Here is a 286076-nt window from a genome sequence, read left to right on the forward strand (position 1 = left end):
ATAATGGGTTGGCCTTAAATTAATTTTTTCGATGTTCAACTTTCCATCAATTGCTTCTGCCCTGTCTTTGACTTTCTTTTAATGACACTTTCATTAATTAAGGTTTAGAGTTTGTCTCTCAATGACCAACGAGACCTTCAATTTGAATAAACGCATTTCATAATAATTCGCTTATATAAACATTTTATGCAATTTTGCAACAAGATAGACTCACTTAAGCATTCAAAGTCAAGTTGAAGCAGTAAAAACGTGACGCCAGTTTTTGCTGAAAAATTATGTAGCGGTAACTGATATTTTAGACGATACACTTGTTAGTTTATTTTTGAAGCTTTCGTCCGCTTGTATCTTAATTATTCTGGTAGCTCTGAGCAATCATGTACCACGTCAAAGTTGTATATGAGTTCAGATGTTGTTTTGACAAGCTTAATAAGATCCTGTTTTTTTTCTGTGGAATTCATTCAAATAATCACGAAACAAATTATTTTATTGTTTCTGTAGGTAAATTAACTTCCGTGGATTTATTTGGATTCTTTGTTGCAGACGTTAATTAAAGTGCAGAGTCCGATGTTTCAATGAACTCGGTAATTATGAAGCAACTTTTTGGCTTCGGTTCGCGTGTATGCTCTAGTTAAGGAAGAGGACTTAATCGTCACAATGCATACCAAAGTTTGCAGAGAATGTTGACTGTCCGTTTTAGAAAGGAGAGAGATGTTCTAATTTAATATGTGATTGTACGTAGAAATATTGAGAGGCAAGAAAAATCCCACCCAACCTCTAATTATTTTTAAAACAGTTTCAATACTTTCACCTAATTTTTTAATATTCGTTTTATTGTTACGGATTTACACGACCTTCTAAGGAATGCAAATTGTGTACCATGGAAGCCACTCACAAACTTAAGCCCCACTCATTAGAGTGGTTTCATATATAAATTTGCTGTAATCCAGATCTCATCATCAGTTTCAAACCATCAAGATCATCGTTCTTTCCCAAGTGCCAAGCCATGAGATACTTTGTAAGTTAAGTGTTTAGTGTGACTTCAACCCCAAATTTTTTCTTTCAGGGTGCGTCCTTCATTTTCGCTTTAGTGTTGGGTACCCATGCCGGCTTCTTGGGCGACTCGGGAGGCCACGAGGGCGGCGGTTTTGAGCTAGGAGGAGGTGGCGGCGGCCATGAACTTCAACTTGAATCTGGCGGTGGTCACGGCTGGGAAGGTGGTTGGAAAGGCGTAGAACTGTCTGGTCACGACGGAGGAAGCGAACACCATGAAATCCCAACCAAGACCATTGAACACACCAAACCCGTACCAATTCATGTTGTGAAGAAGGTCGGAGTGCCAGTACCACATCCTGTCGGAGTTCCAGTACCTCAAGTCATCAAGGTACCAGTGCCACATCCTTATGCAGTTCGTATCCCTGTGCCAAAACCAGTAGCTGTGCCAATTTACAAATTGGTACCACAAGAAATCGAAAAGAAGGTGCCCATTACTGTGGAAAAACTGGTCCCAGTGTACATAAAGAAACCGTACAAAATCGAAATTGAGAAGCATCATCCATACCATGTTAACAAACCATACCCCGTACATGTACCTGTCTACAAACATGTTTATCACCACGTCCCAAAACACGGAGGCGGCGGTGGCGGCGGTGGTGACGGCGGACATGAAGGAGGCGGATGGCATTAAAAGATCTGATGTTACTTCTTGTTGATTAGTTTTACTTCTTGTTGTTACTTTTTTACTTTTTTTTATAATTAAAGACTGTTTCTTTTATTTGGTGTCTATATCTTCATCATCAGTCGAACATGAAACCAATCTGATTTGAAATGAAACTTTCATGTGGCCAGCTTTTACTTTCACATGATTTGAACGGTAGAGCATTGACCGTGAAATTGTAACTTATATGAAACGAGAACTACAGACACAAATCTTGAAAAGACATTTCACTTCATATTATTAATTGAGCGATTTCACAAAAAGAAGAACGTATCAAAAGTGAAGGGTTATTTTAAAAAAATCTTTGTTAATGGATACTGCATAAAATAAGTGTTTATTAGTAGCCCATAGGCTCATTCTCATTAATGCATGAGACTCCACTTCTAAAAACCATCACTCTACTTTCTAAGCATTAAAATGTATTCGAAATTAAATGCAGCAAATGTATTTTCTCGACAACTACCAACAATTAGCTAAATCTCACATCCTTATTAGAGAGAAGATTCATAATAGAAAATAACGACTACTGCAATAGTATTTCCTGCTATAAGGAAATTTCAAATCTATCATAAATTTCTTTTATTGGCTCGATCTCGCTAAATTAGAAAAATATGTATTGCACTTTTTATACTGCTAAAAACAAAATAATTAATTTGTTAATGCATTTAATTAACTTTCGCAAACTATGAATGTAACTATTTTAGCCGATTCAAACAAATGTTTGACTGGGAAAGAGAAATTTTATTTTTTTTGGGCACCGCCTAATTGCCTGACGCGACTCTCGAGAATCGTCTAATTATAATTTAATTAATGTTCGCGAAATTTCCCCCAAATCCATTAAAAATTATACCAACCACACACAATGGAAACGACATCATCAGGTGCGTCTTTAGAGGATCATCCACGCGAAATTATGAAAATGTCCATTCTAAAAAGAAAAGGGTTCAGTTTTAATCCCCGCCCTCGATTTATGCAAATCCAAAATGCCACCATTTAATTCTAAAATGCAGATTAACTTTGTTGTCCGTCCGTTGTTGTCGCAGTCGTCGTCATGTCATTTCCTCCCTCGCTTTATCTCTACTACCCCATTCATTAGAGGACCTTGTGGGTACTAATTTTTACGAGGCCGTTATCGAAGGATCAGACAGCCGTTGTTCAAGAGAAGAGAAAACACTGGCTTTATATGAGCTTTTCGTCACCTGTCACTGAACCTGAAGAAGTGTTAACGTTATTCCACGTTTTATGTTTACAGACGTTAAGTAATTAATTAAGCGAATTAGAGGGGACACTGCGATGTAGGTAACGGACGCTTTGCTGACAGATTATACCTACAAAAACGCATGCACTAATTGGCTAATTGCTGTTATTACGCCATTCATGCAGTAATCAAGTTCAGTTCTTCAGTAAAACAGGCATGCAGTGCGGAAATTTATGATAATTTAATGATAATCTAAACGTTGTTTAATTAATTTTTATTCTGTGTGAGATTAACTCGTTGAAAATTCTAGGCGCATCGCGCAATAATAATAATTTTATTATAAATGATAATGAGGGGTGAAAGCCTAAACATTTGGAAATCAGTGAATATACGATAGAATTTCACCAACAATTCACATATCTTTTGGTTTTCTTTATGTCATTAGTTTTCACTTTTTTTTTCCGCATTTTCTGTAATAATTGCTCCTTTCGCTCCCTGCTTTAAAAATTCATCATTATAACATCAATGCAATTTTTACATACTTATAGTGACTGTCAATGTCGTAACGTAATAAACACTTTTTACCCTTTCATAGTTCATTATTCTAACATAATCCGTCAAGAATCGACGTCTTTCACCTCTTTCCGAATAATTTTCCTTTCTCCTGGAATCTGGGTCATTATTAGTAAGCAATTAAATTTTTTAGCAGTTAGTGCCATTATCTTGAAAGTAATGTCAACATAGTTAAACTCTCTAAAATTAGATCTGCACGTTTAACGTTTTAGACCTTTTTTCACACTACAGACAGTGATGGCATTGTCTTTGAAATTTCGAAACACAAGATCAGTAACTTAACCGGAACCACCGGTTAAACTTATTAATGAATGATGATGATGAACACCTTGTTCCGAATGAATTGCATAGAAAATTTCTATTGAATATTGCAAACACGAGTTCTTAATTAGCACATCCAGATTTGATCATGATCGATCGATGGAAATTTTCACTTTCTCTGAATATCGAGATTACATGATAACTCGAATGCACTTAAAATCATTGTTATTTTATTACTACGCTGCATTCTTTTTTATTAACTTTCGTTTGGCAATCTGATATGACTTAAGCAGTTGTAGGGAATTCGTCCTTTCTTTTCGTCCCGGTCCATTAATTTCTTGCGATTTTCATCGTCTGGGCTTTTAACAATGTTTTGCTGGAGGTGTAGTTTTGCACAGTTATAAATTATTTTTGGCAGTTTTACGACTCACCTGTTGTATTGTGCATTATTTTGGAATTAATATGTTACTGTACAAGTATTTGTTAAATTTGATGGTGGTGGTTATTACATTTTTTATATAATTTAAATTCATTCTTTTAATGACAAATTCAATAAAATATACGTACAGATACATTTAAACTACATATATTTAATTAATTATAGTTGTATTATCTCGGTCTGTGAATCATAAACTGAAAAGTTTGTTCAAATTATTTAGGTGAAATTTAGAGCCAATTATGGAGTGCAGTAATTCTGTTACCATCCACTTTTATTAACCGTATAAAGAAGCGTAACGTAGATTATTTTACAACACAGTTATAAAAAACTAGATGTCAGCTGCTTCACAAATCTTGGGCTTTCCCATTTGCTGACTTCTTTTTAATACATAGTAAAGCAAAACAGACTAAACCTACAGGTCTTTTAAAGATGCAAATTTGAAATTTTGCATACACTTATGGTCTACAATTTATCAGCGTTTGTTTAGCGTCGAGACATTTAAAAATGGGCCCCCTTAAATAAAAAAATTTTGAAGGTCGATCAGTCGGAGAAAGTCTTGAGAAGACCGCGGATTTCCTTTGTTACTGTTTAAAAATTTTGAAAAATTATTTTGATATATTTCTAAAACTTTTTCCGAGGAGGCTATAATCTCCTCTTCAGAAATACACTGAGTTTCAAAAAAATTAAACACTCTGAAGGAGTAAACATAGAACGTTCAAATTTGGCGCAAAGGGTTGATGTCTTAAGGCACGTAAATGATTAAATTTTGAAGGCAATCCGTTATCTCTGAAAAAAATTTTACCTTTATTTTCACCTGTAGATTAGATTTTTGTTTACCGTTTTTTTCATACTTTTTATATTAATTCATTCCTTCGGTGGGCTGGGCTTTTTTAGACAGTGTCTTAAGCCTTTTAAACGAGGTCAAAATATTGGCATGTTCGAGGACAGTTTAACATTCCAAAAAATTTGTTAGACCTATGGGTTGACCACATGCACCAGTCAGACCCATATGGAGGGACCGGCAAGAGGAAAACTTAGAAACCTTTAGTAGAGACAGTAGAAGTTCTAGTGAGAGTGACTGGTAGTCGCGAAGAACGCCTCATAACACAAAGTGAACTTGAGGGCCCATCAAAATCAACACAAACTGTTGGTATAAATTGGGTAAAAGCAATAGACCACAGAATAGCCATGAGTACAATTTATCGCCAAAAACTCTCATTTGGACTTCAGACTTACAGTCATTATTTTTGCATTTTTTACACAAAAGAACAATAGGCGAATAAACTGCACTGGTGCCAAGAGAGACTGCACTAGCCTCTGGAATAGTAACATATCCTCTTTTGTAACAAATCTAAAATTTGCTTCTGGCACTATGATGGACGATTGAGAGTTACAAGACCTAGAGATTAGAGGCAAAATTTACAGTTTGCTTAACATCGCCATACGAGTATAACTTCGGCTGCAATGATGTGAGTGAGGAACAATATACCACGGACAAAGGTAACCTCTAATAATCATTTCGAAGCCAATAAATGCGCATCGCTACGTTGATACAATGTAGGAGCCTGTTGTTCTTCCGTTAATCCAGAGACTTCCAAGAACTCGTTCCAACAAGATAAATCGAGGTTTCATACTGCCTGCGTTTCTTTGAGGTTTATGGTAGTGAATGACAGTCATCTTTTATTTTGACCATCCATATTACCTGATTTAAAACCTACAGAACATGTCTGGAACATGATGGATCAAAGGGTGCGTCGATTACACAACCCACCGAACACTTTGGAAGAGTTACGTCACCATCTTCAGATAGCTTGAAACCTGATGCCTCAAAATGCAATAAACCATCTTATTTTCAGTACGCCCAGGAGAGATGCTGAATGTATATGAGTACGAAGAGATGTTACGCATTTTTAATTAATTCTAAGTGAATATTTTTAAATTTTCTTGAAAATCTAATTTTTTTTTTAATGCATCAACATTTTCTACCACATTTGAAGTTTGTACGTTAACTCCTTCAGGGTGGTTCATTTTTTTTGAAAAGCTGTGTATATCTCAATCTTGTGAGAAATCCAAAAAAATCTTTAATTATATGCTTCATATCGCCTTCTAAGCTCCTGAGTAAGTATGTCTAAAATGACGTTAAAATATTCAATGCGGAATTTATCTCGACCACACAACTTCGTATCTTCCTCACCATCATCATCAAAAGTTTTTTGAGGTCACTCACTATATTCAAGAATTTGGTCTGTTGAGTTTTTTACAAGTTCTTTGGCCTTTTCTTCCATTTCATCAAATTGTTCACGTAAGCTTTGAACAAGTGAATTGAGCATTTCACATCCCACAACTGCATCTAATGTTGGTTTTTGCAAAAATGTACTTGTGGCATTAAAGCGTTCCAGAACTGTATGCCAGATGACCGTCAAAAAGGCAATTTCTAGTTTGCTCATTTTCTTTTTTAATGATATTGCTTCCGCTTGCGTATCTCTTTTTTCTTCATTGTCACTTGCTATCAAAGAGAATACACTATAAATTTCCTTGTAATTTAAAACTAATGATTTACAGGCAGACGACCATCTTGTTGCTGAAAGTGATTTCGCAACAAATCTCTCTTTTCGGCTTCAATAATCCGTTTTAGCAGATAATATCTATGTGTTGACGCTGTAAAAAAACTGTATACTTTTTGTAAAAAACCAAAAAAATTCGTTGCTTCTAAGCATTGATCTACTATTGGCAACACCGAAATGTAAACGACTTTTTCGTTGTCATGGATTTTTCTCTGAATTTCCAGAATGTAAATCAGACTTTGAGTACCTAGAGGCGTTCTTTTTGATTTTTTTTAAACATTTTATTTTACCTGTACAACTCTTACTAATCAGCAGCTACTGCTCTTAGTGACCGATTATCATCAACTTTTGCAATAGCTCTTGGTTTTTCGACTACAGTTCAATATTCATAAATGACAATTAGAAGTGAAAATTACGCTAGACAATTTTGTCGTACACATTTCGTTGTCGTCAATAGTACACTAGTTTGGCCGACCAGGATTAATGAATGTGAAGCACATAGAATATAATGTCCAAATTTATTCTTCCTTTTTATTTCAACTTGTAGACCATGGTATTTGCCTGACATATTGCTGGCATTGTCATACGTTTGTCCTCGACAATTGGATAATTCTATGTTGTTTGTTTTCAATACTGCTCTTATCATATCAAAAATATACTTTCCTTTATGGCTGTGAATTGAAACAAACCAAAAAAATATTTCGTAAATAGTATCTTTTAAGCCGTACCGCAAAATGACATGTCAGGAGTAGAGTCTACAAAAGTGCTTTAAACCAAGTTTCTTAAACTCTTAAAAGTACCATTTCTTGGCGCTTTGTAGAAAATTTTCCAATGTTGCAACTTTGTAGCTCTTAGTATTAGTCGCTTAGTTACGAAGACTGTCGAATGTAAAATTTTATTAGAAAGGGAAAAAAATCATATTGTAAAGAGAAATAGGTTTAGATTAATTTTGCTTTGATTTCTGAGATGATTCAACTAAAAAAAACATGGTACTTCCACTCATGGGTGCCTTTTTTACATCACCCTGTATTTTCAATGCTCAAAGCTGTTTTTATGTTCATGTGTTTTTCTTCATCTTTATGCCATTTGGAGAATCCTGTTTTAATAAAATAATTGTCAATAGTGTTGTTGAAAAGTTTTGCACATAAATGTTGAATACTTCTTCGTTGGGATGATACATTTTAAATAATTTTAGAGATAACAGTCTGTTTTGGTTGTTATATTTTCTCAAAAATTTCTTAAAATTGCCGCCAGGAATATAAAAATAAGTTATTACTTTCTGTACACATTTACTGATAAATACGTCGTCAATCAACGACGGCCATGATGTACTTCTTGGCATTTGAAATCAGTGTTATCAAACCATTTCAAAGCTATTCAAGCGCAACTATCCGTGTTATCTTTATAAAAAGCATTGTAGGTTTCGTATGTGGAAGTTTTTAATTTGAAAATATTTGTCAATTGCATTGCAATTGAAAGAAAGAAACTGGTTAGTTTTGGATTTATTCCGGCTTGTTGTAATTTTTCTTGTCGTTTCTGTTGAAAAATTTAATAAAGATTGATAAAATACAGAGTGTCCGGAAACTGGCGCACCACCTTAAAAGGGGGTAATTGGGTGGTCCGCCAGAGTACCAAAAATGTTAAAAAAAATCCAGACTTTCTGTTTTCGCAGAAGTACCAAAAGAAAATTAGGAAAATGGCAACATTGTTAAACTGTTCCCCCAATAATTTAAATTTCCAGTGTTCAAAGTGATAGTAACGTTGCTGTTGTATTGTTGGCGTCAGTTAGGTCGGTTCATGAACGAGTATGGTTTGAAGTGAATGATGCCACACTGATCGAGATTGTTGATTCAAAAATATTATTAACAGTTTTCAGCCATTTTTCACAAGATTTTTCTAATTTTTTTGCATCATGCCTTTGCGCAAAATGTCCTTAGGTAACAAATTCATTTGAACCTAAAATGATTGCACAGAAATCGTTAATTTTGGCATTAAACTTTTCCTCTTCAATCCATCGAAAAATTGAAGACATGATTTTTTTTAACATTTTTTCGGAGAACTATGGCATTGTCCGATGATACAGTATCACTATGGTGCGCGACTTTGCTTTCCGGACACCTGTATATTAGTTGCAGCTTGTTTCAGAATTCGCAAAGAACCCGTTAATCACATACTCTTTCTTGCATTTTGAGAATGAAATTGCAAAAAGAAAGTTCTTAAATCGATTAAATTTTTAGTTAGAGCAACTATGTTTATCCAAAATGCACTAATAAAGTATTCTTTTACACATTTTATACAAATAAAAGTACTCTTTTACTCTCTAAACATTTTAAAGAAATTTATGCCACATTTCCATGACAACAATGCAAGATGACTTTCTAAACGCTAAAAATTTGTCACTGTTGTCACTTCTGTCAATTCTTTTAATGCTTTAATTGCAACCAACAGAGACTTTAGATAAAATCTAGTATTACATTCGAGTGTAAGGGCAAATTATTCACTCTAAGAATCTAATTCTCTCGATCTACGCTCTCGATTTGAACAAAGTCGTGTTAAAAAAAATTCGTAAATCTTAACATTTTAGCGACCATGCCTGAAAATCGAAAGTAGAAGACAAAATACCTGTTTAACTTATCTCTTTATAAGCTATTAACTATGAATAATAATAATAATAATAATAATAATAATAAATAGAAGAAAATATCTATTATAGTTAAAAACGTCATACCCGATTATGCACCATAAATAACGATTACAGAAATTTAACAAAAAATTGAATTAGGTACCTACTACCCTGCAACGAATGATACATCTGCTAAATTTATACCATTTCAATCAAAAACTTAATAAAGTAAAGCAATTAATTAACTGACAACTTCAAATAATTAATGCTGCAATTTTTACTATCCTCTCTCAAGAGAAACAGCTGATTTGATGAGCTTCCCACTGCTGCCTGCATTAAATTTAACTGAAATTTTTCACATCTATAAAATTTCCATCACTGTTGTCTATCGCGAGGTCTCTAGAGATGATACAGAATTTTAGAAAAAATATTGTAATACCTCATTTTCAAAACACCTGTTATATTGAGATTAATTAAATAACATTTCAGTTTATTTTGACAAGCTGTTGAAATCTATAACCGTGACAGTGACCAATCGAAATATGTATTATCCCTCTACTTTTAACGACCCTGTGAAAAATAAGCAGAATAATCCTCATTGATACGTATCAGCACAGTGTCTTTTGCCTGCTTATAATTATTTACTTGTCTCAAGCGAGGGCAATTTAACGTGAAGAGAAGTTACGATTTTTCTTTAATCTTTTTCCATAAATAATGAATGTATGAATAAATTTTTTGCATCCGATGTGGTCGAAAATTTGGTTAATATCTGCATAAATCTTGCAGATGAAATGTTTGACAGGATGTGGTGGCAACGAACCTTCCGAAGAGAACAGAAATATCCAAAAGATTCGATGTGGAGTTGGTCTATGTGTCTGTCTTGATTATTTGGACGTGGCAGAATGACAGACAGGCGCGGCGCTAGGCCCTCGCGGTCGGCGGCATGACAGCAGCAAGAACAGTCACTCAAGCAGTAACCAGCCGGAGATTGATAGTCCGAATCAGAGCTAATTGAGTGCTGAAACCGTGATTGATGTAAAAATAATATGTGAAAATCACGGTGACTGGAAACAAATTGTAGAGCGCACGACTGCCACTCTGTATACCTGGCATCAGGATTTATGTGAAACGCTGTGGGCCATTCGCATACAGACACGGTGATGAGATGGGACCATTGTGTCTCGTTAATGGCGATACCCATATCTACGGGTACCATCGACTTCGAAAACGAGCTTCGCGATCCGTGCTGATAAATCAAAGGCTGGGATAAAAATCAACAAGCCGGTGCAATTATCGAACACTAGAGGCTTTTCGAAGGCTCTGCATGGTACTGACCCAAAAAAAAAACATCAAAACAGATTTTAAAAAGCAACAACTATTTGATAATCAAAAAAGTTTTCACAAAAATATACTTCAAGTAGAGATAAATGATTTTATTTTCCAACAAAATCACTCCTTGTTAAATTAATCAATCAATCATTACATGTGTCTTGTGTCTTCTCTTACTACTATTTCATTTTAACTAGTCAATTATTTTTAAAGTAATACGGACCAGCCAAAGATGCCTGGTAAAAAGAAACTGAGTGCTTTTTTCAGCACAACAAATAGTAAGCGTAAAATTCGTCTAATCGGTGAAGGTCTCCTATTTTGCCACATAGAATCCATTTGTGGAAAGCCCGAGCCGATACCAGAACTTGATCCCCATCCAGAACCAAAACCTACAATAGGTATACATTTTTTCTAAAACTTATATAAGAAAACACTCTTCTCACTTGGCATTGCCGGTGCTCCAAACCCTCCTACAACGTAATTCATAAATTTAACTTTTTTATACAGGGTGTTTGGTAACGTTACGGCCATAGAGCAATGGTTAATCAAAAAAGGTAAACTATCTTGAAATCCGCAATTATTTTTATTCTTTTCGTTATATTTCAAAAATGCAAGGCTTTAAAATCGTCCAATTTGAATCATTCAATACAATTTTGAATTTTGCGAAAATCTACGCACTCTTTTGGCCAAATGAATAATTTGCTACTAAAATCAGTGGCGGCAATAAGAAGAAAAAAAGTACTGCAATTTTGTTTAGAAAAGAAAGAGAAAACAATTTTTTAATAAATGTTCAAAATGACCATAATTTTGAATAATACAAATATATAACCTCCGGAACAACGATAGCCTAATTGTGTGACAAATAAGTTTATTTTTACAATTACGAACCAACTACGCCACTGGTATAAAATAATAGCTGTCAGTTTGAAGTTAATCACGAAAATTTCTAGAACAACTTTGATTCAAAATTCGGTGGTTCTTTGCAAATTTATCTACGATTGGTAAAAATATAGTCTTTCAGCTCTTAAACGGTTAAAGAAAACCCAACTTCGAAACATTACTTCGGTTGCCTCCTCACTCTCTTCGCAAACACCTAACACGTTACCTAACACCTTGTAGAATATTGACTTAATTTACCTAGACCATTGTCATTAGAAAAGAATGATGAAAAGGGCACTACAAAATCAAAATGTAATTATGTAAAATTCGTTCAATAAATTATACAGGGTGATGAAAAAAAGGCTTCCAGGTCTTTTTCTGTTAAACCATCTTAGAAACCAAAGCAAAATTTATCTAAACCCATTATTTTTTACAATATGGATTTTTTTCAAAGGAAAAACTTGGCAATGCTGCTCAACACTTTCTAATACAATTTTACATTCGGCAGCAAAGTTGCAACATTGAAAATTTTTTTTCAAAACTAAGAAACGGTATTTATAACAAAAAATTTACCCAGATAGATCGTTTAAAAAGAAAGCTAAAAAAGAACAAATTTTGTTTTGGTTTCAATTTTGAGCTCAGGAAAGAATTAGCTGCAACATGATAGGTATCATGAGCGTCTTTTTTCATCACCCTGTATATCTACTAAACTTACCTAGATTAGAACCAAAATCTTCTGCAGGATTATGAAGAAATCTTTCAGATCCTTAAAATATAGAAGTATAATTTAACGAAAATAGTAGTGCTTCTTTAAACTACCTTTAACATCCTCATCTTCGTCACAGTGAGCTAAGTTAAAATATGGAACAATCTAAAATAAGGTAATTTCTATAGATTATCAAAAATAAATTTCACTAAACTTATAGTTTTGTACTCACCAAGACAGCAACTAATATAAACCACCTCATCGCTTAAAAATCCTTTTTGAACGCTGATGATCTTTACCACAACCAAAACGAACTCTTCAAAATCTGAGCACTGAGGAAGTATTTATCGTTATTTTGCGTAGAAAGAGCGCTTTTATCTGTCATTGTCTTTAAGCAATACGTGGGCTTGTTGATTATTACATTAAATGGAATTTTGCCGATTGCAATTACCTTTAATGGACAATGTTGTTTAGATACGGCTGTAGATTAATAATTGAAATTTGGTGTTTCTTGAATGAGAGCCAAATAAATCAAAATATAATTAGACACCTACATTCAATGTGTCAGAAATGGTTTTAATTCGAGTACATGACACCACGATCAAGTACGTTCAATATAAAATAATTACTTACAGTTTGATAAAGATATGATAATAGAATTAAATTAGTAAACTATAGAAAAATATAAAATGTTCAAGTTTTATCTACATTATGTAGAATTTTTTGTAGACAATTGTTCGAACGTCAAAATAATGTGAAATTCATCTGAACCACAAGTTGCTTTTTGGAATGATAATATAAAAAGTTTAAATTTTTATAGGCTATTGATAAATGTCGCTGACCGAGAAAATTAAGCCTTGTATTTTGGATTTGCTGTAACGTACACTTTATCATTTATAGATATGTGTAAGTACTGGGCAAGCTCTTTTTACCTGGCTAATAACCACTAAATTAAATTTAATTCTGTTGTCAAAGATTACACAATGATCATTTAATGATAGCGATTACGACATGTGTAGGATGTAAGAATACGAGTGTTATAATGACCATTAAATTATTGCTATAAACATGTTTTTGAAAGAAAACTTTAATGAAACCTTGAAAAAGAATTGAATTTGTAACGTTACTTTTTTGCATTGTCAATATGGACAGCTTTATTTTTTAATTTCTAAATAAATAGAATTTTCGATATTTTTAATATTGCAGGGACCCGACTGTAAATCCTCCGTTACGTACCAATAAGACTAATTTTGTTTTATCGGCTTTAAATACTTCACTCGTGATAATTCATTAAGTTGGCAATAATTTGACGTTCTAAACAATAGTTGCAACTACAGTAACATTTTTAAAACGCCAGAAAAATATCCCCGAGTGGCTGTATATAGATATGAGAGCGTACTAATTGTTGCTACCTTTGTTAACTGTCAATTTATCGCTTGTCTGTCATATAGCGACTCGCGTTCGTTTTATCGATTGCTATTCACGGCTACATCTGTAGGAACAGCATAAGACCAGCTTCAAGAGTTTTTAATTTTGCAAAATTGTATACCTAATTCACATTTTTACAGAACATTTGAGACGTTTCTTGGGAAAATTACGAATTGTTACAACTATGTTAATAAAATAACAAATAATTAAAGACTTCAATCATCAACTTTTATTGCTTTGCTCAACAATGGATGCACAAATTATAATTGACGGCAATAATTATTATATAAATTATAATTAACGGCATTTAAATATATATTTATTTAATTAAATACAGTGCTCTTTTTAAAGCAGCTTCTCAGCATCATTAAAGCATTGTTTTTTTATTTTTTCCGAAGCTTTAAGAGACTTTTTGAAGAACTGATTTTTTTTAATTGGCAGAAGTAAAATCAATTGCCTCTCTTACACAATGCTCTAATTAGATAAATAAACGCCATTTAACGACAGTTGACACCTGAATAACGTTTGACCATCTTATTCTAGTTATAGTAATTTGTATATCATTAAGTTGACACTAGCAGTCAAAGTTATTTTAGTTATTTAGTGCTTCGTGCTTTTGTGAGTTTTCTAAACAAGTTTATGTCACTATGTAAATGTCATTTTTCCTGCAGAAAATTGACTAATTTACAAAGGAAGAGGTAAGTGAAATATATGTAATGAATACATGTTTACTTTGATTAATAAATGGCTTCGCAAGCAACTGACAAGTTTTCTCTGTATGTAATCGCATAATCTAGTAAAGGTAATGTAGGCCCTTTTCATCATTCTTTTCTAATGAAAATAGTCTAGGTAGATATTATACAAAGTGTTAAGTGTTTGCGATTAAATAACAAAACAAATCTATTGCTAACGCTTTTACAATTTGATGACAATTTGACAAATGTGACAGTTCTTGTTTAACATTTCACAAGAATTGCAGAAATTCAAAAAAACAACATTGTGTAATTCGCTCTGCTGAACGACCAATAAGCGGCATTTTAAATTTGACGCCTATAAACAATTCTCTTTGGAAAAAATGACTTATAGCTACATATTTTGATTAATTTAGTGTCTGTCAACATGAAGGCCAACTCAGTTTATTGACATTATTAAATGTCAGTTACCGTGATGTCAGTCTACCTACTTCAAATTGCGCTGCATAGAAGAATACTTTGAGTTTATGTACTTTTATAAACTGGATGAATTTAGATACTTTCAGTTGTTATTCTTAGTCCCTAACAGTAATTTTTTTGCCAGCAAAACTAATGAAAAATTAATTAAGCAGACTAATTACTAATTGGTAAAAAATGAAATTAGTTTAGTAATTTCAATTAAATATTTGCGTCCACACTTAAAAATCTGTTTTATTTTCGATCGTCTCCAGTCGACGAGTTTGAGGTGTTCTTTTTGTATAAAAAGCGACTGTTCTGGCAGAAATTAAAGTACGTTTTTAACTCGGCAAGTTGCAAATCCGACTCGTTTATGTTGGAGTCAAGAAAAATGGCCCCTGTAGCAGCTCTTTATAGGCTGTAGTAGGTGAAAAAAGAAGTAGATGCTTGCTTTCAGAAAATGTACACCGACAGAAATGCCACAAACTCGACTCGGTGGCATTCGCGGTAACAGCTAGCAAAAAATACGCGATCCTGTCGATGAAGCAATAAACCAGCAAGTTTAAGACCGAAAATGCGTCACTCTTTCGGAATTAAAATCGTCTTATTGTGACACGTGCTTGAGAGGTAACGTATGCAAAAGCGATCTCGATACAATGGACTCCAGCCGGCGTTTGGCCCTTTTATCCCAACAGACACTTTTAGCTCCTTAAAAGGATTACAATGAACCCTTACAAGTGATTCGATGAAAACGCTCTGATCCACGTTAGATACGTCTTTTTTTTGTTTCGGATAAATCCAATTGGGTTGTTTAAAAAAGGCAACGTGTTAACAACCCCCATGTTTTTAATTGCCAAAGCGAGTCAACGAGGTGGTGCAACAACAATGAGAATGCACTTGAGAACAGTGTTTGTTCGTTCCATTGTGTTGAGGCCCCAATAATCGAGGGAGTTAATGAATGCTGCCGTACACTTGGAGGAAAATGTCGTCTATTGTTTACGACGACACCATCCTCTCCACTATTATTTATATCTAGCACTCGGGCTCCTTTACACATGTAAACGCCACTAATTGCCAGGAACGAGGGACTCTAATTAGCTAGTCCCTCTCTGACTTTATTTAACGCTGTTTATTACAAATTTCAATAATTTTATATTCAATCAAAAAACATGAATTTGTCCATATTCTCCATAGCATTGAAATTATGCAAAATTTAAAATATATGTACCGATTTTTACATAAGTGTTCTTATTTATTTGTTTATCCGAGGATTAAACAGGTTCTGCACGTCAAGATACAAGGTTAAATGCAACATTACGACAATACTTCTTGAGAATTGCAGTTGGTGTAAAGATACCAATTTGTTTGTAACTGACTCTGCTTATACGTAATTTAGATGACAGTGTCTGATTTCAGAATTTGAACGGCCATGATTCCAACTGAAGACTTTGCAGTTTTTCATTTTTAATTGCAAATATGAATGTTATATGTGCTATAAGCAAAAGCTTGATGTTTGTGCCTGTAAATTGCTTATTGTACTGACATAGATGCCTGCCTATGTATCAAAGGTTTTCGAATCTCAGCTTTTCTACAAAACCGGTTTTAATTCCTATTTGTATTTTAATTTTCAGAAAACATACCTATGAAATTAATTTTTTCAAAGTTAACTACATAATTAATATTTTGTAGTTTGGACCGTTTTAAATTTTAGTTTTAATGTTCGAATTTTATAAATCTATTTAATTTTTTTATTTCCAGTGCTTAAAATACAGTTTTTGCGGACTGATTGTTGCTGTATTCTTAGTATGTATGATTAATTATTTCTCTAAAATAGTGTGCTTCGGATTTTAGTTACCATGCCACCATATTGACCAACATATTGTTTAAAATTACACACAAAAAATTGATAAATGGGTCCGTAAAACTAATTTTTGAAAGCGTATACTAAAAAAGTGTTTCTTATAAGCCGACAAACTCTAATGTAAAATTTGTGGTACAGTTGCATCTAGAACGAGGTTTCCGTTAAAAAAAGTCAAAAAAAGATGTTTTGTGCGCCTCCGTCACTTTTCATGAGATTTGTGCTACTCATTTGCGGCAAAAAAACTACCTTTTAAATGTCTAGGCAGTCAAACGTGACATTTCGAATAGTTGGTTTTATTTTGCAAGTTGGCATCGCTGCATAAATGTCAATTGTGTATATTGTGTGCAGATTTGGAGGCCAATGACCTTCAAAAATAATAAAGGTAGAAATAATAAAATAGGAATAAAGGTAGCAAAGATACCACAAAAATTTGCTGAAACAAATTTGAATTTAAATTAATCTGCAATCGTTTGATGTGAATGAGGTGCTACCAACCTATTTTCCAGCTGATAAAATTCCCTTAAATGACGGAATGACGTTTCAAGTTCAAACCATGAGTCAAAATAAATAACTAATAATAATTGTCGGCGCACAAAATTTCGTGTTTGACACGGCTAGAAAATGTTTTTTTGGATGCTCGGAAATTGAAATCCGAGCTCGGAGGGCTCGGATTTCAATACTTTCCTTGCATTTCCAAAAGACCATTTTCTAGCCTAGTGAAACAAATAACTATTGATTTAAAGTGGAGTTAAAAATGACTCAGTATACCAACTTTTTACAAGTCAATATGCAGACATGTAAAGTTTCTCGTTATTATTAATAAAGACGTAAATCAGTTAGATTCGTAATGGTCAGCTAAAAATAACTATTATGTCCGATTGTATTATAACTCCATTTTATGATATAATTTTATGGCTATTATGTAGTGTTTTACAACTTAGACCATAATGATAAAGTAAGCCGCCTGACAATGTCAGTGAAAACTAATTCAAGTAGTCTATTTGCCAGTGAAACATGATAGGTCTGTACTTGTTTGGGCCATTGTAACAATCTTTTTCAGGCAATTTTATACATATTATAATAGTCTATAATTGTTAACTTTTCTAAAAAAGCTACAATACTTTAAAATCGTCCAATTAAACCCAATTTTAATTTAGGATTTGCAAAAATCTAAAAAGTCTATGAACTAAATTTGTCACGTTTGAAGTTTAAAATCAGTAGTCAATAAAAAATAGAAACAATAATGCAATTTTGTTTTTTTTAAAAAAAAGAAAAATCAAATTTTTAATAAATTAATTCAAAATGTTCATCTTTTTGATCGATAATAAAAATAATAACGCAATAAAGATAACTTTAAATGTTAACGTTTTAAACGGTGTTAATTAGTAATTGTTAATTATTTTTACGACTTTATGTACATACATATATTTACTTAATTATTTAAAACAGATACCATATTGAGAAATTAATTTTCCATTAAAAAATTGATTGGGGTATCTACCTTTCGTTTACAGGAAACCTTGATTATCCGGAGTAATGGAAGGGAAGGGTCGCACGGATAAGTGAAAAGTATGGTTAATCGAAACAACTTTTTTAACGAATTACATACCACATTAGCGAATGTAAATGTCATGTCAGTTTTTAGGGGCTAAAGTACAAGGTTTTTGTTTTTTGCAGTTTTATACTATTTTTCGTACGTCAGTTTTAATTTTTCCTAAATTGAGAATGTCATAAAAATCAAAAGTTCTCTGTTCACAGAGGTTCAGGAGATCATCAACTGCTTCCATTGCTTCACTTGGCTGAATCTTTTTCCTAGCATCAAAACTTCCATCGTCGCTCTTCTCGTCCAAGTTGGATTTAGTAGGCACGGTTAATCGCGAACCCGATTAATCGAGACACGGTTAATCGAAGTTTCACTGTATATTAATTGAAATCAACAGGTGGTGGTTTTTTGATTTTGGCAACAACTATAGCATAAAACTCATTTTTCATAAAACAGTTGGATGTAAGTTGGACTTACCTACCTACATAAATCCAGAAATTTTCCAGTTATTTACTTTGAAAATTGTTTTAAAAAACATCATAATAATCGCAAATCGACTAACTTAAATATTGCAAAATGTAATTTCTAAATTTTATTTAAAGAAGGATAAATATACAGGGCGTTTGAGGTTTTGACTGCCAAATTTAAAACGTATGTTAAGATCTGAACAATGCCTTGAATGCAGTCGTGCTAATTTTCACTAAATTACGCCGTTTGAACGAGGAAGAATTATCGGCATTCACGAGTTTGGTTTAGCATTTTGCGAAATCGCAAGAAGAGTAAACCGGTCACATCCATCGGTGCTAAGAACCTAGAGAGGGTGGCAAAAAGAGCATCTGCAGGCACGCCAACAGCAACCACTTTTAAGATTTTTTTTAATAAATAGACTTGCTTATTGTTTGCTTATTTATCATTTTATATATTTAGAACACAACTGCACGTTGCACTTAGTAACATAACTTCAAACTTCAGCCTCAACATGTCAACGGGTTCCACAAGAGTGCTGACGTTCACCAAGAACTCAAATCTCTCCAATAACATTTGAAATCTCTAATCATTTACAACAAGTAATCAGGTTCACACCTGCAGTTAGTTTCAACTAGGACCTACAATTTCGATGTTTTTTGTTTTTCAAAAAATGTTTTGGATCATACAATATTTTTGTGGAGACTTTTGTTACAATTGGCGTGCATTTCTGCTTTAGGTATATAAAATTTCTGTTTATTAGTAATTTTCACACCATCCGCACACTTTAGGGTCGTTGTAACATGTCGTTGCATATTGTAGTGAGAATGGTCACCTTGCCATTACGAATTTTTACATAATTAGGCGCTTCCTCTGTAGCAATAAAAAGATGAGATAAGACTTTTATTCAAATAGGCACGGTAAGACGTTTTATGACCTCATGAAAAATAACGACTCCAACTTCTCCACCTATCGCACATATAACATTCACATGCTTTTTAAATTGGTTTTATACTTAATTAAAATTTTATTGGGTGATTATACTTGCCCTCAATATCAAACCATTAACCATCAAAAAAGTTAGTCAAATCTTAATAAGTCCTCAACTTCAGTTTCAAGAGATAAGAGACGCGGACGCCCCAGACTCGTAAAAATTGACAACACTGTCGTTTATACATTATAGTACAACTTGAGAAGATATAAACCTTAATATACTTGAATGACGCCTTTAAACGTATTGCACCTCAACAAAAATCTAGACCACCCTTATAATCGAGGTACAAACATAAGAAGAGATAAACATAAAATGTAAAGCGCGGAATGGGGAGAATTGATGCTGCCTTCACGTCAATGTCCATCAAAAGCTCGTTTTTCAGGTGTTGAAGATGAGTTGGAATTTCAAACATCTCGTCGGAGAAAAATATAAGGTTCGAGTTGTTGTGAGATGAATGGCGCAGACAATCTACTGGTTAATTCTTAATTAGCACCATACATGAACTTCAACTAATTTTAAATTCGTTTATTGGTATATTAGGTTAATACTTATTAGGTATGTAAAGTATAACTGTGCCTCGAAACCGGACATGCACAGGTAATAATCAAACATTTAAAGGTTTATTTGGAACATTTCTTAAATTAAAATACTTATGCATATCTACATACATATAAAAACTGATACAAAATTCATAAACATCTTAACAATATCCATTCTAAATAATCAATTCTATCAGACATGTTACATAAGTAATTATTTTGTAGTAAAAAATCTGTTCCTTTTATTCGTTTCTTTTTTGTTTTAAAATTTTCTCTCCCTCTTGATTTTTCAGTTTTCGGACGTGATTTCAAGCATTTTTGTCTCTGCGAACACCACTTTTTATTAAAAACAAAAATTTGAGCTCACAGTTTAGTTTTTCTCTTTGCACTGACTTAAATGGCACTAAACTACACCAACCGTTACTCACAAAATTCCAAATTTTAGGGTTACTTCACATATACAGGATGTCCGGAAAGTGACGCACTACCTTAAAAGGGAGTAATTGGGTGGTCCCCCAGAGTACCAAAAAAATTTAAAAAAAAATCCAGACTCTCTGTTTTCGCAAGAGGAGCAAACGAAAATTAGGAAAATGGCAACATTGCAGAACTGTAACCCCATAAATTAAATTTCCAGTATTGAAAGCCATAGTAACGTTGCTGTTATATTGTTGGCATTAGTCAGGTCGGCTCATGAACGAGTAATGTAACCATGGTTACACGTGAACGATGCCACACTGATCGAGATTGTTGATTCAAAAATCTTGTTAACAGTTTTCAGGCATTTTTTACAAGATTTTTCCGATTTTCTTTGCACCATGCCTTTGCGCAAAATGTTCTTTAGGTAACAAATTCATTAGCTCGTAAAATTATTGCACAAAAATCGTTAATTTTCGCATCAAACTTTGCCTCTTCAATCCATCATATCTCGAAAAATTGAAGACATGGATTTTTTCTAACATTTTTCTGGTGATTTATGGCATTGCCCGATGATACAGTTTCACGGTGGTGCGCGACTTTCCGGACACCTGTAGATACAATCTTCCGTTTAAATACGATTAACTTAATCGCAATCAAATTATTGCATAAACTAGATCAGACTATAGCTAATTTCAATAATAATTAGCAAACAAACGTAGTAGATATTCGAATAAACAGACAATCGAGACACGGTTTATGGAGCGATGACCTTTGCACGGATAATCGAGATTCTACTGTATTTGTTTTTAACACTGCAGGTGCTTTAAGATAAAATTTAATTATTATTTAATACTGAACTTCTATTCTTAATTCATAGTTTCGAAATAATTTCTAGGATATTGTGAAAGATACACCTACAAGTAGTTCAATTAGATTGTTTAATAAAAACAATCAAAACTTAATTACATAATGCACTCATAAAATGCTTCATCAATTGATACAATGCTAACAAATGGAAAAATGTTGATTGATCATTCTTTTATTCAGAACTTGTATAAAACAATAGTTGACACAATCAAAATACAATTATAAATCTTAATAAGTCGCTTAATTCCCATGAAATTTATTTTTACATGTAACTAATTCTACTAATTTCAAATAAAAGTGGCTCATCCTATGTTTTTCCATTTTAAGAAAACCTTTTAATCATGTTAAATTAGTAGCCTATACTAAATAGCAAATTAAAAACGTCCTACAGGTTTGACACTTTGACCTGACCTGACCTGTCATTGATCTGAACAAATTTTATTCAAAATTAATCTAAAAGTTCTGTGTAAAAATACATAGGTTTACTTGAATAAGTATTACATCTGTCATTCTTTATTCAATGATTATGAATGAATTCACGGTATCGATGACAGCTAGTCGATGAAGCTAAGACATAATGTTTTATATACATTATATATAAAAAAAATTAAACACAAATTTTAGTCTGTTCTACACCTCAAACCGCGCGACAAATAGGAACCTTTAAAATGTTTATAAAAGTTAAACTTGCGAATACAAACATGAAGACGCAAAAATTGTCAATTTTTATCTTTGCTTTATACATATTTTTCAGTACATAATTTGACACTGACATCAAGTAAAGTTTGTTTTTCAGAAATTGTTACAAATATGAAGTTTCACTGCTCCTCATTATTTTTCAAACTGACGACAGAAAAAATATGCTTAAACATGTTATGAAGAATGTCCCTGTTAACGATAAATTTATGCTTAATGAACATTTTTGGAGCACTTTGTCGCGTTGGCCCCGCCACATCTCTCACGGGGTAGATACCGTGTGCGCCACTTTCTGGGGGGTTAAAGCGTGTTGAGTGCGATATCGGTGCCAGGTCGTTCCCGTCGACTAATTCGCGTTATCTTTCGTCGTCAGTCACGCGTCCCACTCCGCAATACAAATCCTCCAATAAGTTAATTAAACATTATTGCACGAACGTGTATACGTATGCATGATGAAGATGTCGCACCCATGAGTCAAAAAATGCAGGGCCACCCATTTTTCACAATTTCCTTCTTTTTGGTATATAAGGGAAGGCAGCCGACGGGGGCTCTCAGCATGGCCCTTGCCCTGCCGCGGGGGTCCTGACAGCTCGTAATTAATGTGCAGGTTGCATGTGTTATGGACGAGACCCGCCCTGAAAGTTTCCCCCGAATAACGTCCCGTCACCCCGCTCGATGAATATTTATATCGACTTGCTGGACACACGCCTCTGCGGTAATCCGGACCATCATACAGGCGTAAATCAACCAGCACCGCACGCCGAAATCGCGGACCAAATTACATTTCTTTATTTCCATAATGCCCATTAAAAACGAGGGTTTCAAATTGATGCTTGGGATAGGATCGTGGCATGAAACTATTGTGGCGAATCAAAAGAACCGCAAAGATGCAATTTTCATTTGTGAGATTATTTTTATTTTATTTAAATGCAAAATGCAAAGTTTTTGGTCTGTTATTTAATTAGGTAACCAATATTTTGGTCATTAAACTACTAAAAAATTAAGGACTGTTTTAGAAAAAAATCGACAATCTAAACAACAGTAATTTGCAAAACCGATTAACACGTCTCATGGTCTTAACACACTAAATACAACGTGGTTGCATGCTTATTATTGATAGTGATGAGCGACTAACAACTGTGACGAGTTTTCAAGGAATAATAACTACATCAATTAATTCAGTCCAAATTAGACAATAGATAGGTACCTGGAAATTTGTCAACAGCTAATGAATTCCGCTCTATTGAACATAAAATAGGTAGATACTTATTTTTTATTGCAGTGGTTGACAAGCAGTGCAATTATGTGTAAATTGAACAATATACTCTATTTATTACCTATTGACCAAAAGAAAAAACCGTAGAATATCAATCCCAATCATAGATACAGGTGAGTTCTGCTTAATAATAGTTCAAGGGTTATTGGCGGGGATTGACAAACTAATTCAGTAGGTAAGAGGCTGTCAAAAATAATTCCTTTGTAAGAATTAATTAAAGAAAAAGGATTTGAAATTGAAGGTGCCAGGTCCAAAAAATTATAAGATCGAACTTTGTTCCATTTTTGTCTTCCGCGATCCAAAATCTTACATACTAAAAATTCTTCCAAACAAAATCCGTGATGTTACAGTGACGACCAAAAGTAACTGTACTATTATGTTAAAAAATAATGCAACATAGTATGAGCAGAATATGCACCCATCAATACAATTTACATTTTACCCCTAGAACTTTTGGGTTGGTCAGCTTGTATTCTTAATCAATGACATCTTTCCTCTATAAGTTGATTGCGATTAAATTAATCTTGCATTTAAGTTTGATTGCTGACATATGATGGAATTAAATATTAAATTTAATTAAAGATGGTAATTTTTAATTTCTAATTTATTTTTTGAATTTATCGATTACACTGTGTAACAAAATTTTACAAAAGTCATATTTACCAGTTTTTTTTGTTAATATAGTTGCAATATGGCTTTCTTTTAAAGAACATAAAAACCATTGGTGTGAGTTGTCCTCAAGAAAAATAATAAATTCACAATAAAAAATTCAAATAAAACAAAAGTGTTAAAAACCAATAAACTATAAAAATAAAATGCGGTTTTACGTTAAAAATTTAAAATACAATTTTTGTTCTTTTCCTTTTTGTTAGCAAATGGGAAATAACAGCAACTCAAAGTAGCAGTTAGTGAAATGATCTTGAAGTTCTCCAGATACTGAGATTTGTAAATGATATTGACTTTAAAGATTCACGGATACCATGTCTTTAGACTCGAGGGTTAATTTCCACAGAAAGAAATTTAAACTCTTGATTTAGCCGATTTGGAGATTTTAATGCCAAGATAGACTTTATACGCTTCCCAAAATTTCGTCGCGGAAATTATTTTGATTTTCACTTATTTAATTGTTATACCTATTACGTAGATAAATAGATCCGCAAATAATTTACATTGTCATCTTGTGCCCACTTTTTAATTCGCAGTAAGAAAAACAACGAAAACAGAAATTTTTGAAATCATTTTTTTCTTAATATAATGACATTTCGACAAAAGCAATGATGGCATGTCAAAAAGTAAGTAAGCCAGTCTCTAACGATAAATATGAAAAAAATAACATAATTATTTTTGTTGTTACATAGTGTTATTCTGACAATCATTTTTTTCTTCATAAAATTCATTTTTCTTGCTAAAAAAGAAAATTTTGAATCAATCGATTTTCAATTCTGATCAATAGTCACTACAGTAGACTCAATTATCCGAGTCCCGGTTATTCGAGTCTCCGCGTTATTCGAGCCCCTCTGGTTTTGAATAACTCTGCGTTATCCGATCTAGTCCGGAATTTTATCCAAGTTTTTGCAGAAAATAAGTAATTTACACAAAAAACTCCGTATTTGGTCTAGCGTCGTGATTATTCTTGGAATTTCAGTTCTATGTATGTATGCAAATCTAATGTAACTGCGAAGAAACTGTAGCCCAGTCAACAAAGAATGGAATCGGTATAATTCCAGAAATTTTGAAATTTTTGACAATTGTACAACAAATAAAAACAATAGTAAGTTGATTTTTCGTAAAACATTTTTTATTTCACAGTCTTCGCATTATCCGAGCGTCATTTTATACATTTTCTCGAGTTTTAATTCTTCAAACATAGTTTTGCAGATGTAAAAACTCCAATAGTATTATATATTTGGTTTCGTAAAAATCTTTGTTCTAAATTCAGGATTTAATTTTGTTTCTGTAAACCGGGTATATGATTTTTTTAATATTTTTCTCTAGCTATAAAATATAGTTTTTTCACTTTGACGTGAAAATACATTTTCTGTTATTGTTTGAGACCTAAGAAACTCAAATTTTCTTCATTTTTTTTTACTAGTTATTAACTTATTTTTCTACTCACTAGTGAGTGAAACAGTTACAAAACAATGAGAGCAAGTGATTTGACATGTCAAAATTGAGAATTATATATATTTTTATTTTATATATACAGGGTGATTTTTTAAAAACGGCAGGCGTTGTAGAATTTTTATTTATGAACCGATTTCAAAAATTTAAAAAAACAAAAAATTAAATGGTTTTCAATTTACTATAAACTGATAAATTTAAAATTTTTATAAATGTCTTAGTATCTATTGGGCGATATTCAACTTTCTTCTTTTAAATTTGCATAATTTGGATTTTTTTGCATAATTTGGAAGATATTAATTTTCTTGTTTCAGAAATGTGTAATATGTTCTACTTTTACAACAAATTTTTTTTTAAAAAATTATCAAAATTGAAAAAAATAGGCGAAAAAAGTTAATAAAAACTAAGTGCATGGTGTCAATTGTACAATGAAAAAAACGGGATGGCGTTTCAACAGTATTTTAATTAAAGTAGGTAAATGTTTTTTCTGATTTGTAATTATTATTGTCTTTTGTCATGAATAATTTCAAAAAAGATTGCAAATCCTTTCTGTTATTTGCTGCTTTTTGACATTACAATAATGGTATTGTGTTATTTAACAGCACGCACCTAGATTTTATTATACTTTTATTGCCTAAATTTTTTCATTTTTGATAATTTTTTTAAAAATATTTTTGTAAAACTAGAACATATTACACATTTCTGAATCAAGAAAATTAATATCTTTCAAATTATGAAAAAAAAATATAGGTGCCAATTTAAAATAAGAAAGTTGAATATCGCCCAAAAGATACTAAAACGACTAAAAAAATTCAAAAATCATCAGTTTATAGTAAATTAAAAACCATTCAATTTGTTTTTTAAATTTTTGAAATCGGTTTATAAATAAAAATTCTACAACGCCTGCCGTTTTTAAAAAATCACCCTGTATTTAGTTTTAACAAAATTTAAAAAGTTTCATACTGCACTTTTAAGATAATCTAAACTTTAATCATTCGTCAACTCTATTATTACAATTCCTCATGTGATTTTGTGCAGAAACTTTATTTTCAAATATTTTTTCCCTAATTCCAGTAAATATGAATCAACAAAAAAGTTGTAATTTATTTAGGATCAATTTTGGTCACCAGATAAGACTCACCACTTGAAGATGATTAACAAACAAAACAAGTGAACAAACTGACAATGTTTTATTTTGGAAATTGAAATTACATGTCTGAGTCTTAAGGCCGGTGTACAGCAGCTAAATTAAATTCTTAATTTCGATTAAGTATTTAACATCATGTCATGTCAAATCTCAGCAATCGTCAAATTAGTTCTAGGATTAACTTAGTTTTAATTAAATTATTGTGTAAACACTTAGTGTGGCGATGACATAGTTTGGCTACTGATTTGCTTTTACTTTTGAATTATACCTTCTCTACTTAGTTCTCGAGATTAATTTTTAGCCCGTTCAAAAAAAAGTGTACTAATTAGTTTTGACTGCCAGTGTACCTACAATCGTCTTGTGACATTCCCTTGGTGCAAATCACTACAACTTGCTGACTTAATGTGGTGCTGGTTTAAGTGATGGCAATTTTTTGCTAAGTGTACATGTGGCACGTGACGCAAGAATTTGTAGCCGGTTTTAGCGCGGCAATTAGCCCACAAAAATGGCGCGTAGCGTAATTCGCAATGAACTTCATAAAATAAAGTGTTATGCACGGCATAACATCGGAGTGAGGCAATATTACGATTAAACTAAGCGATGTAGATTTTGTGGAAGCTAGTCGTAAAATAGCGTGTAAATATACAAGAAAAAGTAGATGCGTTGCGTCGGTTTACGTTTTACGGTGGCTGTAGTTGCTTCCGTTACTTAATTAAAGGAATCTCCATCAAACGGCGTCTTCACTACCTGGCAGCATACTTCTAATTTATTTCAATGTATCTTTTAAACACATTGTTATAACAAAAAGGTATATTAAATTGGGAATGGAGTACTAAAACAACGGCCGTAAAATGTTTTACGTTTATTTTTATGTTTAGAAATTTAAGAATGACAATTTAAAAGCCATAAAATTAAACACTAACTCCGATGTGTATTGAGATAAAGAAGAGAATAGGGAAGGAAGCACTTAAACTGGGGACGGCCCGAAATCTGGCTTTTATTGCGGCCGTAATTAATTTCCAACTTTTTAATAACGGTCGATATAGAAAATTTTAAGGAGTCATTCATGTGACTTTTATCTTGTCTCCTCCAAATTTGGATATTTACGAACCAAGAGTGACTAAATGTAGATGGCCGTATTTTATTAAGACGACGCACTAAATGCCATCACTGCACAAACAATGGGGATTAAACAGTAGATGATGTCAGAGATTTAGATAAATCCGTATGTAAGTAGTTTTATGACGCTTATACGTTACAGAAGCGCAACACAGATTAGTCGCATGTTAAGACGCGAAGGCAGCTGCGTCCACTTTTATCCAAGAACACCGAAGATAATTCAATTGACACTTAATTTAAACATTCCGAGGACAGATATAATTTTTCATCCAGATATAAGAGAAAAAGTAAAAGAGGTTTCCTGTGCACGCTTTAAAACGACACTCTTGTTAACACTGTGGCTACGGCTTATAATTAAGACGACATGAATTATGTCAAAATAAAACACTAATGGCTTCAAGAGCTAATTTCGGCTATATATTTTCTCTCATCCTTTAACTTGCTATCTCATCGCCACTTTCACTGCAGCCTTTATTCACGAAAAACCAGATGCGGCTATGCGTCTGGAAGGGGTATTCTGATACTGAAAAGAACTGAAGCTTTTTACTCAAAAACTTCAAACAATTCTTAGCGTTTCTTCAAATAAACTTTTGTAAACAACAACAATGTATTTAATCGTACCCAATATTTTTTATTTTCTTCGATTTTCAGTCACCTTAACAATTTTCATCAAAAAGTATTCTAATTTATTATTAAAAATTGACAATTTACCTTTAATACTAATGTCCATCATATGATCATTCTTTTTTGCCAAGTTTCTTAGTACTAACATAATACTTTTGAACGTTGATTTGATGTACCGAGTGTTTCTCGGTTTGCTGAACATAATATGTATACAGGGTCCGGCAACACTTGTGTCCACCCCCAAAATCGTCTTTAATTTTAAAGTTAGAGCCTTGTCAACAGTGAGCGTATGCAAATTTTCAAAATTTTATCTTTAAAATTAAAGACGATTTTGGGAGTGGACACAAGTGTAGCCGGACCCTGTATAAGATGACAATTTGAATTTCATTTTTTCTTGGTCTTCCAAATCCTAAATCAAAAATGAACAATCTGTTAGTTCCATTTTTGAATATAAAGTACAGTATATAAAATACACCTAATTGTAAATATAAATTAACAATGTTAAACATCTTAAATTAACAATAGAGCAAAATGTCTTGAATAAAATTAGCATATTATTTTTAATGAAGTGCTCAATAAAATATATCAGTCGCCTAAATGCAAAACGCGCATCAGGCCGAAATTTGACAGATCAATATAAATTCGGTAATTGTGATTAATTGGTTCTAGACAGATTTTGAAAAAGTTTACCTTCGTAATTTACAAGCTTTTTACTACAAACTGACAAAATTTTATAATCCAACACTTGAAAGTAAAAGCGCTGGAAGAGCTTTCTGTATTGCCCGAAGAATTATGGCTGAATGCAGATGTCGGGTTTTGCATTTAAACGACTCATATGTAGCTTCATTTCAAATGATCTAACTATATCATTAATTAATTTTTCATAATTGTGCAAGTCATAACTACACCCTTTCCACCATATACTCCTATCTAATTTAGTTAAAATCGTCGAAACCACAGAACGCAATGTAGCAATTTTGGTATCATATATATCTTCTCTAGGGTGTGATGGGCGCTCTTATGGCAGCTTTTCAGCAATGCCTTGACGCATCCATCAATTATTCGGTTAGGCTTGGCCTGTTTTGCTGTATAATTTGCGGGTATATATTTTAGAACACTACCACTTCTTAAACGTCTGTTATGTTTCGTAAAATCCGTAACTGTCACTAATATCAATAATTTCCGAATGCTTAAGTATAGGGTAGTGATTTAGCCCTGCGGCCTTACAAATGCCTAGAAATAATTTAGAATGATGAGTATCCTTCAGTCTAAGGTTACTAATTAGGAAATATACTGCTTGATGTTAAAATGGGCCTTTGTGACCAACCTGTTAAAAACGAATAAGAAGGCATTTGCTACTTTCTTTATTTATTAAAGGTTGGAATCATCTTGAAGCTGAAATGACACCTTTTAATTATGCCTGTGACTTAACACAGTGAAGCAAAATTCATGTCTTTTAGTGTAAAACGTTTTCTCCATACCTACAGATAGATTGTTTACATTAAAAGCAACAAATTATGTCTCCACGAAACAAACCTACCCTAAAACATTGTAACCTACCCTAAAACATTGTAATAATTCATTTGAGGATCGAGAATATGTCAAAAATGCTAAATATTTAGGTTTATTTATTGACTCTGACTTATCCTGGAACAAACAGGGAGAATACCTGGCCAATAAATTAAGCAAAAACATTTACTTACTAAAGAAACTTAGCTAACAGCCTTTCACGGGAAATGTTAAAAATAATTTATTATTGAGTCCACTCACATTTAGAATATGGAATTTTGATATGGGGTCACAGCTCTAGTGTCAATCGACTCTTTAAGCTTCAAAGACGAGCATTAAGAATCGTTTGCAACTTAAGCTACAGGGAAGATTGTGCAAGTCACTTTAAAGAATTAAAAATTCTCACTTTACCATCATTATACATATTTAAATGTTTAGTCTACTTAACCAATAATATACATCTATTCGACAAATTTAATGCGTTTCACAATTACAATACAAGATCTGTTGAGGTCATCAGTCATAATAATATGCGGCTTAACAAATCTCGAACAGCCACGAACTACTTTTGCATAAAATTTTATAACATTTTACCAGCTTAAGCAAACGAGGGTGAAATCGAATTTTCAACACGTGTTGTACACGATATTTTTCCGACGACCACAAAAATCTAAGAGTTAATATTTATTTTTTTAATTAAAGTTGATGGTTTACACTCTTCCACTTGCTAATAACGGTGCAAAAACACGTCAAGTTATCTCTAGTCAAGTTAAAACTTAAAATGACATTTGACAGAGTACCTAGCCGCGGACAAAATAATTATGCCGTTGCGCCGAAAGTTAGATACCGATAATGCCCGATCTGCGTCAACCTGTGTGTAATATAAAAACACACAGTTGTCGGCCAATCAGAGATCTCAAATTTTTCATTGCACACGGGTATGCGCTTCGTTCGTTTTCGCACTGAAATTGTGTGCAATTTTAAATTTTCACTGCGAGAAAAGTGTATGAAATGTGGCATATTTTATAGCAGTCGTCGGAAAACCAATTTCCACTATTTGATTGACCCATTACCTGTTTTAGCACATAGTATAATTCTAAATCGTAATTCTTTTAGACTGTTTCGAATTTTTTTAATTATTGTTAAAGATGCAATTGCATTTTTTTTCCAATTTTTTAATGCTTACACATTATTGGGTAAATTTTTCTTTGATCTTTAACGCATTATTTGATATTGTGAATCCACAGCCTGCTATTATTTAAATACGATTACAAAATTTAATAAATAAAAATAATGAAAAAATTAATTTTAAGAGTGGAAACTAATAATTTTGAAATTTTAATTGCAGATTTATCTGTTTTGAAATAAGCAAAAAATGTTATTCCTTTGTCATTTTTTTGTAAAATGGAAAATAAACTTTTTTTCCCTCTTGTGAACTCAATCCGGGGACATACTGTATATGCAATATTGCGACAGTGTCCATCGAAATGGACCACCTGCGTCTGTCGTTTTCTTGTTCTAATAAAGCTCCGTTATAAATTGATCGCTTTGACAGATGCGGCTTCTACACACGAGTCTGTTGCTCTTCCCATGATGGATATTGTCAATACCGAGGCTACTGGCCCGAGATAAGATACTATACTATGTAAATCGGGTCTTTGACTAATCGGTATAAATATTAATGAAGATGGAGTCAGTAATGGAGTGCACTAATGCGAACCGATGCAGCAGATATACATACAACGTCTAGTGTCGGCATAAGAATGCCGTTTTAAATGATTTCACGTCACGACGACGTAATTTCTGTATATCGTGTCTCAGAGTTGGTGCCGTTAGGCCTTAATTTCATTCAAATTAGAAAATGTCAACTGATACCGTATACAATGTAAATGTACCTTATTAGAGGATTGCATGCACTTGTCCTTACCTCATCAGAATGATGTGTCACGGGAGAAATACAACCAAAAACTTCTGAAACGTGTTTGAGATTGGAATCGTTACAAGATTACAAAATTATTAGATGAAGACGATAAGAAAATGTTGAAGTGGAAACTGTTTTCGTGATATACCTAGTCAGTGATGACCTTTTTTAAAAGTGCTGTTTTTAAAAATGGAAACTATATCATTTTTAAATAAAGCTTTTAGTTTTCCCTTTGCACAGTAAAATTAATTCTAGTTGTTGAAGGAGAGATAAGAAGCTACATCCATCATGTGGAAGCGGAAATTCAAAATTAGCAGGTAAAAGAACTAAACAATAATTAAAGTTTATCCAATTTTGGGACTCATCATTTAGATGGTTATCTTGATGTAGAAAGAATAATATGCATCGTCAAGTTTAGATGTTTTCAACAAAAACTTACCTAACCACATGCAAAAAAGACAGAAAGTGTAATAAAAATATAATTTATAAAACACGTACAAACGTCAACGGAAATTATTGTAAAGCTTTCACAATTAAAAGTGGGAACGCTTTTAGACCGAAATGGACATTAATTGTTAATGGTTAAAGCAGGTGTTTTAAAATGTCGGCCTTAGAGCAAATGAGGAATAATATGAAGATAAATGATGTAAGTTATATTTAAAGATTACCAGCATGTGCAATCTAAATTAAATTAATTATATTTACTTTAATTACACTCAACATGACCAGTGTAAAATTAATAAAAGCAAATGTTTTTCAAAAAAACTGTATTTTTCAAAATTTTTTCTTTGCTAAATCCTTTTTCTTGCACCACAAATATGTAGGTATGTCTACCTCCGCATTGTTCTGCGAATTTTAAAGCAATAGTTTAAAAACTGGTTCAAAATTCGCAGAACAATGTAGCATTACGTATTTAAATAATCCAATATACCTATCTAAATATGTAATTTTTTTGGCATTTTTTTTTGTATTACCTACTGCGTTAATCTGCGAATTTCGGAACACCTGAATTGTAATAGATACATATTATTGGTACTTGACACACATCTACAGGGTCCGGCAACACTTGTGTCCACCACCAAAATCGTCTTTAATTTTAGAGATAAAATTTCACAATTTCACCAAGTAAGACTTTTGTTACAATCTAAAGCGAACCAAAGGATATATGTCATTTGTGACACAAGATGTTGACAGATGGGTGTAAACTTAGTTCCCAATTTTGACGTAATTAAATTGGAAACTAACTTGATAAAACAGCATTTTTTTCTCAAATTTTGAAGACAATTTGCATTGAATCTAAAATAACAACTGAGATATTTTTAACATATTTATGTTGAAAAAAAATAAATTAGGGGTTGATATCACAAACCCTCACAATTACCTAAAAATTACATTTTTAAGGCGTCGCGACGCCAAAACTATCAGTGATAAAAAACAAATTTTTGCGTCAGCTTGTAGAGCTTTGTCAACTGTGAGCGTAAGCAAATTTTCAAAATTTTATTTTTAAAATTATAAACTATTTTGGAGGTGGACACAAGTGTTGCCGGACCCTGTATATTTACCATTTTCTCCTCATTCAAAATTTAAATTTTAAACCGTCTGTCCCCAAATCCTTCATTTTGAAAATACCACCTTAAAACCGACATATTTTTATAATCAGAATCACAAGTTCCTACACTATATTATTCCAAATTTTCAAAAAAATTCTATATTATAGGTAAGTTTACACTTCCGTGATTTGATGGCCAAGAGAAATAGCCAGGAGAGATACATTTCGACGTAAATTTTAAAATAACTATAAATGTATAACTTGTTCATTCGTTTTTGAATTTCCACCATTGAAAAATATGATCTGCCAAGAAAGACATTTTGATTGCCTCAAAAGTGTCGCGCTGACAGACACAACGCTCTCACTAAATGTGCTGGAAGAGGGAAAACGGTCTGAAATAGACGTGATTTCTCGCGCGAGTTCTTGCTTACGTGTTTGCAATAAATAAATACTGCAAGTTTCTCGCGCGAGAATCTGGTGAGTTCTGGCTTTTACAATTTCTAAAAGACCTAGTATTTGGAAAAGTTGCGAGAACTCGTGCAAGATCAACAATTCTTGTATACACTGGAGAGAAAATAGATCACGCGAGAACTTCCGCGAGTTCCAGAGAGTCAACTTGCAGCGGTAGTTGACTAGGAGCAGCACTGTCCGATAGAAACTTTCCGAGATTTCTCGCAAATCTATTTCGCCTTATAAGGATCCACAGGTGAGAGACAAAATGACAAAACCAAATGCGAGCGACAAACTAGCTATTTGTGTATTAAGGGCGCAAAACTTTACATTACCGATTGAGAGAGACAGTTGTCGACCGACTTTATTATAAGCGCGACAATCTCTCAAAATCGGCAATGTGAATTTACACTCGTAATACACAAATAGCTATTTTTTCTACAATCTTGCATTTTACGCGATTAAAAACTACATACTTCGAATTCAAATTTTTAGGTTAGCAGGACCGCACTGCACTCCACCTTTAATCAAATCGACTCGTTTTATAATACAACTGTGGATTATAAATGAGAACCAAAATAGAAAAGCACAATATTATGATAATAACCCGTACTATTATTAGAATAATTTCATATCATACACACGCCTTTTCTTACCTTCTGAATATTTCCGGAGATTCAATCTGTGCCTATATTTAATTATGCCCTACCTTGAATGCTAAAAATATTGCTAATCATGTTTCCCTAAATAACTCTGTTATAAATTTTTTCCAAGTGTGTAAAAGAAATTGTATGTAAGCATATTAATTATAAAAAATCCTTGACTTTTTTATGCGTACATTTTTATGGCGTTTAAAAATAAAAATAACCAGTTATCGTCTATCTTTAAGTATTTGATAAGACGACTTACACCTACATATCCAGTACAAAAATAAAACCACATATCACATTCTAGTTATAGAGTAATATGCATTTCTACCAATATGAGAAAATCTCTTTTACTCCGCCCGTGGCTTTACTATAAATTGCCTAATTTACTGGTAGTGGGTTGCTGGTATTAATGGCCATCCCATTTAGTGATGATACTACTCCCCAAAACACGCAAGGCTTAAACATGAAGGCGTTTCAATCAAACCATCGCATAGACCTAAAAATACAACCTGGAATTTAATTTGTAACACGTAAATTGCGGATATGCAAATTTATTCAAATGAAAAGAAAAAATTAAATGGGCAGGAAGTAATGTTAGATTTCTGCTACAACAATCTAAATAGCACGCAGCTCGCAAGCTGCTAGCCAATATAAAAAGAATTCTTTGTATTCGTCATAAATGGCTAATATTTTCACCCTTCGTGAAAACAGTTTTTAATTTAGGTGAAATGACGCTCGAGTCGTGATGCGACAACGTGAAAACTTAGATTTTTTTTTCAAATTACCAATGTCAGCAAAATTTTATGTAATAATGACGCCACTACAAGAAAATATTTCTGTCAAATTATTGATATAGATGTTGCTGATGTTGATGCTGGTGCTTGTACTAATTCGTTGTAACCGGCTGTATTTCTGCCACCTGCGCCGTTATTACTGTTATGTGTATTAGTTTTATTAGTCAATTAAATGAGTATTGTTTGTTGAGAAATGGATGCTTTTGGCGTAACGGCAACACGTTTTATTTTAATTCGGTGCTTTAAGAGCCGCAATAAAGCATTGTTTTTCTCTTGTTTCCTATTCTGGCAAAGCCTTACTTTGCTTGTCAAAACTATGAGATTAATCAAAGTCTCTATATCTGAAGGTCTGAGCGAGTTAGAAACATACAGTACTAAAGGCTAAAGGTCGTTTCGCAGAGCGAGTTACACAACTCCTGCAATTCCTGCGAAATATCAAACAAAAACTGTCAGATTAGCAGGTATTTTATTAGGACTATTTCCCTCAGAAAATTACAACCAATCACATTACAGAATTTGGCAAAAATAACCTAGCAATGAAGAATATCAGCGAATATTTAAGCACTAGTGCAATATTCGGGTATTTTTACAAGCGCTTTGAGTGAATATTTTTGACGTTTTATTTTAAATGAGTATTTGAACAATAATAACTATAATTAATTAACTTAAAATAGGTCGAATGTTATTCTAAATTCCTTGTGGAACTTTTCTTGCAGCAGTTTGGCGATTCTGTTGGCAATTCATTCAAAATGAGTATTTTTTTGGTTTTAATTTTTTTTGTACAATTCCTACCATTGGCTAAAAATTTTCTTCGGGAAATAGATATATCCCTCTTGGATGCCATCCTTGAATAACCTATATAAACCTCATTTTTCCTGCAGGGAATTTTTTGTGGGTGCCAAATTTAAAAAAACGGCTATGTGATTTGTCGCTAAGCAAAGCGAGTTATACAATTCCCATTTTTTTGACTCCTGCAATTCTTGCGGAATTTTGACCAAACTGTCACATCAATTTGTTACCAAATGGTGAGAGAATCAGTAAGAAACTTGTTATGGATATATCTAGTGCGGATTAGAGGATATTTTGTTATAACTTAATGTTTTTCATTATGGTATTTTGCGAATAGTAAAAAACTTGACAGTTACTTATCGAACCATCTATTAAACAAAATTGACATGTATCCATTACAGGTATCTAACTTATCCCTCTCAAATCCTGCTTGTTTCTTAAATTACTCTTTTGAAAATAGGTAAATTCTCTGCAGGAAAATGAACAAATAGGATTAGAGGAAAGGGTGTGACGTTAAAACAGTCAGATGCAAACTTTTAAACTTTACACTAAAGTTCGAACCATATGCAACAACTTTTCTTAATAAAAAAGCTTTCGTTTTCGAATTAAAAATCAATGAAAATTTGCTGTGAAAACTGTTACCCGCTCATGAATAAACAGCCGAAGATAAAAAAAACATCGGTAAAGAAGGTATTCATATTATGTTTTTTTGTTCTTTAATTTTGTAGCTCTTCAATGGTAGGTGGGCGACTCGTAAAAATATGGGGGGGGGGGAATTGGTTTATTAAAATGCGATTTTAAAAAAATATACAATATAATCTTGGAACATTTCTTAAATTAAAAATACTTATGCATATCTACATATAAAAACTGATACAAAATTCATAAACATCCAAACAATAACCATTCTAAATAATCAATTCTATCAGACATATTACATAAGTAATTATTTTGTAGTAAAAAATCTGTTCTTTTTATTCGTTTCCCTTTTTGTTTTAAAATTTTCTCTCCCTCTTGATTTTTCAGTTTTCGTACGTGATTTCAAGCATTTTTGTCTCTGCGAACACCACTTTTTATTAAAGACAAAAATTTGAACTTGCAGTTTAGTTTTTCCCTTTGCACTGACTTAAATGGCACAAAACTACACCAACCGTTACTCACGAAATTCCGAATTTTAGGGTTTCTACACACATATACAGGGTGTCCGAAAAGTGACGCACCACCTTGAAAGGGAGTAATTGGGTGGTTTCCCAGAGTACCAAAAATATGTTAAAAAAAAATCCAGACTTTCTGTTTTCGCAAGAGGAGCAAAAGAAAATTAGGAAAATGGCAAAATTGCAGAACTGTAACCCCATAAATTAAATTTCCAGTATTGAAAGCCATAGTAACGTTGCTGTTATATTGTTGGCATTAGTCAGGTCGGCTCATGAACGAGTAATGTAACCATGGTTACACATGAACGATGCCACACTGATCGAGATTGTTGATTCAAAAATCTTGTTAACAGTTTTCAGACATTTTTTACAAGATTTTTCCGATTTTTTTTGCACCATGCGTTTGCGCAAAATGTTCTTTAAGTAGCAAATTAATTTGAACGTAAAATTATTGCACAGAAATCGTTAATTTTTGCATTAAACTTTGTCTCTTCAACCTATCATATCTCGAAAAATTGAAGACAAGGATTTTTTTTAACATTTTTCCGGTGATCTATGGCATTGTCCGATGATACAGTTTCACAGTGGTGCGCGACTTTCCGGACATCCTGTATTAAGAAAAGTTGTTGCAAGTGGTGAGTTTTCTTTCCAGTTTAATTTTGTGTATTCATTTCCACAACATCGTCTTTTGGTACACTTGTCTCTTAAAAAACAAGCCGCTATTCGCTAGACACGTGTTATTAAGACGTAGGTATTATTGATTTTGACATTAAGTAGGTATAATCTATCTACAGGGTGTCCCAGAACTCGCGCCCCAGAGAAAAAGGGCTTATGGAGGCAACAATTCTGAACCAAAATTTCGAAACTATAATTTTTTAACTCAAAAAATAACCGAGATAAGACAAAAAAACTGTAGCCAATCCTGAAGCTGAACAGAATTTGAAAATTGGTAACTATGAACACATACTAACATTCATTGGTCAGATGAATATTAGACTCTCGTTGCCTAGGAAATTTTACTCCACTTCTCGAATAAGCTTTCGGGATTGGTCATTAACTTTTTATCAGTTCTTGAATACTATTAAACTTTGTCAATTTTTGTTTCGAAATTTACCATCTGTATTGCTGTCGGCACCCTCCCTTGCTCTATGGGACGCGAGTTCTGGGACACCCTGTATACATATGAGGTGGGTTTGCCAAAATTTCTGGAATAAGAAAAGTTTTCAAACCAAAGTTTTAACTTTCAATAAAATTACAACCAATATAATAAATAAATGGCAATTTTTTTGTGTGATCGCTGGATTATGTAAACATTCTCTTTAGTTCCGTTTTTCTTGATGAAGGTGATTGCATTCCCCGCCGACCGACCACTTTCCGCAACTACCAACGGGATTCGCCCTCGATTTGCATGTAGTGGCTTTATCCAGAATTCCGGCAATTTGATCGAAAACTAAGATTCCTACTTTGTTTTATCTTTCCGTAACGGCTGTAAAGCGAGCAATAAAGTAAATGCAGTGCGGACCATAGAATAACAATCAGCGGTCTTTCCCGGTGGCGGCGAGGCCGTTCGGGCCGCCGGCACTCATAACAATGCAAGAAACGAGCCGTAGATGGATCCCAAGATCCGAGACTAGCTCTTAGGATAAGGACTTATTGCCGTTTAGCTTTTCTATCAGTACTTAAGATCTTTTCTCATTCGTGGGTCCGGTGTAAAAAAGAGAGAGTTTCGATTTTTCACGAGTGTCACTGTGACAAGAGCTCGAGGAAAGATCTGATCTGGACCCGTCATGCCGGCCCCCTACACATAAAACACCACTAAAACCGGCATAAAACACGACGAAGAGCACTTCGCCACTCGTTACCGTTACGAGAACGATCGGCCCGCGGTGAAACTGCCAGATTATTGAAATTGCTAGCCATCAAACAGCCCCAAATCGCATAGACACGACAACGAGGTTAAAAAATGCCCTAATTACTTACTTCGAGAGGGGAAAGGCAAATTACCTAATTCGTTTTTCATATGGGATTTAAAGTTAGAAAATGATTTGTGATTTATGCGCTTTGTACGACAAATTCTCAATATTATTATCAAATTAAAGTCCCATTGTAAATCGTCATTTCGTTTCGTTTTATATTAACTTTTAATAAGTCGTTAGTAAACAGCCATTTTAGTCACGGGTTCAATTTAGCCGAGCTGTTTTCAATCACGGTCTGTTGACGCTTATGACATTGAGAGATCTTAATAGTCACTTAATAGGGTCGTTGAAAAAGTAGAGTATGTAACACGTTTATAAACTTCTGTAGACACTCGCTACGCTCGTGCCTAAAGTAACGTGTATAAAACTAGTTAGATAATATGAATATATTTACAGGATGTTTCGTAAATAGGCGGCAATCCGTGAATTTGAAAGTTTTTTATATTCTCGTTGTTTCCTTTCTTCTGCACCTACGGGTGACTTCAAATTCAACAAATTTCACTTAAAATTTGACAAATGCTACCACTTGTTTAGCAACATCACTTGATACGTGTGGTTTATAGTTTATTTTCTAACGCTTTTTATTGGTCATCTTGAGGAAGCTCTAATTTCTAAACAAATTGTCTTAGGACAAAAATCTTAAAAATCTCCCTTTAGAAAAGCCAAATACTTACAAGTTCATGGATTGCCGTATATTTGTAAAACACCCTGTATGTACTATATATAGGCTGTCCCAAACTCATGACCCATAAAGCAAGGGAAGGTGCCGAGAGCAATATAAATAGTAAATTTTAAAACAAAAATTGATAGAAAGGAATAGAAATAGAAAGGATAAAAAATTAACAACCAATCCTGGAAGCGTATTGTAGAGATGAAGTAAAATATCCTAGGCAACGAAAGTGTAATGTTCATCTGACCAAGGAATGAAAGTATGTGTCCATAGTTACCGATTTCCAAATACTGTTCTGCTTCGGGATTGGCTACCGTCTTTTCGTCTTAACTCGATTGTTTTTTAAGCTAAGAAATTTTTGTTTCGAAATTTTGGTTCAGAATTGTTGCCTCTATAAGCTTTTTTTTCTCTGGGCCACGAGTTCTGGGCCACCTGTATAACAAAATGTGTTTTAGATGGTAAGTTTAGTTCTATGAGTTCACAAACTGTGTCTAGACAATACGGGTGCCCCAAGCAAAAACACAGTATCTGTTCTGTATTTTAATAAATTTTTTGCTGGACCTAAAAATGACTTATTTAAAATGGTTTCACAAATGGTTTTAACTTTCCACTTGTCATTTATCTCAACATTTTTAAATGACTAAAAGATAGATGACAAGTGTAGAGTTCAAATCATTTATGAAGGCATTTTAAATAAATCATTTTTAGAGCAGCAAAAGGATTTATAAAAAATCAGATACCGTGTTTTTGCTGGAGCAGCCGAATACATTTATAATATTTTTTACTATGAACTGTAAAGTCATTAAAAATGTAACACCAACATAAAAAAATAAACAGAATAAATATTTTTTTACAGTTTAGACAAAATACAAAAATCATCTTAAAATTTTATGAAGAATTTATCAATAAAATTAATCGTGAGCGTTCATGGACATCTGTATACTCACCCAGTCAATAAAAATGCCATGATAGATTTTGCACAAAGTAATAAATAGAATGAGTGCTACAAGTCGTCTTATGAAATGAGTGTATTATACTATTTTTTCTACTGTGCATTGTAAATAAATTTAAAAATTGCATTTGAAAGAAATTATTTTCGATTAGGGATTTTTGACAAGTTCGGTTGGTGTCAAAAAATGTAATATTTGTCTAACAAAATTTCAATTTAAATAATTACTGACGTTTTCTGCTTAATTTTGCAAAATTAGGTATTACTAACTACGTTTGTTTTTCTTCTGGTTCATAATTCCTAAATCCACATTTTCGTGATCATGATGATGATCATCATTGAGATTTTGATTCAACGTTCAAGTGTCGGCATAATGACATTATAATAAAAACAATTGTCTTTATTGTGAAACGCGTAAACGCGTTTGCGTTTCACAATGAAAGTATTGTTAACGCAAAGTAGAAAAAAACTTTTGGAGAAACGTTAAACAATCTTCTTTCTTAATTAAATATTTTATTGGCATTAAAATGAACACATGTTTTACTATTTATCACATTTTTTTATATTCTTAAATAAATCTTTATTTGTACAATAAATTCAATAAGTTAATAAATAAATTTTGTTAAGTTAAATTTTGAGACAAACTCAACACATTTGCACGCAAGTGTAGATAAAAACAAATTCTGCACAAAATTTCTATAAACTCGATATACTCATTTAGAAATCAGTGATCCGTTCCTTATTTGAAAGTAACTATCCTGAAAGTCAAAGCTCCGTTCATTTTCTATAACTACTAAATACAAGTGCGTATGAAGAAAGTGGAAATTTGCATATATCTCATAAATGTTACGTCCATCACGACTAGCATTGTTTAAACATCCACAAGTTGCTTGCTTCTATGATTTAGAAACCATCAATTCTTGCAGATGCCCTTGTCAACTTTACTATATTTGTATAAATCAAGGGCACAGTACGATTTTGTAAAAACCAAAACCCTTCAAATAGTATGTCTAACTGAGAAACTTGCATAGCGTTAGCTCCCCAAAAAAACACAATACACACTTGTTTGATTTCCATTGACTTAAGTATTAACTTATTATCGCATCTTTTCAACTAATGATGTAATTAATCAAATTTAAATAGTTGTCGCTTGAAAGTGTAGATAAGTAGCTCTATGCATTCTCTTTTCTTCATTTAATGAATGAATAAACAAGAATATGAACTTAACTAATCGCAAACGTGCTTCGGTGGTCCGCATTATCCCAAGACCTAACCAACGCCAAGAGCGTGACTTGCTTTGTGCTAGGTCACCATAGTTGTCTATATGATGTGCGATCCCACCTGTACACGTGTAATAAATGAGGGTCGCAGTGGTGTCCGTGTTGAAGTGATTGTCGGGTCTGTACATCTAGCTGTGACTGTGTCAAATGTATGACGTTGGACCCGTTCGGTGACAGCTCGATTAAGGAACGATCGTAGTGAGCTACGACCGCGGTCCTTTCTCGAGATGCACGTTTGTTTTGAATCCTCGTCCTGTCAATGTCAACGATCAATCTACTGTCATTCGTCATGCTGTACCTGCCCGACCAGAATGCCGGATATCTGCGCTCTTCATCATTCATTCAAACAACGGACCTAAAGATGTCGAAGCACTTTCACGAGAAGATTTAATAATCTCGATCTAGTTTGTGCATCTTTAATTAACCGAAGTGACACAACAAATTTCTATTTCATTATTAGATTTAGATGCTATGGCAAATTCAAAGAAGATTTTGTTTTTATAATTTCACCTAACCAAGATTTGAAGTTTTATAGCATTCATTATTTTTTTCCGATTAGTAGATACCTAAAACTAGAACGCTAAAAATTTTAGTTTATAAATTGTGCATTAAATCTAAAAACATGAAGTGTCAATGTCAAAAACTACAAGCAACGTTTGATAAACCTAATCTAAGCTAAAGGCAATTTTTCCTGCAGAATTTTTGTACACAATGCTGTTTTATTAAACTGCTGCAATTTCTGGGAAATGTCAAGCAAGAACTCTCATTTGTCAGATTGTCACCGAATTCTAAGAGCATCAGCAATAAATTTGTTTTTGCTATTTTCAGTGCTGATTAAATTTTATTAAAACTTTATAATTTTGATTCTTAATTTTTGCGATTATTAATAAACATTACATTAAGTTCTAGAGCCATATATTAACAAAAATTGACATGTATCGACCACCTTTCAAACCCTGCTGATGTCTAAAATTGCTCCTTTGTAAATCGGTAAAATTCTTTGCAAAAAATAACCTAAGAATAAGTTTGTTATCTACAGAGTGTGTCAAAAATAACGCACTAACTGTATACCGTTCAATACAAGGAACTACCGAAAATCTTTTTTAAGTCTTTATTTTAGATTAATAAGGCATTAAATTACTGAAATGTGGCATTGTAATAATAAGAGAAAATAGAGAAAACAAATAATAAAGAGATTACTGTTTCCATGAAAATGTGTAGCAACCACGATGTTGCTATTATCAATTTTCACGTAATTTAAAAAAAAATGAAAGCCTATTAGTTTGCTAATTTTTAAAAACCAGACTTTTTATTATGGGATATTGTATTAGAAATAATATGAACAATTTAACGTGATTTAAATGGTCAGATATTTATTCAATTGACAACTTAAGTGACATTTTCAAACACTCATAACTACAAAAATATTTAAAACAGTATTTTTTTAACATTTTTCTGTTTCCCTTTACTGCGTCATACACAGTTGGTGCCCCATTTTTTATACAATTTGAACTGATAAACTATCGATTAAATAGATATACATTTAAGTGCAGTGTCGTTAGTGTGCATAACCACCTGTAATTGTATATTTGACTACAGATTTATATCTGCTCACGATTGTACTTATTATTGTAAAAATGTTCTTCAGTCAAGTTATAGGCGACCCTGATCTAAAGTCTAATCGAGAAAGTCATTTCTAGCTCTTGATACATAAAAAATAGTTTTTCTATTTCGCGTTCATAATGAAGATATTTCGATACGCGTTCGAGCGTATTTCGGTATCGTAATGGACCAATCCCGTGCCAATATTTCCAGGAACATATATTTTTCTTAGGTTTGCAGCAGACAAACTGTCAACCTGCCGTCAACGTTGACAATTTAGATTTTAGTTTTGATAAACCATGATAAATCGATCAATACACTATTATTTCTTGTTGTACTTGGCTTACTTGGAAAAAAACTCTTTGAAGAGTTTCGATACTTCGAATTTTTTTCCCGAACATTTTGCAAATGCCAACTACCTTAAAATCCCCTAGATTTCGAAATCAAGTTTTTTCGTTTAAAATAAGACGAAATAGAAAAAATAGCGTATGATACTTGTTCATAATGCATTTTGCCGCACTTACTACTTTATGACACTCCTCGCTGCGCTCGTCGTGCCTTAAAAACGTGCGTGCGGCAAAATGTTCTTTATGAAACGCGTTTCATAATATACTGTTTTATTATTTAAAAATCTAACTAAATTTAAATCAGCTGAAACTCGAAAAACAAAGAAAACAACTTAATAATGTCTAAACGGAAATCAGTATCACTGACGTAATATTAGCACTTTATGCAAATTGTTGCAATATTTATTGACATTTTAGTGTTTCTACAACAAATGTAGTCAACAGACATATTTTTTGTCAGTGGTCATTTAAAATACATAGATATAACGTTTTATACGCCCTAATTTCTTTCTCTGAGGAAAGTTTATAAAAGTTCTTGATGACCAAATTAATTAAACGACTGCACTTTTCCGTTTTCTTCATTTAAGATGGTGGCCTTGTGGTGTATCTTTTTGCAAATTCAAGAAGCGGCAGCAGCAGCGTTTCGAGATGGATGTGGGGGTCGTAATTCAGGTCCGTCTCCGGTTCCTCGGCGCAACGGTCTCGGAGATTAATTGATGGCGGTGTTTGTTTAGCGAATGCTAATGCCTTTGCCGGCAAATGTACTATGTAAATAGGTTTAATGAATACATTTAGCGCACTGTGCTCTCCTCATATCAATCCTTTCTTCGTTTTACAGCTGTTTGAATAATTCGGAATCGGGCGGGCGAACGCATTGTCTGTTTCTCCTCTACTGCCTACTCCCAACCGCCGTCGATTTGAATAATGGAATAATTCCGTCGTTATTTGTCTGCCAAAAGGCAATCGCTATTCTACAAGTCAAATCCGCAACCTGCACAAACCCACTCGGCCCATAAATATGTTCGATTTTATTAAAATCGGAGATGTTCAGCCCCAAACGTGTTCTCTACTTCAATCACAACACCCATAAACTTGAGGGGACGGTCCTGGATTTATAGTGCGGTGAAATTGAAGAAAAGGAGGTTTTGAGATTTTTATTTGGCATAAAAGTAAACAGAAGTGTGTTGGGGTAAACGATCAAGACGACTAACACACCTGCTGTCATAGGTAAAGCCCATTTGAATAACTTCGACCAGTGTCTTAGGAAAACAATGTGACAGACTCTAGTTATTACAAAACATTCAACATACATGCACATTTTTATTTTTATAATCAATTTCTGCCACAAGTGTTTATTTATTAAAACAATTTTAAAATTTTAACAAATCTTGAAGGCAATAAGAACAACAAAAAAACTGAAAAAAACAGTATCAAACCCTTCGCTACTGCAATCTGCCAAACTGACAATTTAATTCACAGTATTCTCAGTTTGAGCTACCCACCAAAATTTTTCATATAAACTTTACAATTAAGAAGCCAAAAACATTTTAGTATAACTGTTATTTCACTCCAGATATTATAAACTACAGCAAAAGTAAGCATAAAAACACCATAAGTTTGCAGCAACATTTATTAATGCTTTAAAATTATGGAGACTTCAACAATAGCTGGGTTCTCGGGCTGTGTGTATACAATGTGTATTTCTATATTTAATAATAATAATTCATTAATTCATTCTTCTCTTTAAGGTTAACATAAGTATAGGTAAATACAGTAGAACCTTGATTATCCGGGTGCGGATTATCCATGCTGCAGATTATCCTTGCATGGGTGTACAAAAAACACACAAATAGAAGACCAGCTACTTCGTATTTTTGCTTTCAATGTTAGAAAAGTTAAAATTAAAAATTTCACGAGTAACAGTTGGTGTAGTTTAATGAAATTTAAGTCAGTGCAGAGAGCAAAAACAAAATTATGAGTTAAAATTTCTTGATGTATTGGAGATCGATGTAATTGTGCTCTTGTTGAAATTGAAACATCGATTTTTTTTACTCGATGTTCCCAGATTTTCTTTTATGTAATATGTATGATAAAAGTGAGTTGATTGTTTCAATTTCTTTCAGTATTTCAAATTGTTATTGTTAAGATGTTGATAAATTTTGCTAAAGTTTTATATATTTTGAATTAAAAAAACGTTCCAAATAATTCAGTTGCCTTAAAACGTACGTTTATTGAACAACTCGATTATCCGTGTTTTTTTATTATTCGTGCAGAAGCACGGATAATCAAGGTTGTACTGTAAGTTATAATAGATACTAATCAATTTTAATAAGGTCTCACAAACAAAACAAAAAATTAATTTAAATTGTGAAAAGTGGTCATTATGCTAATTTATATTTAGAGAAAGTTAGTCTGCCTACACAAATATCGAGAGATCAAATAAAAACTCATCCTCAGTTACCACAGCGTGTTTTTAATTGCCACTTTGACGGCTGCCAATTTTGAGATTATAAGATGAAAACTGTCTTTAAATGCATAAAATGGAAAGCAAAACTCCGTGTTGTGATTAGTTTTTCATAAGAGATTTTTTTGCAATATGAATCAAACATGACAGCATTGTCAAAATCGTTCATTAAAATTTTCAGTTTGACAAAAACAAAAGACTTTCTTCAATTAAAGACAGGGCTGGAAATTCCAAAGCTAACTGAGGATGAGTTTTTATTTGATCTCTCGATATTTGTTCTTAATCAAGCTGAAATTACAACTGTCAGCACCTCTTAATTATTTAGACCACAGTCTTTTGGGTCTATCTTTAGGAAATAAATTAGAAAAAGTCGTGTCACTATAAATCTAGTCTTGATGCATCTCGTCAAAAATGTGCATTTATCTCTATAAACATGAGACCCAGAATGGAGTTATGTGAATGTATCGAAAAATAAATGGGTTTCGATGTAAAAATCACGACCATCGAGACGAATGTCCCAGTAGAACAATTCCCAATATTTTACTGTCCGCTCTTGTCCATCAGCGTTACAATTAGGTAAATAATGTGTACGTAATATAAGTGTGTTCCGTGCTAGGGCCATAAAAGTCCTGCTCTGTAAATACATCATCTCGCGCCCCGATAAAAACTTAATTCGTGTTTTATGGGCCCCTCCCCGCACTTAATGGATAGTAGACAATGAAGTCGCTTTTATTCAACGTAGAGTCAGTATTTATGGGCCAAGATGGGATGGCCTCTGCATTTCTATGCGTGTTCTATGCCCACCTATCAGCTCGTCCATCTATTGATCCTTTCAATCATCGCCACTGATAAATTATAGCCTTCCACGGACATTGCCAGGGGATTCAAACCCACATTCTTGGACTGTACTAATATCATGGTAGGTGAGAGAAGCAAAGTAATCAGATTTATTATTTAAAGGGATCACATACTGGGGCATCGTGCCCTTAAAACTTACCCAATTTGCGAACTACAACTCCGCAAACTTTGGTTTCATTTTAAACTTGGATATTCTTACATGCCTTCGGTTTACTTCTAGCTCAACTTCCCCAACACGCCATTTCTCTAATCTGATTATTACAAGAAATCAGAACACAAATAAATTAAATGACAATCTTTTTGTATGAAAGTTATTTCTTTAAATTATTAAAATCGTAAATTACATCGGGGCACAAACTGTGAAAGTTTTTAAAGCAATTATTGAAACTCACGCGCTGTTAGCAAAGACTTGCAAACAAAGAGGGAGACAGCTTACACACGACAAATTATTAATTGTTAAACCGATCAATACGCGTTCTTGAGATTTATTTAAAAAACTAAAAAAGTGGAAAGTTGCTTTTAGCCACTCAACCAATTTTCTAATTTCTCTGCAACACTATTTAGCACAATGAAATAACGTTATAAAAATGTATAACACTTATAACTTTTCCCACACCCACGTGAAGAAGTTCCTGGAACAACGCCGTCTTGTGTTAAAGCGCAGTCGTTAAACCAATAAACCAATAAAGTTAACATTAATTAATTTGTATTTTATAGGCGATCATTTAAGCAGAAGTGTTGGTCTATGATCTTAATGCTCAAAATTAATCAAAACTAAACCAGCTTCTAAATGTGTATTTAAAAAGGCATAAAATTTAATGCTATTAAACGATTTAATTAAGGTAAAACATGTTAGTTCTGATCCTGCAGCTTAAATACGTCTAAGTAGTGCTTAAAGTAATAATTATAAAGTTTAAATGCAAATCTGCCAGTGAAAGTTTTTTTTTTAAAACATAAAATTTTTAACTATGACACGCTATGATACTTATACTACAAGAAGTGGAGTGTTTATTATTAATACATTAATAAAAATAGCAGTTTTGTATTTATTCTCCAGTTTTTAGATTTAAAATAGCTCATTAAAAACAGCAAAGGCAAAATCATGACACACTAACCAAAAATAACTTGAATTCTATATAAGCATAGGTAAAGATGTAAAATTTAATGCCAACAGCCACAAATCGTTTAATAAGATAACTTAGTCATGATTCTGAAGCTTAAGCACATTTAACTATTACTTAAACTAATAATTGTAAACGTTAACTGCAAATCTACCGGTAGTAGTTTTTATAAGAGGACATAAAGTTTTTAGCTTTTGACAAGCAATAATTTATCTATAAAACCGCAGTCGTAAATGGCGTGTTTATTTTTAATATCATCTATATCAACGTGCTCTCTGTATAGCACTGTGCAAGGCATTTACTAGTTATTTTGATTTTACATATGTTTATTCTGACCTAAAATTTACCAATAAAAGTCAAAATCAAAGCCATAAAGTTTTACTTTCTATATTAATAGAAGGTCAGACGTTATAAAGACTTTTAAAATAACGACAATTTTGTTGTAAATATGATTTATTACAGCAATACTATGTTTGCTTTTTAATAAAGTTAATAATTTTATTACTTAATACGCGAATAATTGGATTAACCAGATTATTGTTAGATATTATCTCAAGAGATTGAATTACTGACAGCATTCCCTAGTCTACATTTTATTACTACAATGAATTAAGTGGGGAAGATTTATTTCCTGTTTGACAATAATGACAAACTCGTAATTTATTGGTGCAATTTGTTGCTATTTTACATTTTATTAGAGCAAAAGTTATTATTCCAAGGTTGTTCTTAAGCGATATCTAAATAGGTAATTATGCCTTTTATGTCTCTGTAATTATCCACACCATATAAATCTATATCCTCTTTAGCAAAATAACATAAACTAGAACTTCAAACTAGGCTAACGTGTACAATTACATCCAATAAACGCTTTACGTATAGTCCACACTCTATACACTTGTATCCGATGTGTAAATGTGATGTGTCGTTTTATCTTTCTGGTTCTTTAATTAAAGCATTTCCAGGCCTTAGCAATGTTTGCAAATTTAACGTACAAGTCCAATTACTAGTCCAAAAGATCGGTCAGCAACCGCTAAAAAAAAGAATTAGAAATCCTGAGCATTTTCATGTAAAACAAAACACCCTCCGCATCTTCCCTCGTGCACGAACGCTTCGTTATTGGAATAATTTGGAACAAATCGCGGTCAACTTTTAAATCCGACCACGTTACAGTATCCATAAAGATGCTCAAACGGAAATCTTTATATCCGATGCGAGCAGTCGTGAATACCAACGTATTTCCGAAATTAAAGAGAAAATTTCCAAAGGTTAAACGACAGACGTACAATTTCCCGCTGCAAGCGATGTCAACCGGAGCGAGCGAATGGTGCGATAAAATCAACATGTGTCATATATCGTATTGTGTGCGCTTTCGGTAATTTAGTGTTTATTGTTTTATAAGGGGCAATAAAGGCGCCAGCAAAGGCAAACACGGTAAAGTCGGTTGGAATTAGTGTTATCGCTGGTCGGGCTACCGAATTCCGTCTCGAAAGATACGACACCAGCGCGACTGTTTACCTTAACTACTCAGATATGTAACTTAAATCCTATATTATGGTGTAATTGCTCAATAAAACGTCGAGAGCGTATGTCAACATGTGTGTCGTGGGAAAATTTCAGGGATTTTGGACATGACCATGGAAGAAATTGCGAAGTTAATTGGAACAATGTAAAATTATTATAAGATATAGCCAGTCTAATCAAAAGAACAATATCGTCTCAATATTAATTTTGAAACAATTTATCAATTACAACACGTTTCTACTGACTTGTATGTACTTATTTTTATTCCATTATTACCAATCGTGTGAGCAATAAAAGGATTTATTGTGTTTAATATGTTGAAATTTTGTAACAATTATAAAACTAGTAAAGTAGGTAATAATAAAAACAACGAACTTTTTGTTTTAGTTATCGCTGGTAATAAATTTCCTAGTACTTAATTACTGTCACTTTCCGTTCCAATTGATAAAACAACCTTACATTTCTTTAATAATTTTGGGGTCCTCCCAAGGGCGTGTCTGCGTATCGGTTAAATTTGGCAGTTTAAACTAATAGCAATCTTTTGGATTTTACGACCCACATCTTCCTAGAAGTCCGAACTCTGTTCTTGCCTTCTTAGAAATAGAAGGTGTCTTCATAATGTTTCTAATTGAACACGTTTATGAATAAGAGTAAGAATAAGTACACTAAAAAATGTGGTTGCATCAAATATCAACACTGACTCATGTGAATTATTTCTTTTCTCCCATCATTGGGTTGCTCTCATTCGAGTCCGTTGAAACCAGTTCCCAAACCTATTTTCGATCGGTGGTTAGGAATCAGCCTCAGCGTTACATCCTCGACAGCGATTACATTTTTTTGGTTTTATTTCTAATTTGGCCAAGAGAATCGTGGATGAAATGTCGACCGTCCCGAGATCAATTCTCCGATATTATTTACTTTGTGGTGGAAGGCAATCAGCCGCGACCGAACAGAATCGATTTTAATTGTAAGGGACGTCAGTCAAGAGCGGACCACAGCGAAGAAGGAATTGTTCATTAACCTCGTGTGGTTTTTTCGACTAGTCCAAGGGGTGATTGTCATCGCTCTAGCTGGGGGACAAAGAGATCCCGGTTGTCAGCACTGTTAAGTCTTCAGCATTGTATGTAAATCCGATGGACGAAGCCGAATCCAAGACGTCGCGCGACTCTTTCCATAAGAGGGCTTACACGTATGCACTCATGGAACTGCTTTGAATATGTATGCGGGTTTCAAGAGCGCTATCGCACCATTACCATTACGGTTTCAGCTGATGTTATCTCGGTTACTGACCATTACAGGAGAGGAGAGCTTCGGGCGAAAAAATTTGATAACTCGATTAAATCCGCGTTCCAATGGCGGATGACATGGAACTTGATAGCTTCTGAGGTTTCAATGTCGCAACGTAAGAGTCGGCATTCTATACAAAAAAATAACTCAATTTGACAATCAGTGGCGGAAAAACTTTTTGGTGTTTATTTAATTGGCATATTTATTTGAACCTGCTTTAGGACTAAACATTTTGCTGACACGACATGATCCTGGATGAAGGCTTGAACCGAGATCAAGTCGTGATGAACGCGAACGACCCAACTTTAGTCGGCCGAGAGTGATAGAAAATATTATCCAAATGTCTAAATCCATATCCACATGTTATTTTAATATTATCGAAATTTCGAATTTTACCAATGTATTTTAAATCATCCTCTCTGTTTCTTTTTATGTATCAATTATTCCACTGAAACCATTTCCAGATTTTTTCCGTCGGTATCACTACTTGCCGTCTCTCAAATGAATCTTCTTTTCTGCTCTCATTTCCCGAAAGCCGTCGTCGCCGAATCGTGAATTATTACACGCCAGATCGAAATCGATAGCTCCCTAGATGTCGAATTTAATGAGATTTCGTATAAACCACTTAAAATATTGGGAATTAATACATGAGGATAAAAATTGTGTAAATTTTATGATAACTGCACATTGAGCGACATCTATTAAAGCACCTTCATACTATACATAGTGTATTAATTAAAAGCTTGGAAAATAAATCCAATGAAAGCTAGCTCTCTTCCTCATTGTTAAATGCGAACTGTAGGCAGTTTTCTCGTTTATTAATTTGTATAAAATTTTGTAATTTTATGAGCAGATGATACATAAATTTACCTTATTTTCATATGTATCGTTTGCACAGAAAAATAACGTGCACCCATATCCATAAAAGAAAGTGTGTGTGGGTATATAAACACGCCAAGATGACCATTAATTAAAAAATTATGCAAATATAACTGCTTATCGATATATTAAAATAAATTGCAAATCAAAATATGCGGATGCATTTTTGCACCAAATAAATGGAGACAGCTCGTGTTATTTAATAGCCATAAAGTAATAAAAAACATTTGGAAACTATAATTTTTATATTTTATGTCAAATTTAACCGTCAAAATTACTTAGGTGTATTTGTATATGCATGTATATGCGCTTTTTAGAATCAGATTTCAGAAAATTTCTGAAGCAAAGGTTTAACAAAAGATTATTTCTATTCTATTTTAACTTTAGTGTCAAAAAATTCCTTGAAAACAAAAAATCGATTACAAAATTTATGCGTTCTACTTAACTATGTCAATTTATATGTCATGATAATTTTATTTAATAGAGATAAAGAAAATTAATGTTGTTTACTAAACGCTATAAGTGCAGTTGTTAGTTCTCATTTACGCATTTGTAGCAATTTAGAAAATATTATCGACAGTTTAAAAAGCAATATTGAAAATATATTAAATAAGTTTATAATTGTTGCTAATTAAGCGTGGCTCATAGATGATTATTATGAAGATGTATCATCAAAATTATCTGAATAAATTATACCGAATGGTAATAATTTATATTAATTACTAGTTTTAAACATTTATCTCTTTTTCACACCATACATTAATAGATAACACTAAAGACATAAATTGTAGTGGCGCTGAATTAATGTTTAATCTTGGTTTATTTTTTGTACTAGTATTATAAACAGAAAATTAATTAAATTAAGGTAAACATTTATGACGTCGATTTCATTTACTTAAACTGTGAAATGTTTTTTTTGTATTCCAAATTAGTGGTGTAATTAATTAAAAAACAATACAAAATCAAAAGTGGGTGTCTAAGATAAAAAATTTAATAATCATTTTTTATGTTCATGTGCTTTTTGAAGGCTCACTCAGTTGGTGTTCTTCCTAAACAAGAGAAACAATAAACTCCAAGTATACTAATTAATAGTGCAGTAGCTAGTAGACGACATGACGTCTTCAATAAACAAGCTTCCAAGTGCGGGGGAGCTTAGAGCTTATAAGTCCTCTTTCTAAACAGTCACATACTACCAATAAGATAGTGCTCGGTGTGTGGTCGAGACAATGGGCGAGTATTTATATTCGGCGCGTATTTATAATCGCCAATTTGGATGAGTTATGCCTGCAAACAGGCCGACTTTTTCCATTCTAAATTATTCATAACACATAAATTTCTATTTACACGCAACTCGTCCTGTATTTAGATTGTTAACATAAAGCTGTCAATGGTTAAAATCGCATTAATTACTCCGGGCCGAATCGTTAGTTATTGTACAGATCCGACGAGACCGGAGATCAAAATCGGACCAAAAAGTCATTCTCGATGACTCTATGCAAGTTTAGGGGTGAAACGCTAAAACTAAAATTCTGATCAGAGTTCGAATAGCTACTGACTACAAAGTTTTTTAAAGCCTGGGCGCATTTCTCCTGAAAAATTAAACTTTAATAATTACAATACATAATTATTATTTATAATAAATGTTTAAAAATGCCTAAAAACGTAGAATTTAACAAAGTAAGTTTAACTTTTTTCTAGAAATCTAAGAATCCTAAATAAATATTTATAAGAAACGTATACCTACCTATCTATGAAATCCAAAGCCTAAGCTCAAGATAGAAACTCAAAAACGAAAGTCCAGAATCTGAAATATTAGGTGCAAGGAATCTAAAAATCTAGAGTTAAAAAGTCTGGTCGATAAAGATAAAATTTCGCATTCTTTCATTCTGAGAAATCGACCAAATTCAAAAAATAAATCTAGAACTTAATGCCATAAAATTCTAGAATTTGGACCAACCTTCCAATTCTGACAAATTGAAACTGCTTACAATCTTTTTCTGGCAAAATTACACCACCTTTCGTTGTCAAATTGTCAAATGGATGTTAGCGAGTAGTTTACAAAAGCTGCATATTTTTTTGCAGTCAAACACACTAAAGTCACTAATAGTTAAATAACGTTTTTCTTCTAACTTTGGAAAAAGTCTTTCTTATGAGTCCCGATGAAGTCCCTGTGAGGTTCCAATAATTGAAAAGTCAAAAGCCACGTAGGAAGGCGCGTGTTGGTTGTGGTCCTCTGGGTGTTCGTCGAACTCCCCAAGTCCCCCTAGTCCAATAATGCTGTGAGTTTATTGCTCGTACGTTGCGCACTGTCCAGACTTACGTGTGCGCTTGTTATACATATTTTATGCACTTTTGCATTATCATTTAAAGTACGAGGTCGGTTTCTAAATAATGCAGTTGCATTTCACTGCACTCTCTAACAATCTAACAGTTGACCACTTCGCCGGCTACCTGAGTTGACGCGCGTCTTCCTGTCTCCGCCAAACTCAATTTGCACATTAAAAATTAACAAGAATACACATACAAAAGCAAACGGTCGCTTTTTAAACGATGAGTTAGTTAAAAGCGTCTAGACGCCGAAGCCATGAAACTTTGATGGAGAAAAAAGGGACGGAAAAAGGTTCAGCTACCTATAAATAATACCCGCGAATAAATCGAAGCCTTTATAATGAGTCTTAGTAGCACCAATCAGGAATTCAGGTTTTGGATAATAGCTGTTTCTACAGACACGTAACCCATCATGGGTACAAATCAAAAACAAGTTGCAGCCCCTGATTGTTTCAAGGCCTTCACCATCATCAATCATAAAATTGTTTCACCTAATATTAAAATGTGCACCTAACTATGGCTCTAATTATACTTTTGTGACCGCTGTTCGGTTTCGTTTTCTGTAATGTTGGTATGTCTACTATTATGATGCTTCAGTAGTCATTATGGTACCCATTATTATAGAAAACACATCTATCACAAACTCTCAGTTTAAATAAACACTGAAACCTTTGCGTTTTATAGACGGATACTTAATTTTATAAAACACAAAAAAACTCCTCGACTAAATGGATCACTCTTGTACATTTTATTACTCCCATAATGAAGTTTTAAAACAGATAAAGCTTTGATTTTTGTTCCACAGTGACAGATTTCACGAATTTATTCAACGACAAAAAAAATCGTGTGAATGCTCATTTTGTCACGTTTTTATGGATTTAATGTTAATCATAAGCAGATGTTTGCTGTATTAACATTATTTTAAGGTCGTTACAAACTTATTCATTAGAAAGAACCGTTTCCGTCTTTTACGAATGCTAATTACTACGAAGACCAAAGCTTTGTCGTCATTGATGTACCTGTGCGAAATGAGATGTCAGTTGTTTGTTGGCAATAAATTGAAGGTTTTGAATATTCTATATGCAAATTTGACTACATCTATTCATGTCAGAGTAACAGAACGCTTAATTTGATTTATAATAAGTTATTGCCACCTAATGAAGAGAAAGGTGTTAGAAAAATCATAAATAACGGTCTTTCAATTTGGGATTGTATAATGAGACTCAAGGTCCTACTGTTAAAAATTATTTCAAAATGGATCTCACAAGTCAAAAATATGTCAATTTAACATTAATTTACTAACCTTCCAGAGTTATAATTTTAATGTTCTATTTCTATAGAGAAACGTGTTCACTTCAAGAAAATTATAAACATAAATTCAAAACAGTTTCAAAAGGTGTATTTGGTCGACATGTTTTAAAGAAGTTTGAACGTACTATAAGAAAATAATGTACCTACTATTTTGTTTTTTTTAGTGTTGTGTGTTTTGATATAATAATTTTTAGAATTTGAGTTGATTTTGAACTTGCGTTGGACATGTCATCAAACTCGGTTGTGTTTATGTTTTGACAAGATGAATTAACTATTTTTTTTAATAAATATTTTTTTGAAGTAAACAGTTAGTCCGCCTATTTAGTGAACAATACAATTTTGGTTAGTGTTGTTCACTTAAAGCATTTCTTGCAAATAATTTATTTCCTGTGGTCAATCCCATTCTTTATTCGAACTCTGAGAAGGATAAAGAGAAACGTCAAAACATGCTTCTTCTTGGTACCTGTAGAGCCATTTCTTCGGCTCTCAAGGGACCCTAGTAATGGGTTCGCAATGAAACAATTAACTTTAGTTGAGAGGATTAGAATTAAGTCGCCACCTGCTGGGTGTGGAACAATGGTAACATCCTCGTTTTACCAAGAAGGACCGTTTCTATTTTATTCGCAGGTACCGAGCTAAAATCTCTTCATTTTTGTGGAAACGTTATGATTTATGATCGTAGTTTACTTTTGTCGACGGGGTTTCCTGTGCTATTTGACTTTCTCCTTTGAAAAGTCTCGTAAAATCTATTATTGTTCGTCTAGTAAAGAGGTGCATTTAACTCTTGCCCAGCCGATTTGGTAATTTATTGCCTCTTTCAGTAGTAACTGTAAAAACCAAATAACTCCCTAAATCTCGCGGCAATTATGTAATAACTTAAATTTATTGTTCCCTGCCATAAATCACAATAAACTTTTACGATGATATCCTGTAAGAAACCACCGATTTAATTACTAATTCCATTTGTTCAAGTGCCACCCTTTGGGCCATCAGAATAGTGAAAACACCCATTAAGACTGGTAAACAGTAGGATAGGGCTGCGTGTGGTGTTCTAGCAGTAAGGATTATAATTGCAACGAGAGCACATGTGCCGTCATTAATCATTTGGCCTGCAAAAAAGTAATTAAGCTATTCATTGTATCGGGCGAAGGCCCATCGCTCGTTTTCAACTCAGTGTTTGGACACCATGTGCATTCGCTTTCAAATTGAAAGCGTAATTCCATTTCGCTTCGGTATCAATACGGTGCTGAAAGAGCTCGCTTGAAACAATGCCGGACACAGCCGGAATTATGGGACGGAAAAGGGCTTCGGGAATTATTTATTCGCCATTGACATTTTTCGCCAACACCGCTGCGTCGATGAATAATTCGAGAATTCCATGCCGGTGCAAAACCCAAATTTGGTATAATGTGAAGCGAGATGGGGGTGTCGGTGCTTGTAAACATGACAATGAGTTTCCAACCAAAATTTTATTTTTTATTCGGTTGCTTTTATTGAATAACAAAGGATTTTTTTGCCTGATTTGCAGGAACCGAGCGAAATGGGATTTGCAATTGTTGCTTTGATGGTTGGTTAATCAAATTATATTAGCGGTCATGTCATTAAAAATGTGCCAAATTAAATGCAGTTTCAACTGAAAATTTGTAGTATTTTGGTTCTTCTGGATACTAAGTGGGTTTCTAAGTGGTCATAAATCAGAAAACTCACTTCAAATAATCATAACAAACAAGAAAAACCGTAAAAACCGCCTTCCACTTAAAAGAGGCGTTTCACGATGGAGATCGAAAAACTACATAATACCTAATTAATTAGGTCACATATCCTAAATTGGCCACTATTCTGTATAAGCACCACTATTATTTCGGCGTCCAATTTGAGAAAATTTCCTAGTAGCACCGCTCTATAAATTTCGAATTCTAAAACTACATTTCAGCATATTTTTGACGTATTAATAAAATAGTAATTAGCCGGTAAAAGAACGGAACCTCAAGCAACGAGTTCTGCTAATTTAGATTTCATGAAAATAACAAAAATGTTTAAAAGATCGTATTAAAAATCTTTGTAGACGTAAATGTGCTAGTAGTGAAAAGAGACTTTTAAGACCCTCGCTTTCTAATTTCCCTCGATTCTTCGAATGTCGGAAAATACTAACGCTTGGTTCAGAAATGTGTTTTTTCTCTCTTGGTCAATAATTACTATTGTATTTTGAAACTGATTTACTTTACCTAATTGTAATACTTATCCTAGCAAATTGTAAAATTAATAGGAAGCCCTATTCTTGATAGCCTCCCTTTGCCCGGATAAAGCGAGAAAAACGAGTGCTAATCGGAAAATCCATCTCCTCCGAGACCGTTTCGTTTTGAGTCCTTTTGACCTCTCCATTCAAAAGTCAAAATTTCCGATTCTTCGGTGGGACAAGTCCCGTCTTGATCCGGTTTCTCCGCTCCACGTGACGATTTGTCCTTTCCGATTTTAAATCTTCGCTATTAGTTTAGAAAAAATCCGAGAAAAATCAGAATCAGCGACGTGTCATCGAGCGTCATGGTGGGGCGGTCAGGATCAAATTTTGTTCGACCTTTATTGTCGACAAGGTTTTTTCAGCTCGAAAAATGTTTAGGAAAGGTGTGCGTCGTTTCTTCGACAATTTCTTCCAGGAAAATCGATCGAAATACTTTGCACTCGATAAATTGGGTCACGTTTTCTTAGTTGGCAGCAATGGAAACGAAACTGTCTACCCTTAGGTTGTCAAAGCTGAACTTCTGGCTTTCTTTTTTGTAATGCGCATCTTAAACTTAAAATGATGTGAGAAAATATTGAAATTTAGCTTGATTTTTGTAGTTATTAATTAAGAATTTTGTTTTCCCGCTGCAATTTGAAAACACGCTCAAGTGTTTGCAAATTTTTAAAAACTAACAAACATATATTTTAAAAATACAAGATGTTTTAGCTCATATAAGAATTTAAAATTTCCATTCACATTAGACATACCTCATACGTGAAAAAAATGCTCTTCTATGATTGATTAAAATTGTAACACAAAAAAAAGTATTATCTCTGTTGTTAGTGCAATCCACTAAGATTTTTTTAATTGTTACTTTATGTGCTAGTATATCACAATAAACTTTCATTTAAATTTCCAACCTAAAAATTAATTCGAAACTAAATTACAAGTAGATACTCACTTTTCTGATATTTAAGAAGTAACCTTTCCCCCGTATTTCTTTTTTCATTTTGTAATCGAGTGTAAAGTTGTTGAACAAATGTTATTATACAACACAAATGCGATTTCTGAAATATACGATGCAACCCTTACAGGAAATCTCTTCACCCTGGATTCCACTACACAACAATAAAACTCCCCTTCAGTCTCGAGGATGGGTTATTTTTGATTTTTTTATTTGCCATTTCCATAATATCGTAGTGATAGTGGTCGTATACAGTCGAAGTCCTGATAAAATTCCCGTATATTTATAGCAAGCCTCCACCTATACCTTAGCAAGGGTAAATACCCCGAGGAGACACTAGGTCTATAGACATTCAGACTCTCCCGGGACACCCCCGAATCCCTCCGTACCGTGGATTTTTAAAATTTATGGCGTCAGCGGGACCTCCCTGCAATAACGTTAAGTGTTATTTGCAATTATAGGCACGTGAAACGTCCATTTCAATATGTTTTAGTAATAACGGTACATATGTTTTATTTTAGGCTAAAATGTGTTCGATGTCCGACGGAATTCCACCCTTTGATTGCCGATTTATGACCGGGAGCATTTTTAATTGGAACACGATAGAAATTTCGGATACCGAAAATGGGGCAGGTAGGACAGATTTATTTTTTATGAGAGTGCCGATCGCCAGGTTCCACCGATATTTTTATTGAGAGCTGTTAGTGGGTGTTGTGCGGTCCGGGATAAATTTACGACAGATAAATCCAATGATACGCTTTTATTAAAACATAAAACTATTATCATGAGAGGAATAAAATCCACGCAAAAAAACAACCAAAAACCAGTTAAGACAAATAACTGGGTCAGTGACCGCTAAACTAATCTAATTTTGCGACATTTTAGCTAAAAAATCCAAACTCGCGTGATTTCGTTTCTTAGAATCAGTACATTTCACTGTATCTTTGACACAGTTAAAATTATATTGTTTAAATTCACTTTCAAACAAATTATTCTTTAATCTGATAAAACCAGTCTATGTCTGAATGTTTTAGAACTTTTTGCATGCAAATGAATTTGTCTTGCGTGTTCATAATCAGAGTCATATTATTTTCAAGTAAATGTACTGTTTGCCACCTCTGGAGTTCCAATTTTTATGAACACTAATTTTGTTTAAATGGTGACATTAATAATTCAAATTTGGAATACTGCATTTCATCATCACGCTACTACCTCTTTAATATTCCTGCTATATATAGCCTATATTTTCAGTTAATTAAAACAAGAATTAAAAAAAAATTGAGAAAAATAAAACATATAACTTGATTATATTACAACAGCCCGATGACACCCTTAATTTGAATAAAACGAAAAAATCTTTCAATTGAGATTTTAAATTAAAACTGATTAGAAAAGACAACAAACCCTGACAGGTAACTTAATCTCAAATCTCTGAGATCATGACAGGGGTAAAAGACTAGAATATTTTCACAATTAAACAGATAATTAAAACAATATGTTAATACAGTGTAGCCGTTAACTTGCATAATATACAATTCTCATTAATTTTCTAACAAGGAACAAGATGAGTTTAAGTTTAATTACGATGGTAGTGGCGTGGTTAAAACAGTACCATCTGACCTTAAAATGTTATACCTATAACCTGTCTCATCTTACCCGCCTCGATGGCTTTAACTTTATGTTCTTTTTCTCGCTTTAAAAACACCTGGATGTCTCCAATAAAAGATGAGATTGCCTCAAAACTCAATAGAAATCGTTCACACGAAATTAAAAACAGGTGAAATTAAAGTTAAGATTGGTTATAAAATAAGAGCCCGCGGTTTATTGGGTAATCAAATGTAAAAAGATTCAAATTGATAACAAATCATTGGTAGTTAAGTGTTGGAGTTTTTACAGCAGTTACAGTCAAATGTGGAGAAATAACAAGAAAAATTAATATTAATGTTGCATACCATTGGCAGTTTTAATTATTGCCAATATTCATTTTCTTATGGCTGAAATTAAATTTATGGTAAAGGTCTTTAACCTGTTAATTAACTGTCTGTTAGTTTTCATACAAAATATTTTGTCGTAGAGATTTATTGATGTTTTTTGACAATATTATATAATTGATTTTCTGCAATTTTCTGCGAGCTATCCGCAAATATCTTACCTGATTCAGAAAACATCAACTATTTCAACGAGACATCGATTTTAACAACAGAACATTACCTTACATTTTTTTTTGTTTTACCTATTCTGGTGTAGAAGATACTAATATATAAAAGAGTTTTGTTATAATTTGAATCACACTGTATTGTCAAATTATTATTTATTTTAAAGAAAATACAAAAAAAATAAAATACAAATAAACTGAATATCTTCAAAAATGAAGGATTTTTCTTCGATTTTCGTGTAGAAGAAGTGTCGCGCGTTAAATTCCAACCGCTAAGCTAAACGTATTTTGAGTAATTCTATTGTTTCGATTTGTTAGACTGACCAGCTGGGTAAAAATAATTATTACGGTTCAAACCCGACCAATTGAGGACTTTTATGTTTATAGAGGTTTGCGATAAGGTAGCTATAAACGATTTAAATAGTCAAAGCCATAACCGCACTAGATCGTTGGGTAAACTGTAAGACTGAACGTTAGGTATGTCCTACAGATCGAATAAGAGTCACTTTAGGCGGTTAAAAACAATTTTTTTCTATACTTAATAATTTTAGTAAGTATAGAATAGTACTCAAAACTACCAAAGGTAATATCTTGGTATAATATGACATTCTAGAGAGAAAATGTATTTTTTTTAAGAATGAACATGGGACTATTATGTTACAAAATGCACCAATGTTCCACGCCTAAAGCTCAAGTTTCTGCAACCGTCACATCAAATCTCAGGCGTTTTCAGTACCTATCATCATTTTTGCACCACACCACTCTCAGCTGTTATCAAACATAACATTATCTTCAACATAACAACATAATATTTCAGCATCACCACAGTTTAACTTCCTTCATGACTGACAGTAGTGTTGAAAATGTATGAGCATCGATGACGGATGTGTTACCACTCAACCCAACATCCTCTGAAGGACGGTCAGCAACCCAAGATCCATCGTCGTCTTCATAGGCACACCAAGTGCAAGTCGCACTGACTCAGAGGCACCCTAGTGTGGGTGGGTACACGGCAATTACAGTGTTTACAATCGGCAACCAATAGCAAAGGCCAACATGGCAGGTCCGATCCCTCCTATTGCTTATTTACACTCGGTGCTACTTAACTACATGCAAGCATGCATATGCGTACGACTCGTACGAAGACCAATGTAAATGCGTAGCAAAAAAGTCGATGACGTAACCAAGTTTTGAAGAGGGGGTGGCTCAATGATAAGACGACGAATGATTTAAGGATCTCCCAGAGATTTTTCTGTATACACAAACTGTTATTTGTTTCGACACCCACGGAGAAGACGTCCACCCACTAGGAAAAGCTGTTTTAATTAATTTCAACAGTAGATAAAATGATTTAAAAAATGGATGCAGGTCGGCCATTAATCCTTAACGACTGCTGGCTAATCGCTATTTTATTATCAACGGTTAATGACAGTTATTTCCACGTTTCTCATCGGCACGAGCGCTTCTTCAGTAGTCTACGAATTTATCAAGACTGCCAACATGCTCCGATCAGATAAAGTGTCACTAAAAGGGGGCGGCACGAGGCTATCCATATTCTTACTACAAAATATTACGATGCTAGACAGAATTTGTAGAATCGTTTGCTTATGGATGTCTTTATTTGGTTCAAGGACTGCGAATGCAATGTCTTTTGAAACTAAATCTTCATTATGTGGTTATCAAAATCGTTTGTAATCCGTTGCTTTATTACCCACTTTATAATAATGTCTTAATTCAATTTGGTAACAATCGAATTGTAACACAATATTTTGGAAAGTTTGTGGTTGGTGCTCTTTTCACTATTTTATGAAAATCATTCTAAAAATGACATTTTGTATATCAATCAAATTGTTACCTTCAAATAACTTTAAACGGAATTAAAAAAACATTTCCACTTCCAACGCTTGTTTTGACGCCGGCGTCGGTTATCTTTGAGCACATGGTTTTAAAATGGATATTTTAAATAAATATGTATGTACCACCTTTATTCAGATTTTTACTTTTGTTCATTTAAAAATAAAAATTTGCATTGTTGCACACTACTCACATTTTGTATCGTTTTCCGACGTCTCATTCATTTTATTTTTAATTTATTACTCATCTTGGAATAAATTATCAGCTACCTACTGTGACTAGGTATCAAACCGAGATTTTTTTTAAGTAATTTACACTGTTTTGCATTTTAAACTAAGTTTTTGTAATTTATAATATACATGTCATACCGACCACTTTATCAAATGATTTATTAAGTAACGTGCAAATTTCGATGTGGATATTTAAAATAACATAGAAAGGTATGGATAACTACGTATACAACACTCTCAAATACTGTTTTGCAATAGAGATAAATTTCAGCGAAAATAAATAGAAAACAAAACAACTTCCTAATGTAAAACACATGAATTGTAATCCTAGGTCTTATGTAAATATATGCAAAGCAACGTAAAGCGTTGCTAAGAGTAAGTATATACTTACATAAATCAAGCTAATGAACAAATATACCTCATTACCACTATTGACGATAAGAATCACTTCAAGCAAAATATTTTGCATACAATTATTACTGATAAAATATTGAATATTTTCCTAAATCTGGGTCCCCTGTGGTGATAACTACATACTTCCGACAACTAAAAATTTGGTTTAGATAGAAAAATGATATTTTTCCTTTATTTTATTCAGTCATATGTTAATCCACTTTTGAACACAAAACCACTCAAAAGAAAAACACATTACTAACAATAATAACACAAAATCACTTGTTGATATGTAACTATCCCACGAACATCCTGTACACATGTTTCCATTAACATAATTCTATAAATTTAACGGAAAATGTCAGAAAAGAGAAATCCTAAATTGCAGGTGTTTATCTAATTGCTGTTAACTTAGACGTAGACGCATGTTTTGCATTCTGGATATTAGGAGGCGTTATCTTGTCCACTTTTTCCTATCTGGTACATTAGATCATGACAAATGTTAGATAATGTCAGAATTTCCTCGTAAAATTTTGTAATAAACTCTAAAGCTGTTAATTTTCCTAACGGTCCTCACAGTCTCTGGCAATTTGCACCTACTTTTGATTGTTGGATAATAAAAAGAGGTGTGAAGACAATGTAAAAATCCGTTATATTAATCATAAAGTGTCTGTATTCACATCATAAATTCAAAAAAGAATATTCACACTCTTGGAACCAGCAATAACTTGAACGCAGTTGAGACAAAATGTATTATTTGATCCAGATAAAATCTAATGTTTTATTAATGAATATGCAGTAAAAAACACAATTTGTCTCCAAAAACTTGTCTTCGATCTTCATTCGTGGTGAAGCATCACTCACGTATTCATCAAATCAGTTTGCATTCAGGCCAATTTGAATATTTTATGTACGAAACTCATCAAAGCAACGTTGAAAGTTAAATTTATACGTTCATTTCAAAATTTAATTTCGGTACCTATGCACTTTATTATTACATAGATACGAAAATTTGTTAAAAAATTATTCAAGTTTTTTTATTTAGAGCGACAATTTTATAGTTAGGAGACATTGCATAGTTTTCCCAACTCAAAAGTCTGTCAGTAGATACAAAAAGTATCTAATTTAAGAATCGATCCATATAAATTTTAAAATTGAAATACAATTTTGCCCTCGGTAAAACACCATTATTCTCTGACGAAAAAAATAGACAGTTTGGTCACTTGCTTATGTTTAATAAATGTTAAACTGCAACTAATATGAAATATTTTAATGGAACAATTAAATTCATATTTTTGCTTTTATTCCCTTAGGTATATGACAAAAATGCAAATTAGAATCGCCATAAAGTAGTCTGGATGTTTAAAGCATTCAAATAAACATTTGGCTAAAAGTAGCCTGTTTTCAATGCAAACGAGCAAACTATTTTTCTTCAAAGCACACGAGGAAGAGCAATGTTGTTTTTTAATTTTAAGCAATAAAAAAGCGGTAAAGGTGCATATGAATGTTTCAAGAGCTGGCAACATAAAGGTGCCGTTCCATTCCAGGCGACATTTTAGTGTAATTTATGTTCCGATCTGAGAGTCATCAAATTTCCCAATGGTAACAGTAATGGTCAAACAATTAGGAACGATGGTAAATCGTCCCATTTACATATCGTTTTTATTCCTTTGAATAAATCAAATGGGCAATTAATCGTGTTTCCAATATAAATTAGTACAACATGGCCGTAGAGATACCTTTGTGATAATGCGTCTAGGAAACGAATAAATACGTGTTGCAGCCGCTTCACCTGCTCTTTAACAAATTAATTTATAGAATTGATGCGAGATCAGATCGAACGGACCATCTCATGTATATTTATTGCTTTTGTGAGGCATACGTTTCGGTTTGGACATTTTATTTCCGATCCAATGATTCCCCGACAGCCTGAGAAATTGATGTTAGTTATATGCAAGCTGCGATACTGTTCTGCCGTTTCGATATACTACTCGAAAAACCCTTCGGAAACAGAGAAGATCTCTCATGGACCATTCGAGCGACATACACAAAACTTAGAACGTGTTTTCTGGATAATAAAAATCTATGTTTTATGCATGTAAACAAATATACCGATAGATACGTTTTTGCTTTTCTTGTTCCGGGGTCGTGCCAACGGCATAAAATAAAATACATTGAACCTCCTATTTTCTTCTTCTAACGACACTACGGGCGTATCTGCGGTCGCATCGTTGTGGGAAACCTGGACAGAAGACTGAGATAATTGCATATTGCCAATTAGGAACAGTAAAATAAAATAAACATACCCACTTGGCAATATTAAATTATATCCATCTATACTTAGATACAATTTATCTCCTCTTTTTCCTTATGTAATTATTGTTTCAAATTCAAGTTTCACTGCCAATCTTATTTCCAACATAAATGCAATTTTTGGTTTATTGAAATACAAATGCTATTATACCTGTGGGGCTGCTGGTCTTCATTTGTTTTTTTCTCACAGTAGCTTTGAAAATAATTTCAACCTGCTGAACAGTTTAGTGCTGATTCGTCACACACGCTGTGTACAATAGTGTCCTTGATCTTGAAAAGAATCTTGATGAATCATCGTCCCAAACTCCGAAGAGCTGCTATTTCCGACAAGCTGGATGATGAATATATTCAAAAGCGTTATTTTTTTGTAAAATGGTATCTCCACGCTCATTCACATTGTCGATTTGTCTCATAATTTATCGTTAACATCGGAAACCGTCATTTTGAGGTCGACTCGGCCACACGTCCATTTAATGGGTAATACGTCAAAATTAACACGCCATTGTTGTCTAATGTGGCGGTTTACAACCTATACCAACTACTTATCATTTTTTGTGGAGATTTCAAACGTCAGAGGTTGCAGAACCGTCCCAATAGTATTCTGTCGTAATAAATTAAAGAAATAAGTCTAACCACAGTGAACAGACAGGTAAATAAGGAAAACATTTCGTTCTGAGGTCAGGTTATGACGGTGAGTTTTTAGACTAAAAATAGGGCAGAGTTATAATTCATGGAGCACCGGCTGCCTTTTCTACCTGACGGCTCGTCAGAATGACAGCTCTCGGCAAAGCCGAACCTGCAATTATCGGTTTCCACAAAATTATATATTAATAGAATATTATTACAGGCATTATTCCTACCATTCGGAAATTAAACGTTCAAGCTCACAGAATGTCAGAAATATGGTGTGGGCTTTGATCGAACATTCAACTTCTTATTTATTTGTCCAGGAGACCTACTATTACTCTCGACGGCCCATTTCACACAAAATTAAACGGTCCTCTGATGGCCAACATTCCCGCAGGCAACTAATGGTAGCTTTTCACGACAATTGGCGATGCATTGCCGTTGCCTGAATAAAAGAAGTGTGACGTATTTAATGCACTTATTATGCCAATTTTATTTAAAACATTATTCTAATTATTGTCCTATTTTCAACTTTTCTACCTTTGTAGTTTTGTATTTAATGTTTGCTTTTTTTTGTCACATTTCCTCACAAAGTTTTCAATTTGACAAATCAAAAATCATCACTTTTTGAAATCATCTTAGATCCAACGGTTAATTGTGATGTGTAAAAATATAAGAAATAAAAAATTAAAACAATTTCTAATTTATCGTTGCAATAAATAACTAAATTTTCAATAAAATCTATATGTAGAAAATACAACAAAAATAAGATACAGTCAAACCTCGCCGTTCGCGGGGGTTAGGTTTCACAAGAAATCCGCGAACCGCAAAAACCGCAATGGGCAAATACAACATTATGGTGAAAACGTCGTTGGGTTTCATATACAGAGTGTTTTTAAAATACACTACCAAAAATTGAACACGGTCTTAACGAATTGAATTGACTATTTTTTCTCACTCTTAAAAAAATCTGTTATAATTTCTAATGTTGCTTTCTTTTTAGTTTAGACAAAAGGTACATAAAAGGTGAAAAAATATCTCTCTGCTTTAATTACTTGTCGATGTCGTGTGGAATATAAACACTTGACATCAGCAATTCTGTCTGCGAACTGCGAAAAAAGGGAACAAAACAGTACACCGTGTAAAATCAAATCAGCGAAGGACAAATCCGCGAACGGCGAGGTCCGACTGTAATTTCTAAAAGAAACATTGTTGATATACTATTGACGACAACTAAATGGGTACCGCAAATTTGTCTAGCGTAATTTTCACTTTAAATCATAGGCGCACTTCTAATTGTCATTTATGACAGTAGTTAGTTAAAATCGGCTAAACATTGAAGTCGAAAATCCAAGAGCTATTGCAAAATTTGATGAAAATCGGTCGCTAAGAGCAGTGGCTGCTGATTAGTAAGAGTTGTATAGGTAAACTAAAATGTTTAAAGAAAAATCAAAAAGAACGCCACTGCTCAAAGTCTGATTTACATTATGAAAATTCAGAGAAAAATCCATGACAACGAAAAAGTCGTTCACATTTCGATGTCGCCAATGGTACATATAGGCAGCCCTGACAGTTATAAAATTTTACGAAAAACTTCTTACTTTTCCAGCTTGTATTTTTTTGAGAAAAATGTTGATCATAAACAATTTTGTTTCAGTATGGTTATTACTATTACTGATGATGGTTTGTAATTTAATTGGCAATTTTGAGAAATATAAGTGGTACTAAAATGGTACATTAGCAGAGCTGACAATAACAAATAACGAATCGTAATATCAGTACCGAGAAATAAAATAATAGGTAGATATAAATCAGAAAGCATTAAGCAATGTTTTCTTGTAAATAAATATTATCAAACATAAAAGTCATATTAGTAATAAAAGATAATAAAACAGCGATTCGTGCAGTAAATTTTCGCATTAGAAGGAATATTATTGCTGTCTTCGAAATATGATTTCAGGCGCCGTGAATGAATTAAATCCGACAAATGGACTGAAATAATTGGAAATGAAATAAGCGAAGGAATGATTTCATACCATTACGAAATTGTTTTTCGATCGAACATCCTAGTAAGGGCTTGTCCCTCCAGAATCGTCGGTGTTCGTCTCGGTCGAATTAAGCCGTTCTATGCATGCAGATAGAGTTTTATGGCCACTGCATTACGGCATTAGCATTTCCCATTTCCTCTATAGCCTTTCCACATATACATGGTACATGTAATTTAAGATTGCATCGTTAGTTATACTCCTCCATCACAGGGTGCGCCGCCTCCATTTTCAATAGCCATCGGGGTGAAAAGTTGCTCAGCAGGGAGTTTCCCGACGGACACAACACGACTTTTAAATAGAGTTTTGGGTCAGTTATTCGACCACCCTTGAGTTGGTATTTGGGTTTGGAAGTAGCGTATACGGAAAACATTCTACCGAAAGCCATAATTCACTCTACGGACTGTTTCCCGAAAATTATGACCCTGTTTTGACATATGTTTGCTAAGTAAAACGGTCGATTTTAATTTACGGTTTGTTTTTCAGGAGAAAGTCGATTGCGCCCCGATTTCCTTCGGACAAATCTTGGGCAATGAAGGGCACTGTGTATGGCCGGAAGTGCATCGTAAGTCGCTGCGAAGCGGGGGTGGAACACCTTCTACCCGCCACCCCTACATTTCCGGCCAGAGCAAACTACTCCAACAGATAAGGCTGTTTTCGTTTCACATAGTCTGCATAATGTGCTCTTTGAGCCTATGCAAACTACATGCATTCACTCACTTCTATGAATTCATTATGTCTGAAAGATGGCCGTGTTTCACCCTGATGAATAACCGCCTTATTTTACGGCACCATTGTTTATTTTCATTTGTTTAATCTCATACACTACTCTACATTTCAGAGGCTATAAAATCGTTCATGGCCCAATTAAGGAACCATCAAACAACCACGTGATGACTACATGACGGAAGTCCATCAACGCTGACAACATTTTTTAACATCACCAAATTTATAATATCTATATTCAAAACTATTTCTTTATTAATTGATGCATATCAACAAACTTATGTCTATGTAATAAACGCTAATTAAGACCTTCAAGCAATAAAAATACATTAACCAAGTTGCAAAAATCCTCAAATAATGTATGTATGCATGCATAGTCTTTTTATTTCTTACTCATTCAATGTCGGTTGTCTAATATGAAATATACCATAAAGCATGTTATTATGTAAGGTATGACTGGCATTATGGATTTACACGATTTTCTGGTCTGTTAAAACTGCATTAAGCATTTCAGCCCACATATTTATTCTGCATTTGCTTAAATATAGTAATTTTACCTTTATGGCCATGTGAAACCTTTCACGAGTAAAAATAAACTTTGAAAAAACAGCCATAAGTCATACGAGAATTCAATTACATACAGGTGATTTTAAAATAGATGCGAAAAAAATTCATTACAGCTTATTGTAAATGAAGAAAGTTGGCAGGTTTCGTTTTTTAAAATGCTGTCTGAGTCTTAAGAAAAACATAAAAGAAATTGATTCCAATTTTCATGCGACGCCAATGATTACTAAGGTTACTAAGGTTATTTTGTGCATATCAGTGGCGCCGAGTAAGGTCAGGATTTTGGAATTTTTACCTTTACCTTAAAATTAATAAAAATCACCGAAAACGTATTCTTAGTATTTCCGTAAAACCGTAATTTTTTTTCCGCTTCTATTTTAAAATCACCTGTATTTTGTTCTTTACTTTTTTTTCAAACGTCATAAAGGTGATACATTATCTAGCTCGATTGTCAGGGTATAAGTTTCACTTATATGCTAAGATTAAAATGTTTCCACACAAACAGGCTCAGCACACAAAGTTTCATTTTTGCTCTTAATGACATAATGTACTATTTTTTCAGACATAGGATGCCCACTTTAAAATCACCTGTATTTTGTTCCTTACTTTTTTTTCAAACGTCATAAAGGTGATACATTATCTAGCTCGATTGTCAGGGTATAAGTTTCACTTATATGCTAAGATTAAGATGTTTCCACACAAACAGGCTCAGCACACAAAGTTTCATTTTTGCTCTTAATGACATAATGTACTATTTTTTCAGACATAGGATGCCCACTCAATCTCAAAAAATATTAGAAAAAAAACAATCATTGTACATCGATTTGTTTAAATTATTTAGAACACTTAAATTATAGGAGAATCTGAAAAGAGTTTTAAACCAAATATGTTTCCAAGTTGGCTAAATATCTTCTAAATTGACCACAAATTTTAAATATCAAATATAGAAACTTTTATTCCAGTCATCTGTTGACAGCAACGAAATACAAAAATTAGCAACAATTAATCATCATTAGAAAAACTACATCTATGAATAAAATTTAAAAAGTCCATAATTGCATAATTCTTTTGGTCTTGTCTAGGTATTAAAAAAAACTCTATTTTGCAGATTTGCAAACATACATTTAGTTTTAGGCGGATAATAATAAAACCGTTTTCCTATGAAATTATAGCTGTTTATTACTCCTCTAATTATTTTTTAATAGGCAAGATCAAAAATTAATTTGAAACAAAACCACTGTTTTCGAATTATACTGTTTAACAGAGATACACACTTGGTAAGTATGTTGCAATATCTGCCACATACCTTAACCCTTTTGGAGGCGGTTCGCCGGCACCATTCATGCATCATTATATAAAGTGCAGCTGTTATCAGAATTATTATACCTTAATAAAGTCGGTGTCGGCAGTGCGCCCGGTGACAATTGCGCTACAGCCGGATTCCTCATTACCCGGAAACACATGCGTCGTTTATCATCCAGCCGCCTCCAGCGACGCCACTACGTGCCTGGGGACGCCGCTGCTCCTTCCCGACGGCGTGCATCACTCCACCCAACCACCCCAAAAGTCCCACGGATATTCCTTACACGCCCCGAATTCACACCACCAATGCATATGAGATAGTTTCAGCTTACCATGCATATGCATAATATAACACGTTACAGTCCTAAATTACATGCAGAGATGAAAAACTTGGAAATTGGGGTTCTGGATAGGTGGATCAGATTTGGTGCCAGAATGTTTATTTAAGTTATTTATCGGATTAGTATGCGGATCAAGGATTTTATCGTTTTCCGCCACATACGAAACTCGAATAATTTACTAACAAAAGCTCATTATAGAATATAAGCTTGTGATTTACATTTCCGCTTCGACTTTTTTCTTTATGGGAAACTGATTAGAATAAATTAGAACTCGGAAAGTTTTATACAAAATTTTGCATGATTGCGGAAAAGACATTTCATAATGATACTACACAGTGAGACATAATACAATAAGCTGCACGCCTGCTTCTGCACAAAGTACACCATATAAATTTGGGACTATTTTAGAATTTTGTTTATTCTTATTAATCTCGAATTTGTTATTTTTTTTATAATTTATTTACTTATTATTTTGTTTATCATTTAAGGTTTTTATTTATTTTTGTTTTTCTCGTATTTGCTTATTATTTTGTTGCTTTATTAAGAATTTTATTTATTTTTGTTTTTACAATAAACTATGCTATATTGAGTTTTTTTTACTCCATGTTCCCAGATTTAACACCATGAATTTGTCCTAAAAAAAAACCTAAAATTGCCAAAATTTGTCCCTTTTATTTTTTACTCTTATAATTTTGCATTGTGCACATTTTAGGACAAGTACCTATATGAAAGATTTACGAATTTTTATGAAGAAGTAGGAAATGTTTACTTCAATTTAATAAATGACTTTACTAACAAAAATAAAAACCAAAATTTAAATTTAATACTGAATGTTAGAAATATGTAGCTTCTTGGAAAACGTATTGGGAATAAATCAGAATTTTACAGACACGCATGGAGATTGATATGTCTCCATTGTATTGAAAAGGTAACAGAAAAATTGCCTTTTTTTATTTTTTGATATAAAATCTTTGACGTTCATATCCGGAAGAATTCCATGTAATGATTTTTAGCTTTGGACCCTTCCGAATCCGGTTTGGGTTTGCTATTGTGTTCGATCGTGTGATGGGGTGGTGGTGCGGCATCTCCGTCACTCAATCCCCGTTCATCGAAGCGACAAGCCCCGGGTAAAAGTAACCCGACCGAAAAATGACTAAGAATCAAAGTCGATACATATTTATGAAGATGATATATTCATAACATGACCGATTTTAATTGGTTCGGTGTAATTAATGGCGGGCTAGAGTTGCCGGGGCGAGGTGACGGACAGAGGGCGTCCTCGAACGAGTTATAACTTACAAGGTAGTAGCCTTTTTATTTCCTACCTATACAATATTCCTACCTATAATTAGAGGCAGGGTCGGTCAAGTCGGACCGCGTTCTTTCGTTTCGTTCTCTCATTGCAGCCTGGCGCGGTTTAATGAATACAAAACTAATCGTTAAGGCAAAAAATAATAATAAAGTGGCCAGTCGATATAGCGGCCAAGCATTATGCCGAGATGAAATATGCATTCGCCCCCAGCTATCTGCATTGACGATGCCATTACGACCACTACCACGATCCGCCGCTCTCTTAATTACGTCCGACGCGATTAAACCCAACGACCAACGGTCGACCAGCACCCTCTGGGTCTTCGGCGGCGACGCCATTTCAAGACCAAGCAAAAATTAAGACTTTTCGCGCGACCATGAACTCAACAATCTTTGCAAAAACGTTTCATACCAAGAAGCTCCTGCAGCATACATTTCAAACACCACTTTTTTACAAAGGTGTCAAACAAATTCCGATGTATTTGCCACAGGTGTACTGTCCTATAAAACTTGTAAGTTATATTCCACAATTACTTCCAAATTATCTTCTTCAAAACCTCGACAAAAAAGAAACAATTTAAAATCTTCATTTTCGACTCGCTTCTGCCGTCGTAACGAACACCAGGAAAAAGTAATATATCTTACATAACTTCAATTTTAAAGCATCGACCATCCGTTACCAACTGTTCCATAAAATGACGAGTCAAAAACTAACCGAAGAAAACCCGTCGAGGGTTCACCTACACCGGCCCATCCCTGTTATTAAACGGTAAAGAAGCATTACCGACCTGTCAATAATCGGGATGTGTCTATTTAGTCGGCCGTTTAATTTTCCGCGGTTGTCACTCATTCGACGATTACGAAGCACTTTTACAACGAGCTCTCTTTTGGATAAGTTAATAAATGGACAGATGTTTAAGTAATTAGTAGTGATTTTTTAACAACTAATTGGATCGCGTCGGATCTTCTAACCTACATTTTTTCTTTAATCCGCTTTATACTCTTCTTCTAACAAGGTCTTACATTCAAGAGGAAACACCAGATTGTTTAACGATTCATAAGAAATGAACAAAGGGTATTGTTAACAAGAAGGGTAATGATGCGAGTAGGTACTTGAAATAATTTTGATAGACTCTAAAAATAATAATGTTTTAATCTTGAGATTTTTATCTCAAAACACGATAAAATCACGTGAAAATTGTTGTGGTATTTATGATTCTGTAATTTGACGAAAAATTGATACATTTTGCAGTTACAAACGTATGCAACCAATTATACCAGACAATGTAAACAAATTCACTTTCACGATTTCACTTTCAAAGCAGAACTGTATTGTTCATTATTTACAAACCAGTGCTTCAAACTTCAATACAAACAACGGCGAAGACAATCATGGCATCTGTGTGGTTCACTATTAATAATGTGGAATAATGATAACCAGCTTCTTGTGTACGTTTGACGGCACCACGCAGTTCTTCTACCATGCACAAAGCAAGCAGCTTACCACTGGGAGTCGATTTAACGCTGCTCACGATCAATTAAACTTGAATGTCATCTTTGGACAACGATCCAACAGAGTTTTGACAACAATTAGTGTCCATTGAAAAGCTCTAGTTTTTTCTGTTTGTTTATAGCAAGGTGTCAAGTGAGAATAATAACGATTTTAGTATGATCAGGTGCTAAAATCTTTATTGCTGCGGTAATTAGGCTTTATCTGGTCGGCAATGATGGTATCGCCTGTTTTACATCCGGTGTTTCTCATCTCCGTTAGGTTTTAACGTCCGCTCACAGGTTTTTATACAAAAAATAATTAAAGACATGGGTTGGTAATTAAGACACATTAAGCTTGTTTGCTTAGGTGATGATAAAAAGGTGTAATGACAGCTGTTTGAGTGCGAATTTAAATTTTCCTACGACCCCATATGCAAGTGGCGTTTTACTTTCGAAAATGGATGTACATAAACATCAACCATCTAACTTTGTCACTTTTATATGACAGGTCGTAGAAAAATGACATTTAGATTAGACAAGAAATGAACTATTGTTGAGACTCATGGTTTCTTCCTGATGACGGAAGATCGTAGGAAAAATAGTGCACAGGGTCCGCCAACGCTAGTGTTCCGCCCCAAAATCGCTATTCATTATGAAGATATAAAAATATTTTTTTTTTGTACATGAAGAGAAAACAAAGCGCTACAAACTGTTGTGATCAGTTTTACTTTAGTGTTAACCATATGCGAAATAAACATTAGTGTTGGCTTGTCGGAATAATATTCTAATAGTCCACACATAGTGACAAATACACCACTTCTTTGAGTATTTTTTTTATTCGATCTTCATTAAGATTACATATTGTGGGTAATTTATTCGATTTAAAGCGTTGCGAAACTTTTTCAAGTTTTATGTGAACATGTCAACATCATCAACAGTGGAACTTTTAAACTCTTACAATTAAATCAGGAATTTATAGCTTACAATGCAATAAAACTATGTTAGCTGTTGGTACGATTTAATAGTATTTTCCTCTCGCTCTCCTTGGAAAAATCACGTTGTTTTTGGTGTATCCGAACCGAAAATTGTCCGGGAGCTTTATTTAATTAGCCTCCGGTATGAGTATCAGCTAGCGTAGTCTTAACTTGCCGTTAAGCAATTAAATCTCTTTGCGGGCCGCATACGTAACGGCGTATTTATGCAAATCGCAAATACGTTCGGGAGCCGAAATTAACAATTTCGAGGCGGCCAGGGGTGAAAGCGCTAGGTGGTAGTGCCGAGCAGGAGACAAATTATGGACGCGGGCACCCTTATCGCAACTCCAACTGATACGGCCCTAGTTACTCACAGGAACTTTGTAGAAGCGGGAATGAGAGGCAAAAAACGCGATCGAAAGAAAGCTTACCTGAGATTTTTCATTTGAATTAAGTTTGGAAAGTTAACTATATTCATCAATCTGCTGAAGTAGGTGTTATTTTGTATGTGCAATTAGCTGTGATCATTATGTCCCAAAAGCCTCATTTTAGGTTTCAGCAAATTGTCTGACATTGGTTTAATAAAATCGAGTAAAAATAATTTCAAATTAGAATAGACTAAAAATAAAAGGTGTCGGCGCTGTATTCTTCGAACAATTAGCATCTGCCAAGAATCTTGACATTCTCTGCATAAAGCACAAAATATCACACCTAGTGATAAAGTCTCTTGTGTATTCAAAAGAGAACCTGATATTATTTTCCTTTGGGTTCAAGAACGCATCCCTGGAAAGTTTGTTCTGCGATAAGCTATTCCCCCCCTCCCCCTATTATTAAAATTTATTATAAGATAGTATCTGTGAAAATGATAATTAAGGAAACTTGGTAGCGTTTTTCTTGTTGGTTTGAGCCGGCGCTTGTTGGAAGATTCGTCTTGAGGAAGCAATTCGTTCCGAGTTGTTGAGTTGATCTCGTACCGGGGTGGAAGGTATACAGGTAATTATAACGATTCAATTTCGATTCGTACAGCGGGGTGGGAGTCTGAGACGTTGCAGAGCGAAACCTGCAGGGGGTTATAGCTTGTATAAATTACAAGTCGGGTGCTAATTGCCACATAAATTCAACGGAACGTTCTCCTTTCCCGCGCCTCACCTCTTTTACTAGTTTTAATTAGTTACACGGTAAGTACTCGCGAGCTCAACTATATAACTAACTACCTTATTGCCGGGACGAGCGCCCCTGTAGAGAGAGGGTGCCAAAACCTACCTATTTATGAGCACGAGTAAGCTGCAATTTTCCACTGCAAACGGTTAGATACCTTTTTTTGTTTAAAAAAAAACACAAAAATTTTATTGCTAGTTTGTCATTTAAAAGTGAACCCGTATTGTAATTGATCCAGAAATTTTGTACCACATTCATAACGTTTATGACTACATCAACTAAAATTCCATATAACTCTTAGTTTTAAACCTAATCTTAATAAAATTAAATCACGTCTTGGATGAGTTGGTTCCCGACATTAAATCGTGAACTATGAGCGTAATTACCACCTAGGTAAAAAAAAATTCTTGTTATTAACCTTGACTATGAGGCCGCTGATGCAGCTCCATTCCATCATTCAGCATCACTTTCAATGATGCAACTGTAACACGTCACTTATCGGGTCCATTCAGGCAATAAAATCGACGTTTTTCATGCAGAGACAGTGACATGTGTTCGGGGCCGGTGGTAGCCCTGGGTAGCCCATCAGCACGGACCGTATAATTGCCACGGACATTGTTACGGTGGAATTTAAAATTTCCCAAATCTCATTATGTATCGCATTAAATTTCCAGCCGTAAAGTTAATTTATACGCTGCCTTCGAAACGGAGATTATTAAAGATATTAAGCGGGGCCGGCTCCCATTGGACGGTGCCCTGATAGGTTTCCTAAACATTCGGGGAGCACAAACCTGTTATTATAACTCAAAACACGGCGAACAAAAAACGAGACTTCGCTGCTGCTGCTGAGGGCTGAGGATCGACGGTGGGCTGAGAAGACCCTCCGGGTCATGGACGGAAACATGGCCGACCCACCCACCATGGTACATACGGGCATCGGCTCACTTTCACTATGACTAATGAAGTGTCACAGGACTGGACACTCGATTATATCACCAAGAAATCCATACCGGCTATCGCGAAATCATCACAAAGAAAGAAACACGGTACTGGAAATGGCTTTCGAAGAAATACACGTACGTGAATTATTAAACTTTGTTCATTTTTGATGGTTTTCATCTGTCAGAAGAGCGCCAAAATCTATAAGAAATTGAATGACGTGATATTCTCAACATAAGATACCTAGATCTAACAAATATTTATTTTATTTCACTTGTAGAAAATCTATTTTTTCTATTTCGCGTTCGTAATGAAGAAATTTCGATACGCGTTTGAGCGTATTTCGGTATCGTAATGCACCAATCCCGTGCCAATATTTCCAGGAACTTATATTTTTCTTAGGTTTGCAGCAGACAAACCGTCAACCTGCCGTCAACGTTGACAATTTAGATTTTGGTTTTGATAAACCATGATAAATCGATCAATACACTATTATTTCTTGTTGTACTTGGCTTAATAATTCATGGGAGAAAAACTCTTTGGATGCAAGATCATCATCAACATTTTCGCTCTCTTGGCTCCCTTGCTCTCCGATAACCTCAAAACGTCCCACTTGTCAAACTGACTGAAATTGGATTTGGCTATTTCGAATTTTTTTCCCAAACATATAGCAAATGCCAACTAACTAACTAAAATTCCCTAAATTTCGAAATCAAGTTCGCGTTTCATAATATACTATTATTTTTCTGTAATTTTCAGTACATAATTAGTTTTCTAATAAATGATCATGCGAAGTTATTTTTTTTAATAATATACATATTTTTTCTACAATTGACATAGATGTGAAGTTAACATTTTGATTGTAAATTTTAAAATAACATTCTTTTAGACCCAAATGCCTAAAAGTCACTTTGACAAGAATTAAAATTATAAATTTTAGTTTTGTGCCTCTATTTATACTTTTGATTTCACGCATATTCGCGACGATTTCTCAAATTTCCACCGTTGAATCTGCGTAAAAAACTAACTGTTTGACAGTCGTTTGAATCCACACCCCAAAACAGTGAGAAAACTCTGTCTAGAGTTCAATTTTAAAATACCTGTCAGAACTGTACTTGAAGTATTTATCGTTAAAATTTGCATTTTGCTACTATTGTAGAAAAAATCTAGTTTTCCTACTCGTGCGAAATGGACGTTACGCAAACAACGTGTTGTCCAACTAAACCACAAACCACGTCTAGTGCACAAAATATTACCAATTCGCAACTTAATGCAAAAATTCATATATCGTGTGATTCCATTCGCAATTGACTTGTAGAAAAACAGTCATGTCGTAAAGAACACCACCGCAGCAGTTTTGACAAATAAAAACTAAATACATATTTCGAAGATTTGACAGTTTTTGACTAAGAAGCCATCATACGTTCGATGCATGGCTTGCCTAAAATAGAAATTTCACGCATTACATGATAAATCACAGGAATTTAAATATGAATTTGTCGATTCAAATTAATGAAATGTTGCTAAAATCAAGCTTGAAAAGGTCACAAAAATGAGAAAATTTCATATAAACGTAAACAAAGAAAAAATCGTAATTTTATGAATTTATAAGTATGTATGTACATATTGAAAGAAATTTAAAAATCTTGGACTGATATAGCTCCTAATTTGGACAATAATTCACCCATTTTAAAAAATTCGATCCACATTTTTGTAAAATGTTGATTTTAATATCCTGTTATTTCTATTAACTTAATAATTTTTCCTATCAACGCAGATGTCGATACATATAAAATGTGAATTTTTAATATATATCAGTCTAATAATTATTACTGTATTAGATTTTATTGTACCATAGGTATGATCCACAATTTTTTTATTTAAATTAAACCCTGAAGGAACGAAACGACACACTGTCCGACTGATATTTTTGTTTTAATATAACCACAATTCTTTGTTAAAAATAAAATTATGAATGTGTGAATAAGCAGAAATGTATTGTAACAAACCCCAGATTCAATAATTTATTAATGATTAATAATTGAAAATAAATCGAATGACAAATTTCAAAGTCCGATCAAATTTTTCTCGACGTGACTTTTTCAAAGTTTATTACTCCAAGTAAATTTTTTGTGAATCATACGGTATTTTTAACTAAAAATATATCCAAACTAAATTAATGTTGATCCACGATTTCTATGAATTATAGATACACACTTCTTTAGAGGATATGTATTAGTTTCTCACAACTTTATCCTCTCAACTTTCAAGTCAAGGTCCGCAATACCTAATCCAAGATTCTTCAATGACGTTTTTTCCACAATCCTTATACAGCTCCGGGTATATTGTATTAAGACCTGTTAAAGCTACATTTCCCACCATCTCTTATTAATATGACACAGCACTTACGATTTTTCTGCAATTAATGGTCTCCATCTTTAGGTAACTCATTTGATTTGTACTCAATACTAATGTGTGATTGTGATTCTTTCTTTGATTCCATAATCGATTTCTTGTTACAGCACAACTACAAATTTGTGTCTATTGAACATCTGGTAGCCGAGAACTGAAGAGTTCCACGAATCCCAGAACTGGGAACATTTTAATTTTGACAATATTGAGTGTCTTTTGTCTTGTATGTTCCTAGAAGTTGTTTTGTTATAAAAATGTTTAAGAATTTGAAGAATGACATGCCTATGGTTCAAACCTATTAGAAGATGGTGGCGTCGCCATGTCAAGAAATTACCAATACCTAGCCGGTAAAGCAAGTGGAAGAAAATTTCCATGTTAATGAGTGTCGGACAGTGTTTGAGCACCAGGCACACTAATTACTGCATAAATATGCGTCGCATCGATTGTATAAAGTTTAAATTTTAATTTAGTCGGCTCTCTTTGTGTTCGACTGAAATATGCCTCTCTACTGAGAGCTAGTTATACTGAATATTGTTGAGCAGCGCATTAAGGCCCGTATGTCTCGGTCTGTATCTTAGTGCATCAGTCCAAAGCAACAATTCGAAAACAGACCAAGAGACACCATCTGTATTATCCATTTGGTCCGCTCTTCCCATTACTGCGTTATTGTATTCTCTGCCAATAAATAATATTCTTTATATGACGCGGGATGTGGAGTTCTGAGGAATGCTTGGGCTATATACCTCCATTTTAAATCTACGTTTTCGGGTTTCAATTATTTGGGGATTTGAACATTCCTAATTAAGTCCATCTGTTTCTTAATTGTGATGTTGCTTGTCTGTTTTTTCCCTTTTCCGTTCAGCCTGGAAATAATTCATTTTTGGGACTAATGGATTTTTTGATCATAAATGAGATCATGGTTCAACCCACAAATCTTTTACAGGTTACCACAAGCATTTCTGTATTCTTTTTACCGTCATCTCCGAAAATTCCAAATGTGGTGGAACCCTGCTGAGCACATTCTTTAGGCAACGCCTACAATTTTTATTATTACTGCTTAAAAATTCCTGGCATTTTTTAATAGCGGTCCTGAGAATCGCAACAAAAGAAATATTGGAAGAAAAACGTAAAATATAATGCATAAATGAATGCAGTCAAATAGAAATTTCCAGTTTGGAATGATAGGTATTGATTTATTTTAATACATTTTATTTTTTATTTCAGTTTCTAACTAGCGTAATTTCGGAATAATCAAATGAGAATTAGTTTTATTGAACAGAACTTAAATTTACCGGTTATGTTTACAACTTCAAACGTTTTCCAAGTGGGGCGCCACCAACCGACTTCTCAATCCTCTGTGATTTAGATACAGAAATCTGTTTTCCTTTTAAATTGAACATTTTAACATAAACTAGTTTCATTACCTACGGATGAAAAAATATAAAAAATTGGAAAAAAAGTGGTACAAAAAACTGGAAAACGGTAGTGACGATGATGATTAAATAAACAAAAAGTTAAATTTTTCAAAGAAAGTATTGATTAAAATTTCGTACCTATAATTCATTAAAAATGCTTAAATTTTCAATTTCGAATAACACAGTAATTTTTAACCAAGACAGTTTACAAATGTGTTTGTTTAAAAAAATGTAATTCTTACGTTTCGGAATTATTCAAGAGGTTTTGTTCAATAAAATTGAATCTTAAATTTATATTATTTCGCGACCTGAGAACTAAAAGGTTCTAACTAACATTTGCATTAAATTGATCAGTGTTCACGTTATCAGTGATATCTCTTTAATTTATCAAGTATTTATTTAAAAAAATGATCTGATCTATTAATATCATTTTGGCTTGTTAAAATATTAAATTTCTTCATTTTTATACTTGATAGAAAATGTTTAAAAAAATCGTAAAACAAACATTTTAAATTTTCACAAAAATCACTTAGAACCTTATAATTCTCACGTCGCGATTTATATTTTCATAATTTAATAGTAGTGTTTCTATAATACGAACATAAAAAGAGGTGGATTAAAGTCGGTTGAAGCCCAGAGCTCAAGAGAAAATTAAAAAAATAGTTATTTGTGTACCAAGACCAAAAAGTGTTTCTTTTTTGGCCGACCTTTTTTTTTAATGAAAGAAGGCGAGGGCAAAATAGCACTTTTTGGCCGTGATACACACAAGATTTTTTAGGCGACATCATTAAATTTACAAGTTAATTAATTTTTATTTGGGATTTATTGATTTAATCATTTATGACAACTGAAGAGTTGTAAATATTTCTGAATCCTTCAGAAAGTTCATATTTTCTTTATTTTTATTTGCCATTTCGGCATGTGTAGCATCACAATTTGTATGAATTAGGTTTGATGTGCTTTTTGATGTTGTTGCAGCAGCATTGCTAGACATGTTCATCTACAATAATTCAACACGTCTTTCTTGCACTTTACAGCAGTTTGTCGATTTGATTTTTCCCAAATAATTATAAAATTAAGGGTAATGTCGGTATTTTAATGTAATATGCAAAACTATGGATAGATGGCGCCACCATAGATCGGCCAAAAATGTTTGCGGCCAGAAAAAACTCACTTTTAGGCCGCTTTTGAGGCCTAAAAATTCCATTTTTAGTTTAAGTCGCCTAAAAATATTTTTTTTAGAACGGAACAACTTTAGAGAAGGAATAAAAATGAAAATATTCACGGTCGTCGTTCTCATCCGAATTCAAAGCACATTTTAAGTGTAATTTTTAGATTTCCTCTTGATTGTCCCGACTTTGTTTCGATTGTCTAGAATTATTCTAAGTTCTCCTTGTGTTCTCTTCGGATTACCTTTACGTTCTCTCTACATTCTCTTTTAGATTCCTTCTTTATTGTTTCGAAGATTTTCTATAAATTATCTCCAGATTGTTGCAATTTTCTACAGATTCTTGAATTTCATTAATGCATTCCATTCAAATTTAAATTAAACTGTACTAAATTCTGTTAGCCCTTGCGCTTTCTATGAAGTAAGAGAAATTCGGGATTTTGTACGCAGAGATCTGAGACCTGTTTTGCCCCTATTTTCCGAATCTATGGTTTGTCTTCTACCTAAATGGAGGAGTGCCCGAGGAGTGCGAGGAAAGTCGCGATATGCGTTCCAAAATTCGAATTTAAATTCGTCGCTACCATACTAGCGATGTGATGTGATAAGCCGAAATGGACCATTGGATTTTTAAGACGGAAATATTTTAATTACTGCTTCATTTTTTTTTAGGAACAATTAGGAATTCTTCAGAGAACAAGTCACGCACCGACTCTTATTTATTTTGTTTGCCTCGTATTGTAATTCACCTAATATTTGAAGTATTTTTTTATTAAGATTATCAAGAATTATTATGCTTTTGAATAAAAATTTAGATATCGGGAATTCAGGGACAACGAACGGATGAGTCGGTTTAACGAAAAACGGTTTAATAGATAGAAAATCCAAGATATAAAGATTCGTGTTATCGAGAACAAAGTATGTAGTAAACAAACTAGTAACGAATAAGTATCAGGTCTATTTTTACAATCGCAAGCCAAATTTATCGCCGAACGTATCGAACACCAAAATTTTAAATTTCAAAGCTTCAAATTGTGGCGGGAAATTTTTCGCGAAACATATGTCATTTCTTTAAAAAGTGTCTGGAGAAGCCAATAAATAATTAGCATCTGATGTTGGAATTAAAAAAAAAAGTTAACAAAAATCTATCTAAAACGGAAACATTGGGCCGTCCCTTGTGATTCCGTTTTATACAAGTTTCACTGTAGCTATTTTTGGAAGCGTAGACTAAAAACAATAATTATAATAATAAAACAAACGATCGCCGGAAAAAACTTAATTTTTGAAATAGCTTGTATGCTTTGTATGCTGTTAAATAACTCGTTATGTATCTACACCTTAAAAATCTCAAAAAAGATGAACGCGAATTTAAATCACGCGCTTCTCGCTCACCTTCAGGGGTGCGTTCATAAAGTCAGAAGTCTGTAGGAGCGTGTGACGTCAGAGTAGTGTGATAAACACTTTGAGATTCGCCAGAGTGTTATTGCAATTATGAACGATTTGCGTGGTTATTTAACTGTTTGACAGATGAGTACATCACCTACAAACAAAATGCAATGGCTATCAAACAAATTTGACCAAAATCATTGGTAAATAAACCTCCACTTTCCACACTCTGCGCATTATGAAATTTATTATTTATTTATAACAGTGATTCTTAACTGGGGGTGCAAAAAATATTTTTATGTCTTACCGTTTAATTATTGGTTCCTTATGGCTCGGATTTGCGGTACGTTAGAGGTACAATTACGCTCTAGGGCATTAAGATGTCATAGCAACCTCACAACAAACAGCGACTGGCTACGAATCGACTTGCTTTCTTTGTCCACCAGATTCAAATTGCATTTAAACTTAATTATCATCAAACAGTCAAATTCAAAAGGTACCTTTTAAATAAACTGGTTGTAATGTTTCTTTTCGTCCTTAAATCTCCGTTTTGAGGCTGTAACACATTCATGCTTTACAATTCGCTGCGTTGCATAGCCATGCTCCATTCTGCGCGCGTGTTTTTGAGGTTATGTCAAATGGGTTATCCACGTTGTGACTTTTTCGTATTCTTTATCGTATAAATCTTTAGATTTTGTTGGCAAGAAACTTTCAGTGGCTTTTGCAGCGTTTTCAACAATTTTAGATGGAATTTTACCTGTCATACGCTTTCAATTGTTTTGCAAAGCGTTCAAAGATTAATTTCATTGACATGACATTAGATTATTTTAATAACAATAATAAAAATAATGTTAATAATATAGTTCCTAGTAATTAACGAATTAACTAATGATTAATAAATTATAAATCAACTGCAATCGTATTTTATGGTTTCAATTATCGCAAATAAACAGTGTAGAAATCAGAAATTGTATATAAAGCCATTAGTAATTAAAATGATTAAATCTTCAAACTAACACAAAACGACATGTGAAGTATTTTTTATAGTCTTTATGTAGATTCAAGAACAGAAATTTGTATTTGTGGAGAAATTATTTATTTTTCAAAAATCAAAATTCATTAGTAAGACATAAAACGTTGTATGTACCACGGGCATAACTTGATGTTTATGTATCTCAGGCAACTTACAAAGTCTCGGGCCAAAGGCCCTCGACCTTGTAATCTAGTTGCCCTCGAACATAAACATCCACATTATGCCCTTAATACATAAATAACTATTGGGAATGCGAAAGAAGCAATATAATGTACTTTTTTTTTAGTAAACAATAAATTTCTTAAAAAATGTATTTTTCTGAACTAAAAAAGTCAAGCAAATTTTTCAAGGGGGTGTGGAAATCTATTTTCAGGTTCAAAAGCGTGCGGCTTACTTAAACGATTAAGAAACACTGATTTATGGTAGGCCACGTGCATTTGAAATCCAAGACATTGCGCATGCGGAGCGTTTTTCGCCGATTTTCAAGCACGCTGTGCGTTCTTAGCGTGATATTTATGAACGCTCAAAATCGAGTAACAGAAAGCATTGCGCATCTTTATGAACGCTGTTGTGCACATTTTACACAAACTTTACACAGAGTGATTTTTATGAACGCACCCCAGCATGATTCCGGTGGAATTACGAACCTAAAATATCTTCTTTAGTGGAAATCGGAAACTCACCGAAGTTTCTAGGTTATGTTCACAACTTTAAAAAACTGGAGAATTTTCATACAAAATGTGGAAATCCGTGATAAGAACCATAACACCTTTGGCAAAAAGCACTTGTCTTTTATCAGTGGAAAACAGTCTCCAACAACAGCTGAGGGTAATAATGGGTAGTGTTTGTAATGACTTTAAAATTCCCATTTTAGACAACTTTCATCCTTAAACGCCGCACACAACCGCCTTTGAACAAGAAGGGAGCGCCTTTGAAAAAACTAAGAACACGACATTATGTATATGAGTTTGTAAAACATACATGCACTGAGAGAAAACCAAACCTGGAGGTTATTTTAACTTCATATGTTGATGGTCTGGGCAATCCTGGAGAAAAAGTTACTGTTAATTCGTATTTTGCTTATGAAAATCTATTGCTACCAGGTTTGGCAGTTTATTCAACTCCAGAAAATGTTGAAAAATTTAAGGATGTAGAGTTAAAAGATGTTGTTCATTATAGTTCTTCTACAGCTCTTAGAGTAAGTACCTGTGTACATTCTTCTCGTTTTAACAGATTTATTGAAGATGATGCAAGTCTTGTCCAAGACAACCCTATCTTTAGTAATGAATAAGAATTCACCTTGGACAATCCAACCTTGGCATGTTAAAGCTTCCTTTAGGAAATATGGCATTGTGGTTCCTGAGTCTGCAATTACTTTACCTGACAAGGCAATAAAAGGACCTAATTTGGATATTGAAGGAAAAGAGTTCTATATTACTCTCACTGTAAGTAGCACACTTATTGTAAGAAAATCTTTATGTGCGTTCTTTACAGATTAATAAAACAGAACAGGCAAAAGTTAGATGTAAAATACATCACTGGAGTACTGACATTAAGGACAGATTACCACATCAGCAAGAATTCTGGAAGGTTCCAGGTGAACTAATGTTTCCAGAAGATGAAGAAATAGCAAAATCACTAGAAAAAAATTAACTGTATTTTTTAAAAAATTATAACTTTTTATTCTTGTCTGACACCGTATATTTATCATATGTTTTTGTTGGATCATAAGGTTCCCATCTGCTTGCAGGGAAAATGTGTTTGTTTCTCTCATACCAACTTCTTAATAAGACTTTTCCTGCATGTGATTCTTCTTTTTCAATAGAAGCATCACTTACAAGTCGTACATCGTCATGAACATCAAATTGGAATAAAGGACCACTTTTACCTCTCGCCTAGAATTGAGAATCAGCTGGTGATTTCAATATTGAAAACAATACTTACTTTAGTAACGATGAAATCATAGAAAGTATAATGATGGGGAAGAATCAAATCTTCTTTAACATACATAAGCTGATCAGCCATAACAGTTTTCAATTCTGAAAATTCACGACGCAGCAATTCTAAAACCTTTTGCAAAAACTGATAAATGGAGTTTCCCTTTTTTACTCTAACAGTTCTGCGGTGACCTGAGCCATCCCAGTAACTAAAAGTGATATCAATTTCCTCTTCCTTCAGTTTTTGTTGTTGCTCTGCCCACTGTTGTCTTAGTTCTTCTCGTAATTTGTTTTCCTCCTCTTCTCTTTCTCTATCTGGCAGAAAACTGGTGTCAACATTGGGATCTTTTTTTATTTTCTTTTTGACGGGCTGTTCATCATCCTCATTTTTCCAGGTTTTTGAGTCACTTTCTTCACTTTCATCACTTAATTCTTGTTCATCCAAGTTGAATGAAAGTGCTTGAATCTACAAACGCAACTGCCTCACTTTATTTTCTATCTGTTACTTGACAAAAACAAAACAAACCTGCTTTTTTTGTTTATTCTTTTCAGCAAGTTTAGCTTCCAATTGTCGTTGCTTCTCTCTTTCTTTTTCTGCTTGTTTTTGCGCTAGCTTCTTTTCACGTTCCTTTACAATATTTTCTTGCTTTGCTTTCATCTCATCTAAAGTCACTAGACCTATAGTCGAGCTCTACAAATTTAACTTATAAAAGGAGTTTCCTCTTTTTTTATTACCTTTAGTTGTTGTTCCACAGCATCATAATGAGTTGCAAATTTATTTTCGATGTTGTTAAGTTTTAAATCCTCTTCTATTCGTTTCTTTCTGAGCTCCAAATCCTGCATCTCCTTCTCACGCTTTTTCATAAGTTGCATAGCTCGACCAGCTTCACTGGCTGCCCCCTTGTAGTGCGCCATTATGAAGGAAGGTTCTAAAAGCAATTAATAAATAAATAGAGTTACTAATAAGGTTTAACGGATTTACAAGAAATTGTCGAATCGTTTACAAACGCACACAAAATGTCAGTAGTCAACGTCAAAAATAAAACCATCAAACCGACCAAAACTCTAGTGATTTTTCTTCGTCGGGTTGGTGGTTACTTGGTAACTACCAATGCTGACAACCTTTATTAATAAAAATCCTAAATCGATTAAATTTGAAAAATTTGTAATTTTATTTTAACCGATTATAATGTAGGTGAAAACAAATTTCATTAAACAACTTTTATTTCTAAGTAAAAAAAATGTAATATTTGAATATATAAATGAATATAGTTGTGTATTCCAAACTAAACATTAATCTCTTGTATAAGATCTTCTGCTCCGTTTATTGCTGTCTTATTGTATGTGATGAATAAATCCACGGTCTTTGTGTTCCTCCAGAATAGATACCAGCTCTCGTTTGATTATCAGTTTTATATCTAATAACTGTATCTGCATGTTTAATTTCCGACATTTCCAGAAAGTCAAGAACATTTATTACATCAATCATGTTCGTGTAGTCCTTTGTATAAATCATAATTGCATGTGTATTTTGTTTTGGATCACTTGTGGAAACTTTTGCATGCCAAAGATCTCCTTCTTGTATGGCTTCTTTAATTTTTGCCCAAACAGCATTTACCGTTGAAGGTGACACAAACAGCATCCATTTTCCAACTTTTTCGAAGTCTACGTTGTTGTCTTCATATTTATTATTCTTGGCCCATAACCAACATTGATCAACTTTTTGTATTTCAGTGGGAGTGAGCTGGCAATCTTGAGTTATTTCTTTCGTTTTGAGGTCGTATAACATCACATATTTCTTATTTTCCATTTTTCCGTTAGTTATGATTTCTAATAAAAACAATAAACTGATGTTGAAGGTTATGTATATCAACAGCAATATGACCACAAACCTCTCCAATAGTAAAGAGTGGGAAGAAAACACTAGCGCCAAAGAGGTTGTATGAGAAACTAATCTAGTGAGCGGCAAATTTAATTTTTTTTAAGTTTAATGTTTCTTTTAATTTCTTACAAATTTTATTTTTATTACGTTTATTCAATTTTATAATCATTTGTTAACAAATTTTATACAATTTGCTGCTAGGCTCCGGTGACATCCACAGATTGATTTCTCTTCTCTTTAGTGGACCTACAAAATCAACATTGCTCAATGTTACATTTCAGTGTAAAATAGGCACAACAACGGTTTTCCTAGAATTTTGAAACAACTTATTAGTGGAAATCCGTTTGCAAGCACCTACGCATCTATCGTACAGTTTTCGAGAAAATCAAGAAGATCAAACCTTAAGCTAAGATTTGAGTAAAAGTAATCATTGAGAAAAATTACACTTTTTGCGCCCCCGCGTGACTTTGTAAAAATTGAGATAGCGGGTGTTGCCACTTAGACGATGATTCGAACTACAGTGGGGTAAATCAAGTTGTATCATCTACACTCTCTAGAAAATGGAGAAAATGCTATTTACCATTTTTACGGTGGATCCGTTTTAAAAATGAAACGTGGACTTGAGATTGAGAAAAACTGGAGTTTTGACGCATAACATCTAGGTATGATCATAATATTTTCTGAATTGTTTGAAATTAGTTGCTATACAATGTTGAAATATTCGTACCCTTCAATTTTAATACTCAGTGTGACTGCGGAACTAAACATGCATTTAATACTGAATGGTAGACTTAGTTGAAGTGTGGCAGGAACAACTACAAATCAAATATTACAAATTAAATCCTTCGTTAAACGATAACACTAATCTCTACCGAAAAGCTGATTCTTCAGATGTAAGGCCTTCTAAAATTCACATTTCTAACAGGACCCACTGATTGCTTTACAAATTTAGAATTTTTTATAGATAGATGCAAGAACTGGAACTCTCGGAACACAACATAATATTTATTGTTATTGCGATCTTCGGTGCACCCACAACAGCCACAATATGCGAAATTATCTAGAAAATATATATTTTACGTCACTAAAACGCTTGTAAAGCTTTCCATTCCCATTTCAATGCTAGGTTTTACATTTTTACATTTTACACATACAGATGTCCGAAAAGTCGCGCACCACCATGATACTGTGTCATCGGACAATGCCATAGATCACCGGAAAAGTGTCCATGTCTTCGATTTTTCGAGATATGATGGATTGAAGAGTAAAAATTTAATGCTAAAATAAACGATTTATGTGCTATCATTTTACGTTCAAATGAATTTGTTACCTAAAGGACATTTTGCGCAAAGGTATGGTGCAAAAAAAATCGGAAAACTCTTGTGCGAAATGCCTGAAAACTGGTAACAAGATTTTTAAATCAAATTTGGAAAGTCGTCATTCGTTGGCGTTTTTGGACCACTAATTACGCCAAAAGTGTCCTAAAATAAACAATTACTACTCAATGGCAGTATACAGGGTCCGGCAACACTTGTGTCCACCCTCAAAATCGTCTTTAATTTTAAAGACAAAATTTGAAAATTTGCATACGCTCAAAGTTGACGAAGCTCTAGAACTGACGCAAAAATTTGTTTTTTATCACTGATAGTTTTGGCGTCGCGACGGCTTAAAAATGTAATTTTGAGCAAATTGTGAGGGTTTCTGAAATCAACCTCTAATTTATTTTTTTTTAATATGAATGTGTTAAAAATATCTCAGTTGTCATTTTAGATTCAATGCAATTTGTCTTTAAAATTTGAGAAAAAAATGATGTTTAATCAAGTTAGTTTCCAATTTCATTATGTCAAAATTGGGAACTACGTTTACACCCATCTGTCAACATCTTGTGTCACAAATGACATCTATCCTTTGGTTCGCTTTAGATTGTAACAAAAGTCTTACTTGGTGAAATTGTCGCTTTGTCGATGTTAATTAACGATTTCTGGTGTCCATAAAGTGCAACATGCCCGTGGTAATCAAAATTAACCTTTATAAGAGTGAATGAAGTGACTTGTGAAATTTTGGTGTAAACGTACATAGTTTGCCACTGCGTTGTCATAAATTTGAAAACTAACTTGATAAAACAGCGTTTTTTTCGCAAATTTTAAACACAATTTGCATTTGATTTAAAATAAAAACTTAGCTATTTGTATCACAGTTATGTTGAAAAAGAAATTAAATTCGCGAATATTTCCGCAAAAACTCAAAAATCGCTAAAAATTATACTTCTTAGGCGGATATGGCAAATTCAATCTATTAGGATTTTTTGAATAAAGCTACTTTCTTGTAATTTACTTCGCGTTAGGAATATCTCTAAAAGTTAGGTATTATTCTAAGAGAAGTTGCTTAGAATCGAATTTTAAATTTATTTACACCAAATGAGGAGTTTTTAAACAAAAAAATTACAATTTTTATTTTATGAAATGCAGTTCTTTTAAGCAGTGTATAATAATTGGCGAACCAAAATGAGCCATTAATTTTGTAGTACATATGTACAATGTTGTCCACAATTTTGAACCACTTTCAACTTTAAATTTTGAGTTCCCATTAAGTATAATTTTTATGCGAACTAAAAAATAATCAAAATCATTTATTTAGCAGAAATGAACAAAATAATATTTCATTACCAATAATTAACGATCGAATTTAAAGATTTTAATATTTAAAAGAAATCGTAATAAGAATTTTAAGTTGAAATTATGTAAGGAATGTCTTCTGAGCAACTTTTCTTAAAAATCGAAAATGTCCAACACCAAAGAAAAGTTTACTTTATTCAAAAACTCGTGGACAATCTAACATTTCCAAATTCTTTTTTCTAAAATTAAGGAAGATAAAAGCTTATTCATTTAAAGTACAGAGCACTGTATTATTTTTTCGTCTAATCTGCAGATATTTCAATTTTATTTTAATTTTCATCGTCAAGTGACAAACGCCTGTAATTTTTTTTGCGATTTTTAAAATATCAAATTTGGAAAGTTGTCATTCGTTGGCGTTTTTGGATCACTAATTACGCCAAAAGTGTCCTAAAATAAACAATTACTACTCAATACATATTAAAAGATTTCAACCCAACCATAGTAAAAACACAGTCAAAAATAATTAAATACTGCATCTAAACAACGCTTTCAATTACATATATTTAAATGGACCGGCACGGTTTGTTGATCCTCCAGAGTGAGAGGTTGCATACTTTACAGGCGGTAGTGCCCGCACTCCATGATGATGAATATGATTGAACTAAACTTGCGCAGAACGATTTATCTGGATCTTTTGAAATTGTAAACTAATCACAATGCATCAGACAGCGTTTTGGTGCAAAGATTTCGTAGGCACAAGGAAATATGAGTGAAAAACATGTTGAAAGTTGGTTATCATTGCAGAATGCAGGCCCGAGCCGAAACTTTCTTGCGCCCGTGTGCGAACCAAATGTGCCGCCTCTATCTCCCCCCCCCCCATACAGTACTCAACCAAAATTTTAAAACAAAAAAACAATAATAATGTAATTATAATTAACCAAAATTCACTGTTTAGTTAGTCAGCAATTTTTATCGGTTTAATTATCGTGATTGGCTACCGATTTTCGTGTTTCGCCTTTAACATTTTTTGTTTTGAAATTTTGGTTTCGTATTGCTGTCTGTAGGTGTCTATTCTCAATTCTAGAAAATTTTGAAATTTTCCAGAAATTTTATAAACTATGGAGGAGTTTACACTGAAGATTCACTTAATTGCGTATTTAATTTGATGATTGGCCACAGTTGATTGGCAAAAAAACAATTACGTCGTCTTAACACCAAAATTAATATTTATTAAATTTTAAAGATTGAGGAGCCAGTTTCATAATCATTCTTTTACGATTTAAAGTGATTTTTTTGCTTTAGAAACAGATTGTTGTAACAATACTTTAATAAAGGACCTTTAGTTAAAGCCGCCTTTAAGCGACGATTATAAAACTGGCCCTAAGTTATTTTCGGTGACCAAGCCCCGAAATTAGAAATATTTGCCTATTAATTATAAATGATTTTCTTTATTTTGTAAATTATATCTTTACACTTCTTATTATTTATTATCTTATTAACTACAGGTGTCCGGAAAGGCGCACAACACCGTGATAGTGTATCATCGGACAATGCCATAAATCACCAAAAAATGTTTAAAAAAACCCATGTTTTCAATTTTTTGAGATCTGATGGATTGAAGAGTAAAAGTTTAATTCCAAAATTAACAATCTTTGTGCAATAGTTTCACGTTTAAATGAATTTGATACGTAAAGAACATTTTGTGCAGAGGCAAGATGCAAAAAAATCGAAAAAATTTCGTAAAGTAATGGCTGAAAAGAATTAAACAATATTTTTAAATGACTTTGAAGAATAGAAATTTAAATTATTGAGGGAACAGTTTAGCAATGTTGTCATTTTTCTAATTTTATTTTGATCCTACTGCGAAGACTTTTTTATTTCTTTTTGATACTTGGGAACCAACCAATTACCCCTTTTCAAGGTGGTGCGCTACTTTCCGGACACCTGGATATCAGGCCCTAACTTAAAAAACATGCCAACGGAAATAACTCGATATTCAAAGGATATTATTTGTTGCACGTTAAAATCGCATTCCTATTAGCGTCATTTGAGACAATTAAAAGTTCACACAAAAATTTGCTGAATTTCAAAACTGATCTGCACGTACGTTTGTTTTTAAATGCTCTCAGAATGAATAAGAGAAACGAAATACAGGGCTATTCACGTAACTGTACGACCTGAAATTTCAAAAAAAAAATGCAACCAACAATACATTTCCAGTGTTGACTTGGGTTTTCTAAATTAAAATTTCAAAAATACAATCAGAGATGCTTTATATCAACCAGTGGTGTCACAAAGTTTTGTCAATTTTTGCAAACTAAACTTAATCCTCCTTCACGAAAATGTTCCAACGACAAGAAAAGTGACATGATGATGCTATAGCGGCTGCAGATTTATATGCACTAATAAGAATCCTAACGTGCTGCACACCCAACAGACAAAATTTTCCGAAAATTGGAAAAAAAAATAAGAGAAAACTGGCCCCAACAGAAACGAGTTAGAACTAGAACAGCCACAGGTATGGAGAATGAAGTTGCGGTTCTTCAAGATGTTACAGAAAATCCCTACGTCAGTCAAAATTTTGTGTCACGTCAAGTCGGAACCAGTCTGTCTTCAGTTTCAAGAATTATTTCTGCTAACAAATTGCATCTATACCATATCATGTTGGTTTAAGATTTAAAAGCAAAGATTACGGCAGCCTGTAGATCGGTAACACCAGAAATTTTGGAACGCGTGCGGCGATCCTTTATGAACAGAATAGCTTGTTGCGAAGCAAAGAATGGACAGCATTTTCAACACTTGTTACGATGATTTGTTTCAAATTTTTGTTAAATTTGTTACTGTTGCATAAATTTGGCTTCCAGTTTTGTTATCTTAATAAATCGTTGAACAATAAATGTCAGTGTGATGATTTTTTTAAATGTCAAGTATCAACCATGCAGGCATCGTTGATTGATTTTATATATTTCAGTTTACTAAAAGCGAAGGTTGCTTTGAAAATGTATAATGGGTTGCATTTTTTTGAAATTACAGGTCGTACAGTTATGTGAATAGCCCTGTATAATAGGAAGGCAGTTTGCAACGAAATTAATCATAGAGTAGTTCTAGATCTACTACATATTAAAGCTTTGAATAAAAACAATCGGAAATACAGGGTGTCCCAGAACTCGCGTAGGACCCGTTAACCACAGATTCTGTATAGTTACTTGTATATGAATTTGCAAAAACAAATTTTTTTAAGTCATTAGATTTTTAATTAGAGCAATTTAAAGTTGACCAATCACAAACTTTCAACTAATTGTACCTGAACTACACTTTACTTGTTGCTTAGCAATATCAAAACTGCCGGAAAAATACATAGGAGGAATATTAATTATCACTGGTGTCAGCGTGATGGAGCACGTATCCATTTTGCTCTTAGTGTTAGAGAATTTTTAAATGAACAATATCCAAATCGCTGGTTAGGGCGCGGAGGTCCAATATCTTGGCCCGCCAGATCCCCAGACCTCACATCTTTTAGATTTTTTTTTGTGGGTTTACGTTAAAAACTGTGTTTACCGTGTGCCAGTAAAAAATGTTGATATTTTGCGACACAGGAGTCAACAGGCGATGGCTGAAGTAACACAACAAATGTTGGCAAATGCCAGGAACAATTTATTAGGAAGACAAAGCTTTGTATTGAAGTTGGTGGTGGCCACTTCGAACACTTCATTTAGTTACTTTAGTTAGTTTAATTTAATTTCGATTTGTTTCTTTTGGTTTAGTTAAGTTTAGTTGCTCTTAGGTTAAATGTCATTGTGACAGAACACACCAACAATTTATAGATATTTTTTTTCAACAATTCGCATAAATGTTTCTAAGGAAACGCACTAATTTTTTGAAAATATCTTTCGAGAAAGAGATTTTATTGGTTGAAGTAAAACCGATTTTATTTGAATACTAAACATTATTTTACACTTTTTCTTGTGCAGTTCGTTTCAAATTTAACATTTGCATCCGCTGTTAACGGGTCCTGCGCGAGTTCTGGGACACCCTGTATATCTTTAATTTGAACGGTTATTTTGTTTGAGCTGTTTAATTTTTTTCTTTTGAATTTTTTTTTAATAATCCGGTTATGTAGCCGCCCCCAACGAGTGGCCGCTCGCGTGCAAGGCACGCATTGCACATATGGACGGCTCGGGCCTGGCAGAATGGTTCGCTATGAGGTGCAACTATTATTCACGAGTTCTTTAGAAATGTCACTGGTTCATTGGAAATGGAAATTCAGTGACACGCATGCAGTGAAGCGATTTGACTCATTTATGATTGCATTTACGTTACAACAGTTATCTCACTTATGATTAGCATTGATATCGAAACGAGCGTCAGCATTCTTTGATGAAATTTGGGGTTTAGGAATAAATTGTATTTTTTAAAATTTTTGTCAACACCAAGATTTAATCCAACAATTTTCTTTGAAACATAAGTAATGTGGAAAAATTTGTCTTAGAACTTCAATGTAATTTTGAAGTAGCACTAGACAGTTATAAGGATTATAAGTATTACGACCGTAAATTTAAAGTTTTTCTTTAAAATAAATACATAATATGCTCTCACAAATCTTTATTTTTGTCTGTAAAATCCCTATGTTCCTAAAGGTTGGTTGTATAGCATATGCATTGTGTATTTTATCACCTAGATACGTACATACAGATATACTTGTATTTGTACTTCTCCATGTATACGATAATCTTTTCAGTATATTTTGCACTTTATCAGGTCACACACATGCCATGTTATTATACGTTTTAATATACGCTTTAAGGTGTAGTATTGCATCGACCGAAATTATTTCACTTTTATCACAAGAAGACATCACTTGCGTCGTTACTGGTGATACCGCAAGTTCAGCAGTTTTTCTAAGACCTCCAGTCAAAACAGGTTAGTAAGTTCTACATATATAACTTCTGTTCGTAAGATTTTTAAAGAAATGAATATTCTATAGTTTAATGGGATTGTTCTTTTATTTAACCCTTTTTTAAAAGGGAGGCGAAAAATAGAAATTTATCTTATCTAATCTGTTAATCTGTTAATCTGTCCCTACATATATATTTAGTTTCACAATGTAATCAGGTTATTGTATGTACAGTGCTGCTGAAAATAACGTCTTGGACCACAATATTTAAAAAATTGAGATGTGTAAAACGGGTTTTTAATGTGCCTAGGCATATTAATAATTATTAGTGTAGGCTTAACAATGGCATTAAGACAAAAAACAAAAATTGACCCTGATGTGTGCATACAGTTGTAAACTATTTATATTGTAATTTATTTATTTTCTTTTACTTGTAAAGAATGAATCCACATTCTACAAAACACCGTTACATAGTAGGCACTGCTTACGCCTTGTAGGTTAATTTTTTTTACTACTAGCTTGATAATGTAGTAGACGGTAGTCAGTTGTTAATTTTTTAATTTGAAAAAGATTGTCATAAGTGACCCCCCAGCCACAATCTATGTTGCTTTTGACCCGCGAAGTTATCTTTTTTTCCTACTAGTCACTAATGAATTCATTATCTACTATAGTATATCCGGTGAGAGATTGGGATATTTCGACAGCTGACATATAGGTTGGCAGCAAATTATGCTACAAAATACACTAAAAACACTAAATTCCTACGCGAAATGGGTTGACAGGGTTGTCAGTAACAGAGGTTATTTTGTGATTTTAAATTTCGCGCGTATGGTACACTTTTTATTGCGTAGATTTAGTTACTTTTCTGTCATTCAAACTCTTACTGTACAAACTATACTAGTTAATAATGATAATGTTATTGTTGGTTGCCTACATGCAACTGTTTAATATACGAACTAATAAACAAAAATTGTCGAAAAACGAAAACGAACTGAAAGCCAAAACTAAGAAGGACGATTGTTGTAGACCCCTAAGGCATAGACATCTTTTAAAAAGCCGTTAAATCATACACAACAAATAATTTTAGAGTTACTAATGACAGTTCAAACTTTGACTGATTTACAAACCGTACCACACATTTTTAGGTTAGAAAACTTATTTACAAACAAATTACCTAATAAAGCAGTAAAAGTCCTAATAGTGAAAAAAATGTCATATTAACCGCGGTATTTTTAGCCTCGCACTATTATCTCTCTCGATGCTTCGCATTTTGGGTGATAAAATAGCTCGGCTTGAAAAGTGTCTTTTCTACCATTGTTAATAATAACATCAATAACTACAGGGTGTTCAAAAAATGGCGGACCAACTATTCACTACGTGAATCTTCAGATAATAGCTAGTAGCTAAATTATTTTTTTTTTATTATTGAGTGCTTCGTTGGAAATCTACATCCACTTAAAGTGGCGCCAATTATGGCACACATTTTTCGTTATAATGAACTCAAGGTTTACAAAATTCTACTAGAGTTCATGTTTTAGGTGACATTTACATACTTACAGTTTTTAAATGCCTTAAATGTTGATACAAAACGTTATTTTGCACTTTTAAAATTAAGCTCAAAAGCGCAAAATTAATCTGGCAACATTTCACTTCAAGAATTCAGTAATTAATTGTTGCCTAGTGGCTGACAATGATCATTTTCTTTTAGAAAAGCAAAAAAATGTTGGGTGTTACAAACTAGAGAAGTTTATTTCTCTAATGGTGTATAATTTTACTGAATATACCGACACGTGAAGGAAACAGTCGAGAACAAATGGTTCTTATTGTGATTTTTACTGGTCAGGTGTTATCAAAGCTAATTGCAAAACCATTGTAACCAATTACATGATTTATTAATAATTGTAACTACCAAAGTGTTGCTGTGGTCACAAAATTATTTTCCTGATAATTACCGAAAGAACTGACCAGTGCTGCCATTTTTCGCAATATTTAAAGTTATTTTTTGCACGATAGAACAATTTTGCTTACTTACTGCGCCTGCTGTTGGAACAGTAAGTTGAGTTTACTGGTTACCAAGATAAATAAAACGGTAAGGTACAAAATTTACTTACCGTTCTAGAACGGTAAGTAAAAATTTAAAAATAGTCATTAAAAAAGAAGGATTTATATCCATTTTCAGACCGAAATTTTGACTTTTCAGGAATTATTAAAGAACAATTAATGTCAATTATTTGTAACATTTTTAGTTTTATAAAAATAATCGAAATTTGTCTATCGTGCAAAAAATATTATAAGCATCACGAACGTTAAGGACTATACCGATCTCAGACAATAATAGTCGCTGCGCTCCTCCTCCAAACAATTGTCTTCGATCGGTAAAGTGTCCTTACCGTTCTTAATACTTAATATACTATTGCTCCCGTACAAACCTGCTAATAAAAAAAAATGTAACTACGGTTTCATGCGAACGATGCCACACTGATCGACACTGTTGATTCAAAAATCTTGTTTGCCTTTGCGCAAAATGTCCTTTAAGTAACAAATTTATTTGATCGTGAAATTATTGCACAGAAATAATTAATTTTAGCATTCAACTTTTACTCTTCAATTCATCATACATCTCAAAAAATTGAAGACTTGGAATTTTTTTTAAAGATTTTTTCGATAATCTATCGCACGGTAGTGCGCAACTTTTCGGTATATTGAAATGGCATTTTTACCTCAAAAACATTCAAAAAATTGAAATTTCTTCAGATTTTTGTCAAAAACGACCTTTTTTGTTTACGTTTCGTTAGGTTTTTTGAGTTTTGCTTTGAAAATTTAGATAACTACCATCAGATTCCTTAGTAGCTGTTTTTTATCCGGTAATAAATTTCTGATTGGTGACGGATTGCCGCTGTTTTCCTGTGGCGAGAAGTGTGTCCGTCAACTTGCTGTTCGTCTTTATCAAAACCGTGTCAGTGGCTTTCAATCAGTCTATAGATACTAGTCCCACATTTTTTTTATACTTTTCGCACTGAAAACTCCAAACACCCTTTATGTGTGTACAGTAGACTCTCGATTAATCCAGCTAATGTGAACCAGCCTCTGCTAGGATAAGAAAGAACTCGGATAATGCGAAGACTGTTTGAAATAAAAAATGTTACATGAAAAAGCAACTTATTATTGGTTTTACTGTCAAAAATTTCGAAACTTCTGGAATTATGCCGACTTCATTGTCTTTGTTGACTGGGCTACCAGTTTCTTTGCAGTTATATTAGATTTGCATGCATACACCGAACTGCAATTCCAAGAACAATCAAAATGCCAAACCAAATACGGCGGGACTCGGATAATCGAGAGTCTACTGTATTTAGAATACTTTTAGTTGTATCTAAATTGTTGTTCTAGGTTTTCAACAAAGATCAGTAGAAATTAACAGTTGGACAAATGACGATTGGGACTTAGTGAATTCCCTACAAACAAATTCTAACGTTATCTCTGATAAACGATGGCAAGGTAGGTAATTATAAAGATAGTTGTTGTGTCAAATTTTGAAATTTTAATTTCACACACATTATTCACAGAAATAGAAAGATTGTAATAAAAATAATAGAGATTATACGGGTACATTAGTTCGCTTTGCTCATCCTCAAAATGATACAATCTTTAATCATTATGGATCTTTTTACGTAATAATTTGGTTGGGCTTAAGTTAATTTTGCATCTAATTTGATGTGTCACGTTGGTCAAAAAGTTAAACGCTCTTTTATCAGTAACAATCTTTATTTAGCGTTTTGTACATTAATTCCACCTCCCAATAACTTCTTCTATGCTTCTATGTTCGATTAGAAATGCATAAGTAAATGATCCATCCAAATATTATTTCTTCTAAGATTTCACCACACTCGATGAGAGCAATGGTCATGCTATAACAGGATCACATTCAATACCTTTTTCCATTTGTGTCTACCAAAACGTTGATGTAGGTATAGACGTATTAAGTGAAGACTTTGTGAACGAAATCTGGCTAAATTTTACACCACCAGAGGTAAAAATTACCATCACCAAATATCAATTTTTGTAAATTCTCACTACAGCGCCCTAAAAAGAGCAACCACTGCAATTGGTACCACTTTACGATGAAAAAACAGAACACCAGTCTTTCGATATATTCTGATGACAGATTTATCCAAAGTTTTGATACGGGATTTGATCCTTTTTGGATCTATTTCAAAAACCTTGAAGGAAAGAGCGTCGCCTGGAAACTCCATGATTGTAATTGTAACAAATAATATAATTTACACTTTTTTAAACAAGATCTGCAGATGACTACAAAGCAGCTACCACTATTACTGCAACTGAAAATAACAAAAGCACACTTTCTGTGAACTTCACGGACAACTTATGTGTGTCAATGTATCTATCTGTGGACAAAAACTCTTTCTTGGAAATAAGTTTAACAAGTCAAAGTGGCTATACTAAGAACAAAACTGTAATTGGGTTCAATGAAAATGGTTCTAAGGAATGGAAGCGTTTCGAAATAAAGGCTGAAGAAGCAGGATTAGGTCAACTTTCATTCAAGCGAGGTTTAAAAGATCAGTCAGATCAAAATGGATATTGGGCAATTGATGAAGCAACTTTTTGCAGTAAAGATACAGGTGTGTGGACTAAACATTTTTTTAATCTTATGCAGTCACGGCCAAATTAGACTAGTAAAGATATTTTGTCATTGTGAAACGGATTAAAACCTACTAATAGGACGTCATCAGAACTACTCTAAGTAGTAATACTAAGTATACACCTAGCAGTTCATGTTAGAAATCGAGACTCTACAAAATTTTGTAAAAATTTCTTCCAAGTGCAATTAGGCCGCCACTGTAACAGAATGTTTGGTTAAACAAAAACGTTTCTTCTAAAACACACCACTTTATTTTTCATTGCAAACTTCTACCTTAAAAGTTTGTTTTAAATTTACAATAGATTCCAAACAAGAGAATTGAAAAGTTTACAGCTTTCATTTTGTTAATCCGCTTTAGTATCAATGAAATGAAAGATATTTTGTTTAGCCAAATCACAAACTCAAACAACATTTCTATGTTAACCATCTTTCAGAAATTTATCAAGCATCTTTGAAAGATGAAGCCCCTGGTGAGTATATTTGTGAACTGTTAAATGAATCAACAGAGTCAAAACCCAAATACGACGAATACGTATTATCATGTGACAAACCCGGTTTTCTCGGAAAAAACTGTACCATCAGCTGCGTCAAAGTGTTAGGGCCAAACCATACTTACTGCCAAAAACATAAAATCTGTCAGGATATTTCATCATGCTTTTGCAGTTGGGGATATGAAGGAGAACACTGCGAACAAAGTAATAATAAGTTGTTCTTCCAAACATTTGCTTCAGCTTTAAATATTTTCTTACAGCATGTGCCCCTGGAAAGTGGAATACGTTTTGTAAAAGTGAATGTAAACCAGAATGTAGCCAGACGTGTTATCCTTCTACAGGAGAGTGTCTGACCCCTGAAATGAAAGCAGGTGAATTTATAAAAATGATTTTTTCTCTTAACTGAATTGATTGTTAACTTGTACACAGAGACTTTGCAAACAATCGAAAAAAATCTCCCAATCAATGTGACCCTTTCTTCTACCAAAATGAGTCTTTATTGGCCTCGTCTCGACGAGGAATTTAACGACATCACTTATAGCTCAATTATTCAATGCACAAATAAATGGTGTGCTTCACAGGCTGCAGTAGTTGATTTACCTCAACATCAATCTGTATTGTCTGTGATTCACGTTACCAATGCAACACCATTCACTAACTATAAAGTATCAGTTAGAGGAAACTTGTATAATCAGCCTTTAGAAAAAACCTATGATGTAGTCAGAACAGATCGTAAGCTGCCCAGGAACAAAACTATTGAAACTAACTGACATTTTACAGCTCCTCTTACTCTTAACAATCTCACCATATATTCCAGTACTTCCAATAGCTTGTGGATTAGATTTGCACTTCCAGAGACACCAAATGTAGACATATCAGCTTACAAAATTTGGTATCATGAACAAGATTCTGAATCGTCTCCAAAATTTGTTGCTAATATTTCGCAATGTCAGTTTTGGGATAAGTTTGTATGTGCGCAACTAACTCATCTGGTCAGCAATGCCCGTTATTCCATTAAAGTATGTTGTTACCATTGTATGGATTTTAATTTGACAGTTATATTTGTAGATAGAGTCAGAAGGTAGTGGAATGTCGAAACTAATAGTCGGTGAAACTATTGAACATGGTTGGATGATCAATTTTTCTAAGAATTAAGTACTAATAACAGAAAACTTCTAGAGCCAGAGGCACCCGAAAAATTTCAAATATTGACAGCTTCAAATCATGAAGCCATGGTGTCTTGGAATTATCCTTCAATTCCTAACGGATCGTTGCATAAATTTGTCGTCGAGGTGGAAGGTGAAAATACAACTAAACACTACTCCTTACAAGCAAACGAATACGAAAGAAGTTACCAATTAACGGTAAGCAGGACATGGTGTTTAAACTGAGAAAAGGCTATATAGCACTCATAAGTTTATCCCATTGTGCAAAAGTTAACCATTCCACAAAAGACGAAGAATTCAAGTTATAAATAAAGGCAAGTTTTATGGGTGGCATATAGCTTTGGCTCAGTTTGAAAACTGTAAAAGCTTTTTAAAGACAAACAAAGACTTCAAATTGAATTTTCAACTAGAGATGCATGTTTATATGTTGGTATAACATACCTATGTTGGTAACTATGTTAATACTTTTTTTTTCAAAAAATAGATGATGCTTATTAAGAATGAACCGTAGGTTTTTAGCAATTGCAAGTTAATTACTATATATAACAAAGTGGCGGGATTTCGTCCTCTTCGGCCGTTTGATTTTCGCGAAATCAATTTTTAAATATCGCCGTACGTCGGTTGTCTCGGGGACAAAACCATAACCATTATGTCGAGAGTGTCATAAAGATCTCTCACCGTTTCAGAAAAGGGTCTGATTTTTTGTACGGTAGCTGCTTTTTTTTCGGCACTTATTTAAATCGGTCCGAGCAACGAAGAAAACATTAGCGGAGATTGATTTATTAATCGAGTTCGGCTTATTTTTAATAGAGTATCTCTTTGACCGTCAGGTGTCTTCTCGGTATGTATGCGTGCGTAACTTACACTTGAACATCTTGACGCATGTTTCGAAACTCCTCTTTACAAGCGCGAATTCATTGTTTATCACAGATCATCATTTAATGGGCAAATATCACCGTTGGTTTTTAATTTATTTATTTTTAGTACTTCTAAGTATTTATTTATTTTTAATATAAAGTTAAAAAACATTGCCAAACGCAATTATTTATATCGATGAGAGTTTCAAAAATTAAAGAACATAAACAACGAAGTTATATTGATTTGTTAAATGTTAAATGAGAGTTAATTAGATGCCTTCGGTAATCGATGAATCTCGATTTTTTTGTGGATCTAGCTTTTCTGTGGCCATCTTTGTTTCATAGTATATTATGCATTAATTTCAAATCAAATTTCAAAGCTAGGGAATGCGAGGTTTACAAAAAAGACGAAATTTACCGATTTTGAAAGGCGACCAAGGTCCTAATTTTGGTAAAAAATCATTGTTTTGGTACGTAACTGTGGAATTCCATGAAATGAATTGTCACAAACTCACAAAAATTATCAATAGCAGTCTTTTGGCATTGTTGAATTAAAAGTTATAAATTTTCCGCGTACTGTTTGATTTTTTGTAGCGAAGCCCGTTGGTTTTTAATTAATTAAATTAAATTAATTAAATCTCGCTTTTTCGTGGATCTAGCTTTTCCGTGACTATCTTTGTTTCATGGTATAACAAACAAAAAATCAAAGGCCACGGAAAAGCGAGGTCCACGAAAAAAACGAGATTTACCGATTTCCGAGGGCCACCTAGTTCGTATTATAATTGTTGTCAAAATGTGTGAGATAGTAAAGATTAAAAAACTTCGAAAACAAAGAAAACAAAGAAAAATAAATCAATAGATTATGTGAGATTAATAAAAATATTTTTAAAGTTTTTATCAGACTGTTTGAGTGTTTTGGAATAGCACAGCACGCTCTTTTTTCTGATAATTCAGATTGCAATAGGTACAGTATGTATTGCAAAATATTGGTTTATCAATCGCTTGCGTGAGAAATAAAAGAAAAGTGCAGCAAAAATCTAGTTATTTTTGAAAAACTAATATACTATTAAAGTCAATTTAATTATACTTACATAATATACAAAACCGAACACAAAACAAATAAAATGAAACATTTCTTAGTGATAACATAAGATTGATTATGCTAACTATTATTTTAACAAATTAAGGTACGTGTTTAAATACTTAGGGCCAGTTTCATAATCATCGCCTAAAGGCGGCTTTAACTAAAGGTCCTTAAAACATTGTTACAACAATCTGTTTCTATGGCGAAAAATCTCTTTAAACTTTAAAGGACCTTTAAAATGATTATACAACAATAATTTAATTGTGACTAAGTCAATTTTGCGGTTAAGTTGATGATTGTTGACATTTGATTAGAAAACAAAGCAGCCAAATGTCATTTTAATAAAATTAAACTCAGCATCTGTAAATCGGGCCTCTCTGTTCTAAGCGTATGCAGATTTAATAAAACAATGGCTAAAGTCTTAATACTTTTGTACAGTTTTAACGTATTTTTTAACAACGAGGATAATGTAAAAAAATATCGCAATCCTTTCCATATCAGTTTCATAGATAAGGAAATAATGTTGAACAAACAAACTGCGACTGCTTCCTTACTGACACATTTGTGTAAATAATACATTTTATATTTATAAAGCTGTACAATGAACATTTTCCGTAACGGTTGTATAAAACTTGAATTAAAACCGGATGTTAGGTTATGCTAGTTTTCCTAATTTGCATATTAAATACAAAAAACCTAATACCTGTGTTAACAAAGCTATTAACATCAAAACGAATGTGTAATTAGCCCTGTTACAATAGCAAATTAAGGAAAATACGTTGCACAATAGGGAGAATTCACATTTTTGAATTTTGACGAAAATCGATAGTTTTCATGTCGTATAATATGATGTCGCTAGTATTGGAAAAATTGCAAAAAAATTGTTAATAATTTTTTAAGCGTTTTTAAAAGTACGATTCGAGCGAGATTGGAAAACATACCTATCAGCGAGGCTAGCATTGTGACGTCACATCTCAGTTTCGCTCTTAGCAGAACCGTGCGTTTGTATTACTCTAATTCGATTGCCGTCTTTGTAATTGAAAATGGGGTCGAAATAGTGGCGTTTTCTGGCAGGATGTGAAAGTGCTAGTATTTATGCACCCGAAAAAATATTTATAACAGTTCCTTAAGGCAATAAGACGAAAAAAAATTGCTTTTCGGCCACGATATATTCGATGTCTGATGTTTCTATAAAGAGTAATATTTTAAATTTATTGTAATTAATGATATTATTTCCCATGGTATATGCAGGTATTACATTTTTTGATTAACTTTAACTCTAGTCCACATGCAACTGACTTAAACTGACAACTGCAACTGCAACTGCAAACTTAAAAACAATGAATTTTTTGCTAAAACTGAAAATTTTTGTTACATCCGAAACAACTGCCAATTGTACATGTTCTCAAAGACTTGAAGCGTAGGTGGTTTTAATAAAAAAATTCTTTTGGCCTAACGAAAAAACTATTCGAAGAAATTTACCAATTTAGTTGCGACTTTCATTCTATAGAGGAGTCAACACTCCCCGGATTGAGTTTGGAAAAGGAAAACAAAACTTTATTTTTAATTTTACGCATAAATCACGGAATAATAGTTTTTGCTTAAATTAAAACTTTAATATTATCCGACTGTGTTCCTAAAATCGTAAAAAAACAAAAACTAACGAAGAACTTTTTTATTTTTAATTTTGCAACAAATGCCAAAAGAATAAAATGTATTCCTTAATTTAAACTAATTTTAACTATTTGATTAACCCACACCTCTTTCAGCATCACATAGTTCAATAATTCTAACTCGTAATTCTATTGTTTCGAATTTTATCGAATGCAACTGCATTTATTTATTATTGGGTAAATTTTCCTTTAATCTTTAATGCACTATTTGATATTTTAAATCCACAGCCTACTATTATGTACTTACGATTAGAAAATTCAATAAATAATAATATGAAAAAATGGATTTTAAGAGTGCAAACTAATAATTTTGAAATTTTATTGCAGATTTATCTGAAGCAGACAAATTATTTCGTTGTCATTTTTTTGTAAAATGTAAAATAACTTTTTTTTTCTCTGTTGTGAGTGAACTCAATCCGGGGCAATACTGTATAGTGGATTGTATAGAAATTAAAAATTAAAAAGACAACCAAAGCTTTGGATCAGTGTTACTGTTATTAATTTGGTCTGATTTTAAAAAATCCAATACAGTAAACCACATATTTAATTTCTACCAAATTATTGAATTCTAAATTTTCTTGCAAATTCGAAGAGTGTATTCTCCATACGAATCTTTTACGAATATAGAAAAAAAATAGATGGTTATTATACATCAATAAAATTCAATCAAATCAGAATAGATCAAAATGTAAATATCAATTTTTTTCTACGAAGATGTCATAAGAGAGAAAGAAATAATAAATCTGACTGTGTATTCGTAGAAATTATCGTTAAATGCGGTAAATACGATAAATGCGCCCGCCCACCGAGATGATGCAAAGCAAAAATGTGAATAAACATGTGAAAGTAGAAACATCAACATAATAATTATAATTGTATTTCTCTAGGATAATAAAAATCCAACCATTCATTGTAAACTGACATATCAAGTTAAAGAAAGGTGTAGTTACCGCGACACTTTCACCGCAACAAAGTTTGAATTTCTTAATAAAAAATCCCATATCATTCGCACAGCTACGTGTTTTTGAAATCCCGTTTCCATTATGTATAAATTCTTTTGTAAAAACAACTATAAATTGTGGTGTTAAACAAATGTTCTGCATACGGAATTTTATCAGTGGGCGGAGCGTGCAGCTGAGATGTGACGTCAAACCAATGAAAAAATGTTTTCCTACGACCCCATATGAAAGTGGCGTTTTCTACACGGTTAAATGACTCCGAAAGTTGAAGTTTTTGTACATCTATTTCCGAAAGTAAAAGTCACTAGTGTGGTATGAATATATCCGCACAGACCTGTCAAAATTGAGTTATTTTGAAATACAAATGAAATTCTTGAACTTTTGTATTAAATATCTACACGATTCACTGTAAAAGAACATGCATAATGGTAAAAATGAATTGGTTATGTCGTTTCTGACGAGACAATTTTGACAAGTTTGTGCGGATATATTCATATCACACTAGTGACTTTTACTTTCGTAAATTGATGTAGGTACGAAAACATCAACTATCTAACTATGTGGAATACGTCACTTTTATTCATATAAAACCTCATGGTCGTAAAAAATGATAATTAGAATAGATAAGAAATGAACTATTGTCAAGACTTATGGTTTCTTCCTGATGATGGAAGGTCGTAGGAAAAATAGTGTACACAACTCGACGGAAAGTGTCTTTCTTGCACTCGTGTAACATCTGCACTCGGCTGGCGCCTCGTGCATCTACATTTACACTCGTGCGAAATTGCTCACTTTCCGCACTTGTTGTGTAAATATCTATTTAGCTCCCGCCTGAATATTTAAATTTCTTTAACCAATTTTGGCAAAACTGTCATATATTTTTCAACAATGTTTGCACCACTGCGTTATTTGAACAGTATTCTACAAAATTTGGTACAAAAACATATAGGTTACATTTTTTGCATTCTCCCTATTCTAAAAAAAAAGAAAAGTGCGGAAATAGACTTGCGAGAAACTTGCGTGAGTTCTTGCACGAGTACTTGCTTACGTGTTTACTTACATATACAGTGAAACTTGTATACAACGGAATCGCATGTTACCGATTTAGACAGTTTTCCGTTTTAGGCAATTTTTTATTCAATTTTTATTTTTTAATTCTAATATCGGATGCTAATTATTTGTCGGCTTCTGCACACACTTTTTTTTGAAGGAAATGAGATGTCTTCCGCGAAAAATTTCCAATCAACAATTTGAAGCTTTAAAATTTTGATGTCAAGACGTTCGGCGAAAAATTTAGCTTGCCATTGTAATAAAAGTAAACCTAAATAAATAAATTTTGTTATCTCGATATAAAAACATGTAGCAATATCAACTTATGTTTACGTGATATAAATAACAATTTTTGCAACAAAATTTGCGAAATGATACTGTCGGTTTGCGCAATGAGACTCTAGGGCGAGTCAATTTCGCACGAGTAGGAAACAAGTTTGTTTCTACAATCGCAGGAAAATCAAACAAAATTTAAAGATAAATACTTTAACTGACAGTTCTGACGATTATTTTAAAATTGACAATTCACTTGAGAGAATTTCCCACACGGTTTTGAGTGCGGATTCAATAACGGAAGTAGTTTTTACACAGAAATTCAACCAGTCGAGTCGGCACAAATATGCGAAAAATCTCACAAGTCGATAAATCATCTGTTAAAGGGTATACTGTAAACCCAGTTGACATATACCTAGTAAACATTTTATGGCTTAAGTCAAACCACTCTTAGAAATAAAACTGGGTGTTGTAAACTGCAGCCGACAAATTTCTAGGTAGAGGGTTGACCGATGATAGTTGAATAGGCGTGCGCATATTTTTATGGTCCCCAACCGCAAGGGGATTCTGCCCGGTCCTCCCATAATGTGGCCATAAAATTTTCTAGGTGTATGTCAACTGGGTCTACAACACTGTTTCCGCAGCCCAATAGTGTTTTTATGACTCAACTAAACAAAAGGACTAAACTACCACATTATCTGATTCTTAAATCTTGTTATTTATGACCGGATTATTTGGCTGCGAAAACTGTACAAAACGATTGTTTACTCACAAGTTTAATGCATGTCAGGATTACGCACTTGTTCCTAAAAGCGTGTCATTTCTAAATTAAAATGACAATCAAAACATAATTAAACATACTCATTTATTTTGAATACCGCATTTCAAGATTATAATTTATGACAATTGTGGGGCAAATTTAAGAGGATTTACTGTAAACTCAGATGACATACACCTAGTAAATTTTAAGGCCACATTATGAGAGGACCGGGCAGTATTAATCTTTTGCGGTTGGGGACCAAAAAAATAGGCGCACGCCGTGATCGGTCGGTACTCAAAAAGGGGCGTATTATAATAAACAAACATTTACAGGGTGTTTCTAAAATACTAGGTCAAACTTTAACAGCATCTTTTACAAGTCATACAAATTAAATTAAACTTATAATGTCAAATTCAAAAATATCTCGTTCTTGAGTTATTAACATTTAAAAGTAGTAGTAGTTTATACGCGGAGTGTACTTTTTACCAATGACTTCAATAGTAGATTAAGTTTGTTACCTAGAAGCGTTTTTAGTTACAAAAATTATCAACATCTCAAGTAAAAACAACATATATTTACATACACACACTTGACCATTTTTAAATTTAAATCAAACTGTCATCTGATTCGGATCAGTGGTTATTTAAACTTATAAGAAGTTCATTTGGAGAAATTTATCAAAATTTGGTTTGAATTAAGCCATAAATTGTTTACTATGTGTATGTCATCTGAGTTTACAGTATGTATTGAAAAGAATTACAAACAGGTCTTTAGGTGTTCTAGTACTCGTTTATGTTCAATCCAATGGATAAATCTTCTCAAATTTGCCGTAGAGCTCCACAATTTTCACAAATTATGACCTTAAAATGCGGTATTCAAAATAAATGAGGAGTAAATAATAACGACATATTTGGAGATAAAGAATAAACCGAGAACAGCCATATACATAAATATACAGGCTGTCCCAGAACTCATGACCCAGAGGATAAGGGGAAGTGCCGACAGCGGTCGAGATGGTAAATTTCAAAACAAAAATTGCTTAAGTTTAATAGTACTCGAAAAAGGATAAAAAATTAACAACCAATCCCTAAAGCTTATTCTAGGGTTGGGGTAAAAGGCCATCCCAATTTCTCAAAATTTCCAGAGGATAAATTCTCTTCCTTTTTAATTACCTCCGAAGATAATACAAGCTTTTAATGCAGATCGTGTTATATCTCTTTAACCGTTTAGTGTTGCAATGCCTCATTTAGAGGTGTTTTTTTCAATGTTAATCAAAGAAGGCGTTAAAAGTTTTCGGTATGTCACATCTTACTCGATATAATTTTACCCAAGTTGGACAAAACTACATTTTTCGCAAAGATGAAAGTTATTTAATGGTTTGCCTCCAGCTGCAATAATGAAACATTCTTGCGAAAACGGCTTTATACCAAAGTCCAATATTTAGATGGATTATGACTTTGAAATTACATTTCGAATTAAATAGCATGTTTTGTTGAAAAACCTACACATGTGTCATGTTGTTAAATATGTAAATATTTATCTTGATAAGTACTAAATGTTACACATTTCGATGACGTGAACGTGACTGTCTCATCCAACAGCTTTCCTCATGGGATCAATATAGAGGTGTCCCAGAACTCACGCCTAGCCAAAAAAGGGCGGATGCTGACAGCAATCAGGACGCCAAAAATGCAATTTGTTTTGTCCTGACGTGCATTAAAATTGAGAAATTGCTTAACGAAAATGACCAATCCCAGAAGCTCAAGTACAAATAATATTAATGTTGCTAGGTTTCATAATTAAATCATAAACAGGATACATTGATTTGGTCCACTACAATTTTATAACTGACGTCTAATGTCAATTTAACAAATAAAAACCACCCAATGGCAGTTCTAAAAAAAAAAAAAAAGAAATAACACGAAGAATTGTTGTCCGGACCTGGAAAACGTTCTCGATACGTTTTAGCTGCTAACGCCGAATTTCGATCGCACTCTAAAAAAATAAGATACATTTCGAGGCATTCTGTCGCCAAAAACGTCCTGAACCGTATTAAGATATTTGTTAACACAAACACCCACTAGGAAACCAGCAAGTGAAGGAAACCGAAAGCAGCGTTTCTTGGCTTTGCACTGTGTCAATTGTCCTACCGCCGTGTCACTTGTCATTCAACGCTCGCCAACCAGTGGTCTTCGACCCTCTAGTTAATCCCTCAAGTACCCTGAGGCGTTTCTGCACATTAAGTTCAATATGAGTTAACTAATTTATTGAAGTCTGTCATTTTAACGTCAATTAAGTTTACATTGGACTAGATTGTTTATACAGGGTGATTTTTTTAAAACGGCAGGCGTTGTAGAATTTTTATTTATGAACCGATTTCAAAAATTTTAAAAACAAATTAAATGGTTTTTAATTTACTATAAACTGATGATTTTAAAATTTTTCTAAATGTCTTAGTATCTTTTGGGCGATACTCAACTTTCTTATTTTAAATTGGAACCCCTATTTTTTTTTCATAATTTGGAAGATATTAATTTTCTTGATTCAGAAATGTGTAATATGTTCTACTTTTAACCAAAAATATTTTTAAAAAAATTATCAAAATTGAAAAAAAATAAGCAATAAAAGTTAATAAAATCTAGGTGCATGGTGTCAAATAAAAGAATGCCGTTATTGTAATGTCAAAAAGCAGCAAATAACAGAAAGGATTGGCATTTTTTTTTAATTATTAATAACAAAAGACAATAATAATTACAAATCAGAAAAAACAACGACCTAATTTAATTAAAATACTGTATTAAGTATTAATATACTTAATAATTACTTAATATAATACTTAATATAATTGAAGTATTAAAATACTTAAAACCCCATCCCGCTTTTTTTTTGCACAATTGACACCTACGAGAAATGCATTGTGCATTGTAAGGTGTAGCCCCATCTTGTTGAAAGAAAACTTGTTCTTTCTGTTATTTGCTGCTTTTTGACATTACAATAACGATATTGTGTTATTTGACACCACGCACCTAGGTTTTATTAACTTTTATTGCCTAATTTTTTCATTTTTGATATTTTTTTTTTAAATATTTTTTGTAAAAGTAGAACATATTACACATTTCTGAATCAAGAAAATTAATATCTTAAATTAAATTATGAAAAAAAAATATGGGTGTCAATTTAAAATAAGAAAGTTGAGTATCGCCCAAAAGATACTAAGACATTTAGAAAAATTCTAAAATTATCAGTTTATAGGAAATTAAAAACCATTTAATTTGTTTTTTAAATTTTTGAAATCGGTGCATAAATAAAAATTCTACAACGCCTGCCGTTTTAAAAAAATCACCCTGTACAAAATTCAAAGGAGAAAATTTAAACTGGTCTTTTAGCAACACGCGAGTATATCTTCCAGACCATTTCCACGCGGCCTTGTTATTGGTCAACTTTGTCATGTCTTTTCTTAGTTTTGTTGGATTTGGAACTTTTTTTCAGCAATTTACACATTCACAGCTTTTCCCGATATGCTCGGTTTTCGGCTAGCCATGAGTTCTGGGACATCCTGTATCTTCGAACTTTAGTCCACCAACGAGCAGTCCTTTCGCCTGTGTGAATTTTTGAAAATTTTTGGGTGTAAATCAGGCTTTCAATTTCTTAGGGAGAAAATTAGGGGAAAATTGAATGTAGCAATTTTTGAGGTTAACACGTTGTCAAAGTTGAGTCAGTGAGGTGACATATATAACTAGAGGCAGAAAAATCCCTGCCATATTGTTTTCACATGGGCTCCATATTGGAAATAGTTTTGCATTGTCTTACATTTGCATTTATGCAACCAGAAATATATGTCAACATTGCGGTACATGTGCTCTAATTTCCTAATTATTCTAATTTAATTTTATATATAACTAACACATATAAACTTTGACAAATATTCCATTACAAATTTTGAATGTACTGGGAATGTTTTTGAGTAAAATTTATTCCAATAAAAAAAAATTTTTTTGCCAGTTTTAGGCAACCAGTATGTCACTGCTGCAGTATTGTTGCTATTTTACTATTTCCAATATGGCTCCATGCCCATTTCAAAATTTTTACCCCTTCCACTAGGTTTTCTTTCTCTAGTTATATATGTCACCTCACTGAGTTGAGTGTATTAATTAAAAATTTGTTGCAAGGGAATTATTTTAATAGAGATTTAAGAAGTTTTGGAAATGTTGTAAAACACAATTAGCTTCTACGCATGCCACAGTTGCGTCAAGATCAACGCTTTTGCTGTCAATTGTTACCGATAAAAATCGCTACGAGCTGTTGCCAACTTAACTTTTCAATGAGTGGACCGATAATAAATGTGCTCTGGTATAGATTACATTTAATTTAACATCAGTTTAAAGAGAAAAAAATGGGAATTATCAATAATTTCAATGATCACTGAGCAAAATGAAATGTTCATGTAGACCTTCTTTCGCTTTAATAAATAATTATCATAGTTTACTAGAAAAAATTATCACACGAATTGAATCCAAATTTTATCAACTAAAGTTTCACTGTTTTAGATTTTTTAGTTCGATATTACATATGCAAATGTTTAAAATTCTCGGACGCGGTATCAATGTAAAAGTCGAGAATTCATCGGATTGTTTTGATTTGTTTCCTCGGACTTGTTGGTTTACTAATTTTCTTTGGAGACGTTGGTGAGAAAAAAACGCAAATTGCTACATTGTTTTGGTTGAAATAAAAAAAGGAATTTAGAATTAAAATTCTATGCAGTACCTAAGCGTACAAGACGCGAAATGAAAAATCTGAAAACCTTGATCATATTATTCACAAAATCAAATCAAAAAAGATTTGAGTTTTGGTCGTCAAATTCTTAAGCTGTGATTCAAACATTCTTTGTCACAGACAACAAATTTTTTCGCGATTCATTAGAAATTATTTATTTTATGTTGAGTTGTTTTTCATTTCTTTGGTTCTAAATCTTCTAAAAAATACATTCACCTACGAAAAATTGGCTGGAACCTTATTTCCGATTAAGGAGAATTAGTCGATTTTTCCATTGAAAATATTTAGATATTTTCTTGAAACGATAAATGTCAAAAACGACAGGTTGAAACAAATAAAATGTTCAAAATTGTCTTTGATTCATAACCAGAGACTATTTTCTAGATTTTGGAAATGTTAGCTTGGTTTTTGCTCTTTTTGTTGAAAACTGGGCTTGCTAGCCGGTTGTTTTTCAGCGAACACCTGTTATTATAGGCGCTTTGTAAGATAAGATTTATTTTAAATGATTCGAATTTAAATTAAGAAAACGCAATTTTCACTTTTTTTACGAAAAGGGTGTCACCTGTAATCCCAAATCAATCTTTACCTCTTCAATTATTGTCTTGGATTTATTTTTTTTTAAATCTGTTCATAAATAATAAAGATACAAGGCGTCCCAGAACTCGTGATCCAGAGAAAAAAGGCTTATGGAGGGAACGATTCTGAACCAAAATTTTGAAAGAAAAATTTTTTAGCTCAAAAATTAATCGAGTTAAGACAAAAAATGGTAGCCAATCCTGAAGCAGAACAGTATTTGAAAATCGGTAACTATGGACATTCATTGGTCAGACTCCATCTCTAAAATTAGCTTCCGGGATTGGTTGTTAATTTTTTATCCTGTCTCGAATACTATTAAACCTAATCAATTTTTGCTTTAAAATTTACCATCTGTATTGCTGTCGGCACCCTCCATTGCTCTCTGGATCATGACACCCTGTATATTAAACTGCAAAATGTTAGGTAGGACCACCTCGTAGAGGATCCAGCAACACTTATGGTCACCCTCAAAATAGTTTTTTATACTCATCGCTTGTTTTTCGATGTTTTGCGCACGCTTTTCAGTGCGCGAAACAGTGTTTCGCGGTTGAGTAGGGCTAGTCGACCGCGAAACAAAACAAAAGACAATCGTGTCTTGACAACGTGTTTCACCAGTGTCAGTACGGGACTTAATATTGAAAACTAATAAATAAATAACACGAGGTTTTATTATTCGACATTGGGGCACACAAATTTGAATATTTCACATCAACAAAATTACAAATATAAAAAATGGTTGCTAAGTTACCAATAACTATTTGATTTAATTTCTCGTTTTATTTCTGGACACAAAAACTTGAGCAGTTTGTCTACCCCTTTGTTTGCCTCCTTAGTGACTTGGAAGTACCATGTAAAAAAAGGCTTACATATCATGGCAACCGCATGACAATTCTGTCTAAAAATTTAGTAAAATCTAAAAAATGTAATTAAAAACTCGTATAAAAAATGTTATACAATCCTCGTGCGCGAAGCTTGTTCTTGCATTCGCGTAAATAAAACACTCGCTCCTTTTAGTCGCTCGTGCTTTAAATAAACGCTCATGCACGAACATAAGCTTCGCGCACTAGTATTGTAAATAACTATTTAATTTCAAAGATAAAAATTTGCAATTTTGCGCACGCTTAAAAAAACAGTTGATCAAGCTCTACAGTTTGACGCAAAATAGTAACGCGTTTCATAATGAACATTTTGCCGCACGCACGTTTTTATTAAAGTAGTAAGTGCGGCAAAATGCATTATGAGAACAAGTATTATACGCAATTTTTTCTATTTCGCCTTATTTCAAATGAAAAAACTTGATTTCGAAATCTAGGGAATTTTATGGTAGTTGGCATTTGCAAAATGTTCGGAAAAAAAATTCGAAGTAGCCAAATCCAATTTCAGTCAGTTTGACGTTTTGAGGTTACCGGAGCGCAAAGGAGTCGAGAGAGCAAAGATGTTGATCATATTCATGATAGTTCTCTTGCATCCAAAGAGTTTTTCTCCGATGAATTATTAAGCCAAGTACAACAAGAAATAATAGTGTATTGATCGATTTATCATGGTTTATCAAAACCAAAATCTAAATTGTCAACGTTGACGGTAGGTTGACGGTTTGTCTGCTGCAAACCTAAGAAAAATATATGCTCCTAGAAATATTGGCACGGGATTGGTGCATTACGATACCAAAATACGCTCAAAGGCGTATCGAAATATCTTCATTATGAATGCGAAATAGAAAAATTTGTTTTTTGTCACAGTTCGTTTAGCGTCACGACACACAAGTGTTAGGAATTTTTGAGTTTTTGCGAAAATTCGCGAATTCAATTTTTTCAATATAATTGTCATAAAAATACCTCAGTTTTTATTTTAAATCTGGTTTGAGTTTGAGATTAAAATTTGAGAAAAAAAAACGCTGTTTTATCAAGTTTTATATTGAAATATATTTATATTAAAAAAAAAATAGCGATTGGTTTCACAAACCAGCACAAATAACTCAAAATTACAATATATCAGAATCTCTTTAATTTTTTCTATATTTCAGTTTCCAGTCGAACATGATACGGATTACAAGATTTCTGTTCGCGCTTTCAACTCCTTTGAAGGCAAAGCTAACAAAATATTCGCAAGATTTATTTCCATTGATCGCAACTTTTCATTCCACAAAGACGTATTAGTTGAGACATGCTCCACAGTATGTTATTGGCTAATTCCAAAACCTATAGAATTTAATGAAAAAAGGTAATTGGTCCTAAAATTCCACTACTACAAATAATAAACTTTATCTTGAGGAAATTTAAGATACAGATTAATTTTATCATTAAAGTGAATTTAAGTCGTAAATAACTTGAGATTATTATTTTATTTTTAGCACTTACAAAATTTGGGTAATACCATTTAATAAAACAAAGGATTTTGATATAATAGAGTTCTTGGCAAGTAACCTGGTGGACCAAGAATATTTACGAGTAAATTTAGATGATGATGATGTTAGACAATTTCTCCAAAAAACTCGTAGAAATTATAGTTTGAAACTTCAAGACAACTATGGAAAATTGTTTAACATTTCCGGCAAACCGGCAATCCTAGAGGAATCATTTTTATCATGGCGAATGATACTGTCAATTTTAATATCGTTATTAGCAACTTCATTAGTACTTTGCATTTTAACCAAGTAAGTAAATATTTTGTTTAGTACCTTGTTCTTTCCAAACAAGATTTTATAAAAATTGATTTGAATTTCACTGTAATATGTAGACTGATTTAATAAAAAATCTTTTAGAAAATGGATAAATAATATGCAGGTTCAGAACGGGTTACACCAAGCTGAAGGAGGTACCTTAATATCTGAAAAGGAAGACATCAAAAACACAAAATACAGAAAAATCGAAACAAGACTTTTGGAATCTTATCTGAAGCGTATTCTATTGGGTGGAAAACAGCTTTGCAGTGAATTCAGAGTGAGTGAAATTGATAATTCATAAACACTTGGTAATATTATAATTATCTAATTCTACAGTCCCAAACACGTGTCACAAGGCCAACAGTACATGCATTTCATGGAAAAAATAGAAATAAAAATAAAGACAATGACAACATTCCCTGTAATAATTCAGTATAATAAAATAAATATATCTGCAAAATTAGAATTTTATTTTCCAGATGATCATAACAGAGTAATACTAGAAAAACTGGAAGGGCTGGGCGCTGACGATTACATCAATGCTAGTTACATCAATGTAAAAGCTTGAATAAATGCATATTTTCCATATACTCTATTTCATTTATAGGGTCTTGATCGTCCAAAAGCCTATATTGCCACCCAAGGTCCTAAATTTTGTACAATCCAAGATTTCTGGAGAATGATTTGGCAAGAACATATCGAAACAATCGTAATGACAACTGACTTCGTTGAAAATCGAGAAGTTTGTTGTAATTTCTAATTTTACAATTGAACTTATTTTTTCTTTGACAGAGAAAATGTGCCGAATATTTTCCTCAATACATTGGTTCGATTTTTGAATGTGGTGAAATGCTAATAAAACTTGAAAATGAAGAGTTTTACGAACATTATCACGCCCGATATTTGGAAGTGGAATATAAGGGACAAATCCGAAACGTACGACATTTTCTTTTAAGATGGCAGCAAGACGAATTAAAGCCGATGTATCCAAACTACATTGTTCCTTTAGTCAAAAAAATCCGTGCCATTCGCGAAAACTCTGAAACACCTATTTTGATACACTGCAGGTAAATTTGTCTAAAGTCTATTTTTATTACTAAAATTTAACTTTTTAGTTCCGGATCTGACCGAACCGGAACATTAATTTTGTGTGATTTAGCATTACATATGGCTAAAACAACAAAAAGTGTGGACTTTTTGTCTCTGTTGAAAAATCTAAGACAGCAGAGGCCTAACATGATTAGCGACGAGGTAAAATCGTATGTTTGTCACTTTACCTGCAATTTCATTTTAGAAACAATATATTCTGGCACATTTAGTTGTTTTAGAGTGTCTCATGGAAGAAGAGAACGTCTTTAAAAAGTCAATCACAGAAAATTTCAATTTCTCTGTTTTTAACGAACAACTTGATTATCTCAACCGATTATCCTGGCACGATACTGTAATCACTTCTTATTCAAATCCTTATGGGAATTTACATAACTACTTGTATTACCCAGGTAATATGTTCCAACATACTAAATTTAACTAATCTAGCCATTTAAGTTGATGGTTATGCCACACATAAAAAATACTTGACTTCAGAACAACCAAATCAAAATACTCTTCTTGATTTTTGGAAAATGGTCATTCAAGACAACATCGAAACGATTGTACTGTTGAATAAACAGAACTACAGGGTAACAATAAGACAATTTGTTGATGTTTGCCTTATCAAAGTTTGTAGATGTGGCCGTTTTGCAGTAGACAAAATGATATTATTTTCACAGTCAAAGAAATTAAGTCAAAGAAAAGTTCACCCATAAAGCTGTCCATAAATGTGTTTCAATCAACAAATAATTACGTAAGGGTGGTACAATTAATAAAATATTATCTAATTAGAAGAAAATTATTTTAGATGCTTTTTGGGAGAGAGATTGTAGTAATTCAAGCAAATAACTTCAATCAAGAACTGTATGTTAATAATACTCAAGAATTTATCCGTATTCTTGAGACAGTTGATGAAAATTATGCCAGATGTGAAAGACTGCCGATTTTAGTGGCTTGCTCGTAAGTATCTGTTTGAAAAATGGGTAATACAGACTTTTAAGGTTTGTATTTTGTGTTATAGAAATGTGTGTAATATTGACGACAACGAAATGTGTACGGCAAAATTGCCTAGCGTAATTTTCACTTTAAATCATAGGCGCACTTCTAATTGTCATTTATGACAATTGATGACAGTAAGTAGTTAAAATCGGCTAAATATTGAACTGTAGTCGAAAAACCAAGAGCTATTGCAAAATTTGATGAAAACCGGTCGCTATGAGCAATGGCTGCTGATTTAAGAGTTGTATACGTAAAATAAAATGTTTAGAGAAAAATCAAAAAGAACGCCACTGGTCAAAGTGTGATTTACATTATGGAAATTTAAAAAAAAATCCATGACAACGAAAAAGTTGTTCACATTTCGGTGTCGCCGATAACACGGCAAAATTGTCTAGCGTGATTTTCACTTTAAATCATAAAGTCCATTTCAATAAATTTGGCCGCTAGCTTTAACACAGTACGCTATGGACCAAAATTGTCAGTTTGACATATTCAAGTGGCAAAAAAAAGAGTAGATAAACTTGACCTGACCTTGGTGAAATGTATTCGTCGAAAATTATTATTGGTTTATTGTCTTTGCGATAGAAATAACTATGATTTGTTGGAGCAATGCTTGATGATACGCTGAGAAAAAAACAATTATCCTAAAATCCGAAAATTACCAATTATAAGACAGAAGAGCATTTTAGAATCACTCGAATCTGTCAAAATGACAATTTCGGCCATAGAGTACTCCGAGAAAGGTAGCGGCCAAATTTATTCAAATGGATTATAAGTGTATTTCTAATTGTCATTTATGACAATTAATGACAGTGGTTAAAAATGCCAAGACATTTAACAATAGTCGAAAAAACGAGAGCCATTATCAAATTAGTAGAAAACCGTCCGCTAAGAGCAGCTGCTGCTGATTATCAAATGCTCGATATCAAAGATAAAATGTTTAGAGAAAAATCAAGAAGAACGCCACTGCTCAAAGCTTGATTTACATTATGAAAAATTAGAGAAAAATCCATGACAACGAAAAAATCGTTCACATTTCGGTGTCGCCAATAGTACCTATACCAGAGCTTACTCCTATCGGTCCACTCATTAAAAAGTTAAGTTGGCAGCAGCCCCTAGCGATTTTCATCTGTAACAGTTGGCAACAAAAGCGTTTGATCTTGACGCAACTGTTGCATGCGTAGAAGCTAATCGTCTTGCACAACATTGGCAAAACTTGTTAACTTTCTATTAAAATCATTCTTCAACTTGACAAGTGTGACACTAAAGACGTCAAATTTTTAATTATGTTGGGTAAAGGAGACTAGCCATTCCTTGATTCGACAAATTCAAATGGTCATTTGTTCATGTGGGCGGGGTTAAACTAAAGTTATAAAATTCCTACTGTAGTTATTGCTTAATACATTCAACTTTGACAACGTGTTAACCTCAAAAATCGCTACATTCAATTTTCTCCTAATTTTCTCCCTAAAGATTTGAAAGCCTGATTTACACCCAAAAAGTTTCGAAAATTTACACAGGAGAGTGGACTGATAGCAATGAGCTGGACTATTACGCTATATACGCTATTTATTTTGAACGTGAGGTCCGAACTCCAACATGTGTCCAAATTTTGGGATTGTATGCAAAATTGTGTATTTGGTTGTACAGTCGACTCCTGGTAAATACAACTCTCGATAAATTGAAATTCTCGGTAATTTGAAGAAATTCTGTGGTCCCCTGAAATTCTCTCGTTAATTTGAAAAAAATACATATATCTTGACACACTCGGTAATTTTAAGAAGGAAGCGATGAACTCTTCCTAAACAACTCCCTATAAAATGAAGTCAGAGAAGCGGACCCCCTTTAAATTGAAGTAGATAAGGTGGGAATCAATGCTTGCTTTTTTATGTTCTATTTCCAAGGAGTCGTCAGCCCGTCGCAACAAAAATGATTATCATGTGCACGCCTGTTTCTTCAATTTTCATTGGTCATGAACCGAATGTTCCCTTTTTTTTGGTGCACTTAAAGCCTGCGCGAAACAGAATTCACGTGATTTTGTTGTGATGCACTGACACTTTTTCTTGGATACGAAGCTCTTCACTTCTTCTAGCTATAATAACAGAAACAATAGCAATGTTGAGAAATTATTTGATTTTCTCAAAATTTAGAGAAAAATCGTCAATGTTTTTTGTTCGTTAAGTGTAGAGCTTCTTTTGATTAAAAGATGGATCTCAAAAACTCACAAAAAAACTGAAAAATAAGATTTATAATTGAATAATTGCTAGTTTTTAACTGTAATTAACATGAGAGGGTGCAGCGGGTGCAAGTAATGATTAGTTTATGGCTTAACATGTTCATCATCGTCAAATCAAAACCATCACTTTGAGACCCGTGTCATTAAAATTATGCCATCGTTCCACAAAAAAAAATATAACCATCGAGAATCAAACGTTGATAACTTCACCTTTTCTTGCTCATTGAACCTCAATAGTTACACTTGCTTCGAATCTAAACCCTATAATTCGATTAGAAGAATGCGAAATGTTTGCGCAAAGGTTTAATAAATTCCGGATTTAACCAAAAGTGTCAATCAAAATGTAAACAAACTTATTTTGACACCCCCACGCTAAATTGCCAGGTACATAGACTCAGCTCTCATATACACCTTCCGCCACTGAAATTGGGACCTTTTATAGGTAATAATAGATATTTATTATATAAGAGTGTAAGGACGCAAATTTATTTATACTTTGTTTGTCTAAAATGAGTGAATAAAGTACTACTTTATTAGTGCATTTTGGATAAATAAAGTTTACACTCAGCTCTCATATTCACCTTCCGCCACTAAAATTGGGACCTTTTATAGGTAATAAACAGTTTTTAAAGATTACAAATTAATTTATTTGTATATACAGTCGACTCTCACTAACTCGAACTCTCAGTAATTCGAAATTCTTAGTATTTTAAAGCAAAAGCTCAGTCCCTTGAGAATCACTAAATCGAAGTTTTTCAATGCATTTTGGTACACTTGGTAATTCGAAGTTGAAAGGAGGCAAGGCTGACCGGGAACACGCAGTAATTTGAAGTTCCTCCCAAAGAACTCTTAACAATTCGAAGTCACGGGGTCAGCAAATGCGTAGGTTTTATAATTTAATAAGGTATCGTCTAAGTTTGACAGGAATATTTAGGAACAAAAATGTAATAATGAACTCAGACAACGGCCCCATCCCCTCTTCCTCCCTCTACTCCCTTCTACCTGCGCCAAAGGGTGTGCGTCAACAAGCTTTTAGTATATAAGGAGGAATTATTTGTTAGTTTTTAGTTTAATCATCGCTCTGATGATGATAGCATTGCTATCGAAACGTGCGTCAGCATTTTTTGTCAAATTTGGTGTTTGGGGAATAAATTGTAATTTTGATAATATGGATTTTTCTCTGAACTTCCATAATGTAAATCAGACTTTGACCAGTGGCGTTCTTTTTGATTTTTCTCTAAACATTTTATTTTACCTTCACAACTCTTAGTAATCAGCAGCCACTACTCTTAGCGACCGATTTTCATCAAATTTTACAATAGTTCTTGGTTTTTCGACTACAGTTCAGTGTTTAGCCAATTTTAACTACCTACTGTCATTAATTGTCATAAATGACAATTAGAAGTGCGCCTATGATTTAAAGTGAAAATTACGCTAGACAATTTTTCCGTACACATTTTGTTGTCGTCAATAGTAGTTAGGACGACACAATAACATTTCTTTTTCGTTATGTATCTAACAGTGACGGCATCACAGACTGTGGGGTTTTCGTTACTATGGATTACATAATTCAAAAATGCAAGAATGAATTTGAAGCAGATGTCTGCAACGCCATTAGAACTGTAAGAAGAAGTGGGGTGCCTTTTATCAGAACTCCTGTAAGTATTATTATTAATTTTCCAGATTTTGTGGCAAGAAATAAGAGATCTGTATGTTATACTTCTATTATTCTAATGTTAATAAATCATTACAGAGACATACATAAATAACGGCAAATTTGCCTCCTGATGCTGCTATATGATTCAATTTTCCGTTATTTTCCTTTGTTTTTTGCAATACATATATCAAATTTAAAGTCAATTCCATTTACTTATTTATAAAAAAAATGTAAATTAAGTGTTAAAATTTCGCCCAATTTTCAAAATATAGGTACCCACCTGTTACCTTCTAGAGACTTTTTTTGGTAATCGGACATAAAACCGAAAAGTATACATAGCCAATATTCATAAATATTGGTGTTTATACGTTAAATTCCATGTTAAAAAAAAACTGTATCTAGGTACATCATTTATTAAATAAAAATAACTCTAAAACCTAGAAATTTCTTGTAACTAATGATTCTATTTCATTGCAGGTTGAATTGCAATTTCTTTATGAAGGAATCGTGGAGTATGTTCAAAAAGATGAAAAATATAGCAATATATTATAGTTAGCCTACAAGAAATAATACGTGCACTACCCTACACACTAGGTTCCTGCTTTCATTAAACCGCTTTTATAGTCATAAAGAAGATAATAGATGTGGAAGTGTTTTTCGTTAGCAGAGCAATTGGATTGGAAATATGTATAAAGAAAACCACTTAAAATTCACATTAAGACAATACAAGATTTATGTAAGAGCCAAAATTGAGCCCATAGACAATTGGTACAGTTTTAGAAAAAAAAAACTTGTTTTAAAACACTCGACGAATTCTGGAACATGAAGAATTGGCTATACGAAAGAAGCTGTTGTAATAATATTTATTAACAATTCAATTCAAGACCAGAGAATTTGAGCAGTTTAATAAAAAATTGTTGAAAAGATCTCAAGATGCGAATCAGCATGTTTGCGACAGTCCAATGATCTCTAGAATATAAGAAGTTTTATAATTTTTTTAAATGTTAACCATTTAATAAAAAAATCATAGACCAAGTAAAATTGGAAACTTAAAAAACCTTAAAAAATTACGTATCTAATAATAATAAATTAACCAATATTTAATTCGTTTTATTTAAAAATCGTCCAATTAAATTTATTCATTTCAATAAAGAACTTTGCAAAAATTCAAGTAGTTTTTTGACATATAGTTGGAAACACGGAATCCTGAGGTTTGCTGTTTTGCCTTCACTGTAGCTACTCGATTCGAAGCACAAAAATAACGTCATCAGCATCTTTGGCGGAGGTTAAAAACGAACGGTTCGCTGGTTCAACAGCGGTTGAAGTACAAAATAATTCTTCCTTTCAACAAGAATACTGTTTTTTTTGTCAACATTTGAATCTTTATCATTTGGGCTACCCGTGTCCATATCAGAAATTGATTGGTCTAACTGCTTTGGAAGTACATTAGACTCTCGATAATTTGAACTTCGATAATTTCAATTTCTAGATAATTAGAATTTTTTTTCCGGTTCCCTCAATTTCCCTCGATAAATTGAAAAATTTCAATGTATTTTGGTCCCTTCGCTCGTAACTAGCAATCGTCCTTGGACTTGATAAAAATACTGATGGTTTTTGTTTATTGAAATCGGGTTTGCTCCAGTGATCAAACAAAATTAGATTTTTTTGCAACAATTGCCTCCCGCGGTGTCAAATTTTCAAGTCCATCGTCGTCTATCAGCCCATCTGGTGAGGCTGCCAAAAATAGATTGTTCTGACATATGAAGAGTCCATCAAGTGGGGGTGAATATCCACAGTGAATGTCCAGGTTCATATTTTTTAATTGTTCTGGACAACATTCTTTCTCCTTTTCTTCTAATACGCGCAAGCCACAGCTTTGGGTTCGTTTTCAATGCCATAAATCGTGTGTATTTGTTACCCGAAAATTTTATTTCTATTATTCATGCTGCCACCTTCGCTCTACTTTTACTTGGTCGCAGTTTACAAATTCTACCAAAATTACTGGCCGTCAGTCTTTTTTCTCGTTCACAGTGCCACAAAACACTGTTTCTTTGATCCGTTGTGGCCAATAAAATATTTAAAACTTTTTCCGGTGTTTTCCGCAAGTCATTTAAAAATTTCATCTTCTTTTTCCCAAAATTAAAAAGAAGGTAGAATTAAAGTTTTCTATCCACGCTGACGGGTCGAAAACTGACCACTTTTGTTATCAAATTCGGAATCAAGAATAGATCAAGAGTGGCAATGATTTTCTTGATTTTTAATTTGATAATGCACGCGCCTTCGCCCGGAAATCGAACTGCATTCATTAATAAAGTTAATTAAAAGTTAGTTGACCATAATTATGTAAATGTAAATCAACAAATCGCCACACAAAAGAAAGTAATTACGTAGCAATAATCTTTATTGAGGGTTTTACACTGAGGGTCGTTTTTGCCTGAGGCGAAAGAAAAAGACAGACACCATTCCAAAATCGCTAAAATTTCAAAAGTTTAACCAAAACTACAGCCGTCCTAATTAATAAATTGATTTTTTCTTGTTGTTACTAAGTCAATTTTTAATAAAGAAAAATATAATTTTCTAAAATCGAAAAAAAATATTTATAAAACCAAGATCTAAATCTAATAGGGTAACGTCACTACAATTTTTTGTGCTTTTTCAAACACAAAAAACCGCATCTAAAATAGCTCTTTTCGTTTTCGTACAATTCCAAAAATTGGAGCTCAGTTTTCGGTTGTAGAGCGTGTACCTTCAGGTGTTCCTCAAGGTTCTATCCTTGGGCCTTTCTTATTTCTTCTGTTTGTTAATGATATAGGTTTAAATTTCAAATGCAACTATTGCTTATTTGCTGATTACATACTTGAAAATTTTTACCGTTGTTAAAAACCCAAATGATGTCAAACTTTTGCAAAAAGATCTTGATGCTTTAAATAATTGGTGCAAAGTCAATCATATGTTTCTAAATATTGATAAATGTTGTGTGATTAATTTCAGTAGGAAGATGGTCTCTACTTTACCTATTTATACATTAAATAAATGTCAAATTCAAATTAAGACAGTTGTTAAAGATCTTGGAATCTTTCTTGATAATAAACTTTGTTTCACTTATCACTATGACCATGTGTTAAGTAAGGCCAACAAAGTATTAGGATGTGTCAAAAGATATTGTCGCGATTTCAAAAACATCAGTACAATGAAAATTCTGTACATGACCTTGGTAAGGCCCATTCTTGAATATGGCAGTGTGATCTGGTCACCGTTTTATAAAGTTCATATCGACAGAATTGAGAACGTGCAATATAAATTTTTTAAGTTCATTAAATGAAAACTTCCAAGAGCTTTATTGTCAGATTATGATATGGCTCTTAGTTATTTACAACTGCCCAAACTCGATCTAAGAAGACAATACATGCGTATTTGTTTTATTTTTAATGTTTTAAATAATTATATTGATGGTGATGATATTATTCACAATATCTACTTTCACATACCTTGCTATAGGAGTAGATCGGTGCCTGTTTTTCACATTAAGATTTTTAAACAAAATTATGTTAAGTTTTCTCCAATGAATATACTATTGCAGTCTTGCAATGATGCAGATATTGATTTGTTTCGGTATAACTCAATTGAAATTTTTAAGTCTAAGTTAAAAACAATGTTGTAATGTTATGTTATGTTGTGTTCTTTCTGGTTATTTGTTAAATGTTAAATGTATGATTATGTAATGGCTATTAGTGGCGTCAATAAATTATTATTATTATTAACTTTTACATTGAAACGTCCTATCTTCAAATACGGATAGTTCAACCTTAAGCACATTTTTTCACGTTTGAAAAAAATCCGTTCAGAAAATGAGTGAAGATATTAAAAGCTAGAAGAACATGCAGAACTGCGATTAATTCTGAATCTACCCGACGCTGAGAAATATACTGGTCTCGCTTTTCGACGAACTTCATACGATTAAAAATTGGTCCTGACATTTCACTATTTCTTGTTAACTAGACAAATTTAAAGCTTTATAGTGTTTTAAAGATCCCTTTTTGCACGCTTTTGCGTGTTTTAATTTTGGATTATGATGCAGATATAATTAAAAAAAATATAAAAAGTGATTTTTTCAAATTTTGGGGAAACAATAAGAACTAGAAAAAAAAGTTGAAATAAAAATTGTAGAGCATCAAATTTTATAAAGAAATTTTCACAAAAATTAAAATTATCTGAGATAGGCCTGTTAGAAGCTAGGAGATGATAGTAACAACTTTAAAAAATCACGTCGTTAAAAATTGATATTTTTGATATATTTCTTTCAATTTACTCAAAAAAAAACTTATATCAGTTCAAAATTGTTAGGATCGAATTAAAGCAGCTTTACTCGCTAAAATTAATTTCTTTCTATTAATTTTCATATTGATTTATCTTTGTAGTTTTTTGTCATGGCTGGTTATGTTGATATGTTGTTAAAAAATTGTTATGAAATTTATATCAAAAATTCAAGTATTTACCTGAAAATTCGTATTTAAAGGCTTATTTTCTTGGACTATTATTACGTGGCGGTGTCGCTATCGTCTTCGAGGAAACCACGGAAATGCATTTATACAGAATGAATTTTTGGCCGTCATATTACGGTCGCTACATTACGGCACCGTTTTCTAAAATTTACGATAGATTCCACTAGCAGAAAACAAAAGAAAAAAAACAAAAACCAAAAAATGTGAAACCATATCCATCAGATAATTTCAGCCAATCAAAAATTGGTACAGATAGTTAATAGTTATTTACAGTCGCGTGTGGTAACTTACATTTTACAGCACGAAATCAGTTTGAAGCACGACGGCGTAGCCGGAGTGCTTTAATGATTGAGCGCTGCAAAATGGTTAACGCACAAGAGTTGTATTAAACTTTTTGGCCGAAAAATTTTAATTTAAATAATTGGATTTTTCAAAATTTATGGGATTTGTCACATCTGACATTTGTAAATCATTAATCAAACACTTTAGATGAGAAAGTTCCCCTAAGAGGGCCGGGATTAAATTTGGAAGGTTTGAAACTTTGCTAAAACTTTCCCCCACAATTGTGAGAGAGAGCTGCGGTCGCTGCAAATGCCACGTGAATGATTCTAATGGTTCCGATTGGCCGAACTGGTTGCTAGGAGCATTGAGTCGTTATGGTTGTTACAAACTTACAAACTGCACAGATAAATGTGTGGTGTTGTCAATAGTAATACCATGAGTAGATGAATATTCGTGATAATTTAGACGATTTATTAGCTAAACGAAATTTATGTTGCTACGAAAATACCACGAGTTGCGTAGCAACGAGTGGTATTTTCTAAGAGCAACATAATTTGAGTTTGCTAATAAAAGTCTAAATTATCACAGAATATTCATCCTACGAATTGTATTTTGCACGACTATTCCATGCATACAGTAGTAATAATAATAATTTCGTCAGCGGAATTATTAGCAAAACGACTCATTTTTAAACGTCAAAAAATTAATTTGCTCATGTAACCATGGTTGACAACACCAGCACCGTGCTAAGGCTTGCCGCGATAATACCACGGTAGATATCAAATCTGATTGGATGTTAACTTATAAGCATGGAATAGTCACATTAACATTCTCCAAAACGTTCAAATCAGTTGTAAATCCGAGCCCAAGGATTGATTTAACACTAATTGAAGCCAGAGGACATCAATTTTCTACATTACGTACATCAGGTCCAGGTACCATCATCAGCTATAAAGAACAAACAAACTGAACTGTTTTGATCAGGAATGAACAAGTTCTCCATTAACAAAATATCGAAGATAATATGCCAGGAAAGAAAGGTATACTAAAATAATGATTCCCTAAACCGAGTTAACACATTCAATTATCTAGGAATAAACAAGAGATTCTCTTGTCCAGATGAACAGGCACAAAATGGAAGGATGAACGCTCAAAATAAAGGACAATGTAAAGTTTTGAGATGTGGACTTATACATGGATGGATAGACCAGAGTTCTAGCGAAAAATCGCCAAGAAGAATGAATAACGAAACCGATAATCAATCAACAGGAAGAAACTGGAAAATGTTATCTGTGAATGGATCACACCGGGGGAAAACTAATCGTTTGCAAGATTGGCTGTTCCCAACATACATAAAACTATTCAAGAACATCAGTTAAAGTGCAGTGTACGTACTACTAAGAAATAAAAATTACAACAGCGATTTTTGGGATCGTGAAACTACAATAAAAATAATAGTAATACTAATCGTAATTCAATTTTAATTCTCCCCACAAACACTTTGGCGCTAGTGTTTTCATTCCGCCTACTACACCGTACTTACTCATCTAAAGTGTTTGATTTATGTTTGTAAATTTCATCATCTGTCAATTCTGTCAATTTTGTAGTTGGTGCACAAAAAGTACACAAGATGGCGCTGTATAAAAAACGTTTTAATATTACTTTAAAAATAGAAATATTGTCTTAATTGAGATAATAATTTAGGTAGATTCCACTTTGGTGATCAATCTTCATTATGGTAAAGTGATTTTAATTTATAAACGCATGTGAAAAGCAGACGATTTGGGCAATTTTTACAGCACGGCGTGTGTAAACGTTCAGGGCGCTTGTAAATCTAGTGTTTCCGAAGCTGTCAATTGAATGTTAATTTGACGTTTACAATTCATGAGGCCAAAAAATTATTTAAAGGTTTACATCTGTTATGAATGATTTTCAAACTAATCGACTGTTTGACGGTCTTAAAATGATATGAATTTGAAAAGTAATGCGACATAACGTGGTAATTTTTGTGCTTATCTCTAAGATAATATCTGTTTTCATTATTGACAAACAGATAATGTACTTATCCGTATTTATTCATTAAAATTTTTTAAAGACATTTCTTATCCACACCTTAGTTTCCCTCCATCCAACAAGAATAATTTAATGTGTATCCTAATTCAAATTAAATCTACCTTATTGCAAACATTAGCAATATGTAGTCTATTTACCAACTAACCGGCTCAGACAAGATTTGCACGTATCTTTAACAAACATTTTGAATTTTAACTGATAAAACAGTTTATTCAAGGTTTGTCCTACAAAATGTTTTACCTAAGTTAAGAATGTTTGTGCTCCAATTTTTCGTGATTTATATTTTTATTGTGAAAGACGTGACGATTTCTGAAACATGTCCAAGCCAGCAAATCACCAAGGGTAAAGTTGTGTCTTCTTCAATAATCAATTTTAATTCCACTGACTCTAGGAACAAATAATGAATTTAATTGTACAAGAAATGAAAATAGTAAAATATTTTGTTCTCTCGCAAAGTCCAGTTTAAAATTCAATATTTCGTTGTGTGATAATAAATGGAAGAAAAAAATAAAATACGATGAACGATTTCTAGGAAATAGAATAGGTGAAAAGCGATCAATGTTATTTGTTCAATTAATTACTATGTCAATGTGTGTATTGTAGATTTTCCGGTAAAAGAAAATGTTCTAAAAATACCTTTTAGAACGAATATAAATTACACTTTCAGTGTATGTAGTAACAATAGTCAGAATATTAATAATACAATACATGAGATTAAAATAAACCGAACAGGTAGTGACAAACACGACAGCAGAAATTGCACGCGCTGCCACTGGAGAGAATACAAACTAATTATACATAAAAGTACAACCGCTGACAACTTTAATTTTCACATAAGTGACCAGAAAACAGATAAAATTTTAAGTTTTAATCGTAAAAATGAATCATCGGTGTATTTACATGTCCCTAATAAACATTTTTCTTGGAGATTACACAAAGGTAAGTAAACTAAGTCATCAAAGTTTATCAGCATAGCCATAGCTTTTTAATTTTGTAGTGGAAACTATTGAAGGCAATTCAACTGAAGATGAGTCGATACCCTGTACCATGAAATTGAATCATTCTGGAAATCTAAACGTTGCTGTGACTGCTTTTCTTGAAAACAGCTCTCTAGATATATCGTTAAACAATCAAACCAAAACTTCGAAACAAAAACGTATGGGAAAATGGCAACAAATTAATCTTCAAATTAATGCAGTTAATGAAACAACTTTTTCCATTAAAGGAAATCTTTTAAATAATTCAACAAGAGGATTCTGGGCAATAAGTGAAATAAAAATTTTCACAAACAGGACAGAAAATATATGTTCAGAAAAATTCAACAATTTAACACTATTAAAGAATGATCCAAGTATACAGGGTGAGTCAAGCTTGCGTAATCTTTCAGTGACGCTAATTATACAGGGCTATTCACATAACTGTACGACCTGTAATTTCTAAAAATGCAACCCATTATACATTTTCAAAGCAACCGTCGCTTTTAGTAAATTTAAATATATAAAATCGATCAATCGATGGTTGATGCTTGACATTAAAAAAAATCATCACACTGACATTTGTTCAACGATTTATTAAGATAACAAAACTGGCCAAATTTATGTAACAATAACAAATTTAACAAAAATTGGAAACAAATCATCGTAACAAGTGTTGAAAATGCTGCCAATTATTTGCTTCGCAACAAGCCATTCTGTTCATAAATGATCGCCGCACGCGTTCCAAAATTTCTGGTGTTACCGATCTACAGCCTGCCGTAATCTTGGCTTTTAAATCTTTCAGGTTTCCTACACCTCTTAAACTTACGTAAGATGGTATAGATGAAATTTGTAAGCGGAAATAATTCTTGAAACTGAAGACAAACTGGTTCCAACTTGACGTGCCACAAAATGTTGACTGACGTGCGGATTTTGTGTAACATCTTGAAGAACCGCAACTTCATTCTCCATACCTGGGGCTGTTCTAGTTCTAATCCTTTTAGTTGGGGCTAGTTTTCTCTTAAATCTTTTTAAAATTTTCGGAAAATTTTGTCTGTTGGGTGTGCAGCATGGTCAGGATATCTTTGTGCATATAAATCTGCAGCCGCTACAGCATCATCATGTAAGTTTTCTCGTCGTTAGAATACATTTTTGCGAAGACAATAATAACTAGGAGTATTAAGTCTAGTTTGCAAAAACTGACAAATCGTTATGACACCACTGGTTGATATAAAGCATCTCTGATTGAATTTTAGAAATTTTAATTTAGAAAACCCAAGTAAACACTGGAAATGTATTGTTGGTTGCATATTTTGAAATTTCAGGTCGTACAGTTATGTGAACAGCCCTGTATGTTTGTTTATTATATTCGATTCAATTTTCTTTTGAATACCACCCTGTTTAAGTACCGACCGATCACGGTCTGTGCCTATTTTTATCCCTTTTGTTGAGATAATTGTTCAAATTACTACTCTGGACGTGGATCCAGTCAAAGGCTTCTTTATAAGGACTACAGAGAATCTAAAATTTGCAATTTTGGTAGTACCAACATATCGAAACTTTCCCGTACCTTAACATATTGCGATGTGGTAAAGACCTGAGCATAAGCTGTTGTTTTCGCTATTCCTTGCTTTGTTAAAATTGTAGCTGGTAAATACTCATAGCCCCGGATATAGACAAGACCTATGTAGTGGACATTACCAGATTTGTCTTTTCCTGCAGGTACTGCATCGTGGGGTATGGTACCAAAGTAGTCTCTCCAATAATAGTCTGGAATTTTGTTTAACCATCTTGAAGTAGAAAAGTTAAGATTTTACTCTCGTTCTTTTTATAAAGAGTTTTTAGTGTATAACTAAAATAACCTCACGCTGTATTGGTGTTTCAAAATTCTCTCCTTAATTCTCAATTGAATTTTTGCCTCCGCCATCGCTTATCTTTAATTTAGTTTGTACTATAATTCCAAGGTACAAATAATAACCTGAAGATTTAATTTGTGTCAGCGTATTAAAAATACGTTTGCATATAGGGGATGATTTAATTAACATTTATCGTCTCTATTTACACAGTAAGACACGTAAAAATTATAGTCTTAATTAAACTGTATTAATTTTCATCAGACCAAATTTTACTTTACACAAATTTTACTGTACATAAATTTTATTCCTTTTTTTAAATAGTACGCAGCAAGATCACAATAGAATTATCACCTGTATAATTCGACTTTGGGCTGAACCGAAGAAGAAATGCACAATAAACAGTAAAAGTTTTGAGCTTATGGTAGGGATGGCACGTATCGAGGTGTAGTAAACATTCGCAATCGCCATTCGAAATTGCAAAAATCCACGACTGTGTAAATTAAAACAAAAACTCACACATATCAGGTCAGGTTTTAAACAACAACGCTTCAAAATTTTTTCACTCCCGCAAATTTGTTTTATGACGATGCAGATTCTCGACACCACCCGCTGAGAATTTAAAAGAGTTTATAACACCTCGTTACGACCCATCCCGCCCATGAGCTCATTACTTTGGCTAATCAGTGTACGTCTTTTTCAGATAACACAACGTCCTCACTATTAGCAACTAGTAACACTACAAATCAAAAAGATACCACAACACCAAAAAATAAAAGTAAGTACCTATTCTGTGTTAGAGCTATGTTGTAATTTGAGCTTGGAGTTTTTGAATGGTTTACAATCATCTTCCCACATAGCTACATAAACGTAATGTTGCATTGTTGTATAGTTATGATAAGTAATGAGTTAAGAGCATTCCTTCTTTATTTCTAAAACCGCACGTTTATAAAATTACAGATAACACAACTTCTTCAAATCAAACAGCTACAAAGACTACACAAACATCAAAAGATAGAAAATCACATGCTAACAACCTTGGTAAGTGTACAACCAAAAAGACAGTAAGAAAATTAGATAATAGACGAATTACTATTAATTGAAATAACCGGCGATATTTATGATCCATTGTTTGTCTATACCTTCGACTTTAAATTAACCTTTGACTCATATTACTCGCATAATCCAAAAAAACGTATTTAATAGAAATACTTAAATCTTTTTTAATTTATTGTTGTATACATATGTGCAGTGTACATTTATCTGTTCACGCTCGTAAATGTTTCCATAAACAACACATTAGACTTATCATAGGCAACTTATAGTTATTTATGTATTAAGGGCATAATGTGGATATTTATGTTCGAGGGCAACTAGATTACAAGGTCGAGGGCCTTTGGCCCGAGATACATAAACATCAAGTTATGCCCGTGGTACATACAACTTTTTATGTCTTACCATTTAATTATTGGCTCTTTATGGCTCGGATTTGCGGTACGTTAGATGTACAATTACGCCCTAGGGCATTAAGGTGTCATAGCAACCTCACAACAAACAGCGACTGGCTACGAATCGACTTGCTTTCTTTGCCCGCTATATTCAAATTGCATTTAAACTTAATTATCACCAAACAGTTAAATTTAAAACGTAACTGAATAAATAAACTGGCTGTAATTTTTTTTTGTCCTTAATTCTCCCTTTTGACGCTGAAACACATTCATGCTTTGCAGTGCGCGTGTGTTTTTTTAAGGTTAGGAATTAAATTAGAAATTAGTAATTAAAATGATTAAATCTTTAAACTAACACAAAACGACATGTGAAGTATTTTTTATTTAAGTCATTATGTAGATTCAAGAACAGAAATTTCTATTTGTGGAGAAATTATTTATTTTTGAAAAATCAAAATTTCCTATTGGTAAGACATAAAAAAATTATATACCTACGCTTCTAAAAATCCCTATTTTACGGACTTCTTTATGGCCCTTAATGAGTCTTTTTCGGACTCAATCCCAGAAGTCACGCACAACGAATGTGATAATTTCAATTTTTAAAATCAAAAAATTCCCTGAAAGACCGCGCTTACAAATGCTTAATTTATTCTTAATTATTAATTAATGCTTGTATTAAAACTTAATATAGGCTTTATCAATTATCACTGAATTGCACCTACAAAAATTACCAGTCGGCAGCAAATGTTTAGAGCTCATTATTATTGGCGGGATGAGTCGTAACGAGGTGCAGTAAACTCTCAACGCGTGGTGTCCGTAATCTGCACCCTCATAAAACACATTTGAGGGGACGAAGAAATTTCGAAGCTTTGTTGTTGAAAACCTAACCAGTTATATTTGTAAAGTTATAATTTACACAGTCATGGATTCATAAACGACGATTTTTGCAAATTTTAATTGCTAAAATTAAATAAAACAAATTAAAAAAAGGCTTAAACATGAATAAAAAACTGAAGTTAAAGGAAACAAACAAAAAATAATTAAACAGAAATTACATAAACATTAAATATAAAATTAAAAAAATACGACTGTGTAAATTACATTTAATGCATTTAAACTTAAAATTAATTTCTGGCCGAATCAAAAGAGAAAGCATAGTTTAGTTATTGAACATGTCAAGTTTTATCTTCATATCTCGAAAGGCAATGGTGCTGTTAATTTTTAAATTAGACACGCTGCAATTTCAGGACTTTTCGGAAAACAGATTATAACTTGACAACGCCTCAATTTAAAAGTTGATAGTTTTGAATAGCTTACTAAATAACTCATCAAAATCCTCTACTAAAAGTGGTAGGTTGCATTTAAAGGAAAAAAGTTGAATGCGACCCTGCAAAAACGGTGCATTTCGGACAACTGAAATAAAAAAAGGTGACTTGGGGTGAGACCGAACGAAGCTAGTTGCAGCCCCATACAGACACCAACAGAGTTCTAGCGGTGTGTCCCCGTTTAAAATTCTTTTGGCAGTTACCGTGCTATTCTTCTAGAAAGTTCTTTGCATCAGAATTAATATTTTGTTAATTTTTGTGTTGCGGAAATAAATAATTCGAACTTGCCCGAGGGGGGGCAACGGTAAGACTAATGTGGACTAAGCTAAATTTTGCACCCATCTTTCAAAGATAAAAGCATTCAATTTATTTTAGAAACTATGATTCAAAAATATTTTAAGATAAATTCGGAATTCAAGCAAGTCCCATATACAAGGTGTTTATAAATGTTTCTCAAACAAGTCCCATATACAAGTGTTTATAAATGTTTCTAGCATCAAGGGTGGCTATGAAATGTCAAATAAATTTGCCGCTCGTTACAAATGTGGGTTTACATTTTTCAACTGACATTTGTAGTTAACCTCAATCATTGAACAAAGTTAGTTTTAAAAACAAACTGTTCAAGTTGTGGTTTAAAGCCTGAAAATCTAAAATTTTGACACAAAACCGTAACTGAAAATTAGTAGACGTAAGGTGACATTTAAAATAATTGTGAACTTAGTTATATTCACTATGAAAACAAAGCGGCAAAATAGCGCATGACAGAAATTCCAAAGGCCCCCTTGATGCTAGAAACATTTATAAACACCTTGTATAATCATGTAAGAACGTTGTACGAGTTGTTTGATTCATTCGATCGACGAGAAACGTAACGTTCCTTGATTCATTCCCTTCAGATTGGATTTATACAAGCTGATGAAAAAAAGGCGCCCATGCTATCCTATCATGTTGCAGCTAATTCTTTTCTTATCCCAAAATTGAAAACCTAAACAAAATATGTGCTTTTTTAACTAAGAAGAAGCTTTCTTTTTTAATTGATCAAACTACATTTGTTTAAAAAATGTATAACAATTTCATTGTTAGAGATTAGATTTTTTACAGTTAATGATATTCTGAATCAAAAAAAGTAAAAAAGTGTTTTAAACAAGTTTCTTAAACTTATTAAAGTACCATTTCTTGACTTTGTAGCAAATTTTTCAACGTTGCAACATAATTGTATAGCTCTTAGTATTATTTGTTGCTTAATTACGGGAACTGCAGAATGTAAAATTTTATTAGAAAGTGTTGAGCAAGCAGCATTACCATTTCTTTTGAAAAAAATTCGTATTGTAAAAAATAATAGGTTTAGATTAATTTTTAAAATTGAAATGTTTTATCTGATCTTATTAGAGAGACACTAGGATTTATCTAGTAAATTGAACGCAGCAGCACTAAATTCATTAATGCTGGATTTCCATCATAAGATTTGCATTTTTTTTGTAGGTCATCATAAAAGTCCACCCGTTTCTTATACTGAACGTGAGGAAAGCACTACAACTGCTACAACTAATGAACCTAGTAAGTATAAATATGTTATGTGTTCAAAATACAATGCGATCAATTGAAATATTTATGTAGTTGCCTGTTTTGTATATACGTCTTCATCTCCCTAACAATTACCCAGAACAACAAATTTTGAATTACAGTACAACCTCGATTATCCGTGCTTCTTGGGACCGGAACCTGCACGGATAATCGAAAAACACGAATAATCGAGTTGTTCAATAAACATTCGTTTTAAGGCAACAGAATTATTTGGAACGTTTTTTTACTTTAAAATATTCAGGGTCCGGCAACACTTGTGTTCACCCCCAAAATCATCTTTAATTTTATAAATAAAATTTTGAAAATTTGCATATGCTCACAGTTGACAAAACTCTAGAAGCTGATGCAAAAAATTGTTTTTTATCACTGATAGTTGTGGCGTCGCGACGCCTTCAAAATGTAATTTTGAGTTAATTGCGAGAGTTTGTGATATCAACCCCTAATTTAATTTTTTTGCAATATAAATGTGTTAAAAATATATCAGTTGTCATTTTAGATTCAATGCAAATTGTCTTCAAAATTTGAGAAAAAAATGGTGTTTTATCAAATTAGTTTCCAATTTAATTACGTAAAAATTGGGAACTACGTTTACACCCATCTGTCAACATCTTATGTCACCAATGACATCTATCCTTTGGTTCGCTTTAGATTGTAACAAAAGTCTTACTTGGTGAAATTGTCGTTTTGTCGAAGTTAATTATTTATTTCTGGTGTTCATAAAGTGCAACATGCCCGTGTTAATCAAAATTAACCTTTATAAGAGTGAATGAAGTGACTTGTGAAATTTTGGTGTAAACGTAGTTTGCTACTGCGCTGTCATAATTTTGAAAACTAACTTGATAAAACAGCGTTTTTTTCCCAAATTTTAAACACAATTTGCATTAGATTTAAAATAAAAACTCAGATATTTGTATCACAGTTGTGTTGGAAAAAAATTGAATAGGCGAATATATCCGCAAAAATTTAAAAATCGCTAAAAATTATACTTCTTAGGCGTCGCGACGCCAACCAAACCGTGATAAAAAACAAAGTTTTGCGTCAGCCTCTAGAGCTTTGTCAACTATGAGCGTATGCAAATTTCTAAGATTTTATCTTTAAAATTAAAGACAATTTTAGGGGTGGACACAAGTATTACCGGACCCTGTATAGGCTGATTCTGGTAACTTTACGACCGTGACAAACGGAAGATGCAACCAGTAATACGTTTTTCATATGTCACTTGATATCCACTTGATCTTATCATTTTTTACATCTTGGACATCCATTGAAAAAGTCAGATATTATGATTATGATACATATTATTGACAGCTTCAATAACCATAATTTCGCTTTTGGAATTCGTGGTCATCAGTTTTCTAATTCCTTAAAGTTCCTTGGCCAGTTTTGGTGGAGTTTCTTTTGGCGTAGCCCAGACAAGCCATCAGCAATTAAGGGTGCAATTGCATCTTAATGTTTTATTCGTCACTCAAATCTTGGATGTCTGGTCTGGTCTGGGCTAGACCAAGCAAGTGGAATCGCAGCTTTTGAAAACATTTCGCAAGGTGCGCAAAAGGTTTTAAATTTTTTGACAATAACTTGGCAAATAATGACATTGCTGCCAGGAGTGTGCGAAATTCATGCTAAATAAAGTGAACGAAAGGTATCAAGTTATTCATAAAAATTGTATTTTTGGTTGCATTCGGTAGTCGTCAGAGTCGTCATGTTAGGTGAATCAATTTGTATAAAAACTTTAACAAAATTTATCAACATCTTAACAATAACAATTTTTTAATATTGAAAGAAATTGAAACAATCAACTCTTATCAGACATTACATAAAAGTAAAAAAATCTATTACTTTCATTTATTTCTTATTTGGAGCCAAAATTTTCACAGCCCTTGAGTTTTTAGCTTCTTTAATTATGAAGGATTTCATTTAAAAAAAATATTTTAAACATTTTTCTTAATGTTTGCAAACACTACTATTCAAAGGCAAAAATTTTAACTCATAATTTTGTTTTGGCTCTCTGCACTGACTTCAATTTCATTAAACTACACCAACTGTTACTCGTAAAATTCCAAATTTTAATTTTTCTAACATTGGAAGCAAAAATACGAAATAATTGGTTTTCGATTTGTGTGTTTTTTGCCTTGCACGGATAATCCGCAGCACAAATAATCCGCACTCGGATAATCGAGGTTTTACTGTACATACTTTCAAGCATGTAAGTTTTTTTGCCAAAAAAATTTTTTTTTGAAAATTTCACATATTCTTGCAATTAATAATAATGTAATAAATAATCTTTTTATCCGATTTTATTTGTAATAATCAATATTTTCCGATATCGTTTAGAGTTCATAAAGTGGCTCAATATCCACTTGCACTTCAAATGTATACCGCATATATTTTGAATACCACGTTTCAAGGTCATAATTTGTGAAAATTGTGGCAAATTCGAGAGGATTTATACAGAGTGTCCCAGAACTCATGACCCAGAGAGCAAAGGAGGGTGCCGGCAGCAATACAGATGGTAAATTTTAAAACAAAAATTGCTTAACTTTAACAGTATTCGAGAAATTAACCAAAAAAATAACAACCAATCCCGGAAGCTTATTCTAGAGATGGAGTAAAATTTCCTAGGCAACGAGAGTGTAACGTTTGCCTGACCAATGAACGAAAGGATGTGTCCATAGTAACCGACTTTCAAATTCTGTTCAGCTTCCGTATTGGCTAGCGTTTTTTTGTATTAGCTCGATTATTTTTTGAGCTAGAAAATTTTTGTTTTGAAATTTTGGTTCAGAATTGTTGCCTTCATAAGCCTTTTTTCTCTGGGTCATGAGTTCTGGGACACCTGTATACTGAATTGAATCACAGAGGTCTGAGTACTCGTTTATGTTCAATCCAATGCATAAATAAATCTTCTCACATTTTCACAAATTATGACCTTGAAATGTGGCGTTTAAAATAAATGAGGAGTAAATACAGTTCGTAACAATAACACTTAAAGCCCCACACTGTGAAACCATCACAATTTTCGATGCCAAATCTCATGCTTTTGAAAAAAATATCTTCACTGCAATGGAACAATACTCGTATGTAATTCGTACATAATTAGGGGGCTTTGTATACTCGCTCTATTTATAGACATCGTCTATTGCTCAGATACCACCAAGGTGCCACCAAGTACGATAAAATTTTATTTATTTTGACATGTGATGACAAATGATTTCTAATTATGTTTTTTTTTATTAAATTGAAAATGAAGGAGAAGTGTAATAAAACGTTGTTCAATAAAGAATGAGTTTTTAAACACAAATTTTAAATCTAGATCTGGAGGGTTTTACGACCAGGAAAATTAAATTTCTTCAACAGATTTCACGACGAGGGTGTAAATTAAACATTTTAATGTGAATCAAGTACGGAATGTACACTGATCAGTACGTCAATATCTTCGTTTTCTTATCATCTTCACTGACGCCGATCCTAACGTCAAAAATGGGAAGTCCAACCTTGTCACAATCGTACACCAAGAGTTCATAAGTCAAAGAATTTGCAGGAGAATTTCCTAGTGGAAACCAAATTCCTCGATTGTTTCTATGATGTCTGAACACTTTCCCTATGATAATATCATCATTTCTAAATACTCTCCCAATGAAGAGGCTTTCGCCGACTTCGCTCCCTCCAGGAATCACCCTCCTGTTGAGATAATCGTTCAAATTACTACTCTGGACGTGGATCCAGTCAAAGGCTTCTTTATAAGGACTACAGAGAATCTAAAATTTGCAATTTTGGTAGTACCAACATATCAAAACTTTCCCGTACCTTAACATATTGTGATGTGGTAAAGACCTGAGCATAAGCTGTTGTTTTCGCTATTCCTTGCTTTGGTAAAATTGTAGCTGGTAAATACTCATAGCCACGGATATAGACAAGACCTATGTAGTGGACATTACCAGATTTGTCTTTTCCTGCAGGTACTGCATCGTGGGGTATGGTACCAAAGTAGTCTCTCCAATAATAGTCTGGAATTTTGTTTAACTATCTTGAAGTAGAAAAGTTAAGATTTTACCAGCACAGTCCCATTTGTTGCCCCAAATTGGAGCCGCAAAGAGCGCCAAGACGAGAGGTACCATCGAAACCATTTTGCATACAACTGATTGCAGCTTATCACTCTCGTTCTTTTTATACACTAAGATAACCTCACGCTGTATAGGTGTCTCAAAATTCTCTTCTTAATTCTCAATTTTATTTTTACCTCCGTCATCGCTTATCTTTAATTTAGTACTATAATTCCAAGGTACAAATAATAACCTGAAGATTTAATTTGCGTCAGCGAATTAAAAACACGTTTGCATATAGGGGATGATTTACATTAACATTTATGGTTTCTATTTACACAGTAAGGGCCAGTTTTACAACCATTTAGAAGTTTCTTTAAAATTTAAAGTAAATTTTTGCCATAGAAACAGATTGTTGTAACAATACTTTAAAGAAACTTTATTTAAAGCCTTTAAAGCGATGATTATTAAACTGGCCCTAAGACACGTAAAAATTATAAGGTATAATTAAACCGTATTTATTTTTATCAGACCAAATTTTACTTTACACAAATTTTACTGTATTCAAATTTAATTTATCTTTTTAAATAGTACGCAGGCAAGATCACAATAAAATTATCACCTGTATAATTCAAATTTGTGCTGAACCCAAGAAGATGTGCACAATAAACAGCAAAAGTTTTGAGCTTATGCTAGGGATAGTTCGTATCGAGGTGTAGTAAACTCTCAGCAACATTCGCAATCGCATTCGTTAATCAAACGTGCCAATCGTGCCACTGTGTAAATTAAAACAAAAACTCACACATATCAGGTCAGGTTTTAAACAACAAAGCCGCAAATTTTCTTAGTTCCCGCAAATTTGTTTTATGACGGTGCAGATTATCGACACCACCGGCTAAGAGTTTAAGAGTTTATAACACCTCGTTACGACGCATCCCGCCCATGAGCTCATTACTTTGGCTGATCAGTGTACGTCTTTTACAGATAACACAACGTCCTCACTATTAGCAACTAGTAACACTACAAGTCAAGAAGATACGACAACACCAAAAAATGAAAGTAAGTACCTATTCTGTGTAAGAGCTATGTTGTTACAAGGGCTTTGACTTTTTTAATGGTTTACAATAATTTTCCCACATAGCTACATAAACGTAATGTTGCATTGTTCTATAGTTATGATAAGTAATAAGATACGAGCATTCCTTTTTTATTTCAAAAACCGCCCGTTTATAAAATTACAGATAACACAACTTCTTCAAATCAAACAGCTACAAAGACTACACAAACACCAGAAGATAGAACATCACATGCTACTGGTAAGTGCAGTAAGAAAATTAGATAATAGACGAATCACTATTAATCGAAATAACCGGCGATATTTATGATCCATTGTTTGTCTATACCTACCTTCGGCTCTAAATTAAGCAAAATTTGACTTATTATTACTCGCTTAATCCAAAAAATAGTACATTAAGTATTAAGAACGGTAAGGACACTTTACCGATTGAAGACAATTGTTTGGAGGAGGAGCGCAGCGACGACTCCAATTATTGTCTGAGATCGGTATAGTCCTTAACGTTCGCGTTGCTTATAATATTTTTTGCACGATAGACAAATTTCGATAATTTTTATAAAACTAAAAATGTTACTAATAATTGACATTAATTGTTCTTCAATAATTCCTGAAAAGTCCAAATTTCGGTCTGAAAATGGATATAAATCCTTCTTTTTTAATGACTATTTTTAAATATTTACTTACCGTTCTAGAACGGTAAGTAAATTTTGTACTTACCGTTTTGTTTATCTTGGTAACCAATAAACTCAACTTACTGTTCCAACAGCAGGCGCGGTAACTAAGCAAAATTGTTCTATCGTGCGAAAACGTATTTTTTGCACGATCGGGCGATTTGGTGTATTTACTGAGCATTTAATATTATTGGGAAGTTATGGTTACCAACAACTTGATCGGTAAGTAATTACTTACCGACCGTGGGTGGTAATTACTTACTTACCGACCGACCGGTGTAAATTACAAACATTTTTAGAAATTGAAATTTATTTATTAACAATTACACTAATATTTGAACAATTATTAAATGTTACAGGAGCATTTGCGCTAACAATCTTCTCACTTTCAATAATATCTGTGCTGGATACCTGAGGTTGATTCGAAGTACTCGCTACAATGGCGAGAGCAGAAGTATTAGCTTCATTTCGGAACAAAATTTTGTTTGCAAATTCAATCTTGTTTTGGACGGAATCCTCCACGTACCCCTCGGCGACTGACGATGATCGCCATCCTCCGTGTCGTTTAAGGCCTAGAACATCAACACCTTTGTTCGCTAGCAAAGTAGCCGATGTTCGCCTGAAAGAATGTCCCGTGTAACCTGGTGGATCTTGCAGATTGAGACACTTCGCAATTTTAGAAGACCAGCTTCCAATCGTGTTCTTGCCGACTACCTGGCAGGTAACTTTTCCATTTCGCATTGCCAAAAAAAAGTTGCCGGGTTTTACATTTTTTGGTCGTAACTTCACATATTTTCTGTAGAGCTCCAAATAATTAATTGCTCCGTTTTCTTCATTGGTTACTGTGAACGTTCGCTGTATATAAGTTTTCGTATTTGGAACATAGACTAGAAGAAAAGATCCATGATCTTGAATGTCTTCTGCTTTCATATTGTACAGTTCTTCTCTTCTGCATGCCCCTGCTATTCCAAAAATCATACCAATTTTCATGTTTAAGTACACATCATCGGGAAATTCCTGCAGAAATTTGTACATGTCTTCTCTGATGAATATTTTCGCTTTTTTTGTTCGGTGTCCAATATTTTTTCGTTTAAGAAAAGCGATTAACGTTGAAAATTTTGAAATGTCAACAGCCTTCTTTAAAAAAATGGTGGCCTTCAGCATGGAGTACTCCGCCCACAAACTCCCAGGAGATTTAAGTTTCTCGTTTCTTTTAATGAAATAGGCCAACACTACCTTTTCTGTGACGTCTACGTACTTTTTTGCGTTGCACCATTCTTCAAAACTTTTATAAGTCTGTTCATATCTGCCTCTTGATTTCTCTGGAATGACTGACGAACAGCCGATGTTCCAGGCTTCTTCCAGCCCGTCAGAATCGCTGCTTTGGCTGCTTTCTTCCATTTGCTTGCAGGAATACAAACGACAGCAAAATTTGGCAAGATTTTTTTCTGTACGTTTTTCAAACAATATGCCATGGTAACGAATCAAAGCCCACCTAACTTTTGTTGAAAAACACAAAATAAACGCAATTACGGTACAAAATCAATTATTATTAATTATTAGATCGTGCAAAAAACGTAATAAGCATCACGGGCGTTAGGTGTTACTGATTTCGGGTAATATTGGTTGTCTCGGGCGCAAGCGCCCTCGACCTCCAAGCTTATTACCCTCAATCAGTAAAACCCACCTACCGCCCTTAATACTTAAATAACTATAATAGAAATACTTAAATCTTTTTTAATTTATTGTTGTATGTGCAGTGTCCATTTATCGGTTCACGCTCGCAAATGTTTGCATAAACAACACATTAGACTTATCATAGGCAACTTAAAAAAATAGTATACGCTTCCAAAATACCTATTTTACGGCCTCATTTATGGCTCTTAATGAGTTTTTGTGTCCACCCCTAAAATCGTCTTTAATTTTAAAGACAAAATTTTGAAAATTTGCATACGCTCATAGTTGACAAAGCTCTAGAAGTTGACACAAAAATTTGTTTTTATATCACAGTTTGTTTGGCGTCTCGACGCCAAAAAAAAATAATTTTTTGCGATTTTTGAGTTTTTGCGGTAATATGTATTCGCGAATTCAATTTATTTTCAACATAACTCTGATACAAATATATGAATTTTTATTTTAAATCTAATGCAAATTGTGTTTAAATTTTGCGAAAAAAACGCTGTTTTATCAAGTTAGCTTCCAACATTATGACGGTGCAGTGACAAACTACGTTTACACCAAAATTTTACAAGTCACTTCATTCCCTCTTATAAAGGTTAATTTTGATTAACACGGGCATGCTGCACTTTATGGACACCTGAAATCGTTAATTAACATCGACAAAGCGACAATTTCACCAAGTAAGACTTTTGTTACAATCTAAAGCGAACCAAAGGATAGATGTCATTTGTGACACAAGATGTTGACAGACCGGTGTAAACGTAGTTCCCAATTTTGACGTAATAAAATTGGAAACTAACTTGATAAAACAGCATATTTTCCTCAAATTTTGAATACAATTTACATTAAATCTAAAATGTCAACTGAGATATTTTTAACACATTTATATTGAAAAAATATTAAATTAGGGGTTGATTTCACAAACCCTCACAATTAGCTGAAAAATACATTTTTAAGGCGTCGCGACGCCAATACTATAGGTGATAAAAAATAAATTTTTGCGTCGGCTTCTAGAGCTTTGTCAACTATGAGCGTATGCAAATTTTCAAAATGTTATCTTTAAAATTAATGACGATTTTGGGGGTGGACGTAAGTGTTGCCGGACCCTGTATATGCTCGAATTTTCACATCTTGTACATATTCCAACCATGGTCCCGTCCTGTAGAGACCAGATCTGAGAAGTTTTACTGTATTTTCTTTTTAAGATAAAACACCTGATTCTACAACAAACGCCACAGAAAATGAACCACAAGATAATTTAGCAACATTCATACTTCTCTTTCTTATAATTCTGGCATTCCTTTTCCTTGGATATCTTGCCTACGCGTAAGAAAATATGCTATTCAAAACACATTAATTTTTACCTCAAATTTTAGATACAAGTTTCAAAAGTATCCGTTTGATTTAGCGAGAATCCCGACCCTAAGTGTAGAAGACGCCTCTCCAAAAGAAATGAGAGAATTTTCCGATTATTATAAAACGACTAAGATACGAACCGTTCGTTCCAAAGCAGCACCACCCCCTAACGTAAGACCCAGTCATTTCCAAACAAATACTTAATTTTTGTTACAGGAAACAGAATTAGAAGTTCTAATTGATCCTGCAAAAAAAGCAAATGATTTAAATCTAACATCGCTGCCCATCAAAATTGATGAGTTCGAAAAATACCTCATGGTATCTCTGGGAGATGATGCATACAGTAATGAATTGACGAAGCAGTATAGAGTAAAAAAACATAATTTGTAATTTTGTTATAAGCATTCTAAAGACAGCTGTTGTAGAAAATTCAAACGAAAGTGCAAAAACCGACGACAGTGGGCTCCCAACCTAAGAACGACTGCAAAAATCGTTACAATAATTTAATACCATGTAAGTCAATCTTCATATTTTAACTGAACATTTTTTTTACTTTTGTTTAGATGACGAGACTAGAGTAATTCTGAAAGATACCGTCAAAAGTGACTACATTAATGCCAACTATATCGACGTAAATCCATTTTATTTATTTTTTCACCGTGTATTTTGATGTATTTTAGGGATTTGAAAACCGCAAAGCGTTTATAGCAACTCAAGCTCCGTTAAAGTCAACCCTTGGAGACTTCTGGTGGATGATTTGGCAAGAAAAAGTACACTTAATCATAATGCTTACAGAACTTGTTGAAAGTGGCCTCACTAAGTGTGAACAATACTGGCCCGAAATAAACCAAAAAATTCGCTTCGGAAGAATTCTCATAGAACTTGTTTCAACAAATTTGTTTTCTGATTACACTGAACGAAACTTCAGTGTAAAATGCGACGAAGAAACACGAATTGTTCAACAATTGCAGTACATCACATGGCCCGACCACGGTGTACCTTTGTATCCTCAGAATTTTACACCTTTCATGAAAAGACTTTTACTGGTACCACAACAAGAAGCACCAATTGTGGTTCACTGCAAGTTAGTTTTTCATGTCACGAAAAAACAGAATAAATAAACTTAATCAATTTTAGTGCGGGATGTGGAAGAACTGGAACGTTAATTCTTTGTGATATTATTTTGAGAATGGCAGCTAAAGAAAAAACAATAGACTTCGTCAAAGTGCTGAAGAGAATCAGAGAGCAAAGAATTAATCTTGTCAACAATGTTAATCAGTACGTTTTTGCTCATTTCGTAATTCTCGAATGTCTGTTTGGGATTGATTTTTCAATTCCAATTAATGATTCGTTTCAAAACGAAGTGAACAAAGTTTTACGAAAGATCACTATTAAACCCATGATGGAGCAGTTAGATAAAGTTACGGAACAATTTAAGAAAAGACAGATCAGTTTCAAACCTATTATGAGTAACGAGGATAAAAAGAAAAATCGTTTTTCGGATATTTTGCCTGGTAAGAGAAATTTATAGAACCCAACGTAACAATAATACAAAAATACACGATTAACAATTTTCCAATATCTACTTATTTTTAATTTGCAAGTGTGGCTACAAAACATGATAAACTGAAACTAATCTTGAACTTTATAGGTCATGCTCAACTGTATCTTCCCATGTCCAGCGAGAACAGTTCCAATTACATAAATGCCGTTGTGGTGGACTGCTATCGATGTCCCAAAAAATTCATAGTAACCCAACAACCACTACCAAACACTGTTGACGATTTCTGGTCCTTAATTAAAGAATACGAAGTAAATACTATAGTATCACTCAACGAAATTGAAGAAAATGACGAGGTATCAATAAATGTAAAATGGATTTCAGTTAACGCGATTGTTATAGGACTGTCCAAAATTCTGGATCCCACAAAACTCAACCACCAAACTACAAATCATGGAAGAGACGGAAAATAGAGTGTTTTATTTGACAAAAATCAAAATAGCAAATGATTCAGACGAAAGCCTAGAAAAAACTGTGAATATCCTCAGGATGAGAAATTGGACTAAGGACATGTCGTATCCTCCAAGAACTAATGATTTAATTGTATTTGCCAATGAAATGTTTAAAACTTCTTGGAAAGCTACCAGTCAAATTGTTGTTACGTGCTAGTACGTATCAAAAGCCTTATCCATAGTGGCATACTAGTGAAATAAGACAAATAGAATCATTTTATTAACAAAAAGTCTTAAAATGTTAGGCTTTTTTCTCACTTTTCATTCTAATTTCACAACTAATATTACAGCGATGGTGCTACAGCTTCTGGCCTATTCGTAGCCTTGGCTTATCTTCTCGAAAAGATAAAATACGAACAAGTTTGCGATGTTTTCTCTGCGATAAGAACAGTGAGACAGAATCGTGAACAGTTTGTTCAAGAATGGGTAAGAATAAGCAACGTTACAAAGAAGATTCTAAAACTAATTTTAGGGTCAAATGGAATTTTTATACAAAGCTGCAAAAGCATACATTGAAGAGTTTGAAAATTACGATAATTTTAATTAAATAAAGCTGCTGTTGGCGTACTGAACCACTTCCGTTGGTAAACCTTGTGATTTCTTCACCGCCTCGGTAATTTGTTGTGGGAAGACCAACAACTTAAATAGCTGATATTCTTTTTGTATCCCACTGTTGCCTGTACTTAACATTGAGATAAGTTCCAGGTTCTGCAAGTTAGAGTTGTAGTAATTAATTTAAAATTAGTTGTTTTACCTGTAATTGTTCAAACGCCTTCATTGCGACAGGTCTGTCTGCAATTTGTATGTTGGAATTCGAATTAGCAAACTTCATGTAGCGATTATACACCATTTCAAAATTCATTGGTTGGTTGTCATAGATTTCACAATGATGTTTCATAGAAATGATAAGTGTTAACTCAAGAACACTTAAATCTTGTAAAACTTGGACTACCGCATCTCGCTCAAATTGTAGAATTTGCTGTAAGAATGCTTCATGAGTTAATTTGCAGTTTGATTCATCCAACTGAGAGACCACTACGACCTAAAGTTGCAATTTTATACTTTTATATTCATATTATTATGCAATAAAACTTACCAAAATATTTTTCAAGTTTGTTTCGCTCAGATCCAAATCTACAAGTCTTTGCATCAGCATTTTGAAGTTTTTATCGCTGAGCAAACTGTTGATATTAGTATTCCAATATTTCTTAAATGCTGATGTGATATCTAACTTTTGAAGGTTTGGAATCACAAGAAAATCTTTTAAGCGTTCTAATCTATACTCTAAATTAGTTCTGCTACTGTTCTCATCTTTCCCAGGAAACAGAAAAAACTGGCGGTGCGAAAATCTAGATTTGACTCGTTTTTCGAGGAGTTCTATCACATCTAATCTACCAGTGATGCCTAAAAATACTCTCTTTATAAAAATATCATGAATTGTTTTCACTTACGCACCAAGAACACAAATCGGTGTTTGTGCTGACTGAGAAACATCGAACAAATTGTACAGCAAAGTCTGATTATGATGGGAACAAAACAGATCAAATTCTTCTATAATAAAAATTACGCTCTTAGATGTTCCTTTATCACCAGACTTCAAACAAGCCAGTAAAAACGCCAAATTATCAGCAAAACTTCCGAAAACCTTCCCATCGACTGCATTATCCAAATTCATTTGTGAAGTGATACATTTTAAGGCCAGACGGTCGTCAGTGTGGATCAAACCATGCAAACGGACAAGAACCGCGTCTGATTTAAAATGCGATTGAAGATCTTTGAGGACATTATTGACCAACTAACAAATAAGATTAATCTTAGTAATTAATTCGTTACAACTTACCGTAGTTTTGCCTGATGCACGGGGCCCAATTAGGAGAGCTGAATTAGACTCTCCTGATTCTATGGTGCGATATATTAAATTAAAGATTTGTTGACGTTCTTCTTGGTGTCCCACAAAATCGTTGTTGCTTAAAATCTTCTGTTTGAGAAACTTACGCAAATTACTTATGTTTCTATCTTTGAGGACCATTTTAAATGTGACAACTTGTTGATTTCCTAACCTATACTAAAACGTCAAATTCAAATCGGCACCAAACAACAGGAGTACCAACCCTTAGATAAAGAAGCAAATGTCATTCAATGATGGCGGACGACGACGAACGTGATGTAAAAACAGGACTTAAAGAAAGTTGTACTTTTATCTTCAAAAGGCGCAACTTAAAAAACAAAGGTGCGAGAAAAAGGGACAAATCAACTTCTGAAGAAGGTAAGAATGTTTCATCAGTTCGTTTAGCCATTACCCATATTAAGGCCATTTCATGATTTAAAGGTTATGTTTACTCACTTCAGAAAACAACAGCGATGCAGAATCTGCAGTGAAACGTCCAAATCAACGTAAAAGAAAGGTAAATCCAAACGTCCAAACTTCTAATAAGAAGAAGAAAGAAGCTCAAGATAATCAAAATGATTCAAGCAGTGATGAAGAGCTTATGGTCTCCTACAAATCTAAACGCTCCGCTATGGCACAGGGGCCATCAGATCAAGGAGCCACTGCAATATTGGTAAGTCACAACTCCATATTTTAAATCCATACTGATCAGACTTCTAGGAAATAGAAACAGAGCGTGATAGAGATGCCCAAGCAATTTTCGAAAAAAGGTTAGAAATCAATAAACAACTTGAAGGAAAAGAAGACGACAAAGTCTACCGTGGTATCAACAATTACACTCAGTTCTACAAGCCGAAGGATACAGCCGCTGGTAATGCGAGCTCAGGAATGGTGAGAAAAGGTCCCATAAGAGCCCCAGCAAATTTAAGAGCGACAGTAAGATGGGATTACCAGCCTGACATCTGTAAAGATTACAAAGAAACAGGGTTTTGTGGTTTTGGCGATAGTTGTAAGTTTCTCCACGACCGAAGTGACTACAAACACGGCTGGCAACTAGAAAAAGAATGGGCGGAAGGCAAATATGGAGAAGAAAGCGACGACGATAAAAAATACGAAATTAATTCAGATGAAGAGGACCTGCCTTTCAAATGTTTGATTTGCAGAGAGAGTTTCACTGATCCCATTGTCACAAAGTAATTCATTCATGACCGCTTTTTACAAAACTTCATTATGTTCTTTTTTAGATGTAAACATTACTTTTGTGAAAAATGCGCCCTTGAAAGGTTCAAGAAGTCCGCGCGATGTTTCGCCTGTAACGCGCAAACCAGCGGGGTCTTCAATCCGGCCAGAAAACTCATTGCAAGGCTAAACAATACTGACAAGCCTAAAAAAGAAGATAGTTCAAACTCAGAATCTGACTAAAAACGAGACCTTTGTAAAATGTCATTCAATAAAATGTTAAAGCAAAAACAGGTTTTATTTAAAATTCAACAAACCGATTTATTCCGCGCGATCTTTTGTAGAGAAATAAAACGAGATAGACACCGTAACGTATTTCTTACGGAGGTGCGGTCTCAGGTGAAAGGTAACCCCCAACCAAGTACAATCAGTGATGCCGTCCTTCTTTAGTAAGGCCTTCAACCTCTTGGGGCAAAAAGAGAAAGCTTCAAAACTGCTCTAACTGTAAATTATTGTTGCACGAAATGTAGATCCACCGCTCATTTATTTAAAAGTACTGAGAACGATAACATGGAGTTGGTGAAACATGTTTGTGTGTTTACTGTTTTAGTTTCACTCATGGAGAGTATTAGGACGGTGGCAATGACTGGTAAGCAGAATTTTTTCGGTGATTCAATACCATTCCAAGAGATATAAAAATAAATTTGATACATATATTGGCCGCGCCATTTATTTTGATCGAGAGCAGAACATTTTTAAATATTTATTATTAATTATCAGATAAGAATTTAGCAGTATATATTATTAAAATGACGAACCGGCGTTAAATTCCAGAAGTTAAAATGTTTTTACTTAAACAAATGGAGTCTAAAAATGCTTTGATGAGATTCGTTGACCTTTTAATACTTTTGCCCAACGCTTTACTGAAGCAACCAAAACGGAAATTAGGCATTTTACACAAACCTTTGGAATTTGTGCAAATTACGTTGCTTAAGATTGTCGTACTCATTAATGTGTATTGCATTATGTGGTTAGTTTTCATACTTCTCCTATAAGCAGTGCATTTAAATGAATTAATTTAATTTGTGAGTCATTATTATTGTTTTATCTTATCGTTATCTCCTGTGAGAAATACAAATACGGATAAGGTAGAGCTTCTTACGTAACTAGAAATAGGAAAAAGTCGATCATCGCTTATATTTTGAGACATTTTGAGTAGGTACCATAAATAGTCTCTTTTAAATACGCTTAGGATTTTAAGCACACCCTATTTTTTACTAAAGATACCTAACCATGAGAAAAAAATTCAAACTGTTAAAATCCTATAACTGTTTATTATTTTTAAATTGTATTGTATGGAGGTTCGATTCACATGAAGAAGCAACTTTATTCATTAGTTAATTAATAGTCTTAAAAAGCTGTAGGTATTTTAATGTGGGTAAACTCTGTAACAAACTTTTTAAAATGGTCGCCTTAAGTCGTTAAGTTGCTAAGTTTATTTTGATTTTTTTAAATGAGATCGAGAAGACTTTATTTGTTACATATTATCTTGTCAAATCTGAAATTTAAAAATTTGGGATATGAAAATAGAATGTTTCTTAATTTTGAAATAATAACACAAAAAATATACGATATACCTTTTTGTTTTCATTTTTATAAAATTGATAACGTATTTTATCCAAGCAACTTTAATAACTTTACCAAACGAAATATAAATTTTTAGCTAGGTTTGATAGAAAAACAGGACGTGTAAATCATATATTGTCAGAAATTTTAAACATTAGAATAAACATAAAGACATATTATTTCCTCTATAAATTAGACAAAGCACCGACTCGTATAATCTGTACAAATCACACTAAATTGATTTTCGAAACATTCAACTTCATTGTTCGTGTTCTCCACAGTTTAACAAGTTATGCGTCTATTTCCTGCTAAATATAAGGCAAAAAGCTGGTTTGCACTTTTTAATATCCCATTATCATAATAATATCCTACACGTTTTTTCAAATTTGCTTAAAAAAACTTCCGTTTTATTAACAGAGCGAGAAGATAATTATAATTATTTGCTTTAGATCGACAATTTGGGTTTATTTAAAAAGGAAGCAAGCAGCAATCACAAAACCTTGCAAAAGTGTTTAGAAAAAGTTACCTAAAAGTCTACAATACACGTGTTTTTTATATTTTTTAGATGCTAGTTTTTGAGGCATCACATTAATTAATTTATTCAATCTATTTTTTTTACGTATAATATGTTGTACTTCAAAAAAAATGGATTTTATTTTCCGAATAAACAGTACCCACAGTGTCTAAATTTTCAAAATTTGACACCATAAAGTTTATAACATGCTTTGCAATAAAATTTATCTTTTTTCTTTTTAATAATAATGTTTGTCTGATTGTGAGAGCTTTGAGAAAAAAATTCGGCATTCGAGAACTCCAAAAAATTAATACTCCTATCTAATTTTTATATTAAATATTGTAGGAGTATTTAACTCAATTTACTAATCTAAGTTTCATTCTGTTTGCTTGGTAAATTTCTCCCAACATAAGAAAGCGTCTACATCAATTCCAACAAAGATTTTAATTGAATCAATGATGCATGATTAAATTATCAAATTCAGATTAGAAACTCGCGTCCCTTCGCAGAATTTTTACGCTTTTCTTCCTTAAATCAAGTTATACGCGATTTGTTGTGGTTTGTAAGAAAAAAAATAAAACCAAGTAATTATACAAATGACACCGTGACTCATCTTGCATTGTTATTCACTGAAATTCAATTAGTTTCCGACTTCTTTTCTCAACACTCGGTTGATTTTCTAAAAGTTCACCCTGTCTTTGCTTTAATGCACAAATGATGAAACATCAGGGAAAGACTTCAGAAAAAGATGTCGCTGAAGCGTTAATTCGAGGAAGTAAATGAAGTGGATCCAAATAGTTTTACAAGTGAAGAGTTAACTCAGATTTTACGATTTCAGGTCCAAATCATGGGAAAGTCGTCGTTTGTTATTTGGGCACATGGTCGGTCTACCGCCTGGAAAGAGGAAGTTTTACTATCGAACACATAGACCCAACGTTGTGTACTCACATCATCTATTCTTTTGCAGGGTTAGAAGTTAACACAGATAGTTTAAAAGCCTTAGGTAAAAATAGCGACGTTTCAATGAGTTGTTTCAAATTTTATAATTTTACAGATCCTTTCCAAGATCTAGCAGAGGACTATGGTAAAGACGGGTATCAAAAATTGACAAGACTGAAGCACAGATATCCCCATTTAAAGGTTTGTCTCGCCATAGGAGGTTGGAATGAAGGCTCTGAGAACTATTCTAAGTTAGCAAAGGATCCTTCAAGAAGACAAAGATTTGTTTCCAGTGCTCTCGATTTCGTCAGGTAATTTTCGTAGGTTGTATTTTCTTACTTTTCCCTACTTTCTGTAGAAGAATCGATTCTGTCCACTCATTATGGTCATGTAATCCAGCGGTCTAATGTTTAATAAAAACAGTTGTTATAAACCGTAACAAACTCTCAAGTGAAATTGGATCAATGGTTAAAAGATAGTTGTAGTAGCAAATCTTTAAAAATAAAAGAAAGGAAGAAGAAGTTAGTTGTCACAGTTTGTTATGAAAGAGTCAGTAAGGTGAAACGGAAAGTGGTTTTATCTGCAGGTTGATTATCTTAAAAGTGATTGCAAGAAAAATGCGAATCTTTCATTGTGTTATGCGTCAAATTTGGCAACCTTTTTGTTGTATTTTTTTTTATAATAAAAAATATGAAAAACAAATAAAACATCTTGATGGCAGACATTTCAGTGCTATTGTATTCAGAAATTGATTTATTTTTTGTGATCTTCAATTTAATTGTAAAAACTGATTAAAATATATAAAAACTCAATTTTTTGTTACTTTATTCTTCTATAAAAAGAAGAAAAGAATCTATCTGCCATTAGAAAAATGTTATTAACCGGAATTTCTCACGTGATAAATTTTGCAATGTCACAGTCATTGTGTGGGATTTCTTTCAGCCACAATCAGTAGTTAGATTGTTCAAAAAGTGATTATTCTGTGTCCAATTGTACCATTTTGATTTCAGGAAATACAATTTCGACGGCCTCGATTTGGACTGGGAATTCCCCGCAAAACGTGGCGGTGCCCCTGAAGACAAACTCAACTTCCTTTTATTAGTCAAAGTATGACCAAGCAAATGTTAATAAACCAGCTAACCCATTTTACTTCCAGGAACTCCGAGCCGCGTTCGACAAATACAATCTTCTTTTAACTGCAGCTTTCGGCGCCGGCAAAGACACCATCGATGTCGCTTATGATGTCAAAGGATTATCAGTTTATCTGGATTTTATTCACATGATGTGTTACGATTACCATGGCGCCTGGGACCAGAAAACTGGAGCTAATGCTCCTTTGCGTAGCTCTGATGTCCTCAACGTCGAATTTTCAATCAACTACATGTTGAAGTTGGGTGCTTCTCCTAAGAAATTAGTAATGGGAATTCCGCTGTATGGTCGGACTTTCTTGTTGGCAGATCCACATGATCCCAAGGCAGAACGTAAGCCCAAATTGGGAGCAGTTGCTAGAAACGTAGGATTCCAGGGTCCTCTCACTAGAGAAAATGGTTTCATGGGTTATAACGAGATCTGTTTGGAAGTAAAGAACAAAACCAAAGGGTGGACGAAATACTGGGATAGTGAATCCAGGACTCCTTTTGCGGTTTCTGGGAATAAAGTTATAACGTACGATGATCCCAGATCCATCCGAGAAAAAGTGAAGTTTGCGATGGAGAATGATTTAGCTGGTGTTATGGTGTGGTCTATTGATACCGACGATTTTCATGGAGATTGTGCTGATGTTGGAGACAACGGACACTATGAAAATTTCCCTCTGATGAGGGCAATCAATAAGGCTATTGCTACTTCAATTGAGGAAATAAAGGCTGACAGAGAGAATACAATTATTCATGGTAACGCTGAAAGGACAGGAGGCTCATCAAGTTCGAGTAACAAGAGTACGTTGTTATTGTCGCTTGTCGCGATTTTCTTGTTTTTTGTTATGTAAGCTTGTGATTTTATATTAGTTTAGGATGCTGAAAGGAAGCAAGACATGTACTTGTGTGGAAACATGTAAATAAAAGTTTGGTTTTAACAAGATTTAATTCTCTTTAGGAATAGCGACGTAATGAGTCACTGGTGTGTCAAATTTTTTAATGACTCAACTGAATGTCTGTGGTTGAATCTGGATTACTCACTTCCTCCTTCCAAAGTTGGTATAAAAGGTCTTGGTAACAAATACGTCTGAATATTATTAGATAATATATTTGACTAACTTACCATGTACACACATGTACACAGAACACTTAGAATATTGCTAATAATGTATGTTATAATATATACATAACACGGGCACCGAAAAATTTTACATTTATTCGTGTGTCTGTATACTGACTAGTATTCGTCCCACTCTCAAAATTTCTACATTATGAAGTAAATGCATCAGATTTCGGTGCTAAATTGGGTAGGGAACGGATTTTCACGATACACACATCAAATAGCAGAATTACTTAAAAATAACTGACATTTAAAAACACAGTGATGTAAACACAAAGAATGAAAGTTGAGATCGCATTTCGTTTTGGAATTGTGTTAGCAGTAAAATTAAATCGAACTTTGATCAAAACCTCAATACAATAGGCCTCGAGACATCGAATCGTTGATTAAATCCCAAATTGCTGAGCACCGAATTTATAAAAGTATGTGAAAAAGTTAAACCCAACAACACAATTATTAACAATATCTAACGAAGATCCACGGAACTTTTCAGGATTTTAAACTAAAAATAATGTGGACATCTAAGATGTTCAAATGCGTTAAAAGTTCCTGAAATGTTTAGTGGATGCTGTCTTGTAGAGTATACGTTTGCTAAACATAACTGAAATTAAAAATAAATAACATTTATGTACAGTTTATAAACATGGTACATCATTAAACAATAAAATTACCTCTATATAATTATATATCACTATTTTTATATAAAGTGCGAAATGTGCTAATAAATTAAACATTACAAAAACTATAGGATTTATATTCCCAATATAGCTTCCTTTTATATCAACAAATACAACAGACTATGTTATATTTTAAGCGACTCAATTGTACTAACTCCTCAGTAATCAAACAACAATAGGTAACGTCGACGATTCTTGTTATTAAAACCCCCATCAATTTGAAAATTCTTTGAAATACTAACGGTGTAGAATAACATCAATTTAATACTTACTTTGTGTAACTAGATGTATGCTGAGGCACACTCATTGAATATTTTAAGGCTATTATTATAATACACGAATCGTCAGTTTACATGGCTGCTCAAACTGACGAAAACTAATAACAACGAAACTTTACACTTTTATATCTCCAAATTATTGTCTCGTGACACAAAAACCAACTTAAAATCATTTTTATACATACATATATGTAAGGAATCGGATTTACCGTGCAATAGAATAATAAAGCTTACATCCTAACAGACGAGAGGATAAGAAGAGACGTGAAACAACAACAACGAGTGAAAAGGCCACGGTTTTTTTACATGCCTGTTATACATTGAAACGTGTTTCGGAACCGTCGGCCAACATCAGAGTCACCGTTCTATTGTTTATCCAAATCAGTCTTGCCAACCTCATGGGATTTAAACGAGACACATCCGCTATGGGGGCGGTGCTGTAGGATTTGATACACCTAGTTTGAGACTGACCCAAACCAAACATACCTAAGAAGAAAATTAATTTTATCATTGATTTATCGTAAATACAGTTCAACTAACCTGTGCTTGTTTGCCAGAAACAAAGCTTGTTTTCACCACACGCGTAACTAACCAAGAATTTACCATCGGGGCTAAAGGCAGCTGCAGTCACAGCTGAAGAATGGGCGTGTATCGTGGTGCATTTACCCTGTCTCAGTTCGTACATGGTCAAACTACCAGCGTTTGAACCAACTGAAAAAGTAGAAATAAAATAATAAAAACAACATAAACACTATGTAACAACAAAAATAACCATTTTTTTTCATATTTATCGTTAGAGACTGACGTACTTTTTGACATGTCAACATGGTTTTGTCGAAATGTGATATAAGAAAAAAAAATATTTTCAAAAATTTCTGTTTTCGCTGTTTTCCTCACTGCGAATTAAAATTGACAATGTAAATTATTTGCGCATCTATTTATCTACGTAGGGGTATACAGGGTAATTTTTAAAAAATTGGAGGCGTTGTAGAATTTTTATTTATGAACCGATTTCAAAAATTTAAAAAACAAATTAAATGGTTTTTAATTTACTATAAACTGATGATTTTAAATTTTTTCTAAATGTCTTAGTATCTTTTGGGCGATACTCAACTTTCTTATTTTAAATTGGCACCCATATTTTTTTTTCATAATTTGGAAGATATTAATTTTCTTGATTCAGAAATGTGTAATATGTTCTACTTTTACAAAAAATATTTTTTAAAAAAATATCAAAATTGAAAAAATGTAGGCAATAAAAGTTAATAAAATCTAGATGCATGGTGTCAAATAAAAGAATGCCGTTATTGTAATGTCAAAAAGCAGCAAATAACAGAAAGGATTGGCAATTTTTTTTGAAATTATTAATAACAAAAGACAATAATAATTACAAATCAAAAAAACAACGACCTAAAATCAAAAAAACAACGACCTAATTTAATTAAAATACTGTTGAAACGCCATCTCGTTTTTTTTATTGCACAATTGACACCTACGAGAAATGCATTGTGCATTGTAAAGTGTAGCCCCATCTTGTTGAAAGAAAACTTGTTGTTTCTGTTGTTTGTTGCTTTTTGACATTACAATAACGATATTGTGTTATTTGACAGCACGCACCTAGATTTTATTAACTTTTAGTGCACAAATTTTTTCATTTTTGTTTTTTTTTTAATATTACATTTATTTATTAATATTACACATTTCTGAATCAAGAAAATTAATATCTTCCAAATTATGGAAAAAAAATATGGGTTCCAATTTAAAATAAGAAAGTTGAGTATCACTCAACTGCTGCGCTCGTCGTGGTCAAAACTCATGAAACGCTACAATACTCGCCTTATGAAATACAAGTTGTTTATAAATGGTTCTAGCATCAAGAGTGGCTATGAAATGTTAAATAAATTTGCCGCTCGTTACTAATGTGAGTTAGATTTTTTAACTGACATTTGTAGTTAACCTCAATCAGTGAACAAAGTTAGTTTTGAAAACAAAAACGGTTCAAGTTGTGGTTTGAAACTTGAAAATCTAAAATTTTGACACAAAACCGTAACTGAAAAGTCTTAGACGTAAGTGACATTTGAAATAATTGTGAACATAGTTATATTCACTATATGAAAACAAAGCGGCAAAATAGCGCATGGCAGGAATTCCAAAGCACCCCTTGATGCTAGAAACATTTATAAACACCTTGTACGTGTAATAATGTACTATTAATTCGGTATTTATTTTTAATTTCGCCAAAAACGACAAAAGTTCATTCATTATTCTTCTACTCTCTCTATTACTATTAATTTAATTTAATTCCTTTGAAAAAGAAGCCATTGTAAAGGTGTGTTACTAATAAAAAAAATTTCATTACCGGCAATCCTTCTGGTCGCTGGACAATGTGAAACTTGATTGAAGCGACACACTGCTGGAAAAACGTCTTGCAAACCTTTATTTTTCAATTGACTAGGGTCAAGACAGTGGAGAATAATATCCATCAACTGTAAATAATAAAAGTCATCATAAAATCTTGCTGAAAGAAAAACTCTTACCTCGACTAAGAGATCACTCATTTCATTTTGCATTTTATCGATTAACAATTCAACACCTCGTAATATTTCCGGTTTGGCTCTGTGCAACACGTTGTTACTCATGTTGATGTTGAGAGTTTGTGCATTTTGTTGCATGGCGTTGTAACGAGCGACTTCTTTAGCCATGGTTGTTATGAATGCCGCAGGTCTAAAAATAACAATGCAAAGAGGTCTTCTATTCATGTATAATTAATTACCTTGCGGTCGCGATGAGAGTGAGGGCATGTCTAGCAGTCCGACAAGAGTCTGCTTGAGGTGTCAAAGGCAACCCGTAAGTCATGCTCGGTACTAACCTGTCAGCGTCCGAGCATAATTCTAAAAGACCTACAAAATTCAATTATGACAATTTGATTCTTTAGTGAAATGTAGTTCGTACCTAATAACACTTTACTAATATCTAAAAACGGCGCCCATACCGTGAACCCTCTCCCAATTAAATCAATAGCTGCCCTTCTCAAAGGAATGTGTGCAGGCAGTTTCAGTGAAGGCGGTGCTAGTAACAAATGCGACAACGCCATCGCAGTCAGTCTTGCTAAGTTATTATTGCCTTGGCCGAAGCCTTCAACAACTGAACTTTTTCTCCTATCCTCGCTTGCTCGTCTTTTATTATTATCTACACCGGTGATGTCTTGACCGAATTCGGCGCCAATGACACCCAGCAAAATCACGGCAGTTGATTGTTTACGTTTTAATTCTGAAAGGCTTGAAGGCTTACGTACTTGCTCTTCTTCTTCCTCTTCAAATTCTTCTTCCTGTGAAAATAAATCGATACCCTCTAAAATAAAAAGAGGTTTTTAATAAATACCGCCGTTTCAGGCGATTGTTGCATTTGGCCAGAGTTGACGTGATTCATACCAGGTGATGTTACAGCATGCTGGTTGATGGTTTCAGTTTGGGTGTACAGGGGGAGGTATTGAGCCCAAGCGTCGACGAGAGCCTTGCGGCCTTTGGGACCCATTCTAAAGAAAATTGCAGACATTTGAAACAATTTAGTTTTCTATGAATTTCCAAATATTCGGAGCTAAAGATGTTATGTCGCCCTCATAGCTTTTCTTAATTTTAGTACTGAATACTGATACATTTTTGTTCCTTTAGATGTTCTTAAATATGTATTAAGAAAAGATATTGGAAAGTCTATTCTTATTTTAACACATACAGTATGTTTATTCACCCATAAAATTGCAAAATTTTTGAGGGCTATACTACATAAATAAATATTTATCTAGAAGATTCAGGTCAGTTTTAAAAACTTCCGATAAAAATATAATCTCGTGTAAAATGTAAATGACCGAATCTCTTTAATTGAACTAAACTAAATTCTTAAAAACACCTAAAAATGTTATACTTTTGTAAAAGTTCTATGTACAAGGTATGGAAACCTAAATGCCGAGTCGTTGTCAATTCTTTTTTTTTTGTTCTTCAATATGATGATGATTTTTAAGATAAACTAAAACTTTGTCTTAATATCAGTGTTTTCATTTGGTTTTTATGGCATCAAGGTTTATCCACTTTTTCTTTACTTACCGCGACAATTCCGCCAACAGCAAAGTCTGGGCAGCCTCCCTAACCTCCACACAATGATGCTGCCACCTCTTTGCCATCATTTCCACTTGTGGCCTTTTAAAGTTCTTCGCCCCTGCTTCGACCACTTTATCTGGTAAAAGAACACAATGCAAAGTCGCTAACAAGGACCAGCCTTGTTTAATTTGTGCTTGTTGCTGAGTGTACATTTCTTCGTGTTCTTCATCAGTCTTACTCCAATTAACACGAGTTGATTGCCTATGCAACTTCCTGTTCCTCTCTTGTTCCGGAACGAACGTCGCATTGCTCATTGACATTAAAGTGTGACTTAAGGCTATGATAGCCAATAAATGATTACTCGTTAAAGTTGTACTCAACTCCCAATGAGTATGAGAAGTGAAAATTCTGGTCAGATTGGCAAATTTCTCTTCAACTTGTGGGAGATCATCTGACAACACGCTTTCATCGTCGACTAGAATAGCGCTAGTCCAAGTAGGAAGAAACAGAGACATTTGGTTCGCTTTTGATAGAAGACCGAAGGAGATAGGGACCATGGGTCTGAGTAGTCCCAGCTTGACTTGACAAACTCTGTCGAGGTCGTTATCCAAACCCCACGAATGGAGGAGGGAAAGAAGAAGTTGGGCGATTTCCATACCATGTGTTGTATCCAATGGTCCCAGCATTGGTTTACTGTTGGAGCGTGAATTTCCATCCACTCCATCTGCGAGAAAAACAAAAAAATCTAAAACGGCTTCATTCAAAAAAATTCTTTGCATAACGCGTATATTAACATTTAAGTACGCCGACGACCTTGTCCAAATAACAAGATCATTGTAGGTGTGGTCCGGGTGTTCCTGAGTCAGGCATTAACCTGACGCAGATAATTAACAAATTGGAAAATCTTGCATTCGGACAATGAGTTATTAAAAGGTTAAACAGTTCCGTTTGTACGATTTCTTGATGGGATTGACGTAGTAAACAAGACTTATATGAAGCATGAGGCAGACATTCCGCCCATGCCAGAGGCAAGGTCGTTAAAATTTAGAAGTTCACACTGCTCTTGTTACACAATTAGCAACCAATTTTTAAAGGTCAATGTCAAAATGGTAAAATGAGAGATAACAAATTGGACTTGTGATACACACTCAAAAATTCCAGTTTTTGGAAATTTACATTAGATCTAATTCCTGATAAGAGTATAACTTAAACTGAACTAAAAGATGAAAAGACAATCACTGGACAAACATCGGAGGGTGATTTGGTCTGTGCAAATTCAAAGGCGAAACTTATTGAGGAGCATAGAAATTAGCCCATATGTTCCACACAAACAAATTAAAAAAAAAATTTCTATTCACAAAAACTTACAGTCTTGCGAACAGAACAGTCTTTCGTTCGATAGAACATTTATTGAACAATTCGGAAATGCATTAAAGTGATGCAGCAGCATTCTGTAATCCTTTGAAAACCAATAGTTGCATTAACTGATTTAATGCAAATGAGGTAAAATATTGCCAAATAAAAAGGCAGAAATTTAATTGGCAGTATTCCACGAAGAATACCAGCTGTTATCAGAATTCCAGAAGGTAAAAAAACTCAGCCTATAAAGCTTGTGGTAAAAATCCGAAGCCCAGTTTTATTTTTTGCAATTTTTTGGAACAAGCAGTGTTGATTTGAATTGTTTTAATAAGCACTACATAGGGACCAGTTTGTAAAGAAATATATTCATGTATTTAAAAAAATTGCGTTAATTTTGCAAGGTAGTGCAGTTTGAAAGATACCACTGACCAATACAATTTTTTTTTAAACTCGAATACATGCAACTTTAAGCACTTTAATTTCTGAAAATACATTCAAAATATTTCCATCGCGTCTGGTTTTTAAGAAATCGCGAAGAAATATATTTAAAAGTCTCCTATCACTCGCCATATTTTAATTTTTTTTCTTCTTCATTCTAACACAAACAATTTCTTACACTACCTATTTTGCTTCTTATCATTATAATAATTCCTCTAATAATAATTGATGAATACACACAGAACAATTTCATCAAAATATTATGTATTTCCATGGTGAAAAAATGCCACAAAAATAATTGATTTACGAATTAAAAATGTACTTTTTAATTCCTATATCATAATATACTATTCAACAATTCCTATTTTTTTTTTTCATTTTTTGTGTTTACATAGCGCGGCTCGCTTTAGTTTCCATATGAAATAAATTCCTGAAAAAAATTCAATCAAAACTTGCTTATGATCTGATAAATAATGCTCAGATTAATAGCTACAGTTGAAATTATTATACACTTAATTTTCATTTATTACAAACACCTAAAATTTAATGTTCCCTATAAAAAACTAACGTTTTTATTCGACTAATAAGTGGGTATTTTTAGATAAATTTTAAATTATTTCCTAACCACTTTCGTAGATCAATCCTTTACCACTGATCAGAATCCAGGAAAACAACACTTATGTGAAGCTATAATAAGTATTAATGTGACGTTGTTTAAGGCAAACAAGTATTGGGCGTACCTCAAGACAAGGGTACCACCAATTCGTATAAAATGACGAATTTAAGCACAAATCCTTCAGTTGACTCTTTGATATCGACCATAACATATCAAAATGAAATTTTTGGTAGGTTTTAACTTCTTTAAAGAAAACTTCAGATTTTTTTTTTAAATTCATTTCAAAGTGCTAATTTTTTTCTGCGATTTCAGGTTGCCCTCTCTTGCCTTTTGGCCGCCGCTTCTGCTAAGCCCAGCGCTGCCATCACTCCATTGGCTTATTCTAACGTGGTTGCGCATCATGCCGCCGCTGTAGCCACCGCTCCCGTTGCCTATTCCTCCGTCCATGTATCCCATGCCGCTCCCATCGTCGCCGCCGCCCCTGTAGCTCACTCCTACGCCGCTGCCCCTGTAGCTCACACCTACGCTGCTGCCCCAGTAGCTCACACCTACGCTGCTGCCCCTGTCGCTCACACCTACGCCGCTGCTCCAGTTGCCCACACTTACGCCGCCCCCGCCGTAGCGGCTGTAGCTACTCCCGTCGTCGCCGCCCCAGTCGTCCAAAAAACCCAATACCACGCCCAAGACGAACTCGGCCAAGCCTCTTATGGACATTCTGAACCTTTCCAAACTCACAACGCTGTTCAAGACGCTGCCGGAAACAAAGTCGGTTCTTACAGCTATGTCGCCCCCGATGGCCAAGTCATTGCCGCCAACTACGTCGCTGATGCTTTGGGCTTCCGTGTTGCCTCCAACGCTCTTCCTGTCGGTCCCGCTGCTATTGGCGAGACCCCTGAAGTCATTGCCGCCAGAGCCGCTCATTTGAACGCTCATGCTCTTGCCAGATCTCGTGCCCGCAGAGGTGTAGTCGCCGCTTACAGTGCCCCCTATGTTAGCCACGGTTATGCCGCTCCTGTCGTAAGCCACGCTTATGCCGCTCCCGTTGTAAGCCATGCTTATGCCGCTCCCGTTGTGAGCCACGCTTATGCCGCCCCTGCCGTCAGAGCCGCTAGCTTGACCACTGTAGTCAACACTCCCGGACACGCTGTCTCCTACCACGTCTATTAAACCACGAAACGCCAACGATGAGAGGATTTGAGTGTTGAAAATCGGTCATTTTCTATGGTCGAAGATAGTTTCCAGACTTTCAACATTCAAAATGACCAACAATAGTCAACTTTAACTCTGGGAGTTAACACTGTACGAATGTTTTTGTAATTGTTATAAAATAAACAACGCACCCACAATAATAACAAGTTTTTGTGCATAAAACAAAAATCCTACCTTTTTGAGTATCATTTCCTTGCTTAAGAACACTTTCCGCTTTGGCCTGGATTTTTGTGTGAACATTTTCTGCACCCTCCTTCATCTTTGCCAAGATTCCTAAATGGCCACAATACATAGTTAGCAAAAAACAAAAACAAAACCGCTAAGCAAAAACTATACACAACTAAGCTACACAAATTTTTACCATGCTTGTCTTTTTCCTTAATAATTCTCTCCATATTTTCCGCCTTATCTTTCACTTTTCCAAAGAAGTCTTAATGCAACAAGACAATAAAAAGATAAGTTATTTGCCTGTTCCTAATAGTAAGATTAAAAATTTTAATCACTGCCCTTGAAACTACAGTTTTTACGAATGCGACGTGTAAGTTCCGTTAGTCAAATTTATAATGATGAATGATGGAAAGGATCAAGGCTTCCAACATGTTTACTCTATTCTCCAACGCGAAGTAACTGGAAGAATGTTTAAACGTAATTAGAGAAGAAAATTATATGAATATTTTGATGAAATTTTGAAAATTACAAACTGTACTTTTCCATCATTTGGATTTCGGACGTTTATTTTTTCTAGATCTACGTCAAATTTCAGTTCGGCAGAAAAATAAACAACATCAAGGGCAATGATCATTACTATCGTTATTTTTCCACTCACCTACTATTTTCTTATGAGCGTCAGGACTGGCGCTCTGCGTAAGCGCAGCAACTTTAAGGTACTCAGATTGGGCTATCAACCCTGCTGCTTCCAAACTTCCTGGTGACATCATCGCATACTCTTCATTCAACAATTCTATAATCAACGCTTCAATGTCAAAGAATAAAATGTGGCTTTCTGCATCTTTTGGATTCGTTTTAACCCCTTGAATTCCCAGCGGGGAGTTATGCGATCTCTGCATATGAGGATCATCGTTATTAGTGTGAGCACCCAATTGTTGTAGCTGATGAAGCCCACGTTGTGTGGCGTGTCGAATTGCTGACAGATTTCTGTGTCGCAGCCCCCTTAAAGCAAACCGTGTTGTTCGACCATTTTAGATGAAAGAAAGAGATTACCTGAAGAAATGAACAGCTGGATTCGCGAGACCCACTTCTGAAGAAGCACTGGTCGATTCGTGCTCTTCGCAAGCATAGAGAACTTCTTCAGCGGCAATTCCTAAGTAGTGAAAGATTAGATTTGAACACTTGACGTAGGTGGTAAAAACCTTGTAAAACTCGATCCAAATGTCCTGTTTCCATCTGCCAGACGTATACAGTACCGTCAGAACAACCAATTATCATAAAATCGTCCAAAGGCCGCCACTTTATCGTGGTTACCGGGAATAAGTGTCTCGATGCTAGACATACGCATTTTCGTTCTGTTAGACTGAGCAGCGTCACTGAATGGTCTGAGGCCACTGAACAGATACACTTTTGGATTCTTGTCTAAAATTCAGGGTGAAAGCGGTCTTTTTCAAAGTTATGAGGTTTCAAAACTTACACTGCAGTTATTTGGCGGAACCAGCAATTGTGTGATTTCCCCAGCATGAACACAGAATCTATGTAACAAAGTACCGGCGTATAAATCCCATAAACAAACAGCAAAATCGACACCACCAGAAACCAAGTGGTTCTTATCATAACGCGAATGTTCCCTGTGGGGGTATAACAAACAATTAACTCGTCCTCCATGTCCTGACAACACTTGATGTGGAGGCCAATCTAAAAGTAACAAATAAAAACTGAGAACGACCATAAAGTAGACAGACTTGTAAAGTTTTGGTGGTTGCCGTGTAGCAATTGTAACATCACAGTCTGAGTGGCAGACACGATTATAATAGTGCCATCTTCTCTCCCAACCACAAGTCTACTTTGTAGAGGTAGGTAAATACTAGCCGTCAGTTTGATCGCTGTAAGAAACAGTCAGGTAAAAATGTCAGGATAAAATTCAACTAACGTCGCTCTTCGTGTTTCTCTAATTGGTCCAGGATTCCCACAGGACTAGGTACCATACTCGCCCATGCCTCTGACAGACTAGTGGTCAAAGTGGCCGTCATTTGCACGGGTTGTGGCGGTTTCTGATTTTGGATTTCATGGAGTTGAGCGGGAGATATTTCAGGAATGTTCCACACCAATACATATCCTTCTGAATCGCCCCTTAGCAAGTATCGATGTTCTTTGTTTTGGCGACGTGTGGTAACGAAGCGCATAGCAGGTGGACATGACAAGAGCTACAATTTAACAATTAGAATTTCAAAACATTAATGATGGCGTTACCTTGTTATCTGGTTGACTTAGAAGACAATAAAGGAAAGGACTATCACTTTCTACACTTGGCGTGTGGAAGTTTTTGTTATCAGGAATACTGCTGCAAGTTTAGTAAATACAATTAAATGAAGTCACCATTTGAAAATGGAAGAAAAAGGCAACACATTGAACCAGTAAATTGAACAGTACGGTGGTCTGACGTTTGTACAAATGTTATAAGAAGGATGAGAGAATTTTAAGTTTAAGCGAATGAAAAATAAACAAAACATGCAAAAATGTCAACACAAACAAAGAAGCGCAAAATATGTGTGCAAAATTCCTTTCATAAATGTGTCTCTATTAAAACAAAGAGATTTTTATAGGAAGTTTGTATTCAATCAACGTCTACAAAACTTCTGTGTGGAGATCTTAAGAAGATCCGGTATACAGAATTTATGGAAGGAAGTCAGTCATGCTACTCAAGCTGTCACATTGCATTTACTAATTCTCCAAACCCTGCAAGTAGTAAATACAACGAACTTTCCCTTAAAGACTGTTATGAGTGTTGTAAAAAGGTTATGTGCTACATATTCCATCTTTAAGGGCCATGTTGCAAAAGCAAGAACAGAACACTTTATGGAATGATTCTCTAACCTATTGGTAACATTCTTGCCACGTAGTTTGCTGTGTTCCATGATGAAAAAAAGAATCATTAATATTGGTCTGGCTAATGGTGGGTGCATCAATAATCATAACAAAAACCAAACAAAAAAAATTGCAAAAACATAATTGAAATTTCAACGAACAGTTTACCAACGCACCAGAGTACTTGTTAATAATAAGTAAACTCCTACAAGTTGGTCTGTGTTTTTGTGTAATGTGTAAGAAGTAAACAAGAAAAAAGTCTTACTTCGCTGGCAGTTTATATAGATAACCTTTTCCGGCATCCGACCACATAATAATGCGATCGGCTGCCAAGAAATCTCCAGACATCCATCGTTCTCCTCTTGGTGCCAAATATGAACATAAAATACTAAAATCGCCTGAAATTTCGCGTTAGATTCAATTGGTTTTAAGTATAATCACGTACCTGCGTCATACACTTGCCAATATTTGCTAACAACCACCAAAACTGTTCGTTGATTGTTTGGACAACATTGGATACACACGGCGTTTAAAGGTTTGATTTGTTTACTTTCGTGCTCATAAATAGGCTCTGAATGTTTAGTTTCATGACCAAGAAGGGTCCACACTTTTACCATTCCTGTCGTAGTCAAGGCCAACACTACGTCGTCTTTACGGTTGCAAGGGCGCAGAACCTAAAAAGTTGCAAAATTATAATAACAAAAAAGTAAAGTTTTCCTTGGAAAATGACTGAGTTATTTTTCAAAACTCATTAAACCCAATTTTGACTGACATTGGGATTATTTTGGGTAAATCTAACAATGTGTATTTTTGATTCGGTGAAAAACCTCTTGCTAAAATATCGTGTTACACTCTTATGCCAAAATAGTGCAAGTAAATGTGAGTATATATTAACAAAAAAATCCCTTGATGAATTTTATGTAATAAATTAATTGAGTTTTGAAAAGTAACTCCTCAACTAGCAAGCGCTCAACTTGAACTCTCACAAAGAAGTATTGCAATTAAATTCGTGGTCAAAAGTCGGTATTTTGAAAAACTTGTGTGACTATGCATTGAATAAAATAAATAAACCCATATAAGCAAAGGGCAATCTTTCTACCTCTGGGATGATCTTCATTTAGTAAGTGAGGCAGACTAATTCTTGTTTTTATGTCAGGTCAAAACTCGCCAAATTGTTCTATTTAAATTCGCTATTTAGACATAAATTAATATTTAGATTGTTGCATGCCAGGTATGTATATATAGAATATGTTAGGGTGTTTTTTACAAAAATAATATGAATAATTTACAATGTTAGAAAATAACAAATTAAGTGCGCTTAATTTAACAATAGCATAGATTGGAAGAATTTATTCAGGGTTCTTCTCGGTTATATTTTTTGTACGGTTTTACAAAAGAAGTGTTCTTTTAAAAATCGCACCAAGAATCAGGTCCGGATTAGTCCGTATTTTGATTTTTTGTTAAAACTCAATTAACAAAATAAATAAAAAATTAGGACCTTTAGAACTTTAGTCCAAACCATAATCCGAAAAGCTTTTTTCGTTTGCTGCTCAAATAAAATTGTAAGCTAAAGCCAAATTTGATGCTTCAGGTATAATTTTTGTTATTATTAATTTTTGGTAATAAAAACAAACACTAATATTGTGCAATTTATCTATAAAAAAGTATTGTTTTTGTGTTAATAATAATACAATGACTTACGCAAAATATTTAAAAAAAATATATATTTTGACCAGGTTTTTCATGCAAATATCCCTAATGTGCGTCGTTTAAATTAAATCAACATGTTAATTCTAATAATGCGTATCACTTGGACCACAAAAATGTATCTAAAAGTCCTGGTTAGATTTGAAAACAGATTAATCGCTTTATTATTAGTTCTATTAGTCCGTGATCAAGCCCAAGTTGCTACCGATTTTATCCCCATTTAAAAAAATATAAGAATTTTAGTTTTCGAAAATGTTTTAAGAAAAACTCTTTAAAATTTATATTTAATTAAATTCGACTGCCAAGATAACATTTGATCTCTTAGAATCTCGAGTTCCACCTCATCTACTAAGCACATAATTTCTGACTTTTTTTTTCTTTAGAAAAAATAGTTTCGGTTTTGAAGAATTAAATTGGCATTATTTGAAAAGCAATAAAAATATTGTGGTGTTTAAAAAGTAGTTGTTTAATGTGTTTTGATTATTGATGAAAACAAATCATAGTCGTCATAAATTGTCAAGATAAAAAATTGAATCAAATCAGACACGGATTTTCTCTTTAAATAAATTAATTTATCTTATCAGTTGTTTTGTCAAATTTTGTACTGAACGTAATTGTTATGTCTCATAACGGTTTAAGAACTTATGTTCAAATTACGTCAATATCTTATGTGCTCATCAGCCGTCATTAAGATGATTTTAAAAAGAGCAAAAAAAATACATTATAAAAATAAAACTAAAAAATTCAATATACATACAAAATGTTCCTAAATGAAATTATGTGGAATTTTATTAAAATTAACAAAAAAAATGTGGATGCAACAGTATTAAAAAAAAAACATAAAATATAAAGTGTTCGGAAAGTTGTGCACCTCTGTGACAATGTATTATCGGGCGATGTAATAAGCAACAAGATAATGTAAAAAAATCTTGGTCTTTTATTTTTCAAAAGTAGATAGATTAAAAAGTAAAAATGTAATGTCAAAATTAAAGATTTCTGTGCAATAATTTCACATTACAAGACATTTGCGATACAAAATACATTGCGTGAAAAAACGTGGTGCAAAAAAATCGAAAAAATCTTGTACAAAATTTCTGAAAAGTGTTAACAACATTTTCGAATTAAGCGTAACATCGTTCACATGAAAGCCACAAACAATACAACGTTACCGTGGTTTTGAATGCTAGAAATTTAAATTATTGGGCGCACAGTTCAGCAATGTTGCCTATTCGCCTCATTTTGTTTTATCTAGTTTTACTGCGAAAAGGGAGCCTGGAATTTTTTTAACATGTTTTTCGAATTCTAGAGTAGTTTCCAGTTACATACTCTCCTTCAAGGTGAAGCGCGGCTTTCCGGACACCTGTATAATGTCTGATACTTCAAGAGCACAACTCATCAAATTTTTGAGACTTTGAAACAACTTTGAGAGGATTTATGTTTAGAATTGTACCGCATAATCATTTTAGATTAAATTTCACATTAAATCTTTAATTTCGGCCTAACATTTTTAATCTTCAATCCATAAATCCATCATATCGGTACCTGAAGATGCAAGATGCAGTTGGCAGTTCTATCGTTTCTATCTACGCCCTATGTCTTCGAAGTTTTAAAAAGTACTTCTAATACTCGAGGAATCCAAAAAAGACTAAAAAAGACCTTTTTTAGGCGACTTAAACTGAAAATGAAATTTTTAGCCCTCAAAAGCGGCCTAAAAGTAAATCTTTTCTGGCCGCAAACATTTATGGCCGATCTATGGTGGCGCCATCTATCCATAGTTTTGCATATTACATCAAGATACCGATATTACCCCCAATTTTACAATTATTTGGGTAAAATTAAATCGACAAACTGCTGTAAAGTGCAACAAAGACGTGTTGAATTATTGAAAATGAACATGTCTAGCAATGCTGCTGCAACAACATCAAAAAGCACATCCAGCCTAATTCGTACAAATTGTGAAGCTACACATGCCGAAACTGCAAATGTAAATAAATAAAATATAAACTTTTCTGAAATGTTCATAAATCTTTGCAATTATTCAGTTATTATAAATAATTAAATCAATAAATCGTAAATAAAAATTAATCAACTTGTAAATTTAATGATGTCGCCTAAAAAATCTTGAGTGTATCACGGCCAAAAAGTGCCATTTTGCCCTCGCCTTCTATCTGGCCTCGGCTATCGCCTCGACCATTAAAATAAAGCTCGGTCAAAAAAGAAACACTTTTTGGCCTTGGTATTGTCCAAAAATATTGTCCAGAACGCTGCGTAAAGCACCTTTAAATGCGATAAAACTATAATCTCAATTTTGACAAAAAGTGGAGTTAGCCGCTTTGCATCTTAAGCCATCGATATTAATTTTAACTTAAAAGATAGATGAAAAGATTGTTTTAAGATTTTCCCCGTTGTCCATGGCATGGCCTAATATGTAATGCGGTGCGAAGGAAGTGCGCGACTTTCCGGACACCTGTATGTGTAGGAATAATGATTAATCATTTACATTTAATTTTCTTGAAATAACTGCAGTTCGCTCAACGATCTAGTGCGCTTAGACTTTGACATTTAAATCATTTACAACTATGTTATCGCAAACCCCCATAAACGTAATAACCCTTAAGTATATAGTTGCGTCTTATATCTGCTTTGAAATGAATAAACTGCAATAAATATTTTCACCAAGCTGGTCATTTAGTTACTATGTTTATGGGAGAGTGGCTGTAAACGATTTAAAAAGTCTAAGCCATAACCGCACAAAATCGTTGGGCAAACTGTCTAGTTCACTAATATGCGAGAAAAAGTATAAAACATTCTAAGCATACAACGAATTCTTTTTAATGGATTTGTAAAGACCTCAATAAAACAAAAATATATTTAAAAAGACTGCATACAATGTGTCGAGGAGAATTCAGGTTAGGGTGAAGAAATTATTGCAGTTTAGGTCATTTTTAACTTATTTTAATTAACAGATATGTCGCACTATGAGAGCAAAACTGACGTACCCAAAATCGACTAAATAAGAGTAAAATGCAACATTAAATTAAATAATAAATTAATTTAAACTATTTAATATTTTTTTCAAAAAAGTAAAGCTTTAAAAATGGAAGGTTCTGAATGTGATGCTACCCTACTGAGACATCTTTCTTTTCCAACGTATTGAATTATTTATTGTAGTGATTTACGTCACTATTTCATGAAACATGAAATGTTATATAATTTTAAACAATTTTAAGTTACATCAAAAAAAAATTGTCATTACGTAATGAATACTAAAATAATCAACGATTATTTCATGTTAACATAGTAAAGTAAAAATGGGTAGTTAAGTATAAGATTAAATACAACGATTTCAATAGTAAATATTTTTTTAACAGAATTTACTACATTTAACATAATAAATAACAATTAATAGCAATCAACGAATAACTACTGGTAAATCTTTGTAAAATATGTGATAGTCTTTTTTAATTAAACTTTTAGAACACAGATGATTAAGTCCTTCATACTTTTTTCTTGAAATTCCTAGTATCATATGCGCTTTGTATAGACAAATTACTTTTATTGATAAAATTTTTGCGATGTAATTTTAACTTCACACAATTTTTTTATAATTTTTCTTTTATAAAAGAACAGGTATAACCAGGTCTTTGTCTTCTCACATGGAGGATTTTTATTTCGGTCCTTTTTATTTTGTCACCACCTTTATTTTCTGTATCCACTAACTTTATTGTAGACATTTTGAAGTAAAATTTTATTGCTAAACGGTACAGTGTTAAATGTACACAGCTTCCTTAAAAACCGATTAAATTTTTGAGATGCGTCAGTCTTGCATTGTAAAGGTTGAATTATTTGGTTAAAAGCTATACTGATATCTTTTTTTTTTCTGGTAAAGATAGCTTTAAAGAATTTTATGGTTGTGTGTATAATAAAGTAGTGTATATTTTATTTAAATTCCACATCAATTTAAAATTTTGTCAAATTTCGACTTACGTTAGTCTTGCTCTCACAATGCGATGTGGATATATTTTTTTACCAGCAGAAACTTCATGTATTACATTGTTTGATCCTATATGAATGTATAACTTTTCAGCGTATGCTCAAATTTTTGCTAAAAATAAATACGTCTAGCATATGTTTCCGCTGAATAATTTGTCCAACTATGACAATAGTGTTATTTTATTTTAGTATTTTTATCAAAATTCAGAGTTTGAATAGCAAAATAAACGCATGTCCCATAAAGCTACAACGAAATGAACTGAAACTGAAATGGTAGCACCAAACGCATTGAACTGAAAATAGATACAAACAACGTTTATGATTATGATCATTTAGACGCGGAGGTTTAAATCTAATCTTAAAACAACGTAAAAACATAACCTTTATTGCGCAGTGAAATTAAATTACCCCATTCAAAAAAAAGCGATATTTTTTTTATATTAATAATAACGTGTTCTGATTAATTACGGATTAATGTCTAACGAGATATGATTAAAAAGCTCCTACAAGTGCAGGAAATTATAGGATATTAAATGATTGCGGTTATTAAAAGTCGATCAGTTTTTTCGTTTAGATATAGAAATTTGTTATCATTTGCACTCATGAAATTCTGATTATTGCTGAAGTAATAAACGTAAAAAACAATAAATATGCCGTAAAAATTTGACACAAACTTTTGGGATTGTTTGAAGCTGAAAAGAAATTCTGAGCCATTACTAATTACAATAGCAATGGTATGCCAGGAAATTCCATCACACAAGGTCACCCCTATATTTCATAGGGAAAAATGAGCGCAAAGCTGCTAATAAGCAATATCATGACAATTTTCGCAAATTGTTTAAGTAAACAATAATGACATCAGTAAGCGAGTTAAAAAAGCATAAAAACTCACATGAAGGGCACTTATCCAATCTGGATTTTGTTTAGATGATAACATAAACAATATTTCCAAACTGAATGGATCCATTACTACTATTTCAGGATAATAACCATTACAAAATAATCTGACATCCTCACAATTACTCATGTGGTACGCCTAAAACAATTACAAGAAATTAAATTGATAAAATTTCCAGTTCAAAAACAAAAACTTTAAACATGAAACAATTAAATAGTCTCAAGGCTAAGACTAATAATTCTTTCTTGTTTGATAGTACACAAGTAAATATACAATCTTATCATTCATCACATGTTTTTAAACATAATTTTTCTTTTATTACCTGCATATTTGTATGCACTTGAGGCAATTTTACATGTTCTCTACACCTTCCATCAACCAAGTCCCAAGTGCACATTTCTCCAGCCTCTGAACTGGAGACAATATAATTATTATCTTGTAAAATCGACGCTTTGGATATACAAAGAATAGGAGCCGTGTGTCCTACAAGGAGACATCTTGGCGTCATTTGCAGAGTGTCTGGATGGACTTGCCTATAAATAATCATCAACTTGTGCTAGAATTAAATGATTAAACTTACCAGAGACAAATCTGTCCGTCATAGCATCCTGTGGCCAAAGTCTTTTGGTCTTTTGATAAATATATGCATGAAATACAGTGTGTTGGAGGGTGCTTGCCCCACAGCACCACTGGAACAACCAAGCTATTGCCTGGCATGTTGATAAAACTAAAATAAATAAACAAATTGGATTTATTTATGTTTTACTTAAAGATAAATACGGCTCAATTAGGCTAAATTAGAGTCAATTAAATGGTTGTGGACTAAGTGTGTCATGTGACCCTACACATATTTGGTACCCTCAAGACGTTCGCGGATAATTAAATCGTTCCTAGAGGTAATAAATTATCGCATAACGACAACGTCTGCTTTAATCTGGTGTAACAACAGTGTGATCATTTGTATAATCAAAAATGACACTTCCAACAATTGCTAACCAAACTTTTTTGACAACCCATTTTAATGTTTTACTAGGAGGATAATTCTCAAAAGAACAATACCTGTGATCAGTGACTGGCCTAAAGAGGACGGATTTTTAACACAATATCGAATTTTTACTATAAATTGACCTGTGATTCGCCATTTTCACACAAGCAATCAGCTGTTTGACATTTGTCACAAATGCAAGGAACGCCCCCTTTACTAAATTGTCACTAGTGTCATCTGTCACACTTGTCAAAACCAAAAAGTTGGGTTAACATTTGGATGACCACATTTTCTTTTAAAACAACCTAAAGATGAAGTGTCATTACGAAATTCTCGATGTGCCTAGAGACGCCGATTTGCCTGAAATCAAAACAGCATATAGAAAATTCGCACTTAAGTGGCATCCCGACAAAAATTTAAACAACACGGAGTTTGCTAAAGAACAGTTCCAACTCGTCCAACAGGCGTACGAAGTCTTAAGTGACCCCCAGGAACGAGCGTGGTATGACAAACACCGCGAACAAATTTTAAGAGGATCTAATTCAGAGTTCCAAGACAACAGTCTTGATGTGTTCCAGTATTTTACAACAACATGCTTCAAAGGCTATGGCGACGATGAAAAGGGCTTCTACACTGTTTATCGCAAAGTTTTTGACCAGATCATAGAAGAAGACTTGGAATTTATAGATGATAAAGAAGAACTCACTGAAATGCCACGATTTGGAGACTCCCAAAGTGACTATGATGAAATTGTTGGACCTTTCTACTCTCATTGGTCAAGTTACAGTACAAAAAAAAGCTATGTATGGTTGGATCCTTATGATATTAAAGACATTCGTGATAGGAAAATATTTAAAGTAGCTGAAAAAGAAAACAAAAAGGTGCGCCTCAAAGCTAAAAAAGAGCGAAATGACGAAATTCGAAACCTGGTCGCTTTTGTCAGAAAACGGGACAAAAGAGTGCAAGAACACACAAAATTAATTGAAGCAAAAATCTTGGAAAATCGGCAAAAACAAGAAGAACTTAGTAAACAGCGGAGATTAGAAAGAAAAAAACAGTTGAATGAATCAGGAGCTCAAGCTGAGTGGACCAAATTTGATAACGTTCAATCAGAGTTGGAAGAAATTGAGAAGCATCTAGTCCAAGAATTTGGTGACGACATTACGGACTCGGAAGAAGAAGAATGCCCCAATGATCTCTATTGTGTAGCTTGCAATAAAATCTTTAAAACTCCCAAAGCTCTCAAAAACCACGAATCCAGCAAGAAACACAAAGAAAATGTAGAAATTTTAAAAGAAATTATGTTAGATGAAGACGACGAATTAAATGGTGAGGAAATTGAAGAAAGCTCATTAGTTGAGAAGTCTGACATTGATCTCAGTGATGAAGACTCAGAAGAGTCAATAGAAACATCAAAAAAACAGAAAAAGAAAAACAAGAAACCTAAAAATATACTAACAGTTGAACATGATGAGACAAACTGTGATATTGAAGTAGCAAAAGTTACGTCTGATGATGATTTTGATTTTGGATCAGAAAAGAAGCAGAAAAAGAAGAACAAAAAACAAAAAAACAAAGCAGTAACAGAAGAAAAGGTAGAAGAAAGTGAGAATATAGTAGAGGTAGAATGTAAGAGCAGTAAAAAGAAACAACAAAGGAAAGAGAAAATGAAGAATGGAACCACGGAGGAAATTGATACAAGCCATTGTTGTGTAACGTGCAAATCAACTTTTCCTTCAAAGAATAAATTGTTTGATCATTTAAAAAAGACGAAACATGGTGTTTACATACCCAACAAGAGTAAAGGAGTTAAATAAAATAATAGTGTAATTACTTATTGAAATGTTAGACAACTTTTGAAGAGAATACATGTATAATTTAGTTTACTGTTTATTTTTATATGTCTAATTTAAAAATTGTGTCCAACCTGGAAATAATTTAATAAAAATCAAAATTGTGTGCAATCTGGAAATAATTTAATAAAAATCGTAGCCAAATACGCCAAATACTTGTTTCCTACTATTTCTGTTATCGTTTGGTAAAAAAGAAACTTCAATGTCCGTTACTAGTAATTTGACATGTCAAAATTAAAAAAATGATTTTGTTTTAAATTTTAGCATAATTAGAAAAAATCGTTCACTTGATTGATCGAATTTGAATTATTATTTCATTATAATAATAATGAAACAACAGTAACACTCGTGATAAAAAATTCAACTTGCTTCACAAGTTGAGTAATCTACTTCTATTATTTTCACTAGTATTTATATCAAAATTTTCTTAAATAAACCAAAAGTATTTAAAAGTAAATTCGACATAGGTCCATTAAAAGTCAAATATCAAAGTTGTATTTTATTGTTACACAAACATATAGTACGAGTATATAAAAATACAAAAGCTACACAACATAAAACATTGCCTTCAAAAATCCTACAGTAAAAAATGTAAAAAATTTTTGGTATAAACATTACAAAATTATCTTAGACTTAGCGTAAGTACATTAATTTGCAGTACAAAGAGAGCACCATTGTAATAAAAAAATATCACTAAAATAACAAAAAAATGTTCCCATGAGATTATAAGGCACCATTCAGTAGGTACCATTTTGGTATTTAATGACAAGTAACTTCTAAAACTAATATTTTTATGCAAGACATATAAGAGTTTGACCCTCATATATTTGATCTTGTACTTTATCACTGCTGGTTGAATTCTCAGCAGGTAAAGAAAGACAAGCTGATGTAAATGCTAACAAAGTTCCTCCAATAGCTAACCAGAGGCCCATCCCTAAACTGCAGTCCCCTGGATAAAAAGGGGATGCTTCTCTTCCACATAATCTTTGCACTCTTGTTGTTCCCCAGCCCATGGGATGCAACATCACACCCAAAATGAAACATATTCCTGCAGCAGCTTGTGCAGCTCCTGACAGTGTAAATATACTTTTCTTAAAAAGGCTCTGGATGCAACAACTTACAATGCTGGTCATTACAGTTGTACACATGATCATCAGACCTATAGTTTTCAATGAAAAGGTTATTAGTTTTAATGTTGTTAAATTTACCTAGAATCAGGAAGACTATTGCCGCTTTCCACACTGTAGGATAGACATAAGAATCTGTTGCAAGACCCCTTACAGCAATAGCTGTGCAGGGTGATCTATCTATAGTAATAGGTTTACTGCATTTTGTGTAAACACCCACACTTGGAGTAAAAGTGATAGTTTCATTCTCATACTGTAAAGACTGCTCTTTGGAAACCAGCCAAGATGGGCTCATTAGAGCCCCTAAAATTAAAACAGTAGCCAACAAACTTGTTAACATCCATAATAAGCTACGGGAAGTCACAATTAAGTACCACATGGTGCCGTCATTTGGGAATAATTTATTAGACGACTGTAACAAAGAAAAAAAGTTATTGCAAAAATTTAAATTTACCGCCTCAATCTTTTGTTAACATGACCACGCTGATCTTTCTAACATTAATCTTGTTATCTTTAAGACAAGGACAAAGTTTAGAGGTAAGTGGGTAATTAAAATTTAATTAAATCCTACCTGTTAAATTTTAATGGGTGTGTAATCTCTGGTAGAGCTTGACAACCACACCCTCTGTCAAGTCGATCAGCTGATGGTCCATAAAAAATTATAGGGGCGCTCATTGAAGAGAAGCAGTCAGGACCGTACTCAGCCCATGAATAATATGAGCCAATTACACAAAGTTTTTGTGTATGGGACCTTAAAAAGGGGGGAACCTAACCATAGCTGGTTTTCAAAGGACGATAGAGGCTATTTTAAATTTCTCAGTGAAGCAAAAACGATGGAAAAATATCCACTGATTATTGGGACAAAGTACAACATTCCATTTTTGCTTTATAGTCCTGGTAAGTATAGTTTTTTTATTTAAATATTCGTTCGGTGGGCAAGGTATTACACACCAATGCAGACAGAGTAAATATATTCTAGTTTTTTGGTCATAAATAGTTAAATCGTTCTAAAATAAATAAAATAGGAAACAGAGGTATCGGTAATCTATTGAATTTCCACATAGTTCAATATTTATTTTCGTAAATCTTGCAGGTTTTAAGTAAAACATACACAGCATTCATGAAATAATATGTATTTTTTCTAAAAAATAATGACATATTACGTCTTCTATTTTTTTAGAAAGATACTAATCTGGTCATGTAATATTTGTTTTAAAATTATTTTCTTCCATCAGTCAGTAGTATCTTAAAAAAAAGAGTATCTCTACTTCCTGCTTTAGTAGTACCTACTAAATAAATGTATAATGTATAAAGCAGATGGAATTTTCAGAAAATGAAGCACCCTCGTGGTAAATAATTTGTTTTTGGAAAATGTACAAACTTTGCAAAAAATTAAGCATATTTGAATGCCAGCCCGGCCCTGTACAATGTTTTAATGTGGTACCTGCCCAAGTGTATCATTTTTAATATCAGAATTTGTACTTTTTAGGAAACGGAACCCATGTGAAAGGCGAATTATATGAAGTAGACGACAGAGTTTTCGCGAACTTGGATATCTTAGAAGAGCACCCCGATTACTATATTCGAGAAGAACGAGAAGTAGAACTTTTGGAAAATAAAGAAAAAGTTACAACATGGATATATTTCATCAAAAACTTTAAGCATGACCTCCTCAACAATACGATGTATGAATCGTACAGCAGCGAAGGATCTCATGGGCTAAAATACGTCGCAAGGTATTTGCGTGGAGACATTTCTGATTATAAAAAAGATATTCTGAATTGTAAACAAAGTTGATTTTTTAGCGAAGAATCAACAATTGAAGACCTCAGTACAAATGCCGGTGATTAAGGATAAAATAAACTTGCCAAATTGTTTATAAATTTATTTTGTAAAAAAAGATATCAACTTTCAAACCAAAAAACTGAGACCTAAACAATATTTAATAAAATTTCCTAGATTTGATTTTTAGCTACAATTTAACTTAAAACGGGAGAAAACAACGTAAAATTTAAGGTAGTTAAGACAGACTTATGAGAATTGCCTGAAATGAGACATCCAACTCTATGTTCCACAGTCAATACGGCCATCACTTATTAGAAACATGTCTCTAAATATTACAAGTCACTAGCTGTCGCTAAGAGTATTATAGCGATTTTCAAGAGACAATTTAGGGCCCTGCCCTGAACTCGCTTTTGCCTGTTCTACTTGTCGATGGGAGCCTGCCCGGTTGTGCTGCACTACTTCAAAAGTCCCTTCACTACGAGTTCTGTAATTAAAAGACAAATGACGAGTTTAGCGTTCGCGTTGCCTTGGATTTTGTTAGTTGCAAGTTATTTACAATGTTATTAATTTTGTCTTACTTCTTATGATCACCAGTTTTGGACAAAGTAGGGAAAAATTCCTCATTGTGGATATCTGGCGCGGCTTTCGATCGTAACCGACTGGGTTGAATAGGAGCCTGCTGGGACTGGTTGCGAAGACTGGGTGGTACATAAGCTCCTCCAACAATTTTAGCAGATGATGTTATCTCCACTTTCTTCTCAATGACTTTAACGGGCTCCTCTTGTACGTCGACATCTATCCGCTTCCAAGGCCCCACTTTCTTTTCATTGTCTTGGCCACTTTCATCATAGCCAGTTTGTTGTTCAGTACTTACTTCGGTAGCCCCTGTGCTACCTTCTGGGGGTGACGTTATTGTCAGATTACCGATTTTAAGACCGGTATAGTCTTTCTTTTCCTCCTCAAAGTCTTTCCATTCGTCTTGATCCTGAAATTAGGGTACAATATGGCTTCAAACCAGTCCTAACCAAACATATTTTTTACAACTTTTTAATAAAGCCGAAATTCTTACATGAACAGGTGCTGAGGTTTCATCGCCTTCCGGAACACGTTCCTTTTTCAGTTTTTCTGACTTTTTTGCGTTGTCTTCAAGTTTTTTTGCTACTTCATCGGTCGTTGAAAATTTCTTCGTGCTTTTTGACTTTTTGCGGTCTTTCTTTGCGAAAAAATCGTCCAAATCGGCCATTGTAGTAGTTTCTCGTAATTTCACTTACAAAGTCCTGGATTTTGCCAGTTTTTTCTTAAATTTTAGTATAACACACTTTGAGGGTACTTCGTCAGAAATCCAAAAGGGAAAGGGATCTGCTTTACCGACACAGTCAACTGACAGATATCAAAAGATATAAATCCCATAAGTTCAAATTATTCCGCGGGCAAATCTTGCAGTTTTAAATTCTTACACAGGGCCGGGCTCCATTAAACTTCGGTCCTAGAATAAAATATAATAAAATAATTTTTATTATTACTTGTTATATCCGGAATTCTTGTTAATAACTTTTTGATTAATATTAATTTTGCTAATGAGAAGGGTCGGTCCAAATTGCAAAGATTTTTTTAATGTTTTTGATAATTACCACTGAAAAGAAGGCTTTGAGGGTGTTGTACCTTATTTATTTTGAATACCACATTTTAAGGTCATAATTTCGCGCCGTGAGAATCATAAATCATAAGGTTATTATTATAAAATCATAAGTGATTTTTGTGAGAATTTAAATTGTTTAGAGAAAACTATGTTGAGTAGAAGGATTTGTCGAAACTCTGACAACTGTTTTGTTGTGGATACAAATCGTCGCTGATAAAACATAGAGGCTTATCTCATATTTCATATTTTTAAAGAGAACACTAAGAGATTTTCACTAACTTTAAAATGCCAAAAATCTATTAAATTAATGAGAAATCTGATGTTGTGATAATACGCAATTTTCCAGTATTCTAATTTATACAAGAATTTTTTTTATGAAAAAAATTAGATACACCCTTATGTTTTAATAGCGACGAAATTTGACAATTAAAATTACAAAAATTTACAGGATGTCTCAAAATTCGCGAATTTCGAGTTCAGGGCGTTGTAGAGATCACTTCAGTAATTCAAATATGAAAAAAAAGATTCGGGACTTCCCCACAAAAATGCATTGATATGAATTCGCACTCTATGAACTGCATTATCTTTAAACTCAGGCTAAAAATTCCAGTGTGTATTTTTGTTTATGGTGTAGATGGTTGTGGTTAATAATAATGTAAAACAATTTCTTAAAAATTTGCTTTATTTTAGAGTAAAAAAATCTTATTTTTGTTTAATTTTTCTTAAAAACGGAACAGCAACGTGGCTAAAAATTATGCTGTTACTATGAATGCAGACAACATTGAATTTTATCAAAACTTGCTAAATATTTAAATGTAAATGACAAAAATAATGCAGAAAAAATGCACGATATATAGATTATTTAGTGTTACACCCTCTATAATACCTTTATCAAACTTTGGTAAAAAAAATGGTCAAAGGTTTTTTCTTTATCAAACGTCTTGTTACGAACGAAAGAAGATATCAAATTTTTGATTTTTAAACCGTCAATTTTAAAAAGATTTTCGGTAAGAATGCAATCTTTAATAATCATTTACTATGATACGCAAAATCTTAATTGTAAATGTTTGAACTGTTAAAAAATCTTGTTCGTTTATGATTTTACTTTGATTTTTGGAAAATTTTAGATTATTAATTATGTGATAGCATAGGAGTAAAAACTAAAAACTGTGAAACTGTTAACAAAGAGAAGAGATTATTTGTTTTTTAAAAAAATGTAAACATTTATAATGGTACAAAGGTACAAAGGTGAATGCCATATTCCAAATTACCTGCACCCTAAGTAAGAATACGCTTTTGGAATTTTTTTTAGATATTTTTAGAAGGTTTGTACTTTTGGTTTAGTTTTCTCGTTTATGTTAATAAAGTTTAATATTTTTCCAACAATTTATTGTACTTTAAAAAAAAACTGTTACTTTTTTACTTATAAGTGGTATATTCAAATAATATACTGCCTTTCCTCTACAAATCCGTCAAAAAGGTTTAGCAACTTACACTAGTTAAAGAAGTTATTGAAATTTCGAAGTATTTTTTCTTTATCGAAATTAATATTAGGAGTAGTATTTATTTTGGAACATTTGTAACTTTCAAAATAAATTTTGCATACTGATAAATACTACTGCGTTCGTAAAGACCGAAATAGGTAAACTAATTTAAAATGCAGTGTGTCGTCTTAATTCGAACCAATTAAAATCAAGTTGAGCCAAATTATTGAAAAATCTGTACCTCTTTTACTTTAGAAAAAAAATCATATTAACATAGGACCGATTTCCAGCAGCTAAGTTAAATCCTTAATTTCGATTAAATATTTAACATCATGTTAAAGTGACATGTGATCGTTTTTCCGCCAATTAAATGTCAGCAATCGTCAAATTAGTTGCTAGATTAACATGGTTTTAATTAAATTTTTGTGTAAACCGGAGTTTTTCAACTACAATTTATTTAACTGGATGAAACAGGTTAAATTTCTTAAAAGTTCAGTTTATCTTAAAGTTTTATTGAATCTGAATTAGCAGTTCCTGAAATTTCCGAATTACAAAACATACATATAGGTCCCAGAACTCGTGATCCAGACATCAATACAAATTGCAAACCAAAATTGTTTAATAGTATTCGAACAAGGACAAAAAAATTAAAGCCAATTCAGAATGCTTTTGCATAGGGTCGGCTTAAATTGTTTAGTTGCTAAGTCCATTTTTAAACAAAATGAGTTTTCCATTTTATAAAAAGGATAACAGATTGGTACAGCCTTGGATCCTTTTATGTGTTATTATTTCAGAAACATTCTATTTTTATTCCCCAAATTTTCAAATCCGAGATTTTACGACAAATACAAGGTCTTTATAAATGTTTCTAGCATCAAGAGTGACTATGAAATGTTAAAGAAATTTGCCGCTCATTACAAATGTCAGTTTCAATTTTTCAACTGACATTTGCAGTTAACCTCAAACATGAAGTAAAGTAAGTTTAGAGAAATAAACTGTTTTAGTTGTGACTTAAAACCTGTAAATGAAAAACTTGGACACAAAACCGTAACTGAAACGTCATTGATGTAAGTAACATTATAAAAAAAATTCAAGATAGATATATTCGCTATGAAAACAAAGCGGCAAAATCGTGCACGACAAGAATTCCAGACTCACCTTTGATGCTAGAAACATTTATAAACACCTTGTATGTAAAAGCTAAGATTTTTTCGACCTCGATTAAAAAATTCGGAATAGACTTAGCAACTTAACGACCTAAGCCGGCGATAGGTAGAATCACCTATTCTATTACCTATTCTGTGGGTAGAATGGCGGTGAAATTAAAGACCATTTCAATTTCCTAGGCAACAGGACCGTAATGTTATCCCGACAAATAGACAATACTACTCTCTATTTTGTACTCTCTACAGGGTGTTAGGTAACGTTACGGCCATAGAAAAAGGGGTGATGGAGGCAGCCGTGAAAAGTAATGTTTCGAAGTTTTTTTCGGGTTTTCTTGAACCGTTTAAGAGCTGGAAGGCTTTGAATGTGACCAATCAGGGAACAATTTGCATAAGGTTATAAAAATTTGAATCAGAGTTACTGAAGGAAATTTTTTGTTTGATGTCAAATTGACAGTTCTAATTTTTTATCAGTGGCGTACTTGTTCCATTTTTGTGGATATCACAAACCAAGTTCGTCAAAACGAAAATGTGTTGGGTACAATAAAGGAAACATTGTTGCGTCGTTTACAATTATGTTTCAACAAGATGGTGGTCATTTTGAACATCTATTGTGGTGTTGCTTTATTGTCTGTTTTTTGAATAAAATTGCGTTATTGTTTTTCCCTTTTATTGACGCCACTGATTTAAAACTTCAAATGTGACGGGAAAGTGACAAATTATTCGTTTGGTCCGACAGCTACTTGGATTTCTGTAAAATTGAAAAATTATTTGAAGCCATTCTATTGGTCAACTTTAAAGCCTTGTAGCTTTTTAACTAAAACGGATAAAATAAAATTAATTGCGGATTCCAAGACAGTTTGCCTTCCTTAATTACCCATTAGTCTATGGCCGTAACGTTACCTAACACCCTGTATATCCTAGCAATATTTTTGTCTTAACTTACCTTAAACATTTTTTGTTTTAAAATTTTGGTTTCGTATAGATGACTGCTTGTTCCTGTTTTCTCTGGGTTATGAGTTCTGGACCACCTGTATATGTATAAAGAAAGAAATTGATTCGGCAGATTACTGTAACATCCGGATTATCGCAGGTACAGATTATCTAGTGAATACGGTGAATAAGGTGTTGCAGATATTAAAGGTTTGTTTTGATACCTACTTAATATATCTTATCTTTCAAATCAAAGACAATCAAAGGAAACGTTGATATCATATCATTCTTTATCTTTTCAATTTTTTACATCCAACTATAACGAGAAATTACTCATAAACAACTTTTACAAAATGAGGGCGACAATCATTTTACTTTTGTTCATCAAAAGTTTAAGCGCTGAAGAAGAAGGTATTTTGTGTGACGCCGAAACCTGTGCGGTATGTGATAAATTTCTTTTTTGATTGATATTGATTTTTGATTATTATTTTTTCTTTTAGGACTATATTGATGCAAATCCTTGCCCTGAACTTCCAGATAATTGTAAAATACAAAATTCAACACACAATGGTATATTTTTACCATCTGCAGATCCTTGTAATTGCTGTGAATATTGCTTAGAAAATTTACGTAAGTTAATAAACATCATCGAAAAGCAGTATAATTTGATTACATTTTCAGATGAGGGTGATTATTGCGCTCAGGGTGAGGCTGGAGGAGCAATTCCAGACTCTATATGCGGTCCTGGACTTACATGCTCTGCTAGTGGAACATGTGTTCAAAGTTTGTAGACATTTACGATTTTTGTTTTATTATCTACCCACTTCATTTCAAATTTTTGAATTAAACTACTTACTTTTTTGTATTGTTCCTGTTGTATAAAATGTATAAATGTATAAAATAATAATATTTCAGTGAGTGCGGTCGCGGATTCTGATGCAAAAGCTACCTCTTGCAGCAAAGCACAAAACGAATATGACACAAGACGAAAGGATGGAACTTTAGGTTTTATGCAACTACGTCCAGATTGTGATGAAGACGGTCTCTACCTATCATATAAATGTGTTCCAGGACAAACGTGAGCTTTTTCAATTTACCTCCTACTTATTGTTTTTATTACAAAAACTTTTTAGCTGTTTTTGTGTCGATAAAGATGGCAAAAGAATTTTTGGGGAAATCCCATATAGTAGTACAGCAAATTTAATTCCAAAATGTGGTAAGTATTGTTCTAAAAAAACGCGGTATGAAAACAGTGACCGTTTCAGTTTGTCCTCGAAAGTATTATGATGTTCTTAAGTTTTTCGATGACGATTTTCTTCACCCAAATCAATATTTCCGGTGCACCGAAACGGGTGATTACGATACAATTCAATGTATCGATGACAGTTGTTTCTGTACTGATGCTCACGATGGTGTTCCTACTTTTCCGGAAAGAACTTCTGTTAACATTTCTAGTATTTCAAAGAACACTTTGGCTGATTGTTGTAAGTTTTATCAAATAGGTACTTCTCGACTATAATTCTTTGACTCTAATACAGTCGACAAAAACAGGCATTTAGAAGGTAAATTTTACTATGAGTGTGCACAGAAGTATTTAAACCTATTAGAAGAAGTAGAGAGTTACAAAAAAGATGGTTATGATACTGTTTTTGAGATTGATTTTCCAAACTGTGACTTGGATGGAAAATATGCACCGAGGCAAAAAGGCGTGAAAACGAATCAGGATAATACGTTGGTGCTATGCATGATATATTGACATATTGTTTATAAGAGATGTTTTAGGAAGGAAACATATTATTATTGTGTTGGTCCGAATGGTGCTCGCCTAGAAAACTATGAATCAAGTGACGAAAACACAGATTGCAGTAATATTTTATTAGGAATTTTAGGCAAGAGTTTTTAACTACTTTGTTTCAGAGTGTGCAAGAAGTAGTCTTTTAATTACAGCAAACGCAGCTGAAAAACCTCAATGTTGTCAGAACGGTAATTTTAATCCGATTCAGTGTAGAAACGGAAAGTGTTACTGCGTGGACTCTGATGGATATCAAGACGTCGATAACCAAAACAGTGAAGCTCCCAATAATCTAATTGAAGCCAATATAAACGAAAAAGAGAAATTATTTTGTTATAAAAGCGACATTTGCTGAAACTAACTTTTTTAAAATCAACACCGTGCACAAATTTGTGTTTTCATTACTATTTTTATTTATTTTTATGCATTAGTGTCTCTAATGAATTAAAGATTGCCTACCTCTGAATGGGATTGTTATTAATTAGTTAAGAAAAGTGATAAATTAATTTCTTCATATTTGTTTTTTGCTATAATCAATTATATTAATTAAAGTTGAAATCAGGATCGTATTTTCACTTTGGTGATATTTAGTTTAATTGTTGTAAAAATATTCTAGGGACGTATGAATTAAGCATTATTGCAAAGACTTGCAGATTACTTGTTACTCGTTAAATAATATGACGATGTCCATTAAGAATTTTTGCTTCTTAAAGAAATGTTTACGAAATCGCTTGTTACATAAACGTAACACGCACTGTAAATATTACGCAAAGAAATAGGAACATTATTACAACTAACTATTCAACTAGTTAGTATCTCGTTAATACGAACAAGAACTGTGGTTCCGGCCTAAAATTCATCAGGTTGTTCATAATGAGAACAAAAATCTATTTCTCAAATTTATTTTCCTAATTTGTATCTATTTTAAAGATTCCCAAGTTGCTATGGATAAAAAACCTCGTTTATAAGCCCATTAAGCCACTCATCCATTATAAAACTCGCGGCTTTGTCGCTCGTTTTATAACCTTGGGTTCGTGCCTTAAAATTTGTCTTTTGAAACTCGATGTTTGTTTTAATATACTATTTTTTTATTCTTCCAATTTCGGTGATTTTTCAGAACAATAAATCACACAATTTTCCGATACACAATCAGTCAAAATTTTCATAAGTAATATAACGAGTGGGCTCGAAATTGTCGGAAATTTTTCCGACAGACGAGTAGTTTTTTCGACGATCAATTGCACGAGTGAGCGAAGCGAACGAGTGCCAATTGTCCGGAGAAACAAACTACGAGTACTGGAGGAAAAATTTCCCACAATTTCGAGCCCCCGAGTTATATTCGTCATGAGAATTCAACGAACTGACAAGCAACTGACAGCTCGCGTGGTATTTTCGCGTGGAATTGTCACTCTCGCGTGGTATTTCCGCTGAAAATTTCACTAGTGAAAATTTCCAAAAAAAGTTTGCTCTGATTGGTTTATTTGAAAAAATAAATGTCTCTTATTGGTCGAATCTATGGTGAGTTGAATTCAATCATGTAAGATTGAATCTTTTGATAATGGTAAATTACGCTAGAACTGATTACTATGAAAATAGTCCTTTAATTCGAATGTTAAAAAATGTTAACGCATGGCATGATAAAATCGAATTATTTGATATGTCAAAGGGTAAATTTAAAAAAAACCGCTTCTGTTGTCCTAGTCTAGTATGTACTATTTTCTTGTTGAATTATTTTTAATCTGTTTTTTGTAATATTGTTTTTATAATTTTATTTAATTAGTTTATCTGCGTTAATAAACAAACATAAATAAACATAAAACAAATTGAGGGGTGTTTTTGAAATACGGTACCAAAAATTAAACTTCGGCATTCTTAAAACCTTTCGTTGTTGCTAAGCAATCAAGATTACATTCTGAATTACCTTTAATCCAGTGGTGAACTGGAAATTTTGATCACATATTCAATTGATTTTAACTCGAAAATAAAAAGACTTTTACATACAACATGTCATTGTCAATTGATTCCACTTGTCTTTACCAATTACCGTCTTTTCTTTGGGTTGTGTATTTCAAAAAAATCCTGTATAAATGAATTACAATGGAACTTTGATAATTTTATAGAAATCAGAATCATTTAAATATTGTTAGTACGCTTAAGCCTTTAACTTTTCAAATGGTTTACAACAACTTGTCCGCAAAGCCCCATTAATCAAATATTGGGCCCGTTTGGCATATTTTAAATTAAGAGAAAAAAACTGTATGTTCCGATAGCAAAAGGTGACCTAAAGACCTCCTCAAATTTTGAAAACCATTCATCAATTACATCCGGAGTTATGCGGCTGTGAATTTTGTAAGTTTTGAATATGTTGTGTAACGTCACACCACGCAACGAAAACCATAGCACCTAAACGACTTCAGATAATTGGTTAAATTTTTTAGAGTTAATGTTTTTTAATTTCCTCTATTTGATTATGCAAAAGAAATATTTTTATCTTGAAGTATAAAAGCAAAATAAAATATTAAGTATTAAAAACGATAAGGACACTTTACCGATCGAAGACAATTGTTTATTATTAATTATTGTCTAAGATCGGTATAGTCCTTAACGGGGGAGGGGGGTTTCGTGATGCTTACAATATTTTTTGCACGATAGACAAATTTCAATTATTTTTATAAAACTAATAATAATTGACATTAATTGTTCTTCAATAATTCCTGAAAAGTCAAAATTTTGGAATGAGAATGTATACAAATCCTTTTTTTAAATGACTATTTTTAAATTTTGTACTTACCGTTTTGTTTATCTTGGTAACCATGCAGTAAACTCAACTTACTGTTCCAACAGCAAGCACGGTAAAATTGATCTAGCGTGCAAAAATATACAGGTGTCCGGAAACTAGCGCACCACCTTGAAAGGGGAAAATTGGGTGGTCCCTCAGAGTTCCAAAAAAATGTTAAAAAAATCCAGACTCTCTGCTTTCGCAGGAAGACCAAAAGAAAATTAAGAAAATGGCAACATTGCAAAACTTTACCTCCCATAAATTAAATTTCCAGTATTTAAAGCCATAGTAACGTTGCTGTTGCTGCTTTGCACCATGCAGGCGTATGTGAAAAAATGTGTACTGACCATAATAACACCCTGTATCATCAAATGAGCAAAATTTATTGAATGTATTACTTTCACTACACAACTACTCCATATGAATTCACTAACACCACTTGTATCATGAATTACATGGAATGCAGAATGGTGGATGCGCCGGGAAACAATTTAAAAAAAAGTTCAGTTTTATTATATTCTGTTAAATTATATTCTGCATGAATTTTACAAATAACTATAATATATTATTTGACAAGCGAATTTCAGACTGCGTCGGTGAAATTGCTAAAATAGCGTGGATTCAATTAAGGCTGCTGTCATTCAAGTAGGATAATAATTTAATGCACCCAATTGATTTAAAATGCATTTATTTTAATTTAATATTACAAACAGCAGTCAAATCATTAAACAGAAGGTAAAGATTTAATTAACACATTAGGTATAAAAAATCTGTTTTTGTTAAATTGGAATTATTGTTAATAATATTCATTTGTGACTAAAAACAATAAGCTTAAGAACGAAAGGATCAAAGTTTATACAATATTCATCATTACAATATTATTAACTTTCGCATCGTCTAACCTAACACTTTTGTTTTTCATGTTAGCAGGAAAAGTGGGTAGTAATTAAAATGAATGACTGGAAATGTCGTTTTCTGTGGACATCACGGAAATTGACAAATCATTTTTTTTAGTAGGTTGCATAGAATTATAAGACTAAGAAAGAAAAAATGTCTACTGGTGCATGGCCCGACTGCCTAAGCAGATATTTTAAACCTTCAAGTAAAGTACAGTCGCGGCCAAATTATTTTGAACATAATTTTTTTGACATTTTGAACATTTGATTGTAGTCTATGCATTACTGTCAATTTTACGTGTGAAATTCAAGCAATTTTGTCAAAAGTCCCAGTAATAATCAAATGGCATTGACGTTCAAAATACATACACAACTTTAATGTTTTGCAAAATCTTTACCGTTCATGACACAAAAATTCAATACTCCTACGCATTAAAAAATGATCAGGGCAATGTGGTTTCCCTGATGCTTTTGAGAAAATAACGTGTTATTATTGTTGACAAATTTAGTCATTCTTTTGTACAATATTTACATGTATGGTTGTCGTAATTCATAACACAATAAAAATTAACCGCACGAATCCGTTCAAATGTTCCTGACCTGCATTCAAATCAAAACAAGCAAAAAATCTATAAAAGCATTAATCTATTAGTCACAGTCATAGTAACGTCCTTGCAATCGTTGCAATTCAACATGGTATTTCCCTATAGTAAAATCAACCTTGAACAAAGCTGTTGAACTTGTAAATGACGTTGTTATAACACTGAATTGGTTGGTTATTAGTGTCACTATAAAACTATTATGTGCGTCTTACATGAAACATGTCGAAAGCGAAATCAGTGAAGAGAAAATAAGATATAACAATGATATTGCAATGAACTCATAATAATTACAATAATTAGCCCAATTTCAGTAAGCGCCAACTTTTTCACAGTCTTTGTCAATGCTCAAGGGAGAACAAAAATAACAAATCATGAATCATGTTGAGTAATTATTGCTAACCTTACATGTAAATCATGTATTGTGATGTTTATAGTGAAAGGAGCATCAAAGTGATCAGTGCTTAGAACGTGAGCGCGACAAATTGACTTTTAACCTAATTAGTTTAAGATAGTTGTCGTTAAAACAAATTACGTAAAATTATGCGCAACGTTTTATGGAGATGTAATTTTATTTCATTCATACTTAAGATGCGCTTTAAAAATGTGATACTGTTCCGGTAAAGCCATCCCTGGATCAAAATCAGGACCATACTTTTCCAGCTTGAAATCAGAAAGAGACGGTATCCAACCATATTCACCATTGGTTGTTGGTGGAATTGGATTTATTGTTCTTTCATCTTTTTTCCTCTGCCCTTTATTAACGTCGCTTAAAAATTCCGATTCTTTAGACAACTGACTTATCTTATTTTGAAGATCGCTAAAAAAGACGACATAAAATGTTGAAATGTTCAATCAAAACATGTACACATATTCGTTTAAAACCCAGTTCCACTTTTTCTTCCAGTTTTGTCTGGTTCCTTCTTCTGTTTTGATGTAGGTTCTGACCAGTTGATCTTCAAGAACTGCATTTTTAACTCGTTTATTAATGTCTGCTGGTTTGCCGAAAGCCATTTTGAAAGATGCCAAATAAGTAGTTCGCGGGTGTGCTACTTGATCAAAATGAGGGAATACATAGAAAGTGATTAACAAGGAAGCGATAATAGAAGAGTTGCTTAAAATAATGCAATTTCAAAAATATTTTGTAATTGTTTTGACATAGGTTGTTTTCTTCTGTAAGATTTTAGTTTACACTTGGAATTAAGAATGTGCAATAATTGATATCTGTGAATAAAAATAAATATAAGAAAGATGATGGGACCGAGAAAGTATCCTTACTCAAATTTGCCAAGAAAAGAAAATTTATAAGAGATTTAATAACACTAGTTAACAGAAGGTGTAGAAGTGGGGAGCTATTTCTAAAGTAGAATTTCCTCTGATTTCGAATCTAAAAATGTTGGACATCAAACGATGCGTTAAGATTCAGAATATACCGTGCGATTAACAATTATTTACATTTAAAACGGCCACACTTCTAAAGTCTAGCAAACATACGTCCAAAATCTCTGCCTTCTTTGATACAAATAATTATTGATCGCCCGATACAACGATACAGGCTGTTTTAAAAATACACTACCAAAAATTAAACTCACTTTTTAGCAGCTCCTAGGAATAGAATTGAGTATTTTTAATTGTTTTCTAACGATAAAAAAACATCCACTTCCACTTACTTGGAACACCACTGATAAAAATATCAAGCTAAAATAAACAAACCTTTCATTGTTGTTAAGCAGTCAAGATTATATTAATTTTATTAATTATATTAATCCGGTGGCGAATTGGAATTTTTGACCAAATATTCGATGAATTTTACCTCGAAAACGAAAAGTCTTAAAGCATTTTTTGTCAATTAATTCGACTTGTCTTCACCAATTACCGTCTTTTGGTTGGTAGTGTATTTCAAAAACACCCTGCATGTTGGATTTTGTTTAAGATTAAATTAATTTTTAGGGGCCGTGTCATGCAAATCAAAATTTGTACAAGATGTTTATAAATGTTTCTAGCATCAAGCGTGGCTTTGGAATTCCTATCGTACACTACTTTGCCGCTTTGTTTTCATAGTGAATATAACTATGTTGAAAATTATTTATAATGTTACTTACTTCAATGACGTTTTAGTTACGGTTTTGTGCCTAAGTTTTCGATTTTTAGGTTTTCAACCACAGCTGGAACAAATTATTTCTCAAAACTTACTTTGCTTCATGTTTGAGGTTAGCTGCAAATGTCAGTTGACAAATCGAAACCCACATTTGTAATGAGCGGCAAATTTCTTTGACATTTCATAGCCACCCTTGATGCTAGAAACATTTATAAACACCTTGTATCATAGATGTAAATTGTAGCAAAGTTACACGGCCCTTTTGGAGATAGGTAGATACATATTTTCTTTCAAACATTCATAAAAATGCTGTAACTTGGGGCAGCGCGTGTCAAATTTCCATTTATTTTGACTTACTTCAACTGTTTTGAAGATATTTGTTATGGAACATCTCTTAAAAAAATTAAACTCTAACTTTAGCCGATCAGTGACATTGTATCATATTCCTGGCGACAGAGCCGTGTTTGTTGAAAATACAGGATGTCCGGAAAGTGGCGCACCACCTTAAAAGGGGGTAATTGGGTGATTCCCCAGAGTACCAAAAAATGTTAAAAAAAATTCCAGACTCTCTGTTTTCGCAGGAGAACCAAAAAAAAAAATTAGGAAAATGGCAACATTGCTGAACTGTTCCCCCAATAATTTAAATTTCCAGAATTCAAAGCCATAGTAACGTTGCTGTTGTATTGTTGGCGTTAGTCAGGTCGGTTCTTAAACGAGTAATGTAACTAGGGTTTCAGGTGAACGATGCCACACTGATCGAGATTGTTGATTCATAAATCTTCTTAACAGTTTTCAGGCATTTCTTACAAGATTTTTCCGATTTTATTTTGCACCATGTCTTTAGGCAAAATGTTCTTTAGGTAACAAATTTATTTGAACCTAAAATGATTGCACAGAAATCGTTAATTTTGGTATTAAACTTTTACTTTTCAAACCATCAAATCTCGATAAATTAAAAACATGGATTTTTTTAATATTTTCCCGGTGTAGCCCGGTGTAGTTCCCGGTGTACAGCCTGTATGTAACTTGAATTTTTTCTTGATTCAAAAGAGCTCTAGCAATGACCTAAGAATGATTCATTGCCATAAAACCAATGCCGGTTTTGCCCCAGCTGATTTGTGGAGTGAAATTGGCACTACCTTGCTACTCACGATTAAAAAGTCAGGATTAAGAGAATAGTATACTTAAAAAAACAATCATTAAAACAATTCGCCGAATAGTTTTGGCAAAATACAACAACAAAAATTTAGTACTTAAATAAAAGCAAATTATAGAACCGTGAAAATGTCTATGTTTGAATTATGGAACGTTTTCGCCATCAATCTGTTTGTTCTCGTTTTCTGATGTTTTAATGAGTCGTAATTTCACAGGTTTTGCTCAAATTATTTAAAGAATTGAACGTTTAGTTCGTATAATCGGAAAATTCGAATTATTGAGAGTCGACTATATTATCTAATAACCCAAGAATGTCCCTTGTATAACGTTTTATACAATATTCTACAATTTTCACTTACCTAATAGCAATGGCAACCGATCTGAAAAGAATGTAGAGGTCATTGGCATGATTGTTATTAAAAAGGCACAAGAGTACGTACGTTACGTGCGTTATTTCTATTATAACTTCCGTTGCTAGAAGTAATATTTTTTAAGTGAACAAAATCCCATTATACTCGAGTTTAAGACGATATTTTATCTAATATTATTTCTGGTTGTAATTAAAAGAATAAATCAATTGACAACAGTGACAAATTTTTAACATTTAGAAATCCATGCATCCGTAGTTGTCACGGAAAGTGACATAACATTTCTTTATAGTGCCTATAGAGACGGTAATAGTAAACTTATTGGGGGAAGTAAGTTTTTCCAATATCTACTAATAAAATGCTAATTTCATTTATTAAATCTAATTAATAACAAAAAAAAAATAATAATATTAGTGTATTTCAAAAACACCAAAATACAGGTGTCCAGAACTCATGACTCAGAGAGCAAGGGAGGGTGCCGGCAGCAACACAAATGTTAAATTTTAAAATAAAAATTGCGTAAGTTTAATAAAAAGGATAAAAAATTAACAACCATCCCGGAAGCTTATTCTAGAAATGGAGTAAAATTTCCTAGGCAACGAGAGTGTAATGTTCACCTGACCAATGGACGATAGAATGTGTCCATAGTTACCGATTTTCAAATTCTGTTCAGCTTCCGGATTGGCTACCGTTTTTTTGTCTTAACTCGATTATTTTTTGAGCTGAAAAATTTTTGTTTTGAAATTTTGGTTTAGAAATGTTGCCTTCATAAGCCTTTTTTCTTGGATCACGAGTTCTGGGACACCTGTAATTATGTACAATCGAATCTCGATAAAAGCCAGCTTGAGGGATGAGGACTTTTTTCGCTTCAAAAGGTTTCTTAAAACTAATTTTAGTTATTTTAGTTTTATGCTCTTCGGTAAGAGAAAGAAACAGCTGACATGATACTTACCTATGCACGTGTTTTTATTTGCACTGATTAATTATTATTACCAAATAATCGGAACCATTTTCCAAAAAATTCTCGACACTGTTTAACGGCAGCTGAATAACGGGGATCATATTTAGAACTCGAAAACTGAATTAATTAAATTTCAAATACCAGTATACCACGAAACTCAATCAATTTTATTCAAAATAACAAATATGTAATTAAAATTAGAAATCCTTGAAGGGTGCTCTACTCTTTATAACAATCAAATAATTTTGAGGTCTAAAATAATTTGGGCACGACTGTGTTGTAAACATTATGACAATGGCAAACAAAATTGCGAGTTTGTAAGAATCAATTCCTATTAACAAATGTCAAAAATAAATAATTACTCTTCCATCACCTGTGCAAATATTGAACATTATCGACCCATTCCTAATTATATCATTTAATACTTTATTTTTATATCAGTCATAAATATTCATCTTTTGGGAGTGTTAATGCACATAAAGAAACGGAAAATGTAGGGCACGAGGAAGAGACCTTTCTTAGGAGATTTTTATATGGTGACGTAACGTCCAGTTCACGGCTTGGTAGACTCGGCAAAGATCTTTGTGTTACATAACACCCTGTATATGTCGCGCCCACTCCGGGTGAATTGCAAAAGTTCCACTGTTCCCCTACCCATTTTCAGGTGAGTTTATAAAGGTATGTAAAAATCAACCACCGAGATCAGTTCCAATATAGATCATGTGGTAGTGTGTTAATAAGACACAAGGTAAGTGGATTATTAAAGTGGTAGAAACAACCCCTAATTGTAAGAATTGAAGAAAATGTCGATTTCTCGCAAATTATTGTCCTCGAAAAGAACGTTGGATTTCGTGCAAAGAAGTTATGCAACGGATCGCTCGTACTCAACAGCTTTAGGGATAATTCCAGGAATGTTTGAAGATGCTCCTGTAATGGAGCAAGAACAAGTTGAGAACATTCCTAAACCTTATAGCCAAGTGCCTGGACCGAAAGAATTGCCCTTTATCGGTAACTCATGGCGGTTTGCCCCTATTATTGGGCAGTATAAAATTCAAGAACTTGATAAAGTCATGTGGTCCTTAAACAAGGACTATGGAAGAATCGTTAAAGTTGGAGGTTTGATAGGACACCCTGACCTGCTCTTTGTTTTCAATGGCGATGACATTGAACGAGTGTTTCGGATGGAAGAAACAATGCCTCATAGACCATCAATGCCTTCGTTGCACTACTACAAGCAGATTTTAATGAAAGACTTTTTTAAGGGCAATGCCGGAGTTATCGGGGTGTAAGTAAAAGGTTTAAACCTTTGCCTTGATATACTTACTCGAGATTTCTTTTTAAGTCATGGCCCTAAATGGGAAGAGTTCCGAAAGAAAGTTCAACACGCTCTGCTCCCACCACAAATAGCCAAAAACTATGTCGAACCTCTCGATGTTATAGCCGGTGATTTTTTAACCAGGTAAGTCTTCCGGTTGTTATCTAAATTTTCGAGATATATAATTATTAGTCGAACGATCTGGCACAGAGTATTATATAATTGTAATGCGGCTGTGACCCACATTCCAGTAAAAGTGGGTTTTATAAGATGGTTCCTTACATGTCTGGGAGAAAGAGACACAACTGCCCATAAATCAGCGACTTTACAAATCAGGAAATGACTTTCAACTTACCATATGCGCAACATTCCATAATTAGGAAAATCGTGAGATGCTTGGAAAATGAACGCATTGTTCTTTTTGGTAAAAGCATGCGGTCGGTCATCTTTGGACCAACTTTTTTCCGTGTTATGCAATGTTTTTGACTCGAGGATATTGTTACGTATTCAGGTTCCGTGGCAGATTAATATCAATATTTTCTTGGTTTTGTAGGTAAGTGTTACATATTCGTAATCGACAAAACAGATTTGCATATTTATATTATATCATTTATGTTAATTAAGACAACTAGGAAGAGGAGGAAATAGGTTGAGAAAATTAAAGGCAAACACTGCGTTTTTATGCAACATGAGAGATTTTGTCCATGTGAGTTATTAATTGGGATGTCTGAGATTTATTTTATAATGTATTTTAGAACTGCGAATAGTTTTGCTTATTTGAATATATGAAATTAGTTATATAAAACCCGGTTATAAAATTTTCCAAACTTTGATTTTCAACCTAACTGCTTGTAAACAACTTCTTAAATTTAAAAAAAATGTCACTGAAAAATAATGAATTTACAATAATAGTTCAGAGGTTTAAGTTTATCTTATGTAAACATTAACATTTTTCTTATTTTTAAAATGCATTTGTGCAGGTAAACAACTTGGTTTTATGTCTCTTATATAACGTAATAGGAAATGAAATATCTATTTGAGTTTATCGTCTTAATTCATATTGATAATATTTCAGGTTTTTTATTGTCGTTGTAATAATACGAGTTTCCTTGTCATGGCTGTGCTGAATAATAATAGGCACCTACTTCACGTAAATCTTTTATTGTCAGGTGTATTATAACGGGTGTCTAAAAATAAAAATCTGGTCAAGTGCGTAATGCCACCAGCTTTTGTTTTTTTTTCCGTATGTCGGTTCCAAACTCAACGGCTGTCAGCAAACGTTGTCACACATTATTGGTTACAATCAACAGTGCAGTATGACCAAACATCATTGAGTTTGCGTCCATTTCTAAAATAGCTTTCAACCATAAAGACTTTTTATTCACTAGAGAACACCATTTTTGTACAATAATAAACACGTTCAACGAATTTTTGCAACTTAAAAATAAAAACAGTTTTACCCTTTACTTGTGAACAATGAAGTCAATGAACAACATTTTCTAAAATAATTTCAAATTTATATTATACCTGAAATTGCAACTTACCCATCTTCTACAGGGTGATTTTTAAAAAACAGCAGGCGTTGTAGAATTTTTATTTATGAACCCATTTCAAAAATTAAAAAAACAAATTAAATGGTTTTTAATTTACTATAAACTGATTATTTTAGAATTTTTCTAAATGTCTTAATATCTTTTGGGCGAAATTTAACTTTCTTACTTTAAATTGGCACCCATATTTTTTTTTCATAATTTGGAAGACATTAATTTTCTTACTTCTTCTTACTTTTAACAAAAAATATTTTTAAAAAAATTATCAAAAATGAAAAAATGTCGGCAATAAAAGTTAATAAAATCTAGGTGCGTGCTGTCAAATAACACAATACCGTCATTATAATGTCAAAAATCAGCAAATAACAAAAAGGACAAAAGACAATAATAATTACAAATCAGAAAAAACATCTACTTAATTTAATTAAAATACTGTTGAAACGCCATCCCGTTTTTTTCATTGCACAATTGACACCATGTATCTAGATTTTATTAACATTTATTGCCCATTTTTTTTCAATTTTGATAATTATTTTAAAAATATTTTTGGTAAAAGTAGAACATATTACACATTTCTGAATCAAGAAAATTAATATCTTCCAAATTATGCAACAAAAAATATGGGTGCCAATTTAAAATAAAAATGTTGAATATCGCCCAAAAGAAACTAAGACATTTAAAAAAATTCTAAAATTATCAGTTTATAGTAAATTAAAAACCATTTAAGTTGCTTTTTTAATTTTGGAAATCGGTTCATAAATAAAAATTCTACAAAAAAAAATTGTTTTTGTCCTAAAATTTATTTTATAATTTTTCTATTCATTACACAGTGTAACAAGAATTTAAAAAGTTGTTTCTCTGAATTTTGGTTTTGTTTCTGATAAATTACGCTTACCTGATCTAGAAAATAATCATACTGTATTGCCAAATTATGATTTATTTTAATGAAAATAAAAAATTAAATACAGATCTGATTTTTTTGTGTGAACACTTGAAACCTAAGTTCTTTAATTTCGAGCTCTTTAATCTATGAATTTATGATCCGTTATGAATTCCGGGACCCAAAAGGGCACAAGCCCGGATTCCGTAAAATTAGCGGAACCTTTGTAGCTACGCCAATGAAATAAGAATGTAGTTCATTTTGTGTTGCTTGTCAATTTTTACAAAATCAGTACAGTTTTTAATAAAAATAGTCGATTTTGTTATACGGCAGAAAAGTGGTGCTTTTTGTGGAGCAATTAAATTGCAGTAGAAAGGCTTTTACTGTGAGAAATATTAGTTTCAAAGAGTTTCAAACTTAAGATCGTGCAAGTTCCATACAAAATGTAAGTCTCAAATAGTAACCGTCACAAAAAGTACTTTTTCTGGCTAGGCAGCCAAAGTGTTTCCATGTCAACGAGCGCTTTTCATTACTTTTAACAAAATTGCCTACTTTACTGTCTAAAATCGACTAAAAAATAGTGACTTTTGTGACGTTTGGAGAAAAAATATATTGAGTTCTTTTAGTTTCGTTCGTATTTTCCACTTTTCCGCTTTGAATTTTTATTCTTAAGTATGTTAGATAATACATAAAAGAAAATATTTGCTTTTTCTTACTTTGATGTCGTTTATATTTCCTTGATTTTTTCTAATACTTAGATATCTATCTTTTTTTTTTCAATTCTTATTTGTAATTCTTTTTGTTTCTAATTCTATTATTTACTCATAACTTCATTCTTGTTCATCGTAAACCTCAATAAACCTATTATCTCTTTTCCATTGAGTGTCAATTTTTATTTTTTCGAATAGTTCTTTCGCCATTTCTTCTTAATTTTTTGTCTTTTTTACTTTGAATTTTGCCCGGTTTTATTGATATTTTGCAGTTCAATTAGTGTCACTATAATTGTCTGGTTTTTCTAATTTTTCTTGTTTTTTTTTATGAAGTCTCTTTGGGGTCAATTTCAAGTTATTTAGCGACGTCGGAAACAGACTTGAAATTGACCCCTTTGATCTAAAAAATTATCCATGTATTATTCGTCTTAATTCAAATAAGACTATTTGTCTCAAAAATTGAAAATATTGTAATTGTTATGCTGATGGAATCAAAACATAAAATTAGGCAAAACCTTAGGCAGGAAAACCATCAATGCAGAAAGCAATATGTGCCAGATATAATACTTACAACTTTTTAAAAAATCTGTTTTTTTAAGGAAATCATTTTTCATATTAGCGAAGAGTTTTATTTTTCTATATGTTTAGAAACATGTATTTGTACTTAAACTTTGAAACTTTGATCTAAAGAAGCGTCCACGTCAAAGTAATATAAAGCAACTTTTGTGTTTTGATAAACCAAGTAGCAACCTACTGGTTGAATTTTTAAGAAGTGCAAAAAACACAAAAGTTGAGGTGTAGACGATATGATTCAAAATATGTGACAAGATTCAAGAATTTATTAATTATGATTTTGCATTTATACAGTTACTCGAACCAAAAATAACGTCTGATCCATAAAATTTCAATTCGCAGACTTTTAGAAATAATTTCATGTCGTAACTTGCACCACCCTTGCAGTGTTGATATCTGAAAACTAAATATTTGACAGATTTAAGAGTTTTTCGTGCAAAAAGCCGATATGAGCATGGCCTGTCTAAAGTAGAAATTTAATGGATCAGAGTATGCAATTTATCAAATATAATTTCTCTTTTGTAATAAATCGGAAATTAATTTTTTCAGAATGGAAGACATGTTGGACAAAAACCAAGAGCTTCCAAATAACTTCTTAATGGAAATTTATAAATGGGCTTTGGAATGTAAGCACAATTGTTCACTGTCGTCTCAATATTAACATTTTTCGCAATTTTAAGCTGTCGCCAGAGTCTCTCTAGACACAAGACTCGGCTGTCTAGAACCAAATTTATCACCAACTTCTGAATCACAACGCATCATAAATTCAATTAATACATTTTTCTGGAACGTAGCCGAAGTCGAATTAAAAATGCCTGTTTGGAGAGTCTACAAGAACAAATCGTTCAGAGATTACATCGGCGCTCTAGAGGATTTCAGAACGTAAGTCTCACGCGAACTTGTAACCTAGATAATGAGAATACCTCACTTTCAATTTCTGTAAGAGAAAGTTGACTTTGAACTTGAAAGAAGGATTTGTGTAATGACTGCAAGCAAGGTGAATGTAGTCATTCTTCCGTGTTACGAAACAATTATGAGTTAATAATGAATGATTTTTAGAACATGTTTACAACATATAAACAAGTCATTGGAAAAGATGAAAACTAAGAATTTCGATGACATCAAGGAAGAAAATGTATCAATAGTTGAGAGAATATTGCTAAAGACAGATAACCCGAAACTGGCAGCTGTTTTGGCTTTGGATTTAATGCTTGTAGGAGTTGATACAACATCTATAGCTGCTGCTTCTACAATTTATCAATTATCTCAAAATCCCGTAAAACAACAAAAATTGTTTAACGAGTTAGAACGACTCTTGCCAACAAATGATTCCAAAGTTGACGTTTTAGCTTTAGATAAAATGCCGTATCTTAAAGCTTGCATCAAAGAAACTTTAAGAATGTACCCTGTAATCATTGGAAATGGAAGAAGTCTTCAGACTGACACTGTGATTGCGGGATATAATGTTCCAAAAGGGGTGAGAAATCTTATAAAAAATACTCCTAAGATTTTTTGCTCATTTTAAATTTTAGACTCATGTAATCTTTCCTCATTTGGTTGTAAGCAACAGTGAGGAGTATTTTCAAGAACCTCATCGTTTTCTTCCTGAAAGATGGCTGAAAAATGATCATACGTGTCCCGTAAAACAGAAAACTCATCCTTTTGTTAGTTTACCTTTTGGCTATGGCCGGCGATCATGTCTTGGAAGAAGATTTGCCGAAGCTGAGCTGCAAATTTTACTGGCAAAGGTAAAATGTTATAAACTAATTGAGTGGTAATGATTTTAACAATCTTTTCAGATCTTTAGGAAATACAAAGTAGAATATAATTATGGACCATTGTCGTATAAAATAACACCTACGTATGTACCTGAGCAACCTTTGAAATTTAAACTGACTCAACGGAGCTAAGGTTGAAAAAGCCAAACATTAGTTACATTTTATGTACTCCTAAGATATAGATAACTATAGTATTAATATTTACAGCATAAATTTGTCCGACTTTTTGTCAATAAAAGATGTATTTTAAATTTTATTCTTCATTTAAAGAAAGTCAACAATATTACATACAGGTGTCCGGAAAGTGGCGCACCACCTTAAAAGGAGGTGATTGGTTGATCCCCCAGAGTACCAAAAACATTTAAAAAAAAATTCCAGACTCTCTGTTTTCGCAGGAGAACCAAAAAAAATTAGGAAAATGGCAACATTGCTGAACTGTTCCCCCAATAATTTAAATTTTCAGTATTCAAAGCCATAGTAACGTTGCTGTTGTATTGTTGGCGTTAGTCAGGTCGGTTTGTGAACGAATAATGTAACTATGGTTTCATGTGAACGATGCCACACTGATCGAGATTGTTGATTCATAAATCTTCTTAACAGTTTTCACGGATTTCTTACAAGATTTTTCCGATTTTTTGCACCATGCCTTTGCGCAAAATGTTTTTTATGTAACAAATTCATTTGAACCTAAAATTATTGCACAGAAATTGTTAATTTTGGCATTAAACTTTTACTTTTCAATCCATCATATCTCGAAAAATTGAAGACATGGATTTTTTTTAACATTTTTCCGGTGATCTATGGCATTGTCCGATAATACAGTATCACGGTGGTGCGCGACTTTCCGGACATCTGTATATGTATTCAGTGTGTTGTATTTATTTACTTTAAGTTTGTTGACAATAGAACTTCATAAAGACGACATGTTCATTGTAAGGTAACACTATTTTAAAGAACTACATTTTCATATTTGGATTCAAATTAGAGACAAGGTTTACTTTTTTTGTTTGTTTAGTGGGAACAATGAAAAATTTGTTTAAACATACATTTTTTTCTTTTCATTGCAGACTTCTTAATGTAATATAAAAAAAAACACAAATCTATTACATGTCACCACTAATTCGCACAAAACTGGCCGGAAACCAGTGTTGTTTATAAGAAAATTCGTTCAAATTGAAAATCAAATTTTAACTGAATGTGCTAAATTTCACCTCAAAATTCAGATTTATAATTTATTTGAGATTTAAAATGGACTTTTTTGATAAAGAATTAGGTACATTTTTGTTTAAATTACAGTAGAAGCTCGATAACATGAACTTGCTGTCATATGAACGATGCGATAGTGTGAACTTGGCAATTTTTATATTGAACGCCGTATAAACAGTGAAAGCACTCGCTTAAGTGAACATGAGGAAAATTTAAATATTGCATTGAAGTGGGCCCAACAAAATCAAATAGAAGTGAACCATATTTTAAGCCTACAGTTTATGCACGAAAAGACTGTTTTAACTATTATAAATAAAAAAAAAGTTCAGCCAAAAATAACGTCGTTCTTTGTAAATTTGTAAAACTTTAATAAATGTAACCGCGAATATTTTGTCATCTAAGCGGCTACATGCGCAATCCCAATTTTTACAAAAACTGTTTTTTTGCCAGTGTCAGTAACTTTTTTCAATTATTATTTGGTATCAAGTTTTAGCTTAAGATTGGACCTAGTCAGTAATACAAAAGATAATCCCCACCAGTAAGATTTTCGCAAAAAAAACATTTGAGAAAAAGTAGTAATAACATATTTTCACAATTGAAATTGAGCATGTTGCCGCTTAGACGACGATTTACACAATAAATGGTTTATTTTTCGTGTTTAAATTTTTTCTACTACAAAAAAGACACTCTCGATAGGGTGAACATTTTCGATATTATGAACAGTCCTTGTTTTTTTGTGTTCACATTATCGAGCTTCTACTGTATTACGATATTATCGACATTTCCTTTTCCATTAAACGAATATTGTGCGTTATGTAAGTAAAGTGGGAATAGTAATAAATAATAACAACTTAAATTAATAGTTTCTAAATCTGATTGTCTGATTATATAAATTTCTTCAATTAACGGTAAATATCACTGAAAAACTATAAACAAAAACAACAAATATGGAAAGTATTTCCCATTAAATAAGTGAACATTTGTATTGAATAATTTTCTCACACTTTTCGCTTAAAGTTTTTGCAACATAATAATACTCTTTCTCTGATCTCCAAATGGTAAGTATATAATAGTGGTTTTGAAATGTTTGTTGTTACAGATTAGAACGCACGTTTGTCTTACATAACCTCTATTAGAAGTTATTAGAAGTCTCGATCTATGAGGACCAAAGAAAATGACGAGTTATTTAATTTTTGTAAAAATATTAAAACGATTTTTACTTCAATTTTTCTATTTTTTAGGACTTTTAAAACAGTAGAAAAGTATATTTTTCAAAAATTATTAATTTCTTTTCACGTTCATTCTACATTTATTCTAGAGGTAGGTATCTCAGAACACTCACACTTCCTTTAGCGGGAAATTGTTCATCAAAATCTAAGTTGATTTTCGTATTGCACAATGTTCAGGCCCTTACAGTTTTAGAGCTATAAGCACTTTAAGTTGGCCAATCACAGACCATAAATCGATAGATAGCATTCTGTTGCTATGTTGTAGTTTATCCGGTGAGAGATTGGGATATTTCGACAGTTGACATATAGGTTGGAAGCAAATTATGCTACAAAATACACTAAAAACACTAAATTCCTACGCGAAATGGGTTGACAGGGTTGTCAGTAACTGGGGTTATTTTGTTATTTTAAATTTCGCGCGTTTGGTACACTTTTTATCGCGTAGATTTAGTGACTTTTTTGTCATTCAATCTCTCACCGTACAAACTATATTATAGTATATGCGAATATTTTTCCTTAAATTGCACGATGAAGCGCTGTGAATAGTTAGTTTTAATGCTTGCATACTATCGTGTGATCATTATTGTTTGTAATCGAGTCATCCATGAAAATTAATCCGTATGTCTATCGACAATTTATACTAGCGATCTGAAATTGAACTTTGGCAACCGAAACTGTGAAAATAGGTAAATCTAGCTGCAAAAGGGGATCGAAAGAAATTCTGGAAGGTGTTAGACACAGAATGGAAGAACACCTTCAACGTTGATTCGCTATTTGCGTACTTTTGGCATTGCAGTTGACAACCATTTGACAGCTGTCAGTACGAATCTATCAAAGACACATCGACAAATTAATTTGCAAGGCTGACTTGATTACAAACAATATTGATCACACGATATAAATTGACTAGAAGCTGAGGAATATTCTAGGCTGCACAATGAAGTCGAAAAATGCAGAAAATATGATCCTTCTTTATATTAAATTCTTAGCATATCATTGGTTCAATTCTAGCTTATAAAAAAAAGAATAACACAAAAAGATATACAGTGATTTGAATAATTTTAAGTAACTTGAAATTTTTAATTGCGTTAATTTTCTGTGGGCTTTGGACAACCTTGACATTAATAATAAATTATTTATAATCCTTTATCGTCCAGTTTATAAGTTGTTTTTAGTAGGAATAGGTATTCAAATGTAACCCATTGATGAAATGGTTAATTTAATATTTAGAATAATTGTGCAATTTATTAGTAAGTTAAAAAAGGATGGCCTAGAACTCGCGCCCCAGAGAGAAAGGGCAACAATTCTGAACCAAAATTTTGAAACAAAAATTTTTTAGCTCAAAAATAATCAAGTTAAGACGAAAAAACGGTAGCTAATCTCGAAGCTGAACAGAATTTGAAAATTGGTAACTATGGACACACATGTAGAACAGAAACGTGGTACTTTTTGTCGAGGAATTAAATTGCAGCAAAGCCACTTTTCGTCCAAATAACAAATACTACTTTTTCTCCAAACGTTAAATTCAATTCCACGACCGACAATGAGTGAACGCAAATTGAACTATAATCATGGTTGGCTATGCATGTAGTTGACGTTGTAAAAAATATTGGTTTCAAAGAGTTTCAAAGTTAAGATCGTGGAAGTGCCATACATGTAAGTCTCAAATAGTAACCGTCACAAAAAGTACTTTTTCTGCCTTGGCAGCAAACGTGTTTCCATGTCAACAAACGCTTTTCATTACTTGTAACAAAATTGCCTACTTTACTGTCTTAAAACGACTAAAAAATAGAAACATTTTGTGACGTTTGGAGAAAAATTGAGTTTTTTGTATTTTATTTTATATTTTCATTAAAATAAATCATAATTTGACAATTCCGTATGACTTAAATTATAACAAAGCTCTTTTATACCACAGCTCATTACTATCGGTCCACCCATTAAAAAGTTAAGTTGGCCACTTTGACAACGTGTTACTCTCAAAAATCGCTTTAATTCAATTTTCCCCTAATTTTCTCCCTAAAGAATTGAAAGCCTGATTTACACCCAAGAATTTTTAAAAATTTACACAGGAGAGTAAACTGATCGCAATGAGCTGCACTTTACCACAAAATTGGTAAGACAGGAAAAAAGTAAAGTAATGTTCTGTTGTTAAAAATCGATGTCGTAATGAAATAGTTGGTATTTTCTAAATCAGGTATGCGTAGTTTATCAGAAACAAAACCAAAATTCAGAGGGACAACTTTTTAAATTTTTGTAAGATTGTTTTATAGAGAATTGGCAGATTTTGAATATTTATCTTTAAAATTAAAGACAATTTTGGGAGTGTTGCTGGATCAAAGTTCTTTATTCTTTGGCTAGACCCTGTAAGTCCGACCCTGTTCTTCTTTCATTTCAATTGATGACGTCATGTCAAACAAAGATAGAAACGTCAACAACATAACCTCATCGTGAAAAAATGAGTTTTCCTAAACCTTACTAAAATTCTTCATTGTCCACAATGGATGACAGTAAGGGGACTCCAGAAAGTGACTTCAGCATTGAATGTTTCCAAAATTACACAGCCCCTGAAGTTTTCATTCAAGGCTTGGCAGGAATTGTTGACCAACAAGATGTTGAAACAATGATCAGAGCCCAAAAACAAATGTAATCAAATCGATTTCAACTATCATACATTAATACAATTTTTGCTTTAGGTTGCAAAGATTTGAGAAAACCAATGAAATGTTGACCAACTGTAACGCACTAAGTGCAAATCGTTTAAAAACTATTGGACCTGAATTTAAAAAACATACGCAGTTGTTGGTAGAAATGAAGAAGGATTTGGATTATATTTTTAAGAAAATTCGTGCCATTAAAACAAAGTTGTCTACACATTACCCTGACGCATTTTCTGAAGCTGTTCGAAGTAGCCTTGCTGAGGAGTGTGAAGAAGATGATGACTTAAATGAAACTGCTACCAATAAAAAAGACAACCGCAGAAGCCTTCATTTGAAAAACTCCGCCAGTGAGAATGTTGAAGTAGAAAGGAGAGCCTCTCAATAATTAAGTTTTATTAAAATCAATAGATATGTTACAAACCTAAAAAGCATATTTGTCTGTGTACATTTGGGCATTTTTCACAAATTCTGAGTGTAGATTTTTGTATTCTTCAGCAATGTCAACCATAAGAGGATCATCAGGATTTGGGTTTTCTAACAGCATTCTCACTGCTATGAGTAAACCTTCTAGACCTATTGTAGGCCTCCAACAACCTTTTGGCGGGAGTTTGGTCAAATCTAAACAAATTCTTCCATTATCGTCAATATTGGGATGGTACACTTTTGTGACAAATTTAAGTGTGGGTGGAGTAAATGGGTATTTTTCAGAGATTAAGATTTGTAGTTTGAACACTCCATTTTTGTATGGACTGTTCTCTGGGCCCACAATTTGGGCTTCTAGAACATTTAGTTTGTCATCTTTAGCTGAAACACTGATGCCAGCAGGAGGAGCGTTTGCTATTTTCGCCAGTTCGCGGGATAATCGCTGATGTTGCATTTTCTATAGTGTTTAATCTGAAAATAAAATAAAGTTCAAAAATAAACAAATTTGAAAATTTTGACGCGTCTATCTAACCTCACTTTTACTTTAGTTTTATTTTATATAATATAAGGCTTTTCCTCATTTGTAAACTCGTTAATTTAACGCACGGGCGATAGCCTTAATAAACTTACAACTAACCTGAGTAGAATCCTCTCACTTTTTGTATAATTGCATCCAAACCTTATGAAAAATTGAAAGTCATTAGGGTGTTTTGTTTTTCCCCTCTTTTTTCTAGTGACTTTTGTGTCTGTTTTGTCAGTGTTTCGTGATTGGTAAATTTGAACGTGATTTGACGTTTGGCATCCATCTGCATTGTAACGAATTTTCAACAAATCAATTAAAAGTAGATTTAAGATAACTTGTTCGTGGAACTCGTGAAAATGGCCCAAAATTTTAACCCTTTTGCTGAACAACTTCCAGAAAATGTCAAGCAAGCGGAGAGCTCAAAGAATGTGTCAAATGATAACCATGCAGTTACAAAAAGGTAAGAAAAAAACACGAATTTTCGTTAAACCGACGTTATCTCTAATCTTAGATTGCACAAAGAACTCATGACTTTAATGATGTCTGAAGACAAGAGCATTTCTGCTTTTCCTGAAGGCGACAACCTCTTCAAGTGGGTGGGCACAATTATCGGGCCCAAGGATACAGTTTATGAAAATTTGAAGTTCAAACTGAGTTTACAGTTTCCGAATTCGTATCCGTACACCGCCCCTGTAGTCAAATTTATCACGCCATGTTTCCACCCTAATGTAGACACTAGTGGGAACATCTGCTTAGATATTTTAAAGGAAAAGTGGTCAGCTTTGTATGATGTTAGGACGATTTTATTATCAATTCAAGCCCTGTTAGGCGAACCCAATACTAGCAGTCCTTTGAATACTACCGCTGCAGATAAGTGGAAGAAAAAGGAAGAATACAAGAAGCTTGTTTTAGAGACATACAAGGAAGTTTAAGTCACCTTTGATCTCAATATTAGCGAAATTTTTGTTTTGTAAGGCGTCATCATGTATTATAGACTGCATAAACATGTTTTGTGTTACTGTATAATTTTTTCATATTTTCATGTGTTATATCAATAAAAAAATTGCCATGTTAAATGTGTCTTTATTTACATAAATAAATATTTGGCTTAGCATTGATAAATTATATAAAAATTACGTGGTTATGACTAGGATTTTACAATAATTAAAACAAAGAATAAAATTATAGTTGTAACAGCCAACACAAGTATAGCACACATTTTTCGATTTTTTCGCTGATATGCATCAGCTTTTTGTAATTGTTTGAACCCTTCATACACCTGTATTTGTGTCTGCTCCACATTATAATCAATTCTGTCCAATACTGTGCCTTGATCTGCCACCATTTGACTTAAATCTTTAAAAATTTCATTTAAATCAACAATAGACTTGACAATCGCATTGACTTCTTGTTCTCGTTCTTGGGCAAACTTTGTGTTTTCTTCTTCTAATAACAATAGCTGCTGCTGACTCATCTGCTTTGAATTTATGAAATAATTGTCAATGTCGTCAACTTCTCTGTTGTACAGATCTTCATCTTCTAATTGGTTGTCAAAGTAGATTTTGGAGCGGTCTTCACGCGACTGGATTTGTCGCAAATAATTACTTTGTGTTGATCTAAACAAGGTGGATAATTCCTGCAAAGCACTTGCTAGAGAATGATAAACATTGATGGTCAGCCTTTGTTCTTTCATAGGTCCTAAAAACAATCGTTATACATTGTTCAAATAATTGAGCTTGCTACCTTCAGAGGAATGACTCTTAATAATTTGCACTAGCCTATGTGTTTCATTGAACATTCTGGTAATTTCATGGGTACAGTTTTCTATAGCAACTTCATCAGCAGAACTCTCATCAAAAGTAGGCCTATGTAAATGTCTGGAATGTAACATTTTCAATTCGTTAATCTTCACTTTCAGCTTTGGCAAGATCATTTGGGCCTTTTCAAGATAGTCTATCCATATTGGAGGCATACGATTTTCATTTCTATCACCTAAACCTTCTTCGACATCGTTGAGAGACACCAAGTGCATTCGTTCGGAATTATCCTAAATAAAGCTCGCATTATTTTACTGCAAAGCAAGAAACATACTAACCTGGTCTGGATAGATGTGACGACTGCGAACAGCATTGTTCCGCATCAACAAAAACACGTCAGTTAAACTTCTCGAAGCCATGTAGAAACCGCTTTCAGCAAAATATTCTCAAAATAAGAGATCACAACCAAAAAATTAGTTGTTTGGACATGGTGAAAACTTATCACATCTGTCAAACACAGCTGTCAGAGTCTGTCGGATTTCGGGTACTTTTAGGTTATGTTTACCTACTTCGTTTTTATAATGAAAGGTAGCTTCGTGTAATCGCAACAAGTATTGCATTGATGATAAAGATCATAGTGATATAAGACGGTAATAAACTTATAATTTATTTAACATTGCAAAAGAGTTGATCGTGTCCTGGTTTTAGTGGCGTTACGTTTGTAGTAAAATCCCTAGTAGTGAGAGAATTTTGACGTTTGATTTTTTAATTTTATTTAACTAGTCTTGGAGGCATCCAGCTATGGATCGAAGGCCTGATGATTCATAGATCAGTAGTTAAGAATGAAGTGTAAATTTCTACGAACTTTTGGTACAGTATAAACAAAGCAATATTTTTACAATGATAACCTATGTCAATGTTAGTTTTGCAGAACCAAATAGGACCCCCAACGCCAGTGTCATGTTGAATTCCTCCAAGACAACTCATATAATAGTGAATAATGACAGTAATTTATCAAACGAAGATGTTCTCTCCAACTGCTGACGTTGTGGATCGTCTACCTTCTGTAGACCGTGTGACCAACTGGGATATAGCTGGATTTATCATCTCTATAATAAGCCACATCGTGGACGTCCTGTTTGATTGTAACATAGCATACAGATATTACGATCATGAACAATATGCATATTTTTTCACCACATTGGCCTTCATTTTGATACCAGCCTTCATCAACACAGTCTTTAGCATTAGAATGTACATGTTGGATACTGAGAACAGTGATAGAAGTGCTACCTTGACAGACAAGTTCACCAAAAGGAGGTTATGCTGCTTTGCAGTCTTGATTTTCCAATTGGCGCCAGTTTTGAGATACTTTGATGCTTTACAATATGCAATCAAATCAAAGAAAGCTGAAAAGAACAAAGACCAAGAGAATCAAAGGAAATATTATGAATTGATGGTAAAAGAAGACTCAGATGTTGCTTTGTTGAGGGTATTGGAATGTTTTCTTGAAGCCGCTCCACAACAGATTCTTCAGTTGGCTATTATTTTCAGTACAAATAGCAATGATAAAAATAGTTTGAATCAGAGTGATACTTTTACTTGTAAGTCTGATAATCCAAAGTGATTTTAGTTTACATTTTTTTATATTTTCAGTGGTTCATCAGTTACTTTCTATTGGAAGTTCTTTTGTTAGTATGGCCTGGTCTATGGCCTCATATCAAAGATTACTACGTGTATCGCTCAAAAACAAAAATAACATTTCTTGGCCTGGTACTTTGGTTCATTTTATGTGGCATTTTCTAGTCACAGGTTCGTATATTTCATTATTTTTAGTTATATAAAAATGTGCGTACAAATTGTTTCCCGATAAAAGAATTATTCGCGGCGTTTAAGCCACTTTATAAGTCCCCCTGATAAGTGTATCATTCGGTCATAAAATCTCATCAATCAATAAATTGTCACTTTTTTTATTACAGTGCGCCTATCAATTTTATTTTAGTTTATAAAATTCTTAGATTATCATTTTTTCATACAGATAGTAGCACAAAAAATTAATCTATATCTCAATATTCCGCTGATGAGAATTGAAATGTGGGTATAAGTGATCATGAATTAAAATTGAGATTAAAATGCATAAATTAATGAGTTTTTGCAAATTGTTTGTGGTTGATTTTATTCGTGTAAACTATTTGTTCATAATGCTATTTTGTATTTGATTAAGTTATTAATAAGTGTTACTATTATGATCAAAGTAAATACTTCATGAATCCTTTTTAAAAATGTTATACCAATGCTTAAATACTTGAAATGTGTCGGTTCAATTTTTCATTAAACTTACATGACAGTAATCATTGTAAATATTAACCAATAGATAAGGATTTAAAAAGAACATAAATAGTACAGGTTTGGATTCATGTTAGCAAGTTACAGGGCTCAATTTTGAGTGTTTTGATTTCATGCTACATCCAGTCACAATTGTTTCTGGATAGGTTGGGTCTTCTTTATCTTATTGGATATATTGATCAGTTTTTCAACCCACACGGACCTAAGTTTGCGAGGGACTTAACTAATTTTAAAATGCTCGCTAATTAACGTGACACTTTTTTACATTTAAATTTAAAAATCAACTAATATTTGCAAATTTATAATTTTATACTAATATTCCATCCATTAAAATGCTTTTAAAAAAAGAAACTTCCCACATTTATTGACCGAATTTCATTTTCGTAATTTTCCACCACGTCACAACATTCCTGTGACGTCGTCAAAATAAAAATTTTGTATAACTGAATTCTTATCACAACCAATCTATGAATTTATTACCATTCAAGTAAACATTTGCATTAGTTATTTATACTGTATTTACCTCTTTTTTAGTGTCCAGGATCTTGTGCATTAGTGTGATCGCCTCAAAACATCTGGTGCCAACAATCCTCGTAATTCTGCTCCATTGGTTTGTCATGACGTTGTGGCTTTCGTGTACAATTCAAAAAAACAACTTTTGCAAACATAACAAAATTTATGATATGTTTTTTTACTCGATTTTTGGAACAGTTTACATCTTCACACCCGTCACTTTAGTGGAAGGACCGACATTTCTAAAGTACCTGTTTTTCTATGCAGTGCTATTTATCGAAAATACGATAGCTAACGTTGTTTGGTATTGTAATGCAGATCCGACGTTACAAGAGCAGATTTACTACAAACCTATTGTTTACTTAAATGTGATCCCATTTTTCGCCGGGTTAATATTTATGTTATTATATTACAAAGTCTTCCATCCAAGTACAGGGTATCATAGGACACAAGCTGTACTACCTAGTTAATGTTAGTTTAATTTTAGTTTAATTTGAAATGGCTGAGTAGATTTGTGATTGATCTCTAGAAAGCGTACTGATTAGCGTTTTGATTTTTTAGTGTATTAATTAACAATGTGATGATTAATTTATTATTATACTCGTTCATAATTATTGTAGATCTGATGTGTGGCGTTTTGTAGTTAGTTAGGGTTGTCCAAAGTTTTGTTTGGAATATTTTTAACAGTTTGTTCATTGGTTGTCAGTGCAATACTCTACAGTTCATCTTGAGATTTTTAAAGACATTAGAAACAAAAAATGTGCCTCCATGACGTCTCAGAATTGTACTATACTTTTTTTGTAAAACCAGTGCCTTAATTTATAATAATTTATTTACAAAAACGTTTTTTATTTATCATTATTTACATAAAATCTAATAAATAGGTCCATCGTCCAAATTATCGTCTTCGTCTTCATAGCCTTCACCATTATCAAAATAGTTGTTGGCATAATCAGTACCATCATCCATTTCTTCATCATGTTCTTCTTCAATGATTTCTTCCTCTTCGTCCACGTCTTCGTCTTCTTCCTTAACGACTTTATCATTATCACTCGCTTCTAGTTTCTCAAGTTGATTGAGTCTGTGTTGAACATCAACATTTTTATTTGATTTTGCTTTATTTAGACGATGAGCTAAGATTTTTGGTCGGAGTTCTGAAGGAAAGAGGGTCCAGTCGTATTTTTCCTTAACACTTGGGAGTTGGGCGACTAATTTATCTATTTCTTGCTCAGGTTGTTTGTTTTTATCAAAAGGCATTTTTAAGTATGAGGGGGATAGTTGCATGTGATCTATTAAATCTTGTTTTAAAATTAAAAGATAATCAGTTTCCACAGACGGCTAAAAGAGATGGTTTATGGTACTTGAAGGTATAAAAATGAAGGCTTACAGTCAAAGCCACGGGCTTGCGATCCAATGCAGGATACAAAGGCGGTGGTTGAGTAACTGGACCTGGCAGGAGTTCATTACTGACTCCCAAAGCATTTAGTTGTTCTTTATTGAATGACTTAGAAATACCACCACGACCACCACGACCTCCTCGCCCACGTCCACCCATTGCTATTTTGCGACTTCTAGTTTCTTTAAATCCTCAGTGATTTTCTTTACTTCATTCTGTTCCTCTGCAAAGGTTTCCTACAATATTAAGTTAACACAATTTAATAATCTGCTTACTTCATTTACCTGATCGTAAATTACTTTAACTATTAAGGAACAACTGGGACAAGTTGCAATTTCTTCACCAGCTAACAGTTCGTCCTGAAATTTTCATTAGACTTTGAAATGAGGTTATGTTAGGTTTACTTTTGATATCTGGAATCTATCGCCGCAAGGACATGGGTAATAATAAATTTCTTCTTCTTCGTCGTACTCGAAATCTTCGATTTCTACTTCGTCGTGAAACACACTCATAACGTGTGAATCTTCAAAATTTCACATTTCACGTGGGGAGTTAGGTTATGTTTGACGTTGACATTTCATTTTTATTTCGATGTGAAATATTTTAATTTAAACTGATCAAAAATGAATGAAAACGGAAAAGGTATTTGTGATAAAATTAAAATAATAAAAAATAAAAACTAATCATTTACAACGAAAAAAAAATCCTCCCCGGCGGGGAATCGAACCCCGGTCTCCCGCGTGACAGGCGGGGATACTTACCACTATACTACCGAGGATTGTTGATAAAATTTTGATCTATCCGGTACAAATAGTTCAATTCCCAACAAATTTAATATACTTTAGATATTAGATTATTATTTATATATCAATAAAATCTTCATCTGTACTAAACAATCAATTTTTTAATGCACAAAACAAAAAAAAAGACCAATTGCCATTAATCCAGCATATTCAAGTGTATAGTTTAGACATCTCTTGGTAGATGACTCTTGCGGTGTTACTGACGAACACTTATCGTCCGAGACGTGAATATAGACAACTCGAGACGCTTGTAGAATCAAGATCATACTTCACAGGATCATTTCTGTAGTATATCTTCACATACTCCAAACTCAAATTTGGAGTTGACGCAACCACGATGAGGAGAGACGACTCCGAGTTCTGAGCGTGAGGCAGATTTGCGTAGTGCATTTTGCATTTGCAAGTCATCGATGATCGCGTCTTGCACTCTCGAGTGCAAGTGTGGACTTGGAGTGGTCTGAGTGGCTGCACTTTTTAAATAAACAAAACATAAGCATTCATCATCATTATTAAAAATTAATGTTGATTTTAACTGTACTTTATTTAACTGTGAATCAATCAATTCTTGTATGTTATTGTACAGGGTAATTCTTATTAATACTATTAATCAAGGGGTGCGTTGACATCTTTTAGACATGTGTTTTCTTACACCATACGATTTTGCTCAAGTTAGAAAAAAACTGCGTGCTTTGCACCGGTGAACGTTATTTTGTTATTTGTCACCAAGCATAACAATGAGACTCAGACAAGCTCATAAAAAGTGTTTTTCTCCAAATTTCACAAAAAGTCATTATTTTTTAATCGTTTTTAGACAGTAAAATAGGCAATTTTGTTATAAGTAATGAAAGGCGCTCGTTGACATAGAAACACTTTTACTGCCTAGGCAGAAAAAGTACTTTGTGTGAGGGGTACTATTTGAGACTTTTACATTTTGCACTGCACTTGCTCGATCTTAACTTTGAAACTCTTTGAAACCGATATTTTTCACACTAATAAATGTCATCAATGACAAGTACTTGGTTAGCCATCCATGTTTATAATTCAATTTGCGTTCACTCATTGGCGGTCATGGAACTGAATTTAACGTTTGGAGAAAAAGTAGTATTTGTTATTTGTTATTTTGTGGTTGTGCTACGTTTCGCTTTGCTACTGCAATTTAATTGCTCAACAAAAAGTACCACTTTATTGCTGTATAACAAAATCTACTATTATGTATCTTGTAACAACCACAATCCGCACATCTATAACACTTATACCATATATAACATCTGATTATACATCTATAACACCTGATTTGACAGATGACAGATCAGTGACAGCGAAGTTGAAGCCCAATGGCGTATCATGTGGTAATATTTCGCGGTAAAAGAAATTGATTTTAGATGTCCAAAATGTGCTTTGGTTAGACTAGATTTGCATCATTTCAGTTCGCATTACTGGTGCATAACAAGAACAAGTCGTTCATTGTTCAATATTGCCGAAAAATAATTAATTAATACACGCACCCTAACCCCTGTCAATTCTACGCTTATGTGTAACACATTCAACTAGTAGCGAATTGCACTACGCCCTAACGTCAAAATTTGCAAAGCCGTCTATGATTAATATTAATAAGAATCACTCTATATTATTAATTTTTTTTATATTTATATGCGTATTGTCCGATTTAGATTTATTTTAAAATAAAACAAACTCGGGGCTTATATACTTCTTTTCAATTCATAGCGAGGCCCCCATTTTAATGTCAACTAGTATACATGGGTGACCAGTATATTGTATTATGTTAGTAAAATGCTTGAAAGTTGGTACTAATTGGGATGTTTTGAAGAAGAGGGGGATATCGTGTCATACGTCAATTTGTCAAAACACATTTGTTTACACTAACCTACAAACTTAAATTTTTAAATTTTTCTGGCTCTTAAAAAGTGCACTGTAAGTTGAAAGTATGTATTAAAACACTAAAAAGTAAGATACCGGCCATTTCTTTAACTGGACCGATGCGTGAGCTGATATTGAAGACTTCGCAATGATAGGTTACGTCCAGTACAAAGAAGTGCCCCTAACTTATACAAAGGCAATTTGGGGCAAGATTATATCAAAATATATCAAAATTCTTCAATCCTTTAATTGAGTAAGCATTCCTGTTTCAAAGAGTCAGCGAGATTTTATTACTTCACTGTTAATAACCAACAAAGAAACCACTTATTTAAAAACCATCTCAATTTGTAAGACAATAACTTCATATTTTCGGAAGAATTCAACAGTTTTTGATATTATTCCAACGCGAAATGTAAATGTCTCATCAATGTTTACAATTATGACGTTCCTGTCAAAATGCTGTGTCATACATGTCGGCAACTTTTGGTGTTTAAAAATGTCCCTATAAAGTACATTCCTCGACACAGTTTTTGGGTACAGTCCCAAATTTCAGTCCAGGTTCGACCTTTGGACCTCGCTAAGAACTGAAATCTAGTATATATGGTGTGATCAATATTGTCTATAATCGAGTCAACCTTGCAAATTAATTTGTCGATATGTCTTTGATTCGTACTGACAGCTGTCATGGTTGTCAACTGCAATGCCAAAAGTGGGCAAATAGCAAATCAACGTTGAAGGTGTTCTTCCATTCTGTGTCTTTTGTCGCTAGATTTACCTATTTTCACAGTTTCGGTTGCCAAAGTTCAATGTCGGACTGCTAGTATGAATTGCCGATAGACATACGGATTAATTTTCATGGATGCCTCGATTACAAACAATAATCATCCCACGATAGTTTTGGCGAAGAAACAAAGAGGTCGAACTACAGATTTTTCTGTAATTTGTTAAGTCAACTGATGAAGTTTTTAGGTTTTTAGGTTTCATTTTTCGAGTTGAAATGGAATGCCTTCGCTTTTATTATCGAGGCATTGGTCGGACGTAGGATGGGGGCGCATCTGATTTTGACAAGTCAGCCGCTCGTTAATCATGTTTAATTTCAGCCGTTGATTTTATGTTTAGAACAGGCCAAAAGTCAAACGTTCTGTTAAAATATAACCAACTAGTTTCCAGAATGCATCATCATTTGGTGCTTTATTAATTGAAATTCGATATTGACTTTATACGCAACTGCACGAACAAAATTATCCGTTTTAAAAGTTTCTGTAAATATTAAATGTGTGCCTTGTAATATTTAAATGATTATTGATTTTGGATGTTAAGTACACACATAAACTAATCTAGATAAATATGCTGTTGTGTTGGAGGAATTAATTTCAAAAATATTTCTGTATGAAACGTGAAATTTAACGATAATGAGTGACTGATGCAAAGTGTATTAAGTGGTAGCTACAATTTAAATTAAATTTATATAATTTGTTATCATTTAAATGTATATCGGGTGATTAATATTGAATCTACCTAATCGCGTCAACACTGGAAATGAATTTGCAGATTTCTGAAATATCAGCTGTAAAATAATTGGGCAGTATGTAGTATTTTTGGAAATTGAATAGTTTGAAAGTTATGGGGGGACGGTAATTTGTTCACTGCCCTCAGACCGCAATCGGCAGTTTGACAGTTAAAAATATCTCAATAGTATTTAGCTTGTGAAATACTTTGAGCATTTGAGATAAAAACGTTTTCTTAATTTGTTGTTGTATAACAGAGCTATTTCCGCATACGTTTTGAGTGCGTTAACAGACAGTTTCCGCATCGGGTGCGTTAATAGCTTCATTACCATAGCAAAAGTCAGAACATTTTGTAAAGAAACTGGATTAACAGCATAAAAACTCGTTTTGTAACACGTCTTTTATAAACTCGTTTTTAATATACAACTGTACAACGAGGTAAGAAAATCGAAAAGATCATTATTTCTTTAGGAATTTGGTTGAAATTTGTATGTCTAGTTAGTCGAAAATAGAATAGTTTAAATGATGTAAATTAAAAAAATATAATCAACGAATTTACAACAATTCATTTGGTGTTTAACATTTTTGAAGTAGTATCAAAATATTCTAAAATATGCAAAACTTACATGAGTCTTTTAAATTTATAATTCAACTCATCAAGTCATCATTTGGGTAACGTATTTTTATTAGATCTATTTTTGAATTGTGGTCTGTGGTGTTAAAATTTTCAGCGCCAACAAGTCTTTCGTTTATCTCTCCGATACGAAGAGAAGTGATAAACGCCCCAGAAACAGTTTTGTTTAAAATCGATTGCCTAAACAAGATTAATTACGACAGTCTTCGAAGGGGGTAGGAGCGCGAAACGTAACCCCATCTGTCAATCACCATCTTTAGCATCGAACAAAGTAACAATTCTCCGCACCGCAAAGTGATGGTCAGAACTACCATATAACCCCCTACAATTCACTCCACTAACTAATTATGTTTTAATTTGACGCCGATCATTTGTATTCAGCCGCCTACTGTATTACTGGTTGCCGTAATACCTGCAAATAGAAATTCTTAACAAAGTACGATTTTGAACATTTCCAGTTTATTAAGCCCAGTAAAAATGCCTTGGCCCGATTCGTTTTTAATTTGTCGTCTTGAATGAGGGATGGAACTGATTTAATTCGTATAAAAGAAAAAAAGGTCTTGTAATCGGATTGTGTCCAACCAACTTAACTGGGTTTGTGTGCTAATTGAAAAATAATTGTATTTCGGCTTTCGTTCTACGTTATTGTCAAGAATACTTTTATCAAAAATTTTCCTTTTAGAACACTGACTGGAGTGCGACTGTGGTTATTAAAATTGATTTCAATAATGCTGGTGTTAATGTATTCTATAGACTAAATCTCTTGTTACTAAGCTGATCGAACTAACCATCGACATTTATAATTTGTTAATAGTATGTTACTTTATTACACCACTTTCACTCATTATCAATTTCAATGGAAAAGCACTGACCTACGATCATATGGTGATGAGCACGATCCTGTAGAAAGTCTTCAAAGTCCAGAGTTTCCCTTTCGTTCATACGTCATTTTATAATCATGACGCACGAATGAAGAGATGTGATTTTTTCATGACATTTGTATGCAGGTAGTAGTATTGTTTACACCGGTCAGGTCATTAGATTAGTAATGTTTATTGTGTATTTCTAAAAGACCCAAGGTTAGATGCATAGAATCAATAGAAAAATTCCCATCAATAAGTGATTTCCAAAGATTTATGTTTTCTTTGTCAATATTTACGGGAGAGAATTCGTTGGTGGGAATTCCCTGTAAATTTTTCAGTGGCTCGTAATCGTTTATGAATAAGTGAAGAGTGTTCTTGTTCGAAGGCTAGGAAACAATTGTCTATGAGTTTAACGTGTCTTCCTTGGTCTATAAAATTTATTGTCTAGATGTGCGGATGAAATTTCGCCAAATATTACTCTACACCTCTTAAATTCACAATTTCAATAACATGCTAAGCACTAAAATGCTTAAAAAAAATAGAATTAGAAATGCGAATTATACAGGGTCTATCAGAACTGGCGGACCAAAATCATCCCATGGATAAATGATCTTCTGCAGATAAAGAGAAAATTGTTTAAAAAAATCCATTCTTGTTGGCTTTTAAAATAAGAACGGTTTTAATTGACCAATCGTGTTGTAGATGTAAAATTACCTTAAAACATATATTTTTTACCATAGAAACCTATTTAATTGTTGCAAAAAATAATTGACTGTTATGTCATAACAAAGTATTTCTGACAATTAGACAGTCATTCCAAACGTTGATTTGTGGTCTCATTGTATTTAATAATTAATTATGTTTACCCCGGAAGAATATTTTGATATGGTCTTGTTGTATGGAGAGTGTAATCGCAGTGCAACAGCTACTATCCAGCAATACGCACTTCGTTTTCCAAATAGGGAACAGCCTAGCCGAAATGTTATTTTAAAATTAGTACAGAGAGGAAGAGAATCTGGTAATTTAAAAGTATGCAGAAGGGAGGTTGGGGGTGCCCCAAGACTGCGAGAACCGTGGACAACGAGGAAGCGGTTATTGAGATTTTTGAAGAGGAACCTGAAACGAGCATTAGTATTGTGGCCAGAAATCTTGAAATGTCCACCTCTTCTGTTCAACGTATTCTTAAAGACGAACGAATGCACCCATTTCATTATACTAAAGTGCAATGTCTTACGCCGGAAGATTATCCTCTAAGAGTGGAGTTTTGTACTTGGCTTCTGCGGGAACATGAAGCAAATGAGAACTTCGTCAAAAGCATATTGTTTACAGACGAATCTTGCTTTCAAAAAGATGGATTTTTCAATCAAAGAAATTTTCATGTTTGGGGGCGAGATAATCCGCACTTCTTCAGGCAAAGTAATCCCCAGCAAAGATTTTCTGTCAATCTTTAGGCTGGAATTTTTGGGAACGCCATAGTAAATTGTTTTGAGAACAAGTTATACGCAATTATAAAACATCACATTCTTTCAGGTTGGCCCGTACGAATTTCCCGCCAGACTCAAAGGCCAAATTTATACAAATTTTTTAGTTGATGATTTGGACATGCCGCTAGACAATATTCCTCTACAAAGATTAAGAAATGTTGACATTAACAATATTTGGTTCCAACATGATGGATGCCCAGCACATTTTGCAAATGTAACTAGGAACCATTTAGATGTTAGATGTCCTAATGCATGGATAGGCCGCGGAGGCCCAAGACGTTGGCCCCCCAGGTCGCCAGACCTTACGCCCTTAGATTTTTTCCTTTGGGGACACGTCAAGAATTTGGTGTACCGAAATATGCCTGAAAATATTAACGTGTTAAGAAACCGCATTCAAGAAGCATTTGCTTCAATAACAGCTGAAATGGTCAGTAATGCTAGGGCAAGTCTACTGAGAAGAGCTGCTCTGTGCATTCAAGTGGAAGGAAGAAATTTTGAACATTTACTTTAAAAACTATTTACCTATTTTTTCAAATTTATACCGCTAATTCATTCATTTTTGTTATTTCTGTATTCATTTACTAATCTGTTTTTCGGATTCTGTTAATTTTAAAGTTTGAGTTTATTATTTCATTTTGTTGGTCTTAAAATAAACTTGTCAATTTTTATGAGAAGACGTCACCTAAAAAATTACGTCAGTGTAACAACAATGCAAAAATATTTAAGATGCATCCATAGTTACAAATAAAGCAGGAAAAGCTAATTTTCAGGTAACTTAACATCAGCAACACGATTGGTTAGTTTAAATTGTTCATTTTCTGATCACTATTAAAGATGGATTTTTTTAAACATTTTTCCAATTATTCCCAGAAGATTGTGAATACATGGTTTCATTTTGGTCCGCTAGTTCTGATAGACCCTGTATTCTAGCATTCTAACAATAGAGACCTATTTTTTCTCGATTTTTCAAATATTTTTATAAAACGTTTTTACTATGAGAAGACCAGTACAACTATCATATTTTCACTTGCATGTATATTATACCTACATACAACATTCAGTACTTTCAGGTAGTGAATAATCATAAATTGGCATTTCTCACATTGTTTAAACTCTCAATTTAAATTCAGATGGTGCTAATAATTGAAATCATTGAATGAAAATGCGCAGAAGCATGATTGGAATTTGAATTCTCTACTAGGTCTACCTGTTTATCTTTAAAATAATTGTAGATTAAAAACACTAGTTGACGAATTTTGAACTAAATTTGTACTAGAGTAGTGGAAAATCATTTTTAAAGTAGAATTAATTATGTACCTTATGGTCCTAAATTCGAAGCTCATTTTATTCCATCAGATCAGGAGGTTAAGAGGTACCTGTATTTTATATGTATTTTTATGGCAAAGTTAAAAAAACTATATTTTATAGCTAGACAAATAATTAAAAAAAAATATAAAGTCCGTTTTTTTTTTAAAAAAAAACACCACCAACACCGCAATTTTCCCCTGCATTACACCCGACAACGTTGCCTAGGGAGATTTTTGGTGAGAAAATATTTGTCAATTTTTTGGCATTTCTGAAAATTAGGCAGTGTTTCCGTTAAAAACGTGTTTCTTTTACAGCCTGTTGGATTGCAAATCAGGATTTAATAGACTCGGCACAGCCTGGAAGGCCGTTTTGTGTAATCAAATTGTCAATTAGGCAGCTAACCTATTTGATTTTATGACCAAAAAGTCACCATCGACGATGTTGCCGGTTGTAAAGTGGTGGGAGAGTGCGGTGTTGGTGGTTTTTTAATAAAAAAACGGACTTTACACCCCGTTTACCGAAACAAAATTAAATCCTTAATTTTGATCAAAGATTTTTACGAAACCAAATAACGTTATTGGGGTTTTTACATCTGAAAAACTAAAACTCGAGAAAATTGTATAAATTGACGCTTCAAAAATTATAAATGCTAGTTGGCCATAATCAGTAAACCATGTAAACAGTTTAGCAAAATTACCAACACTAGTATTGTTGCCAAATTTTTAACAGCACTAGGATTGTTAAATGTGCCTTTACACAATTTCCTGCTAAAGTGATACTGTTACTCTAACAATTTAGAATGAAACGAAATATTTAACATTATGTTAAAATGATATAAGTAATTTAATTAATTTAATTTCAATTATTGCATTAAACCCGCCTATACTTAGTTACTAACTATTGATCAGAATTAAAAATCAATTGTTCTAAAATTTACTTTTTTAGCAATGAAAGTGAATTATGTGAAAAAAATGAATTTTAAGAAATAAATTAGAATTTAAAAATTACATCTTCAATTAAAATTAATATTTGATCCATCATCCATCCATGTCAGCAATCAAACTTAATTAAATGCGTGATTAATTTAATCGCAATCAACTTATAGTGGAAATGAGGTCATTTTGCTTAAAAATACAAACATTGATTCAAAATTTCTTTCAATGGTCTTCAAATCATGTTGTGTAGTCGACTCAATCGGCATGAGTTTTCAAGTGAGTTGTAAATAAAATTTGGTTGTCTGACGCACCCTTGTACAAAAACTGACCGCTCAGATCTCAAGCAGACCAACCCAAAAGTTCTAGGGGTAAAATGTATTGTTGGGTGCATATTATATTCATACCATGGTGCATTATTTTTGGACGCAATTGTACTTGACGAAGAAGTTTTATTTTGTAAATTCTGTTCACTTTTTGCAAAATCATAAAACTTTATAATAGATCATTAAAAAGGTAATTAAATAAGCTTCCCTACGAACTGTAGAAGTTGCCGAGAAAGTTAGTTTTTGCCAAGATATTTGAGAAAAACTGATGAAAATTTAGAAAAATGAACGATTTTTAAAACTTTTTTGTGTAGAACTTTTAAATGGGTACATTAATTTTATTATAATGCATTATTATAAAGGTTGAGATCTCTACTTTTTAACGCGGCTTAACCACTTATCATTTAAAAGTTATGACAAAGAAGATGGTGTGATTTTTAGAAAAAAAAATAGCTTTCGAAGATTCTGTAAAAAGTTGATTGTCCACCAAAGTTTAGATTTGAAATAAAACTCGCGTTTCTAAAAGGTACAGATAGAAAATCATAGACAAAAATTAAGCATCAAATTTGAAGACGTTTTCGTATTAATCTAGATAATTTTTTCGCTCCAGATGAAATCTTCGTAAAATTGATGATATCTTCATCGGTTACTGATACTAGATAGATACTTATTGGAAGGTTTTTTTTTCAAAAATTTTTAGATGTGGTAAAAAAATTTGAAAAATTCTGAGATCTGTTTGTCATAGGGTGAAAAAGATGAAAAATTTTGCGCCAAATCGAAAAAAGTCGATTTGGCATGGAATACTCCATTTGTATTGATTTTTTTAAGAAAATGCAAACAAGCAAAAAAAAGTTTTAAGTTTTTGAAAAATTTCTCAATGTTTTTTATTCTGCAACTTCTAAAAGATAAAATGAGGAGTTAATTTTCAAAACTCAATAAATCCATTTCATAAATTTTGACAGAGGATTAGAAAAAACGATAATGTTCAATTTTCTTCAAATTTACTTGAACTATTTTGGCTTAAGAGAGAAACACAATGTTTAAGCAAGAGGTTTTTCACTGAATAAAAAATACACATTGTTAGATTTACCCGAAATAATCCCAATTTCACATCAAACCCAATGTCACTCAAAATTATATTTATTGAGTTTTGAAAAATAACTTTTCAAATATAGCTATGCATTTCTCAGCGCGTAAAAAAACATCTCCAGCTTTTCAATTATCCATTAGGTACAATAAAAATGCTAATTTTCATTAATGGGTAAATGTCAAGTTTGTTAATAATCATAAACTATAATGATGGAAAACATTAAGTTTCTAAGAAATAATAAAATACCTGCCAATTTGCACTGAAAATAACGAAAAGAAGTTTATTGCTGATACTCCTACAATTTGGTGACAATCTGATAAATGTGACAGTTCTTGTTTGACATGCTCAAAAATTGCAGGAGTTTAAAAAAAAAGTCAGTATTGTATAACTTGTTCTGCTAAACGACCGAATTTTAAATTACGCATTTACAAAAAATTCTTTGCAGGAAAAATGAGGTTTAGAGAAACATTTTTGTTTTAAATTCAAATATGAAATTGAAATCAAATTCAAAACAGCGACATGTCGAGATGGCGGGTTAAACCTGCAATGCTAGTGTTTATATGAACATTTAAGTTTTGTTATAGTGTGTAAAAGAACAAGTTGTCTTTACATTTTTCATTACGATGGTATTTCTTGGCGTTATTAAACAGAATAAAAGTATCACTATTTGTCAATTTATTGTTTTTAAATTTACGATGTTTATTGTGTGCCATCAACTGTGAAAAGTGTGTGTTTTAATTTATGTCTTCAACAGGATATTGTATAAGACATGCCATCATCACCACCAAGAGGTCAAGGTTTATAGTATTTAATAGTAAATATTGCTAATTCATTAAAAAACAAACACAAAAGTTCTGCATCATTATCCAGAAAGAAACCAAAACCCAGAAACTTAGTTTTGCTAAGACTTAAATACTTGTTGCATCAAACTCGGGAGGTCAAAGTCATCAAACTGCAAATTAGAGAAGTGTCATTTTCTTTGAGATGTGCCTTTCCATTACCTGACTTTAATAATTTACATAGAAGCGACAACGTCATTAGAGATTTATTTATGTTTAGCTAATTTGACACATTTGCACTGCTTTGTAGCACAGCCCGCTAATTGTCAACAAAATTAGTTTTAAGAAGAAAAACTCGTTTCTGGAGAAAGAATGAAACAAGATTCTTGGAACGTTAAAGTGTGATTGTTGATAAAATAAATGATCAATTAAATGTCTAGTCTGACTGGAAGTTCATCAACCTTTTAACGAAATTTCTTCATTATTTATTCATCTTTGTTAATTCAGGTATTGCATAATTCTCACTATTAGTAATAACAAAATAAGTGTGACCCACTTGGTTTTGGTATCCCCAGCCCAGAAATCCCCTGAACCGGCATTCTAGAACTTGCATTGGGTGGATTATGCCATCATCATAGGCGGGGATTTATGCAGGGCCTGCATCAAAACAACAAAAAATGTTAAATACAGAACATTGATAAATCTAATTTTATACTCTATTTTAATTAATTCTGGTTCTGTTTTCACAAAAACTGATCTCAAGAATATTTTTCTGGTAGTTCTGTAACTTAAGATGACCCGATTTTTTTGCTTTTGGCAGTCATGATTTTTTTATCACCACATGTGCTAACATGAAATAAATCAACCAAAATTGTCGATTTCTCAGCTTTTACAAATTTCTCTAATTGCCGGTTAATTTTCTGACACAGTTATCGTCTTTCTTTAACAACTTATTAGTAATTTGTTTGCGGCGCTAATGACCACCGTCACAAATTTTGTGATTTCACCTGTTCACGTGTGACGTACATGCATGTCTCTTTAAATACCGGCACTCCTCGCTGCAAACGTCAGTACTGTCAGAGAAATCGTATAGAAAGAATACAACAACGCAACAAAAATGTACCAAAGAACGTTCATTGTTATCCTCTTCTTCGTAACAATTTTAAATATTGTCACCAGCATGCCAACTCCTAATGGTAAGTTAGTATCTATCTCATCGAATGTATCGATATATTTTATTCTTTTTACAGAAACTCCAAATCCTGATGTAATGTGCAAACTTCCAGAAGCTCGTGGTAATTGTCGGGCTCTATTACCTCGATGGAGATACGATCCTGCTGTGAAGAACTGTCGCGAATTTAAATTTGGGGGATGTGCCGGAAACGGAAATAATTTCGAGACATTTGAAGCTTGCATGAAAGTTTGTTCTGGTAAGTGATGTTCTTCTGAAACAGATATAAAATAGAGCCATTGCACTTTATAATATTTGGTGTTTTTCAGGAGTTTGAATGCATGTTTGACAGAAGATAATATATGTGATTCAGTATTATTTGGAGATCCAGGATTATTTGCAATGACTTGTCTTTCATGGTGTTCGTATTTGTAATGATAAATGGAGTTTTTTATTGTGATATCAAGTTTGTAGAAATTAAGTTTTAATAAATAGATATGTTTTTTATAATGTTTATAGCCATGTCCACGTCAGAAATGGGTTGTTTTAACTGATTTTTGTATCCCAGTATGACAAGATTTTAGACCTGTCATTTTGACAAAAAAAATCTCATAGAAACCAAAATTAATCAACTAAAATTTTACTGTATTAGATTTGTTTGAGGGCGATGGTATCTTACAATTTTGAAGTGGAAATAATTCTCAATTGTGCTCTGAAAATTAAAAAGTTATAACAAGGACAGATTAACGATGTATGACGGTCAATAAATCCACACAATGGATACTTACACGAGTTGCTAAATTGTTTATTACATATTTGCGAAATCTAGCAATTAGATAAATAAAAAAGTTCAACTAAAATAGGTGATTCCATTTTAACAAATAGTTAATTAATTATGAAAGGCTTCTTGGAATAAAAGCGTAGATATAAGAATAAAATGAAAATAAAAACATTAATTTTTGCAATGTTTGCAAAAATAATCTACATAATTATAATGTGTATAAAAAAATAAAAGGTTTGTTATTAATTGTTAATGTTGATACTAAGATAAAAGGTGCTTTACATCTAATTATTTGTATGTTAAATGCTCTAGTTTCTGAAATATCATAATGTGCAGGTTAAAAACGCCTTTTAATACGCGAGCTAGAAAATTTGAAATTTATTGGTAGGTCTGTAACTTCGGCGTTTTGAGGTTACACTAATGACTGATTGTCATTGTTGAATGTGATAAAGTAGGTACTACTAACCTATTTCTATTAAATAATGTTAAAAAATAATACAAATAGATGAAATAGCAAAAGCAGTGTCACATTTAAATTTAGCAGTTATCATTTATACTGCATTTCATCCAAAAGGCCATAATTTTTAACTACATTAATTAATTCATAATTAACAAATTTTTGAATAAAAATAGTTAAAAACGTGAAGAGAGCTAAATAAAACAAAACCTATTTCATATCATATTTGAATTCAGTAGACATAATTTTACCAATAATGGCCCTTTTTAAACAAAGGATAGACAAACATGAATTAGCAACAAATTTTTGAACTAAAATTTTTTAAAATCAAAAAAATGTAGGGTGATAGGGGAAAAACAATACCATTTTTGAATTCAGCGGACACAGTTTCATCAATGGTCCTACTCTATTTTTCCTAAAGGTCGGTAAAAAAAACTTTTTTGTTGTGCAGTGTTATTGGTAGTTTATTTGTCATGCAAAAAATAAATCCAACCTTCCGCTGAACTAATAATTATGGTTGCTGGTGCTTTATTAAAAATGCCATTATCAAGAGGTGTTCCAAAAAATTAACCGCAGGTTTCCATATTGAGATCATTGTTTGAATCTGTGTGAATGACCAGAGAAACCGCAGAAACAATTATTATAAATGGTAACAACGTTACTCAACTTAGTGGTATAAAACTGTACCTGAGAGCAGTGTTGTAACATATACAGGTATTATGGAAATTAGTGCACAAAATTAAAATAGAAAGAAAATCATTTGCAACAACTTTTCTTAATACATTTTTTTCAAAATTGCATTTTAATAAACCCATTTTCCCCCCTATGTTTTGAGGTGTCGCCCACCTACAATTAAAGAGCTATTCAGGGTATCCCAGAACGCTTGCACTTCCTTTTAATGTGAAATTCTCCATCAAAACCTAAGTTGATTGCCGTATCGCATAATGTTTAGGCATTTATAGTATTCAAGTACATTTAAAGTTGACCATTCACAGCTCATCTTCGTGCAATTTAAGAAAAAATTTTTGCAGGTAGCGTAGCAACAAAATAACAACACTATCTAGCGATTTATGGGCTGTGATTGGTCAATTTAAAGTTCTTGTATAGCAGCCTCCAAGATAATGTAGCGCTGACCTGCTCAGATGACTTGACTTTTAAGGGTTTTTACAACGGTGCGGTTGGGGGGCCATAAATTTCGGCTCTGAGGCCTGGGTTGTCACTCAAACACTGCTTAGGGGTTCGCAATTAGGAGTAGTGTTATTTTTATAAATACTATTGATTTTCTAATAAGAAAACGCGTTTTCGTCGTCTTGTTATTTTGAATCTTTTGAGTAATAATTTTCGGTTACGTTTTAAGTTATTATAAGTATTATATTAAGTATTTTGTTCCGTTGTATTACAAAAATTACTGGAAAAAATACGTTCGACGTCGGAATTATTATTTGGTCGGAGTTGAAGGCACACATCCGGCGAAATAATACAGCGCCCAAATTTAGCAAAGAAGCGATTGATTTAATTTATCGAGAAGTGCACAAAATCAGCGTTTCTAGCTGGGAAAACAGTGTTGCCCATGTAATAAAGATTGAAGATAATTATAGAAAAAATCATCATCAAGAATTAATAATTAGTTTAAATGACGACGACGATTCCAGTGAAATGGAATTTGATTAATTTGTCTATTTGTTAGTTAATACATTGTATATATCGTGTGATTCATTAAATTTCCATTCTAGGTAGGCCGTGTATTTTGGACGCGCGTTGACTTCTTGTTCGATAACTAGCAAACCCAACCGCACCGTCGACCTTAAAAGTCAAGTCATCTGAGCAGGTCAGCGCTACATTATCTTGGAGGCTGCTATAACTCAAAAACTGTCAGGGCTTGAACATTGTGCGATACGACAATCAACTCAGATTTTGATGGAGAATTCGTCATTAAAAGGAAGTGTGAGCGTTCTAGAACCTGTATAATAAGAACAAAAAGCATAATTTTGATACCATCTTTACCGGTGCTGACCTACTACAAAAGACAGTACGGTTTATTTACTGGTTTTTTTATCTAACCTTAACCTTCTTATCTAACCTTATCTAAGTTTAGAATTTTCACAGCCAATTTTCATTGATTTTTAAGGGGCTTTTCGGAATTTGTTTTTATTTAAAAAAGTTGTTAAGGTGAGTTCTATTACGAGTTTAATTTTGTGTACTCATTTCCATAACACTCTGTATTATGCTCGGGTTCCGATTCCACAGGGTTGTAGTGGGCGCCTAAACAAGTAATCATTCTTTAGTGTGAACATTTAAAATGGAGCTTCTTTCTTTAATTTTGAGCTCCCTAGTTCACACACCCTAAGTATGAAGTTATTAGCAATGATGAAGACATGAAACTTTAGTGCAAAATCAAAATTAACAAGAAGTTTACTTTGAGACTTGGATTATTGTTAAACTACCACAAGTACGGAACTTTTATCCATTGAAGATAAACTGGCTACAATTACAACAGAAACAAGTAGTACTAAGTTATTAAAGTCCACTGACTAAGAGCGAGTACAAAGCCGCCAAAATTAAAAAAAACACCAACATTGCATTTATATGAAAAATTCAACCGCCAACATATTGTGGCAGTAAATTTGAGAATTGACATGAGAAAATTTAAGATTATGATTTGATTACCAACATTTTTTTTGTTTTTTCAAAGTGTAATCAATTGAATGGAGGTCCGTTTTGATTGCCAACTCAAAAATTTCTTCGATTACACGGCATTTTACACTGCCTCTTGGGTATTTTTTACGGAGTCTACATATGGTAATTGCAATAATATGCAGTAATTATAAATGCACAAAATTAAATGTCTAATGAAATTTGAGTACTTTTATTTACAGGTGTTAGTTTTTTTGGCAACGACCTTACATCAGAATTTTTATATCTGCCGAAAACCAAAAATTTTAGATTTGCTTCATAACTGAGTGTCAGATTTACGTGCAATAAAAGACCAACACTTCTTTAATATCGTTAGTACATATTGAATGAATCTAGTACAGTGGAACTTTCCTTAAGCGGACACCTACTTGTAAAGGTCAAGATTTTGTCCGCTTAAGGGAAGTATCTGCTTAATAGAGAGAATACAAATTTTCAAAAACCTTTTTATAATAAAAATTTGTACTTAATAAATAAAGCAAAATTTCTTCAAACCAATAATTTATTAATAATAAAAGATTAAAGGATATCAAGAACATAAATTCTTTTTGTTTAAATCATTAAATATTACATATTTATTAAACATCAAACATAAACAATAAACATAACAATAAAACTTAAAAAAAAACAGAAATGTAATGTAATTTTTTAATAAATCTGATCATCCGCTGCAATCTTTTTTCTAACTGAATTTGGGAGTAAAACACCGTTAAGGCGAGTGCCAAGACATTTTTCTTTTGGAGAATCCCATGTAAAGTATCGTCTAAATATTTCGCTTATTTTTTCATGTATCAGTTTCGTTCTTATTCTCAACTGCTTGTATTCATATTTTCTTCTAAAACTAAGAATCAAACATTGAAAAAAACATTTAATTTAAAAGTTAAAGGACTTGAAAATTCGATAATTTAGAGGTAGTTTTACGAATAGAAGTTTATGTCCGATTTTTGTGAATTTTTAAACTTAGAATTAGTAAAGAATACTTTCAAAATCACTTTCCCGCTAAATTTAAATCGATATCATTAAAATTGGTCTGGTTATGAGTGAGATAAACTAAAAATTTTTCAATCGAAGATCTGAGCAGATAATTTACGACTAGGTTGATTTATAAGCGTACCCTCATTTGCGGTTTCTTGACCAGCTTTGGAAGTTGTAAATCAAGGGATTTCTTCTAAAATTTTTACCTGCTTGTTTCGCACAGAGGATAATAAAATGGTTACAATTAAAAGAGCGTTATTAAAAGTGCTAATAAGTACAAGCACATCAAAGTTTCATAATGCTTGATGTATGAAATTATAGAAACAACTATGTAGTATGAAAATTCATTTAATTTATAGTCATGTTTTCAACTAAAGTCTTTTAATGACACACGAATTAATTTGTTTGTTGTGTTGGACGTAAAATTTAGAAAATGAAATTTAATAAAATAGTAATTTATTATTATTATTTTATACCGTTAGGATTTTAGCAGTTCAACCTTTTAATGGAGACTTTTTCGAGATAAATGGTATCCGCGTTCGCTTAATAGAATGTCCTCTTATGAGAAGTTGAAAATACACTAAAGCTTATTATGGAATTATGCCGGGGAATTTAAAACTGTCCGCTTAAGAGCGGTGTCCGTTTAGAGAAGTTTCACTGTAATTAAAAAGTATTGCTAACCGTATGCACCAAACATATTTATTAGCAAATGTCAAACGTAAAGTTAGACGGTTTTCGCTTTCAGGTGCGGAAAAGCAAATGTGCAATAATTTCACGTCTATAAGCAAATGTTGCATATTTAAAGGCTCCCTAATGAATGATTACGGTAAATGGAATTTTAAGTTGAAGGTATAATTTATTTATTTACTGATCTTAAAAAAAACAACACTCATTTAGAATACAGTAGCACAATTCATTTAATTTTCAGAGGTAATAGTTTTCACTTTTATTATCCTCAATAAATGATTAAAACTTCAAACATAAAATGCAACGGTGATGATTTTTTGAACATTGCGTGCTTCCTAACTTAGCAACTTCACAAGTAATTTTGGCAAAAAAAATAAAAAATGCCTAGAATTCATCAATATCACCATTCGCACCAACTAATAAGTGAGGCAGTATTAATATTACTACTACTTTAAATGTTGCTTGGGGGTGTTTTGTCGTTTTAATTTAATGAAAGGTTACAGAAATTACCCCATCTCACAAAAACTTCGAACTCGCAATGAAAAATTTTAGATGCCTGTCAAAAATCATCTTATTCAAAGTAGGTATGTAATTATGTTATGTATGTCCAACAGAATAAATAAGTGCATTAATTTGATCAGGCAATGACGTACTAGGACGGTAATATCAAAATTTTTCGTTTTTAAGAGTGGTCGAATTTTACCTGTTGGGTTTTTGGTCTTTAAAATAAATGTATGTAACAACCTAATTTAATAATTAAACATTACGGCATTTATAACATTCGTAAAATAACCTAATTAATAAAATCAGAGGAAAGAAGGCTATTTTATCAAACAACGTTGTTATTTCATTTTTTTATAGAGGAATAAAAGCCATTTCTGGTTTAATTTTGAGATTGAGGAGTTTAGATACAGCGATCTGAAATTGTTTGCTGCTAAACTCACACCTACCCCGATATTTTCGCCTAAATAATCTCATCCCCTGAGACACCAGCATCGGGACATGTTCAACTCCTTGATTCTTTGTGTAGATCTGCAAGGATACGGGTAAGGTTTTCTCTTGCAAATAACAAACGGACTCAGCTCAGTAATTATTCTGACCCTGACTAATCACCAAGTGTTGGTATCCAGCTTTCATTACTAGACGATCCATCACTAGATGGCGTCGAAGTTTAGAGGACGTATCCTGTCTGTCAGATGCACGACAAAATAGATGTGCATTTGCACCACCGATACATGTAAATACATATTAATAACAGCAGATTAATGAGCGCCGCCAATGCTAATAGCCTGTTAATTAAGACCCATCAAATTATGAATGGCGGGATGCGCAATCATCTCTCCGTTATATGCTAATTCATTTTTGATGGGTGCGTCAATTACGTTTGACAGTAGTAAACGAGTTACACAGAATTGGAGTTAAAAAAAAAATCGGAAAGTTGGGGGTCGGTTATGAAACAGGGAAAGCGATGAGACGAGTGATGAACTATGCTGCTTTGACTTCACCTTGCACTAAATTTAGGTCAGAATTATGCATGGGTCATTCTACAAAGTCCATGATTTAAATTAATTAGTGCGTGATTCTTGATTGGATTGCCTAATTGCTATCTAGAGTAGCAATCCTTGAGTTTGCATGAAATGAGTTTTTTAAAGTTTTAAAATCTAGCTTAGAATCACCGTTCAAAAAGGAATCTGCTTTATAACTCGATCTAAAATTCTATTCGTAACATTTTACTGATTGTTTTTAAGTTATCGAGAATTGCTAAGACTTCGTTTCAGCAGTAGAAGTGTAGATGAAGCCGATAGATCACGGAGTAAGGCCTCAGGTGCGGCATTTGCATAATAACGTAGGCAACATCGCGCTTCCGAACACCGCCATGCTAATTGCAATCACTATTTGCAATTAAAAAGAACCACTTAGTAATTAGTACATTGATTTACAGCGACGTTACTAAGATTTGTGGTCGTTTTTAGCACGCTGTTGTGCGGAAAGGGCGATATTTACCCCAAAATTCATTTACCTACTTACGTATTTATTTATTCCGGACCGAAAATGAAGCTGTGGAAAGGAATATGGAACATTATGAGAATTCGCAACGGGATAAATAAAGCTTTATCGAGATTTATTTATCATCGACGAAGCTATCTGAACCTTTAAATTTTGGTAAATAAATTTCATTAAAGTTTGTTAAGTATACTATACAGGTGTCCCAGAACTCGCGCTCCAGAGAGCAAGGAAGGGTGCCGACAGCAATACAGATGGTAAATTTCATATCAAAAATTGATTATGTTTAATAGTATTCGAGAAAAGATAAAAAATTAAAAACCAATCCCAAAAGCTTATTCTAGAAGTGGAGTAAAAGACCATCCCAATTTCCTAGGTAACGAGAGTGAAATGTTCATCTGACCAATGAATGATAGTATGTAATTTTTTCGAAATTTTGGTTCAAAATTGTTGCCTTCATAGGCCCTTTGTCTCTGAGGCGCGAGTTCTGGAACAGTCTGTATAAATAAAGTATGTAAATATGTAAGACACTTTTATTTCTAATTGTTTAATTTTATCTTAAAAAGGCGTGTTTTTAGTTTTTGTTCGAAAAGTACCTATCTATTATTGTGCAAAAACAAAAGTAGATAATTGAGAAATGAACCTATTGTAATTCGCTTTTTTACGCTTAAATGCTGAATTTACGAAACCAACCCTCATTACAGGGTTGTACTCATTTTCTTTCCTTGAAAGGGTACTTCTAACTACCAACACAATGCTACTTGACTCACCCCTTCCGGAACACCCTTATTTAGTCAGGTCCGGGCTTAGCTCGACTGGGAAGTCACGGAATTCTCGCAACAAAACATATTGCCACCTGCCTTATCGGCCTTAATCATTTATAATGGATTAACTTACCGGGGGAGTTTCGCCCCCTGCCCCATCGCTGGATAGCGGCTCGGATTACTGGCACTGACCCCATTTTCTGCAACGGCAGGACACCCATGTCCTTACTCCGACCCTGGAGAGTCACTCGAACGGCTGGTCGACACCCACGCCTTGGCAGCATCTTGGCATCTTTTTCTTTCTTCGAGTACGGTGAAATCTGCCATCACCGTACCCACCCGCGTTCTGGAAATTATCCCCATCCAGAACGCAACTTGGAAATTATCCCCATCCAAGTCACCATCTGGAAATCTACCATCCAGAGCACCTGGAAATCTACCATCCAGGTGCGACATGTAGCCCTGCGCCCTCTGGAAATCTGCCATCCAGAGCACTTCCTGGAAATCTGCCATCCAGGCCGTCTGGAAATCTACCATCCAGACACTACATGCCCCTCTCACTCAGCGCATTCTGGAAATCTGCCATCCAGAACACTTCCTGGAAGTCAGCCATCCAGGCCGCCTGGAAATCTGCCATCCAGGCCCCGCACTCGCGCACCACACTTAACCTCCACCTTCTTCTTCTACGGTCAATCCTTCACTGCCTTAAGCCACACATTCTGACGTCATTCACCCCAACCCGGGGTGCGCACAAGTTACTGAGCCAATCCAAGGACTCTTAATTACGACATTAATGACTCCCAGTTACGTCATCACCATTATTACAAATACCACATTTTTATCGTCTTACACTATTTTGTTTTGTTTACTCATGCAACCTTGCAAACTTTATTTAATTTTTATCTGTTTGCTTGGGCTAGAAAATATCACAAAGTAAGTAATTTTGTAATTTTTCATTTGTTTTCACTTCTATTGCTTAAAGCATGCCAATAAACATGTTCAAATAATTTACTTCTTAATAATATAGGAATTACCATAATTTAGAAAAATCCATGCAAGTTTAGGTTCAAACCACTTTACAGTTCTACAATAACAGTCTACAATCTCGAGAATAACTGATTTGTTGTCGTAAATAATCTGCTTCCTTACATTCTTATACATACAGAGTGTCCCAAAACTCGCGCCCCATAGAGCAAGGGAGGGTGCCGACAGCAATACAGATGGTAAATTTCAAAACAAAAATTGACTAAGTTTAATAGTATTCAAGAACTGATAAAAAGTTAACAACCAATTCCGAAAGCTTATTGGAGAAGTGGAGTGAAAGGCCATCCCAATTTCCTAGGCAACGAGAGTCTAATGTTCATCTGACCAATAGATATATAGTATGTGTCCATAGTTACCAATATTAAAATTCTGTTCAGCTTCGAGATTAGCTACAGTTTTTTTGTCTTATCTCGGTTATTTTTTGAATTAAAAAATGATAGTTTTGAAATTTTGGTTTAGAATTGTTGCCTCCATAAGCCCTTTTTCTCTGGGGCGCGAGTTCTGGGACACCCTGTATAATAAATATCTATTATTGTAGAGGTAATTATGCTGTTTTTTGCACGTCGCGTCCTGACAAGTACTTATAATGGCAAAAAATCAAAATACAGGATGTCCGGAAAGTCGCGCATCATCATGATAATGTATCATTGGACAATGTCATCGATTACCGGAAAAATTATTATTAATTAATTAACGAATAGTTACCTACGATACAAAAGAATTATTTTAAGAAATATGTATTAATTTAAATTAAAATTTCATTTAACATTAATTTAAAAACAATTAATTAACATTAGGCGTTTCCATACCCATCCAAATAAAAATTTATTTTTTTTGTTTTTTGAAACACATGGTTTCCAATTTTATTATTTTACAATTTTCATAATAAGAGGGATGTAAAACTTGTCATCAAGCTGTAAAAAACATTATTTTTTCGTTCACATACTTATTTCTAGATAATTTTTTCGACTTGTTTAGCAAAATTATTTTACTTTCTTATAAAATACGAGTATTTGTTTGCAAAGTTAAGTTATAAAAATAGCACGCGATAGATTGTTGAATTTAGAAAAAAAGATTACACAAAATTGTAAAAAACTATATCACACTAATTAAAAAACAAAGTTGAATATGGTTTCATTCTGTGTACAGGGTGAACCCGAATAAAGTGCAAAAATTCTAACCACAATATCAGACACCGCTGTAAATAATGATTCTGCAAAAAAAAAACGAAATTCGAATGGGGCAAAACTCCTCAGGATTACCCGTTATTCTACGCTTATGAGACAGAATTTAACCACTGTTTCCCAAAAACTTTACGCTCGCTCTTATAGGATATTTTTAACTTTCACTTAATTTCAGATTTTAAAAGCAGGACACGTTTTAAAAATTGAGTATGACGAAAAATTAATTTGTTTGAAAACAATTAGGCCCTCAAAAGGGCCTGTAGCGTAATAAACCTAGAAAGTGTCGAAATAGAGATAGGGCATAGTTCTGATAGGTGTGTAGTAATAGGCAAGTCGCAGACACAGCCCGAGGCGTTGACACTGTCCCAACAGTATAAAACCGACAGATTGTCATAACAATTTTTTAAGGACCTTTAGAATTAAAGCCGCCTTAAAGCGATGATTATGAAACTGGCCCTAAAACTCGTAAAAATATATGAAATGGGCTTTTACTTGCACTCATAATGCAGCGTTTTAATTCTGCATAATAAATTACTCTATGTAATCGTTTAGAAAATAGGCATGACTGTTATGACTTCCATCATTTCTTTAATTTGGTACGACTGAAAAAAGAGATTAATAATTGGCATAGAATGAGAGTCAGTAATACTAAAAACGAACGTCACTTTTGCAAGCTTTTTATGCAGCGTAACATATTTCAAGGAGTTAGAATATATAGATGTCCGGAAAGACGCGCACCACTGTGAAACTGTATCATCGGACAATGTTATACATCACCGAAAAAATTTAAAAAAAATCCATGTCTTCAATTTTTTGAGGTATGAAGGATTGAAGAGGCAAAGTTTGATGCGAAAATTAACGAACGTTTTATTAGTTGTATTGGGAAAATTTTATTATATTGAATAGTGTGATAATTACTAAGTTTAAAACAAATGTCTTGAACGTCATAAAAAAATTATTATTAAGACGTAGAGGTCCTCGACAGTAATCAAACATTTTGGTGACTCTTATTTAAATAAATATTATAAGAACGGATAAAAAATTAACAACCAATCCCGAAAGCTTATTCGAGAAGTGGAGTCCCAATTTCTTAGGCAACGAGTGTGTAATGTTGAACTGACTAATGAATGATGTATGTCGATTTTCAAATTCATTCAACATTATCTCGATTATTTTTTGAGTTAAAAAATTTTAGTTTCGAAATTTTGGTTTAGAATTGTTGTCATCATAAGCCTTTTATCTCGGGGGCGCTAGTCCTGGGACACCTGCATACCCCTAACCATGTCCATGTCAGAAATAGGTTTCTGTACCTAAAATTCTTAAAGCTTATTATAGTCTAACTGAGGTGCTACATGAGTGTTACTGCAATTTCGCACGACAGAATCGGTAAAATTAAGGCTTGAATAGCCATGATCTCCGTTTTTTGACGACAGTGGCTGGATCTTTGTTGCGTAACACTACAGTGGAACTTTCTTTAAGCGGACACTAGTGCGGGTCAAGATTGTGTTCGTTTAACGAAAGTGTCCGCTTAATATAGAGGATACAAATTATCAAAAATGTTTTTATAATACAAATCTGTACTTAATAAATAAAGCGAAGTTTATTCAAACCAATAATTTATTAACAATAAAAGATTAAAGGAAAACAAGTACCTATATAAACTATTTTTGTGTAAATTATTATACATTACATATTAATTAAACATTAAACATAAACAATAAACATAACATCTAAACATTTAAAAACAAAAATGTAATTTAATTTTTTAAAAAATCTTTTATTTTTGCCTCAATTTTTTTTTGTTGCAATTTTTTTTTCTAACTAAATTTGGAAGTTGAACACAGTTTAGACACTTTCAAAATCATTTAAAACAGAAAACATTATTCTTATTATTATTATTATGCGAATCGGGTGTTTCCTAGAAAATTATTCGTCCTGTATGAATGGGGCAAAGTAAACAAGAACGAATCTGAATTTTTATAGTTCACCGAAATAAGGGTTCAAAAATAAATCGAGCGTTCAATAATAAAAACTCATGTTCTGTCGTAGAAAAAACTTGTAGTCAAGATACATATTAACTACTTATTACATACAGTATGGGTGGGATTTTGTTTCTGCAAGTCTCTGGATTGAGTTCACAAAAGGAAAAAAAGTTTATTTTGCATTTTACAAAAAAATGACTAAGAAATAGCATTTTTTGCTTATTTCAAAACAGATAAATTGGCATTAAAATTTTAAAATTATTAGTTTGTACTCTTAAAATTAATTTTTTTATAATTTTTTTTTATTAAATTTTGTAATCGTATTTAAATAACAGCAGGCTGAGGATTCACAATATCAAATAGTACGTTAAAGATTAAAGGAAAATTTACCCAATAATGTGTAAGTATTAAAAAATTGGAAAAGAAATGCAATTGCATCCTTAACAATAATTGAGAAAATTCGAAATAGTATTAAAGAATTACGAGTTAGAATTGAACTATGTGCTAAAACAGGTAATGGGTCAATCAAATAGTGGAACTTGGTTTGTGTTAAGGAATAAATTTCATTCCTTTGACATTTTTTGCAAAATTAAAAATAAAAAAGTTCTTCGTTATTTTTTGTTTTTTTCGATTTTAAGAACACAGCTTGATAATATTAAAGTTTTAATTAAAGATTTATTTATATTAAATTAAGCAAAAAATATTATTCCTTTGTCATTTTTTTTGTAAAATCAAAAATAATGTTTTTTTTCCTCTTGTGAACTCAATCCGGGGACATACTGTATCATTCGTTCTTATAATATTTAATAATAAAATGAACTAATTGTGAGAAGAAATTTAAAAAGAGAGTATATGTATAGTAAATCAGTAACCTGCTCTCATAGTAATTGTTATTTGTGAGATTGCAGCCGCAAAAATTAGCAATTAAGCATTCTATTCAGTCAGTAATGATGGAAAATTCATCTGTAAATATGAAATACGTGGTATCGATGACGAGAGTAGCAGCATCGCATCGATTTAGCAGGGCACCTGTCAATTTTTCACAATGAAATGTGAGCAATATAACATAACGAAATTGTTTTGAATAGTCCGATGGCATTGCGAACGTGGCAATTAGTAGGAATTTTTGCAATAAATAAGAGAAATTCGGTGTAACAGCGGCAGGTTTACGGGACGCCGTCCAAATAAATAATATTATTAATATATAGAGTAGCTTTTAAGTAGCGCTTATAATTAGTTTTGTAATCAGTGTGTATTCTCGAAGCACCTGAGGTCCGCCATCCCCGGAACGCTCCAGTGTTTGCGACACACTCCAGGAATCCGGAAAGGAGACGTGTGTACTGCTATAAAATCTCGACCGCACATTATATGCACACATACCAGCCAAGATTTATTTATTGTAGTCGGTGCTTCATTAAATCATCAAAAACTTCATGCCGAAATAATGCGAGCCAACACACATACTCGCAACAGACACATGCCTCGGCCCTATTATTCGCCTAATTACGAGAATTTGTGTTATTTAATAGCGCTCCGCTTAATTGAAATAACGTTGTTGGGCTAAATATTAATTTCCACGTGAATTATGTAAACTTGTTACGTGCATGCGATGCGATAGGTATACTAAATCTGGCGCGGTTTCCTACAACTATTTTAGTAGAAATGTTTGACATCGTTTTAAAAACTAGACCTTTGGATTATGCATATGCACATTGCAATGGAAACTGCTGAAATTTGGAAGTGGATATGTTAAACCTCTCGTAATGTATTTAGAATGTTTTAGTATATTTAACTTCACATATTTCCACTTTCATATTTTTTAATTAAATGGTACTTAAGTATTATATTTATTATTAAAATATAAAAAATAGCTCAGCAGTTCCACACGAACTGAACCTGACACATTAAAAACTAAAACATCTTGCAGAAACATAATTTTGTTAAAAATCGAATATATAAATCTTAAATTAACTAAAACCATGAATGGTTGAATTGTTTGCTTCTTGATACTTTAAATAACCACCTTCTTTTAAGTACACTTTCGTATTACACACTATTTTAATTAAATTTTTCGCTTAACTTCACTTATTTTTTTTTTAACTCAAAATATAAATTCCAAGAATTTAAAATTAGTGGACAAATCAGTTTGAACTATTTACTTAACACATCAGATACTGAATACATAAAAAAGTAATTTCATAATTTGTTTTTGAATTAAAACTTTGTTAAGAAAATTTGTCACACCCGTGACAATATTTTAACAAAAGTTGGCAAAACTGGTTGAAATCTGTGGAGTTAAAAATTGATAATTTGTATACAAAGTAACAAATTGATAATGCAGTTTTGCACTAATTAAAGTTAAAAGATATATTAGAAAAATACTGAAAATAAATGTCACGGGTGTGACAATTTGTGACAAATTTGATGATTTAAGGCTTAAACATGTACACACAGTTGGTTTTAACAACTCCTATTAAAATGCTCACATGTTAAAGAAACTCTGGATGGTATGGGAGGCTCAAATAAACGTATCGTTCACAGAAAGGTAATCAACAATTCTGCTAAGGATTTTTTCTTGAAAGCATAAAATCAATTAATAATATAAATTTTTTGTATACTGGTGAATTCAAAGTCAAAATATCTGAATCAACTAAGTAAAAATATTCAAGCAATTAATACCAAATATCCAACAATATCTCATATTTAGTCTAAATAAAGAAGTTAGTTTAGGGTGGATGTAGGTATGTCTAGCGGATATAAGTACACTCGACCAATTTGTGAAACCGAAACTGGGGGCTGTGGGCGCCTTCGCCTGTGTAAAATATAACTTACTTTGTTCAAAATGTTACAAGCATTAATAAAATTAGTCTTTCTGCTACATTGTTTTCACTTTTAGCAACGTTTATTTAACAAGTTTTGCTTTGTCACGCCCGTTACAAATGTATGTCACACCCATTACAGTTTTCTAAAAAATACAGTGCACAATTGAATTGGTTATTCTAATTCCAAAGAGGCTTAAAATGTGTGCCTATAGTTCATATATTTGTGTACTAAAGGAGAAGGAATCAGACTTCTGTGATTCGCAGAAATATAGAAAAATGTTATTAAAAACAATAAATTTAATTTGTACGCGTCACACCCGTGACACCACAAATTAATTTGCTGCTCTATGATCTGCAATCGTAACTTAACAAATTTTATTTAGATAATTTGCAGCACTTTAATCTACCTGATAACAGTGTACTTCTGCTTGAAAAAGCTCTTAGTCGAAAATAAATTAAAAAAATGTTGTCATTTTGTCACACCCGTGACATATGGAATTGCTGAGTCTGTATTGTCAAATTATAACATGAGTAATGTCAATAATTAAAATCTACAGTGGCGACTGAAAGTCTTGGACCGCATTTACTCAAAAATCTATTTGTATTACGCGGGTTTGGAATAACGAGGTTCTAACTGCATTTCTTATGAACATTGAGATTTTCATAAAATTCTATACCCTCTTTAACATTGCTTTTCTGTTTTCTTAATCGAAATGGACGTAGTTTGATGCCCTTTTAAAATTCTAAGAGTACAAAGTTCTATCTGCTATGGATTAACTTAATGTTTCAAGTCAGATCTTACATTTTTACTAATTAATTTCACTGCAGAATCTTGTTATTCTGAATCCGCGATTAATCTAGGTGTCAATCATTACCGAAGAATATAGAATCATTATTACGGTAAGCTTTCAATAGCATTAATAAAAGAAATAAATAAATTGATAAAAGAAATGATCTTTTGTATCACTTCAATCAATTTTGAAGTTTAGAAGTCATAATGATAATAAAGTTTGGTTCATGTTACATTTCCTAGGACTGACATAAAAATTCTGACTAATTTACAATTATTTTGTTATTGGGTAATCCAATACTAAAATTGAACATACAAGGTGATTTACGAGGAATAATGAGCCTGAAAAAAAAATTGATACAACTAACAATACTTTTCACAGCTTACATTGCTAGAATTTTTTTAAAAAGCAAAAGTTGAATCCACAATGTCCATGAATTATTATCATTATGATTTTTTGACAAACTAAAGAGTTATTACAATTTGTGCAAGTTGTACACTTATTCAAATGATGAGAAAACAGACATGATTTTAGTGAATGGAGAATGAATGAAGAATGATTCCTTGCTACACGTGTTTATGCTCAATAAATTTTTTAAAGATTGGAGAATCAGTTGAGAGTTAGATGGCCTCCCGTTAAGTTAACAAAGCAAAAGGTAGCTACCGATGAGAAACACGAACTAGAAGTCATCCAAATTCTTAAGGAGAAACCTCATGTGAGACAACGCAAATTGCTACTTGACAACTCCACTAGATTACTTTTAATAGGAAATGATTAAAGATCGTGTCTTCTAAACACCTATCAACAGAGTAGGTACAGAAGATTTGGAACATCGAATAACTGTGACTTGTAGATCTGTATAGTAAACCCAGTTGACATATACCTAGTAAATTTTATGGCCACATTATGAGAGGGCCGGGCAGTACTAATTCTTGCGATTAGAGACCATAAATGAGCACGAAATGAATGCGGGCCTATTCAACCATCGGTCAACTCTATACCTAGAACTTTGTCGGCTGCAGTTTACAACACCCAGTTTTATTTCTATGGGTGGTTTGACTTAAGCCATAAAATGTTTACTAGGTATATGTCAACTGAGGTTACTATAATGCCAGCGATGGTTAGGAGAGCGAGAAGATGTCTGAAACCGCATTGACGCATGCGAAAGAAGTGCTGGACAACATTTTTAACATCTCTTTAACTAATTTGCTTTATTAAAAAAAATTAAATTCAAATTCGCATGTTATTTCTTCATGTTCAATAATCCGCGGTACACCTGGTACATAATTCGAAATTTCTAATGGACTCGATAAATAAAATTCTTGAATTAAATGAATTCAAAAGAAACAACCAAGAAAATAATAAAAGAGTTTCTAAAAGAACCGCGGGTGTATCGAACTTCTACAAAATTTAGGGTAGCTTTAAAATGACAAAAAAACTTATTGCTTATTACAAATTTGGTTTTAAATTTTTCAAACTGACGTTTGTAGTTAACCTCCTCAATCATAGAACAAAGTTAGTTTTGAGAAAAACTGTTTTATACCAGAGGACTTTACTATCGGTCCACTCAGTAAAAAGTTACGTTGGTAACATCCCCTACCGATTTTTATTGGTAACTTTTGGCAGCAAAAGCTTTTGATCTTGAGATCTTGACGATAAAAAAATCGCTATTTGTTCTAAAGTCGCGCGGCAACTGTTGCTCTCAATCGGCAGTGTGCATTTGCGCTCGAAATAGACAGATCATTTTTTCTACAATCTTGCATTTACGCGATTAAAAACAACTTGTAGTTCCAAATTTTAGGTTAAAAAGACTCAACTGCGCTCCACCTTCAATCAAATCGACTCGTTGTTATGGAAAAATCTACCCATGGCAAAAGCGATTTATCGAAAAAAAATACGCGATTGAGCGTTTTTTCAATTTTGTCGCGCTAGAGCCAACTTTGCGTTGTCAAACACGAGCGCAAATGCCTACTTTCTATATCGATTGTAGAAAAACACCTTTTACCACTTACTTGGAACATCACTAATGAAAATATCCACTTAAAACAACAAACCTTGGATTGTTGCTAACCAATCAAGATTATATTCTTTAATTCAGTGGCGAACTGGAAATTTTGACCAAGGGTGCAATTCTCGAAATCACACTAAAAGTTTAGTGCACTAAATTTTTAGTACGAGAAAATCAGTGTGGTATCAAAAATAGTGTATTCTCCATCATCAAACTAAAAAGTGCACTAACATTTTAGTGTGGTCTAAATATTATCTTGGCAACATCGCAAAAACAGTTTGTCAGGTTGACTGATCTCAAAAAATTAACCTTTCCAGTCAAATGTTCAACCAAAATAAATGCAGCATTAAGGTCCCCCACAAGAAATCACAGCAAAATGAACAAATTTTATAGTTTTTGCTACTTTTTGATACGATTTTTGACTCGTGAAACCATAATCTCATGAGAATATCTCATCGTGGATCCAAACTTTTAGCGCAGGGTAAAAAAGTATAACTTGCGTGTTATTGAGAACCAAGAGAAATCATCTAAACTTTCTGAACATCTTTTGGTTCTTATACAAGACAAGTTTATGTCTATCTTTACATGAAAAAATGCCCAATAACTTTGGAGAAAAGAAAAAACATAAAAATACATCAGGCGTGGCAAAACTTTGCTCAAAATTTAAAATAAGGTATAATTAAACACCAACAGACAACAGAACGAAATAATCCAGTCAAACAGAATGTGTTGCCGAAGAACAATAACATGATAAGACTAAAACCACCGCAATTTTTGGAGTAGGATTTGCATGGTCTTGAAATTAAATGTATCTTCAATAAATCGAAAAGTTTTACGGAGTATTCTATCTTCCACATTTTTAAGGAATTTTCTATATATGTATTTTGTTTTCTTGTAAATTTGCTGCTACTACATCTAAGTTAAGACCTTCGTCTAGATTCTTCTTCTAATTTCATTGCTTTATCAAAAATTTTGCCAATCTAAATAAATTAGCGTGCAATTTAGTCTACTATCGACCACACTAATAATTTCATACTGAAAGTTCAGTACACTAAATGTTCACAGAACGTCGAGAATACACTTTTTCAATTTTCACACTAAATATGGATATTTAGTGCACTAAATCAAATCAGCACATTTCGAGAATCGCACCCCAGATATTTGATCAATTTTATCCCAAAAACAAAAAAAAAATTATACAGGTTGTCCCAGAACTCGCGACCCAGAGAAAAAAAGACTTAGGCAATAATTCTAAACCAAAATTTCAAAACAAAAATTTTCTAGCTCAAAAAATAATAGAGTTAAGACGAAAAAACAGTATCCAATCCAAAAGCTGAACAGAATTTGAAAATCGGTAACTATGGGCACATACTATTGTCCATTGGTCAGGTGAACTTTACACTCTCGTTGCCTAGGAAATTGGAATGACTTTTTACTCCACTAATAAGCTATCGAGATTGGATGTTAATTTTTTATTCTTTGTCGATTACTACTACACCTAATCAATTTTTGTTTTGAAATTTACCATCTGTATTGCTGTCGGCACCCTCCCTTGCTCTCTAGGTCATGAATTCTGTATTCAGCATTTTTTGTCAATTGATTCTATTTGTCACCAACTACCGGATTTTGTTTGATAGTGTATTTCAAAAACGTCCTGTATACAGTTTTAGTGTTGTTAAGAAAAACAAGTTAGGCTAAAATAACGGGTACTTGAAATCAAATGTATGTATTTGACTTCCAAATAATTTGTCCTACAAGTATTCACCAAACAATCATCTCTAGGCCCATAAGCTCCTAATATTGTTAATTAAAATACAGTTATTGAGAGCGTACTCATTTTCCTATTGGTTGGTCTAATATAGCAATTACGTCAATTTAGTTATCGGTCAAATTCGATAAAGGGAGTGATGTGATGATAATTAATTATCTAGTTTAGTCAATAGTTAACAGTAAAACGTCCTATTTATGTATATCCCATAAGTTTGTTTGTTAAATTTTTTAAGATTACTTTCAGATTTAAGTCTGCTACTGTAAAGGGTCAACTCTCATATGTTTTTGTATTTGAACCTAGTCGACACTCTTGCAGACAAACCTTTTCTTTAGACTTTTCTTATCGCAGAAATTGTGGATAGCCTGTACTGAAAGCTTCGTGGTTTTTTTGTGAGACCCATATGGTCTACGAAACCTAAAACGTCCTTCTTCAGTTTATGTCCTTTAACGGCGTAGCAATTCAATATTACCTTGATTAAGCAGACACTGCAACTTCAAGAATTTTTAGAAAAAAATCATAAGTTGACAACGCCACAACCAAAAATTCTACTTAAGCTTACTAAATTAACTCATTAAAATGCTCCACTAAAAGTAGTAGGTTTCTTTTAAAGAAAAAAAAATTGAATCGGGCTCTGCAAAAATGGTGCACTTTTGACAACTGAAAACGCCAACACTTGTGTTTACTCCTAAAATTGTCTTTAATTTTAAAGTTACAATTTTGAAAATTTGCATACGCTCATAGTTGACAATGCTCTAGAAGCTGACGCAAAAATTTGTTTTTTATCACGGTTTGGTTGGCGTTGCGACGCCTAAGAGGTATAATTTTTAGCGATTTTTGAGCTTTTGCGGAAATATTCGCGAATTCATTTTTTCAACATAACTGTGACACAAATATTTGAGTTTTTATTTGCAATATAATGCAAATTGTGTTTAAAATTTGCAAAAAAAAACGCTGTTTTATCAAGTTAGTTTTTAAAATTATGACGGCGCATTGGCAAACTACGTTTACACCGAAATTTTAGTCACTTCATTCACCTGTATGAAGGTTAACTCTGATTAAGTCGGGCATGTTGCACTTTATGGACACCAGAAATTGTTAATTAACATCGACAAAGCGACAATTTCACCAAGTAAGACTTTTGATACAACCTAAAGCGAACCAAAGGATAGATGTCATTTGTGACCCAAGATGTTGACAGATCGGTGTAAACGTAGTTTCCAATTTTGACGTAATGAAATTGGAAATTAACTTGATAAAACAGCATTTTTTCATTAAATTTTGATTATAATTTGCGTCAAATCTAAAATGACAACGGAGATATTTTTAGCACATTTATATTGAAAAAAAAATAAATTAGGGAAAGATTTCACAAACCTTCACAATTAGCTAAAAATTACATTTTAAGGCGCCGCGACGCCAAAACTATCAGTGATAAAAAACAAATTTTTGAGCTTTGTCAACTTTGAGCGTATGCAAATTTTCAAAATTTTATCTTCAAAATTAAAGGCGATTTTGGGGGTGGACACAAGTGTTGCTGGACCCTGTAAAAAGGGTGATTTTTAAAAAACGGCAGGCGTTGTAGAATTTTTATTTATGAACCGATTTCAAAGATTTTAAAAACAAATTAAATAGTTTTTAATTTACTATAAACTGATGTTTTTAAAAAAATTTTAAATGTCTTAGTATCTTTTGGGCGATACTCAACTTTCTTCAACACTATATTATATTAATTTAACAAACAAGTTGGTTAATGAAAGCGATTATTAATTGAGCGATTTTAACCGCACGAACGTAGTGAACTTTTCCGATGATCAAATATTGAAAAATCTACCAAAAAAAGAAAATTGGTACAAATATGGTTATGCAACCAAAAATACAAAACTAAAGTAAGGTTATGTGTATAATGGATGTGCCCTCAGTTGTCAAATTTGAGTGTAATTCCAAACGGTGTCTATCAAATTGGGAGTCTCTATGTGAAGTCGAAAAATCGTTGTTTTGATTTGGTATTAGTAAACAAACAGATCCAGGGCCTTCAAAACCGTGTCTTCAGATCATTATTGAATTTATTGAATTGCGTGTGTAATTGGTTGCCTGTATTAAACACATTAAAACATTTATTAATAGCCCACTTTAATGCATGATTTTATCCGACAAATCATGCATTAATAGTACCTAAAAACAAACGATCGCCGGAAAAAATATATAACATCTTAACATTTTTTTATTGTGGTTGTTATCGCTCTAATAGTATGGATTTATGCTAAATGGGAGTTTTTATACGTAAGCAAATATGCAATAATTTAGCGAGCATTAAAGCCATTTTAATGAAGTACTCGTGGAACATTTTGAGTCAAAAGCAGTAATTATTTGAGTTATAAAAAACAACACGTTAAAACGAATGATTTTAATGCAACACAGCGTTTTGTATGGAACGTATTTTCGAAGAATAATTAAAAAAAGCTGCGAGGGTTTTGTTTCTTGCGTTATCTTTCCTTTTCCGTTATTCCAAGAGCTCTCCATCTCCTTCGAACCTGCATTGTGCTGCGATATCGTTCAGAAATTCGTTAATTTCAGCAGCAGCAACTTTTATCGGCGATACACAAATTTCATCACCATAAACTGGCGTCCAACATTTCCTAGCTGTATTTTTAGTGAAAAGTACATACTATGATGATGTTTTGTAAAGATAAGCTCCGTTTTGTCACGTAGTCGTTTCAATATAAAACGAACTTTATGATTAGTAAATGTAACGTCGTCTCTAAAAACTACGTTTGCGATACGTTTAGCAGATGTATAAACGCCCACCAACGTGCATACAGTACAGACAACATTATGTCGGAATAAACATCCTTTTTTGCATTTTTAAAAATAGAGTTTTATAGTGCGTCAGGTTTGACAATTGGTTATGCGGTGCTTTGTTTAAGTTTTCCAACGGAACACAGATGGCAGCCAGCGTCGGTGTCGCCGCTTTGTTGGAGCCTTACAATATGCTTCCTGAGAGATACGCCGCCGTTCATTTCCCTGCCATTGTCTTAGAGGGACGCCTTCGACGCTCTGCTCACGCCTTTTCAACGAGGAACGAGGTTTTTGCAGCGTCACCGCACCGGTTTCCAAACTGTTAATTAACCCGTTGACAGATCTAGAGGTACACTTCTGTGTTAAAAAACAAACAAATTTTCGCCGGGGTGACCCAAATTCATACTTGGCTAATTGAGCCAATACTTTAAATTGCTAAGTAATTTGGAATGCACCGAAATTCAGAAACTGCTCTCAAATGTTTTTGGCTGGTATCGGCATTTCGAGAAATTCGACAAAATAAAAAGTCAAATTGTTTTATTTTTGGTTTATTGACTTGTTTGTTTAAATCGGTACCTCAGAAGGATAAGGGTTTATCTCCAATTTTTCTGAAAACTGAGTTAAATAATGTTTTCGATTACTCTTTACATCTTCTTTAAGACAGACAGAAATAATCCCCATAAGATAAAAACAAACGATTTTAGGTTTCTAAAAGGAACTAAGCACCATATCATGTTAAAAGCATAAAGGACCAACTCCTTATAAGTCTACATTTCGAGGTGATTTTTTAACTCAACCGATCCAAACTTAATCAAATTGATGATAAACGCAAGTATATTATACAGGGTGATTTTTTTAAAAGACAGGCGTTGTAGAATTTTTATTTATGAACCGATTTTAAAAATTTTAAAAAAAAATTAAATGGTTTTTAATTTCCTATAAACTGATAATTTTAAAATTTTTCTAAATGTCTTAGTATCTTTTGGGCGATATTCAACTTTCTTATTTTAAATTGACACCCATATTTTTTTTTCACAATTTAGAAGATATTAATTTTCTTGATTCAGAAAAGTGTAATATATTTTACTTTAAAAAAAAAATATCAAAAATGAAAAAATTTAGGCAATAAAAGTCTATAAAATCTAGGTGCGTGGTGTCAAATAACACAATATCGTTATTGTAATGTCAAAAAGCAGCAAATAACAGAAAGAACAAGTTTTCTTTCAACAAGATGGGGCTACACCTAACAATGCACAATGCATTTCTCGTAGGTGTCAATTGTGCAATAAAAAAAACGGGATGGCGTTTCAACAGTATTTTAATTAAATTAGGTAGTTGTTTTTTCTGATTTGTAATTATTATTGCCTTTTGTTATTAATAATTTCAAAACAAAATGCCGATCTTTTCTGTTATTTGTTGCTTTTTGAAATTACAATAACGGCATTCTTTTATTTGACACCATGCACCTAGATTTTATTAACTTTTATTGCTTATTTTTTTTTTCAATTTTGATAATTTTTAAAAAAATATTTTTGGTAAAAGTAGAACATTTTGCACATTTCTGAATCAAGAAAATTAATATCTACCAAATTATGAAAAAAAAATATGGGTTCCAATTTAAAATAAGAAAGTTCAGTATCGCCCAAAAAATACTAAGACATTTAGAAAAATTTTAAAATTATCAGTTTATAGTAAATTAAAAACCATATAATTTGTTTTTTAAATTTTTGAAATCGGTTTATAAATAAAAATTCTACAACGCCTGCCGTTTTAAAAAAATCACCCTGTATGAGAATACTACAAAAGAAAATTCGTGTATTGGAACATTCCATACAATGGTATACAATAAAACAGTTTTTTAAGGTTAAATAGTCCATAAAAGTTGCTGAATTTGGGTTAATTTTAATATATCTTTGTGAACCATGATTTCTAATAATGTATTAACTTTTTTTGTAAAAACATTGTTAATTTTTATTGAAAGTTTCTATTACTAGGTGGGATTTAGGTCCAGATAATCTAATTTTTTTTAGAAGCATAAGGAACCAACTGTAAAAATATGCCCAAAAAATTATTTTTGGATCAAAAATTACGACTATTACGCACAATTTGAAATAAATAAACATCAATAACTTGCAATTCACTCTTAAATTGCATATTTGAAAAGAGATTAGTAACAGCACGATGTTTTTTTAGTTTTGTTGATTTTCTCGAAACTATGATTTATGGAGATAAACCCTTATGCTTCTGAGGTACCGAATTCAATCTCGATTAGAAGCATAAGAAACCAAGTCCAAAAAAATGCCTTAAAAACAATAATTTCCTGTTAATAATTACAATGTATCTCTATGAAGTAACAACATATCATAAGTTTTTTAATCTACCACATGAAACTTTAAAAAAAATAAAAAACAATAGTAGAAAATGTATTTTTTCCGCACGAACATTCTACTTTGCTGATTTTCTCAAAACAATGATTATGGAGATAAACCCTTATGCTTTTGGGCTACCTAAATACAGGCTGTTCTAGAACTGATGACCGAGAGAACAACAGGAGATGTCGGCAGCAATACAGATGGTAAATTTCAAGACAAAAGTTGCTTAAGTTTAATGATAATTAAAAAAAGATGAAAAAATAACAACCAATCCCGAAAGCTTATTCTAGAGGTGGAGAATAAGGCCATGTGCGCAAGTCAATCTACGCCTTGCGCAATTTCAATTTAGCACGCTTTGTGTTTCAAGTATTGTTCATCTATTTTAAGTCCAGTTCATTGCTATCAGTCCACTCTTTTGTGTAAATTTTCTAAAATGCTTGGGTGTAAATCCGGTTTTTAATTCTTTAGGGAGAAACTTAGGGGAAAATTGAAGAACGATTTACACATTGTCAAAGTTTGGTATATTATTATCTCACATCAACTAAGAATTAGTCAAAGATTTGTTCCAAACGAGAGATTTAAATCAGGATTTAACAAGTTTTGGCAAACTTGCGCAGATCGATTAGCTTCTACGCATGTCACAATTGCTTCAAGGTCAAACGCTTTTTCGGCCAACTGTCACCGATAAAAGTTGCTAGGGGCTGCTGCCAACTTTACTTTTTAACAAGTGGACCGATAGTAATGAGCTCTAGAATAGTAAGGTTACGATATCTATGGTCTAAAGAAATATTTTAGAAGAGGTTAGAAATTTCCAATATAATTAGTAGGCGAGCAACCTTGAAGAGTAAAAGTCACTTGATTCGAAATCTTTGTTTTGATTTTTTTAATTTTGTTGACTTAAAAAATAGTGTGAAGCACACGTCCGAAAGTGCTTTTGGAAGTATTTGTGTTGCTACCATTTAATGCTACCATGCTACCATTTCACCATTTAATTTGCAAAAGTGCCAAATTACTATTTTAATACAGTCAAACCTCTTTAATTTAAACAATCAGAATTCGATCTTTAGTAATCCCACTAGTGCCAGCTTTCATTCCTACCTCCTTAATATCCAAAACAGTGATTAAAAGATGGATTTTTCACTAATTCAACCCTAATGTAATTTTATTAACAAATATTTTTTTAAAACAATACGAAACTGAATACAGAGTTTTCACTATACAGGGTGTCCGGAAAGTCGCGCACCACCGTGAAACTGTATCATCGGACAATGCCATAGATCACCGGAAAAATGTTAAAAAAAAATCCATGTCTTCAATTTTTCGAAATATGATGGATTAAAGAGGCAAAGTTTGATGCGAAAATTAACGATTTCTGTGCAATAATTTTACGTTTAAATGAATTTGTTACCTGAAGGACATTTTGCGCAAAGGCATAGTGCAAAAAAAATCGGAAAAATCTTGTAACAAATGCCTGAAAACTGTTAACAAGGTTTTTGAATCAACAATCTCCATCAGTGTGGCATCGTTCACTTGAAAGCATAGTTAGATTACTCGTTCATGGGCCGACCTGACTAACGCCAACAATACAACAGCAAGAGTCTGGAATTTTTTTTAACATTTTTTTGGTACTCTGGAGGACCACCCAATTACCCCCTTTCAAGGTGGTGCGCCTCTTTCCGGACACCTGTATGTGATTAACGGTTTCGGGACTTAAGTAGGTATCCTCAAAAATGTAAAGCTTTTTTTTTAGATACACAAGGTGTTTGGTAAGTAAAGCATCCAACTGTAACACCAATGTTATGAATGTGGTAGTAATTAAAATCTTGAACAGTTTTTTTTTCTGCAGCACTTCTTGTAAGCAGTGAAAGAACATAAAATTAACCAATCACGTCTCAGTTTGAATATTTGAAAAATTTAAGAATACAAATCATTTCGTGGAACGAAGTGTAATATATACAGCCGGGGACAACGACGTCAATGTCATCTAATTGTCACATGGTGTAAAACCCCCCTTAGAAATTGTTACCTTATTTTTTTCGCATTATCAATTTTAACAGTTTTAGTTTTTTAATTTTACAATGGTTAGTACTTTCGGTGGTTCCAATATTGTAAAGACCTGACTAGATCATACCACTCTGTACTAAAGAGATTATTCGAATTTTATCGGCTTTAAATACTTCAGTCATGACAATTCTGAATTGATAACTTGTCAATACTTTGATGTTTTAAACGTCAGTAATGACATGACAGTAATGCACAGACTACACTCAAATTTTTAAAACGTCAGAAAAATGACGTCTAAGATTTTGTGTCCGCGGCTGTATGTCACATGTTACCGCCGTAATAAAAATAGCCGCATTGTGCAGCAAATAAGTTTATTCTTACAATTACAAACCAACTATGCCACTGGTATAAAATTATAACTGACAGTCTACCAGTAATCAAAAAATTTCCTAGGATAACTTTGATTCAAAATTTGCTAGTCCTTTGCAAATTGATCTCTGATTGGTTACAAATAAGATCCACAATGTAAACTTGGGAGTGCCGGATTAGTGGACGTTGGTCGGTGATCACAAATTAAATGAAGAAAATAGGAACAAAAATAAGTTGATTAAAAATGTAAACAAAGAAACGCACTTAGGAAATTATTGTTTTTGAAAAAAATCTGAAATCGGCTTTTGTATATTATTCATCAATTCTTGTTTAAAAGCTTTTTCACGAAGATTTTTTAGAATCATAACTTCCTGAGCAGACACACAATTTTCTTCGGCCCAAATTATACATTTACTCAAAGATAACAAAGCTTCTGCAGGAATAAATAGGCGAATTGTTGTAGTGCCGGATTACTGGACGTACTGGTTTGATGAAGTGTCGGATTAGCGAGTGTCGAGGTAAATGGTTTTAGTGCCAGATTACTGGATGTGCCGGTCTAGTGGAGTGCCGGATTATCGAGACTCTACTGTAGTTTAAAAAAAAAGAAAAACAATGTAAAAATAATTGACAAAATTCATAAATTCAATAAGCTGATTTTTTTACTTACTGTTAAGGGCTAGGTTAGTTGAGTGGGGGTTTGATATCTCATTTTCTTTACAGTCCTATCCTGGACTTATTCCTCTATGTTTTCATGTTATTGGCGATTTATACTTTCTAATTTGCCATCTAGTCTTCACCACTAAAAATATCCTAATAAGAGGTTTCTGCAGAAGTGGCAGTAGGTATATTGAAAATTTGATGCAATTGTAAGGCTTAATTTAAATTTTATAAATGGCTCGCGTTATGCCTAAATGTCCTTAGACCTAATTTAATCAAAAACCGTTTTTTGTTTCTTTCTTCTTGAATTGCCTCGAAGACTTTTCTTGTTAAGTTCTTATACGTCTGTATTTCTTTTATAGTTTCTTCCATCGATTTCATATCAAATTGTGTTCTATGTGATTCTGTTCGTCTTGTTATTTCTTTAATTTTCAAAAGTGGCATCTCTGCATTCTAAAGTCCGTTTTTTTTTTTAAAAACCACCAACGCCGCATTTTTTGCGAAATACTAAGCGGCATCTCTGCTAAATGTTAATTTTAGTAACTTTTAAGTTTGAAATCGGCCATTGACATTTGTTGACGCATGTCAAGTAAGAGCAAAGTTCTTTGCACAGGCGTAAACTAAACGTAAAATTTGAAAATAATGCTGCGTAAGCCGAGAAATTTCTTACAAAAAATGATAAAAGAAGCGTTGGTGAAATGTGCTGAAGAAATTATGAATCTGGCGCCCGATTTAACCGGTAGACAATTGGACGAAAAATGGTCGAAAATTTTTTCTGTAAATTTGTGGAATCAAGCTTCACAATATTTTAAAATTCAAGTTTTGTAGGTTTCTAGAAGTACTGCTCGATCTGTTTTGAATGAGTTTACTGCCGGTAAAGAACTGCTTTCATTAAAATCTTATGGTGGTCGCAAAAAGTCTGCGTTTTATGATGACAATTTCTTCCGTGAAGAATTAGGGCGAAAAATTTATGAATATAAGCAAAATGGTGAATATTTTACTTTGGACAAAATTTTAATGTTTGCCCAAGAAAATTTGGAATATATTGGATCACGGTCGTTACTTTATAAAATCTTGAAGTCCATGGGGTACAAATACAAGATTGAAAACCATCGAAAAATATTAATGGAAAAGCCGCACATCAAGGCACTAAGACTCAAATTTTTAAAATCATACCTAAAGTATAAAGAAGATTATCCAAATATTAAGTTTATTTATTTAGACAAAACATGGATTTATAAACATGGTTCACGTATCAAAACCTGGACCAACAACAATATTCCAACAGCAGGAATTAAAATTCAAACGTCAGAAGGTGCAAGATTCACGGTATTGCATGCCGGAGGTTCGAGTGGATTTCTAGAAAATTGTGGATTAGTTTTAAAATCAAAAACAAATGATAGAGAATACCATAAGAGTATGAACAGCGAAATTTTCAGAAATTGGGTGAAAACACAATTGATACCTGCGTTATCTTTTGATGGATACAAAACCGTTGTCATTATGGACAATGCACCTTATCACTCAGTTGGTCTGGAAAAGCCACCAGCTCGTTCTTCCAATAAGACTGCTATGTAGGAGTATTTAAAAAGACATACAATGGAATTCAGCAACACATTTACCAAAGCCCAATTGTGGCAATTAATTGAACCGACTCTGGGAAATCATCGTATAAAATATGAAATTGATACAATTTGCTTTTGCCATGGTATTGATGTTTTGAGACTTCCTCCATACCATTGCCAATATAACCCCATAGGGATGGCCTGGGCATTTTGCAAACAGTACTACAAAACATTAATTACAACAATTAATTACAACAAAAACATTAATATGAGAACGAATGATCAAAACAGGACTGCAAACTTGTGGGCAGAAGCTATATCCCTGTATAGTGCAGAAATGTGGCAGAACAGTATTAGGCACTGTGAAGAACTTATTCTGAAAGATTGGCACACATCCATGGGGAACTTTAGCGTTCAAGACATTCCGCCAGATTTTAGTTCCAGTGAAGATAAAACTTTATGCTCATACTCGGAATCGGAATCCCAAAACGTATCAGAAAACAAGCCGAGTACATCTGAACGTTACTCAGTTTAAATTCTTTTATGTCTTTTATTTATCAATACACGTTCTAAGCATTTTTTTGAACTCAAATAACCGAGTCATTACTTTTCGACGCGTTTGACAAAAAAAAAAACTTAACCTATCTTTTCGGCTTTTTCACTAAAAAAGTCCCTAGCAGCGTTGCCGCTTATAACTGTGCGGTGTTGGTGGTTTTTAAAAAAAAAAACGGACTTTACTTTTGTTCCTAGTGTACAAGTTCCACACGGTCTTGCATGGATTAATTTTTTTTACCACTTCACTATTATTACTTTTTGGGATATCATTTTTAGCTAGGAACGTAGGTATTTTTGCCCAACTAAACACTTGTTCCACCCTTGCGGCTATGACTTTCAAAGGTAGTGCCTAAGTATTTGAAAGCGTATACTTGCTCTAAAAAAAACAGGTTGTTTATTGCAGTTAAATGATATTTTATAACCGTAATTTTGGGAATGCTGCTATGTTCTAACGCCTGGAATCTTGAACCCACAAAAATGTGAGAAAAAAATTGACACTTCACGTGTTAGTTAACGTTATTGAAAATTTGACTTTTAACCTATAGCCTGTAAAAATCGAAAAAAAAGCTGAGCGGGTCGTAAAACTACTGAAATCCTGCTGCTAAGCAGTAAAATAAAAACGCTTGAAAACTTTCAAATTAAACCTCTTAAATCTCTTAAAAGTGCAAAGACTGAACAATTTATTTTTAAGTATTTTTTTAATAAATTGCGTTGTGCATAAAACGTTGTACGCATCTTTGGCTGAAATATTGTTTATGCTCTTGGATAAATTAATTAACTATTATCTGCGAGCGTAATCAGTCTCTTTCGACTCTCTGTATGTATGTACCTACATAACTATACAGCATGTCCAGCCTTAGAAAAAGCACTAGATGTATGCGCAATGGTACCAAAGTAGGCGCCAATTCAAATATCGGCAGTGGCGGTGTGTTGCAGGGGTCTTAACACTACATGTCTTAAAATTCCGTTCTCGATGGTTATGTTATGTGAGGGAAACGGAATTATTATAATTACAATGCACATAAAGTGTTAAATAAAAATACAATAGTAAAAATATCTAAATTGCCATTTTGAAGTGAACGCTGTTTTATTTCATGCTCTACACCACTGGTGTGCAAAGCAAACTGGCCGAATCTAGGGGAAGCAGAGTTTATAGTAAGCACAGTTGACATACACCTAGTAAACATTTTATGACTTAAGTCAAACCAACCTTAGAAATAAAACTGGGTGTTGCAAACTGAAGCCGACAAATTTCTAGGTATAGTTCAGCCAAGTTGGTCTGAGCCACCATAAAATCATAAAAATTAGACGGCAGCCACAACCGGACAGTTTGCGGTATTTTGTCATTTATGACGAAACATCTGGCCTGTTTAGGGATGCTGGTCTTATCGCAGGGTGCAAACTTGAGCAAATAAACCCTCATTATGTGCACTTGAGAATCTTTTGAAGCTGTCCCGTTGCGGTAGCCCGCAAATTTTTATGCTTTTATGGTAGCTCAGACCAAGTTGGCTGAACTATAGAGGCTAGACCGAAGGTTGAACAGGCCCGGACGCATTTTGTACAACATTTCGATAAACTTTTCCCAATGAACTTATTATAAGTTTAAATAACGACAGTTCCGAATCAGATGACAGTTTGATTTAAATTTAAAAATGGTCAAATGTGTATATGTAAATACAAGGTGTCCCAGAACTCGCGCCCCAGAGAGAAACGGCGAATGGAGGCAACAATTTTGAACCAAAATTTTGAAACCATAATTTTTTTACTCAAAAAATAACCGAGATGAGACAAAAAAACTGTAGCCAATCTCAAAGCTGAACAGAATTTGAAAATTGGTAACTATGGACACATACTATCATCCATTGGTCAGTTAAACATTAGACTCTCGTTGCCTAGGAAATTGGGATGGCCATTTACTCCACTTCTCAAATAAGCTTTCGGGATTGGTTGTCAATTTAATCAATTTTTGATTTGAAATTTACCATCTGTATTGCTGTCGGCACCGTCCCTTGCTCTCTGGGGCGCGAGTTCTGAGACACCCTGTATATTATGTTTGATTATTATATTCGATTCCCTTTTCTTTTAAATACGACCCTGTTTAAGTACCGACCGTTCACGGCGTGCGCCTATTTTTATGTCATCTGAGTTTACAGTACTTAGTTAGTTAGTGCAAGGCTGGACATGCTGTACTTTCTTTTTAAAGATTCCTTAAACGCCTCTTCACACGTGCTGAATTAATATTAGTTAATATGTTCTTTTTGACACACCCGATATGCTTTCCAAGCCAATTTACACTTTCCTTACTCGATCAACTTCGAAACTCTTGTCAATTTTAACGATAATTGAAAAAGAAAAACTTAAAACGGTTCTCTGAGCCGGATATAGCTAAGCAAGGACCCAGGTGCGATTCGGCTCCGTGTTATTCACTGGGTATTATTTTTAGAAAATGAACCAAAGTAGATAAATCCAAGTTTCCGGCTTGTTACGCTCGTTACTGGAAAACTTCCAACCGAACTAAACAGTCTCGGAGATTATTTGTATGGATTGCTTTTACGCCTTCTTCTACACAAAATACCAACAATAAAAGCAAGGAGAGGATCAAGGAAAGGATTACTCCATTTAAAATCTAAAACTTTGCTCATCCTTTTAAAACATAATTAGGTAGCTCGTCTCCATTAATAATAAATGAACTTTTAACGTTAGCAATCATTCGATAAATTGATAGGTAGAAGAGGGATTTGTAGCCTCTTCTTGTTTGTTCATGCCCTAATCTCCGACTAATGGAATGTCATGGATCTGATAAGATTTTTTCGTTTTCAGTAACCCCATCCCAGAGGTATAAGTTCGTGATACAATTATAACTTAAGGTGTGGATAGAACGTGATAGGAAAAACAAAAAAAGCGCCAGTAGAATGTATTCACAATATAAAATAACAAATAAATCACCCTAGACTATAAACGACAGGTTCTTCGTAATCAATGTCAATTTTATTTAATGATCTCTTCTGTTTACCACTAAACATCTCTGCGATCTTGTTCTCGTTCTCACGCTTCTCTCGAGTTTTTTCAATTGCTAACTGCAACTTCTTATACTGCACTGATTTAGAATCCTTGACTTGTGTATCCCTCTTCTTTGTTTTCAATGAATTAGACGCCATTTTATTTTTGACTAGTTGATTCAAATCAAAATTTGGAATAAACTCTTGGTTCTTTCCTAACCCTACACTTTCTAACTGTTTTTCCAGCAAATCATTGTTGGGATGCTCTATATTTCGTTTAGCTTGAACAAACTTATCTTCACAGTTGTTACCAGGACAGTTGACTATTTTCTTCAACATTTTTACATGTTTTTCTATGTAATCTCGAACCGGTTCGGCTTTGTTCTGGCAGTCAGAGTTCATATTATTGTAAGCCAGAAGAAGTCCTTCTAATTTAACCAAGATGTTTTGAAGTTTGCCAACATCAAATGGAGTGTCTCCGTTTCTGTTTTCTTGGTAAGTAAAAAGAAAGTCTCCTTGTTGGTCATTGGGAAAAAACTCTTGTTTATTGCTGCTAATTTTCACATTAGTAATGAGGTTAAGAAATTCTTTTAATTCTTCTGGTAATCGTTGACACAATTTACGTCTGACTTGGTTTACTACTAATTTGTTTAAAACTTTTGATACTTGATCACGCATCAGACATGCTTCATTGACATCTTCAGTTTCATTCCCTTTGAAAATGTTAGAGTCGACCTAAAAATTTTGAAATTGGCTACATTGTGAATGTAAAAAGTTAAACATACCGATTCGGCAAAATTTACATGCTTTCTTGAAAGACCTGATGAAATTTTTGTTTTTAGTTTGTTCTTCTTTATTATGGTGTCAAAAACTAAAGTTACAATCTGGGAGGCCAAATGTCCATTTATAACATGAGCTAATTTTTCGTTTTCTACGTCCATTTGATGAGCCATTTTCTTGTATTCAGGCTATAAAATGATAAATTGAATAGAGTTACGCAACATAGATCCAGCCACTGTCGTCTAAAAACGGAGATTATGCCTATTAAGCCTTAATTTTACCGATTCTGTAGTGTAAAATTGCAGTAACAATGATGTAGCACTTCAGTTGGATTATAAGTTTTAAGAATTTTAGGTCCATATGAGGCTCAACAGATGGTGGCAGTTTAAATCAATTTAATAACGCGAAGAGGTAAATCAAAAATTTTTTGTAGGTTGGATCTTTCATTCAATTAATATAAGAAATATAGTTCAAGTTTTATTCCTGATGTAACACTCTTGGAAGACTTTAGTATTTAACTAAGTTATTATAAAATGTTTAATTAAAAGAATTTTCTTTATGCGCCTCCGTCACTTTTCATGAGATTTGTGTTACCCATTTGCGGCAAGAAAACTACCTTTTGAATGTCTAGGCAGTCAAACGTGACATTTCGAATAGTTGGTTTTATTTTACAAGTTGGCATCGCTGCATAAATGTCAATTGTGTCAATTTGTGTGCAGATTAGGAGGCCAATGACCTTCGAAAATAATAAAAGTAGATTAATTAAGCAACGATACCACAAAAATTTGCAGAAACATATTTGAATTTAAAATAATCTGCAATCGTTTGATTTAAATGGAGTGCTACCAACCTATTTTCCAGCTGATAAAATTCCCCTAAATGACGAAATGACGTTTCAAGTTCAAACCAAAAGTCAAAATAAATAACTATTAATAATTGTCGGGCTCGGATTTTAATACTTTCCTTGTATTTCCAAATGACCATTTTCTAGCCTAGTGAAACAAATAACTATTTCAACTCTTATTCTTAAAAATGGTAAACATACCGGGTCATTTTTACCACGAACTAAAGTTACAATTTGTAATATAAAAAGATGGCATTTACCTGACTTTAGAAAATTATTTTCTTTAATCGGCAAAACTATACTTACGTCAACTTCTGGGATCAGCTCTACCGTATTTTGTTCTAGTCCACTTTGTTCTATCCCACTTTGTTCGGTCGCAATTTGTTCCATCATCATGCTCGTCGTCATGAAAGTAGTCGTTTCTGAATTTTCGATTGTCAGTTTTGCCTGTTCTGTTGTCTCCGTACTTTCTTCAAATGTGCGGTCTTCTTTTTTATCAAGCTTATGTTTCAAATGCATATATCTTCTCAAATTTAGTTTCGGTATTTCAACAGATAACCTATCCGAAATAGAATCTTGTCTAACTTGCACGTGGTTAGTATATTTTTCACGGCCATTATATATTTTATTTTTATTCGCCAAGATTTTTACTTCTATATCTTTATCGGCGTCCCTTGATTTCCGACCCATTTTGTTAATAGTATGTTCATCTAAATATGTAAGTGGCATCGTATTGTTTTTGGTTCGTTTCGCTTCACCATGGTAAGAACATCTACTGGTTGTTTGATTTGTCTCTTCTAAAATTGTTGCTATATGCTTCATATCATCTTTTTGATGAGCATGGGAATAGGTAGTTTTTTTGATATGTGTATCATTGTGAACGTCTGTATTGTTGACATGCATTTCTTCAAAATCAGGGTTGTCTTCGGAATAATCTTCTTCGTTTTTCATTCCGACACTGTCGAGAAAATCACGTCGTGACCGGAGGGGCACTTCTTCAATATTATCGTCTTGATTGTAAAGGTTAGTGTTTTCGTAGTCAATGAACTTGAGATTCCGCGCTTGGAAATGTTCGTCTTCATCTTGATTGTATCTCTTGTCAAGATATATGTCATTCTGATCTTCTATCAAATCTTCGTTTGGAAGCAAGGATTCCTCTTCTTCGTCTACATGAGTGTCTTTCACTCTAAGAGGATGAAGAGCATGTTTTGATAATAGGGAAGATTGTTCATTGTTCTTATTTGTATTCTTTTTTAATGATTGTTCCTTACTATTTTTTGGTGATTTTTCTGTCAAATCGATCAATGACTTTTTCTCAAAAGCAAATGTATCAGCACTTTGACCAGTTTCGTCTCTCCGCGACTTGGTGATTTCTACAAACCCTTTTCCCACTTGCTCTACAATTTTTTTTCCGTCACTTGATTTTTGTATGGAATTGGTACTACTGTCAGTGGTGGTTGTTTGTACGCGTTTCATGTTATCGTCATTGTCAATAAAAAACTTTTCATTTGAAATACCCATTTGATTTTGGAGTGGATATTGATGTTGACCCATACCTGGAGGGCCATACACGGGTTGATACATAACTTGTGGATAGAAAGGTTGGAAGTTGTCTGGTCGACCAGCATCCACTGAATATAAATTGTTACCAGCTGGATTATTGTACATTTCTGGTTCGTTGGGATACCCAGGTTCAACCTCGTAGCTTAAAGCTCTTTCAAAACCAACATCATCATTAATTTGTTGGCGTGCATTGGGATAATGAGGATAATCAAGACTTTGCGGTCTTGGATGATACACTTGATTCACGTATTGACCTGGAGGATAATAAAAGCCTTGCCGTCGTAACTTCCGAGCATACGCTGGTTTTTTATTTTTTCCTCCTTCTTTGTCTGCACCATTGCCTAGATCGACATAATACACGTCACTTTCTTGGTTTCCTCTCATGTCATCACGCATAACTTTTCCTCCTTTACTTTTATAACCATGATGAACTTCAGTTGCCAAATCCAACACTTGTTTTCTTTCTCGTGTTTCTTTTGTTTGGACATCAACTCCAATTTCTCCACTCTCAGCTTCTGATTGTACAACGACTTTTTCAGGTGTTCGTTTCTGAACTCGTTCTCCTTGCGGATTTACGTAAATTTGAGAGGGTAAATTGTGCTTGATTTTAGACCCTCCTTCTTCCATTATTATTGGTTGGCGTTTTTGAACTGAATCGTCGGATATTTCTTCTAACATAATAACTTCAGGCAAATTTTGGTTCTGCTTTATTTTATTCATCTCTAGTCGTTTTTCAGCACCACTTTCAATACCTCTTCTCGTTCTTTGAAATTTGTTTCGCATGTTTGGTGGTAACAAGCCGAGGTTTCGAAATTTTCTCTTGCCGTTGTAATGAGTAATGTGTCTTTTTTCTTCAATTTTCTTACCGTAGAAGCCCTAAAATATTTAAGTTTAAAACGTTGTTGACCTGCTATGAAAATTGACAAAATTTAGCCACACTACATGAATTACATTGTATGGATTTATATTTGCTCCCAAAGTGTCATCGAGTCTAAAGTCATGCACTTCTTTCTTCATTTTTTGGTAATTACGTGCTGCTTCTTCTACTGCATTAAAATCTTTTTGGTGCTCTAATACGCTATTCAAGAAGTCATTTAGCTCAGGAGGATTTTCTTCTTTTAACTGTAAACTCTGCAAAAAGGTAAAAACATACACCTGAGATAAAGGAGCAAAATAGTTTATTATTCAAATTGTGAGATAAATTAAATTTTAATCATGCGTGGAGTTTTGAGTCGAAGGCGAATGAGCTAATGAAATCCATGAGTAATTAAAATTCAGTAAGCATAGATTTTTTTTTAATTTTGTTAAAACTTAAAATTAAAAACAATTTACCAATTTTTACAAGTCAAATGTCGTTTCTGCTTTTACAAGTGAGTGAATTTTTAACTCACATCACTAGTGAGAGAATAGCTAGAAGCAGAAGAAGTAATTAATTTTAAGCCTAAACGTCTCTCGAAGACGAGATGAGACAACACGTCATGTGTTCTGTCTCAGGTTTTATACTAGATTTTTTTTTAATTTGGCAATAAAAACGCATTAATATAAGTATTGGACAAAATCTGAAATTTCTTTATACAGATTTTGACAGTTTTTTGTAACTAGTGTCAAAATAAACTTCATTTTGGTCTCCAAACCTTTTTGTCAGCGACTTTTTTGCCCCAGGTCGATTCGTCCCCAGTTATTTCGTCCCCTTGAAAATTCGTTTCTTACAAATTTGTCCCTGAAAGCTTTGTTTACATGCTCTGTATTTTTTGTATGTCTTCTCTATAAATGTTTTTATTTATCATTTATCAGTGACAATTTTATTATATTTGATTTTATTAATTAATAAAACAAATTTTCTTAGTATATAGCTACCTTGTGTTGCAGATATCAATTTTAAATAAAATTATACAGGGTGATTTTTTAAAAACGGCAGGCGTTATAGAATTTTTATTTATGAACCGATTTTAAAAATTTAAAAAACAAATTAAATGGTTTTTAATTTCCTATAAACTGATGATTTTAAAATTTTTCTAAATGTCTTAGTATCTTTTGGGCGATACTCAACTTTCTTATTTTAAATTGACACCCATATTTTTTTTTTCATAATTTAGAAGATATTAATTTTCTTGATTCAGGAATGTGTAATATGTTCTACTTTTACAAAAAAAATTTTTTTTTCAATATAAATGTGTTAAACATGTCTCTGTTGTTATTTTAGATTTAATGCAAATTGTATTCAAAATTTGAGGAAAAAATGCTGTTTTATCAAGTTAGTTTCCAATTTCATTACGTCAAAATTGGAAACTACGTTTTCACCCATCTGTCAACATCTTGTGTCATTAATGACATCTATCCTTTGGCTCGCTTTAGATTGTAACAAAAGTCTTACTTGGCAAATTTGTCCGTTTGTCGATGTTAATTAACGATTTCTGGTGTCCATAAAGTGCAACATGCCCGTGTTAATAAAAATTAACCTTTATAAGAGTGAATGAAGTGACTTGCGAACTTTTGATGTAAACGTAGTTTGCCGCTGCGCTATCATAATTTTGAAAACTAACTTGATAAAACAAAGTTTTTTTTCGCAAATTTTAAACACAATTTGCATTAGATTTAAAATAAAAACTCAGATATTTGTATCACTGTTATGTTGAAAAAAAATTCAATTCGCGAAAATTTTCGCAAAAACTCTAAAATCGCTAAAAATTATACTTTTTAGACGTCGCAACACCAACCAAACCGTGATAAAAAACAAATTTTCAAAATTGTAACTTTAATATTAAAGACGATTTTGGGGGTGGACACAAGTGTTGCCGGACCCTGTATACGTTTACAACAGTTAAAGAGTTAATATAACGACATTTTGACAAAACCCATGATGACATGTCAAAAAGTACGTCAGTCTCTAGCCCGGGACGAATTGACCGGGAGACGAATTGGTGAGAGACGAATTGTCGGGGACCAATTGACGGGGGCAAACTGTCGGGAACGAACTGGTCGTATTCCATTAAGCATATACATATACAGGTGTCCCAGAACGCTCGCACTTCAAATTCTCCATCAAAATCTGAATTGATTGTCGTATTGAACAAAGTTCAGACATTTATAGTATTTAAGTTACAAGCATTTAAAGTTGACTATTTACAGTCATCTTCGTGCAATTTTAAGAAAAAAAACATAGGTAACGTAGCAACAGAATGCTATTTAGCGCTTTATTGGCTGCGATTTGTCAACTTAAAGTGCTTGTTACACAAAAACTGTAAGAACATGGTGCAGTACAAAAATTCAACTTAGATTTAAATGGAAAATTTCCCGTTAAAAGGAAGTACAAGCAATCTGGGACACCTGTATACATGACAATGTGACATTTTATCAAAATTAAATTTATGGAAAAACTAAAATACAAACTAACCTTTACAAACATGCTTTAATAAAAAAGTTTATTATGTTTGAAATTGAATAAATAATTCTATTGCAATTGTAATTTGTATAAATTATTACATTTTTGTGGCTTACAGAACAATAAAATATTGAATAATATGTTAAAATGGTCGACTATACAAGTGAAATTGTAATAAATAAATAATTAATATTAAATGCTAAATTATTGGTAGTCCAAAATTTGAATTCAAATAAAAAAAAAATTCAAACGTCATAAAATAAATATTTTGTCTATCTTCAATGTTAAGGTAAAAGTTCTATAATTTTGCATGAATATATTTTTTTTAGGTAAAATAAAGTACTTTTTTTAATTTACGCAATCGTTTGAAAATAAAATCGTTTATGCTATTTAGAGCAAAAATCGTTTTATGTACGTGTATACACACAAAGCTTTTTTTTTACTCTTAATGACATGTACCTAACACGTGATAAAAAGTTAATTGTAAGGGTTTGTGAAATCAACCACTAATTTATTTTTTTTTTCAATATAAATGTATTAAAACTATCTCAGTTATTATTTTAAATTGCATTTAAATGCAAATTGTATTCAAAATTTGAGGTAAAAATGCTGTTTTGTCAAGTCAGTTTCCTATTTCATTACGTAAAAATTGGGAACTACATTTCTTACACCCATCTGTCACAAATGTCATCTATGCTTTGGTTTGCAGTTAATCAAAATTAACCTTTATACGAATGAATGAAATGACGTTTTTTTCGCAAATTTTAAACCTAATTTGCAGTAGATTTAAAATAAAAACTCAAATATTTGTTTCATAGTTATGTTGAAAAAAATTTGAGTTCGCGTGTATTTCCGCAAAAACTCAAAAATCACTAAAAATTATACTTCTTAGACGTCGCGACGCCAAACGAACCGTGATATAAACAAACTTTTGCGTCAGTTTCTAGAGCTTTATCAACTATTGAGCCTATGCAAATTTTCAAAATTTTATCTTTAAAATTAAAAACGATTTTGGGGGTGGACTCAATTGTTGGCGGATTCTGTATGTTATGTACATGGACAACTAAAAAAAAATTGAATGAACATTTCCAATAATGAATTTATTTTATTTGTATAAATAAAATATTTTGTTTTAATATTTAGTCAGTTGGTGATAAAATGTTTGTAGCCGGCAGAGGAAGTTGTCTTTTGGCAGCAAACAGCTTCAACAAATAATTCGAATCCGTGAATAATTTTGAATGTAGTCAGGTAAACAACAAAAGGTGGAAGTTAGCATATAAGACACGGATAACTGTTGAATATGCGGCTGCTGAAAACGGCGTCACTTAATACCCCTTCCGGCTGCTTCTAATCCAATTAATGAAAAGGATTACGAACAAAGACGTCGCCCGCTACAAGTATGGATATTGTAAAGAGCTAGGGGGTGCTCCCCTACATCTCCTTCACCCATCTGCTTCGAATTCAGAAAACTGCCCGAATATCACAATCGTTACGATAAATAATAGCTCTAATGGCGCTGGCTTGACGCTCGATACCGACACCGTCACGTGACCCAAATTCGCCAAGTTTTGGGTTAATGAAAAGCCTGTTTTACTGGGGAATTTGTACGATTTGAATTAAGTTTGACTTGTTTATAGAACTTTACACTTGGGATTTTATGTGATGTCAAAAATTTCACCAATCCTGAAGTTCTTGTTTGCAGCACACAACACACAACAGCTTTAATTTAGTTCAAGTTAGTTCTAACGAGGTGATAGTTTTTGCTTTAGATTTAATTTCTGGATAAAAATTACATCTAGCTACAAATCTTTCTGTCAAACTAACAGCAACCCACATTGTCGATAATTTTCCCCGATCTGGCTTCATCCCGTAATGTATTTTCCCCATTCCTGTATATGAAAATATTGAACTCTCCGATGGCCCCGGCGGCGCAATATACATTTTGGCCTTATTGGTGTGACTTATCGCTTGAAGTGCTCGTAAATCCTGCAAGGTCCTTCCGTCTCGCGCCCTCTACTTTTCCACGTGTACATTTCCCTAATGCAAACGGTTATTTACTTGCACCCTTTCCCCCAAAATACATGATGTTCCTCTAATATTGGGTCCACCAAATTCGAACCAGTTTTACATCGCAATAAAAACGAAAAACCTGTCATAAAATTCGATGTTAAGCATAAAATAAAAATAACGGAACGACCGCCTCTATAGGTGAACAGGCGGGTAATCGAATTACACAAAAGGAAAGAATTAACTGCAACATGCTTTTCATCGAATTTGTTCTTTTGTTGTAAATAAAACGTTTGGGTACAAGTATTTTGCATTTGAGTAATTTTCAATTAAATGTTTTTCACACAAAAAAAACACTTTTTAGGGAGAAATAAATCAATTGAACCTTTGTGCATAATTTTGGCCATTTTGTGTATTTTTTAGCTTTAGGAAGTAGTTTAGTTGTAAAAGATGCGGCATGATTTTATGTAGACAACAAATAAGTGAGTCCCTTTGAGCTCATTTATCTAACAAACCTTGAATTGAAACTTAAACAATAACTTAAACTCCCTAGAACAAACCCAGTTTCAAAGCTCTTCTCCAAACACACTAAAAAAACAAAGATTCCTATCTGATATTCGCAAAATAAATAAACGAAAAGTAAAACGTACTCTTTAAAAAATTGATCAGTAAAATATTTCCCACTAAAACCAATCAATCGATCTCTACAGAGAAACGTTATTTTAATAAACGACTTCGGTTATATTCTTTATTAAAAATTTACCCTTTCTCTAAAACGTTGCAATGTGAAAAATGTTTTCCGCCACCGTGCACTTAGCCTTGCATCTCGTCTACTTCGACATTATTCTATTAAACAAAAAAAGTTTTGTATTTATCGATGAGGCTGTAGTAGTCGAGCGAAACTCGGTAAGTTTTATGCAAAAATAAGAGCCGAGAAACATCTGTTGCTAAAAATGCGGAATATTAATTCTAATATCCGCGCGTTTAAATATGGCCCATAAACTGTCGGGAGAGATGGCGGCCTCCGGAGCTTTTTATTTTCCTATTACCGACGGCTAAATTATTGTTTTACTTAAGACTCGCCTGTTTAATAATTGATAAGATTACACGAACGGGGGCGCTGTTGGGCGGATGGCGTGTGCGTCCCGGCTGAAAAATAAACAACGCGAAGAGGGTGAAACGCAACCAACCCTCTTCAATAATAACACACATCTCGTACAGGTAGAGACGAATAAAAAAAAAGTGGAGCAATTGTGTGAGGGCTATAAAGAGTTTTTGGAAAGGTAAATCTTTTCCAAGAGAGAAAAATAAAAATAAGACACTTTTTAATAATTTCGTCTGAACTTAAGTCCACGAAAAATGACAGCAGATTACTAACTTTTCAACAAACTTATTATTTTCTAAGAAACGAAAAACAAATCTCCCGCCATTTCATCGTGTCTTATACATCGAATACGTAGTAAAATGGCGTCGAAGCGTTAAGTGTTCGATGGTATAAGGGGGCTAATGGAAGGGCCTCGTCCCCAACGCCCATCCGCTAATATACGCGACCGACCTAAAATACGACGACGACAACGCGCACCTACAAGTTAATTATACACATTGGCGACGAGTAGAGCCGCCACCAGCGCAATTAGAATTGAACACTCCGAGAAGCGCCCCCTAATTCTGACAAATGCACCGCGAAACTCTGACGTTTGTCTAATCACACTGGGCCGAGCCCGGAAAATTTGGAGCGGAGAGCGGTTTTTCAACATCGACGGTCCCGAAATGGAAGTGATCTATCCTAATTATTAACGGGGGTGAGGGTGATACTGATTTGATGGATATTTGCTGACTTGGGTCGCTTTATCTCAAAAAGAAACGAGCAATTTTAGATTTCAACAATGTCAAATACCAATATTCATTTTTACATAGTTATTTATGGGTGGCATTTTTAGCACGACAGATAATATAAAATTAACAATGGAAACAATTAAAAAATCGACCAAATTATCAGTTGCAAGACACTATTTAATATAGAACGACAAAATAAAAGATTGAACGACGTGAAATTTTATTTCCCAGTAAAATAAAAAAATCGGACGGCAAGTTATATTTATCAGGACAATAAAGATATTCTCCAAGCAATTAATTGATTCCACCTGGTTGTTTAATAACTTCAACGACAGAATGCAACAATGGCAAACTAAACAATTTTTTAACGACATAAATTTTAATTTCTCGACAGCACAACAACAAAATAAAACCAGCAAACGGCCGAACGTAGGAGATAGAAAAAAACTCAAAATCAGACAAACAAATTTTCAAAATATCTTGCACGACAGTTGGAAAACATTAGTTTGCCGTTTTTAATAGATTGCACGATTGGTAATTTATTTACTTGTTGTGAGGTGAAGTTTGTTCGTTGCCGATTTTAGCCATTCTGTCAAAGAAAACATTAACAGTCGTTGAAAACATTAATAATTGTCGATCACATATTTTTTTGTCGCCAAAATTATTATTAATGTCAGACATTCACCTCTTTTCATCGTTTATACTCTGTCGTTCAGTTATTTAAATTTGTCGTTCATTAACAACTAATCAGTCGGGGTTTTACTATCGGGAAAATCTTTATATTTGTCGTGCTCTTATACAGTATGTCTCCGGATTGAGTTCACAAGAGGGAAAAAAAGTTTATTTTCCATTTTACTTACATTTTTAATTTTTTCATTAATTTTATTTATTAAATTTTGTAATTGTATTCAAATAATGGGAGGCTGTGGATTTACAATATCAAATAGTGCGTTAAAGATTAAAGAAAAATTTACCTAATAATGTGTAAGTATGAAAAAATTGGAAATAAAATGCAATTGCATTCTTAACAACAATTGAGAAAATTCGAAACAGTTGAAAGAATTACGAGTTAGAATTGAACTATGTGCTAAAACAGGTAATTGGTCAATCAAATAGTAGCAATTGGTTTGAGTTAAGAAACAAATTTCATTCCTTTGACATTTTTTGCAAAATTAAAATAAAAAAGGTCTTTGTTATTTTTTGTTTTTTTTCGATTTCCAGAACACAGCTTGATAATATTAATAATAATTTTTAATAATAATAATTTATTGACGCCACTAATAGCCATTACAATCATACATTTGACATTTAACAAATAACCAGAAAGAACACAACATAACATTACATTACAATATTGCTTTTAACTTAGACTTAAAAACTTCAATTGAGTTATACCGAAACAAATCAATATCTGCATCATTGCAAGACTGCAATAGTATATTCATTGGAGAAAACTTAACATAATTTTGTTTAAAAATCTTAATGTGAAAAACAGGCACCGATCTACTCCTATAGCAAGGTATGTGAAAGTAGATATTGTGAATAATGTCATCAGCATCAATATAATTATTTAAAACATTAAAAATAAAACAAATACGCATGTATTGTCTTCTTAGATCGAGCTTGGGCAGTTGTAAATAACTAAGAGCCATATCATAATCTGACAATAAAGCTCTTGGAAGTTTCCATTTAATGAACTTAAAAAATTTATATTGCACGTTCTCAATTCTGTCGATGTGAACTTTATAAAACGGTGACCAGATCACACTGCCATATTCAAGAATGGGCCTTACCAATGTCATGTACAGAATTTTCATTGTACTAATGTTCTTGAAATCGCGACAATATCTTTTGACACATCCTAATACTTTGTTGGCCTTACTTATCACATGGTCATAGTGATAAGAGAAACAAAGTTTATTATCAAGAAAGATTCCAAGATCTTTAACAACTGTCTTAATTTGAATTTGACATTCATTTAATGTATAAATAGGTAAAGTAGAGACCATCTTCCTACTGAAATTAATCACACAACATTTGTCAATATTTAGAAACATATGATTGACTCTGCACCAATTATTTAAAGCATCAAGATCTTTTTGCAAAAGTTTGACATCATTTTGGTTTTTAACAACGGTAAAAATTTTCAAGTCATCAGCAAATAGGCAATAGTTGCATTTGAAATTTAAACCTATATCATTAACAAACAGAAGAAATAAGAAAGGCCCAAGGATAGAACCTTGAGGAACACCTGAAGGTACACGCTCTACAACCGAAAACTGAGCTCCAATTTTGACTTGCTGCGATCGTGAACATAAATAACTCTGAAACCATTTTAGCATTTTGCCAGTGACTCCAAGTGCAGCTAATTTTTGTATTAAAACAGAATGGTTGACTTTGTCAAAAGCTTTGGCGAAGTCAGTATATAGAGAATGCACCTCCATACCGTCACTCATAGATTCACAAATAAAATTGACATAAGGAAACAAGTTGGTAATAGTAGACCTTTTATCGAAAAAGCCATGCTGTTTGTTAGAGATTAATTTTTTGAAGATGGGAAATAATTTATTAAAAATGATGGACTCAAATAGTTTAGCCGGTACTGAAAGAACTGAAATAGGTCTATAGTTTTCAATCGTAGATCTTAGGCCAGATTTATAAACAGGAACAACATGTGCATGTTTCCAGACTGATGGAAACGTGCTGCTTAGTAAGGATTTATTAAACATTACATAAAGTGGTAGTGCCAAGGATACTTTAAGATTCTTAAAAAATTTAGATGGTAACCCATCAGGACCGGGTCCTTTGTTGGCATTAAGTTTTCGTAAAGCATTCTCAACATCTGATGCAGTGATACTAATTGTTTCAATATTAATAACATTGTCATATACAAAATCACATTTGACATTATTATCAGTAACGTATACACTAGAAAAATATTTAATAAAACTATCACAAACAGCCTCAATATCATGAAGCGCAGTATTGTTAAAATTCATAGGTAGCGGAAAACTACTATCAACTGATTTATTTCGTATAAATTTCCAGAAAGATTTTGGATCATTAGACAGGTTAATTTCAGTTCGAACCAAATATTCATCATATGCATCAGCTATTCTTTTCTTACAATCACGCCTTAAATTATCAAATACAAAATAATCCAAAGTCTTACCCGACATCTTATATTTCTTGTGAGCGGCCTTTTTTAATTTAATTAATTTGATTATCTCAGTGTTAAACCAACGAGGAAACTGAGAAGCTGATGATTTACATAGTAATGGTGTAAATAAGTTACGAGCAAAATATAAATAATTATAAAAAATATTAACAGATTCATTAATGTCCAAATTTTTTAAAATTAAAGGCCACGCAATATTAGACAAATACCTATCAATAGCTATATAATTAGCATTATTATAATCATAAAACCATTCATTTTTGTTAAATAAAACATGATTATTTCCTATTTCTAGAGTGACTGTAAATGTAGGATGACAGTCATCTGGTTTAATTAATGGACTACAAAGTGACGTAACAATATCAAGACAATTCGAGAAACACAGGTCAAGAGTATTTCCATAGACATTCTTGAAACCACTAAATTGACTAAAACATAGACTAAAATATGTATCACAGACGATGATTTCACTTGGAAGACTTGTTTTGATAGGAATAAATTCAGCGCTCCCTTTTGCATGACACCACTCAATGCACGACAGATTAAAATCACCGAGCACAACAACATCACAGTTAGAATTTTTATCACAGATGCTTTCCAAACAATTAAGATGACTAGAATATTTTAAGATTTCGCAGCCAGGAGGAAAATAGGCACAACCAATTATTAACTCACGATTATCACAGAAAACTTTTATCCAGACTTCTTCTGTTGAGGTGCTGACATTAAGTTGGGTAGATTTGAAAGCCTTATTAACTGCCAATAGAACGCCTCCACCAGAGCTTTTTAAACTATTTTTTTCACTGCGATCATTTCGATACACAATATATCTGTCATCTAACACTTCCTTGCTTTGAATATCTGGGGATAACCAAGTTTCCGTTAATGCAATAACTTGAAAATCTTCACTCAATACAGATGAATATATTTTTTGAAGCTTTGTCTTCAATCCCCGAACATTTTGATAATAAATTGAAAGACTTTTTACTTGACTTGTACATCTGGCTCGACCTGCCTTATCGGTGGTACATCTGATTTTTTCTGTAGAAAAAAAAACTTTTTAATCTTAATTCCTTCAGCCCAGTGTGAACCATCAAGCAATGAAGAGAAAATATTCTCATTGACTGTAACTTTGAATGAAGAACTCTTGGCATGATCTCTTTTAGGAAGAATTTCGACTGTAAATTCTTCATTCGGGAATTTACATTTTAGATGCTCCTGCACATTATCAGCCGTTGTGTCAAGTGCAAGATTGCCTACGTACAGATACTTTTTACGTGGAACACTTTTCAAACTAGAGATACACTTTTCAGTTCCAGTGACATATTTAGATTTTTGGGATCTTGTCCGGACATTGTAACCAACAACATCACTAGGTTTATTCCTCTCCATATTAAAATTAGGGCTATGAGAACTAACACCCACACCGTTATCCTTTTTAGCATCAATACTGAATTTAGGCACGTTCGAAGATAGATTGGACGGGAGATTGAGTGACGACAAACACGTTGAATCAAAATTAGGTAATTTTGTATTTTTATTAAATGATATTGAAGGCGTGAAATTAAATCCATTAAAATTTGTTTCAATGACAGAAGTAGGGAAGTGTTTATGTGCAGTATCTAACAAATTTACTTGCCCTTTACCTTTTACAACATTCGAAAAAGATGGTTTTATCTTAGTGAGAGTGTTATCACTATCTTTTAGATTCCTTATCTCGACATGTAGCTTTTTATTCTCTGAAAGAAGCATATCGACCTTACCACTCAGATCAACGACCAAAGATGTAAGGTTGGCAAAATGTGACATAATGTCGTCCATGGACATCGATGATCCCTCATAACGTGCTCTTTTCTTGTTGGGTTCAGATGATAAATAAAGATCAGCAGATGATTGTGAAGGAACACTGCACTTAGCACATTTCCACGCAGACTTCTTTTTGTGAAAACCACGAAGATCCACATTTGCACATTTACTATGAAAAGACTTAAAACAACCTGTACACAGGATTATATCTTTTTGATCAGAAAAAGATATTGAACACAGACAGCAAACAATATTCACGTCCGTACTCATGACTTGGCGAACTCGAACTTAAAGTTATTAACTTATTAAAGTTCTAATTAAAGATTTATTTATTTTAAATTAAGCAAAAAATATTATTCCTTTGTCATTTTTCTGTAAAATGAAAAATAACGTTTTTATTCTCTTGTGAACTCAATCCGGGGACATACTGTATATACCCCGTTATTTATTATAGTTTGCGCTCAAAACTGCTTTTATAAATTATTTTTTCCCTTTCTTTCGAAAACTGCAAATAAAAGTGTCTTCTTGCAGTTCGTGTAAACATAAAAGTGCACCGATATTTAATAATGTATCTCTTTGAAATGGTAACACAGTAAATCAATAATGTATCAAAATAAATGTTTGAGCTATTCCAGCATCTGCTTTATTTATAGCCCCCGTTCTAAAGCGCCGTCCAGATAAAATCATTATCAGATCTTCACGAAATGAATATTGTATTAATATTTTGTTAGGATACGTAGCGCTTGGTATTGAAATACGAAGTAATATGAGAAAATGAAAGGGATACAGAGTAAATTTTGAAAACAATGGCGATCAAGAAACTTTTGATGGAATTTCAGAACTGACAGGAGAGGGAGGGAATCATTTTGCACATACATTATGCAATTATCGATGACAAAGGTTAAAAAACTCGTTATGGGAAAAAGCTTTTCACGTTTTAACCGAAAAACGGTTATAACTGCCGTTTTAATTTTCGATCAACAAAGGCGCGTGGGGGGAGGGAAAAATATCGGAAAAAGCTGTCTCAGTTTACATATTTGTGAATACTCAATGCAAAATTTATGATCTAGTAGACAGAATTTGAAGTTATTTTTAAAAGCTTTAGCTCAATTTAAAATTTCGTTTTGTGGTTAAATTTGTCATGAAGTTAACCGCCCAAAAAATACAATCATTTTTATGCATGTCTATAATTCTCTGTTCAACATAATACAGGGTGATTTTTTAAAAACGGCAGGCGTTGTAGAATTTTTATTTATAAACCGATTTCAAAAATTTTAAAAACAAATTAAATGGTTTTTAATTTCCTATAAACTGATGATTTTAAAATTTTTCTAAATGTCTTAGTATCTTTTGGACAATACTCAACTTTCTTATTTTAAATTGACACCCATATTTTTTTTCATAATTTAGAAGATATTTATTTTCTTGATTCAGAAATGTGTAATATGTTCTACTTTTACAAAAAATATTAAAAAAAAATATATCAAAAATGAAAAAATTTAGGCAATAAAAGTTAATAAAATCTAGGTGCGTGGTGTCAAATAACACAATATCGTTATTGTAATGTCAAAAAGCAGCAAATAACAGAAAGAACAAGTTTTCTTTCAACAAGATGGGGCTTTACCTTACAATGCACAATGGATTTCTCGTAGGTGTCAATTGTGCAATAAAAAAAACGAGATGGCGTTTCAACAGTATTTTAATTAAATTAGGTAGGTGTTTTATCTGATTTGTAATTATTATTGTCTTTGGTTATTAATAATTTCCAAAAAAAATGCCGATCCTTTCTGTTATTTGCTGCTTTTTGAGATTACAATAACGGCATTCTTTTATTTGACACCATGCACCTAGATTTTATTAACTTTTATTGCTTATTTTTTTTCATTTTTGATAATTTTTTTAAAAATATTTTTGGTTTTTGGGTAAATATGGGCTATAATTTAAAATAAGAAAGTTGAGTATCACCCAAAAAATACTAAGACATTTAGAAAATTTTTAAAATCATCAGTTTATAGTAAATTAAAAACCATTTAATTTGTTTTTAAAATTTTTGAAATCGGTTCATAAATAAAAATTCTACAACGCCTGCCCTTTTTAAAAAATCACCCTGCATAGTGAGTGGAAATTTAGTTTCTAAAAATAATCAAAATTTTGTTAAGCTGGATTTAGTATTCTTTCTTTAGAGAACTTTAATGCAACAGGAAAGTTCTTGTGATAATAAAACATTCACATAACTAACTACCTAATTATGAATCTTCAATGTAAAAACTACTTATATCTACTTAATTTATTTTGTAGCCAGTCTACACGAGATGCGCTAGCAAACATCAAAGACATTCCCCACTAATTTCTCTTAAATAAAAAATAAATTGTAGTAAAGCATAAAAATGTCCGATAACGCTAAAAATTTTGCATTCACGCCTGCTCATTATCGAGCCAAGTCAGAGGGTCCGCGCGTCGAACGAAGTGATGAAACACTTTAATTTCCGACTGTGAAAACTGGGCCGCATTAACTCATTGTTCGAGTTGATTTAATAAACGCAAGATTTACCTTGAAAGTGGCATAATATTTGTGGAACGACGTCGGCGTCGACGGCGACGCCCTCGCACCGTAACGTTTGCACTCGTAAAATTGATGAATTGATAGGGAATTTAATTATGTCGGTCGAACGACCACTACAAGGAAGCTTTCCTTTTTCTACGCTTTGCCGATGCCTAAATTGAGTGGACTCACCTCAAGAAGGTCGCTTTCCGCTGCCGTGATTTTGTACACAACAATCAATATTGCCACTTCCTGGAGCCACCATAGAATATCCATAAAACTGGAATAATAAAATATGAATGAAAAATGCGTACAACTAAAGCTGTAAGCTAGCAATTTCCGCAGAAATCTGAGTTAATACAAAAGATCATGGTGGTTTAAAAAAATAGTTTAAATTTTGTATTTTTTACAAGTTTTTCTATCGTGTGGTCTTTTCATCCTGAAAAGAACATGTAGATGACAAGGCGAAAACTGTACATAAACCCTGTCTTTCCTTTCATAACTTCGGTTCCTTGTGGCGTAAAAGATGCGGTTATCCTGGTAACTCAGTTAAATCTTCTTGAATAGCTTGTAAGTAGCTGAGAACGACTCCAAAAGCAAAGAACAAGCTTCAGTAAGCTGACGACTAGCGCCTAGCGTATCTTCTTAAGGTGCTTTGCTTGGGATTATGCGTCCCTGTACATAATCGAAGATTACAACAGTCACGCATTTAACTTCAGATATAATTTACACAGTTCTGCTTTTTATCACAAAAGCTTTTGTCTTAATGCAATTTGTACAAATTCATGAAACCTCTCATCACAATATCAACTTTCCTTTCCCGTAAAAAATAATCATCGATTCTGAGATGTTTTCTTTGCGACTTTTAATCATCGCGATCTGTCTGCTTTGCAGATGGAACGTCTTTAATCTTCAACGGATAGCCAAAGGCGGAATTAATATGAGATGTCGCCTCTCATCTTGTAGTCAAAGACATGTTCTTTTGCTCTTATAATGTTTTTTAAAAAAGAGGCCACACGAAGAGGGACATCGTTTTTCCGTCAACGAAAATTAAAACAGTTCGACGTAAGAAGAATGGGTCGATAAAGGAAGTATAATCTGACACTTTATAACGGTTTAGAAAGACGGTGGGGTACCAGATTCGGTATTTTATAAAAGTTAGGGGACTATGTCGACAATCGATCAACCTCCAATCTTGTACCGTCCATCATGTTAAGCCAGCAACAGATGGCACAGCCACACTTCTTTTACCTAAGCAATACGTTTTTATGAACGTTTATTATGAAATACTTTGTCAAAAAGTTCTTCAAATGTCGACGAAAAATTGCTTCTGTTACAAGAGAAAATACTGTTTTTTTTAGATACCTATTGGGGAGTTTTTTTGGAAACGATCTGGCGACATTGTCATTAATTTGAAAAGATTGACTTTCAATGCAGTCTTGATTTTTTATCATGCCAAAATGTATACATATTCCAAAATTGTATTTGTGACGAAGTTAGCTAATAGTATTTGAAAAACTGAAAGTCTTAGAAGAATAAAAAAAAGTTTGCCACATTTAGCACAACAGTCATTTAAATTTGGCAATAAAGAATTAACAAGGTACAGTCAAAATGGCTACAATTAAATTTCTAGGAACTGTCTAGAAAAAAAGATATGCATGGATTATGTTGTAAAACATTTTAAACTTAATGTCTCAAGTTATCAAAAAAATATACATTTGTGCAGTAGATATTTGTTAAAAATCATTCACCATTTTCCACATAATAACAAAATAGGTATTTACATAACTGCGGAAAGGGTGAAATTTTACAAGAGTGGGAATATACAATTTCCCCATAAATTCTCCATCAAAATCTGAGTGGATCTTCGTATTGCACAATGTTCAGGCCTTTACAATTTTTGAGTTACTAGCACTGCAAGTTGACCAATCACAGCTCATAAGTTTTTCCATAAATTGCACGAAAATGCGCTGTGAATGGTCAACTTTAAATGCTTGTAAATTAAATATGTACTAGAATTGCCTGAACATTGTGCGATACGACAATAAAGTCAGATGTTGATGAAGAAATTTCGGTTAAAAGAAAGTGCGAGCGTTCTGGGATATCTGTATAGGTGTTCCGCGGATTTCTGAACATAAGGAAATAACTTGGGGATTTGAATTTTATTTTTTCCTGCTCTTATGCTTTAAGAGGTTGTTAAATTGAGAGCAAATTTGAGAAAAGAATGTTATTGAATCAAAAACGTGAAATTTCAAACTTTCCACCCAAAATTTGGTTTTACTGTCACAACATTGCCTAAACTACACTTACTTTTTTGTGTATACAGGGTGTTTTTAAAATACACTACCAAAAATTAAACACGGTCTTTCGCAGCTTTAAGAGACTCAATTGACTATTTTTTATTTTTTTTAACGATATAAAAGAATAGTTATTTGTGTACCAAGGCCAAAAAGTGTGTCTTTTTTGGCCGAGTCTTATTTTAATGACCGAGGCGCTAGCCGAGAAAGAAGGCGAAGGCAAAATGGCACTTTTTGGCCGTAATACACACAAGATTTTTTAGGCGACATCATTAAATTTACAAGTTAATTAATTTTTATTTATAATTTATTGATTCAATCAATTATAACAACTGAATAATTGTAAATATTTATGAATCCTTCAGAAAAGTTTATATTTTCTTTATTTACATCTGGTAGTTTCGGCATGTGTAGCTTCACAATTTGTATGAATTAGATTTGATGTGCTTTTTGATGTTGTTGCAGCAGCACTGCTAGATATATTCATATTCAATAATTCAACACGTCTTTGTTGCACTTTACAGCAGTTTGTTAATTTGATTTTACCAAAAAAAATATAAAATTGGGGGTAATGTCGGCATCTTAATGTAATATGCAAAACTATGGATAGATGGCGCCACAATAGATCGGCCAAAAATGTTTGCGGCCAGAAAAGACTTACTTTTAGGCCGCTTTTGAGGCCTAAAAATTCTATTTTTAATTTAAGTCGCCTAAAAAACATCTTTTACCACTTACTTAGAACACCACTGATGAAAATATTCACTTAAAAAAACAAACCTTGAATTGTTGCTAAGCAATCAAGACTACAATCTTTAATCCAGTAGCAAACTGGAAATTTTGATTAAATATTTGATTAATTTTATCTCGAAAACGAAAAGACCTACAACATTTTTTGTCAGTTGATTCTACTTGTCTTCCCCAAATTACCGTGTTTTGTTTGGTAGTGTATTTCAAAAACATCCTGTATAGTACAAAAAGTAAACACGGACCATAAAATTGCTTTAAAAAGACATATTTGCGGTAAAGAATCAGTTAAACTATCGGTGATTTTTGCGTCAGCTTCTAGAGCTTGCAAATCTTCAAAATTTTATCTTTCAAATTAAAGACCATTAAAGGGTGAACACAAGTGTTGCCAGACCCTAAATATATTATCTTAAAGAAAGTTCAAAATATGTACACTATTCTTATTTTTTTTGTGGACACCATTACTTAAAATAAAAATACCTCAAGACAAAAAATATCCATTATTTCAAGACTTTAAAATTCAATAAGACAATGCACACGCTTGAAAAGAATTAAAATCGAAATATGCCAAACTTATTTGAATGAAGTTTCCTATTCTCTTGTAGAACAGTGCATTTACCGCCATTAAAAAAATAATAGTAATTATTCCTGATGGGTTTTCTATGACTGTACGCTCTTTCTTCTCGTTGCCGTAATTATTTTCGTCATTTCTGTTGCAGAAAAAGCCCGCTAACCGGCCATCTTTTTAATTTGGATGCTTTCTCATGCAGACTTCTTCAATTCACTCTGCCTTTGTCATGCGAATGCGATATTCGTGGTTATTGTTCTTTATTAATTGTTGTTTTCAAATGCACCAAGCTTAAAAACTGTCATTTCTACCTAGAAAAACTTGCAATAAATGCATTTAAACCCACACAGTTGCATAGTTCGATGTCACATTGAAAACATGTCACAGAAAACTGGTGAAATATTTATTGTTTTGGCAGCAATATTGATAAATCCGTTCGAAATTCCTGTTCGGAGCTTTTTCGGACGGCTTTCAAATAATGGTGACGATTTTCACCGCAAGTATGATTTAGTATTCGGAATTATGCAACGTTTTATGCCGTAATCACCATTAAGCGAATGGGTGGAAGTTGAGGATGGGGGTTTGCAGGACGTTTTAAATGCATCGCGCGATGCCGCCGTATACATGCCCGCATTCTTACATTATTAAATCTGAATAACTACACGACTTTAGCGGAGCTCGGCGGTAGAAATATTTAACGGGGGCGGTGGTGTGGGAGCGGCGCCCGCCATCAAATACCGGAGAGCTTGCCCGAACACTGCTCTGAACAGTGAATAATAGTTGTCTTTGCAAATAATTACAGAGCGCCCGGGGTAGACTAGGACTCGGCAAGGCTTCCATGCAACTGTCATGAATGACGTGAGGCATTCGCACTACTGAAACTCGACTATTACATCGACAAGAACTGGAAAAATTACGCCGGATTTAAATTGGAATTCGGACTTACCCGCTTCTGAAAACAAAGGCGAGGACTAACAAAATGACTTTTTTAACGCCAACCAACAAAACGGAGATAGCATCTTTGACAGGCGCTTACAAGTTTTGCACTTTGACACTACGTTATTGAATTTGTCATCAATTGTCAAAAATCAAAGATAAATGTTTTCGTAAATTAAGAGTTATTTAATAAACTAGTTTGTTAATGAAGGCGATTAATAATCGAAACTGTTTAAAGCACGAACGAGCGACAGCGAGTGAGTGTCTTTAATAGTTGAGATTATTAATCGCCCATTAACAAACGAGTTGTTTACAACATTTTTCCGACGATCGTCGCAACAATCAACATTCATATCGTCGTCTAAGTGGCAACTGCCTCTATCTCAATTTTGACGATTTTTCGTTTTTGCTTGTTTTCGAATTGTTTCTTCGTGGGAAATGTCGTGACGGAGTCTGTTTTTTGAATTTCGCTACATTTTATGCTCTATGCGAAAATTTGACAACATCCGCTATCTCAATACGTAAGGCAACATACGCTATTTCATTTTCAATTCAAAATAAGGTAGAATAAAAGTGTATGTCGGATTGAGTCAAAAGTGTGCTAAGCGAGAAAAAAAATGTTTGATGGTGCTTCCAACATAGATCGTCCTATGTTCCTTCATATTAAGCAAATATCGTAAGTTAACAATATCTCTTATAAAAAATTATTAATTCGATTTAAAATAATCCACTCATAGCATCAATAACCATAAGATTTCTATTTTAAAGTAATAAATCTACAGATCATTAAATAATATTAAAAAAAAAACAATTTTTAAAGCAATGTAATTAATTCGAAAAAAAGGTCAGCGCAAGGGTTTGAACACGCATGAAAAAAGTGTCTACGTTTTTTATTATTCAACAATATCAACATAGCATGGTAAATGTCATAATTTTTAACATATGGCGAGTTTGCAAAATTATACCTAATCTAATTGCCTAATTGAACATCCACAAAAATGGAAGTTAGCGATGGCTGTTTATATTATGTTCCAACTGAACTAATACGTTCTTTTTCACTCATTTTAATTTAATCAGGATCTACAGAAGACACAGTGAAAAAAATGGCCAACCAATTAACGCTTATAGCTTTTTCTGTCACATAGAATTGGATGTACTTTAAGCTTTATTGGGATTATGGCTGATGTTTAAAATAATTTGGAAAAGTTGTCTATTTATGTTATGCTCTCCATCGATGCCAGAAGGTTGTCGATGTCGACGGTGGTCCGTTCATAAACAGCAATACCCGAAATTCCATGCTCGCAACTGTATTCACAATTGAAATGGTTAAAAGGATGAGATTTGTCATTTAATACAAAAAAAGTTGTTTGTTGTTTGTATAGTATTGAAAACGTAAACTGCAACGTACTCTATCTCAGGCAAAAATTAAGGCAACACCCTCTATCACAAGCATTTCTTCAGAAAATTGTTTTATTTTACTGAAACTTTTAATAATCGTTTGAAACACAATAAAAAACAAATGTAGAGGATTACTATTCCAAAAATGTATTTAATCTAAAAAAAAACAGTTTTTTTATTGTCCTGTAAAGTTGCAAAAATTGAGATTGCGTAAGTTGCCACTTAGACGACGATATTTGCATTTAGATTCAATTAGATAAAATTCTATAATAACTTTAATTTGTCCTTGGATTTCACAATGTTTACAATTATATTATTAATGGAACAATTATTAAAGGTACATATATGGCTGCTATCAATGTTATCAACATTTTCTAAGTTAGAAGAATAAACATTTAACACTGATTTTGTGGCTTCCTCTTTCCTACCCATGTTTTCTACTGGCAATTGTGGCCCTGATGTATTAGAACTGGTGTTCATATTACTGCCCCCTTCACCCCATATTGTTCTTGCAACATTAGTCTTATTTTCAATAGATGCTTCTATATAGCCTTCTGCTATTGAAGTCGATTTCCACCCACCATGTCTCTTGATCGTTGCAAAATCGGCCCCTGCATTGGACAACATGGAAGCAGAAGATCGGCGAAAACAATGACCTGTATATAAATTTGGTGTGGGTAGCTTCAAGAACGTCGCAATCTTCTGAGGAATTTTTCCAAAAGTATTTATCCCTACTGGCTGGGTTGAACATTTATTTTTGCAATAATGGATGAAGAACCTATTATGAGGAGTGTGCCTAGGACGCAGGGCAGAATACTTCCTGTATAACTGTA

General features: G+C 33.1%; 29 protein-coding genes, 2 long non-coding RNA genes and 2 other non-coding genes across 37 annotated transcripts; 19 read left to right on the top strand and 14 right to left on the bottom strand.

Moving 5' to 3' along the window:
• The first annotated feature begins 961 nt into the window (after positions 1–961).
• Positions 962–1684, top strand: LOC148182219 (uncharacterized). Its single transcript, XM_088048360.1, has 2 exons — positions 962–1015; positions 1064–1684. The coding sequence occupies exons 1-2, from the start codon at positions 1004–1006 to the stop codon at positions 1682–1684; spliced, it is 633 nt and encodes a 210-aa protein (XP_087904486.1). The 5' UTR covers positions 962–1003.
• Positions 1685–10860: 9176 nt separating this feature from the next.
• Positions 10861–12614, bottom strand: LOC148182220 (uncharacterized). Its single transcript, XM_088049854.1, has 6 exons — positions 12519–12614; positions 12400–12451; positions 12296–12346; positions 11839–11877; positions 11145–11171; positions 10861–11090 (listed from the first exon to the last, which is right to left on the bottom strand). The coding sequence occupies exons 1-6, from the start codon at positions 12546–12548 to the stop codon at positions 10909–10911; spliced, it is 381 nt and encodes a 126-aa protein (XP_087905980.1). The 5' UTR covers positions 12549–12614; the 3' UTR covers positions 10861–10908.
• A 72969-nt stretch (positions 12615–85583) lies between these two features.
• Positions 85584–86653, top strand: mRpL9 (mitochondrial ribosomal protein L9). The gene is made up of 4 exons (XM_088045979.1): positions 85584–85787; positions 85834–86157; positions 86204–86404; positions 86454–86653. Exons 1-4 carry the CDS (start codon positions 85698–85700, stop codon positions 86610–86612), a joined length of 774 nt encoding a protein of 257 aa, XP_087902105.1. The 5' UTR covers positions 85584–85697; the 3' UTR covers positions 86613–86653.
• On the bottom strand, positions 86595–87985 carry LOC148182222 (protein FAM50 homolog). The gene is made up of 5 exons (XM_088045967.1): positions 87879–87985; positions 87632–87825; positions 87423–87587; positions 86904–87362; positions 86595–86854 (listed from the first exon to the last, which is right to left on the bottom strand). Exons 2-5 carry the CDS (start codon positions 87809–87811, stop codon positions 86630–86632), a joined length of 1029 nt encoding a protein of 342 aa, XP_087902093.1. The 5' UTR covers positions 87812–87825; positions 87879–87985; the 3' UTR covers positions 86595–86629.
• An 8180-nt stretch (positions 87986–96165) lies between these two features.
• Positions 96166–124145, top strand: LOC148182223 (uncharacterized). The gene is made up of 25 exons (XM_088029283.1): positions 96166–96313; positions 99678–99785; positions 100163–100317; positions 100367–100544; positions 100595–100927; positions 101382–101642; positions 101699–101809; positions 101868–102170; positions 102219–102457; positions 102507–102564; positions 102618–102802; positions 116633–116829; positions 116960–117262; positions 117371–117548; positions 117608–117692; positions 117751–117827; positions 117879–118013; positions 118064–118338; positions 118387–118522; positions 118566–118770; positions 118817–118950; positions 118998–119114; positions 119169–119320; positions 123118–123253; positions 123730–124145. Exons 1-25 carry the CDS (start codon positions 96166–96168, stop codon positions 123802–123804), a joined length of 4284 nt encoding a protein of 1427 aa, XP_087885409.1. The 3' UTR covers positions 123805–124145.
• A 4768-nt stretch (positions 124146–128913) lies between these two features.
• LOC148182224 (uncharacterized) lies at positions 128914–129459 on the top strand. Its single transcript, XR_015770029.1, has 2 exons — positions 128914–129076; positions 129129–129459. It is a non-coding gene; the product is annotated as an uncharacterized LOC148182224 (long non-coding RNA).
• Positions 129460–130716: 1257 nt separating this feature from the next.
• On the top strand, positions 130717–133714 carry LOC148182225 (uncharacterized). Its single transcript, XR_015770020.1, has 3 exons — positions 130717–131048; positions 131107–131469; positions 133640–133714. It is a non-coding gene; the product is annotated as an uncharacterized LOC148182225 (long non-coding RNA).
• Positions 133715–133830: 116 nt separating this feature from the next.
• Positions 133831–146663, top strand: LOC148182226 (uncharacterized). The gene is made up of 8 exons (XM_088029295.1): positions 133831–133837; positions 133897–133977; positions 137192–137266; positions 142572–142646; positions 145962–146082; positions 146133–146283; positions 146329–146481; positions 146538–146663. Exons 1-8 carry the CDS (start codon positions 133831–133833, stop codon positions 146646–146648), a joined length of 774 nt encoding a protein of 257 aa, XP_087885421.1. The 3' UTR covers positions 146649–146663.
• On the bottom strand, positions 140660–141445 carry LOC148182227 (uncharacterized). The gene is made up of 3 exons (XM_088034646.1): positions 141342–141445; positions 141095–141294; positions 140660–141045 (listed from the first exon to the last, which is right to left on the bottom strand). Exons 1-3 carry the CDS (start codon positions 141412–141414, stop codon positions 140707–140709), a joined length of 612 nt encoding a protein of 203 aa, XP_087890772.1. The 5' UTR covers positions 141415–141445; the 3' UTR covers positions 140660–140706.
• A 19-nt stretch (positions 146664–146682) lies between the features above and the next one.
• On the top strand, positions 146683–149228 carry LOC148182228 (receptor-type tyrosine-protein phosphatase T-like). Its single transcript, XM_088034608.1, has 7 exons — positions 146683–146743; positions 146793–147196; positions 147250–147626; positions 147764–147969; positions 148016–148281; positions 148416–148551; positions 148598–149228. Exons 2-7 carry the CDS (start codon positions 146865–146867, stop codon positions 148670–148672), a joined length of 1392 nt encoding a protein of 463 aa, XP_087890734.1. The 5' UTR covers positions 146683–146743; positions 146793–146864; the 3' UTR covers positions 148673–149228.
• Orc4 (origin recognition complex subunit 4) lies at positions 148326–150216 on the bottom strand. The gene is made up of 5 exons (XM_088034625.1): positions 149966–150216; positions 149581–149920; positions 149222–149529; positions 148880–149167; positions 148326–148833 (listed from the first exon to the last, which is right to left on the bottom strand). The coding sequence occupies exons 1-5, from the start codon at positions 150152–150154 to the stop codon at positions 148669–148671; spliced, it is 1290 nt and encodes a 429-aa protein (XP_087890751.1). The 5' UTR covers positions 150155–150216; the 3' UTR covers positions 148326–148668.
• A 48-nt stretch (positions 150217–150264) lies between these two features.
• On the top strand, positions 150265–151483 carry mdlc (RING finger protein mdlc). The gene is made up of 4 exons (XM_088034632.1): positions 150265–150391; positions 150475–150686; positions 150734–151206; positions 151258–151483. Exons 1-4 carry the CDS (start codon positions 150265–150267, stop codon positions 151433–151435), a joined length of 990 nt encoding a protein of 329 aa, XP_087890758.1. The 3' UTR covers positions 151436–151483.
• A 113-nt stretch (positions 151484–151596) lies between these two features.
• On the top strand, positions 151597–156350 carry Cht2 (Chitinase 2). Its single transcript, XM_088034619.1, has 5 exons — positions 151597–151841; positions 154171–154335; positions 154387–154582; positions 155282–155378; positions 155428–156350. Exons 1-5 carry the CDS (start codon positions 151763–151765, stop codon positions 156256–156258), a joined length of 1368 nt encoding a protein of 455 aa, XP_087890745.1. The 5' UTR covers positions 151597–151762; the 3' UTR covers positions 156259–156350.
• A 149-nt stretch (positions 156351–156499) lies between these two features.
• Rbcn-3B (WD repeat-containing protein Rbcn-3B) lies at positions 156500–175997 on the bottom strand. Of its 2 annotated transcripts, XM_088034576.1 has the most exons (24): positions 175892–175997; positions 175413–175559; positions 175155–175365; positions 174827–174970; positions 168680–168908; positions 168500–168632; positions 168244–168273; positions 167620–167710; positions 167300–167573; positions 167112–167252; positions 166844–167064; positions 166569–166788; positions 166420–166519; positions 166025–166368; positions 165560–165628; positions 165373–165471; positions 161583–162300; positions 160864–161017; positions 160435–160810; positions 160256–160382; positions 160020–160206; positions 159842–159968; positions 158023–158193; positions 156500–157968 (listed from the first exon to the last, which is right to left on the bottom strand). In XM_088034576.1, exons 2-24 carry the CDS (start codon positions 175547–175549, stop codon positions 157796–157798), a joined length of 4476 nt encoding a protein of 1491 aa, XP_087890702.1. In that variant the 5' UTR covers positions 175550–175559; positions 175892–175997; the 3' UTR covers positions 156500–157795. The 2 variants fall into 2 exon arrangements, with proteins under 2 accessions (XP_087890702.1, XP_087890711.1); XM_088034585.1 differs by lacking the exon at positions 168244–168273.
• On the top strand, positions 162569–165172 carry LOC148182233 (uncharacterized). Its single transcript, XM_088049745.1, has 2 exons — positions 162569–162604; positions 164251–165172. Exons 1-2 carry the CDS (start codon positions 162569–162571, stop codon positions 165154–165156), a joined length of 942 nt encoding a protein of 313 aa, XP_087905871.1. The 3' UTR covers positions 165157–165172.
• Positions 175998–176007: 10 nt separating the features above from the next.
• On the top strand, positions 176008–177703 carry LOC148182234 (dnaJ homolog subfamily C member 21). Its single transcript, XM_088034597.1, has one exon. It carries the CDS (start codon positions 176129–176131, stop codon positions 177632–177634), a length of 1506 nt encoding a protein of 501 aa, XP_087890723.1. The 5' UTR covers positions 176008–176128; the 3' UTR covers positions 177635–177703.
• Positions 177704–178156: 453 nt separating this feature from the next.
• LOC148182235 (LHFPL tetraspan subfamily member 2 protein) lies at positions 178157–179176 on the bottom strand. Its single transcript, XM_088041629.1, has 2 exons — positions 178879–179176; positions 178157–178829 (listed from the first exon to the last, which is right to left on the bottom strand). The coding sequence occupies exons 1-2, from the start codon at positions 179174–179176 to the stop codon at positions 178462–178464; spliced, it is 666 nt and encodes a 221-aa protein (XP_087897755.1). The 3' UTR covers positions 178157–178461.
• A 79-nt stretch (positions 179177–179255) lies between these two features.
• LOC148182236 (putative gamma-glutamylcyclotransferase CG2811) lies at positions 179256–180762 on the top strand. Of its 2 annotated transcripts, XM_088041651.1 has the most exons (4): positions 179256–179334; positions 179463–179694; positions 180287–180533; positions 180603–180762. In XM_088041651.1, exons 1-4 carry the CDS (start codon positions 179272–179274, stop codon positions 180646–180648), a joined length of 588 nt encoding a protein of 195 aa, XP_087897777.1. In that variant the 5' UTR covers positions 179256–179271; the 3' UTR covers positions 180649–180762. The 2 variants fall into 2 exon arrangements, with proteins under 2 accessions (XP_087897777.1, XP_087897768.1); XM_088041642.1 differs by having other exon boundaries at positions 180287–180762.
• LOC148182237 (protein CDV3 homolog) lies at positions 180668–181946 on the bottom strand. Its single transcript, XM_088041618.1, has 3 exons — positions 181652–181946; positions 181161–181567; positions 180668–181066 (listed from the first exon to the last, which is right to left on the bottom strand). Exons 1-3 carry the CDS (start codon positions 181823–181825, stop codon positions 180925–180927), a joined length of 723 nt encoding a protein of 240 aa, XP_087897744.1. The 5' UTR covers positions 181826–181946; the 3' UTR covers positions 180668–180924.
• Positions 181947–186106: 4160 nt separating this feature from the next.
• LOC148182238 (thyroglobulin-like) lies at positions 186107–188059 on the top strand. The gene is made up of 9 exons (XM_088042174.1): positions 186107–186241; positions 186302–186431; positions 186483–186584; positions 186717–186879; positions 186935–187017; positions 187067–187285; positions 187340–187532; positions 187584–187666; positions 187719–188059. The coding sequence occupies exons 1-9, from the start codon at positions 186155–186157 to the stop codon at positions 187946–187948; spliced, it is 1290 nt and encodes a 429-aa protein (XP_087898300.1). The 5' UTR covers positions 186107–186154; the 3' UTR covers positions 187949–188059.
• Positions 188060–192443: 4384 nt separating this feature from the next.
• Positions 192444–192881, bottom strand: LOC148182239 (uncharacterized). The gene is made up of 2 exons (XM_088029308.1): positions 192736–192881; positions 192444–192687 (listed from the first exon to the last, which is right to left on the bottom strand). Exons 1-2 carry the CDS (start codon positions 192879–192881, stop codon positions 192444–192446), a joined length of 390 nt encoding a protein of 129 aa, XP_087885434.1.
• Positions 192882–197153: 4272 nt separating this feature from the next.
• On the top strand, positions 197154–203418 carry LOC148182240 (putative cytochrome P450 49a1). The gene is made up of 8 exons (XM_088036471.1): positions 197154–197197; positions 197250–197734; positions 197792–197908; positions 202027–202103; positions 202158–202359; positions 202537–202954; positions 203010–203225; positions 203277–203418. The coding sequence occupies exons 2-8, from the start codon at positions 197253–197255 to the stop codon at positions 203385–203387; spliced, it is 1623 nt and encodes a 540-aa protein (XP_087892597.1). The 5' UTR covers positions 197154–197197; positions 197250–197252; the 3' UTR covers positions 203388–203418.
• Positions 203419–208082: 4664 nt separating this feature from the next.
• Positions 208083–209287, top strand: LOC148182241 (kxDL motif-containing protein CG10681). The gene is made up of 2 exons (XM_088031172.1): positions 208083–208336; positions 208387–209287. Exons 1-2 carry the CDS (start codon positions 208191–208193, stop codon positions 208733–208735), a joined length of 495 nt encoding a protein of 164 aa, XP_087887298.1. The 5' UTR covers positions 208083–208190; the 3' UTR covers positions 208736–209287.
• LOC148182242 (ubiquitin-conjugating enzyme E2 T-like) lies at positions 208726–209504 on the bottom strand. Of its 2 annotated transcripts, none has more exons than XM_088031185.1 (2): positions 209411–209504; positions 208726–209244 (listed from the first exon to the last, which is right to left on the bottom strand). In XM_088031185.1, exon 2 carries the CDS (start codon positions 209225–209227, stop codon positions 208772–208774), a length of 456 nt encoding a protein of 151 aa, XP_087887311.1. In that variant the 5' UTR covers positions 209228–209244; positions 209411–209504; the 3' UTR covers positions 208726–208771. The 2 variants fall into 2 exon arrangements, with proteins under 2 accessions (XP_087887311.1, XP_087887318.1); XM_088031192.1 differs by lacking the exon at positions 209411–209504 and adding an exon at positions 209306–209399.
• A 1-nt stretch (position 209505) lies between these two features.
• vih (ubiquitin conjugating enzyme vih) lies at positions 209506–210372 on the top strand. The gene is made up of 2 exons (XM_088031161.1): positions 209506–209756; positions 209808–210372. The coding sequence occupies exons 1-2, from the start codon at positions 209653–209655 to the stop codon at positions 210226–210228; spliced, it is 525 nt and encodes a 174-aa protein (XP_087887287.1). The 5' UTR covers positions 209506–209652; the 3' UTR covers positions 210229–210372.
• On the bottom strand, positions 210364–211607 carry Syx16 (syntaxin 16). The gene is made up of 3 exons (XM_088031136.1): positions 211392–211607; positions 211040–211343; positions 210364–210994 (listed from the first exon to the last, which is right to left on the bottom strand). The coding sequence occupies exons 1-3, from the start codon at positions 211470–211472 to the stop codon at positions 210444–210446; spliced, it is 936 nt and encodes a 311-aa protein (XP_087887262.1). The 5' UTR covers positions 211473–211607; the 3' UTR covers positions 210364–210443.
• A 5-nt stretch (positions 211608–211612) lies between these two features.
• LOC148182245 (XK-related protein 6-like) lies at positions 211613–214754 on the top strand. The gene is made up of 5 exons (XM_088031124.1): positions 211613–211703; positions 211762–211923; positions 211977–212657; positions 212710–212865; positions 213934–214754. The coding sequence occupies exons 3-5, from the start codon at positions 212054–212056 to the stop codon at positions 214380–214382; spliced, it is 1209 nt and encodes a 402-aa protein (XP_087887250.1). The 5' UTR covers positions 211613–211703; positions 211762–211923; positions 211977–212053; the 3' UTR covers positions 214383–214754.
• On the bottom strand, positions 214727–215467 carry Polr3G (RNA polymerase III subunit G). The gene is made up of 2 exons (XM_088031147.1): positions 215300–215467; positions 214727–215250 (listed from the first exon to the last, which is right to left on the bottom strand). The coding sequence occupies exons 1-2, from the start codon at positions 215465–215467 to the stop codon at positions 214786–214788; spliced, it is 633 nt and encodes a 210-aa protein (XP_087887273.1). The 3' UTR covers positions 214727–214785.
• On the bottom strand, positions 215446–216080 carry Dph3 (Diphthamide biosynthesis 3). Of its 2 annotated transcripts, none has more exons than XM_088031209.1 (3): positions 215713–216080; positions 215584–215667; positions 215446–215531 (listed from the first exon to the last, which is right to left on the bottom strand). In XM_088031209.1, the coding sequence occupies exons 1-3, from the start codon at positions 215818–215820 to the stop codon at positions 215514–215516; spliced, it is 210 nt and encodes a 69-aa protein (XP_087887335.1). In that variant the 5' UTR covers positions 215821–216080; the 3' UTR covers positions 215446–215513. The 2 variants fall into 2 exon arrangements, with proteins under 2 accessions (XP_087887335.1, XP_087887328.1); XM_088031202.1 differs by having other exon boundaries at positions 215454–215544; positions 215593–215667; positions 215713–215981.
• TRNAD-GUC (transfer RNA aspartic acid (anticodon GUC)) lies at positions 216015–216086 on the bottom strand. The gene has a single exon. It is a non-coding gene; the product is annotated as a tRNA-Asp (tRNA).
• Positions 216087–216369: 283 nt separating this feature from the next.
• Positions 216370–216577, top strand: LOC148182249 (small nucleolar RNA U3). Its single transcript, XR_015771753.1, has one exon. It is a non-coding gene; the product is annotated as a small nucleolar RNA U3 (small nucleolar RNA).
• An 11388-nt stretch (positions 216578–227965) lies between these two features.
• On the top strand, positions 227966–228594 carry LOC148182250 (kappaPI-actitoxin-Avd3d-like). The gene is made up of 3 exons (XM_088045431.1): positions 227966–228109; positions 228164–228343; positions 228414–228594. The coding sequence occupies exons 1-3, from the start codon at positions 228031–228033 to the stop codon at positions 228419–228421; spliced, it is 267 nt and encodes an 88-aa protein (XP_087901557.1). The 5' UTR covers positions 227966–228030; the 3' UTR covers positions 228422–228594.
• A 32711-nt stretch (positions 228595–261305) lies between these two features.
• LOC148182251 (uncharacterized) lies at positions 261306–279576 on the bottom strand. The gene is made up of 5 exons (XM_088029320.1): positions 279493–279576; positions 265492–265680; positions 263397–265425; positions 262148–262329; positions 261306–262097 (listed from the first exon to the last, which is right to left on the bottom strand). The coding sequence occupies exons 1-5, from the start codon at positions 279574–279576 to the stop codon at positions 261306–261308; spliced, it is 3276 nt and encodes a 1091-aa protein (XP_087885446.1).
• Between the last annotated feature and the right edge of the window lie 6500 nt (positions 279577–286076).

This window comes from Gnatocerus cornutus, chromosome 1 (assembly GCF_029298725.1).
Source record: "Gnatocerus cornutus isolate USDA-ARS CGAHR chromosome 1, icGnaCorn1.1, whole genome shotgun sequence".
NCBI lineage: Eukaryota > Metazoa > Arthropoda > Insecta > Coleoptera > Tenebrionidae > Gnatocerus > Gnatocerus cornutus.

What these genes read in the sequence shown, in the direction of transcription:
- LOC148182220 (XM_088049854.1), bottom strand. Translation starts at nt 12,548, where the DNA reads ATGAGGTGGTTTATATTAGTTGCTGTCTTG. An exon ending in TTATATTAGTTGCTGTCTTG is followed by an intron (nt 12,452 to 12,518) that starts GTGAGTACAAAA and finishes ACCTTATTTTAG; the next exon opens with ATTGTTCCATATTTTAACTT. An exon ending in CGAAGATGAGGATGTTAAAG is followed by an intron (nt 12,347 to 12,399) that starts GTAGTTTAAAGA and finishes CTATATTTTAAG; the next exon opens with GATCTGAAAGATTTCTTCAT.
- mRpL9 (XM_088045979.1), top strand. Translation starts at nt 85,698, where the DNA reads ATGTGGAAATCCGTGATAAGAACCATAACACCTTTGGCAAAAAGCACT. An exon ending in GTTCTTCTACAGCTCTTAGA is followed by an intron (nt 86,158 to 86,203) that starts GTAAGTACCTGT and finishes GATTTATTGAAG; the next exon opens with ATGATGCAAGTCTTGTCCAA. An exon ending in AGTTCTATATTACTCTCACT is followed by an intron (nt 86,405 to 86,453) that starts GTAAGTAGCACA and finishes CGTTCTTTACAG; the next exon opens with ATTAATAAAACAGAACAGGC.
- LOC148182222 (XM_088045967.1), bottom strand. Translation starts at nt 87,811, where the DNA reads ATGGCGCACTACAAGGGGGCAGCCAGTGAAGCTGGTCGAGCTATGCAA. An exon ending in CTGTGGAACAACAACTAAAG is followed by an intron (nt 87,588 to 87,631) that starts GTAATAAAAAAA and finishes TTAAATTTGTAG; the next exon opens with AGCTCGACTATAGGTCTAGT. An exon ending in AGAATAAACAAAAAAAGCAG is followed by an intron (nt 87,363 to 87,422) that starts GTTTGTTTTGTT and finishes TTGCGTTTGTAG; the next exon opens with ATTCAAGCACTTTCATTCAA.
- LOC148182223 (XM_088029283.1), top strand. Translation starts at nt 96,166, where the DNA reads ATGTTATTATACGTTTTAATATACGCTTTAAGGTGTAGTATTGCATCG. An exon ending in GTACTTTGCATTTTAACCAA is followed by an intron (nt 117,263 to 117,370) that starts GTAAGTAAATAT and finishes AAAATCTTTTAG; the next exon opens with AAAATGGATAAATAATATGC. An exon ending in TCAATGCTAGTTACATCAAT is followed by an intron (nt 117,828 to 117,878) that starts GTAAAAGCTTGA and finishes TTTCATTTATAG; the next exon opens with GGTCTTGATCGTCCAAAAGC.
- LOC148182226 (XM_088029295.1), top strand. An exon ending in ATCACATGCTAACAACCTTG is followed by an intron (nt 133,978 to 137,191) that starts GTAAGTGTACAA and finishes TTTTTTTTGTAG; the next exon opens with GTCATCATAAAAGTCCACCC. An exon ending in TGCTACAACTAATGAACCTA is followed by an intron (nt 137,267 to 142,571) that starts GTAAGTATAAAT and finishes ATAAAATTACAG; the next exon opens with ATAACACAACTTCTTCAAAT.
- LOC148182227 (XM_088034646.1), bottom strand. Translation starts at nt 141,414, where the DNA reads ATGGTTTCGATGGTACCTCTCGTCTTGGCGCTCTTTGCGGCTCCAATT. An exon ending in CAACAAATGGGACTGTGCTG is followed by an intron (nt 141,295 to 141,341) that starts GTAAAATCTTAA and finishes ACAAAATTCCAG; the next exon opens with ACTATTATTGGAGAGACTAC. An exon ending in CCACATCACAATATGTTAAG is followed by an intron (nt 141,046 to 141,094) that starts GTACGGGAAAGT and finishes TGCAAATTTTAG; the next exon opens with ATTCTCTGTAGTCCTTATAA.
- LOC148182228 (XM_088034608.1), top strand. Translation starts at nt 146,865, where the DNA reads ATGATTTGGCAAGAAAAAGTACACTTAATCATAATGCTTACAGAACTT. An exon ending in AAATTGAAGAAAATGACGAG is followed by an intron (nt 147,970 to 148,015) that starts GTATCAATAAAT and finishes CGATTGTTATAG; the next exon opens with GACTGTCCAAAATTCTGGAT. An exon ending in AACAGTTTGTTCAAGAATGG is followed by an intron (nt 148,552 to 148,597) that starts GTAAGAATAAGC and finishes AACTAATTTTAG; the next exon opens with GGTCAAATGGAATTTTTATA.
- Orc4 (XM_088034625.1), bottom strand. Translation starts at nt 150,154, where the DNA reads ATGGTCCTCAAAGATAGAAACATAAGTAATTTGCGTAAGTTTCTCAAA. An exon ending in GTGCATCAGGCAAAACTACG is followed by an intron (nt 149,921 to 149,965) that starts GTAAGTTGTAAC and finishes CTTATTTGTTAG; the next exon opens with TTGGTCAATAATGTCCTCAA. An exon ending in AACACCGATTTGTGTTCTTG is followed by an intron (nt 149,530 to 149,580) that starts GTGCGTAAGTGA and finishes GAGTATTTTTAG; the next exon opens with GCATCACTGGTAGATTAGAT.
- mdlc (XM_088034632.1), top strand. Translation starts at nt 150,265, where the DNA reads ATGATGGCGGACGACGACGAACGTGATGTAAAAACAGGACTTAAAGAA. An exon ending in AAGGAGCCACTGCAATATTG is followed by an intron (nt 150,687 to 150,733) that starts GTAAGTCACAAC and finishes TCAGACTTCTAG; the next exon opens with GAAATAGAAACAGAGCGTGA. An exon ending in ACTGATCCCATTGTCACAAA is followed by an intron (nt 151,207 to 151,257) that starts GTAATTCATTCA and finishes GTTCTTTTTTAG; the next exon opens with ATGTAAACATTACTTTTGTG.
- Cht2 (XM_088034619.1), top strand. Translation starts at nt 151,763, where the DNA reads ATGGAGTTGGTGAAACATGTTTGTGTGTTTACTGTTTTAGTTTCACTC. An exon ending in TAGGACGGTGGCAATGACTG is followed by an intron (nt 151,842 to 154,170) that starts GTAAGCAGAATT and finishes TTACGATTTCAG; the next exon opens with GTCCAAATCATGGGAAAGTC. An exon ending in AGTGCTCTCGATTTCGTCAG is followed by an intron (nt 154,583 to 155,281) that starts GTAATTTTCGTA and finishes TTTTGATTTCAG; the next exon opens with GAAATACAATTTCGACGGCC.
- LOC148182233 (XM_088049745.1), top strand. Translation starts at nt 162,569, where the DNA reads ATGAAGCATGAGGCAGACATTCCGCCCATGCCAGAG. An exon ending in ACATTCCGCCCATGCCAGAG is followed by an intron (nt 162,605 to 164,250) that starts GCAAGGTCGTTA and finishes AGAAAACTTCAG; the next exon opens with ATTTTTTTTTTAAATTCATT.
- Rbcn-3B (XM_088034576.1), bottom strand. Translation starts at nt 175,549, where the DNA reads ATGCCAGGCAATAGCTTGGTTGTTCCAGTGGTGCTGTGGGGCAAGCAC. An exon ending in TAAGGAAAAAGACAAGCATG is followed by an intron (nt 165,472 to 165,559) that starts GTAAAAATTTGT and finishes GTGGCCATTTAG; the next exon opens with GAATCTTGGCAAAGATGAAG. An exon ending in TGAGTGATCTCTTAGTCGAG is followed by an intron (nt 159,969 to 160,019) that starts GTAAGAGTTTTT and finishes TATTATTTACAG; the next exon opens with TTGATGGATATTATTCTCCA.
- LOC148182234 (XM_088034597.1), top strand. Translation starts at nt 176,129, where the DNA reads ATGAAGTGTCATTACGAAATTCTCGATGTGCCTAGAGACGCCGATTTG.
- LOC148182235 (XM_088041629.1), bottom strand. Translation starts at nt 179,176, where the DNA reads ATGTGGTACTTAATTGTGACTTCCCGTAGCTTATTATGGATGTTAACA. An exon ending in AATAGTCTTCCTGATTCTAG is followed by an intron (nt 178,830 to 178,878) that starts GTAAATTTAACA and finishes TGAAAACTATAG; the next exon opens with GTCTGATGATCATGTGTACA.
- LOC148182236 (XM_088041642.1), top strand. Translation starts at nt 179,272, where the DNA reads ATGACCACGCTGATCTTTCTAACATTAATCTTGTTATCTTTAAGACAA. An exon ending in GACAAGGACAAAGTTTAGAG is followed by an intron (nt 179,335 to 179,462) that starts GTAAGTGGGTAA and finishes AAAAAATTATAG; the next exon opens with GGGCGCTCATTGAAGAGAAG. An exon ending in ATTTTTGCTTTATAGTCCTG is followed by an intron (nt 179,695 to 180,286) that starts GTAAGTATAGTT and finishes TGTACTTTTTAG; the next exon opens with GAAACGGAACCCATGTGAAA.
- LOC148182237 (XM_088041618.1), bottom strand. Translation starts at nt 181,825, where the DNA reads ATGGCCGATTTGGACGATTTTTTCGCAAAGAAAGACCGCAAAAAGTCA. An exon ending in AAACCTCAGCACCTGTTCAT is followed by an intron (nt 181,568 to 181,651) that starts GTAAGAATTTCG and finishes CCCTAATTTCAG; the next exon opens with GATCAAGACGAATGGAAAGA. An exon ending in AAAACTGGTGATCATAAGAA is followed by an intron (nt 181,067 to 181,160) that starts GTAAGACAAAAT and finishes TTTTAATTACAG; the next exon opens with AACTCGTAGTGAAGGGACTT.
- LOC148182238 (XM_088042174.1), top strand. Translation starts at nt 186,155, where the DNA reads ATGAGGGCGACAATCATTTTACTTTTGTTCATCAAAAGTTTAAGCGCT. An exon ending in AAATTTAATTCCAAAATGTG is followed by an intron (nt 187,018 to 187,066) that starts GTAAGTATTGTT and finishes TGACCGTTTCAG; the next exon opens with TTTGTCCTCGAAAGTATTAT. An exon ending in GAACACTTTGGCTGATTGTT is followed by an intron (nt 187,286 to 187,339) that starts GTAAGTTTTATC and finishes ACTCTAATACAG; the next exon opens with TCGACAAAAACAGGCATTTA.
- LOC148182239 (XM_088029308.1), bottom strand. Translation starts at nt 192,881, where the DNA reads ATGGCTTTCGGCAAACCAGCAGACATTAATAAACGAGTTAAAAATGCA. An exon ending in TGGGTTTTAAACGAATATGT is followed by an intron (nt 192,688 to 192,735) that starts GTACATGTTTTG and finishes CGTCTTTTTTAG; the next exon opens with CGATCTTCAAAATAAGATAA.
- LOC148182240 (XM_088036471.1), top strand. Translation starts at nt 197,253, where the DNA reads ATGTCGATTTCTCGCAAATTATTGTCCTCGAAAAGAACGTTGGATTTC. An exon ending in TTATAAATGGGCTTTGGAAT is followed by an intron (nt 202,104 to 202,157) that starts GTAAGCACAATT and finishes CGCAATTTTAAG; the next exon opens with CTGTCGCCAGAGTCTCTCTA. An exon ending in GATATAATGTTCCAAAAGGG is followed by an intron (nt 202,955 to 203,009) that starts GTGAGAAATCTT and finishes TTTAAATTTTAG; the next exon opens with ACTCATGTAATCTTTCCTCA.
- LOC148182241 (XM_088031172.1), top strand. Translation starts at nt 208,191, where the DNA reads ATGGATGACAGTAAGGGGACTCCAGAAAGTGACTTCAGCATTGAATGT. An exon ending in ATCAGAGCCCAAAAACAAAT is followed by an intron (nt 208,337 to 208,386) that starts GTAATCAAATCG and finishes TTTTTGCTTTAG; the next exon opens with GTTGCAAAGATTTGAGAAAA.
- LOC148182242 (XM_088031185.1), bottom strand. Translation starts at nt 209,227, where the DNA reads ATGCAACATCAGCGATTATCCCGCGAACTGGCGAAAATAGCAAACGCT.
- vih (XM_088031161.1), top strand. Translation starts at nt 209,653, where the DNA reads ATGGCCCAAAATTTTAACCCTTTTGCTGAACAACTTCCAGAAAATGTC. An exon ending in AACCATGCAGTTACAAAAAG is followed by an intron (nt 209,757 to 209,807) that starts GTAAGAAAAAAA and finishes CTCTAATCTTAG; the next exon opens with ATTGCACAAAGAACTCATGA.
- Syx16 (XM_088031136.1), bottom strand. Translation starts at nt 211,472, where the DNA reads ATGGCTTCGAGAAGTTTAACTGACGTGTTTTTGTTGATGCGGAACAAT. An exon ending in GTCACATCTATCCAGACCAG is followed by an intron (nt 211,344 to 211,391) that starts GTTAGTATGTTT and finishes AGCTTTATTTAG; the next exon opens with GATAATTCCGAACGAATGCA. An exon ending in TAAGAGTCATTCCTCTGAAG is followed by an intron (nt 210,995 to 211,039) that starts GTAGCAAGCTCA and finishes GATTGTTTTTAG; the next exon opens with GACCTATGAAAGAACAAAGG.
- LOC148182245 (XM_088031124.1), top strand. Translation starts at nt 212,054, where the DNA reads ATGACAGTAATTTATCAAACGAAGATGTTCTCTCCAACTGCTGACGTT. An exon ending in TCAGAGTGATACTTTTACTT is followed by an intron (nt 212,658 to 212,709) that starts GTAAGTCTGATA and finishes TTATATTTTCAG; the next exon opens with TGGTTCATCAGTTACTTTCT. An exon ending in GTGGCATTTTCTAGTCACAG is followed by an intron (nt 212,866 to 213,933) that starts GTTCGTATATTT and finishes CCTCTTTTTTAG; the next exon opens with TGTCCAGGATCTTGTGCATT.
- Polr3G (XM_088031147.1), bottom strand. Translation starts at nt 215,467, where the DNA reads ATGGGTGGACGTGGGCGAGGAGGTCGTGGTGGTCGTGGTGGTATTTCT. An exon ending in GCAAGCCCGTGGCTTTGACT is followed by an intron (nt 215,251 to 215,299) that starts GTAAGCCTTCAT and finishes CATCTCTTTTAG; the next exon opens with CCGTCTGTGGAAACTGATTA.
- Dph3 (XM_088031202.1), bottom strand. Translation starts at nt 215,820, where the DNA reads ATGAGTGTGTTTCACGACGAAGTAGAAATCGAAGATTTCGAGTACGAC. An exon ending in ATAGATTCCAGATATCAAAA is followed by an intron (nt 215,668 to 215,712) that starts GTAAACCTAACA and finishes TGAAAATTTCAG; the next exon opens with GACGAACTGTTAGCTGGTGA. An exon ending in TTAAAGTAATTTACGATCAG is followed by an intron (nt 215,545 to 215,592) that starts GTAAATGAAGTA and finishes TTAATATTGTAG; the next exon opens with GAAACCTTTGCAGAGGAACA.
- LOC148182250 (XM_088045431.1), top strand. Translation starts at nt 228,031, where the DNA reads ATGTACCAAAGAACGTTCATTGTTATCCTCTTCTTCGTAACAATTTTA. An exon ending in CAGCATGCCAACTCCTAATG is followed by an intron (nt 228,110 to 228,163) that starts GTAAGTTAGTAT and finishes TTCTTTTTACAG; the next exon opens with AAACTCCAAATCCTGATGTA.
- LOC148182251 (XM_088029320.1), bottom strand. Translation starts at nt 279,576, where the DNA reads ATGGATATTCTATGGTGGCTCCAGGAAGTGGCAATATTGATTGTTGTG. An exon ending in ATCCATACAATGTAATTCAT is followed by an intron (nt 265,426 to 265,491) that starts GTAGTGTGGCTA and finishes TAAATATTTTAG; the next exon opens with GGCTTCTACGGTAAGAAAAT. An exon ending in AAATTCAGAAACGACTACTT is followed by an intron (nt 262,330 to 263,396) that starts TCATGACGACGA and finishes TCATTTTATAGC; the next exon opens with CTGAATACAAGAAAATGGCT.